This window comes from Bubalus bubalis, chromosome X (assembly GCF_019923935.1).
Source record: "Bubalus bubalis isolate 160015118507 breed Murrah chromosome X, NDDB_SH_1, whole genome shotgun sequence".
Lineage (NCBI taxonomy): Eukaryota > Metazoa > Chordata > Mammalia > Artiodactyla > Bovidae > Bubalus > Bubalus bubalis.
The window spans coordinates 55,539,665-55,816,450 of record NC_059181.1 but is presented as its reverse complement, the minus strand read 5'-3'; the positions used below and the strand labels follow the sequence as shown (position 1 = coordinate 55,816,450).

Genomic DNA, 276,786 nt, shown 5'->3' with positions numbered 1-276,786 from the left:
CCTTTAAAATAGATCCATAATCCAACTCCTTCTCTTCGCCTCCACTGCCAGCACTACCGTGTGTCATTTGGACCCTTGCAGTAGCCACCTCACCGGTCTCCCTGCTTCTTTCCTTGCCCCCTGATAGTTTCTTTTCCTCATAGCAGCCAGAGGGACCCTATTCTAATTAATGTTCCTATGTACTCAGCATTCCTTCCCAGCTCCCATCAGAATAAAAGCTGAAGTCCATGTACCCACATAAAGCCTATGGTCCATGAGGTCCTGTGAGATCTTGCCCACGTTACCTCTCTGACCTCCCATCCTACCACTGTCCCCCTCATTTTCTCTGTACCTGCACTGGTCTCCTTTCTGTTCTTCATACATGCCGAGCATGTTCCCAACCTCAGTGTCTTTGCATTTGCTATTCTTTTTGCATGTGGCTTGTTCCTTTGTTTCATCCTGGTCTGTTTAGGTATCACCCCTTCACAGAGGCCTTCCTTGATCTTTCTACCTCAAATTCTCTGTGTCTAGGTCTGATTTATTTTCCACTGTAGCACTTTTCAATTTCTTTCATCATATTTCCTCTATAATGCTTTATATACTATCTCCCCAATTACAGTGTAAGTTTCATGGGGACAGTCTTCAATCTCTTCACCACTGCATCCCCAAACCTATAGTATAATAGGAGTTCGATAAGTATGTATAAAGCATTGAGTTAATTAATTTAAGAATAACCAATGGGACAAAACAGAAAGACTAAGAACAAATGGAATAGGGGGAAAAATGAGAGGAAACAAAAGTAATCAAAGGAATATAGAAACTTCTTATATATTGCTAATACTACACTCAAAAATAAGAACAGGTCTAGGACTTCCCTAGCTGTCCAGTGGTTAAGATTCACACTTCCAATGCAGTGGGGTTTGAGTATGATCCCTTGTAGGGGAACTAAGATCCTGCATGTGAAAGTCAAAGTGACAGTTGCTGAGTCATGTCTGACTCTGCGAGAGGGCCAGAATTCTCCAGGCCAGAACACTGGAGTGGATAGCCTTTTCCCTTTTCCAGGAGATCTTCCCAACCCAGCGATCGAACCCAGGTTTCCCACATTGCAGGCAGATTCTTTACCAGCTGAGCCACAAGGGAAGCCCAAGATCCTGCATGACACATGGCAAAAAAAGGACACCAAATTAATAACTCAAATTCACATGAAGAAACAAAGAAACTTGCTAAAGGTAACTTCAGAGGTAAATATTAGGTTGGTACAAAAGTAATTGTGGTTTCAGATCGTGAATTTTAAGTCATTATGCTGCTGCTGCTGCTGCGTCACTTCAGTCGTGTCCGACTCTGTGCGACCCCATAGACGGCAGCCCACTTTTCAACAGGCATTAACAGAACTCCAGGAGACGACTCCTGACCCAGCCTCTGAGTCAAGCAAGCCTCTATTTGAGCCAGGAACAGAGGTCCTCATAAAAACATTGGGATCTGGGGGCCCATCCCTCGAGGCCCTCTGGGAAGGCCCTTACAAGGTTATTCTTTCTTCTCCCACAACTGTCAAAGTGCCAGGAATTGATCCGTGGGTACATCACACTCGAGTTAAGAGATGGCACCCTGACCAGAACCAAGTGACTTCATTTTAAGTCTTTACTTTCTATGCTCTGACTTTGTACTTTTCAGATGGGCCTGATAATCTATCTGAGCTTATTTCTGCTGACTCTAAAAATCCTGAGTCTGCAGTTTGATCCTCAAGACAGTGCCTTCCTGTCCTGGGCTCCCTCATATGCTGCATTCCACAATCAGTCTAACTGCTGGGTTTGCAGAGTGCTCCCCTCTTCATCAGTAGAAGGCTTCCCGTGGTGGACATCTCCACTTCAAGGAAAAGACTTTCTCCAAGTCTGTGAATACCTTCAACAACAATCATATATGATGCCTCTTCTTCATCTGATGACATCTAACAACCGTAAAATGGACTGGTGCAACACATTGCACTTTATGGACATAACGTGACTTTTTAATTTTGATTTTAAGTTGTTTTAATGACTATTTTGCCTTGCACCTGGAACTGTGTAACTGGATTTGTTTCTAGTCGCATGAAAGCTTTTAAGTTACAAATGGTTGCTCAAACTCCTGCTACTGCTGCAGCTTCCTCCAACTATTTGGGGCCCCTGGATCAGATATCCTCAATATGAGGATTAAGAGAATATGTTGTCTCACCAATTTAGGGACAACGCCCTTTGTCAGCTCTGAAGCAGTTACGGAACAAAAACGATGCCCCTTTTCCCTAGACAACATAATTCTCCTAAAAGAAAAGGGGGGAATGAGAGGGTAACAGGCAGGAAGGGCCAGGGGTCTCCAAACGGAGACAATAGCCTGCAAGTGTCAGACATATTTATCTCTCTTAAGCGGCAGGAGGAAACAAACTAGTGATATTTTTTTCTTCTCTTTACAAATTTAAAAGGAGGTTTCTCTTAAAATACTGTGTTGCCATAATGACACCTGGTTTCACCTGAAGTTAACTATTCTCAAACCTTGAGATAACCAATGCATTTTTCTTATGGAAATGTTTGTCTTAAGCTATGTTAATGTACTATGCATTTACCCCAAACTCTGTCTTCAAGTTGGTTCTGCCTAATGGCTCAGAACCTACTTGTTATCTGAACCTACTGGCTCAGAACCAGTATGTTATACTCAGACATTGTTCCCCAAATCTATGTAAATGAAACTATTTGTATGGTAATCTGCCCTTCTACAAGATTCAAGTCAATCGTTTTATGGCCCGGGATGAACATTTTGGTGCCAAGATTATCCCAAAATGCATTTTATGGGTGAGGGGCCTGGTGCCATTCTGAGTTTTAAGACATTCCTTTCTTTCATTAACAGACTGTTAGTGACTATATAACATCCAGCTGAAGACTAACAGGGGGGTATTCTTCTGATGCCTATGTCAGAAGCTTTCTCTATCTCCTTCATATTTTAATAAAACTTTACTACACAAAAGGTCTGAGCAATCAAGCCTCGTCTCTGGCCCCGGATTGAATTCTTCTCCTCCAGAGGCCAAAAATCCTGGTGTCTTTTCATTCAACAACAACCTTTCACCACCAGGCTCCCCTGTCCCTGGGATTCTCCAGGCAAGAACACTGGAGTGGGTTGCCATTTCCTTCTCCAATGCATGAAAGTGAAAAGTGAAAGTGAAGTCACTCAGTCGTGTCTGACTCTTAGCGTTCCCATGGACTGCAGCCCACCATATAACTAGGCTCAATCACATCTTTATTAATCAAAATAGGAACCATTACAATCAACACATCTTTGCCAGTGAGTAATAAGTTTGCTTATTCTTGTAGCAGACTTCCCTGTAGCTCAAATGGTAAAGAATATCCTACGATGCAGGAGACCAGGGTTTGATCCCTGGGTCAGGAAGATCCTCTGGAGAAGGGAATGGCAATCCACTCCAGTATTCTTGCCTGGAGAATCCCATGGACATAAAAGCCTGGTAGGCTACAGTCCGTGGGGTGGAAAAGAGTCGGCAATGACTGAGTTACTAACACACACATTCTTGTAGCATAAAAATCCTTGTTTCAAGATTTGACATACTCTTAGAAAGCATTTTCCCTGCAAAAAGTTGTCCTGATGCTTGAGGAAGTGGTAGCCAGTTGGCAAGAGGCCAGGTGAATGAAGTGGATGAGACAAAACTCCGTAGCCCAATTTGTTCAACTTTTGAAGTGCTGGTTATGCAACGTGCCATCAGGCGTTGTCATGGAGAAGAACTGGGCCTTCTCTGTTGACCAATGCCGGTTGCAGGTGTCACAGTATTCAGTGCATCTCATTAATTTGCTGAGCATTATTTCTCAGATGTAATGGTTTTGCTGGGGTTCAGAAAGCTGTAATGGATCAGACCAGCAGCAGATCACCAGTGACCATGACCTTTTTTTGGTGCAAGTTTGGCTTTGGGAATTGCTTTGGAGCTTCTTCTCTGTGCAACCACTGAGCTGGTCATCACCAGTGGTCATATAAAATACACTATTTGTCGCACATCACAAGCTGATCAAGAAATGGTTCATTGTCATTGCACAGAATAAGAGAAGATGACACTTCAAAACAATGATTTTTTTTTTTATTTGCAGTCAGCTATGAGGCAGGCTTCCCAGGTGGCTCAGTGAATAAAGAATCGCCTTCAATGAAGGAGACTCAGGTGACTCGGGTCCAAAATAGGAAGATTCCCTGGAGGAAGGCATGGCAACCCATTTCAGTATTCTTGCCTGGAGAAACCTATGGACAGAGGAGCCTGGTGGGCTACTGTCCATAGGGTCACAAAGAGTCAGACACAACTAAAGCGACAGAGCACACATGCACAGTGGGGAGGCACCCACTTATCAAGCTTTTTCACTTTTCTAATTTGCTTCAAAGGCTGAACAACCATAGAATGGTCGACAAGTTCTTCAGCAACTTCTCATGTAGTTGTAAGAGGATCAATGCTCTCTATTGGTCATTGTCAACTACCAATGGCCGGCCACTACACTCCTTATCTTCAAGACTCTCCTTTGCAAAACTTCTTGAACCACTGCACTGTATGTTCATTAGCAGTTCCTGAGTCAAATGCATTGTTGATGTTGTCAGTTGTCTCCACTGCTTCATGACCCATTTTGAACTCAAATTAAAAAATTGCTCAAATTTGCTTTTTGTCTAACATCACTTCTATAGTCTAAAATAAATATAAAATAAGCAGCAAGTAATAAGTCATTAGCAAAAAACATAAAGTGAGAAATGTACATTAAAATGATGTATAATGTAACCACATTTATTTAAGAATGTATTCCAATATCAAACATGAAATTTCAACATTACAAAACAGCAATTACTTTTGCACCAACCTAATCATGACTGAGCGACTGATCTCATCTGATCTGAATATAAGACAGTAAAAGTATATATTTTGTAACTCTTTTCTTCTGTTAATTTGATTTAGAAGACAACTACATAAAGCAATAATTATAAAACTCTTGATGGACTTATAATATATAAAGATGTAATTTGCTTAATGATAATAGGGCAAATGAGGAGAGAAGGAACAGAGCTATACTAGAGCAAAGTGAAGTGAAGTGAAAGTTGCTCAGTCATGTCTGACTCTTTGAGACCCCATGGACTGTACAATCCATGGAATTATCCAGGCCAGAATACTGGAGTGGGTAGCCTTTCCCTTCTCCAGGTGATCTTCCCAACCCAGGGATCGAACCCAGGTCTCCCATATTGCAGGCAGATTCTTTACCAGCTGAGCCATAAGGGAAGCCCAGAGCAAAGTCTCTGTATGTTATTGAAATTAATGAACAATAATTTAAGTTAATTATTAATCAATAATTTGAAAACTTCCCACAGAGATGCCCAGATCAAGATGACTTCACTGGCAAATTCTACCAAGCATTTAAAGGAAAATTACTAACAATTCTTCACAAACTCTTCCCCGAAATTGAAAAGAACATTCTTCAACTCATTCTATGAGGCCAAAAGCAAAACCAGATAAAATCGACACTATGCAAGTACAGATCAATATCTCTTATTAATGTCGACTCAAAAATCCTCCTCAAAAGTCTAGCAGACTAAAGCCAATAACATATAAAAAGGAGTATACAACTAGAAAAGACTCTTGAGAATCCCTTGGACACCAACGAGATCAAACCAGTCAATCCTAAAGGAAATCAGTCCTGAATATTCATTGGAAGGATTGATGCTGAAGCTGAAGCTCCAATACTTTGGCCACCTGATGCGAAGAGCTGACTCACTGGAAAAGACCCAGATGCTAGAAAAGATTGAGTGCAGGAGGAGAAAGGAACGATAGAGAATGAGATGGTTGGATAGCATCACCGACTCAATGGACATGAGTTTGAGCAAATTCCGGGAGATAGTGAAGGACAGGGAAGCCTGGTGTGCTGCAGTCCATGGGGTCGCAAAGAGTCAGACACGAATTAGTGAGTGAACAACAACAAACACACTATGACAAAGTGGGATTTATCCCAGGAATATAAGGTTGCTTGACATGTGAAATCAATTAATGTAATAGACCATAACAATAAAATAAAGTACAAGAACCACATGATCATCTCAACAGAAGCAGGAAAAGCATTTGACAAAATTCAACACCCCTTCACATCATAAGTCAACATATCACTAACAACCTAGGAGTAGAAGAAACTTCCTCAACTTGATAAAGGAATAAAAAATATACCCACAGCTAACATCACATTTTTTGGTCACAAGAAACTGATCTTTATTCAGCAAAGTTCTACACAAGTGGCGTCTCATGCCACCTTGGTGCCAATCCCCAGCAAAATACAGTAACAAATGGACAGACCCTGCAGGAAAAGGGAGGAGGGATGTGAGAATGAGATGAGGACTGCAGAGCCAGGCCATTCAGGGTCTGCAGCCCTGGACAGGGGAAAAGGTTGAGAAGCTTAAACTTTGTTGTGCAAAAATCAACTAAAAATAAACTTTAAAATTAAATAGATTTTTTTAAAAAAAAGAAAGAAGGAAAGACAACTAGAACCAGGCTCCCCTTCCCTGAAGGTGGTCGATGCCCCCATCCAGGATGGAAAAGGGGCTTCCAACCCCATTAGACAGCCAATCCATCCACATACCCCTCGACCTGGCAGCTGCTGCTGCTAAATTGCTTCAGTCGTGTCCAACTCTGTGTGACCCCATAGACGGCAGCCCATCAGGCTCCTCCGTCCATGGGATTTTCCAGGCAAGAGTACTGGAGTGAGCTGCCATTGCCTTCTCCATCGACCTGGCAGAGAATGCTCCAAAGAACCTAACATCATAATTAATGGTGAAGGACTGAAAGCTTTTCCCCCAAGGATCAGGAACAAGACAAGGATGTTCCCTCTACCACTTCTTTTTAACATTGTGCTGAAGGTGCTAACCAGGGCAATTAGGCAAGAAAGAGAAATAAAAGGCATTCGTATTGGAAAGGCAGAAGTGAAATTATTTCTGTTTTCAAATGACATGATCTTGTACATGGATAATCTTAATTCACAAGAAAACCATTAGACTTTAAAAAACCCCATTAGACCTAATAAATGAGACCAGCAAGATTTCAGGATACAAGGTCAATATCACAAAATTCAATTGTATTTCCATACATTGAACAATGTACAATACAATGAACAATACAAAAATGAAATTAAATAAATAATTCCAGGACTTCCCTGGCAGGCCAGTGGTTAAGATTCTATGCTTTCACTGCAGGGGGCACAGGTTCCATCTTGGGTCAGGGAACTAAAATCTCACATGCTGTACGTGTGGCCAAGAAAAAAAAAAATCCATCTGCAATAACATCAAAAGAATAAAAACTCTTGAGAATAAGTGCAAGATTTGTAGACAGAAAACTCTAAAACCACATATGATCTCAGATCCAATAACTTTCTTTTTCTTTTTTTTTGGCCGGACACAGGGCATGTGGGATATTAGTTCCCCAATCAAGGATCGAACCCATGCCCCATGCAGTGGAGGCATGGAGTCTTAACCACTGGACCACCAGGGAAATTCCACAGTAAGTTATTTCTAATACCCCTTTTTCAGGTAGTCTATGGTTCTGCATGATGTGTAGCCAATTTGCAACTAGCCAATAAAACCAACTTGGTTTAACTATTGCTGTGTTCCTTGATGGTCTTTAACTGATAGGTATTTACACAAATGGAGGTGTCCTTGCAATTCAGCTGAGATCCTCAGCGTCTAGGCCTGTAACCTTCAACTCAATAGCAGTGCGTGTATCTGTAACCATTTGTGCCTTTCTTCTAATTGAGTCATACCTCCTTACCAGTACCTGGGAGTAAGTTCACAGTGAATTGCAAGACATTTCAACTAGGCCTTTCTGCATTGGATTTCTTTGTTTTCCTAGGGAGGGAAAAGTTTCCCCAGGACTTTGGTTCTCTGATCAGATAAGTACTTGAGAATAATGTTTTCCAGCTTTCTACCACCTGTTCCTATAGTCCATCCACTTGTTTAGTATGAGTGTTACATTTAGTGACACAGTTGAGTGTTATTTTGCAACAGAAAGAAAAGTCTATAGGGAGAAAATGAGCTTATTTGTGCTACTCTATTCTCAAGCTGATGCTAGGGGCTGAGGAAGTCAAAAAGTCTTCTCAGACCCGTGTCTTTTGGACAAAGCTGCTTCCCCTGCAGGGAAGTTAGCCAAGATGGCATGGTCAGGCTCTCTCGCCCCATGTTTTGTAAACAATGATTATGTAACCGCCGAGATTATGTACAGCACTGCACATATGCACCACGAGGTACTCACTTGGTCATGGGCTACTTTGTGTGGTATGCCTGTATAAGATTCACCTGGAAAAGCCCTGAAGGACTGTGTGCACTTACGTTGTGTTGTGTTGTGTCTGCTGCTATATGGCTGCCGCACCAGCCAGGAGAAAATAAATGTGTCTGCAGTTCCTAGGCTCCTCACATTTTCTTTCAGCCTCTTAGCTCACACCTTGCCTACAATGGGTTCAGCAAACAGTGTGCACAGTGAGATACAGCAAGACAATTGGTGCTGTGAACAGGATCAGCAGTACAATCACCATGAGAAAACCTCATGTCAAAGCATTGTCTTGAAGAACTGTTTATACACTTCTGTTCATGGCAGCGTTATTCACAATAACTAAGTGTCCAACAGTGGATGAATGAATAAGAAAATGTGGTACATACATAAGATAGAATATTACTCAGGTTTAAAAATTCTGATTCATGCTAAGACATGGATGATCCTTGAGGTTGTTATACAAACTGCAATAAGCCAGTTACAAACAAATACTATATGATTCCACTTACATGAGGTAGTCAAATTCATCGAGACAAAGTAGAATGGTGGGTGCCAGGAACTGGCGGGGAGAGGAGAATGGGGAGTTACTGTTTAAGGAGTACAGAGTATCAGTTTCATAAGAGGAAAAGAGTTAGGAAGATAGATGGTGGTGATAGTTGAACAACATTGTGAGTGTATTTTATTTATTTATTTTATTTTGGGGCTGTGCTGGGTCTTTGTTACTTCTCGTGGACTTTCTCTAGTTGTAGTGAGCTGGGTCTACTCTCTAGTTGCAGTTCATGGGCTTCTCATTGTGGTGGCTTCTCTTGTTGTGGAGCATAGTCCCAAGGGTACTCAGGTTTAGCTGCCCTTCAGCGTGTGGAATCAGGGATCGAAACTGTCCCTTGCTTGGCAGGTGGATTCTTTTTTATTTTTGGAGTGAGAAAGTATTTATTCAATGAAACTGGAGGTAACATTAACCAAGGCTCAAGTCTCATGAAACATCAGGGAAATCAATTTTTTAAAATAAATTAATTTATTTAATTAGAGGCTAATTAATTTACAATATTGTAGTGGTTTTTGCCATACATTGACATGAATCAGCCATGGGTGTACATGTGTTCCCCATCCTGAAACCCTCTCCCACTTCCCTCCCCATCCCACCCTTCAGGGTCATCCCAGTGCACCAGCCCTGAGCACCCTGTCTCATGCATCAAACCTGGACTGGCGATCTATTCCACATATGTTAATATGCATGTTTCAATGCTATTCTCTCAAATCATCCCACCCTTGCCTTCTCCCACAGAGTCAAAAGTCTGTTCTTTACATCTGTGTCTCTTTTGCCATCTCACATATAGGGTCATCATTAACATCTTTCTAAATTCCATATATATGTGTTAATATACTGTATTGGTGTTTTTCTTTCTGACTTACTTCACTCTGTATCATAGGCTCCAGTTTCATCCACTTCATTAGAACTGATTCAAATGTATTCTTTTTAATAGCTGAGTAATATTCTATTGTGTATATGTACCACAACTTCCTTATCCATTCATCTGCCGATGGACATCTAGGTTGCATCCATGTCCTAGCTATTGTAAATAGTGCTGCGATGAACATTGGGGTACACGTGTCTCTTTCACTTCTGGTTTCCTTGGTGTGTATGCCCAGCAGTGGGATTGCTGGGTCATAAGGCAGTTCTATTTCCAGTTTTTTAAGGAATCTCCACACTGTTCTCCATAGTGGCTGTACTAGTTTGCATTCCCACCAACAGTGTAAGAGGGTTCCCTTTTCTCTACACCCTGTCCAGCATTTATTGCTTGTAGACTTTTGGATAGCAGCCATTCTGATGGGCGTGAAATGGTACCTCATAGTGGTTTTGATTTGCATTTCTCTGATAATGAGTGATGTTGAGTATCTTTTCATGTGTTTGTTAGCCATCTGTATGTCTTCTTTGGAGAACTGTCTGTTTAGTTCTTTGGCCCGTTTTTTGATTGGGTCATTTATTTTTCTGGAATTGAGCTGCAGGAGTTGTTTGTATATTTTTGAGATTAATTCTTTGTCAGTTGCTTCGTTTGCTATTATTTCCTCCCATTCTGAAAGCTGTCTTTTCACCTTGCTTATGGTTTCCTTCGTTGTGCAAAAGCTTTTAAGTTTAATTAGGTCTCATTTGTTTATTTTTGCTTTTATTTCCATTACTCTGGGAGGTGGGTCATAGAGGATCCTGCTGTGGTTTATGTAGGGGAGTGTTTTGCCTATGTTTTCCTCTAGGAGTTTTATAGTTTCTGGTCTTATGTTTAGATCTTTAATCCATTTTGAGTTTATTTTTGTGTATGGTGTTAGAAAGTGTTCTAATTTCATTCTTTTACAACTGGTTGACCAGTTTTCCCAGCACCACTTGTTAAAGAGATTGTCTTTTCTCCATTGTATATTCTTGCCTCCTTTGTCAAAGATAAGGTGTCCATAGGTGTGTGGATTTATCTCTGGGCTTTCTATTTTGTTCCGTTGATCTATAGTTCTGTCTTTGCACCAGTACCATACTGTCTTGATGACTGCAGCTTTGTAGTATAGTCAGGCAGGTTGATTCCTCCAGTTCCATTCTTCTTTCTTAAGATTGCTTTGGCTATTTGAGGTTTTTTGTATTTCCATACAAATTGTGAAATTATTTATTCTAGTTCTGTGAAAAATACCGTTGGTAGCTTGATAGGGATTGTATTGACTCTATAGATTGCCTTGGGTAGTATATTCATTTTCACTATATTGATTCTTCTGATCCATGAACATGGTATCTTTCTCCATCTATTTGTGTCCTCTTTGATTTCTTTCACCAGTGTTTTATAGTTTTCTATATATAGGTCTTTTGTTTCTTTAGATAGATTTATTCCTAAGTATTTTATTCTGTTTGTTGCAATGGTGAATGGAATTGTTTCCTTAATTTCTCTCTCTGTTTTCTCATTGTTAGTGTATAGGAATGCAAGGGATTTCTCTGTGTTAATTTTATATCCTGCAACTTTACTATATTCATTGATTAGCTTTAGTAATTTTCTGGTGGAGGCTTTAGGCTTTTCTCTGTAGAGGATCAGGTCATCCGCAAATAGTGAGAATTTTACTTCTTTTCCAATCTGGATTCCTTTTATTTCTTTTTCTTCTCTGATTGCTGTGGCTAAAACTTCCAAAACTATGTTGAAGAGTAGTGGTGAGAGTGGGCACCCTTGTCTTGTTCCTGGCAGGTGGATTCTTAACCACTGGGCCACCTGGCAAGTCCTGAATGTATTTTTTAAAATTATTATTTATTTTTGGCTGTATTGGGTCCTAGTTGTGGCTTGCAGGCTCCCTAGTTGAGGCACTCAGGCTCAGTAGTTGTGGTGTGTAGGTTTAGTTGCCCTGTGGCCTATGGGATCTTAGTCCCATGACCAGGGATTGAACCCACATCCCTGGCATTAGAAGGCAGATTCTTAACCACTGGCCCACCAGGGACATTCCTATGAATGCATTTAATACCACCAAACTGTACGTTCAAAAATGGTTGAGGTAAATTTCATGTAATATGTATTTACCACTAAAAATAAATTGGGGAAAAAAACTACCTTATGTGAACTTTCCTCAGTCTTGTCTTTGTGTCCCTGGGAATTGCTTTATTTAGTTTCATCCGCCCAGAATCAGGAGGGTATTTATTCCTGGTCCATGATCAGTGATGATTGGCCTTTGGCCAAAATCTGGAGACATCAAGTCACACAACCACCACCTTTATGGAACACTGCATTTCTCAGGAAATGTTCTCAGTCTGAAACTGTGCCTCTTTCAGGCCAAGCACTTGCTTCCTTCATGTTTTCTCACTGTAATGTCAACACATATGTTTATCTCTCTAAGTGGCATAGTTTCACCAGGAAAATTTTGAGATTGAAGTAGCCACCTTGAGAAACTTTTGTTATGAACAAGATCATCAATTTGAGAGATTCCTTAGGAAAAAAGGGCAGAAATCACATGAAGAGCTTGCTTGTTTTATCTACCTAAAGGAGAGAGATCATTTTATTTAATAAAGGAAACACCCTCCTCTTCATTTCTGTATTTGAGGATTAAGAAGTGCTGACTTTTTAAAAAAGTGTTTTATTTATTGGACACACAGCATGTGGGATCTTAGTTTCCCAACCAGGGATCAAACCCATGCTCCCTCCATTGGGAGCTCAGAGTATTAACCACTGGACCACCAGGGAATCCCCCAAGAAGTGCTGACTTTTTAATAGCATGCCATGATAAAATTCTCAAGGGTCTGAGTTATTGTTTAAATCAGCTGTAATAACTCTCTTTGGAGCATATTATGTCAAACTGCATTTTCCTGCAGACAAAATTCTTCCCCTCTCCTTTGATAGGGAAATGTAACTAGCCTTTCACAGTGATAATTTCATATTCACTACACAACCCTTACACTACACAACCCTTCTCAAAATGGACAACAAATGAAGGAATTTCTATATAGCTTTCCATTACTTGTGTAAATAAAGAATGTAGCCCACAGTTCAAATTTTACAAGGCTCAAATAATTAGCCACTGCAGTCACTGACGGAGAAGGCAATGGCACCCCACTCCAGTACTCTTGCCTGGAAAATCCCATGGACGGAGGAGCCTGGTAGGCTGCAGCCCATGGGGTCCCTAAGAGTTGGGCACGACTGAGTGACTTCACTTTCACCTTTCACTTTCATGCATTGGAGAAGGAAATAGCAACCCACTTCAGTGTTCTTGCCTGGAGAATCCCAGGGACAGAGGAGCCTAGTGGGCTGCCATCTATGGGGTCACAGAGTCGAACGTGACTGAAGCCACTTAGCAGCAGCAGCAGCAGCAGTCACTGACTTACAAGTACACCCTGAAAGGAATTCAGGGGGGAAACATTCTTTGTTTTGTATATATATGGGCCCCTAGATAACTAAGATACATATCTACGGAAGAATTTCAATGACACCAGATTCTTGCATCTTCCCATAGATAAGCACTAAAACACTTAACTGAGATATGGTGGGGTTGTGTGTGTGTGTGATTAGCAGCAATCTTTTACCAAGGTGTGTGTGTGACTACATGTATTTTCCAGCCAAAAAATTTATACATTTACTGGCTCCCCACCACCTGCCTCTTTGAAACAGTTCCCAGTTCTCTAAGTCACTGAATAAAACTCAACTCACTGCAGGAGACCTGGGTTGGGAATATCCCCTGGAAAAGGAAAAGGTTACCCACTCCAGTATTCTGGCCTAGAGAATTCCACGGACTGCATAGTCCATGGGGTTGCAAAGAGTTGGACATGACTGAGTGACTTTCACTTTCACTACTTTTATGTTGTGTGTTTTTTTTCTCCGATTGACACCTGAGATCACCATAAGAGTGGAGGTTAGCAAAAATGCTTCATAATAGCCTTGACACTGGACCAACATTGATGGGGTAAACTTGAGGGTCTTGCTGAGATGTTTCCCTTGAATGTCACAGCTCTTAACAAGCATTAAGCTCTTAAAGACCGAAAATGTTAGGTGTGGATAGGAACCAACAGCTCGAGGCCCTTTTGGTGGCACTAGTGGTAAAGGACCCACCTGCCAATGCAGGAGATGTAAGAGACACTGGATCAGGACGATCCCCTGGAGGAGGGCATGGCAACCCACTCCAGTATTCTTGCCTTGAGAATCCCATGGACAGAGGAGCCTGGCGGGCTACAGTCCATAGGGTCGCAAAGAGTCAGACATGACTTAACTGACTTAGCACACATACAAAGGGCTATGAGCAAGATCTGGTTGTAGTTTATTTTCCAGGTAAACTGCACTTTTCCTACTGGCCGGAGACTTTTTGCTGTAAGGACAGGGAAATAGATTGCCTTTGTAATTCCAGCTCAACTTATCTCTTCAGTAGCAGGGACAGGCATTACACTTAAATAACGTATTTTAAAACTCCATAAAGTTTTTTAAAATATAACTTAATTGCAGTTTAGTTGCTTTACAATGTTGTGTTAGAAAAACCCTCAAGTTTACCCCATCAATGTTGGTCCAGTGTCAAGGCTGTTATGAAGCATTTTTGCTAACCTCCACTCTTATGGTGATCTCAGGTGTCAATTGGAGAAAAAAAACACACAACATAAAAGTAATGAAAGTGAAAGTCACTCAGTCATGTCCGACTCTTTGCAACCCCATGGACTATGCAGTCCGTGGAATTCTCTAGGCCAGAATACTGGAGTGGGTAACCTTTTCCTTTTCCAGGGGATATTCCCAACCCAGGTATTGAACCCAGGTCTCCTGCAGGAAGTTTTAACTTCCCTGGAAACTCTATAGCCATTATCACCTATAATCTTCAGAAAAACTGGAGAGACCTAATGGAATTTGGAAAGTAAAATCAACAAACTTCTAACCCTAACCCTCAAACTTCCAGGGACTAAAGTATTACCATTAGTCTTAATGGCAATGAGCTCTAACCCCTCTGGGGGCCACCTCTAGTTAGCTACTTCTGTGTTAATAACAGACTGCCCCACTCTGTTTTGTCATTTCACCTCAAATCCTACCCTCTTACAGGCCAGTGTGACTCCATACTACTAAAGACTCATGTGATACCTCTAGATGTCTCCATAATAGGTTCAAGCTGCATTTTCAAAATATCCACCTCAACAAAGTCTGCATGATCAAAGGGAAACTTCCCTTGAGTCGCAATGGAAAAGACCTTATTAATAGGCTTCAAACGGAGGATTTTTAGGAATTCTTTGGAAACTGACAATTGCAGAGGTGGACAGCTTCTGCTGCACTTTATATAAATACTATAGGTCAATAGAACAATTTCTGATGAGGGTAAAAGAAAAAAGGCATGGGGCTGTCTACAAGAGACCAGCTGGGCCATAGGACATTTTTCCATGGCCGGGGTTGGGTCACCTAGGATACTATGTCCAGGGTCTATTACAAGGACGAATGATCATCATCTTGTTTTTGGTAACTGCCTGTGGCGCTTTTGGCCGACAGAGCCTGTCCAGTCTTAAATGCCACTAAGCAGCCCTTGTCACATCACAAAAGTCAACACAAACATATCTAACACACACTCAAATCTTGTAACGACTTTTCTAACTCCCTTAACTGAGATGCCCCATGGTTCTCTGTGATGTGTATTCTCCCTCAGTGTGATGAGCTAATAAACCCAACTTTAACTATTGGTAAGTTCTGATGGTCTTTGGTTGAAGCCCACTGATGTTATTAGAAAATTCAAGAGAATCATCTAAAAAACTTTACACCTAATAGGAGAAGTGAGCTAGTTGACCAGAAGCAAGACCTACTATGAAATTAAATAGCCTTCCTTTACAGACACTTAAAATAATTTTTAAAATTTATTTTATTCATTTTTGGCTGTGCTCAGGCTTTCTCTAGTTGCAGCAAGTGGGGCTATTCTTTGCTGCAGTGCACCGGCTTCTCAGTGTGGTGGCTTCTCTCCTTGTGGAGCACAGGCTATAGGTGCACAGGCTTCAGTAGTTGGAGCTTGCAGGCTCAGTAGTTCAGGCTCACGAGCTCTAGAGCACGGGCTCGGTAGTTGCAGTGCATGGGTTTAGTTGTTCTGAGGCATGTGGAATCCTCCTGGACCAGGGATCCAAATTGTGCCTCCTCCATTGACAGGTGGATTCTTATCCATTGTACCACCAGACAAATCCAAAGCTGCTATATTCTTGTACATGTCTTTGGCTAACATTTGTGCACATTTCTGTCAGGTGTACACCTAGAAATGGCAGCACAAGGTGATGGGTGTGCATACATGCAGCTCTAGTAGATACTGTCAAATAGCTTTCCAAAATGATTGGTGTACCCATTACATTCCTATGAACCATGAATGAGACCCATTGTTTCCAGAAATCCTTAGCAACACTTAGTACTCTTGGATTTTAAGGGTTTTTTTTTTTTTTGTTTTTTTGCCTATTTGAGTGATGAAATAATATTTTGCTGTTTTAAGACACAGCTCTCTGATTTACCATGAGCATATGCTCATATGTTATTGGCTACTTGGGTTTCCTCTTTTGTAAAATGTTTTTCCACATCCTTTGCTTGCTTGCTTTTCTATTTCTATTGGATTGTTTGTTAATCTTTTGTCAATTACTGTGTTTTGAAGCTACCTTTTGGGGTAGACATGTCTGTATGTTATTCTAGCAGGTGGGGCTCACAAAGCCATCAAGCTCCCATTAAGGCTGGAAAGAGCAATTAATATTTCCTATTGCCTGGGAGGGGGACACAGATTTATTCAGGAGATTTATATCTGGAGGAGCCTGATAGCCAACTTAAGGGATAAGGCAAGAGCATCAGGCATGGATCAACAGCTGAGGACCTCAGGATCTGGCACATCTCAGAAGATGCCTGTGTGAAGACTTTCCCTCCAAGGACAGCCCACTCTCCCCATGTACTCTCTAAGCACCCAGAGGTTAAGACTACAACCTGTGGGAAATGAGGGGTGTGGGCTGAAATTACACCCCAAACCTATTACACTAATAGGGTTTGGTGTGGCACATTAGAATGGAAATTTCCTTTTGTATTAGGAAACACAAAGTTTCCTTTTGTTTATTATTTCACTGAGAAGTTTAAAAACTCCTCTTTGGCCCTATCCTTTGTATTTTGCAATAAAAATTCAGCTTCATGGTCTTGTTTATCCTTTCTTCTTTTTTTTTTTTGTTTTTTTTTTTTTTTTTTGCCACACCTCACTGCATGAGGGATCTTAGTTCCCCAACCAGGAATATCGAACCTGCACCCTCTGCCATGGAAGCACAGTCTTAAGCACTGGCCTGCCAGGGAAGTCTTGTTTTCTTTCTAATGCTCACTGAGCAAACTCCCAGAGACCAGCCTGAGAATTACCTTTATAATTAACTAAAGGAATCTAAGAAGGAATGGAGATGCTCTCCTGTCCTTTGGCTGTGAAGGAAGAGCTTCCATTCTGCATCATAAAAACAGTTTGCAACATCTGATATGGTGAGGTGCTCAGTTGGGAAACTTTGTCTTGAATCCCCGTACCAAAGCACAGCCCTTTGAGAATGCCCAGGATTGTTGACAACTTAATCTCCATTGAGATAAGGCTGTCCTTGAAATTATTATTATAACAAAGGGTGTTCAGAAATTGTTGCTATGGCCTGTGAAAACCTTCAAATGACACCAGTAATTATGCCAGATAAGGAGTTGTCCTGGAAATTGTGTTGCAAATGACCTCTCTGAAACTCTACACATTCTAAAGAAGACTATAAATCTCAGCGGTGGGAAGATCCCCTGGAGAAGGGAAAGGCTACCCACTCTAGTATTCTGCCTGGAAAACTCCATGGACTGTATAGTCCATGGGGTCACAAAGAGTTGGACACGACTGAGTGACTTTCACTTTCACTTTCTTTTTGCCACTTTCAGGCTGTATAAGCACGGCAAGTTGCTTTACTTTTTCTGTACTTTCAGTTTCCTCATATGCATAATGGGGGTAAGGAAAGGAAGGCTCCATTGTCATCACCGAAGTGGTCACTGGCACATCCTTCCTCCTCTACAGACTTGTAGGTAACCTGATGACACTGCAGTTCACCTGGAAACGGGGCCCATTAGTCAGCTCCCTAAATTGGCCCTAAATGGGCTTCTTGAGATGGTCCCCAGGGTCCAACATCAGAGCACAGATCTCGGAAGGTGTATCCCTGGGGAAAGCAGCTCTCCCACCCACCTCTGGGCCCTGGGACCAGTGGGGGTAGAGCTCGTAGGGCTGTCCTGCCCATCCAGGCCACATTTTCCAATGGCCACTAAAAGAACAGAGGAAATGAGAATACTCAGACCAAGCAACTCCCAGACTCTGGGTAAGGGTGCACCCAATTCTCCTGTCTTCCTTTTCTCTCACTCTCTAGGCTCTCATTCCACTTCTCTGTCTTGTTCTGACTTTCTCTGCCCCTCAGTTTCTCTCTTTTTTTTCCCACTGTCTCTGTCTCTCCCCAGAGAAGGCAATGGCACCCCACTCCAGTACTCTTGCCTGGAAAATCCCATGGATGGAGGAGCCTGGTAGGCTGCAGTCTATGGGGTCGCTGAGGGTCGGACACGACTGAGCGACTTCACTTTCACTTTTCACTTTCATGCATTGGAGAAGGAAATGGCAACCCACTCCAGTGTCCTTGCCTGGAGAATCCCAGGGACGGGGGAGCCTGGTGGGCTGCCATCTATGGGGTCGCACAGAGTCAGACACGACTGAAGCGACTTAGCAGCAGCAGCAGCTGTCTCTACCAATCTCTATCTCCTCACTTTCACTTCCTCTTTTCCTTCTTTTTTTTAACATGTACTACTTTTGTTTCTTCTCTTTCTTGGACTGTCCTCTGCATCTCCATTTCTCCTTCAATGGCTCTGTAAACTGGGCTTCTCTTTCGCTTGGTATCTATGTGCCTCTCCCTATCTTTTCTTTGCTGTCTGTCTTTGATTTGCCCATCTCTCTTTCCCTAGCCTATCAGGGTCTCTGCCTGAGGAAGTGGACAGAGGGATTCCCCTACTCCACTGTCAGGGCTGGACCCCATGGTTCTTCCCTGATTATGTCCACATCTCTAACTCCATCCATCAAAGATTTCCCTTTCCCACCACAAGCAGACAGAGGGATGGCAAACCTCAGGACTCAGGGAGGGTGAGAGCCACCAACCAGAGAAATCAAAGCAGAGAAAGAGGGCTGAGAGACGGATCAAGACAGATAGAGGCAGAAATGGGTCTCAGGCAGGGAGGAAGATAGGAAGGAAGAACCTGTGGGAGAGCCACTGTGATCCTCATTGGAAACAGATGGGATTAAATTAGAAATGAGAGAGAGGAAGAAAGAGGATGCAGTTAGGGCACCTCTCTGCCTCTCTGAGGCTGCTTAGCTACAGTGTAAGTGGGCAGGTGGCCTGGGGAGGCCTGGCCTGACAGCCCTCTGTTGGTCCAGCCCCTCAACCCAGCTCAGAACTCTACACTCCCACCTCGGTTTCTCTGCCACCTTGGACTCCATTTGATCCTAAGGGTCTTCCCACTGCATTTCTGACCCTCACACACCCTCTTGTATATCTCTTTCTGCCTCCATCTCTATGTCTCCATTAATGTCTCTGTGTTGCTAGGTGTATGTCCCTCAATTCCTGTTTCTCTCACTCCATCTGTTTCACCCTTGCCTTCTCTGGATTTCTGCAGTCCCTCTCGGTAGAAACCACCCTCGGTCCAATTCCACATTCCCTTATTTTGCAAAGAGAAGCAGATGGTCAGGTCAGGGTGCGGGATCTGAGGACTTGCCCAGGCCCCAACCCCCTCCAGCTCCGGAGACCTGAACGACACTGGAAGCTCCAGCCCCAACTAGGAGCCAGGTGACAGAGCAGATGCTAGGTTTCCACGAGGCCCGCACCACCACGCAGTACCTTTCTACAACTCAGCCGAAGCCCCGAGCCTCAGTTCTAAGCTCAGTCCTCTGCTACCAAATCCAGTACTGGTCCCGCCTGGCCCAGCCAGCAGCCCTAGGAGCCAGAGCACAAGGCCCTGGACTTCACCATGAACCATCCCATGGCCACACGGCTCCAACAGCCTTCCAGACATGGAGACCATGAGATAGGTCCTTAGGTTGGGAGAGGAGGGTGGGATGTCCAGGCAATTAAGGCATTCAAAGGGGTGAGAACTTAAAGAGCAGGGGAAGGCGGGGTCTGAAGATGGGGGGGTCTAGAGGCTACTGAGGGCCAGGAACCTGCAGGGTTAAAAGGCCTGAAAGGGCAGAGTCCATTTGGAAGGGACATCCCTGGTAGCTCAGAAGGTAAAGAATAAGCCTGTTACCCAGGTAGATCCAGGTTTGATCCCTGGATCATAAGATCCTCTGGAGAAGTGAATGGTAACCCACTCCTGTATTCTTGTCTGTAGGATTCCATGGACAGAGGAGCCTGGTGGATTATCCCTTTCACTTCTGGGGCTTCCCAGGTGGCGCTAGTGGTAAAGAACCCGCCTGCCATTGCAGGAGACTTAAGAGACAGGGTTTCGATCCCTGGATCAGGAAGATCACCTGGAGAAGTAAATGGCACTCCAGTATTGTTGCCTGAAGAATCCCCATGGACAAAGGAGCCAGGCAGGCTACAGTCCATAGGGTTGCAAAGAGTCTGACACGACTGAAGACACTTAGCCCACACGCAGGAGTCACAGCTGTGTCTGGTTCCTCTGCCTTTTGTAAATCCAGCTTGAACATCTGGAAGTCCTTGGTTCATGCACTTTTGAAGCCTAGCTTGAAAAATTTTGAGCATTACTTTGCTAGTGTGTGAGATGAGTGCAATTGTTCAGTAGTTTGAACTTTCTTTGGCATTGCCTTTCTTTGGGATTGAAATGAAAACTGACATTTTCCAGTCCTGTGGCCACTGCTGAGTTTTTCAAACTTGCTGGCATATTGAGTGCAGCACTTTCACAGCATCATCTTTCAGGATTTGAAATAGCTCAACTGGAATTCCATCACTTCCACTAGCTTTGTTCATAGTGATGTTTCCTAAGTCCCACTTGACTTCACATTCCATGATGTCTGGCTCTCGGTGAGTGATCACAGAGATCACAGGGATCTGGCTCAGAGGTGAATTATCTGGATGATTGAGATCTTTTTCTGTATAGTTCTTCTGTGTATTCTTTCCAACTCTTCTTAACATCCTCTGCTTCTGTTAGGTCCATATCGTTTCTGTCCTTTATTGAGCCCATCTTTCCATGAAATGTTCCCTTCGTATCTCTAATTTTCTTGAAGAGATCTCTAGTCTTTTCCATTCAATTGTTTTCCTCTATTTCTTTGCATTGATCAGTGAGGAAGGCTTTCTTATCTCTCCTTGCTATTCTTTGGAACTCTGAATTCAGATGGGTATTTCTTTCCTTTTCTCTTTTGCCTTTCACTTCTCTTCTTTCCTAAGCTATTTGTAAGGCCTCCTCAGACAATCATTTTGCCTTTTTGCACTTCTTTTTCTTGGGGATTGTCTTGATCACTGCCTCTTATACAATGTCACGAACCTCCATCCATAATTCTTCAGGCACTCTATCAGATCTAATCCCTTGAATCTATTTCTCACTTCCACTGTATAATCGTAAGGGATTTGATTTAGATCATACCTGAATGGTCTAGTGGTTTTCCCTACTTTCTTCAATTTATGTCTAAATTTGGAAGCGTGGAGTTCATGATCTGAGCCATAGTCAGCTCCCAGTCTTGTTTCTGCTGACTGTATAGAGCTTCTCCATCTTCGGATGCAAAGAATATAATCAATCTGATTTCTCTATTGACCATCTGGTGATGTCCATCTGTAGAGTCATCTCTTGTGTTGTTGGAAGAGGGTACTTGCTATGATCAGTGCGTTCTCTTGGCAAAACTCTGTTAGCCTTTGCCCTGCTTCATTTTGTACTCCAAGGCCAAACTTGCCTGTTACTCAAGGTATTTCTTGACTTCCTAATTTTGTACTCCAGTTCCCTACGATGAAAAGGACATCTTTTTTGGTGTTAGTTCTAGAAGGTCTTGTGGGTCATCACAGAACTGTTCAACTTCAGATTCTTTGGCCTTATTGTTGGGGCATAGATGTGGATTACTGCCATATTGAATGGTTTGCCTTGAAAACAACAGAGATCATTCTGTCATTTGTATGATTGCACCCATCGTAGAAAAGCATTCTAACCTCTCTGTGCTTCCACATCTGCTTGTGTGATCTTAAGCAAAGTGCCTGACCTCTCTGGGCTTCCACTTATGAGCTGTTTGATCTTAGGCAAGTTGCCTGACCTTTCTGCACTTCCACTGAAGAGATGAGTGATCTTAGGCAAGTTGTTAAAACACTCTGTGCTTCCACTTCTGAGGTCTGTGATCTTAGGCAAGTTACCTGATGCCTCGGTTTTTCCACATCTATGCTGTGTGATCTTATGAAAGTTGCCTGACCTCTCTGTGCTTTCACTTCTGAGCTGTGTGATCTTAGGCAACTTGCTAAGTACTCTGTGCTTCCACTTATGAGCTGTTGTCTCATGTCTCTATGTTTCCACTACTGAGCTATATGATTTTAGACAAGTTGCCTGACCATTCTGAGCTTCCACTAATGATCTGTATGATCATAGGCAAGTTGCAGGACCTCTCTGTTTTTCCACATAAGAGCTGAGTGATCTAAGGCAAGTTGCCTAACCTCTCTGTGCTTCCATTTCTGAGCTCTCTCATCTTACGCAAGTTGCTTAACCTCTCTGTGCTTCCATTCTTGAGGTCTGTGATCTTAAGCAAGTTGCCTGTTGTCTCTGTGCTTCCAATTAAGAGCTGTGTGATCAGACCCAAGTTCCCTGACATTTCCGTGCTTCCACTTTTAAGCTCTATGATATTACAGAAGTTGCCTATTCTCTCTGTGCTTCCACCTCTGAGTTGTGTCATCTTAGGCAAGTGACCTGGAGTCTCTGTGCTTCATGTCTGAGCTATCTGATCCTAGGCATTTTGCTTGACCTCCCTGTGCTTCCACGTCTGAGCTGTGTGATCGTAGGCAAGTTGGCTAACCTCTCTGTGTCTCTGCTTCTGAGCTCTCTGATCTTACTCAAGTTGAGTAACACCTCTGTGCTTTCATATCAGAGCTGTATGATCTTAGCAACTTCTCTGACCTCTCTGTTCTTCCACTTAGGAGCTGTGTGATGTTATTCAAGTTGCCTGACCTCTCTGTTCTTCTGCTTATGAGTTGGTGATCTTTGGTAAGTGGCCTAACCTCTCTGTGCTTCCGCTTAGGAGCTGTGTGATCTTAGGCTGATTACCTAAATTCTGGGCATCCATATCTCAGCTTGGTGATTAGGCAAGTTGCGTGACAACTCTGTGCTTTCTTGTTTAAGCTGTGTGATCTTAGGCAAGTTGTCTAAGCTCTCTGTGTTTCCACTTCTGAGCTCAGAGATCTTAATCAAGAGGAGTAACATCCCTGTGCTTTCATATCTTACCTTTGTGTGATCCTATGCAAGTTGCGTGACCTCTCTGTGCTTCCACTTCTGAATTGTGTGCTCTTAGGCACATTGCCTGACTTCCCAATGCTTCCACATTTGAGCTGTGTGATCTTAGGCAAGTTGTCTGACCTCGTTGGCTTCCACTTTTGAGCTTTGTTATTTTAGTCAAGTTGCCTGACTTCTCTTTCTTCAACTTATGAGCTATGAGATATTAAGCAAGTTACCTAACCTCCCTGTGCTACCACTAAGGAGTTCTGTGATCCTAGGCTAATTAGCTAGCCTCCCTGAGTTTCCGAATCTGAGGTGTGTGATCTTAGGCAACTTGCCTAACCTCTCTGTGCTTCCATATCTCAGCTTGGTGATTAGGCAAGTTGCCTGACAACTCTGTGCTTTCTTGTTTAAGCTGTGTGATCTTAGGCAAGTTGTCTAAGCTCTGTGTGTTTCCACAGCTGAGCTCTGTGATCTTAGTCAAGTGGGCTAACATGTGTGTACTTTCATATCTTAGGTTAGTGTGATACTATGTAAGTTGCCTGATTTCTCTGTGCTTCCACTTCCGAGCTATGTGATCATAAGTAAGTTGCAGAAACTCTGTTTTTCCACCTAGGAGTTGTGTGATCATAGGCAAACTTGCCTGACCTCTCTGTGCTTCCATTCTGAGCTCAGTCAATTTAGGCAAGTTTCCAACTCCCTGGGCTTCAACATGAGAGCTGTGTTATTGTAGACAAGTTGCCTGACCTCTCTGTGCTCCCATTCAGGAGCTGTGTGGTCTTAGGCACACTGCCTGATATCTCTGTGCTTCCAATTCTGATCTGTTCCATCTTAGGCAAGTTGCCAGACCTCTCAGTTTTTCGACCTCTATGCTGTGTGATCTTAGGCCAGCTGCCTGACCTCTCTGTGCTTCCACTTCTTCACTGTGTGGTCTTAGGCACATTGCCTGGCTTCCCTATGGTTCCACATTGGAGCTGTGTGATTTTAGGCAAGTTGTCTGACTTCTCCTTGCTTCCACTTCTGTGCTCTGTTATTTTAATCAAGTTGCCTGACTCTCCTTCTTCCACTTATGAGCTGTGTGATCTTAAGCAAGTTTCCTAACCTCCCTGTGCTTCCACTAAGGAGTTCTGTGACCCTAGGCTAATTAGCTAGCCTCCCTGAGCTTCCGAATCTGAGGTGTGTGATCTTAGGCACCTTGCCTAACCTCTCTGTGCTTCCGTTAAGAGCTGTGTGATATTAGGCTGATTCCCCAACCTCTCTGTGCTTCCATATCTCAGCTTCGTGATTAGGCAAGTTGCCTGACAACTCTGTGCTTTCTTGTTTAAGCTGTGTGATCTTAGGCAAGTTGTCTAAGCTCTGTGTGTCCACAGCTGAGCTCTGTGATCTTAGTCAAGTGGGATTATATATGTGTACTTTCATATCTTAGGTTAGTGTGATATTATGTAAGTTGCCTAACCTCTCTGTGCTTCCACTAAGGAGCTCTGTGACCCTGGGCTAATTAGCTAACCTCCCTGAGCTTCCAAATCTGAGGTGTGTGATCTTAGGCAACTTGCCTAACCTCTCTGTGCTTCCACTTAGGACCTGTGTGATCTTAGGCTGATTCCCTAACCTCTCTGTGCTTCCATATCTCAGCTTGGTGATTAGGTAAGTTGCCTGACAACTCTGTGCTTTCTTGTTTAAGCTGTGTGATCTTAGGCAAGTTGTCTAAGCTCTCTGTGTTTCTACTGCTGAGCTCGTTGATCTTAGTCAAGTGGAGTAACATCTCTGGGCATTCATATCTTAGCTGGGTGTGATCTTATGCAAGTCGTCTGACTTCTCTGTGCCTCCTCTTCGGATCTATGCGTCATAGGTACGTTGCAGAAACTCTGTTTTTCCACCTAGGAGCTATGTGATCATCGGCAAACTTGCCTAAACTCTCTGTGCTTCCATATCTCAGCTTGGTGATTAGGCAAGTTGCCTGACAACTCTGTGCTTTCTTGTTTAAGCTGTGTGATCTTAGGCAAGTTGTCTAAGCTCTGTGTGTTTCCACAGCTGAGCTCTGTGATCTTAGTCAAGTGGGCTAACATGTGTGTACTTTCATATCTTAGGTTAGTGTGATATTATGTAAGTTGCCTGATTTCTCTGTGCTTCCACGTCCGAGCTATGTGATCATAGGTAAGTTGCAGAAACTCTGTTTTTCCACCTAGGAGTTGTGTGATCATAGGCAAACTTGCCTGACCTCTCTGTGCTTCCATTCTGAGCTCAGTCAATTTAGGCAAGTTTCCAACTCCCTGGGCTTCAACATGAGAGCTGTGTTATTGTAGACAAGTTGCCTGACCTCTCTGTGCTCCCATTCAGGAGCTGTGTGGTCTTAGGCACACTGCCTGATATCTCTGTGCTTCCAATTCTGATCTGTTCCATCTTAGGCAAGTTGCCAGACCTCTCAGTTTTTCGACCTCTATGCTGTGTGATCTTAGGCCAGCTGCCTGACCTCTCTGTGCTTCCACTTCTTCACTGTGTGGTCTTAGGCACATTGCCTGGCTTCCCTATGGTTCCACATTGGAGCTGTGTGATTTTAGGCAAGTTGTCTGACTTCTCCTTGCTTCCACTTCTGTGCTCTGTTATTTTAATCAAGTTGCCTGACTCTCCTTCTTCCACTTACGAGCTGTGTGATCTTAAGCAAGTTTCCTAACCTCCCTGTGCTTCCACTAAGGAGTTCTGTGACCCTAGGCTAATTAGCTAGCCTCCCTGAGCTTCCGAATCTGAGGTGTGTGATCTTAGGCACCTTGCCTAACCTCTCTGTGCTTCCGTTAAGAGCTGTGTGATATTAGGCTGATTCCCCAACCTCTCTGTGCTTCCATATCTCAGCTTCGTGATTAGGCAAGTTGCCTGACAACTCTGTGCTTTCTTGTTTAAGCTGTGTGATCTTAGGCAAGTTGTCTAAGCTCTGTGTGTCCACAGCTGAGCTCTGTGATCTTAGTCAAGTGGGATTATATATGTGTACTTTCATATCTTAGGTTAGTGTGATATTATGTAAGTTGCCTAACCTCTCTGTGCTTCCACTAAGGAGCTCTGTGACCCTGGGCTAATTAGCTAACCTCCCTGAGCTTCCAAATCTGAGGTGTGTGATCTTAGGCAACTTGCCTAACCTCTCTGTGCTTCCACTTAGGACCTGTGTGATCTTAGGCTGATTCCCTAACCTCTCTGTGCTTCCATATCTCAGCTTGGTGATTAGGTAAGTTGCCTGACAACTCTGTGCTTTCTTGTTTAAGCTGTGTGATCTTAGGCAAGTTGTCTAAGCTCTCTGTGTTTCTACTGCTGAGCTCGTTGATCTTAGTCAAGTGGAGTAACATCTCTGGGCATTCATATCTTAGCTGGGTGTGATCTTATGCAAGTCGTCTGACTTCTCTGTGCCTCCTCTTCGGATCTATGCGTCATAGGTACGTTGCAGAAACTCTGTTTTTCCACCTAGGAGCTATGTGATCATCGGCAAACTTGCCTAAACTCTCTGTGCTTCCATATCTCAGCTTGGTGATTAGGCAAGTTGCCTGACAACTCTGTGCTTTCTTGTTTAAGCTGTGTGATCTTAGGCAAGTTGTCTAAGCTCTGTGTGTTTCCACAGCTGAGCTCTGTGATCTTAGTCAAGTGGGCTAACATGTGTGTACTTTCATATCTTAGGTTAGTGTGATATTATGTAAGTTGCCTGATTTCTCTGTGCTTCCACGTCCGAGCTATGTGATCATAGGTAAGTTGCAGAAACTCTGTTTTTCCACCTAGGAGTTGTGTGATCATAGGCAAACTTGCCTGACCTCTCTGTGCTTCCATTCTGAGCTCAGTCAATTTAGGCAAGTTTCCAACTCCCTGGGCTTCAACATGAGAGCTGTGTTATTGTAGACAAGTTGCCTGACCTCTCTGTGCTCCCATTCAGGAGCTGTGTGGTCTTAGGCACACTGCCTGATATCTCTGTGCTTCCAATTCTGATCTGTTCCATCTTAGGCAAGTTGCCAGACCTCTCAGTTTTTCGACCTCTATGCTGTGTGATCTTAGGCCAGCTGCCTGACCTCTCTGTGCTTCCACTTCTTCACTGTGTGGTCTTAGGCACATTGCCTGGCTTCCCTATGGTTCCACATTGGAGCTGTGTGATTTTAGGCAAGTTGTCTGACTTCTCCTTGCTTCCACTTCTGTGCTCTGTTATTTTAATCAAGTTGCCTGACTCTCCTTCTTCCACTTACGAGCTGTGTGATCTTAAGCAAGTTTCCTAACCTCCCTGTGCTTCCACTAAGGAGTTCTGTGACCCTAGGCTAATTAGCTAGCCTCCCTGAGCTTCCGAATCTGAGGTGTGTGATCTTAGGCACCTTGCCTAACCTCTCTGTGCTTCCGTTAAGAGCTGTGTGATATTAGGCTGATTCCCCAACCTCTCTGTGCTTCCATATCTCAGCTTCGTGATTAGGCAAGTTGCCTGACAACTCTGTGCTTTCTTGTTTAAGCTGTGTGATCTTAGGCAAGTTGTCTAAGCTCTGTGTGTCCACAGCTGAGCTCTGTGATCTTAGTCAAGTGGGATTATATATGTGTACTTTCATATCTTAGGTTAGTGTGATATTATGTAAGTTGCCTAACCTCTCTGTGCTTCCACTAAGGAGCTCTGTGACCCTGGGCTAATTAGCTAACCTCCCTGAGCTTCCAAATCTGAGGTGTGTGATCTTAGGCAACTTGCCTAACCTCTCTGTGCTTCCACTTAGGACCTGTGTGATCTTAGGCTGATTCCCTAACCTCTCTGTGCTTCCATATCTCAGCTTGGTGATTAGGTAAGTTGCCTGACAACTCTGTGCTTTCTTGTTTAAGCTGTGTGATCTTAGGCAAGTTGTCTAAGCTCTCTGTGTTTCTACTGCTGAGCTCGTTGATCTTAGTCAAGTGGAGTAACATCTCTGGGCATTCATATCTTAGCTGGGTGTGATCTTATGCAAGTCGTCTGACTTCTCTGTGCCTCCTCTTCGGATCTATGCGTCATAGGTACGTTGCAGAAACTCTGTTTTTCCACCTAGGAGCTATGTGATCATCGGCAAACTTGCCTAAACTCTCTGTGCTTCCATATCTCAGCTTGGTGATTAGGCAAGTTGCCTGACAACTCTGTGCTTTCTTGTTTAAGCTGTGTGATCTTAGGCAAGTTGTCTAAGCTCTGTGTGTTTCCACAGCTGAGCTCTGTGATCTTAGTCAAGTGGGCTAACATGTGTGTACTTTCATATCTTAGGTTAGTGTGATATTATGTAAGTTGCCTGATTTCTCTGTGCTTCCACGTCCGAGCTATGTGATCATAGGTAAGTTGCAGAAACTCTGTTTTTCCACCTAGGAGTTGTGTGATCATAGGCAAACTTGCCTGACCTCTCTGTGCTTCCATTCTGAGCTCAGTCAATTTAGGCAAGTTTCCAACTCCCTGGGCTTCAACATGAGAGCTGTGTTATTGTAGACAAGTTGCCTGACCTCTCTGTGCTCCCATTCAGGAGCTGTGTGGTCTTAGGCACACTGCCTGATATCTCTGTGCTTCCAATTCTGATCTGTTCCATCTTAGGCAAGTTGCCAGACCTCTCAGTTTTTTCGACCTCTATGCTGTGTGATCTTAGGCCAGCTGCCTGACCTCTCTGTGCTTCCACTTCTTCACTGTGTGGTCTTAGGCACATTGCCTGGCTTCCCTATGGTTCCACATTGGAGCTGTGTGATTTTAGGCAAGTTGTCTGACTTCTCCTTGCTTCCACTTCTGTGCTCTGTTATTTTAATCAAGTTGCCTGACTCTCCTTCTTCCACTTACGAGCTGTGTGATCTTAAGCAAGTTTCCTAACCTCCCTGTGCTTCCACTAAGGAGTTCTGTGACCCTAGGCTAATTAGCTAGCCTCCCTGAGCTTCCGAATCTGAGGTGTGTGATCTTAGGCACCTTGCCTAACCTCTCTGTGCTTCCGTTAAGAGCTGTGTGATATTAGGCTGATTCCCCAACCTCTCTGTGCTTCCATATCTCAGCTTCGTGATTAGGCAAGTTGCCTGACAACTCTGTGCTTTCTTGTTTAAGCTGTGTGATCTTAGGCAAGTTGTCTAAGCTCTGTGTGTCCACAGCTGAGCTCTGTGATCTTAGTCAAGTGGGATTATATATGTGTACTTTCATATCTTAGGTTAGTGTGATATTATGTAAGTTGCCTAACCTCTCTGTGCTTCCACTAAGGAGCTCTGTGACCCTGGGCTAATTAGCTAACCTCCCTGAGCTTCCAAATCTGAGGTGTGTGATCTTAGGCAACTTGCCTAACCTCTCTGTGCTTCCACTTAGGACCTGTGTGATCTTAGGCTGATTCCCTAACCTCTCTGTGCTTCCATATCTCAGCTTGGTGATTAGGTAAGTTGCCTGACAACTCTGTGCTTTCTTGTTTAAGCTGTGTGATCTTAGGCAAGTTGTCTAAGCTCTCTGTGTTTCTACTGCTGAGCTCGTTGATCTTAGTCAAGTGGAGTAACATCTCTGGGCATTCATATCTTAGCTGGGTGTGATCTTATGCAAGTCGTCTGACTTCTCTGTGCCTCCTCTTCGGATCTATGCGTCATAGGTACGTTGCAGAAACTCTGTTTTTCCACCTAGGAGCTATGTGATCATCGGCAAACTTGCCTAAACTCTCTGTGCTTCCATATCTCAGCTTGGTGATTAGGCAAGTTGCCTGACAACTCTGTGCTTTCTTGTTTAAGCTGTGTGATCTTAGGCAAGTTGTCTAAGCTCTGTGTGTTTCCACAGCTGAGCTCTGTGATCTTAGTCAAGTGGGCTAACATGTGTGTACTTTCATATCTTAGGTTAGTGTGATATTATGTAAGTTGCCTGATTTCTCTGTGCTTCCACGTCCGAGCTATGTGATCATAGGTAAGTTGCAGAAACTCTGTTTTTCCACCTAGGAGTTGTGTGATCATAGGCAAACTTGCCTGACCTCTCTGTGCTTCCATTCTGAGCTCAGTCAATTTAGGCAAGTTTCCAACTCCCTGGGCTTCAACATGAGAGCTGTGTTATTGTAGACAAGTTGCCTGACCTCTCTGTGCTCCCATTCAGGAGCTGTGTGGTCTTAGGCACACTGCCTGATATCTCTGTGCTTCCAATTCTGATCTGTTCCATCTTAGGCAAGTTGCCAGACCTCTCAGTTTTTCGACCTCTATGCTGTGTGATCTTAGGCCAGCTGCCTGACCTCTCTGTGCTTCCACTTCTTCACTGTGTGGTCTTAGGCACATTGCCTGGCTTCCCTATGGTTCCACATTGGAGCTGTGTGATTTTAGGCAAGTTGTCTGACTTCTCCTTGCTTCCACTTCTGTGCTCTGTTATTTTAATCAAGTTGCCTGACTCTCCTTCTTCCACTTACGAGCTGTGTGATCTTAAGCAAGTTTCCTAACCTCCCTGTGCTTCCACTAAGGAGTTCTGTGACCCTAGGCTAATTAGCTAGCCTCCCTGAGCTTCCGAATCTGAGGTGTGTGATCTTAGGCACCTTGCCTAACCTCTCTGTGCTTCCGTTAAGAGCTGTGTGATATTAGGCTGATTCCCCAACCTCTCTGTGCTTCCATATCTCAGCTTCGTGATTAGGCAAGTTGCCTGACAACTCTGTGCTTTCTTGTTTAAGCTGTGTGATCTTAGGCAAGTTGTCTAAGCTCTGTGTGTCCACAGCTGAGCTCTGTGATCTTAGTCAAGTGGGATTATATATGTGTACTTTCATATCTTAGGTTAGTGTGATATTATGTAAGTTGCCTAACCTCTCTGTGCTTCCACTAAGGAGCTCTGTGACCCTGGGCTAATTAGCTAACCTCCCTGAGCTTCCAAATCTGAGGTGTGTGATCTTAGGCAACTTGCCTAACCTCTCTGTGCTTCCACTTAGGACCTGTGTGATCTTAGGCTGATTCCCTAACCTCTCTGTGCTTCCATATCTCAGCTTGGTGATTAGGTAAGTTGCCTGACAACTCTGTGCTTTCTTGTTTAAGCTGTGTGATCTTAGGCAAGTTGTCTAAGCTCTCTGTGTTTCTACTGCTGAGCTCGTTGATCTTAGTCAAGTGGAGTAACATCTCTGGGCATTCATATCTTAGCTGGGTGTGATCTTATGCAAGTCGTCTGACTTCTCTGTGCCTCCTCTTCGGATCTATGCGTCATAGGTACGTTGCAGAAACTCTGTTTTTCCACCTAGGAGCTATGTGATCATCGGCAAACTTGCCTAAACTCTCTGTGCTTCCATATCTCAGCTTGGTGATTAGGCAAGTTGCCTGACAACTCTGTGCTTTCTTGTTTAAGCTGTGTGATCTTAGGCAAGTTGTCTAAGCTCTGTGTGTTTCCACAGCTGAGCTCTGTGATCTTAGTCAAGTGGGCTAACATGTGTGTACTTTCATATCTTAGGTTAGTGTGATATTATGTAAGTTGCCTGATTTCTCTGTGCTTCCACGTCCGAGCTATGTGATCATAGGTAAGTTGCAGAAACTCTGTTTTTCCACCTAGGAGTTGTGTGATCATAGGCAAACTTGCCTGACCTCTCTGTGCTTCCATTCTGAGCTCAGTCAATTTAGGCAAGTTTCCAACTCCCTGGGCTTCAACATGAGAGCTGTGTTATTGTAGACAAGTTGCCTGACCTCTCTGTGCTCCCATTCAGGAGCTGTGTGGTCTTAGGCACACTGCCTGATATCTCTGTGCTTCCAATTCTGATCTGTTCCATCTTAGGCAAGTTGCCAGACCTCTCAGTTTTTCGACCTCTATGCTGTGTGATCTTAGGCCAGCTGCCTGACCTCTCTGTGCTTCCACTTCTTCACTGTGTGGTCTTAGGCACATTGCCTGGCTTCCCTATGGTTCCACATTGGAGCTGTGTGATTTTAGGCAAGTTGTCTGACTTCTCCTTGCTTCCACTTCTGTGCTCTGTTATTTTAATCAAGTTGCCTGACTCTCCTTCTTCCACTTACGAGCTGTGTGATCTTAAGCAAGTTTCCTAACCTCCCTGTGCTTCCACTAAGGAGTTCTGTGACCCTAGGCTAATTAGCTAGCCTCCCTGAGCTTCCGAATCTGAGGTGTGTGATCTTAGGCACCTTGCCTAACCTCTCTGTGCTTCCGTTAAGAGCTGTGTGATATTAGGCTGATTCCCCAACCTCTCTGTGCTTCCATATCTCAGCTTCGTGATTAGGCAAGTTGCCTGACAACTCTGTGCTTTCTTGTTTAAGCTGTGTGATCTTAGGCAAGTTGTCTAAGCTCTGTGTGTCCACAGCTGAGCTCTGTGATCTTAGTCAAGTGGGATTATATATGTGTACTTTCATATCTTAGGTTAGTGTGATATTATGTAAGTTGCCTAACCTCTCTGTGCTTCCACTAAGGAGCTCTGTGACCCTGGGCTAATTAGCTAACCTCCCTGAGCTTCCAAATCTGAGGTGTGTGATCTTAGGCAACTTGCCTAACCTCTCTGTGCTTCCACTTAGGACCTGTGTGATCTTAGGCTGATTCCCTAACCTCTCTGTGCTTCCATATCTCAGCTTGGTGATTAGGTAAGTTGCCTGACAACTCTGTGCTTTCTTGTTTAAGCTGTGTGATCTTAGGCAAGTTGTCTAAGCTCTCTGTGTTTCTACTGCTGAGCTCGTTGATCTTAGTCAAGTGGAGTAACATCTCTGGGCATTCATATCTTAGCTGGGTGTGATCTTATGCAAGTCGTCTGACTTCTCTGTGCCTCCTCTTCGGATCTATGTGTCATAGGTACGTTGCAGAAACTCTGTTTTTCCACCTAGGAGCTATGTGATCATCGGCAAACTTGCCTAAACTCTCTGTGCTTCCATATCTCAGCTTGGTGATTAGGCAAGTTGCCTGACAACTCTGTGCTTTCTTGTTTAAGCTGTGTGATCTTAGGCAAGTTGTCTAAGCTCTGTGTGTTTCCACAGCTGAGCTCTGTGATCTTAGTCAAGTGGGCTAACATGTGTGTACTTTCATATCTTAGGTTAGTGTGATATTATGTAAGTTGCCTGAATTCTCTGTGCTTCCATGTCCGATCTATGTCATCATAGGTAAGTTGTATAAACTCTGTTTTTCCACCTAGGAGTTGTGTGATCATTGGCAAACTTGCCTGACCTCTCTGTGCTTCCACTTCTGAGCTCAGTCATCTTAGGCAAGTTTCCAACTTCTCTGGGGTTCAACATGAGAGCTGTGTGATTGTAGACAAGTTGCCTGACCCCTCTGTGCTTCCATTTAGGAGCTGTCTAGTCTTAGGCACATTTCCTGATATCTCTGTGCTTCCAATTCTGATCTGTTCCATCTTAGGCAAGTTGCCAGACCTCTCAGTTTTTCCACCTCTATGTTGTGTGATCTTAGGCCACCTGCCTGACCTCTCTGTGCTTCCACTTCTGAACTATGTGCTCTTAGGCACATTGCCTGACTTCCCTAAGCTTCCACATTTGAGCTGTGTGATCTTAGGCAGCTTGTCTGACCTCTCTTTGCTTCCACTTCTGAGCTTTGTTATTTTAGTCAAGTAGCCTGACTTCTCTTTCTTCCACCTCCGATATATGTGATCATAGGTAAGTTGCAGAAACTCTGTTTTTCCACCTTGCAGAAACTCTGTTTTTCCACCTAGGAGATGTGTGATCTTAGGCAAACTTGCCTAACCTCTCTGTGCTTCCACTTCTGATCTCGGTCATCTTAGGCAAGTTTCCAACTTTTCTGGGCTTCCACATGAGAGCTGTGTTATTGTAGACAAGTTGCCTGACCTCTCTGTGCTCCTGTTTAGGAGCTGTGTTGTCTTAGGCACATTGCCTGATATCTTTGTGCTTTCAATTCTTATCTGTTCCATCTTAGGCAAGTTGCCAGAGCTCTCACTTTTTCCACCTCAGTTCTGTGTGATCTTAGGCCAGCTATCTGACCTCTCTGTGCTTCCACTTCTGAAGTGTATGCTCTCAGGCACATTGCCTGACTTCCGTATGCTTCCACATTTGAGGTGTGTGCTCATAGGCAAGTTGTCTGACCTCTCTTTGCTTTGACTTCTGCGCTTTGTTATTTTGTCAAGTTGCCTGACTTCTCTTTGTTTTACTTATGAGCTGTGTGATCTTAAGCAAGAAGCCTAATCTCTCTCTGCTCCCGCTTAGCAGCTGTGTGATCTTAGGCTGATTCCCTAACCTCTCTGTGCTTCCATATCTCAGCTTGGTGATTAAGCAAGTTGCCTGACAACTCTGTGCTTTCATGTTTAAGCTGTGTGATGTTAGGCAAGTTGTCTAAGCTTTGTGTGTTTCCGCAGCTGAGCTCTGTGATCTTAGTCAAGTGGAGTAACATCTCTGTACTTTTATATCTTAGCTTAGTGTGATCTTATGCAAGTTGCCTGACTTCTCTGTGCTTCCAATTCTGAGCTATGTGATCACAGGTAAGTTGCAAAAACTCTGCTTTTCCACCTAGGAGTTGTGTGATCATAGGCAAACTTGCCTAACCTCTTTGTGCTTCCACTTCTGAGCTCAGTCAATTTAGGTGTTTCGAACTTCTCTGGACTTCAACATGAGAGCTCTGTCATTGTAGACAAGTTGCCTGACATCTCTGGGCTCCCATTTAGGAGTTGTCTGGTCTTAGGCACATTGCCTGATATCTCTGTGCTTCCAATTCTGTTATGTTCCATCTTAGGCAAGTTGCCAGACCTCTCAGTTTTTCGACCACTATGCTGTGTGATCTTAGGCCAGCTGCCTGACCTCTCTGTGCTTCCACTTCTGAACTGTGTGCTCTTAGGTACATTGCCTGACTTCCCTATGCTTCCAGATTTGAGCTGTGCCATGTAAGGCAAGTTGTCTGACTTCTCCTTGATTCCACTTCTGTGCTTTGTTATTTTAATCAAGTTGCGTGACCTCTCCTTCTTCCACTTACATGCTGTGTGATCTTAAGCAAGTTGCCTAACCTCTCTGTGCTTCCACTAAGGAGCTCTGTGACCCTAGGCTAATTAGCTAACCTCCCTGAGCTTCCGTATCTGAGGCGTGTGATCTTAGGCAACTTGCTAACCTCTCTGTGCTTCCCCTCTGAGCTGTGTCATCTTAGGCAAGCGACCTGCTCTCTGTCTGCTTCCATGTCTGACTTATTTGACCTTAGGCAAGTTGCCTGACCTCTCTGTGAATCCACTTAGGAGCTGTGTGATCATAGGCAAGTTATCTAGACTCTCTGTTTCCACTTGTGAGTGCTGTGATCTTAGTCAAGTAGAGTAACATGTCTGTGCTTTCATATCTTAGCTTGGTGTGAGCTTATGCAAGTTGCCTGACCTCTCTGTGCTTACACTTCTGATCTATGTGATCATAGGTAAGTTGCAGAAATTCTGTTTTTCCACCAAGGAGTTGTGTGATCATAGGCAAACTTGTCTAACCTCTCTGTGCTTCCACTTCCACTTCAGTCATCTTAGGCAAGTTTACAACTTCTCTGGGCTTCCACATGAGAGCTGTGTGATTGTAAACAAGTTGCCTGACCTCTCTGTGCTCCCATTTTGGAGCTGTGTGGTCTTAGGCACATTGCCTGATATCTCTGTGCTTCCAATTCTGATCTGTTCCATATTAGGCAAGTTGCCAGACCTCTCAGTTTTTCGACCTCTATGCTGTGTGATCTTAGGCCAGCTGCCTGACCTCTCTGTGCTTCCACTTCTATACTGTATGCTCTTAGGCACATTGCCTGACTTCCCTATGCTTCCACATTTGAGCTGTGTCATCTTAGGCAAGTTGTCTGACTTCTCTTTGCTTCCACTTATGAGCTGTGTGATCTTAAGCAAGTTGCCTAACCTCTCTGTGCTTCCACTTAGGAGCTCTGTGATCTTAGGCTGATTCCCTAACCTCTCTGTGCTTCCATATCTCAGTTTGGGGGCTGCAACGGCACACGTAGCGTTGGCGGCTGCGACGGTGCATGTAGCGCAGCTGAAAGGAGCCACCCTCTGTCGGAGTCCAGGGTGACGGCCGGGAGGAGCTACCCCACGCCGGAGGCCGGGGTCGGCCACCGGAAGGAGCAACCCTGCATCCAAGGAGTGGTCGCTGCACAGGCACAGGAGAGCCTAGAGGAGCTATTCCACATTCAATGTCAGGAGGGGCGGTGGTGAGGAGATACCCCTCGTCCAAGGTAAGGATCAGCTTCTGCGTTTTGCTGGAGCAGCCGTGAAGAGATACCCCACGTCCAAGGTAAGAGAAACCCAAGTAAGACGGTAGGAATTGCAAGAGGACATCAGAGGGCAGACACACTGAAACCATAATAACATAAACCTAACACTAGGACCACAGTCTTGTCTAACTCAATGAAACTAAGCCATGCCCGTGGGACCCAAGACGGGCAGGTCATGGTGGAGAGGTCTGACAGAAAGTGGTCCACTGGAGAAGGGAATGGCAAACCACTTCAGTATTCTTGCCTTGAGAACCCCATGAACAGTATGAAAAGGCAAAACGATAGGATACTGAAAGAGGAACTCCCCAGGTCAGTAGGTGGCTAATAGGCTACTGGAGATCAGTGGAGAAATAACTCCAGAAAGAATGAAGGGATGGAGCCAAAGCAAAATCAATACCCAGCTGTGGATGTGACTGGTGATAGAAGCAAGGTCCGATGCTGTAAAGAGCAATATTGCATAGGAACCTGGAATGTCAGGTCCATGAATCAAGGCAAATTGGAAGTGGTCAAACAGGAGATGGCAAGAGTGAACGTCGACATTCTAGGAATCAGCGAACTAAAATGGACTGGAATGGGTGAATTTAACTCAGATGACCATTATATCTACTACTGCAGGCAGGAATCCCTTAGAAGAAATGGGGTAGCCATCATGGTCAACAAAAGAGTCCGAAATGCAGTACTTGGATGCAATCTCAAAAATGACAGAATGATCTCTGTTCGTTTCCAAGGCAAACCATTCAATATCACAGCAATCCAAGTCTATGCCCCAACCAGTAACGCTGAAGAAGCTGAAGTTGAACGGTTCTATGAAGACCTATAAGACCTTTTACAACTACCACCCAAAAAAGATGTCCTCTTCATTATAGGGGACTGGAATGCAAAAGTAGGAAGTCAAGAAACACCTGGAGTAACAGGCAAATTTGGCCTTGGAATACGGAATGAAGCAGGGCAAAGGCTAATAGAGTTTTGCCAAGAAAATGCAGTGGTCATAGCAAACACCCCCTTCCAACAACACAAGAGAAGACCCTACACATGGACATCACCAGATGGTCCACACCGAAATCAGATTGATTATATTCTTTGCAGCCAAAGATGGAGAAGCTCTATACAGTTAGCAAAAACAAGACTAGGAGCTGACTGTGGCTCAGATCATGAACTCCTTATTGCCAAATTCAGATGTAAATTGAAGACAGTAGGGAAAACAACTAGACCATTCAGGTATGACCTAAATCAAATCCCCTATGATTATACAGTGGAAGTGAGAAATAGATTTTAAGGGACTAGATCTGAGAGATAGAGTGCTTAATGAACTATGGATGGAGGTTCGTGACACTGTACAGGAGACAGGGATCAAGACCATCCCCTTGGAAAAGAAATGCAAAAAAGCAAAATGGCTGTCTGAGGAGGCCTTACAAATAGCTGAAAAGAAGAGAAGTGAAAAGCAAAGGAGAAAAGGAAACATATAAGCATCTGAATGCAGAGTTCCAAAGAATAGCAAGAAGAGATAAGAAAGCCTTCCTCAGCAATCAATGCAAAGAAATAGAGGTAAACAACAGAATAGGAAAGACTAGAGATCTCTTCAAGAAAATTAGAGATACCAAGGGAACATTTCATGCAAAGATGGGCTCCATAAAGGACAGAAATGGTATGGACCTAACAGAAGCAGAAGATATTAAGAAAGGTGGCAAGAATACACAGAAGAACTGTACAAAAAAGAGCTTCATGACCAAGATAATAACAATGGTGTGATCACTGACCTAGAGCCAGACATCCTGGAATGTGAAGTCAAGTGGGTCTTAGAAAGCATCACTACAAACAAAGCTAATGGAGGTGATGGAATTCCAGTTGAGCTATTTCAAATCCTGAAAGATGATGCTGTGAAAGTGCTGCACTCAATATGCCAGCAAATTTGGAAAACTCAGCAGTGGCCACGGGACTGGAAAAGGTCAGTTTTCATTCCAATCCCAAAGAAAGGCAATGCCAAAGAATGCTCAAACTACCGCACAATTGCACTCATCTCACACGCTAGTAAAGTAATGCTCAAAATTCTCCAAGCCATGCTTCAGCAATATGTGAACCATGAACTTCCAGATGTTGAAGCTGGTTTTAGAAAAGGCAGAGGAACCAGAGATTAAATTGCCAACATCTGATGGATCATGAGAAAAGCAAGAGAGTTCCAGAAAAACATCTATTTCTGCTTTATTGACTATGCCAAAGCCTTTGACTGTGTGGATCACAATAAACTGTGGAAAATTCTGAAAGAGATGGGAATACCAGACCACCTGACCTGCCTCTTGAGAAATCTGTATGCAGGTCAGGAAGCAACAGTTAGAACTGGACATGGAACAACAGACTGGTTCCAAATAGGAAAAGGAGTAGGTCAAGGCTGTATATTGTCACCCTGCTTATTTAACTTATATGCAGAGTACATCTTGAGAAACGCTGGGCTGGATGAAGCACAAGCTGGAATCAACATTGCCGGGAGAAATATCAATAACCTCAGATATGCAGATGACACCACCCTTATGGCAGAAAGTGAAGAGGAACTAAAAAGCCTCTTGATGAAAGTGAAAGTGGAGAGTGAAAAAGTTGGCTTAAAGCTCAATATTCAGAAAATGAAGATCATGGCATCTGGTCCCATCACTTCATGGGAAATAGATGGGGAAACAGTGTAAGACTTTATTTTGGGGGCTCCAAAATCACTGCAGATGGTGAGTGCAGCCATGAAATTAAGAGACGCTTACTCCTTGGAAGAAAAATTATGACCAACCTAGATAGAATATTCAAAAGCAGAGACATTACTTAGCCAACAAAGATCCGTCTAGTGAAGGCTGTGGTTTTTCCAGTGGTCATGTATGGTGTGAGAGTTGGACTGTGAAGAAAGCTGAGTGAAAAAGAATTGATGCTTTTGAACCGTGATGTTGAGAAGACTCTTAAGAGTCCCTTGGACTGCAAGGAGATGCAACCAGTCCATTCTGAAGGCGATCAGCCCTGGGATTTCTTTGGAAGGAATGATGCTAAAGCTGAAACTCCAGTACTTTGGCCACCTCATGCAAAGAGTTGAATCATTGGAAAAGACTCTGATGCTGGGAGGGATTGGGGGCAGGAGGAGAAGAGGATGACAGAGGATGAGATGGCTGGGTGGCATCACTTACTCAATGGAGGTGAGTCTGAGTGAACTCCGGGAGTTGGTGATGGACAGGGAGGCCTGGCGTGCTGTGATTCACGGAGTGTCAAAGAGTCGGAAACAACTGAGCGACTGAACTGAACTGAACTGACAACTCTGTGCTTTCATGTTTAAGCTGTGTGATCTTAGGGAAGTAGTCTCACCACTGTGTGTTTCCACCTCTGAGCTCTGTGATCTTAGTCAAGTGGAGTAACATCTCTGTACTTTCATATCTTAGCTTAATGTGATCTTATGCAAGTAGCCTACCTTCTCTGTGCTTCCAATTCCAATCTATGTGATCATAGGTAAGTTGCACTCTATTTTTCCACGTAGGAGCTGTGTGATCATAGGCAAACTTGCCTAACCTCCCTGTGCTTCCACTTCTGAGCTCAGTCATCTTAGGCAAGTTTACACCTTCTCTGGGCATCAGCATGAGAGCTGTGTGATTGTAGACTAGTTGCCTGACCTCTCTGTGCTCCCATTTATGAACTGTGTGGTCTTAGGCACATTGCCTGATATCTCTGTGCTTCCAAGTCTGATCAGTTCAATCGTAGGCAAGTTGCCAGACCTCTCAGTTTTTCCACCTCTATGCTGTGTGATCTTAGGCCAGCTGCCTGATCTCTCTGTGCTCCCACTTCTGAACTGTGTGCTTTTAGGCACATTGCCTGACTTCCCTATGCTTCCACATTTGCACTGTGTGATCTCAGGCAAGTTGCCTGACCTCTCTGTGCTTCCACTTAGGAGTTGTGTGATCTTACGCAAGTTGTCTAAGCTCTCTGTCTTTAAACTTCTGAACTCTGTGATCTTAGTCAAGAGGAGTAACATCTCTGTGCTTTCATATCTTAGCTTGTTGTGATCGTATGCAAGTTGCCTGAATTCTCTGTGCTTCTACTTTCGATCTATGTGATCATAGTTAAGTTGCAGAAACTGTTTTTCCACCTAGGAGCTATGTGATCATTGGCAAACTTGCCTAACCTCCCTGTGCCTCCACTTCTGAGCTCAGTAATCTTAGGCAAGTTTTCAAGTTCTCTGGGCTTCTACATGAGAGCTCTGTGATTGTAGACAAGTTGCCTGACCTCTCTGTGCTCCCATGTATGAGCTGTGTGGTCCTAGGCACATTGCCTGATATCTCTGTGCTTCCAATTCTGATGTGTTCAATCTTAGGCAAGTTGTCAGACCTCTCAGTTTTTCCACCTCTATGCTCTGTGAACTTAGGCCAGCTGCCTGACCTGTCTGTGCTTCTACTTCTGAACTGTGTAGTCTTAGACACATTGCCTGACTTCCCTAGGCTTCCACAATTGAGCTCTGTGATCTTTGGCAAGTTGTGTGACCTCTCTTTGCTTCCACTTCTGAGCTTTGTTATTTTAGTCAAGTTGCCTGACTTCTCTTTCTTCCACTTATGAGCTGTGTGATCTAAAGCAAGTTGCCTAACCTCTCTGTGCTTCCACTAAGAAGCTCTGTGATCCTAGGCTAATTAGCTAACCTCCCTGAGCTTCCGTATCTGAGGTGTGTGATCTTAGGCAACTTACCTAATTTCTCTGTGCTTCCCCTCTGAGCTGTATCAGCTTAGGCACATGACCTGTCTCTCTGTGCTTCCACGTCTGAGCTATCTGACTTAAGGCAAGTTGCCTGACCTCTCTGTCCTTCCACTTAGGAGCTGTGTGATCTTAGGCAAGTTGTCTAACCTCTCTGTGTTTCCACTTCTGAGCTCTCTCTGTGATCTTAGTCAAGTGGAGTAACATCTCTGTGCTTTCATATCTTAGCTTGGTGTGATCGTATGCAAGTTGGCTGAATTCTCTGTGCTTCCAATTCCGATCTATGTGATCATAGGTAAGTTGCAGAAACTCTGTTTTTCCACCTAAGAGCTGTGTGTGAATAGGCAAACTTGCCTAACCTCTCTGTGCTTCTACTTCTGAGCTCAGTCATCTTAGGCAAGTTTCCAACTTCTCTGGGATTCAACATTTGAGCAGTGTGATTATAGACTAGTTGCCTGACCTCTCTGTGCTTCCATGTAGGAGCTGTGTGGTCTTAGGCACATTGCCTGATATCTCTGCGCTTCCAATTCTGATCTGTTCCAACTTAGGCAAGTTGCCAGACCTCTCAGTTTTTCCACGTCTAAGCTGTGTGATCTTAGGCCAGTTGCCTGACCTCTCTGTGCTTCGACTTCTGAACTGTATGCTCTTAGGCACATTGCCTGACTTCCCTATGCTTCCACATTGAGCTGTGTGCTCATAGGCAAGTTGTGTGACCTCTCTTTGCTTCCACTTCTGAGCTTTGTTATTTTAGTCAAGTTGCCTGACTTCTCTTTCTTCCACTTATGAGCTGTGTGATCTTAAGCAAGTTGCCTAACCTCTCTGTGCTTTCAGTAAGGAGCTGTGTGATCTTAGGTCATTAGCTAACCTCCCTGAGCTTCCGTATCTGAGATGTTTGATCTTAGGCAACTTGCCTAACCTCTCTGTGCTTCCCCTCTGAGCTGTGTGATCTTAGGCATGTTGCCTGAGCTCTCTGTGCTTCCACTTCTGATCTCTTTGATCACAGGCAACTTTCAGCATGTGTCGTTTTTTCTACATCTGAGCTGTGTGATCTTAGGCATCTTGTCAAAGCTCACTGTGCTTCCACTTCTGAGCTGTGTGATCTTAGGCAAGTTGTTTAAGCTCTCTATCCTTCTACTTAATCTGTATCATTTTAGGTAAGTTTCCTAACCTCTCTGGACTTCCACCTCTGAGCTCTGTGATCTAGTCAAGTGACATATGCTATCTGTGCTTCCACTACTGAGCTATATGATTATAGACAAGTTGCCTGACCATTCTGAGTTTCCACTAATGATCCGTGTGATCATAGGCAAGTTGCAGGACCTCTCTGTTTTTCCACATAAGAGCTGAGTGATCTAAGGCAAGTTGCCTAACCTCTCTGTGCTTCCATTTCTGAGCTCTCTCATCTTACACAAGTTGCTTAACCTCTCTGTGCTTCCATTCTTGAGGTCTGTGATCTTAAGCAAGTTGCCTGTCATCTCTGTGCTTCCAATTAAGAGCTGTGTGATCAGACCCAAGTTCCCTGACATTTCCGTGCTTCCACTTTTAAGCTCTGTGATATTACAGAAGTTGCCTATTCTCTCTGTGCTTCCACCTCTGAGTTGTGTCATCTTAGGCAAGTGACCTGATCTCTCTGTGCTTCCATGTCGAGCTATCTGATCTTAGGCATGTTGCTTGACCTTCTTGTGCTTCCACATCTGAGCTGTGTGACTGTGGGCAAGTGGGCTAACCTCTCTGTGTCTCTGCTTCTGAGCTCTCTGATCTTTGTCAAGTTGAGTAACACCTCTGTGATTTCATATCAGAGCTGTATGATCTTAGACAAGTTTTCTGACCTCTCTGTGCTTCCACTTAGGAGCTGTGTGATGTTATTCAAGCTGCCTGACTTCTCTGTTCTTCTGCTTATGAGTTGGTGATCTTTGACAAGTTGCCTAATCTTTCTGTGATCCACTTAGGAGCTTTGTTATTTTAGTCACATTGCCTGATTTCTCTTTCTTCCATGTTTTTCTAGAACTCTCTTACTTTTTCAATGATCCAGCGGATGTCGGCAATTTGATCTCTGGTTCCTCTGCCTTTTCTAAAACCAGCTTGAACATCTGGAAGTTCATGGTTCACGTATTGTTGAAGCGTGGCTTGGAGAATTTCGAACATTACTAGCGTGTGAGATGAGTGCAATTGTGTGGTAGTTTGAATATCATTTGACATTGCCTTTCTTTGGGCAATACTGAAGTGAAAACTGACATTTTCCAATCCTGTGGCCACTGATGAGTTTTCCAAATTTGCTAAAATATTGAGTGCAGCACTTTCACAGTATCATCTTTTAGGATTTGAAATAGCTCAACTGAAATTCTGTCTCCTCCACTTTTTGTAGTGATGCTACCTAGGATCCACTTGACTTCACTTTCGACAATGTCTGGCTCTAGGTGAGTGATCACACCATCGTGTTTATCTGGATCATGAGGATCTTTTTTGTACAGTTCTTCTGTGTATTCTTGCCAACTCTTCTTAATATCCTCTGCTTCTGTTAGGTCCATACAATTTCTGTCCTTTATTGTGCCCATCTTTGCATGAAATGTTCCCTTGGTATCTCTAATTTTCTTGAGATCTCTAGTCTTTCCCATTCAATTGTTTTCCTCTATTTTTTTGCATTGATCAGTGAGGAAGGCTTTCTTATCTCTCCTTGCTGTTCTTTGGAACTCTGCATTGAAATGGGTATATCTTTCCTTTTCTCCTTTGCCTTTCACTTCTCTTCTTTTCCCAGTTATTCATAAGGCCTTCTCAGAAAACCATTTTGCCTTTTTGCATTTCTTTTTCTTGGGGATGGTCTTGATCACCGCCTCCTATACAATGTCACGAACCTCCGTCCATAGTTCTCCAGGCACTCTGTCTATCAGAATAATCCCTTGAATCCCTTGAATCTATTTGTCACTTCCACTGTATAATCATAAGGGATTTGATTTAGGTCATACCTGAATAATCTAGTGGTTTTCCCTACTTTCTTCAATTTAAGTCTGAATTTGGAAGCATGGAGTTCACGATCTGAGCCACAGTCAGCTCCTGGTCTTGTTTCTGCTGACTGTATAGAGCTTCTCCATCTTCGGATGCAAAGAATATAATCAATCTGATTTCTCTATTGACCATCTGGTGATGTCCATGTGTAGAGTCATCTCTTGTGTTGTTGGAAGAGGGTGTTTGCTATGACCAGTGCGTTCTCTTGGCAAAACTCTGTTAGCCTTTGCCCTGCTTCATTTTGTACTCCAAGGCCAGCCTTGCCTGTTACTCAGGTATCTCTTGACTTCCTGGTTTTGCATTCCAGCCCCTTATGATGAAAAGGACATCTTTTTTGGGTGTTAACTCGAGAAGGTCTTGTAGGTCTTCACAGAACCATTCAAATTCAGCTTCTTCAGCATTAGTGTTTGGGGCATGTACTTGGATTACTCATATTGAATGGTTTGCCTTGGAAATGAACAGAGATCCTTCTGTCATTTTTGAGACTGCACACATCTTAGGCAAGTTTTCAAACCTCTCTGCTTGCATATCTGAGCTGGGTGAACTTAGGCAAGTTGCCTAACCTCTATGTGCTCCTAGTTCTGAGCTGTGTGATCTTAGCCAAGTTGCCTGACCTTTCTGTGTTTCCACTTCTGATCTTTGTGATCTTAGGCAAATTGCCTGACCTCTCTGTGCTTTCACTTTTTAGTTGTGTGATTGTAGGCAAGTTGTTTGATTTCTCTGTCCTTCCACTTCTGAGTTGTGTGATTTTAGGCAAACTGCCTTACCTCTCCGTGCTTCCTCTTCTGAGCAGCATGATCTTAGATAAGTTGCCTGACATCTCTGTGCTTCCATATTTGAGCTGCATGATCCTAGGCAAGTTTCCTGACCTCTGTGTTTCCACATCTGAGTGGTGTGATGTTAGGCAAGTTGCCTAATCTCTCTGTGCTTCCACATCTGAATTGTGTGTTCTTAGGCATTTTGCAGGACCTCTCTCTGCTTCCACTTCTGATCTGTGTGATTTTTTATAAATTACAGAACCTCTCTGTTTTTCCACATGTGAGCTGTATGATCTCAGGCAAGTTGCCTAATCTCTCTGTGCTTCCACTTAGGAGCTGTGTGATCTTAAGCAAGTTGCCTAACCTCTCTGTGCTTCCATATCTGAGCTGTGTGATCTTAGGCCAGTTACCTAAGCCCTCTGTGCTTCCAGTTCTGAGCTCTGAGTTCTTAGTCAAGTTCCCTGACCTTTCTGTACTTTTGCATCTGAGCTGTATTCAGTTCAGTACAGTTGCTCAGTCGTGTTTGACTCTTTGTGTCCTCATGGACTGCAGCACACCACGCTTCCCTGTCCATTGCCAACTCCAGAACTTGTTTATACTCATGTTCATCGAGTCGGTGATGTCATCCAACCATCCCATCCTATGTCATCCCCTTCTCCTCCTGCCTTCAATCTTTCCCAGCATCAGGTTCTTTTCCAATGAGTCAGTTCTTCGCATCAGGTAACCAAAATATTGAAGCTTCAGCCTCAGCATCAATCCTTCCAATGAATATTCAGGACTGATTTCCTTTAGAATTGACTGGTTTGATCTCTTTGCAGTTCAAGGGACTCTCAAGACTCATCTCCAACAGCACAGTTCAAAACCATCAGTTCTTCCATGCTCACATTTCTTTGTGGTCCGACTCTCATGTCCATACATGACTACTGGAAAAACCATAGCTCTGACTACACAGACCTTTGTCGGCAATGTAATGTCTCTGCTTTTTAATATGCTGTCTGGTTTTGTCATAGCTTTTCTTCCAAGGAGCAAGCGTCTTTAATTTCATGGCTGCAGTCACCATCTGCAGTGATTTTGGAGCCCAATAAAATAAAGTCTGTCACTGTTTGCATTCTTTCCCCATCTATTTGCCATGAAGTGATGGGACTGGTTGCCATAAGCTGACTTTTTTGAATGTTGAGTTTTAAGCCAGCTTTTTCATTCTCCTCTTTCTCTTTCATCAAGAGGCTCTTTAATCCCTCTTTGCTTTCTGCCACTAGGGTGGTGTTATCTGCATATCTGAGGTTATTAATATTCCTCCCGGCAATCTTGATTCCAGCTTGTACTTCATCCAGCCCAGCATTTCACATTATGTACTCTGCATATAAGTTAAATAAGCAGGGTGACATTATACAGCCTTCATGTACTCATTTCCCAATTTGGAACCACTCTGTTGTTCCATGTCCAGTTCTCACTGTTGCTTCTTGACCTGTATACAGATTTCTCAGGAGTCAGGTCAGGTGGTCTGGTATTCCCATCTCTTTCAGAATGTTCCACAGTTTGTTGTATCCACACAATCAAAGGCTTTGGCATAGTAATGCAGAAATAGATGTTTTTCTGGAACTCTCTTGCTTTTCTGATGATCCAACGAATGTTGGCAATTTGATCTCTGGTTCCTCTGCATTTTCTAAATCCAGCTTGAACATCTGGAAGTTCTCAGTTCCCGTACTGCTGAAGCCTACCTTGAAGAATTTTGAGCCTTACTTTGCTAGCGTGTTAGATGAGTGCAATTGTGTGGTAGTTTGAACATTCTTTGGCATTGCCTTTCTTTGGGATTGGAATGAAAACTGACCTTTTCCAGTCCTGTGGCCACTGCTGAGTTTTCCAAATATACTAGCATATTGAGTGCAATATTTTCACAACATCAACTTTTAGGATCTGAAATAGAATCCTATTCTATTTCCTACTGGAATGCCACTACCTCCACTAGCTTTGTTCATAGTGACACTTCTGTTACCAAAATGTATATGCTGGGGGTCTAGCTGCTCTCCGCTCAAAAGCCAATAAACAGGCCAGGTTTGTGGAAAGGAAAGTTTACTTTATTTCAGATACAGGCAACTGTGGGAGAGGGTTGTGAACATCTGTCCAAAGGCTGAATACCCCCCCACCCCGTGCCACAAGCAGGGGTTAAGAGCTTTCATAGACAAAGTGAGTGGGAAAGTGTTACCTGCAGAAACAGTACAGTCATCTCTAACAGTCATCTTCAAATTGGTCATCAGTTGTCCGACCAGCATCATCATGGTTGTTACAGGTACAGTTAATCTTCGGTTTCAGGGTCCATTTGTTCCCATTTCTTTGTGATCAGTTCTCAGAATTGTGGCAACTCAAGTTCTGAGTAAGTCTGGTCATCATGTAGTTAACTTCTCCACCTGGTGTTTTGGTATCTATAAGACAGCTTACAGGATATGGCTCAAAATATTATCTATAGCCCTTGGGAAAGAACTAAAGATTCTTGACTATGCTTAAAGTTTGCATTATTATTATTATTTAGTCTCTTTTGACAGTTTCACTTTGTTTCAGCATTTTTCACTTCCCTGATTAAACTTATTCTTAGACTAAACTTTTCCATGGGCAAAAGGCAGGGAGAGAATATTGGAGGGGCAGGGGGAAAGGACCATACAGTTCTGCTCCATTTCACTTCTTAAGGCCCACATGACCTCACATTCCACGATGTCTGGCTCTAGGTAAGTAATCACACCATCGTGGTTATCTGGGTCATGAAGATCTTTTTTGTACAGTTCTTCTGTGTATTCTTGCCAACTCTTCTTAATATCCTCTGCTTCTGTGTAGTCAAGGCTATGGTTTTTAGGGATATTAAGGATATTAGGCAATTTGCCTGACTCTTCTCTTCTTCCACTTAAGAAATAGGTCCATACTATTTCTGTCCTTTACTGAGCCCATCTTTGCATGAAATGTCCCCTTGGTATCTCTAATTTTCTTGAAGAGATCTCTAGTCTTTCCCATTCCGTTGTTTCCCTCTATTTCTTTGCATTGATCACTGAGGAAGGCTTTCTTATCTCTCCTTGCTGTTCTTTGGAACTCTGCATTGAAATGGGTATATCTTTCCTTTTCTCCTTTGCCTTTCACTTCTCTTCTTTTCCCAGTTATTCATAAGGCCTTCTCAGAAAACCATTTTGCCTTTTTGCATTTCTTTTTCTTGGGGATGGTCTTGATCACCACCTCCTGTACAATGCCACGAACCTCCATCCATAGTTCTTCAGGCACTCTGTGTTTCAGATCTAATCCCTTGAATCTATTTGTTACTTCCACTGTATAATCATAAAGGATTTGATTTAGGTCATACCTGAATGATCTAGTGGTTTTCCCTATGTTCTTCAATTTATGTCTGAATTTGGCAATAAGGACTTCATGATCTAAGCCACAGTCAGCTTCTGGTCTTATTTCTGCTGACCGTATAGAGCTTCTCCATCTTTGGCTGCAAAGAATATAATCAATCTGATTTCACTATTGACCATCTGGTAATATCCATATGTAGAGTCATCTCTTGTGTTGTTGGAAGATGATGTTTGCTATGACCAGTGCATTCTCTTGGCAAAACTCTATTAGCCTTTGCCCTGCTTCATTTTGTACTCCAAGGCCAGCCTTGCCTGTTACTCAGGTATCTCTTGACTTCCTGGTTTTGCATTCCAGTCCACTATGATGAAAAGGACATCTTTTTTGGTGTTAGTTCTAGAGGGTCTTGTAGGTCATCATATCATTCAACTTCAGCTTCTTCGGCATTAGCGGTTGGGGCATAGATGTGGATTACTGTCATATTGAATGGTTTGCCTTGAAAATGAACAAAGATCACGCTCTCATTTCTGAGATTGCATCCATGTAGGGCAACTTTTCTAATCTCTCTGTGCTTCCATATATGAGCTGTATGAAATTAGGCAAGTTCTCTAACCTCTCTGTGCTTCCGTATATGAGCTGTACGAACTTAAGCAAGTTGCCTAACCTCTCTGTGCCTCCACTTCTGAGCTGTGTGATGTCAGGCAAGTGGCCTGACCTCTCTGTGCTTCTACATTTGAGCTGTGTGATCTTAGGTAAGTTAACTGACCTCTCTGTGCTTCCACTTCTGAACTGTGTCATCTTAGGCAATTTGCCTGACCCTTCTCTTCTTCCACTTAAGAGCTGTGTGATCTTAGGCAGGTCTTCTGACCTCTCTGTGCTTCCATTTTTGAGCTGTGTGATGCAAGGCAACTTCCCTGACTTCTCTGTGCTTCCACTCTGAGCTGTGTGATCTTACAAGTTGACTGACTTCTCTGTGTTTCTATATTTGAGCTGTGTGATCTTAGGCAAGTTGGCTGACCTCTGGGTGCTTCCACTTCAGAGTTGTGTGATCTTAGGCAACTTGCCTGAGCTCACTGTTTCCATTCTGAGCTGTGTAATCTTAGGCAAGTTTCTGGAAATCTATGTCCTTTCACTAGATCTGTGTGATGTTAGGCAAGTTGCCAATCTCTCTGTGCTTCCACTTATGAGCTATGTGATCTTAGGCTGGTTGCATAACCTGTCTGTTCTTCCATATCTGAGCTGTGTGACATCAGGCAAGTTGCCTAACCAGTCCTTTCTTCCACTTGTGAGCTGTGAGTGTTAAGGCAATAGCTTAACTCTCTGTGCTTCCACTTCTGAGTTCTGTGACCTTAGCAAGTTGCCTGACCTTTCTGTGCTGCCACTGCTGAGCTGTGTGATTTTAAGCAAGTTGCGTGTCCTCTCTGTGCTTCCATATGTGAGCTGTGTTATCTGAAACAAATTGTCTGACTCTCTGTACTTCCACATGTGAGCTGTGTGATCTTAAGCAAGTTTGCTGATCTCTCTGTTTTTCCACATCTGAGCTGTGTGATCTTAGGCAAGTTGCCTAAGTTCTCTGTGCTTCCACTTAAAAGCTGTGTGGTTTTAGGCAAGTTTTCTGACCTCTTTTTGCTTCCATTTTGAGCTGTGTGATATTAGACAAGTTGCCTGTCCTCTCTGTGTTTCCACTTCTGACCTGTGTGATCATACCCAACTTGCCTGATCTCTCTGTGCCTCCTTTTGAGCTTTTTGATCTTAGTACACTTGCCTACTTCTATGTGCTTCCACTTCTGAGTGGATGATATTAGCCAAGTTGCCTGACCTCCATGCTCTTCCACTTCTGAGCTGTGTGATCCTGTGGAAGTTGTCTCTCTGTGCTTCTACCTAGGAGTTGTGTGATCTTAGGCATGTTCCCTGACCTCTCTATGCTTCCACTTCTGATCTGTGTGATCACAGGCAATTTGCAGGAACTCTTTCTTCTTGTACATTTGAGCTGTGCGATCTTAGGCACCTTGCCTAACCTCTCTGTCCTTCCATTCATGGACACGAATGGAACCTTCTCTCTCATGTCCTTAAGAGCTCTGTCATCTTAAGCAAGTGGAAAAAACCTCACTGAGCTTCCACATTTGGGCTGTGTGATCTTAGGCAAGATTCCGGACCTCTCTCTGCTGCCACTTCTGAGCTGTGTGAGTTCAGGCAAGTTGCCTAAACCCTCTTTGCTTCCACTTCTGAGCTTTGTGATCTTAGGCAAGCTGCCTGATCTCTCCTTGCTTCACTTCTTACCTGTGTGACATTAGGCAAGTTGTCTAACCTCTCTGTGCTTCCACCTCTGAGCTGAGTGACCTTAGGCAAGTGGCCTAAGCTGTCACTGCTTCTAATTCTGAACTGTGTGATCTTATTCAACTTGCCCGAGCTCTATGTTTTTCCACATCTGTATTGTGTGATGTTAGACAAGTTGCCCAATGTCTCTGTGCTTCCATACATGAGCTGTGTGATCTTAGACAAGTTGCCTGACCTTGCTGTGCTTCCACTTTTGAGCTGGGTGATCTTAGGACGTTTGCCTGATCTCTGTGCTTCCACTTCTGCTCTCTGTGATCATAGCCAAGTTGCAGAACTGTCTGTTTTTCCACCTAGGAGCTGTGTGTTCTTAGGCAACTTGCTTAACCTCTCTGTGCTTCCACTTCTCAGCTCTGTCAACATAGGCAAGTTGCATAACATCTCTGTGTTCCATATGTGAGCTGTGTGATCTTAGGCAACTTGCCTTACCTCTCTGTGCTTCCACTTCTGAGCTCTGTCATCTTAGGAAAGCTGCCTAACCTTCTATGCTTCTACTTCTGAGCTCTGTCATCTTAGGCAGGTTGCCTAACCTCTCTGTGGTTCCATATCTGAGCTGTGTGATCTTATGCAAGTTGCCTAACTTCTCTGGGCTACCACCTCTGACCTGTGTGAACTTAGGAAAGTTGCCTGAACTCTCTGTGCTTTCACTTCTGAGTGATGTGATCATAGGCAAGTTGCCAGACCTCTCTATTCTTCCACTTCTGATCTGTGTGATCATAGGCAATTTGTAGGACCTCTCCCTTTTTCCACATTTGAGCTGTGCAATCTTAGGGAACTTGCCTAACCTCTCTGTGCTTCCACTTCTGAGCTCTGTCATCTTAGGCAAGTTGCTGAACATCTCTGTGCTTCCACATCTGACTGGAGTGATTTTTGGCAAGTTCCCAGACATCTAGATGCTTCCACTTATAATCTGTGTGATCATCAGCAAGTTGTCTGACCTATCTGTGCCTCTACTTGAGAGCTGTGTGATCTTAGGCAAGTTGCCTAACCTCTCTGTGCTTCAACTTCTGAGCAGCGTGGTATTAGCCAAGATGACTAAACACCCTGTGCTTCCAAATCTTAGCTGTTTGATACTATGCAAGATGCCTAATCTCTCCATACTTCCACCTCTGAGTTGTGTGATCTTAGGCATGTTACCTGACCTGTCTATGCTTCCATTTATGAACTGTGTGATCTTACACAAGTTGCCTGACCTCTCTGTGCTTCCACTTCTGATCTGCGTGATCATAGACAACTTGAAGAACCTCTCTGATTTTCCACTTAGGAGCTGTGTGAACTTTGGCAACTTGCCTAACCTCTCTGTGCTTCCACTTCTGAGCTCTGTCATCTGAGGCAAGTTTTCAACCTGATCTGTTTCATCTTAGACAAGATGCTGACCACTCAGTTTTTCCATATCTATGCTGTGTGTTCTTAGGTAAGTTCCTGACCTCTGTGCTTCCACTTCTGACCTGTGTGATCTTAGGCAAATTGCCTGACCTCCCTATGCTTCCACTTTTGAGCTGTGTGATCTTAGGCAAGTTGCCTGACCTCTCTGTGCTTCCACTTCTCCGTTTTGTTATATTAGTCAAGTTGCCTCACGTCTCCGTGTTTCCACTATGAATTGGTGATCTTAGGCAAGTTGCCTAACCTCTCTGTGCTTCCACTTCTGAGCTCATCTTAGGCAACTGATAGCACTCTGTGCTTCCATATTTAAGCTGTGTGGACTTAGGCAAGTTTCCTGACCTCTTTTTGCTTTCACTTTGAGATGTGTGGTATTAGACAAGTTGCCTGTCCTCTCTGTGCTCCCACCTGGGAGTTGTGTGTTCTTAGGCAACTTACCTGACCTCTCTGTGCTTCTCTTCTGATCTGTGTGATCATAGGCAATTGGTAGGACCTCTCTCTTGGTCTACATTTGAGCTGTGGAATCTTAGGCAATTTGCCTACCCTCTATGTCCTTCCACTTCTGAGCTCTGTCATCATAGGCAAGTTGTCAAACCTCTCAGAGTTCCACATTTGAGCTGTGTGATCTTAGGCAAGTATCTGGATCTCTCTCTGCTGCCACTGCTGAGCTGTGTGAGCTTAGGCAAGTTGCCTAAACCCTCTCTGCTGCCACTTCTGAGCTCTGTGATATTAGGGAAATTGCCTGACCTCTCCTTGCTTCACTTCTTACCTGTGTGACATTAGGCAATTCGCCTAAGCTCTCTGCGCTTCTGTTTCTGAGCTGTATGATCTTAGGCAAGTTGCCTGACTTCTCTGTGCTTACACGTCTGAGTTGTGCAATCTTAGGCAAGCTGTTTAACTTTTTGTGCTTCTGCTTCTGAGCTGAGTGATCTTAGGCAAGTTGCCTAAGCTGTCTCTGCTTCCAATCTTATTCAACTTGCCTGAGCTCTATACGTTTCCACATCTGCATTGTCTGATCTTAAACAGGTTGCCCAACTTCTCTGTGCTTCCATATGTGAGTTGTGTGATCTTAGACAAGTTGCCTGACCTTGCTGTGCTTCCAATTTTGAGCTGGGTAACCTTAGGACATTTGCTTGACCTCCGTATGCTTCCACTTCTGCTCTGTGTGATCATAGCCAAGTTGCAGAACTCTGTTTTTCCACTTAGGAGCTGTGTGATCTTAGGAAACTTGTCTAACCTCTCTGTGTTTCCACTTCTGAGCTGTGTCATCTTAGGCAGGTTGCCTAATCTGTCTGTGTTCCATATATGAGATGTGTGATCTTAGGCAAGTTGCCTAACTCTCTGGGCTACCACCTCTGACCTCCATGAACTTATGAGAGTTGCCTGAACTCTCTGTGCTTTCACTTCTGAGTGATGTGATCATAGGCAATTTGCAGGACCTCTCTCTTTTTCCGCATTTGAGCTGTGCGATCTCAGGCAACTTGCCTAACCTCTCTGTCCTTCCATTTCTAGGCTCTGTCATCTTAAGCAAGTTGACATACATCTCTGAGCTTCCACATTTGGGCTGCGTGATCTTAGGCAAGTACCCGGACTTCTCTGTGCTGCCACTTCTGAGCTGTGTGAGGTTAGTCAAGTTGCCTAAGCCCTTTTGCTTCCACTTCTGAGCTCCGTGATCTTAGACAAGTTGCCTAAACCCTCTTTGCTTCCACTTCTGAGCTCTGCGATCTTAGGCAAGTTGCCTGACTTCTCTGTGCTAACATGTCTGAGTTGTGTGATCTTATGCAAGTAGTCTAATCTCTCTGTACTTCTGCCTCTGACTAGAGTAGCTTAGGCAAGTTGCCTAAGCTTCTCTTTTTCCAATTCTGAGCTGTGTAATCTTATTAAACTTGCCTGAGCTCTATGTGCTTCCACATCTGTATTGTATGATCTTAGACAATTTGCCTGACCTCACTGTTATTCCACTTTGAGCTGGGTGACCTTATGACATTTGCATAACCTCTCTGTGCTTCCACTTCTGCTCTGTGTGATCATAGCCAAGTTTCAGAACTCTGTTTATCCACCTAGGAGCTGTGTGATCCTAGGCAACTTCCTAACCTCTCTGTGCTTCCAATTCTCACCACTGTGGTATTAGCCAAGTTGCCTGAACACGCTGTGCTTCCAAGTCTGAGCTATTTGATACTATGCCAGTTGCCTAATCTCTCCGTGCTTCCACCTCTGAGCTGTGTGATCTTATACAAGTTACCTGACCTGTTTGTGCTTCCATTTATGAGCTCTGTGATCTTACAGAAGTTGCCTGACCTCTCTGTGCTACTGCTTCTGACCTGTGATCATAGCCAACTTGAAGAACCTCTCTGTTTTTCCACCTAGGAGCTGGAAGATCTTAGGCAACTTCCCTAACCTCTCTGTGCTTCCACTTCTGAGCTGTCATTTTAGGCACGCTTCCATTGTCTCTGTGCTTCCACATATAAACTGTGTGATCTTAGACAAGTTGCATTACCTCTCTGTTCTTCCCTTTAGGAGCTCTGTGGTCTTAGGCACATTGCCTGACCTCTCTGTGCTTCTACTTCTGAACTGTGTGATCACAGGCAATTTGTGGGACCTCTCTTTTTCAACATTTGAGCTGTGTGATGTCAGGGAACTTGCCTAACCTCTCTGTGCTTCCACTTCTGAGCTCTGTCATCTTAGGCAAGTTGTTCAACCTCTCTGTGCATCTACATCTGACCTGAGTGATTTTTGGCAAGTTCCCAGATGTCTGGATGATTCTACTGTGATCTGTGTGATCTTCAGCAAGTTGGCTGACCTATCTGTGCCTCTGCTTAAGAGCTGTGTGATCTTAGGCAAGTTGCCTAACCTCTCTGTTCTTCCACTTCTGAGCTCTGTCATCTTAGGCGTGTCCATCCTCTCTCTACTTCCACATATGAGCTGTGTGATCTTAGACAAGTTGCATGACCTCTCTGTGCTTCCATTTAGGAGCTCTGTAGTCTTAGGCACATTGCCTGACATCTCTGTGCTTCCACTTCTGATCTGTTTGATCTTAGGCAAGTTGCCTGACCACTCCATTTTCCACATCTATGATATGTGATCTTAGGTAAGTTCCTGACCTCTGTGCTTCCACTTCTGAGCTGTGTGGTCTTAGGCAAATTGCCTGGCCTCCCTAAGCTTCCACATTTGAGCTGTGTGATCTTATGCCAGTTGCCTGATTTCTCTCTGCTTCCACTTCTGAATTTTATTTTAGTCAAGTTGCCTCACTTCTCCATGCTTCCACTACTGAGTTGGTGATCCTAAGATCGCCAGGCAAGATCGTTAGGCAAGTTGCCTAACCTCTTCTACATCCACTTCTGAACTCTCTCATCTTAGGCAATTGATAACTCTGTGCTTCCATATATAAGCTCTGTGATCTTAGGCAAGTTGCCTGACCTCTCTGTGCTTCCACTTGTGAGTTTTGTTATTTGTTATTAGTCAAGTAGCCTTATTTTGTGCTTCCACTTATGAGTTGGTGATCCTATGCAACTTGTCTAACCTCTCTGTGCTTCCACTTCTGAGCTCTCTCATCTTAGGCAATCGATAACTCTCTGTGCTTCCATATATAAGCTCTGTTATCTTAGGCAAGTTTCTTGAACTCTTTTTGCTTCCACTTCGAGCTGTGTGATCTTAGACAAGTTGTCTGACCTCTCTGTGCCTTCTCTTTTTGAGCTTTTTGATCTTAGCCCACTTGCCTATACTTAGTGCTTCCACTTCTGAGTGGATGATATCATCAAAGTTGCCTGACCTCTATGTTCTTCCACTTCTGAGCTCTGTAATATTGTGGAAGTTGCCTAATCTCTCTGTGCTTCCACCTAGGAGTTGTATGATCTTAGGCAACTTACCTGACCGCTCTGAGCTTCTACTTTGCAGCTGTGTGATCTTAGGCATGTTGCCTGACCTCTCTGTGCTTCTACTTCTGATCTGCATTATCATAGGCAATTTTCAGGACCTCTCTTCTTTTTCCGCATTTGAGCTGTGTGATCTCAGGCAACTTACCTAACCTCTAACCTCTCTGTCCTTCTACTTCTGAGCTCCATCATCTTAAGCAAGTTGACAAAACTCTCTGAGCTTCCACATTTGGGCTATGTGATCTTAAGCAAGTATCTGGACCTCTCTGTGCTGCCACTTCTGAGCTGTGTGAACTTGGGTAAGTTGCCTAAACCCTCTTTGATTTGACCATCCCCATGGAAAAGAAATGCAAACAAGCAAAATGGCTGTCTGGGGAGGCCTTACAAATAGCTGTGAAAAGAAGAGAAGCGAAAAGCAAAGGAGAAAAGGAAACATATAAGCATCTGAATGCAGAGTTCCAAAGAATAGCAAGAAAAGATAAGAAAGCCTTCCTCAGCAATCAATGCAAAGAAATAGAGGAAAACAACAGAATAGGAAAGACTAGAGATCTCTTCAAGAAAATTAGAGATAACAAGGGAACATTTCATGCAAAGATGGGCTCCATAAAGGACAGAAATGGTATGGACCTAACAGAAGCAGAAGATATTAAGAAAGTTGGCAAGAATACACAGAAGAACTGTACAAAAAAGATCTTCATGACCAAGATAATCACGATGCTGTGATCACTCACCTAGAGCTAGACATCCTGGAATGTGAAGTCAAGTGGGTCTTAGGAAGCATCACTACGAACAAAGCTAGTGGAGGTGATGGAATTCCAGTTGAGCTATTTCAAATCCTGAAAGATGATGCTGTGAAAGTGCTGCACTCAATATGCCAGCAAGTTTGGAAGACTCAGCAGTGGCCACAGGACTGGAAAAGGTCAGTTTTCATTCCAATCTCAAAGAAAGGCAATGCCAAAGAATGCTCAAACTACTGCACAATTGCACTCATCTCACACACTAGTAAAGTAATGCTCAAAATTCTACAAGCCAGGCTTCAGCAATACGCGAACCGTGAACTTCCAGATGTACAAGCTGGTTTAGAAAAGGCAGAGGAACCAGAGACCAAGGATCATCGAAAAAGCAAGAGAGTTCCAGAAAAACATCTATTTCTGCTTTATTGACTATGCCAAAGCCTTTGACTGTGTGCATCACAATAAACTGTGGAAAATTCTGAAAGAGATGGGAATACCAGACCACCTGACCTGCCTCTTGAGAAATCTGTATGCAGGTCAGGAAGCAACAGTTAGAACTGGACATGGAACAACAGACTGGTTCCAAATAGGAAAAGGAGTACGTCAAGGCTATATAGTGTTACCCTACTTATTTAACTTATATGCAGAGTACATCATGAGAAACGCTGGGCTGGAAGAAGCCCAAGCTGGAATCAAGATTTCCAGGAGAAATATCAATAAGTTCAGATATGCAGATGACACCACCCTTATGGCAGAAAGTGAAGAGGAACTAAAAAGCCTCTTGATGAAAGTGAAAGAGGAGAGTGAAAAAGTTGGCTTAAAACTCAACATTCAGAAAACGAAGATCATGGCATCCAGTCCCATCACTTCATGGGAAATAGATGGGGAAACAGTGGAAACAGTGTCAGACTTTATGTTTTTGGGCTCCAAAATCACTGCAGATGGTGACTGCAGCCATGAAATTAAAAGACACTTACTCTTTGGGAGAAAAGTTATGACCAACCTAGATAGCATATTGAAAAGCAGAGACATTATTTTGCCAACAAAGGTCTGTCTGGTCAAGGCTATGGTTTTTCCTGTGGTCATGTATGGATGTGCGAGTTGGACTGTGAAGAAGGTTGAGTGCCGAAGAATTGATGCTTTTGAACTGTGGTGTTGGAGAAGACTCTTGAGAGTCCCTTGGACTGCAAGGAGATCCAACCAGTCCATTCTGAAGGCGATCAGCCCTGGGATTTCTTTGGAAGGAGTGATGCTAAAGCTGAAACTTCAGTACTTTGGCCACCTCATGCAAAGAGTTGACTCATTGGAAAAGACTCTGATGCTGGGAGGGATTGGGGGCAGGAGGAGAAGGGGACGACAGAGGATGAGATGGCTGGATGGCATCACTGACTCGATGGACATAAGTCTGAGTGAACTCCGGGAGTTGGTGATGGACAGGGAGGCCTGGCGTGCTGCGATTCATGGGGTCGCAAAGAGTCGGACACAACTGAGCGACTGAACTGAACTGAACTGACTGAAGCTCATATAATCCACTTATCAGTTTTGTGATCTTAGGCAAGTTGCCTGACCTCTCCTTGCATCACTTCTTACCTGTGTGATATTAGGCAAGTTGTCTAACCTCTCTGTGCTTCTGCCTCTGAGCTGAGTGATCTTAGGCAAGTTGCCTATGCTATCTTACAATTCTGCTTACAATTCTGAGCTGTGTAATCTTATTCAATTTGCCTGACCTCCATGCTTCCAAATCTGTATCATGTGATCTTAGACAAGTTGCCCAACCTCTCTGTACTTCCATATGTGTGCTGTGTGATCTTAGACAAGTTGCCTGACCTCACTTTTATACCACTTTTGAGCTGTGTGATCTAGGACATTTGCCTGACCTCTCTGTGCTTCCACTTCTGCTCTGTGCAATCATAGCCAAGTTGCAGAACTCTGTTTTTTCCAACTGGGAGCTGTGTGTTTTTAGGCAAGTTGCCTGACTTCTCTGTGCTTCCACCTCTGCTGAACTGTGTGAACTTAGGAAAGTTGCCTAAACTCTGTGCTTCCACTTCTGAGCTGTGTGGTCATAAGCAAGTTGCCACACCTCTCTGTGCTTATACTTCTGAGCTGTGTGATCTAAGGCAAATTGCCTAGTTTCTGTATGCTGCCACTTAAGATCTGTGTGATCTTAGGCAAGTTCTGCGACCTCTCCATGCCTCCACTCTGGATATGTTTGATCATAGGCAAGTTGCAGGAATTCTATGATTTTCTACATCTGTGTGGTGTGATCACAGGCAAGTTGCCTAACTTCTCTGTGCTTCCACTTTAGAGCTGTGATATCTTAGGCAAGTTGCCAAACCTCTCTGTGCCTCCATACGTGGGCTCTGTGATGTAGGCTATTTGCCTCACTTCTCTGTATTTCTGGTTCTGAGCTGTGTGACCTTAGGCAAGTTCTTTAAGCTCTCTCTGCTTCCACTTATGAGCTGTGTGGTCTTAGGCACATTGCCTGACTTCTGTGTGCTTCCACATCTGATCTGTTTGACCTTAGGTAAGTTGCCTGACCTGTGCTTCCACATCTGAACTGTGTGATCTTAGGCTAATTGTCTAACCTCTCTGTTTCCACTTCTGAGCTCTGTAATCTTAGTCAAGTTGTATAACATCTGTTTTCATAACTGAGCTATGTGATATTAGGCCATTTCCCTCTCTGTGCTTCCACTTTGGAGCTGTGTGATCTTAGGCAAGTTGCCTGACCTCTCTGTGTTTCCACTTCTGAGCTGGGTGATCTCAGTTAAGTTTCTGATCTCTCAGTTATTCCACATATACACTATGTGATCTTGGGCAAGTTGCCTACACTCTCTGTGCTTTCACTTCTGCACTGTGTCATCTTATTCAAACTGCCTGACCTCTCCATTTCTGAGCTGTGTGGTCTTAGGCAAATTGCCTAACCTATCTATGCTTCCACTTCTGAGCTCTGTCATCTTAGGCAAGTTGCCTAACCTCATTGGGCTTCCATATGTGAGCTGTGTGATCACAGGCAGGTTGCCTAAGTTCTCTGTGCTCCCAGCTCTGAGCTGTGTGACCTAAGGCAAACTGCCTATATGTACTTCCAATTCTAAGCTGTGTGATCTTAAGCAAGTTTCGTGACATTGCTGTGCTTCCATTTCTAAGCTGTGTGATCTTAAGCAAGTTGCTTACCATCTCTGTGCTTCCATTTCTCCGCAGTGTAATATTAGGCAAGTTTCCTGACCTCTCTGTACTTCAACATCTGAGCTGTGTTATCTTAGTCAAGTTGCCTATCTTCTCTATGCTTCCACTTCAGACCTCTGTGATCTCAGGCAAGTTGCCTAAACTCTCTCTGCTCCCATTAATGAGCTGTGTGATCTTATGCCTGTTGCCAGACCTCTCTGTGCTTCAATGTCTGAGATGTGTGATCTTAGGCAAGTTGCCTAATTTCTCTATGCTTCCACTTCTGGTCTGTGTGGTCTATTTAGGTTTCCTGACATCTCTGTGCTTCCACGTTTGAGTTGTGCTATCTTAGGGAAATGGCATAACTTCTCTGTTTCCACATCTGAGCTGTGTGACCTTAGGCAACTTGTTTAAGCTCTTGGCGCTTCCACTTCTGAGCTGTATCATCTTAGGAAGGTCCCTACCTCTCTCCACATCTATGCTGTGTGAACCTAGGCACACTGCCTACCCTCTCTATGCTTCCACATTTGAGCTGTGTGATCTTACACAAGTTGCCTGATCTCTGTGGGCCTACACTTCTGATCTATATGATCATAGGCAAGTTGCAGGACCTCTCTGTTCTTCTACTTTTGGTTGTGTGATATTACCCAAGGTGCCTAGTCTTTCTGGGCTTCCACCTCTAAGTAGTGGGATCTTAGGCAAGTTGTCTGACTTCTCTGAGCTTGCACATCTGAGCTGTGTGATCTTACGCAGGTTGCCTGACCTCTCTATGCTTCATCTTATGAGCTTAGTTATCTTAGGCAAGTTGCCTAACTTCTCTGTGATTCCACTTCTGATCTGTGTGATTATAGGCAAGTTGCAGTATCTCTGTTTTTCCACATCTGTGCTGTGTGATCTTAGACAAGTTGTCTAACCTCTCTGTCCTTTCACTTTGGAGCTGTGTGATATTAGGCAAGTTGCCTAATTTCTCTATGCTTCCACTTAAGATCTATGTGATCTTAGACAAGTTTCCTGACCTCTCTGTGCTTCCACATTTGACCTATGTGATCTTACACAAGTTGCCTGACCTCTCTGTGATTCCACGTTGGAGCTGTGTGATCTTACACTAGTTGTCTAACCTCTCGTTTTCACTTCTGAGCTCTCTGATCTTAGTCAAGTTGCATAACATCTTTGTGTTTTCATAATTGAACTGTGTGATATTAAGCAAGCTGCCTGAATCTGTTTCCATTTCTGAGCTGTGTGATCTTAGGCAAGTTGCCTAATTACTCTAGGGTTCCACTTCTGATTCATGTGAACATAGGCCTAAGTTTCCTGACTGCTCTGTGCTTCTCCCCCTGAGTTGTGTGATCTTAAGCAAGTTGCCTGACCTCTTTGTGCTTCTACTCCTGAGCTGTGTCATCTTAGGCAATTTGCGTGACCTCTCTGTGCTTCCACTTCTCAGCTGAGTAATCTTAAGCAAGTTGCCTGAACACTCTGTGCTTCCACTTCTGAACCCTTGTCATCTTAGGCAAGGTACCTAACCTCTCTGTGCTTCCATGTGTGAGCTCTGTGATGTTAGACAAGTTGCCTAACTTCTCTGTGTTTTCACTTCTGAGCTGTGTGATCTCAGGCAAGTTGTTTAAGCTCTCTGTGCTTTCAATTCTGAACTGTGTGATCATAGGCAAGTTGCCTGACCACTCAGTTTTTCTACATCTATGCTGTGTGATCTTTGGCAAGTTGCCTACCCTCTCCGTGATTCCACTTCTAAGCTCTGTGATCTCAGGCAAGTTGTTTAAGCTCTCTGTGCTTTCAATTCTGAGCTGGGTAATCATAGGCAAGTTGCCTGACCTCTCAGTTTTTCCACGTCTATGCTGTCATCTTTGGCAAGTTGCCAAACCTCTCTGTGCTTCCACATTTGAGCTGTGTGATCTTAAGCAAGTTGTGAGACCTCTGTGTGCTTCTACTTCTGAGCTGTGTCATCTTACGCTAGTTGCCTAAACCCTCTTTGTTTCCACTTCTGAGCTGTGATCTTAGGCCAGTTGCCTAAACTCTCTGTGAATGAAAACCACAATCACAGAAAACTAATCAAACGGATCACATGGACCATATCCTTGTTTATTTCAATGGAACTATGAGCCATGCCATGTAGGGCCACCCAAGACGGATGGGTTATAGTGGAGAGTTCTGTTAAAACATGGTCCACTGGAGAAGGGAATGGTGAACCACATCAGTATTCTTGCCTTGAGAACCCCATGAACAGTATAAAAAGGCAAAAAGATATGACACTGAAAGATGAACTCCATAGGCCAGTAGGTGCCCAATATGCTACTGGAGAAGAGTGGAGAAATAACTCCAGAAAGAATGAAGAGACGGAGCCAAAGCAAAACACCACCCAGTTGCGGATATCACTGCTGATGGAAGTAAAGTCTGATTCTGTAAAGAACAATATTGCATACGAACCTGGAAAGTTAGGTCCATCAATCAAAGTAAGTTGGAATTGGTCAAACAGGAGACAGCAAGAGTGAACATCAACATTTTAGGAATCAGTGAACTAAAATGGACTGGAATGGGTGAACTTAATTCAGATGACCATTATATCTACTACTGTGGGCAAGAATCCCTTAGAAGAAATGGAGTAGCCCTCACAGTCAACAAAACAGTCCAAAATGCAGTACTTGAGTGCAATCTCAAAAATGACAGAATGATCTTGGTTCGTTTCCAAGACAAACCATTCAATATGACAGTAATCCAAGTCAGTGCCCCAACCACTAATGCTGAAGAAGCTGAACGGTTCTATGAAGACCTACAAGACCTCCTAGAACTAACACAAAAAAAGATGTCCTTTTCATCACAGGGGACTGGAATGTAAAAATAGGAAGTCAAGATACCTGGAGTAATATGCAAGTTTGGCCTTGGAGTACAAAATGAAGCAAGGCAAAGACTAATAGAGTTTTGCCAAGAGAACGCACTGATCATAGCAAACACCCTCTTCCAACAACACAAGAGACAACTCTACACATGGATATCACCAGATGGTCAATACTGAAGTCAGATTGATTATATTCTTTGCAGCTGAAATGGAAAGTCAGCAGAAACAGTCAGCAGAAACAAGACCGGGAGCTTACTGTGGCTTATCGCAAAATGCAGAGTTAAATTGAAGAAAGTAGGGAAAACCACTAGACTATTTAGGTATGACCTAAATCAAATCCCTTATGATTATACAGTGAAAGTGAAAAATAGATTCAAGGGATTAGACCTGATACACAAAGTAAATGAGGAACTATGCATGGAGGTTCATGACATTGTACAGGAGGTGGTGATTAAGAACATCCCCAAGAAAAAGAAATGCAAAAAAGCAAAATGGTTGTCTGAGGAGGCCTTATGAATAGCTGAGAAATGAAAAGCAAAGGAAAAAAGTAAAGATATACCCATTTGAATGCAGAATAGCATTCAAACCAAAGAACAGCAAGGAGAGATAAGAAAGCCTTCCTCAGTGATCAATTCAAAGAAATAGAGGAAAACAACAGAATAGGAAAGATTAGACATCTCTTTAATAAAATTAGAGATATCAAGGGAACATCTCATGCAAAGATGGGCAAAATAAAGGACAGAAACAGTACAGAATTAACAGAAGCAGAAGATATTAAGAAGAGGTGGCTAACAATGAGAAAACAGAAATTAAGGAAATAATTTCATTCACCATTGCAATGAAAAGAATAAAATACTTAGGAATATATCTACCTAAAAAAAGAAAAGACCTATATATAGAAAACTATAAAACACTGATGAAAGAAATCAAAGAGGACACAAATAGATGGAGAAAGATACCATGTTCATGGATTGGAAGAATCAATATAGTGAAAATGAGTATACTACCCAAAGCAATCTATAGATTCAATGCAATCCCTATCAAGCTACCAACGGTATTTTTCACAGAACTAGAATAAATAATTTCACAATTTGTATGGAAATACAAAAAACCTCAAATAGCCAAAGCAATCTTGAGAAAGAAGAATGGAACTGGAGGAATCAACCTGCCTGACTTCAGGCTATACTACAAAGCCACAGTCATCAAGACAGTATGGTACTGGCACAAAGACAGAAATATAGATCAATGGAACAAAATAGAAAGCCCAGAGATAAATCCACGCAACTATGGACACCTTATCTTTGACAAAGGAGGCAAGAATATACAATGGAGAAAAGACAATCTCTTTAACAAGTGGTGCTGGGAAAACTGGTCAACCACTTGTAAAAGAATAAAACTAGAACACTTTCTAACACCATACACAAAAATAAACTCAAAATGGATTAAAGATCTAAACATAAGACCAGAAACTATAAAACTCCTAGAGGAAAACATAGGCAAAACACTCTCAGACATAAACCACAGCAGGATCCTCTATGACCCACCTCCCAGAATATTGGAAATAAAAGCAAAAATAAACAAATGGGACCTAATTAAACTTAAAAGCTTCTGCACAACAAAGGAAACTATAAGCAAGGTGAAAAGACAGCCTTCAGAATGGGAGAAAATAATAGCAAATGAAGCAACTGACAAACAACTAATCTCAACAATATACAAGCAACTCCTGCAGCCCAATTCCAGAAAAATAAATGACCCAATCAAAAAATGGGCCAAAGAACTAAATAGACATTTCTCCAAAGAAGACATACAGATGGCAGGACAAAGGATGCTTGGGGCTGGTGCACTGGGATGACCCAGAGGGATGGTACAGGGAGGGAGATGGGAGGGGGGTTCAGAATGGGGAACACGTGTACACCCCTGGCAGATTCATGTTGATATATGGCAAAACCAATAAAATATTGTAAAATAATTAGCCTCCAATTAAAATAAATAAATTTAAATTTTAAAAAATGGGCCAAAGAACTAAACAGACATTTCTCCAAAGACATACAGATGGCTAACAAACACATGAAAAGATGCTCAACATCACTCATTATCAGAGAAATGCAAATCAAAACCACAATGAGGTAGCATCTCACGCCGATCAGAATGGCTGCTACCCAAAAATCTACAAGCAATAAATGCTGGAGAGGGTGTGGAGAAAAGGGAACCCTCTTACCCTGTTGGTGGGAATGCAAAGTAGTACAGCCACTATGGAGAACAGTGTGGAGATTCCTTAAAAAACTGGAAATAGAACTGCCATATGACCCAGCAATCCCACTGCTGGGCATGCACACCAAGGAAACCAGAACTGAAAGAGACACATGTACCCCAATGTTCATCACAGCACTGTTTACAGTAGCCAGGACATGGAAGCAACCTAGATGTCCATCAGCAGATGAATGGATTAAGAAAGCTGTGGTACATATACACAATGGAATTACTCAGCCATTAAAAAGAACACATTTGAATAAGTTCTAATGAGGTGGATGAAACTGGAGCCTATTATACAGAGTGAAGTAAGTCAGAAAGAAAAACACCAATACAGTATACTAATACATATATATGGAATTTAGAAAGATGGTAACAATAACCCTATGTGCAAGACAGCAAAAGAGACACAGATGTATAGGACAGTCTTTTGGACTCTGTGGAAGAAGGCGAGGGTGGGATGATCTGAGAGAATAGCATTGAAACATGTATATTATCATATGTGAAACAGATCGCCAGTCCAGGTTTGATGCATGAGACACGGTGCTCAGGGCTGGTGCACTGGGATGACCCAGAGGGATGGAATGGGGAGGGAGGTGGGAGGGGGGTTCAGGATGGGGAATACATGTACACCCATGACTGATTCATGTCAAGGTATGGCAAAAACCACTACAATATTATAAAGTAATTAGCTTCAATTAAATAAATTTTTAAAAAATTAAACAAAGAGTTATACAAAAAAGATCTTAATGACCCAGATAACCACAGTACTGTGATCACTCACCTAGAACCAGACATCCTGGAATGTGAAGTCACGTGGGCCTTAGGAAGCATCACTATGAACAAAGTTAGTGGAGGTGATGGAATTCCAGTTGAGCTATTTCAAATCCTAAAAGATGATGTTGTTAAAGTGTTACACTCAATACACCAGCAAATTTGGAAAGCTCAGCAATGGCCACAGGACTGGAAAAGATCAGTTTTTATTCCAATCCCAAAGGGCAATGCCAAAGAATGTTCAAACTACTGCACAATTGCACTCATCTCACACGCCAGTAAAGTAATCCTCAAAATTCTCCAAGTGAGGCTTTAACAATACGTGAACTGAGAACTTCCAAATGTTCAAGCTGGATTTAGACCCCATGGACTATACAGTCCATGGAATTCCACAGGTCAGAATACTGGAGTGGATAGCCTTTCCCTTCTTCAGGGGATCTTCCCAACCTAGGGATCAAACCCAGGTCTCCTGCATTGCAGGTGGATTCTTTACCAGCTGACCCACAAAGGGAAGCCCAAAGGCAGAGGAACCAGAGATCAAATTGCTAACATCCACTGCATCATAGAAAAAGCAAGAGATTTCCCGAAAAAAATCTACTTCTGGTTTATTGACTACGCTAAAGCCTTTGCCTGTGTGGATCACAACTGTGGAAGATTCTTGGAAGAGATGGGAATACCAGACCACCTTACCTGCCTCCTGAGAAATATGTATGCAGGTCAAGAAGCAACAGTTAGAACTGGACATGGAACTATGGACTGGTTCCAAATTGGGAAAGGAGTATGTCAAGGCTATATATTGTCACACTGATTAAACTTATATGCAGAGTACATCATGCGAAATGCCGGGCTGGATGAAGCACAAGCTGGAATCAAGACTGTCAGGAGAAATATCAATAGCCTCAGATAGGCAGATGATACCACGCTTATGGCAGAAAGCAAAGATGAAGTGAGGAGCCTCCTGATGAAAGTGAAAAAGGAGTGAAAAAGCTGGCTTAAAACTCAACACTCAAAAAACTAAGATCATGGCATCTGGTCCCCATCACTTCACGGCAAACAGATGGGGAAACAATGGAAACAGTTAGAGACTTTATTTTCTTGGGCTCCAAAATCACTGCAGATGGTGACTGCAGCCATGAAATTAAGATGCTTGCTCTTTGGAAGAAAAGCTATGACCCACCTAGACAGCATATTAAAAAGCAGAGACATTACTTTGCTGACAGAGGTCTGCTTAGTCAAAGCAGTGGTTTTTCCAGTAGTCATGCACACAAGTGAGAGGTGGACCATAAACAAAGCTGAGCACCAAAGAATTGATGCTTTTGAACTGTGGTGTTGGAGAAGACTCTTGACAGTCCCTTGGACTGCAAGGAGATCAAACTAGTCAATCCTAAAGGAAATCAGTCCTGCATATGCATTAGAAGGACTGATGCTAAAGGTGAAGCTCTAATACTTTGGCCACCTGATGCCAAGAACTGACTCATTGGAAAAGACCCTGATGCTGGGAAAGATTGAAGGCAAGAGAAGGGGACAGCAGAGGATGAGATGTTTGCATGGCATCACCAACTCGATAGACACGAGTTTGAGCAAGCTCCGGGAGTTGGTGATGGACAGGGAAGCCTGGGGTCACAAAGAGTTGGATATGACTGAGTGACTGAACTGAAATGTACTAAGGGAGACACAGCAGGGGCAGGGTCTCAGGAGAGCTGGAGTTGATAGAGGGCCTGCAGGAGGCTAAGAGGGCTGGGTGGGAGAGAGGGTGGACCAGAGCGGGAGGATCCTGGAGACATCTGTGGATGTTACAGAGGGCTGAGGATGGTGGAAACAGAGGGCTGACAGGAGAACAATGCTCAGAAGAGCTAGAGCGTGCCTGTTTGATAGGAGTAGGGTGGGGTCTGGAAACAGTGGGGAATGGGGTCTGAGAGTCAGGAAGTGTGAGGCCTAGGTGCACCCAATGGGCGGGACCAATGGAAGTGGCCTATAAACACAAGGGGTGCAGACCAAGATACCCTGGGTCTGGCTGGAGACCAGGTCCTGCACTGGCAGCTGTGTTGCTGCTGGTGGCGTGATGGTGGAGTCTCTAAATTCAAGGCTAGAGCCCTGCTGTGACACTGAGAGCTACAGGCACTGGGCCAGCTGCCCATACCTGGCACCAAGTCCATCAAGGAGTGCTGCAGTTCTACCACCATCAAGGATCACTAGGTCCTTGTTGAGGCCTTGGGAGACCTGAGAACTCAGCATTTGCACCCCCAGGGAGTGACTCTGTATAAGAGAGAGAGTATTTCCACCTCTGTGCAAGGACAGTTTGTGTGTCTCCCCTGAGGCCATCTGCACCCCAGTGGAGGCATCTGCCCCACACATGTAGGTGTTTGCACACAAGAGACAGTGTTTGGGGCCAATGTCTATCCAGGAAGTTCTCTTTCCCATAATCCCCACCCCACCCCCAAATGAAAACTAATTTTCTGGTTTTTCTGTGGTACTCTTAAATACTGACAACACTGAGCATCGCAGAGCACAAATATGGCTGTGGTGCAGAAAAGGAAACTAAAGGTACCTTCTTCAAGGAAGCTGGGTCTCCTGGATCCCTACTTCCATCCCAGGTCCCTGATGAAGTCACATGGAGGGGGGAATTATCTTCACAAATGCAGGGACTGCTATCTAGGCAGACTGTTCATTGTGAGGTCAGATTTCTCAGCCTTGGCAATGGGGACGTAGGGGAGAGGGATCAGAGGTGCCACATGCTGAACCACCCCCTCCACCCCAGCAACCTGTGTTCACTCCTTTTCTAAGCCCGTTCCTCTTCTGTCTGCTTGTGATTCACCACTTGGCCCCCACACATTCTTATTCATGTACTATTCCCATCTTGATTCATAGACCCCTTCCTACTCACTCATCCACAAACCTTTATTAGAGACGACTCTCTGTGTGACTCCAAATGCGATGGTTCCCACATCCCTGAAGAGGGCTCTGCCCCCTGTCCTAGGGAGCGGCTCCTATGGGTGGCTCAAGGAGTACATACACAGGCATTTTCAAAACTGGCTTTAAATACTCATCAGAGCGCCATGCAAAGGGATTGGGGTGAGAGCGTGTTACATATGAGTGGGGGTTGGGGTGCCCTGAGAGAAAAGGGACCCATCCATCAGGGCAGCTGGGGTGCCCCACCCCCAACCTGGGATAAGGGAACAGATAGAGGCCCTCTCGAGGGTCCCATGGGCCAACTGGGAGCCAGCCCTCCCTTCGAGGTAGATCATCGGGGAGGGGACCGAGGAGGAGCTCCCACAGTGGCGGTGATAGGTGGTCACTTCCTCAGTGGTACTGCTGATAGCTGGGGTAGCCTGGGCCTGGGGTACCCTCCTTAGAGGGCAACTGGCCAGGGTCCTCCAGGAATGGGGGTGCTGGAAAGGAGATAAACAGGTAAACGTTGAGTGGAGGAGACAAGACAGAGCGTTTCCCACCTCTCCCTGACCAGCTTCACTGGGTACTCACCATTGCGGAACTGCTGGGCAGTATAGCGAGTGAGAAGGATGCCAACACCCTCGATGAGGGCCAACAGGATGCCCCCCATCATTGCCGAGCCCACCATGGCCAATGGGCCACCTGGAGAAAGGAGGGGGTGGGGGAAGTGGAGAGCGGTGAGAACAGGCAGAGCAGGGTGGAGGGGCTGGGGCCTAGGGTTGGGGCACTCACTGCGGGCAGCCAGCACAGCCCCGGTCAGTGCTCCACTGGTGATGGAGTTCCAGGGATCTTCCTTGCCCCGAAGCCGCACCAGACCGCAGTCGATGGTGGAAAATAGGCCCCCCCACACAGCGAAGCTACCTGTGGGGGAACCAAAGCCTCATCAGTGTCTGTGGGTAGTCCTGAGAAACCATGGCTCAGGGACTCCCAGGGCCTGAATACTGCGGCAAAGAATGGGGAGAATAACCAGACATAAAGGCAGATGGCAAACTCCTAGAGGACAATCTCCATCTGTCCCTGTGGTAGCTCCTTCAAGCTCTTTATAATCCCCATCGGCACTCCCTTCACCTTCATAGGGAGCAGATACATGGTTACAAGCAGACCTGTCTGCCTCAATGTGGCTTTTTTTTTTTTTTTTTTTTGGCCCTGTCATGGGACTTTCAAGATCTCAGTTCCCCAACCTGGGACTGAAGCCAGGTCACAGCAATGAAAGCCCAGAATCCTAACCACTAGGCAACCAGGGAACTCCTGTCTATACGGCTTTTAACAGAGCAACTCTGACCTTCGTAACTACCACAGAGAATTGGAATCTGAGCTGGGTTTCGGAGAGAAGGATATGGGTGAGGAGAGCCAGTTAACAATGATAGTTAAAATATTTACAGAAGTCTTACCATGTGCCATGACCTGATCTACACAGTGCATGTTACTGACTTCTAAAAATTTATATTAGTTAATATTATTAAAGTGCTTAGCAAGCAACCAGCACTTAGTAAGTACTATGTAAGTTACATAAACTACAAAACTGATTGAGGTGCTTTTATCATTCCCATGTTACAGGTGAGGTTCAGAGAGGTTCAGCCATTAGCCCAAGGTCACACAGACATCAGGGAAGAGCCAGGGCCTGGATTTAAACTCCAGAACTCACCTGTATGAAACTGCCGAGAAATATCACTCCCCCCAGGAAGCCCCAGGCAGGGTTGGGGCTAGAATCTGGACCCTCAACTTGCAGTCTAGACTCCAAGGAGCAAGCATTCCCAACTCTTTTATCACACCTGTCTCCCCAAACCTCTCACCTCCAATCTGAGGGGCTCTGATCCTTACAGCATTGACACTGCCTCTCAATCGGTGCCGCATTCCCTGAGGGAAAGTGAGGAGTAAGGGAGTTAGAGCAGCGTTCAGGTCACTGGCAGATAAGGTTTCTAGTTTTTAAGAGAGAAATGGAGGGAGGAAACCTGTTAGGAGTCTCAAGGGTACAGATGTGGAGAAGTGGCCAAGAACTAGGGCCCACTACAAATGCTCTCAGAGCTAGGATAGGAAGTTATTCATTCATTCAGTACTTAGCACCGATGTGCCAGGCACCATGGTATATGCAGGGATACAGCAGTGAACAAGGTAGACCTGGCCCCTACCCTCTCAGAGCTCACATTATAGTGGGAGTGACAGATCCTGAATAAGGATACAGATAAACAAGATAGCTTCAGGCAGCAATCGGGACCCTAGAGGAAATGAGATAAAGAGCTATGACAGTGGCTGAGAGGTCAGGAAAGGCCTCTTAAAGGAAGGGGGCATTTGTTCTGAGACCTTGAGGATGAGAGGGAGAAACCTGGATAAAGATTCAGGAAATAGAGTGCCAGGAGTTGAGAGGAAGTACAGGGCTAGATAGACAAGTTGCAGAGACCTTGGCAAGTGGATGGCATTTAAAGTCATGACATTTGATGAGATCTCCCAAGAAGGGAAAAGGGGAGAGTTGTCAGACAGAGAGAACTGATTATATTACATTAAAAGCATTTGCTCAACTTTAAGGCTGTCCTCTTCCTGCCAGTTAAACTCCTGTCACTTCCCTTTTCCCAGGCTTCCCACCCAGAATCTGACTCTAGGTAAAATCTGACTGACTTTGCACACAATTAGGTTTTGGTTTTATGACCCTTTTGACAGCACAGCATTTCCGAGGAGCTCCAGCAGGGTGAGGGTCAGAGGTCATGTTTGCAGTTCCCCCAAACTCCCAGATCCTGGAGCTAGGCCTGGCACACAGTAGGTAAGCAGACACCAGAATGAATAAGTGCACGTGACTGGCAGTTCCAAGCAGTTTCAGAACAGTATCCCATGTGGTCAGGGCAGGACCTCAGCAGCATTCAGGGAAGGCTAGGACTCACGACAGGGGCATTGCGGAAGCCCTTAATGGCCTGGAAGACTCCACCGCCGATAACACCCATAGTGAAGGCTCCACCGCAATCATCCACAATTCGCCATGGGCTGCAAGTGGGAAGGGGAGGATGAGGTTAATGTGAGCGCTCCCTCATGCCAAGTCACAAGATCTCTTTCCAACTGGGAGCAATACGTCACCCAAATGAGAACTAGCACTTCAGATAATACTGGGATTATTTCCCCCCTCATTTAAGCAAAAAATAATGCGAAGAGGGGAAAACATCAGTCTTGGCCCTGTCCGCCCCTCCCCTTCACAGCCAACCAGGGAATCAACCAACTGCTTGACTACTATCAAAGATTAAATGAATTAATGAGAGGAAAGAAGTGGCACGTTTGAATTACGCTACAGGTGTTGTAGACACTGTTCCTTAAGCAGAATGGGGTAGCACCCCTTTTTCCGACAATGAGCACGTCCAACAAAGTCACGCCCTCTTCCCTTCTCACCCTCGCACAACTGGGAAAAATCAAGCGCATACAGTGCGGAGGACCCATCACCCCTCCGCGACCACAATCATGGTCAGGCTCATCCAGGCCCCGACGGCTTTAACCAAAGCGACCTGGGAAAAACCATGCGTTTTTCCAGGGGATTTCCGCTCAACACCGCACCACCCCCTGGCTGGAATGGATTCGACCAGCGTGTCTTTAACAGAGGGACTGGGAGGTACGGAATCAAGGGAAACGTGGAGTGGTCCGTCCTGCACCGCACCTTCTTCTGCAGGCACACAATTTTGGCCCCTTTTAACGGAGCCCGAGTAAGAGAAACCAAGTGGAGAGGAGCAGAAGACAACAAAAGTCTAAATGTCGTCCTTGTCTGGGACGTGGCGCTGTGTGGCCCGTGCCTCCCCCACCCGCCTCCCACCGCTGGCCGTGGCGCCGCAGCAACAGTCCCGACACCTATGCCCCTCGCTGTACCAAGGTTCCCGAGCATACTCCTCCATGGCGCCGGCGTCCGGCCGCGCAGTATCGCTAAACCCTAGCCAGGCCACACCTCCACTGGAAACGTATACAGGCGCCCGAGCTTTCTACGTATCCCAGGGCAAAGGTTCGGTTGTTACGCCAGACTTCAGACCAAAGCGCACTCTCATTGGCTAGGCAGGTTTGCATCATCTTTTCACTGCGTGAGCGTCGTCCAGTTACCTCTAAGCTCGGGGAGAGAGAAACTCATTCTGTGCTTTGGGAGAAGAGAGTCGTGTGGTCCTGGCGCTCATAGAGACGAAGAGAGAGAGGTGGCCAGTTGGACAGTCGTCCACTACTTGCGTGACTGTATTGGTAATGTCGGGGTGGGCGCATTTTTTGGAGTTGGAGGAGGTGCTACACTGTGCTCCCCCATCCCAACGCTTTGGTTCCTCCCACCCAGCAGTCTTTGAGGGACGTTGGGTGAAACCATTTTGGGTCGCGGGGGAGCCGCGCTTGGCCCCTTGGGCGATGGGCGGAGCTTGGGCCTAGGACGGGAACCCGGTGCTGGAGCCACTGGCCTGGAAGAGCAGAGTTGCTGAGAGTGTTGGTGATATTGCTGTTTACAACCCCTTCCACCTTTCAGCGGGTAGGGTCTGTCTCCCTTCTAGTGTAGATGGGTAGGTGGGGGGTCCAGATTGAGTACATGCTGCGGGGAGGCGCTTGATTACTCTTGTAACCAGATTCAGTCCTCATCTGAACTGTTTTTCAGTCTGTCTGTCCTTCCCTAGGCCTGTCTGCCATCCGCTATGCCGCTGCCCGTTGCGTTGCAGACCCGCTTGGCCAAGAGAGGCATCCTCAAACATTTGGAGCCTGGTGAGAGAACTAAGAGAAGAGAGGCCTACCATGTGCCAGGCTTGACAGGCACTTTGTTGTGGATACTGCCACTTGATATCTAGCATGGGCCTATTGTGCACCAAGCAGTGGGGTGGTAGGCATTTCCTTGTTAACAATACGTATTACTGACCCCTATTCCTATCCTCGGAGAAGGCAATGGCACCCCACTCCAGTAGTCTTGCCTGGAAAATCCCATGGACGGAGGAGCCTGGTAGGCTGCAGTCCTTGGGGTCGCTAAGAGTTGGACACGACTGAGCAACTTCACTTTCTCTTTTCACTTTCATGCATTGGAGAAGGAAATGGCAACCCACCCCAGTGTTCTTGCCTGGAGAATCCCAGGGACGGGGAAGCCTGGTGGGCTGCCGTCTATGGGGTCACACAGAGTCGGACACGACTGAAGTGACTTAGCATAGCATATTCCTATCCTATGAGGAGGAGAGGAGGTGGGGTGTGGAATAGACATTTCGTCCTTGATACTGACAGTTGATGTGTATTTTGGGGTCTTCTGTAGCCAAAGTTTAACCCATCAGTTAATTCCTGGAAGTGTAATAAGGATAGTAATAGTAAGCTGACACCTATGGCAGCCTCCTGTCGGCCAAGTATGGTCGCAGGGTGCTGATACATTGTTCTGTACCATACTAGTAGATAACGTTATTTCAGACCTGCTGTGGAACTAGGCACTGTGTGAGTTGTCCATACCTTATTGTTCACCATGTCAATAGTTGATATGTATTTTGAGTCTACTTAACCACATTGTGGTTAACAGTATATAAAGTAATGATAGGATCTATCATTTAGGCCTACTGTGCTGCTGTTGCTAGTATTTATACCTTATTTATCAATAATAGTAAAAGCTGGCATCTATTTTGGGCTAAGGTATGCCAGGTACTAGAAAACTCATCTTATTTTCACTTTATTGATAAGTGACATCTATTACAAGCCTGTTGTGTGCCAAACAAAGATCTTTGGTTAATAATACTGATAATGATATTGATACGGTATTTATTTTAAGGCTGTTTGCTACCAGGCCCTGTACTAACTGTATATATCTTACTAACAATGTTCATGATTGTAGCTGACATCTATTTGGGGTCTATTGTGTGACAGGCACTATGCTGTTGCTGACATATACATTTCATTGTTAACTATATCCATGGGTGAAATCTGTGATAGGACTACTGAGGTCCAAGTAATCATATACCTTTCTTATTCTGTTGATAGTAGCTGACAATTATTGCAGGCATCAGGAACTGAACAGATTCAGAGAAGTGTTTGGATAAATCCCTTGCTGTCCAAACTTGCTAGTCAATATATAGGAGTCTGCTGCTGCTGCGGCTAAGTCGCTTCACTCGTGTCTGACTCTGTGCGACCCCATAGACGGCAGCCCACCAGGCTCCCCCGTCCCTGGGATTCTCCAGGCAAGAACACTGGAGTGGGTTGCCACTTCCTTCTCCAATGCATGAAAGTGAAAAGTGAAAGTGAAGTCGCTCAGTCGTGTCCGACCCTCAGCGACTCCATGGACTGCAGCCTTCCAGGCTCCTCCATCCATGGGATATTCCAGGCAAGAGTACTGGAGTGGGGTGCCATTGCCTTCTCCAATCTAGGAGTCAGAAACCCCATATTTGCCAGCCGTGGAAGCTGAATAGATTTGGACATATTTTTAGGTAAACCCCTTGCTGTTGAAACTCATTTTATTCAAATTTGCATAATACAGTGTCACATACTATTTGAACTCAGAAGCTGAATAAATATGGATATTTTAAAAAATGTATCCCTATCTAAAGTCTGAAACCAGATAAGTTTGGGTAGCAGTACCCGTAAACAGATTTGAGTAAATTTTTTGGTAAATCCTGATATTCAGATACTTGGATTTGGAACATGAGCATTATTTGCTCTGGCATGTGAGACCTGGCGTGCACACACACACACGCAGTCCACGTGAATGTGACTGTGTTTCTCCAGGCCCTGATTGAATGGGAATCTCCCTGGTTCTTACTGCTGTCCTCTTCCCTTCCTTGTCCTGCCAGAACCAGAGGAAGAGATCATTGCTGAGGACTATGACGATGATCCTGTGGACTATGAGGCTACCCGGCTGGAGGGCCTGCCACCAAGCTGGTACAAGGTGTTTGACCCTTCCTGGTGAGCCTGACGACATGGGGGTGGGGAGGGAGAGCTAACTTCTGACTTCACCCTTCCTGTGCTATCCCTCAGTTCAGTTCAGTTGCTCAGTCGTGTCCGACTCTTTGCGACCCCATGAATCACAGCACGCCAGGCCTCCCTGTCCATCACCAACTCCCGGAGCTCACTCAAACTCATGTCCATTGAGTTGGTGATGCCATCCAGCCATCTCATCCTCTGTCGTCCCCTTCTCCTCCTGCCCCCAATCCCTCCCAGCATCAGGGTCTTTCCAGTGAGTCAACTCTTCACATGAGGTGGCCAAAGTATTGGAGTTTCAGCTTTAGCATCATTCCTTCCAGTGAACACCCAGGACTTATCTCCTTCAGAATGGACTGGTTGGATCTCCTTGCAGTCCAAGGGACTCTCAAGAGTCTTCTCCAACACCACAGTTCAAAAGCATCAATTCTTCGGCTCTCAGCCTTCTTCACAGTCCGACTCTCACATCCATACATGACTACTGGAAAAACCATAGCCTTGACTAGACAGACCTTTGTTGGCAAAGTAATGTCTCTGCTTTTGAATATGCTGTCTAGGTTGGTCATAACTTTCCTTCCAAGGAGTAAGTGTCTTTTAATTTCATGGCTGCAGTCACCATATGCAGTGATTTTGGAGCCCAAAAAAATAAAGTCTGACACCGTTTCCTGTTTCCCCATCTATTTCCCATGAAGTGATGGGACCAGATGCCATGATCTTCGTTTTCTGAATATTGAGCTTTAAGCCAACTTTTTCACTCTCCTCTTTCACCTTCATCAAGAGGCTTTTTAGTTCCTCTTCCCTTTCTGCCATAAGGGTGGTGTCATCTGCATATCTGAAGTTATTGATGTTTCTCCCGGCAAGACTGATTCCAGCTTGTGCTTCTCCCAGCCCAGCGTTTCTCATGATGTACTCTGCATATAAGTTAAATAAGCAGGGTGACAATGTACAGCCTTGACGAACTCCTTTTCCTATTTGGAACCAGTCTGTTGTTCCATGTCTAGTTCTAACTGTTGCTTCCTGACCTGCATATAGGTTTGTCAAGAGGCAGGTCAGGTGGTCTGGTATTCCCTTCTCTTGAAGAATTTTCCACAGTTTATTGTGATTCACACAGTCAAAGGCTTTGGCATAGTCAATAAAACAGAAATAGATGTTTTTTTGGAACTCTCTTGCTTTTTCTATGATCCAGCGGATGTTGGCAATTTGATCTCTGGTTCCTCTGCCTTTTCTAAAACAGCTTGAACATCTGGAAGTTCATGGTTCATGTATTGTTGAAGCCTGGCTTGGAGAATTTTGAGCATTACTTTACTAACGTGTGAGATGAGTGCAATTGTGCGGTAGTTTGAGCATTCTTTGGCATTGGAATGAAAACTGACCTTTTCCAGTCCTGTGGCCACTGCTGAGTTTTCCAAATTTGCTGGCATATTGAGTGCAGCACTTACACAGCATCAACTTTCAGGATTTGAAATTGGAATTCCATCACCTCCACTAGCTTTGTTCATAGTGATGCTTTCTAAGGCCCCCTTGACTTCACATTCTAGGATGTCTGGTCCTGGGAAGGGGTAAATGGGGTTACTGGGGAAGAGATCTAGGGGGGTCTTCCCTGTGGGGTCCTGGAATGGGGCAGGTATAGGCAGAGATTGGGGAGACGGGTTGAGGCTACAAGGAGAGCAGTCTGTGATGACATTCCTTCCCTCTCTTCCCCCCCACCCCCCGCCACTGCCTCACAGCGGACTTCCTTACTACTGGAATGTGGACACAGATCTTGTGTCCTGGCTTTCCCCACATGACCCCAACTCTGTTGTTACCAAATCCGCCAAGAAGATCAGGAGCAGTAATGCAGGTGAGTTGGCAGATACAAGGGTGCCTCAGGGCCTTCTAGTGGATCAAGGAGGGGCGGGTAAGACCAGAAGGCCCAGCCCAGGCAGGGGAGGCTGTTGGAGGCCAAGGCTGCTGGGTTCCGCGGTGGGAGGAGGATTATGGGAGAGGATCACAAGGTTTTCATGTCCCCAGACGCTGAGGAGAAGCTGGATCGGAGCCATGAGAAATCAGACCGTGGCCACGAGAAATCAGACCGAGGTCATGAGAAGTCAGACCGCAGCCATGAGAAGTCAGAGCGGAACCATGAGAAGTCTGACAGGGACCGGGAGCGTGGTTATGACAAGGTAGATAGAGAGAGAGAGCGAGACCGGGACCGGGACCGTGGGTATGACAAGGCCGACCGAGAAGAGAGCAAAGAACGGCGCCATCATCGCCGGGAGGAGCTGGCTCCCTACCCCAAGAGCAAGAAGGGTAAGCTGGGGTGAGGTGGGGCGGGGAGGCACCAGGGGCCCACAGTGTAAGGAAACCCTCACTTGGCTTCTCGTGAGTGCCAGATCCTTGGGCCTGGCAACCACAGGCTCCACTTCTGGGGATGGAAGAGCTCGGTGACACGGGACTCCTTGTGTCCCTGTGGAAGACCCCACTCTGCTATGTACTTCCACAGCAGCAAGCCGAAAGGATGAAGAATTAGACCCCATGGACCCCAGCTCATACTCAGATGCACCCCGGTAAGTGACCACCCCTCAAGACCCCTTCCTTTTTCCTTGACTCACTGTACCACTGATCATTCCTTTCTTCCTCACTGTCTCTTTTCCCCCTTCATCATTTGTTGGGGGCAAGGGTGCCTGACACATTACACATACTAGACATTTCCACCCCTGACCCTCTATCACTCCCCAGGGGCACGTGGTCAACGGGACTCCCCAAGCGGAATGAGGCCAAGACAGGTGCAGACACGACAGCAGCTGGGCCCCTCTTCCAGCAGCGCCCTTACCCCTCCCCAGGGGCTGTTCTCCGGGCCAATGCTGAGGCCTCCCGAACCAAGCAGCAGGACTGAACCTCCCCCCACCCCCACCCCCACTGGGGTTTTTAATAAAAGCTTTTCAGTGGATCATGCCGATGAGACCTGAGTGCTTCCTTCTCTCTCTCACACTTTTGAGACTTCCCAACCCAAACCAGCAAGATGCAAAGCATGTTTTATTTACAAAATCTCACCTAAGAAATACTGTAGGGATAGTAGGGGCTGGAGGCTGAGGTGGTTGGGTCCTGTCTGGGCCCTCATTTAGTCATGTCAGCCCTGCATGGGAGGGGGTGGTGGGGACAGGGGATTCAGTGTCTGCCTCTCCCCACCACTAATACTGATCAGAAAGTTTGGTCCTGGCTGGGCCAGGGCAACAAGGGAGAGCGAGGCCAGGCCAGCGTCTTCAGTCCCAGCAGCTAGGAGCCCTTCACCTTGGTGAGCAACCTGTGGTGGGAACGGGAAGGAAAGAAAAACACAAGAGAGCTGGGGTGGGCTGGCAGGTGGGCATCCTGAGCAAGCGAGGGTGACTAGTGAGGCTGGTAGTCCGAGGTTAGTAACAGCCCACGCGGAGAGAGCGGGTCCCCTGGGTCAGAAAGCTACACGTGGACTAAATAAATACAATATCTTTATTTGGCATTGGGTATCCTGACATTTGTTCATTACAGTCCCTTAAAAAACAAACCAAAAAATCAGAACAAATTAATCAAAAATAAAGATCCAATGGCCCTATGTACATATAGCAAAGACAGCCCAGGCATCTCTCATGTGCAAGCACACACACGCACGCACAAACAGATGCACACACATACTCCCCACACACCCTGGGAGACAGTTAAGGGGTTAATAAGCTTTGGGGAGTGCAGGGGGGCAGGTTCCACATGTCAGCAATTTAAAGACACCCTTCCACATGAAGTAAGGGTGCCTCATACAGCCAGTGGGGTATTACAAGTGTGGTTCGCAGCTTTATTTTCCTCTCCGGATGTCTCAGAAAATAACCCTGCATCCAGCAATTTACAGTGTCTTAGATTCCATGAGACTAGGCCACTTCAAGGACCTCCCTTCTCCTTTTTTCCCCACACCCTGGATCATTCATCTGATTACACCACAAACCCCCAAACCACTTAGAAAACAATGGTTCCTACTGCACCCTCCCCCTGAGTGGGCTGATGCAAAAATCTCAGCTCTCATCCCCCTTCCTCTCTCCCTAGGTGCTCATAAGAGGCCCTTTTTCAAGTCCCTGTGTCAGGGAAGCTGCCCCAAGGCCACAAAAAGACTGAGCTGCTAACATGATCCAGTGTAGTTACCAGGGAGGAGAGAAGGCCTCGAGCTATGGGAATCAGAACCCCACAGGAAGGCATCAGTCACTACTAAAGAGCTGAAAAATTTTTGTCCAGTTTGTCCCTACAAAGGTGGAGGGATTGCTGGGACTCTCCCAGGCTTGAGAGACAGGACACCTCTGGCTGAGGGGTTAGACTAGGGCAGAGGAGGCAGCTCTAAAAACCCGTGGCTACAAGGAAGGGTTCATGTGATGCCCTGCCCTAGTCCCACACCCTTCTGGAAATTTCAGTGACCTGGAAGAAAAAACCCTTCCAACCCCAGAGGAGCCAGGCCCCAGTGGCAACTTGAATCCTGCAGATGCCCAACACCCTCCACCCAGAGTCCCTCCCTGTCTCCCCCCCTTGCTGCCACCAGCCCTCACTTCACCAGCACTGACTTTGGCAGAAAGGGCTCCGTGCTGAGGTCTCCATGGTGGGAAGACAGCTGTGGTGGCGGTGGCTGCCCGGGAGGCTGCTGGTGAGTGCAGGGCCCGGAGGTGGGGGCAGAGGCAGAAGCTATGGCTTTGGCTGCACCTCGGGGCAGGCTGTAGAGGTAGACGGCACCGATGACCAGCCCCGCGCCCAGGGCAAACAATGGGTCCACATGGAAGCCAAAGAGGCGGATGGAGGCAACAGTGGACAGCACAATAGACAAGGAGGTGGCAAAGCCCTTGAGGATATTGTCAGCATACTTGACAACAACAGCCACCAGGAGCCCACCAAAGGCCTGGTTGAGCACCACACCCCAGACGGCAGGTGTATACCCAAAAAAGAATCCGCGGTGGGCTACGGCTGTGCCCTCAGCCCACCAGAGCCCCACCAGGCCCAGGGCTGTGCCAAAGAGGCCCAGCTGCAGATTGCGCAGCCACACGGAGCCTGAGCTGCCTTTGAGGATCTTCTCAAAGTAGACACCGGCAAAGCCTGAGGAGAGACAGGAAGCCACCACAGCCGCTAGGCCCACCCCAGGGTTCTGATCCAGTGGCCGTGGACCCCCGCCGCCAGCTTGCTGTGCCTGGACAATGGCGACGCCAGTGAAGAGGAGCAGCAGGGAGGCCCACTGCAGCCGGGAGAGGCTGCGGTTCAGCATGAGCACGGAGAACAGTGCTGTGGTCAGGATCTTCAGCTGGTACGTCACCTGTGAGCGGCATGCAGAAGGCACTGAGGGCTGATCCCGACCCCAACGTGCACATGGGGGATGGCGCCCACTGTGGGCCCCCAGGCACAGTGGAGGCACAGGGCAGAGTAGATGACCGTAAAAACAGCAAAGATATCCAGCCACTGGCCACTGACTGGGATGCAACTACATAGCTCTGAGGTGCCTCCCAGAAAGTACACAGGAGGATGGCTGTGCAAGGATGCCCCAGACCACAGCCAAGTCCACATCCCAACCCCGTGTCCCAGCTATGTGAAAAGGGATGAAGCACTTGCCCTGAGCCCTGACATAATCATCTGTAAATATGACTGACTTATTTGAAGTACCTCATACAGCAGGTAATGAATGAATTGTAAAGGTCCTGATGAGGGAGGTCTTGATAAATACATATTGATACAAATGAATCTGTACATATTGATACAAATGAATCCGTTATGAAATAACATCAGTAAACATTTACATAGAGCTTACTGTGTGTGCCAGGTGTGGGTCTAAGCACTTCACATGAATTCATTTAATCCTCACGTAAGAAGTGTACTATTGCAATGTCCAATTTAAAGAGAGACAGAGAGGTTAAGTGACTTGCCCAATATCACACAGCTGGAAAGCAGCAGAGCTGGGATTTGAACCCAGGCAGCCTGGCGCCAGAATCCAGGCTCTTTAACCAATTAAAGAGACCACCTGTAAATAGCCTAAAGCTTATCCATCACCAACCAAGGGCTCTTCACAGATATTATTTCTTTAATCATTCCAGCATCCCAGTGAGTAGCTACTATTACCATTTCCCTTCCCAGTTCTCACAGATGAGGAAACTGAGGTTGAGGAAGAGCCAAGGGCATTCCATTCCACAGGAGACACAGCCCCCGCACTTTGCAGTACTTCCTCCCCAAACATCCTATACCCCCCACCCCAGCCAGTTCCTCTGCAGCCATGCTGGGCTTTGGGCTCACCTGGAAAGTGGCAGCTGGCAGGTTGGAGATGGCAACATACTGGAGGTTATTCTGCAAGGTATAGATGAGAGAGGGCACTGCAAGCTTGAGTGTGTCCATGTACTGCACCAGGACAGCCTCGTGGAGGAAAAGAACCAGGTGCTTCACGTTACCTAGGTGGAGGGAAGAGAGCCCTTTTTAGCACTGACTACCAAAAGATGGGGATCCTCTAAAGGACAGGAGTGAGCCTGGTCCTGTGTCTCCCCAGCACACTGACCTCCTGAGGGTTAGAATGAGGTCTGTGCTCACAGTTTCTCTACGGTACAATGTCTCCAGCAAGCCTTTTGGATACTCAGTCTGGGGACCACAGACCATATTTCATCACTCATCTTAGAGCCCACCTCCCTGGCACAAAGCCCCAGGGCAAGCCCTCAGTGCAGTGTGTGCAATGAAACTATCAGCACTAACTAGGAGCTTGTGAAGTAGATGCTCTAGGATGGTGGGTGGAAGGCTGTTTACCAAGAGGGATTATTTCAGACTGAGCTTCTAGACTTTTCCTAGATCCTTCCTAGGCTGAGAGCCGCCTGAGAGCAGGGGCAATCTTCCACTTGGCCACTTCTTTCCGTCAGCTTCCCACACACCAAGCATTTGCCCCTGTCAAATGGAAGAATGCAGGCTTGACTATGAAGCAGAAAGTCTGGCTGGGATCTGCTCCAGTCAATTCATGAGAATACTTTCCTATATAATAAGACCTTTACAAATCTCACCCCACTTTTTTGCAGCTCAACTTTTAAGGCTCAGCTGAGTATCCTTCCTCAGGGAAAACCCCACAACCACTGTACATGGTTATTGCAGGAATTCCTGATGTTCATTCACAAAACCCTGTCCTTGCCCTTCATGGCATTAAGTCCCATGAGTAATTATTGATCTCTAACCCCTTACCCAAATCCCCTGCACCCAGGGGTTTGGGTGTTCAAAAATGTCCAAGTATCAGGAAGGTAACATGGTATACACGCTATATATTTCACAGAACACACACCACACATGTGGGGCTACACACCATAATCAAGCACATTCGTATTTCTGCAGTGACTCATGGACACATTCATGCCAGATGAGAAAACCAAAAAAAAAAAAAAAAATGGGTGGGGGCTAGGCTGCAATCATAGATAAGAGATGAAAGCCTGTGATTAACCTGTAGCTGTTTCTCCCTGTCTAAAATATGAGCCCCCTGAGGGCAAGATGTATGTCTCCATCGCTAACATGTTCACCTCCACAAGCCAGAACAGAGCCTGCCACACAGTGTTCACTCGAACCTTCTCAGAATCAATCAAGAACACAGGAGGTTAGTACCTAAACTGTTGCCTCCCAGTGTCCTGGAGCTAACGAATGGGTGAGAATGTTTTCTTCAGTGTAAATACCTAAGGGAGAACCACATTTATAGAGTAAGGGAGAACCACATTTATAGAGAAATGATTGGGCAACATTTTAAAGAAGAAGGCCTTTAGGGAGGTGTTTAAATTAGTAAATAAATCCAACAACTTATAGGAAATACACAGGACAGAAAAACATGTGAAATGAGACCACTGGGAGGCACTCAGCAAAATTCAGGCTACCCAAAGTCTATAAGACAAATGACCCAGTTTCTTCAACAAATTAACTGCAGAGAGGGAAAAAAAGAGTTGAGAGGGAACCCAGAAATAGCAGACCCAGAAGACACCAACCAATTACAAAGCACTGACTTTATATAAATCTGATTCAAACAAAGTTTTTAAAACTTTTATGATATTTGAGAAATCATTACAATTTTGAACACTGAGTGTATGATTATTTGTTAACTTTAAAAAGTATTAATTTTTTGATGTATGACTTCTAGATATTGCAGTTATTTTTTAAAATGTAAGAAAATATTTACTCCAGATAGTAACAGGGAATTTATTTCAAAATAATTCTTCATGTGGAACATATTTCAATATAACATGGTGGGGGTTAGGTAAACAGACACATAGATTGGTAGTGAGTGGATAATCACTGATGATTATCTACTTAATTGCAGAGTGGCCATGAGATGATAATTGTTGAATCTGTGTGATAGGACATAGTTATTTTATTATTTTCTCTGATTTTGTATTTGAAATTCTCCATAAAGAAAAGTTTAAGAGAAATCAATAAACCATTATGTAAGGGTCACCTGCTACCTTATAGGGGCAGACCATCTCCCTCCTTCAGTGTTTATGGGCCAGTTCCTGGGGAGTTAGGGGTATAAAAATGTGGATGCAGCTACTCATAGATGGAGTTACAAGGCAGCCAAGCTGCACTCCCACAGTTGCCAGGAATTTTCATAGACACAGAAATACTCCCCCAACAAACCCTCCATGTGGGTTCAGGCACACACACACACAGAGTACCCTCCACAGACTCCAATGCAGCCCCTCTCCCTGGCTCATACCCCTCTTCTGTGCGAAGAGCAGCAGCAGGCAGGTGAGACCTTTGAGCACTTCAGCCATGACCACAGCAGTGGTGGCAAAGAAGCGGTCCCCAGGCAGTGTGCGGGCGTAGCGGATGCTGAGGATGAGGGAAGCATTCTGGACCACCAGCACGGCTAGGGATATGTATTTGAGGCGCCGGTGAGCTGTGGGGAATGGAAGGAGCAAGGAAGGGGTCAGAAGCTGTTGTGGCATAACCACACCATCACTCCCCTCTCTCCTTTATCAGCCAGGATCCTCCTAGCCACCAGTACTTCCTCCTTCTGCCTGCCTATCCTGACCCATGTGGGTCCGATCCCTACGTCAGCTTCCACTGCTTCAGCCACAGGCAGGAAGAGCCAAAATGGGAGAAGTGGGCCTCACCCTGTCCAGCCTATACCTGGAATCCTTGCTGAGGTGTCAGGAAATAGGTGGCGCAGGTCCTAGACACCCACCTCAGCCCTCTCTCTTCCTCTCCTGGGTGAGAAGCAACCCTGCCCTGGGCAGAATACCAACTGCTTCCTTGACATTTATTGAGTGCTTACCGGGTGCCTATCACTGGGATCAGGGATTTATATGGATCACCTCAACAGACCCCTACACAGCTCTGATCTCCAAAGGAACTATCAGTATTCTCATTTTATGGATGAACAAGCCAAAGATTTAGGAACTGTCTTTCTTTTATCTAAATTATTCTATTCCCTCACATTCAGAATGGTCTCTCCAACCCCTCCCTCCTACGATGACTGATTCCTCCCTGACCCAGAATGGTCTAACAAATATAAGAAATTATTCTTTCACTGTCCAAAGGATTGAACACCATAGAGTAAATGGTTTCTCCACTAACAATGGTCTGGGTTCTTTAACAATATAAGGAAGTATTTCCCTATACACCAATCATCCTTCCACCACCGCATACCCCTACCTCCAGCCAAGGAATTATCGCTTGTCCTACTCACAATCAATTCTCCTCGCTATAAGGAAGGGCCTGGCACCCTCGGAATATCCTTTCTCCGCCATAGAAGGAAAACTGTATGTTCATTGCAATATACAATGAACTACCTCCATTAGGAAGGGACCCCCAGAACATTCTTCTCCCCATATAATGGACATGCCTATCTTCAAAATGTACTAAGTCCTATAAGGGAGAAGCCGCCCCACCCTAACTCACAATAGCCCCTGTCCCTTTACAAGGAAGAAATCACTACCCTCTGTTCTGTAAGGAAAAACTCTCCCACTCTCAGAATAGTGTCTCCCATGTATAAGGACGGACGCCCCACAAACACACCCTGAGAATGGTCTCAGTGGTCTTAGCCTCTTTAAAGTGAAATATCCCTCTCCAACTCAGAATGGTCTCTACACTCCATTTGCAGAAAGGACCTCCACACCTTCTCCGGAATGGTCTCTGCCCCGCCTCCAAAACACACTTCCTCCCCTCTACCCCCAACACACAGAGGTCGGTCCATACGGGATGCTCCCTCTCGCCTTAGTGAAGGATCTTCCTAATCCCCCAGAGATCCCGACCTCCGGCGCGCCGCTGACCGCTCAGCCACAACCTGTCTCACCCGCACTCGAGGTCCCAGGCTCCAACGTCCCTGCGGAGACAGCTCCTGGCCCGGCCGTCGCGGTGGAACCACCAGACCCAACAGCTGCCATGTTGGCATCTGCCTGGCCCGTCCCCTCGGCAACAGCCGGTCACTTCCGCATTCGTCATTTCCGCTTCCGGGCCTCCTAAATTGGGGTGGGGCGAGCGAGAGGCTGATCGCGCTGTTGGTTCTCCTCGTCCGTCCTGACCGCTAGTTTTAAAAGCGGCCTCAGAATTTCCAAATTCCACCCGGATCCGGAGACTGGGCACGTAGCTGGCTCAGTTTCCCGCCGTCTTTACAGAACCTTTGGCCCATTCCCGTTACTAAACTCGCCCTCGTCTTCCCATATCACCAGCTCATTCTGTGTCCTCGTCTCATTGATTCCGCTATCCGTCTCCTATCTCGGCTCTTTATTGCCACCTTCTGATGGCACCGCCCTTTCTGCATCAAAACTCCTGGGTCTTTCCCGGTTGGCCTGAAGTTCTTTTCCTTCTTCTGGCGAGCTCCCCACCCCCCACCGCACCCCGCGCCCTCTGGAGAGACCACAGGCCTCTGGAAGGGAAGTGAGAGGGGTCAGGGGCAGGTGAGGGTCTGGCAGATGAGCGAGCAGGGGAGTTGAGGATATACTAGTGAAAAGGCACAGGAGAGTTGAGACTGAGAAGGGAAGACAATTGAGTCACCATTTAGAATGGAAAAGTGAGAAGGGGATAGGTAAGCCTGGAGGTGAGGGGCTTACAGGTTAGCTTTATTTTTGGCCGCGCCTTTCCGGGATCTTAGCTCCCTGACCAGAGGCTGAACCTTGGCCAAGGCAGTGAAAGCACCAAGCCCTAACCACTGGACGCCAGGGAATTCTAGGTGCTTCCCAGGTGGCACATGGTCAACAATATGCCTGCCAATGCAAGAAGCATAAGAAACTTGGGTTCAGTCCCTGGGTCGGGAAGATCCTCTGGAGGAGAGCATGGCAACCCACTGTAGTATTCTTGCCTGGAGAATCTCGTGGACAGAGGAGCCTTGCAGACTATGGTCCATAGGGTCGCAAAGAGTCAAGTGACTTAGCCCACAGCACGCATCTTTTGAAAGCATGGCAAGAGGGTACTGCTGAGGTCAGGACAAGATTAGGGTAGGGCAAGCAAGTCAAGAGTTAAGGATTAGAGGGATGAGCAGGTAAGAAGACAAGGGAGAGGTGAAAAGGTTGGGGCAAAGCAGGTGACTACACCTTGGATGTTATTAGAAAACAAGGGCTAGGGGATTCCTATCAGCGCTCAACCTCCACCACACCCCCACCAGTGCCCAAAAAGGGCTTTTCTTCTCCCATGGGGAAGGATTTCCTCCCCTGGGGTTGGGGAGAAGGGGTTTTTTCTGCCTCTGAACTGGCCATCATTGATTTGGGAGTGTGTTCCAGATGTCTTCAATGTCTACAATATCTCCAGAGGAGCCCTTCTGCACATATTGGGTGCTACATATGAGTTGAGGGGAAAATCAAGTTTTTCTTTGTGGTTCTCCTTGTATGCTAGGTCACTTCAGTCGCATCCAACTCTTTGTGACCCTATGAACTGTAGCCCACCAGGCTCTTCTGTCCATGGGATTCTCCAGGCAAGAATACTAGAGTGGATTGCCCTGCCCTCCTCCAGGTCTTCTTCCCAACCCAGGGATCAAACCCCCATCTCTTACATCTCCTGCATTGGCAGGTGGGTTCTTTACCCCTAGTGCCACCTGGAAAGTGGTCCTCCTTAAATGAACCCATAAAAGATCTTCAGGATGGTACAAGACTGAGGCTTCCTGCAGACAAAGGAGAGATCCAATCCATCTCCCTCTTGGTTCAGCATTCAGTAGATGCTCCACGAATGCCTCAATGCATCTACAAATGGCCAGTCACTTCTGATTCTATTACGTTTATTAAATAGTGGGTTTCCACGCATGGCTTTTTAAATAATCCAGGCAGGGGGAGAAGGAAGAGGAAGATAACAGTTGGAGCTCCCCTTCCCCAATACATAAGTATTTACATTTCAGCAACTGGACAACCCTGGCTCAGAAGGAGGCAGCAAGAATCTGAAAAAGATGGAGGGTGGGGCCCCAGGAGAACAAACAACAAGACTTATTTCCCCCACCCCATTCCCCCAAAAAACCATCCACCCCAACCTAGTGGACTCTAGTAGTGTCCATCTCCCATTCCCTCCCACATCATGAAAGTGGGGTTTCTCCTCACCAGAATAAGGGCACTTGGGATAACAGAGTAGGGTCCCCTCACCAAAAAAAAAGCCCTGGGACAACAATAGGGCTTACCTCCCCCAGAATAAACAACCCTGGGCTGAGGCAGGCAAGCAGCTTGACTGAATAGGGGACCCGAGGCTAGGGGAAAGGGTCCCTTTGCTAAAATAAGAGCCACTGGGGTATTGGAAGGAAAGCACCCTTGCCCAAATCAGAGCATTTAAACTAAGTTTGTGTGGTAGTAGCAGGAGGTGCCAGTGTAGGGGTTACTACTCATCAGAATAAGAGTCCCGGGGGGTTCAGAATGTTAAGTAACCTCAACCAAATAAACATCCTTAGCAAAACAAGAAGCAAAGAAGGAGCCCCTCCAGAATAAGAGAGCATATGTTCTACAAAGACAGCTCCTTAGAAAGACGGGAATGGGAACTGGGCAAACTTGGGTTATGTCTTCTTACCCCTGATCCCCAATCTCTGACCCTAGTTAACACTGGATTTTTAGAGACCTGTAAAACCAGATCAACAGATAACCATCTATCCCTGTGGCATGGCCACGGGATGACTATTTCAACTAATGGGAGCCCCAGCTAGCACTAGGGCAGTAGGGACCAGTCCAAAGGGGTGGGACCCCCTTTGGGAGTGTTGAGGGATGCATCCTCGGCTGGTGTCTGCATCCAGGGGTCCAGCAGGATCTCCTCCAGTGAGGGTCGGGCAGAAGGTTTGGGGGCCAGGCACCGGCGGATTAGGGCACAACAATCTGCAGATCAGAAGCACACAGGAGATTAGCAGTTAGTTGGGGGCACCAGTCCCTGGGAGGGATGAAGGCTGGTGGGCTAGAGGGGTTGAGTCTCACCTGGGGAGACATGGGCAGGGAAGTGGAGTTCAGCCTCCAGAATCTCCTGGTCTCTCTCAAAGGGAATGTCCCCACATACCATGTCATAGAGGAGGATACCCAGTGACCAGACAGTGGCTGGCAGGGCATGGTACTGGTGACGAGAGATCCACTCCGGGGGACTGTACACCCTTGTCCCTGCATGCAAACCACAGGTTAGACCATTTTCTGATAATGCCCTTCTCCCACCCCACCCTCTCCAGAAATATGGTCCCTTCACTAGAATTAAGAGAACTCACTATATGAGCAGGGTCCCCTCACCAGAATAGAAGCTCATTGGAATAAAAGCACTTAAGAGGTACAGTTGGACCTCCTTACCAGAAAAAGACTACTCAGGGTAATAATAGGATCCCCTCATCAGAATAAGAGCCCAGAGCAAGACCAGGGTACTGTCAGAGGATGGACTTTATTAGAGGGCAAGGCTTCAAAGTACCTAATATTAAAAACCAAGAACATTATAAAGGTGCACTATAGATCAAGGGTTACAGAACACCCCAGCACTGGAGGTCAAAAGTCAAGAGGCCAAAAAGATAAAAGGTGAAAACTCCCTCCACAGAGATTTAGGGAAGCCTTACTTACCATCAAAGTCAGTATAGGGTTCATCATGAAGCAGGGCACCAGAACCAAAATCAATGAGTTTGGTACAGCCCCGGCGGAGGTCCATCAGGATGTTCTCATCCTTGATGTCACGATGGACAACTCCACGGGCGTGGCAGTGCCGAACAGCTGCCACTACCTGGGCAAAGAGACAGCGGCTTCGGCCTTCACCCAACGGGCCTTGCTCTGTGATGTAGTCAAAGAGATCCTGGGCAGGCAGAGGCCGCTCAAGGACCAGCATGAAGCCCTCTGGTGTCTCAAACCAGTCAAGCAGGCGGATCACACCAGGGTGCCCACCGCCTGCACCCACCTTCCATAGCAGTGCCACTTCCAGTGGGCATGCGACTGAGTCTGACTGTGGGGGGAAGCAGGGAGAGAAAAGAGAACAAAGATGTCAGGCTGGCAGCTTTGAGGCTGACTTCTCACATCTATGATCTGAACTTAAATCATAGGTCCTCAGCCTCCTGACTATGTAGCCTTAAGCAACCCCCTTCCTTCTGGGCCCACAGTTCTCTCATCTTAAGGGCTTAAACTCATACAGCCATTGGGAAGTTGATTCAAGCCAAAGCCCATGGTGGGGGTGGGGGAGAGACAAATTGGAAGATTGGGATCGACACATACACACTACTATATATAAAGTAGATAACTAATAAGGCTCTATTGTATAGCACAGGGAACAGTACTCAATACTCTTTAATGACCTATATGGGGAAAGAATCTTAAAAAAGTGGATATATGTATAACTGATTCACTTTGCTGTACACCAGAAACTAACATGCTGTGAATCAACTAACTTCAATAAAAATTAATTTAAAAATAAGCCAAAAAAATTTAAAAAGTCAAAGTCTATGCACATCTGGCATGTAATAGGAGCTCAGTAAATTCTTCTTTATTTTGGCCACACCCTGTGGCTTTTCGGATTCTAGTTCCCCAACCAGGGACTGAATCTGAGCCGTAGCAGTGGAAGTGCTGATTGTCAATCATTGGACCATCAGGGAATTTCCTCAGTAAATGTTTGAAGAATAAATGAAAGTGATTCTTAACAAAAGCCTTCAGCAGAAGCAACTGATGAACACTACTTTGTAGTAATTTATCTGTTTTGTCTATTGATATCTCCAAAGAAACTAGAATAGCACCTTATACACAGTAGGTGCTTGCTAAATGTTTGTTAAATAGATAAAAAGCACTTTATAGCATAGGATCCGGAGAAGGCAATGGCACCCCACTCCAGTACTCTTGCCTGGAAAATCCATGGACAGAGGAGCCTGGTAGGCTGCAGTCCATGGGGTCGCTAAGAGTCGGGAACGACTGAGCGACCACTTTCACTTTTCACTTTCATGCATTGGAGAAGGAAATGGCAACCCACTCCAGTGTTCTTGCCTGGAGAATCCCAGGGACGGCGGAGCCTGGTGGGCTGCTGTCCTTGGGGTCACACAGAGTCGGACACAACTGAAGCGACTTAGCAGCAGCAGCAGCAGCATAGGATCTGACACAGCACTCAATAAATACTATTATTGTGTAACGGTTTATCTGCTTTGTTCACTGACACAGCTCAAACACTGAAACAGTGCCTGGTATAGTTGTTAAATAGGTGAAATCAATTAGAAAAGGATTCGTGCAAAAAGAACGCTCAATAAATGTAATATATTGCCAAGTATCTAGAACTGTGCCTGGCACATTCTAAGTGCTAAAATACATTTGTTAAATAGCTAAAAGTAAATAATTGCAAGGGAACTGGCATAAACAAGAACTCAATACTGTCAACATATGATATTTTGTCACTATCACTGAGCACTTAGAACTGTGTTGAATACAAGTACTTAGTGGAGCTTGGAACATAGTAAGCTTTTATGATGAAACAAAATCTGAGGCATACAGTCAGTGCTCAATAAAAGGCATACATGTTACTGGCCACAAAATCCACCCCAGGCTAGAAGCTTTGCAGGGACACACGGACTACCAGAAGCAGTCTTCCTGCCCGAGGTGGGGCCCTCTCCCGGCCAATCTATTGACACGCACAGTCGCAGACAGGTTTTCTCACGGGGCTGAAAAAAAAAATCCCGCTACTGCGCAGGCGCACCTCTTCCCTCTGCGTCCCACAGCCTGCACAGGCGCAGTTTCCCCAAAGCCCACCAGGGGGCACTCCCACCCCTACAACTTGCCCAGACCCGCCCAGTTGTCCGTTAGAGCTCTAGCTGTGGAAAAGAAGCAGCCACCATTACCATGGCAACCAATGACCTCTGCCCCTCTTTTCTCACCAGCATGCCCTGCGGGCAGCCCCCGAGGCAATGTTTGGAGGAGGATGAAAAAGGAGGGTGGGAGGGGAGAATCCAAGGCTCTAGAGGAACAGGGGTGAGTCAGAACTGCATGGAGGTGTGGATGTCACCATAGGGGAGTAAACATGGACTGGTAGGAGTGTTCTTCTCACCGTTACAGGGCCCAAAGAGTCATACAAACCATAGCAAGGTGAAATCCATCGTCAGAGATGGCGTCGCCAGGTCAAAAAGGACTCCAAAGATACTCACCAGGGGGGACCAGCCCAGCACGCGATTCCGGGGGATCACTTTGATGGCCACCTGAAGAAGCAGGCTGAGGTGAGGGGGCCAGCAGATGACCCCCAGACATCTCTCAGTCTGGACCCTCACCCTAGTCTTTCTGGTCCCACCCCCCTCACCCCCCAAACCACAATTCTAAATGAGCTGAAGCTTTTCCCAAGTCCCCAAAACCAAGTACACCTCTCCCACCATCTTTGGCCCCGGGCTCTCCCTTCTCAGGCTTCAGGACCCCCCATGCCAGGTGCTGAGTTCTGAACTTCCTAACACCCTAAACCCTTGATCTTCCTATCTAGCCCCAGGATACCACAACCCTGTAGCGGGGTCCTGGACCTCACGACTCCTCCCTGGACACCTGCCTCCAAAATCCCCCAAAATCTCAGCTCTAGGTTCCCACCTTCCCACATATATACACCTCTCCCAGATCCCAAGGTCTAGAGTCCTCATGACCCCCCCAATCCCGTCTCACTCCCCTGGACCTCCAGAATTCTTGCCCTGAAAATTCTCCCTTCCCCCATATACCCACCAGGACTTACACACACACACACACACACACACACACACACACACACACACACACATGCATGCGCGCATTCGCGCGCGCGCACTCGGACACCCTCAACAACCGGATCCCGGCCCTCATGACCCTACCACTCACACAGAGTAGGCTTATTCCGCGGTCAATTAGCATCCCGGCCCCAGGGCTCCCGCCACCACCACACACACACCTGGCCCTCCCAAGACCCTCGTGGTGGGTACCTGGAGTCGGTCTGTGACGCGATGTCCTGCGAAGACGGTGCCAAAGCCCCCCTTACCGAGGAGGGGGCCGAGTTGGTACTCGGCCTCGAACGCTTCCCGATCCTTGCCTCCTACGCAGGCGGAGGCGAGGAAGTCAGGGTCTCGGCGTGCTAAGGCTGGCCGCGACCCTCGACCCTTTCCCCCTCCCCCCCCCACCCCGCCGCCCTCAACCACTGCAGCCCGCCTGGCCTGGTTGCACTAGGGGGAGCCTCTCTCACCTGGCAGCGGCGTAGGAGTCATGGGGGCCACCGGGAGCCCCTGCAGAGGCTTAGTCAACATGGAGGAGGAGCTGCGCAGATTGAGCCCGCTGAGCCCGCAGGGTGTGGACGCCCGGGGCAGTGAGTCCGGGGAACCTGGACTAGGGGGCGCCAGGATGGAAGGTAAGGAGACTGGTGGCCCAGAAGGGCCAGCAAAGAGCGCAATGTTAGGATTCGCCGCGCGCGCCAGCCCTGACGCTACTGAGACAGGGCACGCGCCTCCCGAGAGAGTCGCCCGGGGCGACGGCCCCTCCCACTTGTCTTTGATCAATCCGGACTCAGCACCTGCTGTACCCCAGCCAATCGGAACCAGCTCTAATTTGCATACCACCCTCAACGTTTCAAGTACCCCCCTATGCAAATACATGCCCGTATCTTCCGCGGGGCGGGGTCTGCATGCACATGAGGGGGACGCGTGTGGAGAGGAAACTGGTTTTAGGAATCCCTTTCGCAGCAACCGGGTTTGTTTTGGTTGCGCGGCATTGTTTTTATGTGTCTGTATGTGCAGATATAAACTTAAAAAAATACACCGCCCCCTTTCCTAGGAAGTTGGTTGGCCGCCACTGCCTCGAGACTAGCGCAGAGATAATGCCAGGCCTTCTACGGCTTCTAAGAATCAGCCTGTGGTTATCCATGACCCTTTCTCCGAAGGGTACTCTTCAAACCAGGTCCAGAGCCCTCTAGGCGACAGGTGGCCTCCGCCCGGGAAGTAAAGCCAGGGATCCTTGAAGAACCTGTTCAGCCATTAGGGAGCACTAATCTGACCACCACTGCTGTGGAGCCCTTAATGTAGACAGACCTGGCTAGACCTGGCCATGAGCCCAGTCAGATTCTGGAATAGTGAGGAGGGGTGCTTCTTGCAGGTGGGAGCAAGCCAGAGTGGTGGTGGCTTGGGATGTGTTTCTGGATGAGACACACACAGGGATCGCAGGAGCTCAGAAAGGTGGTAAAATACCCTTAGCCACAAATTTGGAAATAACAGGCCTCATGCTGCAGGAGACAGACATGCACTCCAAAGACACACACACAGGGAAGTACCATGTGAAAAATACACAAAAACACTGCCACATTCCCATGAGCTTGTCCTAAACATATACAGATATGTACTGTCACCGAGACTGAAACCCACTGTCAAGCAGGCATGCTGCCAGTTATGTCCTAGCATGACACCAGAGATGCAGTTACAGAAAGGCACTCCAGACAGATTCACATACACCTACACTGCCATATGACAAGGACACAAAAATGTCCTGTCAGACACACCACCAAAACTTGTCACAAAGATACTTGTACCATCAGACATGCAGTGTCACATAAAGACTAGTACTATTCCAGAAATGAGACCCAAAGTCTGTCACAGGAAGACACACAGACGCTCAAGACATACATGCACTTCTCCAAAGACATACATATACTTATGTGATAGAGCCACAGATAGGCGGTATCACAAAAACAGACACGGATCCACCCAGTCAGTTGCTCTCTCTCTCTCACACACACACACCAGCAGACATGCAGCATTGTCAAACTATCCAGAAATAGCTACCCAGAATCTGTCACAGGAATACAAACGGACATTCATCCACCCTATCGGAAAGAAACCACAGATGCACTGTCACAGACAGACCCACGCAGACATGCACTTGTCTCAGAAACAGACACAAACTGTCAGAGATTGAGTCCCACACGCAGTCCCCATCTGACACACCTGGAAACAAGCCCTCATCTCACACACAACTAGAGACACTCTGAGATGCACAAAGGCTTAGACTCACCAGTCTCTCTCACACACAAACACTCAAAAAGCAAATATACACAGGTACTCTCCCTTATTCATCCAACATTTATTAGGGGTCTACTGTAAGCCTACAAGGCCCTAGAGGGGGTGCAGATACTAAGAGATACACAGGTTAAGTCAGGCATCATAGCCCTGCCCAGGAATTTGATAGTACAGTTACTGGAGAAGAAGTAAAGACATATCTGTAGATAAAGGTGAGAATGTAAACGGGGTCACACAGGGCTTCTCAGGAGACCCTCTACCCATCTTGAAAGACAAAGTTGGAGGCTTGGGACAGAGGAAGGGCAAATTCCAGGCGGAGGCCAAGGAAAACTGGACAGAGAGGCAAGATGAAGTAGTCAGGGGCCAAATAGTACAGAAACTTCAACTTTAAGATAATAAATAATACCTGCTAACATTAGAGCTCTCAGAATGTGCCAGGCACCGTGCTGTCATTCATTATGTTGACCATATACACTCTCTCAATGCTCACAACAGAGAGAGCGTGAGGTAGTAGATATTTATCACTCCTGTCCTATACGTGGGACACTTGAAACTCAGAGAGCCTGCGACTTGACCAAAGCCACATAGTTAGAAAAAGCCGGTTTTAAACCAACTCTCCAACACAGTGCTTAACCAGTGGATTCCAGAGACACCTGCAGATAGCCACATCCTCATCTGCAGAGCTGGACATACATCCTTCCACAGGGACCCCATTATTGAGGGACACTGAAAAACCTGGGGCCAGCCATCCTTCTTTGCCTTGGCTTTATCTCTAGGAAGGGCAGGGAGAGAAGTGTCAAGAGAACTGGGAACATGAATAAAAAAGGTTTAGCTATTCCTCAATTTCTAAAACCCAGTGTGCTTGTGTGGGGGGGTCCACCCTCTGGTCACTTCCATTAAACTCAGGTTGCTATGAAGCGACTGTTGTGCCTGTCCAAAGCATTTCCTCATCAAATACTCACAATGAAAGAGCAAACGTATTGGGGCTAGAGGCAGGCAGAGAAGTTGGGACATTCAGTCCCTACCATCAAGTTCAATTCTCTGTTCCCATCACACCCCAGGAAATAGGGTGGGCAGGCTACATCCTGTGCCAATACTGAGGCAGGGGCAGTGGGCAAAGACAGAGCTTTCTTGGTGGTAACAGGTCCAAAGGCTGATTCAGTAAACAATTAATCAAGTATGAACAAACTCTGGGCCTCCAGAGAGACCCCAATGGAGAGCATATAGCCCTTAGAAGTCAAGCCAAGGTCTGTGCCATCACCGCCTCTGACCAAAGGCTCACCCACCCCCTGCCCCACACAGAACAGAGGCGCTCAGGGGAAACTGACATTTGGTTTTATTGTGCCAAGGACATTACAGATGGTGGATCTTGTTGACACCTGCAAGGCATGGGTGCCCCATCTGCCGAGGTTGCTCCCACCCCCCACACTCAAATCCTGGGCGACGGCCATGATTCTCAAAAGTACCCCCCGCCCTGAGATTCCAAAAAGACTGGTGGTGGTGGTGGAAGCATAAGGAATGCAGCGAGGTCAGAGTCTCATTGTCCAAAGCCCACTTGACACCTGCCCCTTCCTGCCCTCCCACCCCACCCTGGCTTATACTCTAGATCCTGCCCATCTCCACAGAGCTGGAGGCCAGGTTCCTCAACCACATCTTTGTGCCCCGTGGCCTACCTGCCTCCAAACCAGAGAGATGTCACCTTCATAGAGCCAATCTGTTGTCTACACCACTGATTGATTTTATAAGATAAAAGTATATTTTAATAAAGAAAAACCTCAACATTGAAGGCTCAGACCTTATAAGGGTACTGGGAAGGGGATTTTTTCCCACTTCTTCCTCCCACCTCCCTGGTATCATTTGTGAAGGTAGGGTGACAAGTTTCTGATCTTGGAAGGAATAGGGGGCAGGGAGACGTTGCTGTCTCTCCTCTGGGGCTGCCTGGCTGCCAGTTGGTTTGTCTCTGTGTGCCCCTCGCCTACCTTCAGCACCCTTGCCCAAGTCCCCTGTGGAATGCAGGGATGGTGCTGTGCAGGGGAAACAGGGCACATCAGCTGGCGAAGAGACAGATGATGGTGGTGGTGGTGGCAGCGATGAGAGGGTGCGCAGGGGTGGGCCAGCCAGAGGGAAGTGGGGAGGAGCGAAAGAAGCGGAAAGAAGGAAGAAGGCAAGAGGGAAGAAAGCCAAAGAAGGTGGGGTGGCACCAGAGGGCAGGAGTGGTGGGGATTGGGAAATGGTCTCCAGTCTCTGGGTCTCCATCAACTCTTGTCTGGGGGTGGGTCTCTGTGCACTTTGTTTTTCTTCATACTGTCTAGGTATTCCTGTTGGGACACTGCCAGCACCGAGGCTAGGATCTCATCATCATCCCAGTCATTCAGACCTGCTGGGCAAGAGGAAGGGGAAAAGAATGACACAGCACTTTAAGCCTGCTTTCTCCTTGCCCTCTGCTGATTCTTGGCTCTGGAGAGATCCCATTCAGACCCCTACCACTTTTTTCTCTAAGGAGAAGGCTCCTCTGAGCCTACAAAATCCCACTCATCCCCTCTGGGACAGACTCTTGGGCCTGAAAAACTCGCTTTTCCTGAGGAGATGTCCAGAGGCTCCAGAAGCCCCCTTTTCAGGACCAGCTGCTTCTTCCATCTCTCCCCAACTCCCAGCTGGCCCCTAGACCCTAGAGAGAAGAGGCTTACCAAAGGCGGAGGGGGACATCTGCTGAATGAGGGCCCGGCACTCCAGAGCAGGGTAGAGGGACACGAGGGGGGAAGTAGCCCGGTCGGCCCCTGTCGAGAACTGGCTGCTTGTACCTGGGGCAGACAGACAGTCAAAGGCAGGGCTCAGGGCCTAGGCAGGACTTCCTGACCCCTGCATGCTCCCTATCAGCAAGTCACTGACCTGGTGCACAGGGTGAAGGAGGTTTGGCAAGAGCTAAGACAGTGCCTGGGGAAGGGGGCTTGATGCCCAGCTCAGCATGCAGCTCAGGGTGCTCAGGTGACGACGCTGAACTCCGCTGCCTTGGGGACCGGCTGGTCCACTCCTCAAGACCACTGGAGGCTGCTGCTGTGGCAGAGCTGCATGTGGCGCTGGCTTTCCGGGACTGTGGTGAGGAAGGTGGTGGTAAAGACCAATAGCAGTTGCAACTGTCCTCTGCCCCATTCCCGAAGGGCTCACTCCCTCCCAGAATCCTGGCTATGAAATACCTTCTACATAGGCTACCAATAATGGTCACATAATGGACCACAGGATCAAGGTAAGCACTTTAAAGCCCCTCTCACACCTTTACAGCCAGTCTGACAGGAAACCTGTTACTCCACCTTCAAAATAGATCCAGACTCTATCCCCTTCTGACTGCCTCCCTTGCCAGTACTACCATCAATCATCAGGACTACTATAGTCATCTTTTCCTTGGTGGTCTCCTGCTTCCACCTTTGCCCCTGCAACTCCATTTTACACTCAGCAGTCAGAAGGATCCTGTTAAATTCTAAATTCCCACTCTTTTCCTGCTCATAACCCTCTCATCATTCTCGCTTCACTCAGAAGAAAAGCCAAAGTCCTCACCACAGGCCACACTGGAAGGTCACAAGCCCCTTCCAATACGGCACACCCACCTTTCCCTCCATCTACTACTACATTCTGTTCTGCCACACTGGCCTCCAGGCTGCTTCCAAATCACACCAGCTGTGCACATACCTCAGGGTCTTTGCTCTAGCTGGTCCCTCTGTCTTCCCTGGTATAGGCACGTAATTCCCTCACCTCTGCAAGCTTTCGCTCAAATCTCACCCGGTCTGAGGCCAACTCTGACCATGCTATTTAATACTGTGAACTTCCAGCCCTACTCAGTCCTACTCATCCCCTTTACCCTGCTCTACATCTTTCATCCATACCACCTCTCAACTGATTTATTCATTATGTTTATGTCGTTCCACTCTGCATAAATGGAAGCACCACAAAGACAGACCTGGGACTGCCCAGCTCACCAGTGTACTCCTATACACTAAGAACAGTGCCTGGCATAGACCTGAAATAAATACTTGTTCAACGAATGAGTCAGCTCTTGCCAACATCTATTAATCACTCTATAAACTCCTTGTGACTCCTCAAATACCTGGCTGCCCTGCCTCACTCCCTGCCCTAAAAATTCAACCTTTTTATGTGAAGACTGACCAGATCCCCCACCTCTACTGGTCTTCCAGTCAGAGTCAAGGGCTCCACTGATGCATGTGTCTCCCCATCAAAAGACAGGATCACTGAGGGTGGAACGTGCAGGACCTGATTTTACATGCTCAGCAGAGTCTGGCACACAAGAACATTCAGCAAAAGCTTGTCCCTCTGAGACTATCCGTGAATCTGGCATTTCACCACCAGTGGCTGCCCTCCCTCACTCCTTAAAAAAAAAGAGCTTATTCTGCACAGGTGTTGAGAGTTCTAAGGCACAATGCCAAGACTAAGGCCAAGATGAGGTACAGAAAAGGCTAGGATCTTCCTTCTCTCCCACATGTCAGAATCGCTTAGTTTGTTTCTGCCTGTTTGGGGACAGAACATGGAAGTAACATGTTCTTCGCCGGGCTAGTGACAGACCCCAGGACCCACCTGGCTGGGGCCACGGACTTGGCGAGCCTGTTTTTCTTGATCCCGCAGCCACTGCAAGTAGGATTCCCGGGCCACCTGCTCCTCAATGGCCTCATTTGTGGCCTCCCAATCTGTGGCCCGCTTCTTGTCTTCCAGCATCTGCTGTTCAATCCATGATTCCTCTGATGTTTTTATGGCATTCTTCATCAGGGACTGCTCTGCAAACTACAAGGAGTGGGAGAGGAACAGGGATGTGAGGCGACACTCTGAACTCTGGCCAAGAGCCAGAAGTGACTCAGGGAGGTGGGCTCACAGGCTCAGAAGAGAGGCAGGAAGGCGGATACTCTTACTAAGCACCCCCCTAGACAGGCTGCCTATTCATCAGGGACTAGGGGAAGGCAGGCTTGGGTTGGGGGACTTGTCATTTCAAATTCCTATATTCAGAAGTCCTACTGCCACCCCCAAGATACCTCAACTGATGTACTAAGTCTGGGGCAGTCAGGTGCCCTCCAGCCAGGGTTAGAATTTAAAGACACCTCACCAATTGATGACTCAGTTGTTGAGGCCTTCTTCACCTATGCCCAGATGGGACAAGGAGAAAAGATCACCTAAGAAGTTGAGTCCTGTGTGCACAGGGTAGATTTGAGTATTGGGGCATTTAAGTAGACAAGAGGACAGTGTCAGCATGGTGTGGGGTACTATGAGTTGTGGAACACCGTATGAGAGTGTCAGGCTGTGAGACATAACAGATTTTTTAAAAAGGAATAATGAAAAGTATCAGTGCCTATCCCACGGAATAAAAGTAAATTTCATTCAGTGAAAACTTATTTTAATGCACATATACACACCATACACCAACGTGTGTGTACACTAATGGTGTAAAATATAATTTTTTACCCATGGATAACAGTCCAAAAAGAATGCAAAATGCTGTTAGAATAAGCCAATTAAAAATGGGCAAAAAAGTCTAGACACACAACTTCATCAAAGAAGATAGAGTAAATAGGCACATGAAAAGACACTCAACATCATTTGTCATTAGGAATTGCAAATTAAAACAAGGTGCCCCTCAGTTAAAGGTATCAGTAAGAACCATAGTGTCATTCAGATACAGATGGTTACAGAAATATTTCTAGACATGTGCATACACACAGGTTAGTTTATATATATATTTTCTTGCTCTATCAGCTGAAAGGGCCTAAATCAAGGATACCCCAATAGCAAAGAGCATACTCAGTACCCAGATCTTGGTTTCTAATACAACATTCTCCAATAAAAGGAACTAAGGCTTCTTGGAGAAATGGCTGGTTCTAGAAATGGGACAAGGAATATACAAGATGAGCCTCTAGCACCTTGTAGTGCCAGAAAGTTAAATATTCAAAATAAAAATGAAAATGAAAAATAAAAATGAAAACAAACAAGCCAAAAAACACCTCCTCACAAACACTACCACAATGATGGGGATATTTCAAAGAGATGCAGGAACCAACTAAAAGAACTCCCAATAGCCAAAACTGGAAAAACTTGGGCATCAAAATAAAAATAGTACTGGATTATAACCCAAAGTATAAAAGTATTAAATAAATATCCATCATCCACAATGATATAAATAAATGACTAAATAAATAAATGGAGAATGAGATAAATCTCCCTTGCAGAAGAATTTCAAATAATTTATGTAGATACTCTGCCCTCAAAGAGATGGAGTATAACCTTCACCTTTTATTTGTATTTTTTCACTGCACTGCACTGCACCCAGGCCTTTGGCAGTGAAAGTGTGGAGTCCTAATGACTAGTCCACCAGGAAATTCCCTAATCCCTACTTCTTTTTTTTTTAATTTATCTATTTATTTGGCTGCACTGGGTTTTTTTTGTTGCACCATGTGGGATCTAGTTCCCTGACCAGGGATCGAACATGGGCCCCCTGCATTGGGAAGGTGGAGTCTTAGCCACTGGACCACTAGGAAAGTCCCCCTAATCCCTACTTCTTAAGTTTGGAGTATAAATGACTTCCTTCCACACAGTATAACATGGAAAAGGGAGTGGAGGTAGGGAAAGAGTAATTTTACAGTGGAGAAAACTTGATAAAACTACTTCTGCCAGATGATCAAGGTCAACATCAACAGTTACAAATCATGTTCACGTTACATACTGTTGATATGATGTGATAAGAATGCCACATTACCACTGTGACCCCCCTCTCTAAAACCCATAACCTCAAGTCTCATGAGAAATACATCAGACAAATTCCAAAAGAGAAACATCCTACAATATACATGACTGCTGCTGCTGCTAAGTCACTTCAGTAGAGTCTGACTCTGTGCGACCCCATAGACGGCAGCCCACCAGGCTCCCCCGTCCTTGGGATTCTCCAGGCAAGAACACTGGAGTGGGTTGCCATTTCCTTCTCCAATGCATGAAAGTGAAAAGTGAAAGGGAAGTCGCTCAGTTGTGTCCAACTCTTAGCAACCCGATGGACTGCAGCCTACCAGGCTCCTCCGTCCATGGGATTTTCCAGGCAAGAGTACTGGAGTGGGGTGCCATTGCCTTCTCCAAATATACATGACTAGTACTCTTCAAAACTGCCAAGGTCACCAAAAACATGAAAATGTGAGAAACCATCAAAGACAAAGGAGAATAAAGAGGTATGACGACTTTTAGTTAATAACAATGTATCAATACTGGTTCATATAACAAATGTATTACAGTCATCTGATGTGTGAATAATAGGGAAACTGTGCAAAAGGGAGGAAGGTATGTGGGAACTCTGCACTATCTTAATTTTTCTGTAAATCTAAAACTATTCTAAATAATTAAATCTATTAAAAAAAAACTTAGGGCACTCAGTTGTAACAAAAGGAAAAAGAAAAGACACAAGTGGTCAAACCACTAAAAGTCAGGAGTGACTGTTAAATGCACAGTGTTACCTAAAAGAAGCCATTGAAAAAACTATATACTGTATGATTCCAATTATATGACATTCTAGAAAAGGTCATAGAGTCTGTAAACAGATCGAAAACAAAGAAATTCGGAGAAACTGTCACAGCCAGGAGGAGCCAAAGGAGACATGACAACTAAATGTAATACAGTATCCTGGATGGGATCCTGGAACAGATAAGATCATTGGGGATAAACTGAAGTAATCTGTTTTTGTTTTATCCCTTTCTGAAGGTATCATCTACTGTTGTTGTTTGGTCACTTTTGTGTCCGACTCTTTTGCGACCCCATGGACTGTAGCCCTCCAGGCTCTTCTGTGCATGGAATTTCCCAGGCAAGAATACTGGAATGGGTTGCCATTTACTTCTCCAGGGCATCTTCTGCACCCAGGGATCAAACCTGTGTATCCTGCATTGGCAGGTGGATTCTTTACCACTGAGCCACCTGGGAAGCCCAAAAACTGAGGTAATTTGAACAAAGTATGGTCTTTAGTTAATATATCAATATTGGTTCATTAATTGTGACAAACATATTATGCTAATATGTTAATCACAGTAGAGTATACAGGATTTCTCTAATCACAATAATTACATGAATCTAAAACTGTTCTGAGATTAAAGGTTTATTTAATAAAATGAAACCAAAAAACCTCTATGGGGACTTTTGGTGGTCCAGTGGTTAAGATTTCACCTTCTAATGCAGGGGGTATAGGTTTGATCCCTGGTTGGGGAGCTAAGATCTCACATGCCTATGAGCCAAAAAAACTGAAACATAAAACAGAAGCAATATTCTAACAAATTCAATAAAGATTTTTAAAATGGTCCACATCAAAAAACCTCTATGTTGGAGGGTGTGTTGGTGTTAGGGTGTGTTTCCTAAAATGAGGCAGGAGTACTTTTGTAGGAAGTGAAACCTCAATAGAAGATAGCAAAATCCCCAACAGACAAGTGTTTGAGACAGAGAATGAAAATCTGTCAGTGTGTGCTAAGAAAATCTACTGCCCTCTCCTGAGCACCTAATAGGTACCAGGCCCAGTGTTAGGCACTTTCTGTATCACCCAAGCTGCCAGTGAAATCACTTGTACAACCTGACTTAGATACCAAGGCCAGCAAGTGGTGGGGCCAGGCCTACATTCCAAGTCTCTGTGACCACAGCTGTCTACTTGTGCTGGGGTTTGGAGGAGGATCCATGCGGGTACCAAGACACATAGACTGAGCCCTGGTTCACGGTTCCCAAGTTTGACTCCATATCTCAAAATGCCAACTCTCAACAGGCACAAAAGATAGGTGAACCAGCTCAAACAGGCAAACTGAGACCACAAAATGAGCCCTGAGGGATCACCTTGGATAACTTCCTAATTTCAGAGGTGAGACCTTAGGGGCGACTCAGAGAGGTTAACAGGACACTTTTGTGGGCAAGGGGCAAAATTGAGGCCCCAGCATGAGATTTCTGGTCTTCTGGTCTATCTCCAGTATCCATTCTAGGCACAGGGACCTGCTTACCCCCGGTTTGAATGATGGCAGGCCCAGTCCCACGCCAATGGTGGCCTTGTTAGGATTCACTACTGAGTTGTAGTGGATATTCCTATGGTAGCTGACACGAATGGGTTCATCCTCATTTTGATGGATCCCATGGAATGTATTAATGGGTTCTGCAGAGAAAGAGGAGACAGGATTCACAGTGGGCTGGGTGGAACAGGCTCAGACCACAAGTGATCAACTGCTCACCTACCCACCACAGAAGTACCTGTGCTGTACTGGTACACCTCCACGGGCCGGTTGTACATCTCTGCCATGGCCTGCATCTCAATGTGGTTGCCATGGCAGTTGTTTTTCCGCTTCCGGTTGATGTAGGTGGTAAAGTCCTCTGTGACATAGTTGGAGAAGTAGTCAGCATTCTTCATCTGCAGAAAAGATCAGAGGATCAATGTCTATGTGGAGAAGAGATCCTCCATTCTGCCCTTACCCCAAGGTCTCTGCAAGGTCTCACCAGATAGTCCATGCAGTGCTTTCGAACAACCTCATGCATGTCCTGGTCTCCATATACCTGGTCAGCTGTGGGGACAGAAGGAGAGGCTGGAGTCAGAGCTGCCACCAAAGAAGAGTTCTGAATCAGAACATCCTTGCGGGTGAAGGGCTGGGGGCCAGGGAACCTCCCTTACCTACCGCTACCCTAAGGAACGGAGAATTCTTGGCTTTGTACGCTGGAATATGGTCATGAAAAAAGAGGCAGGAAAGGACAGTCTTTAAGAACAAGAGTACAGGTGAGAGGGACAGAACCACAGGCATCTTGTGTAGATAAGCGGCCTTAAGCACCATTGATTCCACACACACCACTCTTCGCTCTTCACATGAGGACACTGAGGCTCGGGGAGTTTGTGATTTGACCAAGGTCACCCAGAAGTCAGTCCATGACAGATTCAACTACAGAATTCAGTTTCATGACTCTCAGGAGTCATTATGGCCTTTATGAGGTGAAAAAAGAGGGAAAGGGAAGGGAAAATAACTGGGCTCTAAGCCCAGTTCTGTTTAGTTCAGTTCAGTCGCTCAGTCATGTCCAACTCTTTGCGACCCCATGAATCACAGCATGCCAGGCCTCCCTGTCCATCACCAACTCCCGGAGTTCACTCAAACTTATGTCCATCGAGTCGGTGATGCCATCCAGCTATCTCACCCTCTGTCGTCCCCTTCTCCTCCTGCCCCCAATCCCTCCCAGCATCAGAGTCTTTTCCAATGAGTCAACTCTTTGCATGAGGTGGCCAAAGTACTGGACTTTCAGCTTTAGCATCAGTCCTTCCAATGAACACCCAGGACTGAACTCCTTTAGAATGGACTGGTTGGATCTCCTTGCAGTCCAAGGGACTCTCAAGAGTCTTCTCCAACACCACAGTCCAAAACCATCAATTTCTTCAGCACTCAGCTTTCTTCACAGTCCAACTCTCACATCCATACATGACCACTGCAAAAACCATAGCCTTGACTAGACGGACCTTTGTTGGCAGAGTAATGTCTCTGCTTTTGAATATGCTATCTAGGTTGGTCATTACTTTCCTTCCAAGGAGTAAGCGTCTTTTAATTTCATGGCTGCAATCACCATCTGCAGTGATTTTGGAGCCCCAAAAAACAAAGTTTGACACTGTTTCCCCATCTATTTCCCATGAAGTGATGGGACCAGATGCCATGATCTTCATTTTCTGAAAGTTGAGCTTCTATTTCCCATGAAGTGATGGGACCAGATGCCATGATCTTCATTTTCTGAAAGTTGAGCTTTAAGCCAACTTTTTCACTCTCCTCTTTCACTTTCCTCAAGAGGCTTTTTAGTTCCTCTTCACTTTCTGCTATAAGGGTAGTGTCATCTGCATATCTGAGGTTATTGATATTTCTCCCGGCAATCTTCATTCCAGCTTGTGCTTCTTCCAGCCCAGCATTTCTCATAATGTACTCTGCATATAAGTTAAATAAGCAGGTTGACAATATACAGCCTTGATGTACTCCTTTTCCTATTTGGAACCAGTCTGTTGTTCCATGTCCAGTTCTAACTGTTGCTTCCTCACCTGCATACACAGGTTTCTCAAGAGGCAGGTCAGGTGGTCTGGTATTCCCATCTCTTTCAGAATTTTCCACAGTTTATTGTGATCCACACAGTCAAAGGCTTTGGCATAGTCAATAAAGCAGAAATAGATGTTTTTCTGGAACTCTCTTGCTTTTTCCATGATCCAGCAGATGTTGGCAATTTGATCTCTGGTTCCTCTGCCTTTTCTAAAACCAGCTTGAACATCAGGAAGTTCACGGTTCACATATTGCTGAAGCCTGGCTTGGAGAATTTTGAGCATTACTTTACTAGCGTGTGAGATGAGTGCAATTGTGCGGTAGTTTGAGTATTCTTTGGCATTGCCTTTCTTTGGGACTGGAATGAAAACTGACCTTTTCCAGTCCTGTGGCCACTGCTGAGTGTTCCAAATTTGCTGGCATACTGAGTGCAGCACTTTCACAGCATCATCTTTCAGGACTTGAAATAGCTAAACTGTAATTCCATCACCTCCACTAGGTTTGTTCCTAGTAATGCTTTCTAAGGCCCACTTGACTTCACATTCCAGGATGTCTGGCTCTAGGTCAGTGATCACACCCTCGTGATTATCTTGGTCGTGAAGATCATTTTTGTACAGTTCTTCTGTGTATTCTTGCCACCTCTTAATACATACCATTTCTGTCCTTTATTGAGCCCATCTTTGCATGAAATGTTCCCTTGGTATCTCTAATTTTCTTGAAAAGATCTCTAGTCTTTCCCATTCTGTTGTTTTCCTCTATTTCTTTGCATTGATCGCTGAGGAAGGCTTTCTTATGTCTCCTTGCTATTCTTTGGAACTCTGCATTCAGATGTTTATATCTTTCCTTTTCTCCTTTGCTTTTCGCTTCCCTTCTTTTCACAGCTATTTGTAAGGCCTCCTCAGACAGCCATTTTGCTTTTTTGCATTTCTTTTCCATGGGGATGGTCTTGATCCCTGTCTCCTGTACAATGTCACGAACCTCTGTCCATAGTACATTAGGCACTCCATCTATCAGATCTAGTCCCTTAAATCTATTTCTCACTTCCACTGTATATGATTATAAGGAATTTGATTTAGGTCATACCTGAATGGTCTAGTGGTTTTCCCTACTTTCTTCAATTTAAGTCTGAATTTGGCAATAAGGAGTTCATGATCTGAGCCACAGTCAGCTCCCGGTCTTGTTTTTGCTAACTGTATAGAGCTTCTCCATCTTTGGCTGCAAAGAATATAATCAATCTGATTTCGGTGTTGACCATCTGGTGATGTCCATGTGCAGAGTCTTCTCTTGTGTTGTTGGAATAGGGTGTTTGCTATGACCAGTGTGTTGTCTTGGTACTAGTAAACAAAATGACCCAAATGTTCTGAGCTTCATATGCCTCAAGTGTAAAATGGGATCAAGCTGAGTAACTTCCTGGCAAGCCTCTTGTGGAATTAATGAGATAATAGGTGTGAAGCGACTGGCCCTAGTCTTGGGACAGAGCAGTCGCTCAGAGACCCTGTCCTGTAGTGGGGCCTGAATGTGGGGTACTATGAAGGTGACAGAAGTGAGTAAAATTCTGACCCTATCCGCAAGAAGTATGTGGTCTATAAGAGAGATAAGACACATATGCACCTAACTTAATTTAGGTCCAGGCATCACAGGGCTTTGGTCACAATAAGAACTAGGCTCCCTCTGCCTCAGCTGAGGATGTTCACACATGCTGTTTCCTCCTTTCAGGATGTTCTTTCCATCCTGTTTGGCTGCCTACTTGTCAAACACCCATGCACTCTTAAAACAGTTTCCCACTCCTCTAAGGCACCCCATCACCAGATTTATCAAAGCAGCATACAGACTTCACCTGATCACACTGGGCTCCCACTGAGGGCAGAGGGAAGTTCATATACAAGTCCACCCCCAGGCTCAGAGCCTGGTGCGGTACAAGAAATGCAAGTTTGCTGAGTGGATTGGGGAGGATGGGGGAGTCAGGGAGCCTTCTCCATGAGAAATTAAAGTGGGCTTGAAGATGAAGCATGCTTGATGTCCACTGGCTAAGACAAAGAGGGACTGTCACTTTGTCTCCTCAGAGGACTGTTGCTCTGATGGGATCTCCCTGCGACACGGGCAGGGGCAGGTCCCACAGCAAACACTGCAGAGTTCTTCCATGACACAGTCTACCTCTGTGAAGAGTCACCAGAAGAGCGCCTTTGCTGCCCTCCCCCCTCCCCCCTCCATGAAGGGTTCTGTGAGATAAAGAGAAAAAGGCAGCTCTGAAATAGAAAACAGGGCCCATGCCTGTCTCATGTCCTCCTGGAGGTGCAGAGACCAGAGGGTGATGGGGAGTGGGGGTTGTGAGGTGGGAAGGGGTAGCCCCTTTACCGATGTAAACAAGGATGTGGGTTCTGCGGCCACACTCTCCCTCATCCCCCTCCCCCTCTGCAGCACTTCCAGCAAGTCACATGCCCTGTGCACAGGCTGGGGGCCCCCTGCCACTGCCTTTCTTAGAAGCCAGGACCACAAACCCACTGTGGCTGCCGGAGCTGCTTGAGGAGCTATTTCCGTAGAATAAACCTGGGGTGCTGAAGAGAGGCAGTGCTGTTGGCAGCTGCAGTAAACAGGAACTGAGATGGCAGTGAAGGGGTTAAATAGGGGTTGGTCTGCCAGGCTCAGGAAGGTGGCTGAGATGTTCTCAGGCAAGCATCAACAGGCATTTCCAGTCCTGGGAGGTGGATCTATCCAGATGTAAGATGTAAGAAGTCAGGGGAAAGGGGAGACTATGGGACCGGAAAGGGAGTTGGGAGAGAACCTTCCCAAGAAGTTCCCATTTCCCTACTATTGACTCCCTGCTTGACAAAAAGGCTCTTCTGCCTCCTGTGTGGCACTGGACAAGGCCTTAACCTCTCTGGGCTGCAATATCCTCATCTATAAAGTGGGGAAAATAACTCCTTTTCCTCTCATGGGACATTGTCAATACTAGAGGGGATGGTCTGCCAAATACCTAAGGCATACTAGATATTCAAGAGATGGGGTTCCGTTTGTCATAAGGAGAACGATGACTCCTTCAGATAGCCAGTCACCCACAAGTCAGCTAGAATTTCACCAGAACCACTTAAGTCCTTCCTCATTTCTGTTGCACTTCATCAGCCAGAGGAAAGTCCCAAACTCAAAGTGTAGGTTCTCTCTCCTCATGCAGGCAGAACTGGTTCTCTACCTTTGCTGAATCCAAAGGTCCACTAGCCTACCTTGTGCCCGTAGTTCAAATCTTTAGCAACCAAATTAACATCAAATCAGTAACACAGGCCTCACAAAATAGGGTCCTTACGTGTGGGCAAGGGATGACCTTCTCAATTTACCTATAAAATATAAAATACCACCTTCTCGCTTCAATTCTAAGATGCACCAATAGGTGGTACAGAACATGTATTTAATCACAGCTTTTGGGAGAGGGAAACCCATGTCACTGGTTATAAGACATACCCTAGTTTAGGGATCATCAATGTGGAAGAAAATGTGCATCTCTGAACCAAGGAAAGAGAGGAACAATACCTTGCCAATGAAAGAGAGTAGAAGGACCTTCTCAATGACATAAAAACACCCAGTGCAGGACTAAGAACACAGGAAATCATCACTGTGGAGATGCTTGTCTGAATTTGCCAGCCCCACCTCTGTCCTCCAGAAAGCCCTCCTCCCTCCCTAGAGATTGGCACATGGAACTAGGGACTGAGCTGGACTTCCCTGTGGGGCTCAAGGTGGAGGAAAAGAGCCCAGTGGTCCTGCAGAGGTAGGGGAATTCAGAGCACTTGTTTTGATAGAAACTGAAACTCCTCCTCTTGCTGACACTGCACTTGTGGGCAATCTGCACCTGCTCTCCCCTCCCAGAGTCCAGTTGGAAGGGGGTCCCCCACTCCCTCACCTCTGTCCCCAGCCCAAAGAGGGCTCAGAAATCTTCAGTACATTACTATAATTGGTTCCACCAAGGCCTTTTCACATCCCAGCTCATTCCATCCTTACCCTAAAAAACCCTACTTTACACAGGAGGGATACTAAGGTACAGAAATGTGGCACAGCTGGCCCAAGGCCACACATTCAGGAGGTTGAAGGAGAGGCCAGGCTTTCAAGGAATAACTGGTAACTTTGAAAACTGATGCCGCAGGAGACATTACCACCACCAATCGGGCTGTCAACTTAGCCACCTGACTCCCTAGGTCAGGCTTGTCTGCCTCAGTTTCCCCACCAACACAAGCAGGAATCAGCTGGAACCTAGGAAAGGCCTGCAAGTGGTCAGAGATTATAGATATATTAGGACCTATACCCCTCACTAAGGCCACAGAGGTCAGCATGAACATTCCCTCCCCACACCCTATGTATGTCCTTTCTCTGAGCGTACAGAGACACCAGCACAGAAATGCACATGTGCATGCACACAGTCAGTAAAAGATGTTCCTTAAAGCCAAATACCCACACAACAATCACAACTACAGAGAACTGTCACATTAAAAAAGTAGATGCTCTTGCCACCCTCAGTTGGGGAGCCAGCAAAACTCAGCCCTCTCAATAGCCTGGTCTCTCTCAGATGCCTGCTCCTCTACTCAAGAATTCCCACCGCAAAGATGGAAAAACTGAAGGAGGCAGGGCAGAGAGGTCAACAGAAGCCAGTGTACATGGTGGTCCATGGATTCTTCTCCTTCTGGCCTGCTTCAACCTCAAACACAAATGTCTGATACTGGCTGTGTGACCTAGATAATAAGGCCCTGACCTTCTCTTGAGGCCTGTTTCCCATTTATAAAACGACAAGTTGATCTAAGATCCATTCCTCCAATGCTGACAGTCCATGTTCCAAGACCAAAAGGCCTTGAGCAGTGGACCTTGCTAATGTTTCTGGGCCCCATCACTGAAATATGCACAGCCCCAGCTGCATCCCCACAACTCATGCAGACACCCACACACAAGGCCACCACTCTGCCCACAGAGGCCAAGGCCAGGGACAGAGGTTTTTGCTGAGTCAAAGCTGTACGCAGAGAGGGAGGGAAGAGAGATGCAGACTCACGTTTCCAGGAGAAGGTTATCTGAGCACAGCAGGGGCAGGGTGGACCACAGGATCCCTCTGGGACCCAGGCTCCCACTTTCCTCCACCCCAGCCTATGCTGATGCCCACGAGTCTCCAATAGGTGGTAGGCGAAAGAACTGTCCACAGGCATGAGATACCGGTTCACACTGGGGACACCCAGATCTCAAGAGGCAAAACAGAGGGCAAAACCCACCTGCCTCAGGACTTCTAAGAGTAGAGGGCCACAGGCTCCTTGCTGCAAGAAACAAGGCCCTAGAGATCACAGAAAACAGCCACAGTCACCCAGCCAGTTGACTCCTAAGAAGGTAGGGCTTTCCTAGGGTCATAGAAAGAATGTGTCCTTTGGACACATCTGGGTTCCCATGCCAGTTCTGCCACTACTTACCCTGGGCATGTCACTTCCCCTTCCTGAGCCTCTATGGCAGGCTCTTCTCACCTGGTCTCATGGGATAAGGATCCCAATTTTGCAGGTGAACCTGAAGTACCACGTGAAATGCCGAGCAATCAGTCAGGGTCAAGGAACAAGAGTGGTCTCTTTGTCTCTCCTCATTTCAACTCCAACCCTCAGTTATGTGGCCCTTCTACTATTCAATGTGTGACAGGAAGTTAGAAATTGTCACCCTTCTCACCAGAGCCTAGAGCAACTACCACCTGTCCCTGTCCCAGAGAGGCTAGAAGCAGAGGGGTAGCACAAAGCATGAGGATAAAGTCCCCTTTGGGGTTACATGTCCTGTGTAGTCTGCCCCAGGGAAACCTCCACATGAGGCCTAGAGACCCAGGGGTCATGTACTTCTCAGGGAGAGGCCATGGGGCTTCTGAGGTTTTACAAAGAAAAGCCAAGTGCAGCCCAGTCAGAGGAAATGTGTAGCCATAGTGCTGATAGGGAAAGGCCTTCAACCTGTCATGGTCAGCTCTTCCTGTAAGCTTAGGCCCCTTTACTGTTAGGTCTCAATGAGGGGGAAGGGTCAGAAGGTGTTTGGGAAAAACAGCCAGATGAACACACACTTAAATTTTGTTTCTTACATGGGTTACTGCCAAGCCTGGTCTTAACTAGGCCCAAGGCCCACCTCAAATAACACCCAAGACACAGATGCCCAGCTGCATTCTCTGACCCTCACTCCACCAGCAGCCTTGCTTACCCCACATTCAGACGAAGGTCTCGGCACAGGCCTAACACCTAATGGGTCCCCATCTATTCTTTCTTTGCATTCCTTTGGTCCAAGATGCCCCCAAACCTATCTCTTTCTCTAGGAAACATCCCTGGGAGAACATGGACTTGAGCCACAGGGATAAGGGAGTTGGCATTTTCCCAGCCCATCAAAGTCCACTGCCTGAACCTCTTCTGCTTGGTAGAATAGGGAGACAACCACTCACCCCACCTAACTTTCTACCACCCACTCAAACATTTGTGACTCTGAGGCACCACTAAGAACTGCAGAATCAACACCATTTCAAATATGGGAAAACGGAAGTTATGAGTCAGGGGGAGAACTGGAATAAAGGGCTTCTGACTCTCAGGTCAAGGCTCTTATCAGAGGGGATGTTTCCTTGGGAGACGTCAGAGCTCCAAAAGGAGTGAATCACACTCCCAGCTTCCCTTGGACACTAGCATAGAACTTCACAATTGCTTGTTGAGTCACCGGAGCCAGAGGAGCTTCAAAGATCTAGCTCAGATTGGACAGCAGATGGTATTAAGGAATTATTAATTTTGTTATGTATGTAATGGTATTTTTGTTATGTTAAAAAAGAACGAGTCCTTATTTGTCAGAGAAACATACAGAAATATTTACAAATGAGATGATCCATGTTGGGATTCTGTTTTAAAAATATTCTTGTTTCAGGGGAGTGAAAGAGTGGGTGGGGTAGTGATGAAACCAAGTTGGCAATATGTTAACAATTATTTTGAAGATGAGTGATGGGTACATAAAGGGTTCACTATTCTACTTTTGTGTAAGTTTAAAAAAAAGTTCTGTGTCCCACGGTGACAGCTGTGTGCTGCAGTTAGCACAGGCCTCACACTAACCTAACCCAGGCTCTGCTTCCTGACTGCACTATGTACTCTCTGACCCTAGGTAAGTCACTCTCTATTTCTGAGCTGCTTTTCTCATCTGACAACTGGAAGCAATGGTCCTTCACTTATCTAGCTTGGAGGAGAATTAAAAGTTTTCCTCCAGCACCTGAGAGAGCAGTTTGTCCCTGCTGCTGCTGCTAAGTCGCTTCAGTCGTGTCCGACTCTGTGTGACCCCATAGACAGCAGCCCACCAGGCTCCTCTGTCCGAGATTCTCCAGGCAAGAATACTGGAGTGGGTTGCCATTTCCTTCTCCAATCTGTCCCTAAGTAAAGTTCTTTTCTCCATCTCTATTACTACCGTTACTATTACTTTCACACCACCATACTGCCTCATGACCAAAGGCTAGAGACCAACTACTAACTTAGGCTGAGGCCAGGAGTCCCTAAAAGACCAGCTAACTCTGCCCCCAACCCTGTCACACAAGTCACTCCTGACAACTGCAGCATAGTTCAGGGGCAGCCCTAGGCCCTTGAAGGCTAAGGCAAAGACTCACCTACAGCCCGGAAGAGACAGGCACCATCCTCCTTCATCTGCTTGATGATGAAGCCCTTCTTGTCTCGCAAGGCCTTTTCAAACCAGTGCTCCTGCTGGAGGGAAGAGGTAGGGATCATCAACAGGAAAGACCCATACCCTCACCCCCAAGGCCCTGTCCTTGAGCTCTTAAGGGACCCAGATGATTGGCTGAGAGGACAACGGACAAGGTCCAGTTCTCCGCCCTGCTAGACCACTCCATGCATGTGGAGCAGGAGACCCTTCTAGCGAATCAGTCTCTGTGTAAGCAGAAGGCTTGCTCCCAGAGGGGCCTCAGCTGCCCTGAGAGCAGAAGCCTCATCTATATTCTAACCCCTGCTGACCATCCTGGGAATCTCATGTTGGGCCTATCCCCTAGGCAGCCAGAGGCCCAGAACCAGCAAGTGCCTAGGGGGAGAACCTGACTTGACCTAGAGGAGATTCACCTGGGGACCCTCTAGTCACTTAGGGTAGGGGAGATATTGAGGGAGTAGACTGGCAAGAGCCTAGATCCAGAGCCCCACATACAGCCAGAGAATTCCAAGATATACTGTATAAAGCAAAGTACATGCAAAGTACAATCTCACTTGTGACATTTAACATATATATATATACATATATGTATGTATGTATATGTATACAAACACACATGCACACAAAGTTGGGAACACTTAACGCAACAAAATATTATCCCTAAGTGTTGGTATTACAGGTGATTCTACTTTACCGTCTCATTTATAAGAGGTATACAATATGTTACCCAAAATTCTAAAAGCTTTAAAAACCAAGTCTTTATCTAACTTATTTAGCATCACAATCTGACCTGAGCTGACAAGAACCCATCTATTCCACTTAAAAGCGAATATTCAAACATTTCCTTGCAGAAACATCCAAGTGTTTGACTTTGAAGTGCTGCTATAGACCCCATGGAAAGTGTTACATAATACAGTTTATATCCAAGTGACTTTCTTAAAATTCTGAAATATTTCTAAATTCCAAAGTACAGCTGGCCCTAAAGGTGTGGGTTAAGTGAACCTGTACAAATGTGTATTTGCAAACGTTTTACTGCATAGGTGGAACATATAGAATGTTTAGGGCAGTGAAACTATGCTACATACTTTAATGGTGGTTACATGTCATTATACAATTATCCAAACCCATAGAAAATGTACAACACTAAGAGCAAACTCTAAGGCAAACCATGGACTTTGGGTGATTATGACGTGTCCGTGTAGGTTCAATGACTGTAACAAATGTACCACTTAGTGGGGGACACTGATACTGGAGGAAGTTCTGCATGTGTGGGGTCAGGAGGTATATGGGAACTCCCTGTACCTTCCGCTCAGTTTTGCTATGAACCTATAATTGCTCAAAAAAAATAAAGTCTATTAAAAAAATGTCCACGTGTCACTTGAAACATTTTCCATCTCAACACTAAACAAACCAGAAGCAGCAGACCTTTCTTAGCCTCCTCACGCCATCTGCTGGTCACCAGAAGTCAGCCTGAGCCCGCATCAGGCCCAGGGGCCAGAAATCTCAAGGCTGCTCCTTGGGCACACCACCCAGCCCAGGGATTTACAGGATTTGGGCTACTTATCAGACAGAGGGGATCACCTCTCCGCAGGCCATTTTTAACTATCTCAGATGAGAGCAATTCCTGGCAAAGTAGGAAGCATAAGGTCTAGAGGATAAAACCTCTGGGTCCAAGCCCAGCTCTGTCACTCATTTGCTGCATGAGTTTAGGTAATCTACCTGAACTCTCCAAACCTCAGTTTCCTATCAAATGGGGGATATCTGAGCTGCCTGACAGAGCTGTCAAGAGGCTTAGAGAAGTTTCAGGAACTGAAAAGGTTTTCTAAACAATATACCATGCACTGGTGAGGTGGTCACCAGAAAGAGAAGGGACAAGACCAGCACACACACAGGTGACGTACAACTGAGAGGCCCTCAGAAAGTCCTAGGTGAGTGGCTAGACAGGAAGTGAAGCACAGGGGACAAGAGAATACCCTACAGCGCCACCATCAGGGCCCACACCCCAGGAAGGTGTGGCTGGCTTTCCAGAGATGACAAAGGCACCTGGAAGCTCTTAATGGGCTTCCACAGGCAGCACAAACTGTTGTTTATGTACAACATGCCAGCAGTCCAGGTGTCCCTCCTCCCCCAGAGGCTGTCATACTGGACTAGCCTGCTCCAGCCAGTTCCCCTATCCCTGCCCTGCAGGTCAGCCATCTTCCAGTACCATGGCACCTGCAGAGAAGCTGCAACTATGACTACAATCCCAGACTGGACAGGAGACGTTCTAAAGCAGCAGCACACATAGCAACCTCTTGACTTCAGGTATGGAGTGGAGGGGGGGAGATCGACAGGGGAAAAGGGGGTCAAAGAGCATGAGAGGTGCTCCTACCTATTCATCCAACAAAGGTTTACCAGGCAGCTACTAAGTCAGACCCTGGGCTGGCAATGAGGACAGAAAAATGAATCAGATTTGGTCTCAACTGTGATAAATTCATAAACTGCTAGGGGGTGGAGAAATAGGCAATGTCCACACACAGGTGTGAGCAGGGCTTTAAAAGAGGTGAACGCAGGGTCGCTGTGAAACACAGCAAGGGACCTGTGTCAGTCATTAAGGTTGGCATCTGAGAGGAGGTGCCACCTGAGCAAAGAAGTAAAATACCAAGACCTCCAGAAATGCTTAGTAATCACTTCTGTCATTCCAGGGATGCCAGAGACCCAACAATGAGTCCAGTAGAGCTAAAGCCCTGGAGAGGACTCGGCAAGTAAGCAGGGCAGAGCCAGGAAAAAAAGACCAATTCCTATTAGCCAAATGCCTACCATGCCAGGCGCCAGATGCAAAATGTAATCTCATTTAACTGTCCTCACCACAGCTCAGGTGGCAGGAAGCATTATCTTCATTTTATAAAGGCAGAAAGGAACTGGGATTCGGGCATCAGCAAAGCCTAGTGCAGAGGCAACAAGAGAAGGAAGCTTCATGAATCACAGCATGGAAACACACCTGGCAGCCCATTTGGGAAAATCTTGATTTGTCCTTAAAAGTGGAGAAGGCCTGCGTGTTCCCCTCGCACAAGCAAGGCTTTGGTCCTGGGGCAGCCAGACTGGCATCTGGGCCTGGATATGGAGGCCAAACAACTAGTCACCCACTGCCTTTGGCACCAGCAGCCTTTGGAGCACGCTCTGGCTGAAACCCCTTCTCTCCCACTGTGGGGAGAAAACAGGGAGGTCATGGTCCTGGGCTTCCAAGAGAGCTTAGAGTCCCAAGAGCTCGGAACAGTCTTTTCCTTTCTCCAGCTAGATGGGAGCCTCCAAAGAAGGTGCCAACTTGGATGCTATTTAGGAAAACGGCCCAGGAAGGAAGGGTTGGCGGGAGTAAGAGGTGGGAGCAGGCCCAGCCATAAGCCACATCAATGCCCTGGCCTAAGAAAGTCAAGTCCAGACCCTGGGATTTCACTGGTGGTCCAGTGGTTAAAACTCCACAGGGAGCATGGGTTCAATCCCTTGTCAGGGAACTAAGATCCTTCATGAGGCATGGCATAGCCAAAATAATACTAAATTGAAATTAAAAAGTCCAGACCCTGAATCTTGCAAGCCCACTGCTGAACCTGAGGGTGACTCCCTCCACATCTCTGAGCCTACAAAACGGGGCTGGGTAAAGCTCTCTGACATGATGGCATCTGAGGTACAAAACTGCAACCTGCTACTTCAAAGGTTCAAGAGAAGTTGAAGCAGCCGGGGAGACCCAACTGACTTAGGTTCCAATCCAACAATTATTAGTCAGTGATTAACTGCTCTGAGCCATAGTTTTCCAATCTGTAAAATGGGCTAATAACCCTCCCAATAACAGGGATACTGGGCAGACTCAAATATTACAAGACTGTTCAGTATGAGAGCACTTAATGAGTTCCCTTCCTCGCCCTGAAGAGAAACAAGAACATCCCTGAATAATGACCACCCAAAAATATCAGGCCCTAATCCCTGGAACCTGTAAATATTACAAGGAAAAAGGGTCTTTGCAAATGTGGTTAAGGATCTTGCGATGGGAGATTATCTTGGAGTAGGGTAGGACCTAAATGCAATGCAATTTCAAGTGTCCTTAGGACAGCAAAGGAGGATCTGACACAGACAGGAGAGACCACCCATACACAGAAAAGCCAGGCAGAGGTCAGAGTGATGCAGTCAAAAACTAAGGAATGGTAGCAGCCACCAGAATCTGGAAGAGGACTGGATTCTCCCCTAGAGACTCTGGAAGAAGTTTGGCTCTGCCAATGCCTTGATTTTGACCCAGTGGAACCGATTTTGAAATTCTGGCCTCCAGAACAAAGAAAGAATATATTTCTGCTGTTTTAAACTGCCAAGTTTGTGGCGATTTGTCACAGCAGCCACAGGACACAAATATAACACCCTTGTAGCACTCCCTGGTGTGAACTGTGAGGCAACACGGCATGGCTCCCACCCCACAGGATCCACCTCAGCTGAATCCCACGCCCAGGGAAAGCATTAGAATTAAAGCTGAAAGGGCTTGGAAACCCCCCTCCCAGCCTGGGAAGCTGCTGACCCTGTCTATCGATGAATGAGTTGCCAATGAAACAAGGAGGCGGCAGGGGGAGATGGCAGCAGCAGTGGTAGCTCATGGACAGACCGATGTGTAGGAAGAGCCCACAGCCAAGAGGTTTTTAGTATTCTGGACTACACAGCTCTGTCCCAGCAAGTCTGGTGCCAGGACCACCCCTCTCTTCCCCCAAACACCCAGAACACTGGCTCTGCTCCACCAGCTAAACATATGCAACCCATCCAGTGAGAAATACAGATGACACACTGCTCTTTAAGGACTAACAGAAGCTCTCCAGGGCAGAGCAATCAGAAAAGAGCAAGGCCCCAAACCTACTACTAGGCCACTGAAGGGGGGAGGGAATAATTAAAAAACAAAGATGCAGGGGACTTTTCTGGTGGTCCAGTGGCTAAGACTGCCTCCCAATATAGGGGGCCCACGTTCAATCCCTGGCAAGGGAACCAGATCCCACATGACACAAGTAAGACCAGGTGCAGTCAAAAAATAAAAATAAATACTTTTTTTAAAGATGAAGATGCTATTATTCTGTGACAAAAATAAATGAAGTCCTGATGCATGCTACATGGATGAACCTTGAAAACATTATGGTAAGTGAAAGAAATGAAGTCACAAAGGACTGCATGTGTATGATTCCATTTATATGCAATGTACAGAAAAGACCAATCAATCAAGACAGAAGTAAATGAGTGGTTGCCAGAGGCTGAGAAGGGATGAAGGGATAGGGGATGATGATGATGCAGGGTTTCTTCCTGAGATGAAGAAAATGTTCTAAAAGGGACTGATTGTGATGACAGATGCAAAACTCTGTGAATACACTAAAAGTCACTCAATTGTACACTTTAAACTGGTGAATTGTGTGATGTGTGAATGATGTCTCAATAAAGCTGTTACACACACACACACACACACACACACACACACACACACACACACAAAGGCCTACAGCACTGGCTGGGCAGAGGGAAGCTGGGAACTGCTTAAAACTTCAAAGCATACCCCCAAAAGCCAAGGAGCCCCACTCAAAACTTTCACAATGGATGAGGGAAGCAGGGAGCAGGGAATTAAAGAGATTACAACGAGTACAACCTCTTTCCTCATCACTACCCATTTTTACGGATGGAGAAACTGAGACCCAGAAAAAGTAACTGCAGAAGATACAGGACTCAAACCCAGACCCCCAGGCCAAGTCCAACCACTTGCTGCTATACCACTCTGCCTCCTGATCAGAGGAATCAGCAGGTTCATAGGTGCCAAATGAAGTTGTTGCAAAGGCTCCTAGGAAGAACCCAGATGATCCTGGGGAAACTGCAGAAGAAAAATCAGCCAAGGTCCAAGGTGGGCCAGATCAGATAATCAGTCAATAACCCTGGGCATGGATGTACTTTTAGCAGCTAAGCAGGAGTCCTGGGATTTGAAGTCAGACCGGTCAGGTCCAAAGCCTAAACTTTTTCTACACACAATCCTACCTCCACACCATCCAAGAGGCCTCTTAACAAACCCCAAGCTAGCTGGCCACAAAAGTCACTATGAGGCCAACCCTGAGCCTCACACTTACCAGACTGTTTGTCCTGACCACAAAGTTTGGATGGCTGAGAGGGAACAGAGAAGCAGGGGAGGAATCCAGTTCTTCCTTGAAAGACACCTACCATACCCTGTCACCTCCAGGCCCAAAGGGCTTTGGTGTGAGCTCCCTGAAATCCCAAAGTTAAACAATGCCCCACCAGCTTTTACCTGACCAATGAGAAAACTGTGGCCCAGGGAGCATAGGCAGTACAATTCTGGTTCATCCAGAAAAGCCCCAGCAGAGCCAAAATGGGAAACCCGGCAGCTTGGCTACAGTGCCAGGTCCATCTTCTTCCACCATCTCAGCACACAGGCCCCCTTCTCAAAATGCTCTGTGGGGTCCTCAAGCTCAGGACCCTCTCAAGTCCTTCTTTTCACAGGGGAGACTCTGGCAAGGCAGCCATACTTAGGAAAGGAAATCCCTAACACCACCACCTTCCTAGCACTGGGACCTCTGGGGTGTCAAAAGGGCTCCTAAAGGCAGTAGATACAGTTAACAGCACCAGGTCAGACAGGAAATCTGGGTAGTCACAAGGACCAGAGTCACCATGTGGACTCCTTCTCAACAACTCTCCCTTTTCCCAAGGTTTAAATGGCTCTCTAGGTCACAAATGGCCCCAAGTGATGGTTCAGGACCAAGCCTAGGGCAGCAGGAAGAATCTCTCCTATTTTCATCCCCTAGTTGAATTAGGTGAGGCAAGAAGCATCTTCTTTGCCCTTTTGTCCCAAGAAGTGAAGAGAACATGAAACCTCTCCTCTGTCACTGGGAAGAGAAGGTATCATGCAACCACAAGGCTTTACTTCCATGTTCTTATGGGGACAGTAGAAGGGAAGACCTCCTAGCCTAAGAGATGGCAAAGGGGATGTAAGGTGGTGTCTTTCTAGTCACCATGGTGGCACATGACTTTCTCTGTCCCTGAAATTCCTTATTTCTGTGGAAAATAAGGAAAAGGCAAGGCACACTTTATACGACCAGAGAGAGAAGAAACAACTCCTGGTCCGGACCCTAGCAGATGATTCATCCTGCCAGAAGTAGTAATGGATGAAAAGGGAACAAGGATGGGGGCTCAAAGCAAGGCCTTGGCCCCTGTGAAGCATAGAAAGATTTACCTGGGCCAAGGGGGGAGAGTGTGGGTGGAGAATCCCCTGAAGTGGGCATGTCCCAAACCCCTTCCCTCACTCTGGAAGAAAAAAGCTTGTTGAAAGCTATTCAGGAAACTCAGAATACTTCTCTGATCCAGAAAATTAGAAGCACAGCTGAATCCTCCTAGTTCTTGAGGATAGGAGTTCTTTCTCAGTCCTCATGTCCCCAGTACCTGACAACCTTCTCATAGAAAGTAAGGGGGACTTCCTAGCCTGAGCTAGCTCAGACAGGGAATTCTTATGATTGTGAAAAGCATCCAGGTCCTCTGTCCAATGAGGGGTGGCCTCAGGCTACACTGCGGTGACATCATATCCTTCTCCCAGATGAGAAAGGATTGTCTGGTTGGGGGGTTGGGGAGGGAGGGAGAGCCTCATACCCAAGAGGTGAGCTCAAGCCCCTCCCTAATGGAAAGGATCTCTTGTCCTAGAGGGGAAGCTCAGGCCCCTGGGAGGAGATTCAGACTCCTTCCCTCAGAATCCCATCTTACCCATGTCCCCAAGGGGAATGAGAGCCAGAAGAATTCAGTTCAAAGTGGAAGGTGGGCTTAGGCAGGAAATTTTATGACCCCAAAAGGCCTCTTAAGACTAGGGTACACATATGCTGTTTTAAGTGAGGTGACAGTTCTTTCAGGGTAGGTTCAGTTATCAGGTCCTAAGGTGGGGGAGGTGTCTCATGAACCCGAGGCAAAGTCAAACTCATGATGGGAGATGCAGAACCCTATTCCAGAGGGACTCTACCCATGCCCCAAGGGAAAGGTCTCAGGGCTCAATTCTGGTCTGGGGAGACCTCCTGTTCCGAAGGAGAGCCTTAAGTTCCTTGAGGGGGAAGCGTGGACCTCATCTCTAGAGACATACTGGTCAGTGAGGTATGTATGCATCTCTTATCCTTGAGGGAAAGCTCAAGAATCCTTGGCACAGTGGGTCTCAGATGCCCAAAGAGAATACTCAGACCAGTCCCTGAGTAGAAAAGTCCCCTAGAAACCTCTGGGGGGCGGATATCAATTTCCTGAAGAGGGCTTCAGACCTAAAAGCCCCAATCTATAAGCAGGGGGAATCCTAGGCTCCAGTATACAAAACAGTTGAGTCTCATTTTCTTGAAGAAAGGTTCAGGCCTGGGGGAGGGGTATCCAGCCCTTAAAAAAAGCTTAAGCTCCTAGAGAAAGATTCAGACTCTTGTCTCCAAGGAGGTCTCAGATCCCTTAGAGAAAGCACAGACCCCTGTCACTTAGAAAGGGATAAATCTCATGTACCCTAGTAGAGTTTCTGGTCCCAGGGTGTTGGTTTTGATCCTAGTACCCAAGTGGAAAGAGATCATAGGAGAATGTGTGTGTGTGTGTGTGTGTGTGTGTGTGTGTGTGTGTGTGTGTCAGGTCCCTGACTTCTAGAAAAGGGAGTCTCAGCCTCCACTGCTGCATGGTCCTGTGCTGTATCCCCCTGAGGAGGAGAAAGGGTTGTCCTATATAGTGTCTCAGACCCCTGAAAAGGATTTAGGTATCCTGGGGACACTCGTATCTCTGAGGTCGCCACCTTATTTGTATTCCCAGGAGGAGGAATCTTAAGAATCCCATTCCAAGGGAAAAGAAATCTCAAGTCACCAAACACAAACCAAGGTCCTTTGGAGAGTCACGAGACTCCCCTCTCAGGAGGCATTCCATTCTGCCTGTCTCTCCTGGGGAGTGCCTATCTACTGGCCCTACACGATGAGGCCCCAGGGCCCACAATCAACTACGGGTCCTAGAAGAGACCACAGACTCCATCTTTAAATCCTCCATCTTATCTGGGGCCTCTAATCCCAAATCCCTGGGGTTGGGGGGGCGGGGTGGGAGAGTGTATCACAACCCCATCACCAGGCAAGAGAGTGCCAGACTCAAGATCAAAGACATAGGGCCCTTGGAGCAGGCTCAAACAGCCTTCCTTGGGTCCCTAGCCAGTCTAGGGATCCCATCCACCACACTCACTCACCTCCCCCATCCCAATGCCCATACCTGCTCGACAGTGGCGGGGTCCATGGCCTCTATGCGCGCTGCAGCCGCTTCATATTCATCCTCACTGTTGTAACCTGCGCCGACCTCCTCACGCTCAGGACTGCCCCCGCCAACCGCACCAACCCCGGGGGCCTGACGCCGCCGCTTGCTGTGACCCGGCCCTGAGCAGCAGCCGCCCACACCCACGGCACCGCCCACGCCCACCACCACACCCGCCGCGCCCACGCCCGTCGCTGCTGTACCCAACGCATCACCAGGACCGCCGCCGGGACCTCCGGGGCCCCCGCAAGGAGGTGGAGAGGCCTGCTGTGGCCGAGGACCCGCCACGGCGCCGGGCGGCACGGCCAGCGCCCAGCGGTGAAGCGCACCCGGTGGCCCTGGGAGAGGGCCTTGAGGCGGTGGCGAAGCCCGAGGACGGGCCCCCACGACGCCCGAGTCACGGTCGCGGTCGCCGCCGCCCACACCTGTGCCGCCGCCGCCCACGCCTACACCCCCGCCGCGGCGAGGCGCCGGGGGCAGCGGTCCGGGCGGCGGCGGCTCGTTGGCGGGGTCGCCGTCGGGAGGCGGCGGCTTCTTTTTGGGGAGAATAGTCATGGCGGCACCGCCGAGTAGCCCCCAGCAAACCCGCCGCGGGGGACGCTGGGAGAGGACCCGGATTGGGGGGGGGGGGGGGGGGCTACAGTGGTGCGCGAAGGACGACGGGATCGCCGGGACCCGGATAAAGAGAGCGCGGCACCGGTTCTCGAACCGTCGGAAGAACGCGGGTCACGCGGCAGAACTCGGATGTGAAGTCCAAGATTAAGGCACCGCGGCGAGCTTGTCGTAGCCTCTCCAAGTCCAACAACTTTATTGCTACGCTCGTTCCGGCCTACGGCTTCAAAGGAAACAGAACCAAAACAAGCACCTCTTCGCCCCGCCCCCTCGCAGGTTCTTGAACTACCGGGTGGGGCCTGGAACGTTGCGCAGGCGCGCCGGGGCAGAGCCCCGCCTCTTGCTCGGAAGTACGTGGGCAAAATCTTCGCTGCCGCCACAACAATTGCGAGCACCAACCAATCGAAGCGGTTGCGTGGGTGTTCGATGATGACCACGGGCCAATCAGAAGCAGACGTCGCCCTCCCCTGCCCTCCGTCTCAGATTTCAGCCAAAGTCGGCACCCTTGTTCCTTGCCTTTCCCTTCGCTGGTTCCGTCCGGCTCTTCTTCCCCCGAGGCTCTGACTCGCAGGCGGGGGCACGCGACAGAATAGCGTGGCTGGCCCCACGCACAAGTTTAAAGTCGCCTCCCTTCCAGGCTTTTACGTTGGCCGAAGTCAGCCGGACTGACTGCAAAAATATCAACACTCCCAGAGCTTAGCTAGCCCCTGAAGCGTCAATTCCGGTTCCACCCACCTACAAATTCACATCCGGTGGAGAGGCGGGCGCCGCTTCACCCTGGCAACAGGCCGAGTTCCGCGGTGATTGGTTAAGAGATGCCACCACTCAAGTCGGACGGGCCAACCTTGGGACAGACATGCATCGTGGGGACAAGTGGGTGTTTGGGAAGCAAACACGCCCTTTCTGGCATCCGCGTACACTCGCCCTCGCGTTGACCTCCCCGCCTCTGTGGCTAGCGCGCAGGCGCGGCACATAATTTTTTTCTTTTTTTCCCCCTCTTCTGAAACTGTTTACCTGAATCGAGCAATGTTTATAAACCAGCTCCGTCACCAACCAGCGTCTAGCAGTAAAGTTGGTAAAATTCCTGCTACTGAACGGATGGAGAGCTACAAGCTAATCCTCGCTGTGCCTCTTCTATCTGAGTGATCTCTGACAAGTCATTTAATACCCACCCCATCCTTAGTTTCTACTTCTCTGTAAATGGCAATGATAATCCCAATTTAAGGATCCAAGGTTAATCCTTGCAAAGGGTCTGGTGCTATGCCTGGCACATCACTAAATTAGTCTGTACTGTGGTGCAATGGAAAGGACCCCAAGCTTTTGAGTCAGGAAGACCTCAGTTCCAGGCACACGTGGACCATTACCACTGTATGACCTTGAGGAAGCCAGTGTCTCAAATTTGAGGTTACCCATGTGTGAAACAGGAATGATAATGCCTGCCCAGACTACCTGGAATAGTTATGGGGGTGAGTTGAGCTCATGAACGAAGAAAGTGTTGTGAGGTGAGGGCTCCTTGCCGGTCTTAGGAGCCAAGCCATGTAACAGGCCATCATATAACTCTTCTCAGTGCCACCTAACCTTCTCCCTTCAGATGCCAATCCTAGTTAAAGGTCTTCCCTAAAAAGTGTCAGTAATAAATAGACTATAATGGTATTTTCTGCTTATGAGACTAAATTGGGGAAGACTCACGTCTACTGAGCTGTTTGTGTTTAGGGCACTGTGCCAAATGCCTATGCAAATTATCACACTGAATCCTCTCATGACCATCTCACTTACCCATATATCCCACTCCCTACTCAATATTTGTCCAGCACTATACATCTAGAAGTGAACTTATGATAATAATCGTAGTCAACCTTCACCAAGTACTATGTGCCTGTCACTGTGTGCTCAACAGCTTTGATGTTCCTTTTGCCAATGAATGAATGGCACCCTCCTCTAGTCTTTGCCCAAAACAGAAACCTGGGAGTTAACCCTGTTTCCTCTTCCTCAAATCCCACATACCTGTCAACCCCAAGTTTTGCCAATCCTGTCTCTGCAATCTCTTGACTTTCTAACTCTTGCTGCCACCTACCTGGTCTAAACCACTATCATCTTCCAGCTGGACAACTGCAAAAGCCTCATCACTGTTTTTCCTCTCTCCAAGACTGGTTCTCTGTAATCCACTCCCCACAGTCAGAATAATCCTTCTGAAAAACAAACCTCAGGATGACTTTCCTGTTTATAAGCCTTCAGGGGTCCCCATTATCCTTAGGATGAAGTCCACATCTGTATCATAGCTTCAAAGGCCTTTTGTTATCTGGCCTACATCCTCACCTTCATCACAGCCTCACACTCTCCTCACCAGCTGTGCTGAACCACTTCAGTTTCCCAAGGTCCTGAGCTGGTGCTCTAACCTCCAGGTCATTGAACATGCTGTTCCCTCTGCCTAAAACATTCCACTCTTTGGTCTTTTGCCTGGCCAATTCCAATTCATTGTTCGGCCAGGATAGATTCTCCTGCCATCCATTAATCTTGGTTCTACTACACTATGTTGTAATTGCTTAATTGCTTTCCACACTCACTCCTGTAGATCAGAGATGTCTACTTTGCCCATTTTTGTACACCTAGGGCTAGGACACGGAGAAGGCAATGGCACCCCACTCCAGTACTCTTGCCAGGAAAATCCCATGGACAGAGGAGCCTGGTAGGCTGCAGTCCATGGGGTCGTGAAGAGTTGGACATGACTGAGCGACTTCACTTTCACTTTTCACTTTCATGCATTGGAGAAGGAAATGGCAACCCACTCCAGTGTTCTTGCCTGGAGAATCCCAGGGACGGGGGAGCCTGGTGGGCTGCCATCCATTGGGTCGCACAGAGTCGGACACGACTGAAGCGACTTAGCAGCAGCAGCAGCAGCAGCAGCAGCAGCAGGGCTAGGACATGATATGCAGTCAATAAATATTTGGTGCATAAGTGAATGATTATCTCTATTTCACAGATTAGCAACTTGAGGCAAGAGAAGATAAGTGATCCTCTAACCCAGGGACTGGAACTCATGTCATCCTGAATCCAAGGGCTGTCTTCTCGGTGCTCCACAGAGCTCAGTTACACTAGTCTAGAATATCCAGTGGCCCAAAAGAGAGACTAAAGGTAGGGGACATCCACAAGGAAGTGGAATTCACAAAATCAAGAGATGCTTTTCATCGGGGTTTAATTCAGAGCTGTTTGCTGTCAGGAAGCCTAGTTTTAAGTCTCCTCTAAGCAAGTGTGTGCTGCCTTGGTTCTCAGTTTCTCTATCTGTGAGTGAGGGGGCTGGAGCAAATTATGTTCATGGGGCATGTCTCAGGATCTCCTAGTCTATCTCACTGGCTGTAGATTTACCTCTTCTAAGCACCCTCTTCCATTTCTCCTAGATTCCCGTCTTCTAAAGTACACCAGCAACCATCCACCTCCCATAACTTTTCCCACAACAGCCCTTCTACTAGTTAAAAGGAATTGAAATTGGAGTATTTTCAACCCCCCAGTCCAACCCAGCCCCAAATCCACAGAGCCAGGAGGTGCTCATCCTCATCTCTCCTCTCAGGTTTTATTGACTGATGGAAACTACATCTTTGTCAGCCACCAACTCCACAGGGACAGTGCTGGGGACAGGGAACCTGAGATGATGCCAGATTTCAGCCTGAGAGCAGACAGAGAGTTCTGGAAGGTGACCCAAGAGGGAGAAGAGAGAGGAATATGTGAAAAGGCATTGTGGGGTTGGAGAAGGAGATAAAGAAGTTTCTTCTGCCACCTACAACTCCTAGAGTTCAGGAATAAGCTGGGCCTCAGTCCCTGACACTTCTGGACTCCTGCCCAAGAACATGGAGTCAGCCCATGATCTCTAAACACAGCCCAGTTCTTGCTGGCTGCCAGACTTTTATCTCAGCCAGTCCAGACTCCAGCCCAACCCAGGAAGGAGGTAAACCAGAGAAGAGAGAAGGAGGCATAGTTAGAGGTGGCCCCTATGATTAGGGCAGATGTAAATGCTGCAGCAAACTGGGCAGAGGCTTTGCATAATGTGACGGCAGCAGCTGCTATTGCTAGAGTTTGCTGGCGGCCCAGTGGAGGACAGGGTTGTGGGGACCCATTTCCAGCAGCCAGGGAAGGGGAGTGGTGTTTGTGCTATCTGTGTGTTTGGGGAAAGGCAGCCTAACCCCTCAGCCAAGGTTTAGGGGTGGCAGGTCACTGCTGAGACCACAGCCCATGAAACCTGTGGTTGCATTCCAAGCTTCAGAATTTGGGAGTTGTTGGGCCTGGTGGAGAGTGGGGTCTTCTTCTAGAGGCCAGATCATCAGTGAGAGTTCTCTTCTCTGAACCCCCAAACCTCCATAGCTCAGCCAGAGAGAAGAGGAAGTCTCACCTCTCCTTCTTGTGTCAGAACTGGGGAGGGGAGGAGCATGCAGGAGGCCAGCTTGGGTAGAGGGGCCAGTCCCAGTGTGCTGGGGCAAGGAGGTTGAGGGTCTGAGGAAGCCCAGCACTTCAGCTCCCACAAGGAAAACTGTCTGGGGTAGGGGAAGTTTTCCATTCCCTGGCTATTTCCCCACCAGGTAGGCCATTCCATGAAACTCCATTGCATAGTTCTCAGTGGGGGGCAGAAGGGGTCCCCAGGCCTGCCCTTCTCTACCTTCCCAAAATATGGCTTTGGAAAGGAGTCCCCAAGAATTGGGAGGGCACTCTGGATGGGCAGGCCTGCCTGTCATAGGGAAGAGATCTTGACAGTCTCGGGAAGGAGGCAAGGGGTACCCAGGCTGGAGTTCCTGAGGGTGCTGCTGGCCCCACCACCACCACCGCCAGGGGAGGAAGGTTGGCTCTCATCTGGGGTGTTGGCAGGAGGGGTGGGGATACTGATGATGGCAGCCACGAAGTCCCGGCTGTCGCAGGTCAAGTCAAGGCTGTCATGGGGCTTGGCATTGAGGCTTGAGCGGCTGTGGATAAGGGTGGGAATATGGAAGGTTCTTAAAAAGTCATCTTAATACTTGCCACAGCAATCATGACATTTACTGAGTGCCTGTTGGGTCCCTGGCCCTGAGCTCAGTGCTTCCCCTGCACCCTCAATTATGGTGGTGCCAAGTGAGTGCTCTGGATTCAAACAGTCCTAACCCCACTTTAACCACTCTAAACCTGTCTTCTCTCATCTGGAGCATGGAAATACTATTTCCTACCTCAGAGAGTTGTTGTGGGGATTAAATAAGATAATAAATGGTGCATAGTGCTCAGAATAGTGTCTGGAACACAATGAGCACACACATAAAAGTGTTCTCTATCGTGGTTACTCCTTACAGTGTCAGAGTCTTCACAACAGTCCACAGGAAGATGACACAATCTGGTCCCTACTCCTTTCTGATTTTACCTCCTCCCACTCTTCCCTTCTCTCACTCCACTCTACATGCAGAAGCTTCCTGGCTGTGCCTCTAACCTGCAGACCCATTCCTGCCTCGGGGTCTTTGCATAGGCTGTTTGCTCTACCTGGAAAGCTCTCTCTAAATATCCACATGGCTCATTCCTTCTCTTCCTTCAGGTCTCAACTCCCAGTGTCACCTCAGCAAAACCTTCCCCAACCACACTATTAAAACTGCATCACACCCTGTTCTACACTCTCTATCCCCCATCCCTGATTTATTTTTCTCCTTGGCACATAAAATACTGCATCGTGGATAAGAATCCACCTGCCAATACAGGGGACAGAGGTTCAATCCCTGGTCCGGGAAGATCCCACATGCTGTGGAGCAACTAAGCCCATGCGCCACAACTGCTGAAGCTGTGTGCTGCAACTATGGAAGCCCACACACCCTGGAGCCCACACGCCGCAACTGCTGAGCCCATGTGCTGCAACTACTGAAGCCCGCGTGCCTAGAAGACTGTGCTCCACAACAAGAGAAGCCACCACAATGAGAAGCCTGAACACCACAATGAAGAGTAGTCTCCTGCTCACTGCAACTAGAGAAAGCCGGACCGCAGCAATGAAGACACAGTGCAGCCAAAAATAAATAAATAAAACACACTGCACCATCTGTGTTTTTGTTTTTTAACTGTCTCATCCCACTAGAATATAAGTTCCATAATGTCAGGATTTCTGTCTGTTCTATTCACCTCCTAAATTGAACTAAACTCCTAAACTAAAATGAACTCCAGAATGCCCCAAACTATACCTAGCATACAGTAGGTGCTCAATAAATGTTTGTTGAAAGTACAAATGAAAAATGAGGCATTCCAAACAAGATAAGCAAACTTCCAGCATGGAGGAGTTTGGATTTGAGCTCGACTGGTGAGATCTGGAGTCATGAAATCTCAGACCCTGTGGTCCAAGCTCTGAGCTTCCCTGGGGAAAGGGGGGCGCAGCAGGTGGGGGTCCTCACCTCTGAGGGGCAGGGCTCCTCCGCAGCCCTGCCAGTGTGTCCAGCTCCTGCATGCTACCACGGCTGACCGAGGCAGTGGAGTTGGCAAGGCGGATGGCACGACGCTTGGCCCTGCGGGGGCAGCAAGAAGATAGCAGGCTGCCAGCTCCCACTGGCTGGGAGGACATGGAAGTGCTGCGGCTGGTGCGACTACCCAGCGAGACAGCACCCAGGGCCTCGCTGAAGGTTAGCTCGTCCGTGAACTCATGGCACTGTGGGCAGAACGGAGGCATGATCACAGGGCACCACACAGACACTGACCTCACCCCCAGGCCCTTGCTCAGGCCATTCCTTTCTGTCAGTTGCTCTCTCTTCCCTTCCCCTGCCCACCCTTCAAGACTCAGCTCTACTGGGGCCTCTTCCAGGAAGTCCTGTTTGATTTCTACATTTAGTAGTGAGCCTCTCATTCCAGGAGGGAGCTAGCTTGGTGGAAAAGGGACCCCCTTCATTCTGCCATACCACCTCTCATTAGGCCTCACCGTCGTCTTCTCTAGACAATGCAGCAAGTGATGATGTTGCTGCTCGAAAGCAGAGCGGTTCCTGACACACAGTGCCTGCTCCTCCCCACCGCCACTGTCCTGGAGTGGATAGAGCAGAGGGATAGGGTCAGCCCCTTCCACCTCCTGTCACTGCTCACCTCTCACCCCAATCTGAGCCCCTATCCACCTCAAGGCTCCCATTCTGCTTGTACTGCAGGAAGGCATTGGTGGTACCACTCTTTGCCAACCGAATCCTTGCCAGGCGCACCTTCTACAGAGAGAGGAGGAGAAAAGATCAGGTGGGCAAACAAAAGGAGACTGGCTTGGGGTGTGGGGAATAGTAGGTACTCAGGTGGAAGGTGCAGTTACCTGCTGTGCTCGGCGCTTGTCAGCACGCTGGTTCTGGTGGTAGATGCGGCTAAAGTTGGACACAATGACTGGCACAGGCAGGGCAATGACCAAGACGCCACTGAGTGAGCAGATGGATCCAAAAATCTTGCCAGCAATGGTGCTGGGCACCATATCTCCATAGCTGGGGCCAGGGGAGGTAAGCCAAGGTCAAGAAATATGCCCACCCACCCCTCAGTCCCCCACCGCATCCCATCCAACCTGACTCACTCTGCGACCCTAGCCAGGCACTCAAACTCTTTCTTGCTCTGCAAACTGTAGGGAATGACCTCCCTGGCCACCAGTAGGGGTCAAGTGAGAAATGGGCCCTCAGCCCCTACTGTCTGCTGCCCCCATCCAAGCTGTGCACTGGGCATCTAAGTCAGCTACAAATCTATTAATACCTGGAATAGGGGAGTAGGAGGAAGTCACAGGCAGTAAATATAGCCTCGACAAAGAGTCCCACCACCACAAGTCAGCTAAAGGGCTCTGAGTCCTAGGAGCAGTTCTCTGTTGGTGTTGCTCCCATGTGTCTTACCTTCTCTAGGTAGGATCCCTTCTTATTCCCCCAGGGGAAACCTTGAAACTGTCCACATATGAAAAAATAGGGGGGAGCCTTGAAACTTCTCCCTCTGTTTCTCCATACCACGCCCCTCTCCCTCCCATGGAGATGGAGCAGAGCCAATCTTACAACTTGTTTGGTTGGGGGTGGGGGGTGAAGCTCAGAGAGGTTCCATAACTGATTTGCTCAAGATCACACAGTGTACTTTTGTTCTAACCACAGAACCAGATCCGCTCCACAGAAACACAGCCTCTGCAGTCTTCAGCCTCTAGGCCTTTGCTCCGGCTGTGCCTGCCCCCACCCCCCCACAACCTCCCCCACTCCCAGGATACTTCTTTCTTATTTCTTTCCTTTGACTCATTTAAAAGTCTCTCCAACTTGACCATTCTGGCTCTGTGATGTGTCATCTCAGACTATGTCCTCAACTATGAGACACCCTCTCCGGGTTGTTGTGAAGACTGAATAGGACAAAAAGATATCAAAATACTCAGTTCCAACCTGTTCTCAGTGCTCAGTATTTGTCGATATAATCATGAACCCCCAACTAGAATTTTTCTTAGAAACCTCAAATAAATTTTTTGTACCTCTACTAAGGTACTGAGTAATCCTAATGCATTCACTCAACAGATACCAAGCAGCGACTGCCTACCTAATCCCAGTGATAGAGATTTAGAAAAGGATCACAGTATCTGCCCTAGACAAAGTCTTTAAGAACAAAATAAGTTTGATGATTTCATCTGATGCTTTTAGCCCATTTCCTCTCAAGGACTAAAAAAAAATAACACTGAAAATATCTTGTTCTGGGGAAACATCAAGGAATCACCAAGCCACAAAGGTACTGCCCCACACAGCTGATGAATCTAAAGAGTTGGGAGACATGGGCCCTCAAGATGGAAAAGAGGGTGCTAGAAAGCTAATTTCTATTTATCCTGCGCCAGAAACATGATGAGAATTTTCACAATATGACTGAATCCACCCTGGATGGTGAAAGAAAGAAAGTGAAGTGGCTCAGTCATGTCTGACTCTTTGCGACCCCATGGACTGTAGCCCACTAGGCTCCTCTGTCCATGGGATTTTCCAGGCAAGTGTACTGGAGGGGGTTGCCATTTCTTTTTCCAGGGGATCTTCCCGACCCAGGGATCAAACCCAGGTCTCTCATGTTGCAGGCAGATGCTTTACCAACTGAGCCACCAGGGAAGCCCGTTTGGATGTTGAAGGGGTTATCATTTCTCATTTTTCAGAGGGGAAAACTGGCTCAGGCGGGGAAATGTCAACAGAAACAGTGCAGCTAAGACCATCCTGGAATCCAAGTCTCCTGACAGGGAAAATAAAGGCATTGTCAGAGGTGGAAGAGATTTGGAGATTAATCCAACTCCCCCAATTTTACAGATGACAGATTGGAGCTCAAATAGAGATAGAGAACATTGATCTAACCTTTTTTAATTTTACAGAAAAGGTGAGTATAATTGATTGACCGGGCAGCTCCCCACACAGGGTCTGCACTCACCCAAGTGTGGTCATGGTGACAATGGTATACCAGAAGGCCGCGGGGATGCTAGTAAAGTTGGTCTTGTTTGTGCCTTTCTCAGCATAAAACATAACAGTGGCGAATATGATGATGGCCATGGTAAGGGAAAAGAGGAGAAAGCCCAGCTCAGAGGCACAGCTCTTGAGTGTGTAGCCCAGAATCCGCAAGCCCTGTGAGTGCCTGGAGAACTTGAAGATGCGGAATACCCGGAACACGCGCAGGGTGACAAAGGCGCCTGAGACATCCTCGTTCTTGGGCATGAAGAGCCCGATGTAGTAGGGCAGGATGGCCACCACGTCAATGAGGCTCATCACACTCCGCAGGAAGCGGCAACGGCTGGGGGCAGCAAACAGCCGCAGGAGGTATTCACCCGTAAATATGAGTACACAGGCCGTGTCCATGCAGAAAAAGGCCAGTGGGAAGCGGTCGCCACAGGGCTGCTCCCTTGGTGGCCGCCGTGTAGGGCCACGGCATGGAATGGTCTCCACCACGTTGGCGATGACCGACACGGCGATGAAAAAGCCGGTCACGTAGTAGAACACAAGGGCCGCGGTGCTTGTATGCGGGTTCTCGAAGGCCCGCCAGAGCCGCTGCCGCAGGGAGCTGCCAGCCGGCAGCGTTGGGCCGTCCCCGGCCTGCTCGGCCTCCTCGTCCTCTGCTAGGCGCTCGGCGTTCTCCTTCTTGCGGTCCCGGTACTCTTCGAGGCAGCAGTCGCCCACGAGCTCGGGCACCAGGCCATAGAAAGCCAGCTCTTCGTCGAAGGCCTGGATGCACTCCTGCCGCGGGCAGTGCAGCCGGCCCGTGCGGTAGAAATTCAGCACATGCCGGAACATGTCCGGGTCGCGATCAAAGAAGTACTCGCCTGAGTCGGCATTGTAGAAGAATTCCTTCTCTGAACTGCCCAGCAGAGTGTCTGGGTAGCGGTCCAGCGTGTTTTTCCAGGTCTCAAAGCGCCGACCGCTCACATTCACCACCAGAACCTCATCCCCTCGAGATGCCTTCACCCCCGGCGCCGGGGGCAGGGGCTGCTGGGCCAGGGGCAACCAGCCCACAGCAGCCGCCCGTGCGAAAGGCAGCCAGGTGGCCACGCCTGCCGCCATCCTGCCGTGCCCCAGGCCCGCGGAGACTTGGGGGGAAGCCTTTAGGAAAATGTGGCTGTCTCCAGGATGGTGGAAACCTGGAGAGGCCCTGGGCCACTCGCACAAGGAAACTGGGGGGTGTCTAGAGAGGCCAAGAGGAACCAGGAGGAGGAACTAGAGATAGAGAGACGGGCAAGGGCTTGGGGGGGATGTAGAGGGTCTTAGAGGGACCAGGGGGTTGTCTTGAGGGGGTAAGAAGGGGATAGGGAACATGGAAAGGAGCAGAAAGGGGGGCATCTACAGATGCCAAGGATCTGAGGGAGGGTTCAGAGAGACTGAAACAGCTCTAAAGGATTCTGAGAGATATCTGGGGGTGTCCAGGAAGGAGCAGGAAATACTGGGGAGTTGTCCATACTCTCAAGAATTCTGAGGGAAGGAAGAGGGAACTGGAACCACTTAGTGGGCTTGGAGAGAGGATTGGGGCATCCAGAGGGGTAGAAACAGAATCAGAGGTGTTTGCAAGAGGCTGAGAGTGTCTGGAAGGGGATTGTAGAGGGTCTGAGAGAGTTGAGGAGGGCTGTCCAAACTCTCAAGACTTCTGGGGAGAAGATAAGGGGATTGGAGCCCCCTCGTGGATCTAGGAAAGGGGTTGGTGCATCTAAGGGGTGACTACATAGCCAGGAAGTTGTAAAGAGGCTGAGAGGTGTCTTGAGTGCCTAGAGCTACCAAGAACAGCCTGGGGGTGGTGTGTCCACACTCTACAAGAGTTCTAGGGAAGGAAGGAGAGGTAGGGACCCTAGCAGGGCTGGAGAAGGAAGTGGGGTATCTAAAAGGTGAGATATGAGGCCAGGTTATTTTGCAAAGGCTGATGTGTCTGAGAGAGAAGAGTATCTGGTGGGGCTGAGAAAGCCTGGTCCACTCTTGACAGCCGGGGGAAGGGAAGGGACCTGGGAAACCCCTCAGGGCTGGGACTCAATTGGAAGGAAGTTGGGCACAGTCCCAGAGCTCCCAGGGAATCAAAAAAGGCTAAGAGGAAGAGGAAGAGGGGGGGTCCCCCTCCAAAGGGACTAGAGAACGGGGTGGGGTGTTGAAAGGAAGTTGGGTGTGTCTCAGGAAGGGGGTTGTTGGGCCTTGCAGGAGGCCCACAGGGAAGGCTAGGATCAGGCTGCGTCCTACCGCTGGGGGCTGGTCTAGGGAAACCACACCCCGAGGGGCTGGCGGTGTGTGCTGGGCATCGGCAAAAGCGGCATTGGCAGCTGGAGGAGGAAGAGGAGAAGCAGCCACGGCCAGGCCTGGGAGACGAGAAGGCAGCACAGGCAGGAGGAGGGGGCTGGGTCCCTGGAAGCAGGCTGTGGAAGGACACGGTCCAGCGGGACCCTTGGGACTGTCCCAGGGTGGGCTAGGGCATGGGGGCTGGATCAGGCAAGGACAAGGACAACACTGTTGGTGGCCCCCTCCCCCTTCCCCAAGGGCCGTCCTCACCTATGTCCCCGTTGCAGCAGCAGCAACAGCGGTGGGGCTGGGGGTATCAAACACCGGAGCTCCTGCCCCCCTCTGCAGAGCTGCTCCGAGTTCTCCACCTCCTCTGGCTCTCTCTCCCCGCCCCTCTGAGCTTGCCGGAAGATGGAGGGAGAGGCAGGGAGGGGCCTTGTGGCTCCCAGAGCCCCCTCCCCTAGGACAGCCTGAGAGGGACCCTGGGGAGACTCCGCCTCCTACAAAGCTGGTTGGGCCTCAGTCGCGTCATCTGGAAAATGGGGGTGGCAGGGAGCTTTGCCAATTCTCCCCACCTCCTTCCTGGACTCCCCCCTCTTCCTACCCAGATCTACCCCCTCTGCCCCCAGGGCCCCCACCCCCACCCGCCTGAATCAGCAGCACTTAGCAGATCGATCGATGGGGAAGCATCAGTTAATGGCCCCAGAGCGCAGAGTGCCATGGGGAATGATGCAGCGCTGTGTCCCCACCCTGCCCCCTAGGCTGGAGGAGGCGGGGGATTGGTGGGGGGGCGTTTTTCTAGATGCCAGACCCCTTGGCGGTCCTAGGTTAGAGTCCAGCTCTAAGACACCTGCTGTGGGACTGGAGCACTGTCCTCCGTTTTCAGATGTGAAATAGGGGTGGGAGTATAAGGGGAGTACAGATGGGGACAAGGCCAGGTAGCACGCTCTCCCCCCGGCAGTCTTCACTCTGAGGTGCAGTCTCCCCCATTTGTCCACATCCAGGAGCCTCAAATCATGCCTCCTTCCCTAGAGGGCTCTGCTCCCGGGCAGCAAGAGTGCCTGAGGCATGGGTGGGTTCAAACCCCAGCTGTGCCACTGATTGTGTCCTTGAGCAAGTAACTTGCATCGTTTTCTTTGCTGTCCATGGAGAGTTACCCCAACATGAGTGTCATTAGGAGCATTAAACGGAGTGATGTGAGAGGGGCATGGCACACAGAGGACGCCTCACCTTTAGTAATTAAAGTTATGTGGCAATCGGGGAGCAGTAATGCAGGACCAATTTTAGCCTTTCAATGGACTTGTCCACCCATGTAATCCTCCATTCATCACAATCCTGATCTGTCCATGTCTCCATCCCTCCCCATACCCACTGCCCACCTATCCATTCCTTCTTCCACTCACACAATCAATTTCTCTACCCTTCCTTCTACCTACCCATCTATCCATTTAGATGGGTCTATCTAGTCATTAACTCACCATCTAGTCACCTATCCATCTAGTCATTAACTCACCTACCCGTTCACTCATCCATTTGTATATTAACCTCATACACCTATTTACCAACCTATCCATATGGATTCCCCACCACCACCCATCTATCTATCCATAGCTCTAAAACTGAAAGTGAAAGTCACTCAGTAGTGTCCGACTCTTTGTGACCCCATACAATCCATGGAATTGTCCAGGCCAGAATACTGGAGCCAGTAGCCTTTATCTTCTCCAGGGGATCTCCCCAACCCAGGGATCAAACCCAGATCTCCTGCATTGCAGGCAGACTCTTTACCAGCTGAGCCAAAAGGGAAGCCCAAGAATACTGGAGTGGGTAGCCTATCCTTTCTCTGGCGGATCTTCCCGACTCAGGAATCAAACCGGGATCTCCTGTATTGCAGGCGGATTCTTTACCAACTGAGCTATCAGGGAAGCCCATCCATAGCTCTATCTATCATTTATTATACCTACTCTTTAGTCTTCCCATTAGCTCATCCATCAAACTAGCCACTCATCCATCCACACATCCCCCAAGCCATCCATCTGTCCATTTATATCCCCACTTGTCCCTCCTCCACCTATCCACTTGTCCAGCAACCCATTTGTCCATTTATTCACCCACTTATCCATCCATCCATTTATTTACCATCACCAATCCATGCAACATTCCACTTTATCCATCAGTCCATCCAACCATTTATCCATCCTCCCATCTGTCCACTCATCTATACCCACACCCCAAACAGATCCACCCACATACATGTCTGTGGGTATTTCTGCTCCACTCAGTTTGAGAGACTGTAACTGGAGACAGGCTGGCTGAGGGTGGGGGAAGAGAGTAAAAGGTGCACCCAGTGACCACCCTCCCCCTTCCAGTAACCTCCCTACCCCAAGCACATCCCTCATAGTTGGAAAGAATCAGAGCAGACAGTGAGTGGGTGGGCCCATCTGGCCAGATGGTATTTTGGCTGCACAGCCGTTACACACACACACATTGCTAGAACGCTGAACATGGACCATGCCCCACCCAACATCCCCAATCCCAAATGCAGAGTAGCCAGGCTTCCAGACATAAATTAAAAAATAAAATTAAATTAAAAAGAGTTGGTCTCTTGGAGGGAGAGCTCATGCAGAGATGAAGGCAAAGGCCCCTGGGAGCCAGGACCAAGGAGGAAGAGAAAACCCTGCCCCTCCCCTCAGGATTCCCCACTCCCCAGGGGCCTCAGCCCTAAGACAGGGTCACTGACACCAGCCATCAGGCCTCCAACCCCTTTAATGTCCAGTCTCCCAACCTATTTGATATTGGCCCCAGCCCCCATTTTCCCACCACAGCCCAAGGGAATGGTGTCCTGGGAGCCACAGAAGGAAGGGAGTGGGTGCAGCCTGCAGGTCTTTAGCTGGCTTCTCCTGGTTCTAGGTCAGGGTCGGGGGACCCCACGCACTCCTTGCTGAGCCGCACAATTTCCTGGGACAGAACTTCCATGTCCTAAGAAACAATGGAGCCATCAGGGGTCAGAGAAGGTGGCAGGCGATGGCACCCTCACCAAGCCTGGGTGTCATTCATCTCATCCCCTCGATCTCCAGGTATGTCTAGCTTGAGACAGGAAGGTATTTGAAAAAATCCCAGAGCTCCCAGCAGTGGGCTGGGCTCAGGAAAGGTGTGTGTGCTGTGTATGAGGGGGTGAGGGGTGCCTAGAGCCAGGGATATGGACATGGGAGTGGATCATCTGCTGTACCCCTATCCCCACCACCTTCTTATCTACTGAATAGTGAGCTTGCTTCTCTGAGGTAGGGGCTGGACCTGTATCCTTTCTGACTTACCCTGAGATGGGGAAATACTTGGATGGCAGGGTGGGTGAGTGGACACATGGGTGGATTCATGGGAGATCCATGGTAGGGAAACAGGTGGACAGATGAACTGTTCATAGGACAGATGGAGGACAACAGGTGGGCAGGCAGAGGGCTGGGCAAGTGGGTGAAAGGCAAGACAAGGGGTAACTGATGATTAGGTGTGAGAGAGAGAGAGATGTCAGGAAATGGATGCAAAGATATGTGCAGATGATCAGACAGGTAGCAAGGCAGATGGACAAATAGTTGGTGGGCTGATGGGAGAGTGGCTGAATGTGTATGACTGGATGAGTGCGTGGATACAAGGACAGAAGGAAGAGTGAAAGATTAAAACTGAGAAAAAAAAAAGATTAAAACTGAGAGTGAGTACGTTGACTGGATGATGGGAAGATGAGGGGGAAGGAGCACACGGTGAATGGGGTAGGTGAAGGGGGAACTGGCAGATGACCCAGGGGCTGTGTGGCTAGACAAAGGGGTGGGCTGATAGGCCAGACTTGCCTTGTGCAAATGCATATTCTTGGTCAACTGCTCTTCCAGCATGTTCTGTAGCTTCTTGTTCATCTCCCGAAGGTTCTCGTCACCTGGCTTCACTAGGTCTCTCAGGACGCTGCCCAGCCCGCTGCGGTCTGTGTGGCCTGCTGCCACAGATACATCTGCAAGGACCCAGGCTGAGAACCACCCCCTTGGCCAAGATGGACAGAGACAGAACAGGAAAGAGGGAAACAGGGAGTAGGGGAGAAGAATGGGAGGAGCAGCCTAATGGAGGGGCAGAGGCTTTGCCATGTGAGACCCTGGCTTCACTTACTAGCTGTGCAGCCCTGAAAAATCAGGATAAGAACTCACTCATGGAAAAACGCCTATGATTGTGTGCAACACAGTCAGCTCTCAGCACGGGTCAAGTGGTATTGTTCTGATTAAGGTTTAATAAAACAGGGAGAGGAGAAGGTCTGAAAGAAAGGGACAAAAGAAACAAAGATGGGGTGGGGGAAGGAAGAGGAAAAGGAGGAGAGGGGAGGAAGAGCAGGGAGGAGGGAAGGACCCTAAAAGGGCTATGTATCCAGAGAATGAAAATTTCCAGTGGTGGAACCATTTAGACAGGCAGTAGGAACAGTGAGCCATAATGAAGCGGGGCAGGGATGAGGCAGAAAGAAGATAAGGGAGAGAAAGGAGGGGAAGAAACACAGGGAGGAGAAAGGAGAATGGGAAGGAAAGACACTCAAGATAGGAGGGTGGAGAGATGACAGAGCCTCAGACAAGAGAGAGGAACCGAGAAGAGAGATGGGGTAGAGAGGAAGGCAGTAAGGTCCTGGCCTGGCTGGCTCCCTACTCCACCACCTGTGGTGTTTGCAGTAACTTTGGTGAGTTCCGTCAGAACAGAGAGGCCACAGCTCTGGATGGCAGGGAAGGCAGGGGCAGGTGAGGGGCTGGATGAGGGGTGAGGGCTGGGGAGGCAGCACTTACCAATCCGGCTGTCCATGACATAGGTCTCAATGATGGCGCTCTTCCGGCAGAGGTCCTCTGCCATGGACGCACTGCTCACCTCCAGGTGCTTCACCTGCAGGGTGGCCCAGCCCACCTCAGACCCTAAACTGCAGCATGTTTACACAGGAGGAGGGGCCTGGCCAGATACTGCCCCATCTCCACCCCCAACTCCTGCCACCCCAGCCTCCTTGCCAAGGAAGGCCAAGCAAGGACAAGCAAGCAGATGGCACCTTCTCCTCCAGCATCCATTTCTCCTGCTGCATCTCCGCCAGGCGCTGAAAGAGCTCAGCCACTTCCTCATCTGACAGCTCCGCTGGCCGTGGGGGCTGGGCCTGAGGGCTGCTGGATAAGGACTGCAGGGAAGAGTGGGGGAGAGGCCAGCCCAGGCTCAGCACTGTCACCCCAGATAGGATCCAGGACTGAGGAGAACCAAGCCGGGGGTGGGCTTTGCAACTGGGGCTGCAGACAAACTATAGACAAGTCTTGGCACCCTCAGAGACTCTGGATCCCCCTTTGCCTAAAGAGGGAGACAAGAACCATCACACCACACACAGTATAGACTTATTGAGATCATGAAGGGAGAGCCTGGGGCCCCTGAGTTCTCCCAGTTGGCAGGAGAATCAGGGGAGAGAAGAACAAACTAAATGACACCACCAGGAAGCCCACAGGAAAATCCCAAAGGTGGGACACTTTCTGCAGGTTAACTGGGCTGGTCTCTTCTACAGGATGATGTCATGAAAATGAGGGATCACACTCGATTCAAGAGATTTAAGGGACATAAAGCAACCAGATGCAACAAGTGTGCTCGAAATTGAATGCTGGTTTTCATAAAACCAGCAATAAAGGACATTTTGGGACCAACTAGAGAAATCTGATGGCACCCCACTCCAGTACTCTTGCCTGGAAAATCCCATGGACGGAGGAGCCTGGTGGGCTCAGTCCATGGGGTCGCTAAGAGTCAGACACAACTCAGCGACTTCCCTTTCACTTTTCACTTTCATGCATTGGAGAAGGAAATGGCAACCCACTCCAGTGTTCTTGCCTGGAGAATCCCAGGGACGGGGGAGCCTGGTGGGCTGCCGTCTATGGGGTCATACAGAGTCGGACATGACTGAAGCGACTTAGCAGCAGGAGCAGAGAAATCTGATTAAGGTCAAAGTACTACAGAAGATGTGTGAGTGCTCAGTTGTATCCGACTCTTTGCAACCCCATGGAATGTACCCCACCAGGCTCCTCTGTCCATGGAATTCTCCAGGCAAGAATACTGGAGTGGGTAGACCTTTCCTCCTCCAGGGGATCTTCCTGACCCAGGGATCAAACCCACATCACTTGAACATTTACCAATTAGGATGGTAGAGATCAGTTGGTTACTTGCAATCTTATTTAGGTTTAAAAAAAGAGAGAGGGGTCTAGAGGGGTATGAACTAAGAATTTACAGTGGTGATCTCTGGATGGTAAAGATGTGATTTCCTTAGATTTAAAAAAAATCTTTGCTGTGTTTTTTTAATTTTTCTACAATGTATGTGCATGCATGCTCAGTTGCTTCAGTCGTGTCCAACTCTTTGTGACCCTATGGACTGTAGCCCACCAGGCTCCTCTATCCAAGGGATTCTCCAGGCAAGAATACTGGAGTGGGTTGCCATGCCCTCCTCCAGGGGATCTTCCCAACCCAGGGATCAAACCTGGGTCTCCTGTGTCTCCTGCATTGTAGGCGGATTCTTTACCACTGAGCCACCAAGGAAGCCCCTCTACAATGTACACAAACTACTTATAGAATGATAAAAAAGTTATTTCCAAATATAAGGGTCTGGCAAGGAAGCTGACATAGACGACAATAATAAATGATAACTATGGTGGTGGTGGTTTAGTCGCTAAGTCATGTCCGACTCTTGTGACCCGTGGACTGTAGCCCGCCAGGCTCCTCTGTCTATGGGGTTTTCCAGGCAAGGATACTGGAGTGGATTGCCATTTCCTTCTCCAGGGGATCTTCTTGAAAGACCCAGGAATCCAACCCAGGTCTCCTGCATTGCAGGCAGATTCTTTACCGACTGAGCTACAAGGGAAGCCCAGTGATAACTATGAATTGGGGAAAAAAAGGATCTCCTACATGGATAATGCACCTACTATGAGCCACATATTTTATGGCACCAGGAAAGGTAGAATTTGCCCAGAAATGATGAAACAGAGGGTCAGAGAAAATAATTTGTTCATCCTCCATTAAGCAATCTGAATCCAAGTTTGTGAGCTTGAGGAAAACTTGACAAGAATATATGTGTGCTGGGCCCAGAATGTGGGTAGAAGCTGGGGCTGTAGGTTCTTCCCTGCCCCTTACCCTCGCTGGAACAGTTGAGCTCTCCTTCTCCCGCAAGATCTCACGGTAGCTGAAGGAGGAGACGCTACTGCTGTCCCCAGTCTGGGTCCGGCTTGGTGAGTTCATCTCTGAGAGAACCAGCTCCTCGAGCCCTGGGCAGAGAGGGAAGAGAAATCTGAGCCCCAATCCCCCAGGGTCCCAGGGCAGGAAGAGGCAGAAATAGATTTGACAGAGATGGAGAGAGGCAAAGAGACACTCAGTCATGATGCAGACAGTAGGGTAGGGAAAGGCAGAAGCAGAAAAAAGAGCTGTTTCTCTAGGCAAACACACGCCAGAAGTGAAACAAAGGTGAAGATGGGGAGAAAGAGATGATGCAGGCACAAATGGGCATAAACTGGTGTATGCACTCAGACTCAAGGTACACAATAGCTGGAGAGGGCACAGGGGCACCCACACATGCAGAGAGAAGACCCCAGATAGACAACAAGCCAGAGCAGATGATAGAGGCTAACAGAGATGCTGGTTTAGGACACAAGTCAGAGTAGTGACACAGAGAGAAAAGATGGCAATAGACTCAGAGGCATACACCTAAATCTGACTTTCCTAATGGACAAATAGAATGTATGGCACACAGTTTGAATCTGTTTATTGATTTGTACAGCAACTTGCAACAGAAAAATAAAAGTCCTCCCTTATAAAGAGAGGTAACTTCAGGAGACTGAGTGCCTCAGCGAGACAGTGATTTGGTGAGAAATACACCCGTTTTTGACAGATCACTTGAAACACAGCCACCAAGCATGTGCCTCTGTTCCTGCAGCTGCTTCTGAGTGTCAGGGAGGGGGGCTGACACAACAAGCCAAGGGTCTCCAGCAAGAGCAGGGTGGCTGGGGAGGGATAGGCAGCAAGTTTTCTCTCACTTGTGATACAGGAAATGCACCAGAGCCATCACTGCAACTTATTTAAACAGTTTTAGGCCATTTCTTTGTTAAAAAAAAAAAAAGAAGTCTGAGGCAATTCAAATTTTTCTGTTTTATCTTCTGCCTTAAGTGGCAGAAATAATGTAGATTTTAACTGCATAATGATCACATGGTAGTTCTGCTACCTGATTGTAAGTCTGTCTCCCCAGCTCAATAGGAAACTCCTGGAGGACTGAGACTTGGGGTAGGGGGTTCCTATCAGGGACCCCAGATGTGAGTGTGAGGGATCAGTCCATATTTACAGAACGAGAGAAAGAACACAAGAGACTGAGAGACACTAGGTGAGGTGTGGGAGTGTATGAGGGGTAGTGAGGAGACAGACAGAGACAAAGACAGATGAGAGAGACCGAGGAGAGAGAGAGACAAAGGAACAGAGAGAACAAAAGAGCAGGATGAGAAAAAGAGAGAACTAGAGAGGGAAGGCTGGGAGAGAAAGGCAGATAGAGATGAAATGAGGAGGCAGAGAGAGAGAAACAGAAGAGATAAAGCAAAAAGGAGAGCGAGCCCAGAGAGAGAATGCAGAGAGAGAAACAGAGGAGGGAGAGATGCAGAGAAAGGGTAAAAGACAAAGTTCAAGAGGGACAGAAGACACAGGAGTGCTCTACAGAGTAAAGTACAGGAAGCAGCCCCAGCCTTCAAGCCCAGGCTACGCCTCCCCACACCTCAGCCTCCCCTGTGCTCTGGGCCCTTCACCTGAGCGGCTCTTGCTGTTCGTGAGAATGTCTTGCAGCCGCTCCTGCAGCTTATCTGCTCGTTTCCGCTCTAGGTGCAGCTGCCGTTTGAGGTCCTTGAGCTGTGGGGAAAGGCGGAAAGAGGGGGGCTGAGGCCTGGTGGGCCCACAGGTGGGGCACCACAGGGCAGGAGTGGGCCATGCATGAACACCTCCCAAGCATGTGCTGTCATACCGCAGCACTGCCCTTCTTCTCCAGGATTCGCTGCCCATCCACGGTGTCCTTCACTTCCTGTGGGAGAGAGACAGCATGGCTGTGGGTGCCAGCATGGCTGCCTGTGGTGTGCTCCCTCCCTGCCCCACCACTGCATGCTGATCCCCAGGGTGTTTCAAGGGCTCAGGAGGGACCAGGGACCTGCTTCAGGCTGTTGATGGTCTTCAGGTGACAGTCCCGCTCCTCCTGAGCCTGTCGGAGCTGCTCCTGCACACCCTGTAGCTCCTCCTCCTTGCTCTGCAAAGCAGAAGGCAGCTCAGGCCAAGGCCTGGGAAACCTCAGTCCTCCCACCAGAGAGGAATGCTGTCATACAGTAGGTACCTTCAGCTCCCTGGTGTGCTGCTCCCGACACTGCCTGAGGGCTTCCTCTTGTTCCTGTTGCTGCTGCTGCAGAGATTCCTACAAGACAAGTCCCAGGTCTGACCACAGCCCCCCAGAGAACATCACGCCCAGTGAGGAGGGTAAGGGATTGCAGTGGGCCCCTGGGTGTGCAGAGAAGACACTCCCACAGGGAACACTGGATGAGGAAGTGTCACATCAAGGACCAACATCTGCATTTACATCTTATTTAATAAAACATAACATAGCACTACTGCACGCCAGGAATGTTGTGCATGCTAAGTCGCTTCAGTCGTGTCCAACTCTTTGTAACCCCATGGACTCTAGCCCACCAGGCTACTCTGTCCATGGGATTCTCCAGGCAAGAATACTGGAGTAGGTTGCCATTTCCTCCTCCAGGGGATCTTCCTGACTCAGGGATCAAACCCACATCTTTTTCGTCTCCTGCATTGGCAGGTAGGCATTGGCAGGCAGGTTTTTTACCATTAGCGCCACCTGGGACTTTATATATATTACCTCATTTTATAGAACCCTCCCATAGTACCTAGACAGCAAGTATTATTGTTATCATTTTTTTATGGATGTTGAAAACCGGCCACAGAGAAGTAAATAACTTGCACAAGGCCACACAGCTATAATAGAAAGCAGCCTAGCCAGGATTCAAACCCAGGCAAACAACTGGCTCCAGCTTGTATGTTCTTCACTGCCATGTGACACAGCCTCTTATGTACTATCATCAGTTTTCCAAAAAATGGTAGTAAAAGTTGTGGTTGGAACAAAAGTAGAATGATTGTATTATAATAAATTCCTGACAGAAGCACAGTGTAAGAAGGAAGAGGTGCCTTTTCAAATTTGCACAGCTGACATTCTGCCCTACTGATTGATGACCATGCCCCATTCCCCCCCAGAGGGGTGCTGTTAAGCCAGGAAGTGCAGTGAGGATGCTCAAGTCCAGAGTATCTCAGAAACTTCCAGGGCCTGACCACTCCTGGTCCCTTCGTTTGCCATGGGTACCCTCTCAACAAGCCTCTGAGCATCCACAGGCACCAACTCACCTCAGCCTCCTTCAAGCGCCGTTCAAACCAGCCCTTGGCTCCATCCATAGAGTGTACCTGAGCTTGAAGTTCTTCTACCGTCTGCTGAAGAGTCTCCAGTTCCCGCGTTCGGGCCTGTGAGAGAGCAGGCCACCATGGGCCAGGTGGAGAAGTGGGAACCTCACCCATGCCACCCCCTGGCCCATCAGCAGTGCTTCGCTCCCCAGGTTTTAGAGGCAGAAGGGCACCATCATCTACCCACCTACCTTCTCCTCACGGATCTGCCCACGCAGCTCCTCCTCCTGCCGCTTCTTGTCTTCATGCAGCTCACGGAGCTCACGCTCATAGCGGGCCCGCACCCCCAGCACCTCCTTCTCATGCCGTAGTCGCACTGCTCCCAGCTCTTCCTTGTGCTGGGACTTCTCCTGCAGCGTCTCCATGGCCAGCTCATCCAACATGGCCTTCCGCTTCTCAGCACTCTGGTGGGCAGGCAGGAGGACGCCAGTCAACCTCCTCTCCAAAACCAAGTAAGGGCAAAGGAACAAGCCAAAGTGCACCTCTCCCCCAGCCTCACTGACCAGGCTAAGCCACCCACCCCTCCTCATAGAAGTGGCTACTTTATGCCCCCTCCCATTCCCTTGGGTTGGCCCACATCACCTGTGCCCCTGCAGTCTGGGCGACCCCCTCAGTGTTGCCCACCTTCCGAGCCTCCTGTAGTTCCTGGATCAATTGCTCCTTCTCCTGCCCGAGTTCCTGGAGTTGTTCCAGCAGCCGACTATTGGCCCGCAATGACTCCTAATGCAGAGACAAAGGGAGTGAGTTTGATCAAGAGCCCCCAGGAGGTGCTGGTCACCCAAGATACGTCTGGTCAAGTGAGTGATGGTCTCTCTGTTTCTAGATTAGAAACATGCAGAGACCCCTAGCTGCTCCTCAGCATTAATTCTCCCACCATTATTCTGGTTTCTATTATGGAATCAGATTGGCTACCCTAACTAACTGAAGAGGCTCAATCTCAAGTGAAATGACTTGGTCTGGGACACGCTGGTGCTAATAAGCTCGGAAGTCATACTGGAACCCAGGTCTGCCTGACTCCATGGTCTTCCCACCGCACCTCATGGGAAGTTCCACTGAGCCAGAACTAGGGAACTAGGGGGAGACAGGTGCAAGCCAGAGGTGTCACCTGGAGCTGGCAGTTCAGGTCATCTTTCTGTCCCATGAGGTCCTCATACTGAGTCTGCCGCTGCTGCAACTCAGCTGTCAGTCCAGCAGTTTGTTCCCGGAGCATATTCAGTTCTTGGGTCTTTGCTGTTTGGATCTGGAAAGAATGGTGGTAATGGGAGTGGAGTGAAAGAGGCCCCAGGGGCCAGTCACGAGATGTTCCCAGGGAGACAGGGAGAGAGATGAAAGGAGAGCCAGGAGGAGAGAGAGAATTTCAAAGAGAAAATCAGTCAAAGTGATCAAGAGGGGACTGGACAAATGTGGTATATTCATACAATGAAATAGTACACAGAGATAGCAAAACAGATTAGTGCTACATATGGATAAACCTCACAGATAGAATGCTTCAAGAAAGAGGCCAGACATAAGATTGGGTGTCTGATTCCATTTACATGAAGTTGAAGAACAAACAAAACTAATCTATGTTGCTAAAGGTCAGAGAAGTGCTTATTTCGGGGAAGTACTGACTGAAAAGAGGTAATAGGGGCCTCTGGGATGCTGAAAATGCTCTATATCTTCCTCTGGGTGGTGGTTGCACAGAGATAGATAAATATACAGACAGGAACAATTCACTGAATGTACACTTAAGATTAGTACACTTCTTGGCTTTTTAGCAGTGAGAAACTAGAATATAAGAAAAGCAGAGATGGGGGACCAGAGAGAAGAGGGGTGGAAGCCAAGACAAAGAAGCTGAGAATGAGATAGAAGCAGAGGCAGGAGAACAGCATGAAGTCCAGGCGACCCTACCCCAATGTGGATCACAAGCAGAGCGAGATGGGGGAACTAGGGAGGGATCAGCATGGGCTCCCATGTATCCTGTACCTGCTCCAGGGCAGCCAGGCTAGTTCTCAGAGCATTATTCTCAGTCAAAAGTCCTTCCACTTGTTCCTGCGCATCTGCACTCTGGAGGGACACCTGGCCCCACCCCACAACAAGTGAGAGTGGGTCCAGAACCGGAAAACAGGACCTACCCGCAGCCAAGAAAGAAAGGACACACCCACAAGAACCACGACCAGGGGAAGTAGGACCCCTGGGTCCTTGCCTGCCTGCACAGTACCCGCTCAACCTGCCCTCACCCCCACCTCCCCAAGCCCGCTCAGTACAATATACCTGATCCTGTAGGGCTCGCAGAGCTGCTGCATGCTCCAGGCGCTCCCCTTGCCGCTGATCTCTCAGCTCTGCCAAGCTCTGTAGGGACCAGGTCAGGGGAGCCCATTCCAGACCTCAGCCTCCCCTGGGGTACGTATAATCATACAGACCTCCTCTATGGAAGGGGGAGCATGTTGCCAGCACTTGAGGGTCTGGGGCTACCCAGCTATCAGCGATCTCAGGCTCACCCACACTCTAGGTCATTATCCCAAGGGGCCTCACACACCCCTGTATACATCCCAGTCCTAAGCACCTCAGAAAACACCTACAGTCCTAGGGATCTCAAATTCACTCAGCCCCCAACCATGCGAGGTCCCATGTTGACCCAGAGTCCAGCACAGGGGCCTCAGGATTCTCAGACACACTCAACTCCCAGGGACTACAGCTTCACCCAGACTCCTGACCCCAACCCCCAGAGGTTTTAGACACATGCAACTCCCATGTCCCTAGTCCCCAAGAGTCTCTGACCCATCCAAACTCACAGCCACAGATCCTTCAGGTTTCAAACTGATACAATTGCATAGTTTCCAGCTCCTGGTGAGGTCTCAGACCGACACCTCACCTGCCACTCCTGCCCCCAGTCAGTGGGGATCTTCAGACCCAGCTAACTGAAGACCCAGCTTTATCTAGACTTCTGTCCCCAGCTCCGAGGGGTCTTAGACTCAAAGCCACTATATCCCCCAGTCCAAGGGACCTCAGACACATTCACTCTAAAGGGAAGCCTGGAGACATTAAAGTCACCCAGCCCCACACCCTTAGGAGCCTCAAACCTCCCCAGACTTTTGCTCCAATCTCTGGATGTCTCAGATTCACCAGTTTTTTATCCACAGTCCCCAGGCATCTCAGGACCACCCAGCTCACATGATCCAAATTCCCAGGTATCTCAAGACCCAACCCAGCTCCCAAGCTCTGAAGGTCTCAAAGGCACTCAGCCTCCAGGCCCAGCTGTGTCCATAGTTCTAAAAGTTACCCAGCCTCTAGAGAGTTCAGACTCGCTCCAACTCCTGGTCCCAGTCCAGTGACCACAGATTTCTTCAGATTCCTATCTCTAATACCCCAGCAATTCAGATTCATCCACACTTGTGGCACACAGAGCCCTAGTCCTCAGCCCCTCTGAGATTTTTGATTCATGCAGAGTCCTAGCCCAACCCCTAGGGCTCTCAGGGTTCCCCAGTTTCCATTTTCCTAACTCCTAGGGGGTCCAGGACCCATTCAGTCCTTATATTTCTAACACAGGAACTATCAGACTCCCCAGCTAGCCTCCGCGGACCTCAGAGCTGCCCAGACTTGCAGCCCCGTCCCTATCCCAGTGATCTCAGAAACCAGCCCCTCACCTGATTGGCAGCCTCGAGCTCCTGCTGCAGCTTTTGAGTTCGAGCCAACTGGGCTTTGAGATCAGCCTCCTTCCGCTGTTGTAACTCCTCAATCTTGTTCCTGGGGGTGATTGGTGGAGGTGGGGACACGCTGACCACAGCCAGAGGCCCAGTCTCCTAGTTTGGCCCCAGGATCTTTGGTTAATCATGCTGGGCACTGCCATATTATCTACCAATATTCCCAACCCTGGTAGTTACCGGCTGTCATTGAATAGTGTCTCCTTTTCTGTCTGCAGACGGCAAAAACTAGGCACAGAAAGATAGATGTATATGGATCAGTTCCACTAGTCAAGCTCCTCCCTAGTCCCCCCCAAACCCCTTCCTCCCCAGCTCTGAAAAAAAGAAATTTACCTTTCTTGTTTCTTTTTCAGTTTCTCGGAGAGCTGAGGTTGGGGAAGGGGTTACAGACAAGTGATAACAATGAGAATAATATTAATAAAGACAAAAAATAACTTCATGTTTACAGACACTTTCCACTAAGGCCTTTCTGGAAACTGGGATTTACTTATGTTACCTCACAGAATCCTCAAAACTGTCCTGAGCAGTGAACACTACTGGCTTTACAAATGGGGAAACAGTCTCAGAAGGGTTAAGTAATTTGGTTGGGCAGCTGGTCGGCAGCAAAAATGTGACCTCCACCCAGCTCCTCTGGCTCCAAAGCCCAACATATGCCCCCAATCTATTGACTGATGGCCACATCACAGAATAGCTAGGCTGGGAGTCCTGGAAAGCAGGATCATAATTAGCTGCCTCACCACTGGGTCTCAAGTCCCTAAGAGCCAGCAATCTATAAATGCTTGGATGGATGGATGGACAGATGAATGAACAAGCAGAGCTGGGAGGACACAGAAGGATGGGATGGGACTTGCCAAGCACAAGACACAGAGGGACATTAGCCCATATCATATTGAAAGCATATCTGTGACATAAATGTGTGTCTCTGCATTTCACAGATGATGAAATTGGGCTTTGAGGAGATACTCTGCCCCTCTATCCTACTAACAGAAGCATGGCAGGCAGGGAGTGGGTGAGGGCAAAGTCCAGGGAAAGCTTAGCAGCCCCACCTTAGCAAGTTCTTCCTGCAACCTGGATGTTTCAGCCTGCTTCAAGGTCTGCCAGAATGGATGAGGGAGGGAATTGTTATCAGCAAGGCAGGAGGTAGGGCCTGTGCCTTTCCCTGCCCTCCTAATCCATCAGCCCACAAGATGGTGATGTCACAGACATCACCAGGCAGAGGTAGGGCATCCACCTGCCTTCTGGCACCCCAGCCCCAACAGACCCAGATTCACCTCCAAGCCTTGCAGTTGCTCCCAGAGCAATCTCTTTTCCTCCTTCTCCATCTCCCATTTCAGTTCCACTTCTGCCAATGGCATGGGGGCCACAAGAGGGGAAGCTGGGCCCCCTGGGGGGTCCCCTTCACCCTCACTGGCAGCTGGGGGCCTCCCAGCCTCTTTCCCATAGCGCTCCTGCAGGGCTAGTGGGCAGAACAGACATATGATGGATGAGGTAGTCTTTGAAGACCCCTGACTCACCTCAAATAGAGGGAGCACTGGCAACAGAAACCCTGCTCCAATGGTCACAAGCCTACAAAATCAAGGTTCAGCCCCCACTTCTCACAAATCTTTTAAGCCCCACCAACCACAGAAATCCTATCTACCATCAAATCAGCCCAAGTTAGTTTCTCAAGACCCAACTCCATCCTTAAGCCCCACCCAGTCCTCCAAGGTGATGGTGATACCCACCCTCCTCCACTTACAGCTGAATCCTTCTACAACCTCTAATCCCCAGCCACATTCTACAAAGTCTCCCTTCTGATCACCAAACTATCACCCACCACCCCACAAGCCCCAGCTGCTCTCCAAAAGTCCACATATCAGGACACTCCCACATTCAATGAAGCTTTCTTTCAGCTTTCATCCCAGACCCCACTGACAACTTGGGCTCAGAATCTTCCTAACGTTCCTGCCTTCCCTTTCTCCATTTAGCAAACATCTCCTTTCTGATGTTCTAGCTGCTAATCTGTAACACTTGCTAGGTATCAGGTGCTGAAATAAACTCAGAAAGATTATCACCTCTTATCTCTATTACGATTTTCCAGGTGCATGCACTTGGTAGATGACAAAGCTTTGGCTCAGAGAGGTGAAATGGCTTGTCCGAAGTCATAACACTGCTTCACGGCAGGGCCAAGCCTGATTCTGAAGCCTGTACCTTCTCTGAGGGAAGACAACACCTGACTCAAGCCCCAAGGTCCCCATATTACCAGCAGGGTGTCCACACACCTGCCACGTTCTTCTGCAAGGCTGTGTTCTCCGCCTGCAGTCTCAGTAGTTCCCCATCCACAAGGCTCCCAGCTTGGGCAGCCCCTTCTCTGGCAGCCCCAGCCTTCAGTTGCTGGTTCTCCCGCTCCAGCTGTTCCATCTGGCTGCAGAGCTGAGCAGGGGACAGGTGAGGTGGCAGAAAAGCAAAGAATCAGAACAGCATTTGCTGAAATATACATAGCACTTGGTCCATGTACTTTACAATTCATTTAGTTCCCATAACACCCTTGTGATGTAGAGGCTACACAGATAAGGATACTGAGGCACAGATGTTAAACAACCTCACACAGCTGTGAAGTGAAAGAGTAACAGAAGATTTGAGAATACTGAGAACAATTTTCCACCTGCCCACGTCCAACCTCACAGTCACAATTCAAGACCTCAGGCTCCTCTACAAGTTGCTGGTCCCAGATGTCAACATGATGGATGGCCCCACTGCCAGCCCTCTTCTGTGAAGCAGTCTGCATCTGGGAGCCAAGGCACCACAGACAGCTTTCAGAGCATTTCCAGGATCAGTATTGCCCACAGCTCCCTATCATTAGCCCTGGGAGAGCTCATGAAGAATACAATGCAAATCCAACTAAGCCAGCCCCCTGTTCAACTACTGGACAGTAGACCTGACAAGATCCTTTGTCCCCATTTTCAGATGAGAATACTGAGGCCTACAGGAAATTTTTATTTTATTGTCTGGCATATTTTCTACCCAAAGCACCATTTCTTTCATATGACTGGCTTTTTTGCAACCACCAGTGCTCTGCTCAAACGTCACCTTTCAAGTAATATTCCCCAACACAGAAACAATAATACTTGCTAGCATGGCGTTTTGTTCACTTCTTTCTTACTTAGCACAAACTATGATTAAATTTACCTAGTATGATTTTAATTTCTTACATCTCTGAAAAATTTTGGATCATAAATTGTGATTCACAATTAAATTTTATTTCATAACATAGAGTCACAAGCACAGATTCCAAAGCCAGACTGCTTGCATGTGAATTTCTACTCTGCCATTTGATCTTGGCACCAAGTTTTTCATCTCTCTGGGACTGTTTTCCTGATAGTAATGATATCTCATCATTTTGCCAAGAGAATTAAACGAGTGAATAATGTAAAGCACAACAAACAGGACCTACTTGTTCAGTCGTGTCTGACTCTTTGCAACCCCATGGACCGTAGCTCGCCAGGTTCTTCTGTCCATGGGATTCTCCAGGCAAGAATACCGGAGTGGGTTGCCATTTCCTTCTCCAGGGGATCTTCCCAACTCAGGGATTGAACCCAGGTCTCCTGCATTGCAGGCAGATTCTTTACTGTCTGAGCCACCAAGCAAGTCCATAAATAGGACCTGGTGGTGGTTTAGTCACTTAGTCGTGTCCAACTCTTGCAACCTCATGGACTGCAGCCTGCCAGGCTCCTCCGTCCATGGGATTCTCCAGGCAAGAATACTGGAGTGGTTTGCCATTTCCTTTTCCAGAGGATCTTCCTGACGCAGGAATCAAACCTAGGTCTCCTGCATTGTAGGCAGATTCTTTACCACCTGAGCTATGAGGGAAGCCCAAATAGGACCTGGCACACAGTAAATTCAATATAACTGTCAGCTATCGGTGCTATTATTTGTCTACTATAGTATCATTTTTTTCTCCCATTCCACTCCCAGAAATACAAGCTACCCAAGAAGGAGGACTATTCTGTGCTACTTAGAACTATTTCCAGAACACAGAGCACACAGTGGGGGCTCAGTAACTATTTGTTGAAGGAACAACTGAGCTGAAATATCTTGGCAAATAAGTGGCAGAGACAGGCCTTGAACTCAGGCCTCCCTGTGAGCACTTTTAGCTTCTAGGAGGAGGAGGGGGAGTGTGAAGGAGGTTCTATACTTGGCCCAGTGCCTAGCTCAGGGCAGATGCTGAGAAATACGAGCTGGATTTCTGGAGGAATAACTGCCCTACCTCACCCAGCAAGAACCATGATACCATTGAGGCTGGAGGAAGGCAGCAGTGAAAAGTGAGGCAATGATGTCAGCTGTTATGTGAGCACCAGGGGTTCTGAATTTTGGGGGACAAGGACCCACTGGGAGGTACTGTAGAAAGGAGCAATGTGGTAAGACCTGCAGGTCAGAACTCTTTAGACCAGGCCTGGTACAAGAAGCTGGAAGTGAGGAGACAGCAAGGAGGCTGTGGGAATAGAGCAGGTAATAGGTGGTAAGGGCTGAGGCAGGGCAAGGCCATAGGATAGATATAAACCTTTTAAATAGTCAAGAAATATTTTAGAGGGAAAATGAACTAATAAAAGAGTATTATCAGCAGCTAACACCAACTTAAGCTGATACTATGTGCAAGACTGTTCTAAGTGGTTTGCAGACATTAATTGATTCAGTATACACAAAAGCCCTGCCAAGCAGGTACTGTCATTATCAGCTTTTCCATTTTAACATTTGGGAACCAAGAAACAGGGAGCTTAAGTGAATTGTTTAAGGTTACAGTTAGTAAAAGGCAGAGCCGACAGTTTAATCAAGGCCTTCTGGATCTTTACTATTACTTACTAAATTGCCTCTGGTATCGTACCTGCATACTTGCATACTCCATACTGCGTACCTGCATACAAACATACTTTGCTTTGTTTTCTTTTTTGAAGTCTCGAGCCCTACATTCTCAGGTAGAGCCTTGGAAATACCTATTTTTTTTGCCATGAGACTTCTCCCCTTAAAAGACACTAAAAACTTAGAAGAGAAAAGGGAAGCAGCTTAAACATCTTTCCATCCCATACTAAGCATAAGAATTTTACCTAAGACCCCCCAGTAACCTGGGGCTGCATAGCACCAGCCCCAAAATATACACCAGGAGACTTGAAGCTCAAAGAAAAGGAGTGACCTGGTCAAGAACCAGCTGACATTAAGGCTTGCAGCCTTCTAATCCCAGCAGTGAGTGGTCCCATCTGTCAAACCACTGCCCCCCAACACAGTTCCAGGCCGTGTTTCAGCACCATGGACAGTGAGTCAGGGCCAGCCTCTGTCCAACCACCCTCAGCAGCCCTCCAGCCATAACCCATGTGGTCCCTACCCCTCGCACCCCCCCTCAATTATCCAGGGCACCAGCACCTTGCTGAACTCGGCCATAAGCGTGCTGTTCTGCAAGCGGAAGTCCTCCTCCTGGCTATGCAGCTTTGCCTGAAGCATCTCATTTTCACTCAGCAGCCCCTCGACTTCCTGCAGTGGCAGATGTAAGCCAGGTCTCCAACAGGGGTAGAAAGGATGGAGCAATAGGGCAAAGAAACAGAAATGGAGAAAATGACATTGAGGGGAGAACACAGGGTACAGAGAATGAGATGGGTGAAATCAGGAGATACAAGGGGAAAGAGAGATATAAGGAGGAATAAAAGAGGAGATAGGGAGGGAGAGAAAGACATGGGAGAGAATGAGAGGAAAAGAGGGGTATACAGAAATTGGAGAGAAAGAAAACAGAGATATGGGGAAAGGAGGTTAGAGAGAAAGGAGAGAGGGATGGGGAGGGGGAGAGAGAGAGAAAAAGAAAAGGTAGGATGATGGAGAGATAGGAACAAAGAGATCAACAGAGGGAGAATGGAACAGAGAGACGGGGTCAGGGAAAGAAATGAACCAGGAAGAGAGAGGAACAGGGGAGTGAGGAAAAAGGAGTCAAGAGAGACAAAGAAAGGGAAAGAAGAAATGAAACAATGACAGAGACAGGAACAGGTGGGGGAAAGACAAAGAGAAGGTTGGGGAGAGAAACAAGAGTCTAAGAAGAACAGGAAGACAGAGACAGAGAGAGGCTCAGAGAGGAGGATAAAGAAAAAGGGAGAAAGACACACAGAGAGAGACAAAACAGGAACACAAAAAACAGACACAAAAGCACATGGCTGGGAGGTAGTCACAGATGCAAGTGCACACACAGAGAAAGAAAGGCCAGTGCAAGGAGATCCCAGCATACCGAAACATCCCCTCTAAGGCAGTCTACCAGACACATTTACCCGCCAGGGGTCCCCTTACCTGAGCTTTCTTGCTCTTGCTCAGTGCCTAAAGGTGAGGGGCATGGGAAGAGAGATAAGGTGAACAGAGATGGACTCCCTCACTAGGGTATGGAGAGATTGTGGCAAATGTCAAGGGGACACAATGATAACAGGGGTTGAGGGATGGGGGTGTCTATAACCACAGAACTCACACAATAATTTATAGCCCAAAGGAATGGAATGAGTATGGAGCACCCTGCTTACACCCTTTCCTTTAAGCTCTTGAGCTTTTCACGGGTCATAGTATTTAACCCTTCACAGGCTGGATCTCTGGGCTCAGAAATTATGGCTTCATTGCTACATCTGTCCAAACATATCTATGTGGATCCCTCCAAAGAACCATGGAAACTGCTGTTCCTCTGCTGGGCAGCTGAGGACACTGCCAGTTTGGGAAATCAGCACCCCATCAAAGAGAGAGAAGCCCAGCTTTCTGACTGCCAGACTTTCTGCACTCTGTATTCCTTCATCTAGCAAATGTTTGTGGAGCACATACTATGTATAACATTGTGCTATGCTTGGGGACAGAGCAGTGAAGAAAGAGACAAAAGAGGGCCTTGAATGCCTTAAGTGGCCATGACAGGTTATATGCTATCTCACCTTCAAAGGATCTGAGAGGTAGGTTTAGTCTCACTTTACCAACAGGACCAGGACGGGGTGGGGAATAGGAGGACAAGGCAGGAATGTGAGTGGAGGACAGAAGGCAGAGTCAAGGTGACTTACTGATAGATTTGATTATTTTAAATAAGTAGTTGAAATTAAAAATGAAGTAAGAGTAAACTAAAATTAATCAATAAATTAAACAAAATTAGATAAAATTACCAAACAAAGGAGATTTCCACGAGAAATTTCTGAATGACTGATGACAACATGTAACATTAGGTTACATGCTGGTTCACTGCAGGTGCTCACTGGACAAATGAATGAGTCAGATGGCTACAGGGAAACTTGGGTGAGTGAGTAGGTGGAGGGAGGTACCTTCTGAGCTTTGCTGAACTCCTTATCCAGGTAGGCAACCTTCTGTCGAAGACTGGTGAGTTCTGGTGTGGGGAAAGCAGGGAGTCTCAGCTTCAGTCAGCTGAAAGGTCTTCCTGCCAGGCCTCTGAGGTATTTTCCCCCCTTGGCCTCTGTCCCCCAGAGCCAACCCCATCTAATGAGACCCTCTTGGCTCACCAACACCATTCTTGCGTAGTTCATCTGAAAGCTGGTAGTTGTTTGTCCGGAGTTCTAGTAGCTGAGCCTGAGAGGGAAGCATGGAGGGAAATGACTTGGCAGGAACGTGCCCCCTACCCTCATGAGGAGGGAACCAACCCGCTGAGCCCCAGAGACCCTGTTGCCCTTCTTGTGCCTTTTTAGTCACTCTTAAGACCTGTGCCTACTGCATCCCAAATGAGTCCAGCCGCTCAGCCCCTGTCCCACCTTCTCCAGTTCTACTTATGACCACAGCCAGCCTTGAACATCTCCCTGCTGCTTCCACCTCTCCCCTTTCAGTCCAACTATGACTCCAGTGATGCCACAGTGCTGACCCAGTCCATCTCTTGTTCCTGTGTGTTCCATGGCTCTCCGTGCCCTCAGGATGAAGTCGGCTTCCTCACCCTGGCTGGCCTCGTCACACACTAAACACTTTTCAGTCTTCTATCAGAGGTGCTGTCTATCCTCTTGGCCTGAGTAGGGGGCAGGGGACTGCCTTCTTCCCTTTTTCCCAAGGGAAGAGGGCTTGGTATTATGACTAATTTCAATGAGTAAAAACGGGCTGCCCGGGGTCCCCACAAGCAAGGCTCTCAAAATGTCCAGATCCCTTTCAAGAATCGAGGACAAGTGAAGTATGCGGCATTCCAAACAGCATATCCCTACCTATCAGCCCCTCAGGGCACTGAGGCCAGTTCTTCCCAGAACAACCATCCCTTACAGCACCAGGACCTTTCCCTCTCTCCCATGGCACTAGACTCCATTCCTGGGTGGTCTGCTAAAGGGGAGAGGGCTTGGCCCCTATACAACCTTTCCTGCCCCTGTCCACTCCCGGACCCTCTCCTGATCCAATGAGAACACCCCTGGCACCCACTTAAGAGTCTCTATCCATCAGAGTCCAATGGTTTTCCCTTCACTCATGACTAATGGAATCAATCTTCCTCACTCAAGGGTCTCCTACACCCCTCAAGATCTCCCCAGTCATGATCCAATGAGATGAACCTATACCCTTCAGGGTTTTTCCCCCCACAAGGCCTTGGATGGGTTAGGTGGATTACCCTTACTCACATAGGATAACTCTTATGCACAAGTTACAAGGGCCTTCCCCTTTTATGGTCCAATTATCTCGCCCTTCCACCCTCAGGGTCCTTCACACAGTGACAACTGGTTTCCTTCATTCAAGGACCAATGGATTATCTGTCTTCACTTGGAGTTCCTCCTGTCCTCCCACAGACCCTACACAGGGTTTCCCCCCTTGAGTCTACCCACGCACAAAATCCAATGGTATTCCCCAGTAAGGAACTATGTCAACAAGGGCCCCCTTTGGCCTTTCATCCCATCTCAGAGCCCCACCAAAAGAATCAAGTGGTCAGAATACTCAGGGTACCTTCCCAGAGCCCGGTGATCTCCTCTCCACGTGGTCCAAGGGTATCACTCTTTCACCTCCTCTGGTTCTCTCTCCAACAAGGATTAATGGTATTACCCATTCAGGGCCTTCATCACCCCAGCCCTAATGGGATCACCCCTAATCATCCAATGGTACCACCCCTTGCACAGAAGCTCCACCTCCCAAGAACAATGACAACATGTGGGGTCTTTCCCCAGTGCCCTGACATAGTGGTATCTCCCACAAAAATGTCTACCTCCCACCAGTAATGGTATTGCCCTCTCCAGGGCTCCCCCCACCATGACGCAAACAACCCAACGCCCGCTTCCTTCCTCTCCAGGCAAAATGGTTTCGCCTTCTCAGGATCTCCTTCCCTCAAAGCTCAGCAATATAATCGCCCACCTAGGGTGTCTCCCAAAGGTCTCGTCCCCTCCAGGTCTCAGTAAGGTATCACCCACGCTAGATCTCTCTTCCACCCACAAGGCTAACAGAATCCAACCGCTGAGGGCCCAACAGTCTCTTAGAATCCAGTAGTCTCACCACTCGGAGCCTCAGTTTCCCTTCTCCAGACCCCTTAGACTCAAGGTCCATCCCAACCAACCCCTGTTCAAAGCCAGTGGCACAATCTCTCTCTTCCCCGCACCCCCGTCACCTAGCCTGCTTTTCCCCGCCGAGCGGTACCTGCATCCGCTGAAACTCCTCTTCAGACAGAGCTTGCGCCATGTTCCTGCCCCCCACCCCCCCAACAGCTTTCTGCGCCGACGCGGTTTGTCTCTCCTGTCAGTAGAATTGGGTCGGACCAAACCACCGGGCAGGAATAGAGGGGGAGGAGTCTACTCCGGAAGTTCAGCGTTTTGGAAACCGAGACAAGAGAAAAAAAACTGGCCGGTTAAGTGAATTGCAGTTTAGGATTTTACCAGAATCCAGGTCATTAGATCTGGTTTTTGAGCTATCATTAGACTATTCATTGTGATGCGACACTGTGACATTCCTGTGTCATGGGACTCGTCGCTAGGGAAGTGTTTGCCGACCGAAAATCGCGCTTCCGCGGTACTCCTTTAAGGAAGATGGTCGGCTTTACAGTGGAAATGAAAGCGGAAGCTTTGCGCGTGTCTTGTTCCGGCCCTCCTCCGGGTGACCCCAAAAAGGGAATCCCGTCTCTTGTGAAGCCCTTGGCGTGTTTTGTTTTTTTTTTTTCAAAGATTTGACGCTGATTTTTTTTTTTTTTTTTTAACATGATACTGTTAGGTAAAGGGCCCAGCCACCAATAAATTTAAAATACCTGCAAGGAAAGAATGGCAGTGAATCAAACGAGAAAGCTTCACTTAAAAAACAAAACTAGGATAGCAAAACATCAGGAACATTCAAATAAGTGTTAAAATGCATTATGAACGTCTCTTGTGCTTACCGGCCACCGCTGCAAACCCTGCCACCCAAGCAGTAGTTTTTATTTGGGAAAGAAAAAAATTAGCATGTTTAGCAGCAACATATCTGGTACTAGGATATGCCCTATTTTCTCTTTTTTGTCTTTTTAGTGGGGCGAGGAGAAAAACGATTTTATGCCATTTTAAACTTACAGAAAAGCAAGAATGGTATAAGGAAATGTGTTTAGTCACTCAGTCGTGTCTGACCGTTTGTGACCCCATGGACTGTAGCCCGCCAGGCTCCTCTGTCCATGGGGATTCTCCAGGCAAGAATACTGGAGTGGATTGCCATGCCCTCCTCCAGGGGATCTTCCCAACCCAGGGATTGAACACAGGTCTCTCGCATTGCAGGCGGGTCCTTTACTGTCTGAGCTGCCAGGGAAGCCCATAAGGAAATTACCTGTACCCTTGTGCCAGCTTCATCAGTTCACATTTTGCCGCCTTTGCTTTATCAGCCTGTCTTTAGATATAAAATTTTTGAACTATTGACTTCAGCATCCATCAATGATTTCCTAACACCAACATTCCTTTGATATTTGTTAGTTACTAGTCTACTGTAAGAAAGAGCTTTCTCTTCTTCCCCATTTATGTATTTAGATCTGTACAGACTCGTTCTTATTTTATTCCATAGATTATAATCAATCACTATCATTATTTCCTTTGACGCTCAAATTGTCCCAGATTTGACCAGTGGAAGCTCCTTCAGGTTGACTTTTGTGTCCCTCTGACATGGCCCCATCATTTTTTTAAAAAAAGCACTTCCTTGCTTTCTAGCATTACAAGATGCTCCAGACTCAACATTATTCCTTTTTAGCCCCAGTTGAGAAAGTGTTCATTGCTATTAGAGTGTAATTTTTTCTATGCTGTCTCAGTGTACAGAGCTAAGAAATACACGTATATGAACTAATTCATGTATACACACATATCTATTATATCTAGTTACATATTTTGCTATAGGTATATGTATTTTTTATTTTTATTTTTTGGTCATGCTGTGTGGCATGTTGGATCTTAGTTCCCTGACCAGGAATAGAATCTGTACCCTCTGCAGTGGAAGCAAGGAGTCTTAACCACTGGACCATGGGGGTAAGTACCTTTTATTTTTTAGGTATATGTACTTTAAAAACATAAGTATACTACTAATAACTTCCATTTCAACACAACACACAAGACTCATTTTAGTTTCCTCACTTTTCATATTCTTCTTTTTTTTATTATTATTATTTTTTACTTTACAATATTGTATTGGTTTTGCCAAACATCAACATGCATCCGCCACAGTTGTACACGTGTTCCCCATCCTGAACCCCCCTCCCACCTCCCTCCCCATACCATCCCTCTGGGTCATCCCAGTGCACCAGCCCCAAGCTTCCTGTATCCTGCATCGAACCTGGACTGGCAATTCGTTTCTTATATGATATTATACATGTTTTACTGCCATTCTCCCAAATCATCCCCCCCTCCCTCTCCCACAGAGTCCAAAAGACTGTTCTATACCTCTGTGTCTCTTTTGCTGTCTTGCATACAGGGTTGTCGTTACCATCTTTCTAAATTCCATATATATGCGTTAGTATACTGTATTGGTGTTTTTCCTTCTGGCTTACTTTACCCTGTATAATAGGCTCCAGTTTCATCCACTTCATTAGAACTGATTCAAATGTCCATGCTAATCTTCTCTGTATCGTTCCAATTTTAGTATATGTGCTTGAAGTGAGCACTCATATTCTTCTCCAACAGAAAGAAACCTATCTCCCACTGTCCACAATAAATTTACTTATTTGTGTAATCATAATGCACATTAACTCCAGGATTGCTTACCCATAAACTATGAAAAACAAATCTATCAACTAGAGGTCAATACTTTTTTACAGCTTCTTTTGTATTTAGATTCCTGTTGGTTTCTAGGCAAAATACTGTGTTTAACAAGACTACCATAGCTTCAATACAATGCAGTTCCTTTTGTTTTTAATCTGATGGTAGTCAAAATACTGTGTTTAAAATTTGCTTGGCTTGGACTTCCCTGGTGGTCTAGTGGTTTAGACTCTGAGATGCCAATGCAGGGGGTGAGGTTTGATCCCTGGGTGGGGAACTAAGATCCCACATGCCAGTGGCCAAAAAGATTTTTTAAAAATTTGCTTGGGGTAGTTCTCCCTCTCCCCAATGCCCCTCCCCCATGAGGCTGCATGATTCATTTGAAATATGGTTAGGTTCCTTTGTTTTTGTTTGAATTCCATTTTGCCCTCCCCTCCACCTCCTTGTTGAGGTAACCAACCTATTTAATTTCTAGTTTATCCTTTCTCTTTTTTTTTTTCACACAAATGAGCACATGTGAAGAGGAGCAGAAATGCCACCCCAAAATATGCCACTTTGATTTGCATTGCTCTAATAATTAGCGATACTGAGCATCTTTTCACGTACCTGTTGGCCATCTGTGTCTTCTTTAGAGAAATGTCTACAAAATGTGGTACTTTGGTGTGTGACTTATTTTAAGCTGAAAAGAATCAAGACCAGCACACTGAAGAAAAATTTCTACCTCTCCTTTAACCGCATAGAAGAATTAAGATAGGTGGTCTAGCCCAGAAAGAGAACTATACCAGCGATAACGTATTATCTAAAAGACCCGGCATGGCCAAGCAAACATTTGACTAAGAAACATCTGCTCTTATCATCCTGTGAATTGCCCTCCTCCCCTTTGAAACCTCTCTGAAGCCCTTATCCCATTCCTTAGCTCAGTTTGGCATGTAAGCCTCAATTGCCCAGCTACCTTTGGGTCTCATATTTTTATGGGTATCTTGCACATACAAAATTAGTTTTTCTCCTATTTATCTGTCTTATGTCAATTTAATTATTAAACCAGCACAGAACCTACAGAATAGAAGGAAAACTTTTCTGCTGTAACACATACATGTATATTATCTCATTTATCCTACATGAAGGGTAACATCCTGTAACTACTCTTTTGCACTTTGCATTTTTCATTTGATAATATCTTCTTTCTCTCTGTCTCAGGTACATAGTACCCCATTTTTTCAATGTATCATAATTGAACTACCCTCCTATGTTTGCCCATATAGGCGGTCTCTAATATTTTGCAATTATAAACAATGCCAAAAGGAATAACCTTGTACATATATGTTTTTTTTAAATTATTATCTGAGGTATATCTTCAGGGTAAATTCATAGAACTGGGATTGCTGCATCAAAAAATGAATATCTGGGGATTTCCCTGGTGGTCCAGTGGCTAAGACTCCGTGCTCCCAATGCAGGGGGAGGGGGTTCAATCCCTGGTCAGGGAACTAGATCCCATGTGCTGCAACTAAGACCTGGTGCAGTCACATAAATTAAAAAAAAATTTTTTTTCATGAATATCTGGTTTTAGTTGATACTCCCAAATTCCCTCCCAAATGGGCTGTTCCAAGTTCATAACCACTATCAACGTATTTGAGTACCTGTTTCCTCACAGCCTAGCCAATAATCTGTGTTGTTCTATTTTACAATTTTCTCCAATCTCAGAACAAAAAAATGACATCTCATTGTATCCTTTATTTCTTGGAGCACACATGGGATCAAACCCATGCCCCTGCATTTTTTTCTGTCATTTTCATCAGACTAAATAATCTGCTTGCTGTGGGAAAATTATTTCAGCCAGGTCTCTTTTTTTACTTTTTTTAATGTATGAACTTTATTGAGATATATTCTCTATTTACCTATCTACCTATTTGTATAATTCAATGAGTTCTGACAAACACATACCTTGTAACCACCACCACAATCAATATATAGAAAATTTCCATTACCCTCAAAAGGTTCCTTAGTTACCCATCCCAACCCTCCACTCCATCTCAGGCAACCACTGATTGGCTTTCTGTCATGGGAGATTATATTTGTCTTTTGTAGGGTTTCATACAAATGGAATCAGACAATATATACTCATTTGCATCTGGCATCTTTCACTCAGTGTAATGCTTTTGAGATTCATCCAAGTTGTTGTATGTATCAATATTTTTTCCTTTTTATTTATAAGTAGAATTCCATACTATGGATATACCACAATTTGTTTATCCATCCTCTTAGTATAGTTTTAATTTGTGTCACTCTAATTATGAGTAAAATTATGCTTTTCATATAAATAAGACCATTTTAATCTGTGAACTGTCCACATCTTTTCCCCATTTTTCTAGTGGCTTTTTGGACTTTTTTCCCCTTAATGTTCAAGAATTCTTTCTATATTGGGAGTATTAACACTATGCTGCAATATATGTTGCATATATATTGTCCCAGTCTGTCAGTTGTCCTTTAACCATGTTTATGATTCTATACAGTCCATGGAATTCTCCAGGCTAGAATATTTGAGTGGATAGCCGTTCCCTTCTCCAAGGGATCTTCCCAACCCAGGGGTCAAAACCAGGTCTCCCTCATTGCAGGCGGATTCTTTACCAGCTGAGCCACTAGGGAAGCCCATTTATGATTCTATGAACTAAAAAATCAATGTATGCGTGCTAACCCATGTATTCACACATATCTCTAAGTATTTCTGCATCTATTCATCTCTCTATATTTTAAGATCAGCATGAATTCATACTGATGTTCCAGTACCATATGGTTCATCTTAACCTTCCCTTCTTGCTCATCTGTAGCCTGCCATTCCAACAGTGAGAAACCCAGCTCCAGCCATCCACCACCGATTTACTTAATTGTTTGATCCCAGTGTATATGGATTGCAATATCAGAATTGTTAACCTGTATTCCTATGAGAGACAACTTTACCAAAGTTAAATGCTTTTATATGGTTCCCTTTGTCTTTTAGCTCTGGAGTTTCCAGTCAAAATACCATTTTCCAGGGTTACTTAGGTCAGCATATCTTCTCCCCATGCTGTTCAGCGATGTTATGTCATACATTTACAATAGAGTTGGATTAGGTTGTCACAGCCTCTATTCCATACTGGGATTCCCTGACCTCCAGGTTGATTTAAAATTTTTTTTCATACATTAAGATGATTTTTTTGGTGTGTGCTATAAAGATCTTTGGGTTTTGACAAATTTTAAAGTTTTCTTCACATAGATTTTTTTTTTCACATTTCTTTTTAGGTTCCTTCGTAAGGTATATTACCTTCTTTAGTGCTGTTATAAATGGGGTTTTCTCTAACTGGTTATTATTTGTATATATGAAGGCCATTGATTTGCCTGTTAATTTTGTATTATCCCACTTTGCTGAATAATTTTATCCTTAGTTTTATCATTGATTCTCTAAGGTTTGCTTCGCTGATAGCTCAGCTGGTAAAGAATCTGCCTGCAGCGCGGGAGACCTGTGTGATCTCTGGGTGGGAAGATCTCCTGGAGAAGGGAAAGGCTACCAACTCCAGTATTCTGGCCTGGAGAATTCCACGGACTGTATAGTGCATGGGGTCGCAAAGAGTCAGACACGACTGAGCAACTTTCACTTTCTCATTTTCTAAACTTTGCTAGGTACAAAATCATATAATGGGAAAACAGAGATATCTTTATTTCTTATTTTCCGTTTTATGTGTCTCTAATTGGTTTCTTTCATCTAGCTGATGTGTGAGGAGAATGGGGTGAGAGAGGATGATCATGTCCCATGTCTCAGGTGATTCCCTGGGACAGGTCTCAAAGTGAGGGTCATTGGATTTGCACAGGAAAGAATTCAAGAGCAAACCATAGTAAAGTGAAAGCAGGTTTATCTAAAGAGATACACACCCCACAGAGAGAATCTGGTCCTTCTCAGAAGGCAGGAGTGGCCCCAGGGCCTAGGGTCATCTTACAAAGTGAGAATGGACCTGAAACCTGGGGTAGTTTTTTTGGGCTGAGTATTTCATATGCTAGTAAGTGGGAGGATTACACCAGATATTTTGGAGAAGGGGTGATGATGTCCAGGAATTGGGCCACTGTCCACTTTTTGGCCTTTTATGGTCTGCCTTGGAATATCAATAACCTCAGATATGCAGACCACCTTTATGGCAGAAAGTGAAGAAGAACTAAAGAGCCTCTTGATGAAAGTGAAAGAGGAGAGTGAAAATGTTGGCTTAAAGCTCAACATTCAGAAAACTAAGATCATGGCATCCGGTCCCATCACTTCATGGCAAATAGATGGGGAAACAGTAGAAACAGTGGCAGGCTTTATTTTGGGGGGCTCCAAAATCACTGCAGATGGTGACTGCAGCCATGAAATTAAAAGACGCTTACTCCTGGGAAGGAAAGTTATGACCAACCTAGACAGCATATTAAAAAGCAGACATTACTTTGTCAACAAAGGTCCGTCCAGTCAAGGCTATGGTTTTTCCAGTGGTCATGTATGGATGTGAGAGTTGGACTATAAAGAAAGCTGACCACTAAAGAACTGATGCTTTTAAACTGTGGTGTTGGAGAAGACTCTCGAGAGTCCCTTGGACTGCGAGGAGATCCAACCAGTCCGTCCTAAAGGAGATCAATCCTCAGTGTTCATTGGAAGGACTGATACTGAAGCTGAAACTCCAATTCTTTGGCCACTTGATGTGAAGAGCTGACTCATTGGAAAAGACCCTGATGCTGGGAAAGATTGAAGGAGGGTGGGGAAGGGGATGACAGAGGATGAGATGGTTGGATGCATCCCAGACTCAAAGGACATGAGTTTGGGTAAACTCCAGGAGTTGGTGATAGACAGGGAGGCCTGGGGTGCTGCAGTCCATGGGGTTGCAAAGAGTCAGACACAACTGAGCAACTGAAAACTTAGATTTTGTGCCCAAGGCAAGTGCATCACTTGCCTGACCCTAATCCTAACTATGGTTAGGTCCTGCTTTTTATTTTTCTGGTCTTAAAATCCTTCCCTTTAATGGGAGCTTTTAGTCCATTTACATATTATGGAATTATTGATATGGTCATAATAAGCTCTATCAGGTTGTAATGTGTTTTCTGTTTGTTCCTTCTGGTTTTTGATCTTCTCTGTCCTCCTTTCTCACCTTCTTTTGAGTTAACCAAATATATTGCCATATTTAATTGTTATTCTTCTATTGGCTTTTTTATTAAAAAATATTTATTTATTTGTGCCTGCACTGAGTCTTTATTGTTGTGCAAACTGGGCTTATCCCCAGTTGTGGTGCACGGGCTTCTCATTGCGGTGGCTTCTCTTGTTGTGGAGCATGGGCTCCAGGCGCACGGGCTTCAGTAGTTGCAGCACACAGGCTTAGTTGCCCTGTGGCATGTGGGATCTTCCTGGACCAAGGATTGAACCTGTGTCCCCTGCATTGGCAGGCGGATTCATAACCACTGGATCACCAAGGAAGCCCTCTATTGGCTTTTGAGTTGTACCTGTTTTCATTATCTTTTTTAGAGGTTGCCCTGGTGATTACAAAATGCATCCTTAATTTATTACAGTCAACTCAAAGTTAATATTGCACCATCTCATATGAGACGGAAAAATCTTGCAAAGCTATGGTTTCATTTCCCAAATCCTGTCTTTTGTGTTATTGTTATATATGCTATATCTACATACATTCTAAATGTCACAATTCAACTTGATCCTTTTGAAGCATGTTTTTAGCATATTTTGGAGAAGATCTATAGTAACCCTTACTCTAGAGCTGAAGTGGCATGGTCTTAAGGCATGGTCTTTCTGGAGTGTCTGTTTCTCACTGGGGTATTGGGTAAAGAGTCTCCACTCAGGCTGGTCAAAATCTCTGTCTCCCAGGAATGTGCAAGCATCCATTCAGTTCATGTAAGCCCAGGACTGATCTTTGCTTGGTCTCGCAGTGCCTCACTCTAAACCTGCACAGCCTAGCATTTGGTCAAAGACCTAAAGCAATGCCTATGATAATTTCTGAAAGTCTGACTTTACAAAGCTCTTTTATCTCCAGTACCATGCCTGCTAATCCTAAGGTCTGAAATCTGATCTCTTCCACCCAGCTCAGCTATATTGCTATTTTCTTCCTAGGCTCCACTTCCCTCCAAGCAGGGTCCTGAACCTGACCCAGGCAGAAAGAATGTACAGTCTAGGCTCACTCTGTGCCTACCTTCAAGTTTTGCCCGCTAATTTTAGCATTTAGCTGTGGATCCAGTCCAGAGTAATTATTATTGTGGTATTCTAGTGGTAATTTTCCATTTCTCTCATTCCTTCTATATTTATTATTTGGAAATCTTATGCAAGGAAGAGTTGTCCCATCTCCAGCATTTATTTACTTATACAATCATATCACTGATTTATATAAGTATAGAATCATGGATATTTAGTTTTTGGACTATAATACAGCACTATTGTTATTTTTTTGCTGCTCAGATTGTTCTACCTTTGGCTGTTGGGAGTTCTTTCAGATTGGCTCCCGCATCTTTATGACACAGTCTCATTTTTTTTTTAAGTTCCTTCTTACTTTTCTGGCACTGCACAATGCTCCAGGCTTGTCTTGTTAAATTTCTGTTCATCAGCCTTAAAATCAGGCATTTCTCCAAGGAGCCCATGTTCCTTTTATTGGAGCGTGGCACTTAGAAACCAAGATCTGGGTACTAGATGTGCTTGTTACCTCTGGCATAGTGCAACGCCTTCTCAATGGGCAGACAGAGAAACCGTCAGAGGAGACCACGAAAACATGACAGCTCAACCCAGTGTGGTAGGGAGCTTCTAAGACAGCCCCCCAGTGGTCCTACTGATATTCATGATCTTGTGTAATCCTCTCCCTTGAGTAATTTGCTTCTAACCAACAGAATGCCCTAACGGTGAGGGGATGTCACTTCCATATTGGATTACAAGAGATTGTAACTTCCGTTTTGCTAGCGGACTCTTCTAACGTTGACTTTGATGAAGCAAACTACGTATGTTGTGAGCTGCCTCATGGGAGGAAAGGCACACATGGTAAGGACTGAGGGCACCTCCAGCTGACAGCCAACAAGGAACTGAGGCCCTCAGTTTAACAGGCTGCAGAAAACTGAGGTCTGGCCCAAACCATATTAGCATGAAGATTCTTTTCCAGTCCCCCTTTCAGATGAGCCCTCAGTCCTGCCCACACCTCCCCTGACTGCACTCTTGTGACAGCCACTGGAGTAGAGGACCCAGCTAAGCCAGCCTGGATTCCTGACCTGCAAAAACTGGGAGATAATGAATGCATGATTTTTTAGCCACTAAGATTGTGGTCATTTGTTACACAGAGAGAGATAGCAAATAGAGTATCCTTACTTGAATCCTAGAACAGGAAAAAGACATTTGTGAAAAAACCAGTGAAATCCAAATAGTCTGGACTTCCTAGTACTGTGCCAATGGGATTTTCCTAGCCTTAAGAAATGTGCCATGGTTATTAAAGCTGTTAACGTTAGGGGGAGCTGGATTATAGCTATTGAGAACTCTCTCTCTTTGCCACACTTCTGTAAATCTGAATTATTCCAGAATACAAACTTAAAAAAAACCATTTCTGGGTGTTATGTTATCTTTGTAAAATAAATAGAATATAGCAAATTTGAGGAGAAAAAAAGCTATCAGAGAACTACCATTCTGGTGGTAGAGGCTCAGCAACGAGGTTCTAGGACTCACAGTATGTTAAGCTAGAAAGGTGCAAGGCAGTGTGGTAGTCAGTCTGACTGGGGAAACACAGGACCAGGCTGGGTCCCAGTGCTCAGGGGTCAATGTTGGATGGGGGTGACACAGGAGGCAGCCTGATACCTGTCCTGGGAGTCAGTTAGGTTGAGAAATCCCAAGAGTATTTTTTCCCAACCTAAGATACTTGTGTCTTCACTTCCATTTAAATCCGCCCCCCCCCCCAATGTCAACATCTGTTCCAAAACCAAGTTGTCTGCTTATTCCTCTACCTTTACGGTTTTTGTCTTTGCCATTTTCACCATCTGGAATACTTCTACTGTTTTCCAGTAGATATCATCATATATTTTTGTTTCAAAAGTGAACTTGCAAGAAAATCTCTTTTGGCTCGTCTGTCCTCCGTGACATTTTTCAAACCAGAGCCCTCACTTACCTAACTTTACCATTAAGCTCTTCATCCATTTACCAGTTGTGTATCTTCAGATAGTTCTTAAATTCTTAATCTGTGTTTCTTAAAACATGAAATAGGAATTGGAACCAGTACTATCTTGATAAAAATTCCTTAGAACAATAAATTGGGTACAACATTGCAACCAGCTGCCAGGCAGATAGTTGAGGACTGATTTTGTTTGTACATTGTTTTCCTCCAGCCCCTCTACCTAAATTCTTTTATTCATCCTCTCAAATCTGTTTCTTCCAAGAACCTTTCTCCCTCCTGGCCTTCATGAGCCATGCTCACTCCACAGACAAAAACAAGGACAGGAGACTCTTTGCCAAAGTTAAAAGCGCATCAAACACGCCTAGCATTTATTAATCACAAACTTACAAACCCCTCAGAACACCCTCCTCGGGGCATGGCCCCAACAATTCAAAGCTGACAACCTTGGGTATATGTGTGGGAGGGATGGGGATGAGCAGGGAGTGTCTCTTGATAACTCTGAAATGGGGAGGATTTCTCCAAATGGAGAACTGGGTGGAGGCCAGAGGTTGGGGGTGACTTAGCTTCTGAGTAGGGGGTGGGAGTCAAAAAATCAGATAAACAGAAGAGTGGGTATGTATGCTTTTGCAATCCTCCCCCTATGCCTCTGTCTTGGTGGGATAGGCTTCCACTTGTTCCCGGGCTGGGGAACTCCCTGGAAAGGTCCCTTCCTTCATCCTGTTCCTCTACATGTTGAAAAAGAACACTGTGGTGCTGATTGTGTAAAACTGGACCAAGTACTCCCTAATCTCCATCACCTCTCCAGTCTACCGCTGAAAGGAACAAAACAACACTCTGCCTAAGGGTGCGGGGTCTAACTCTCACTCACTGCTGATCTAGGTCTGGAATGTCAACCCACAAGATTTCAAGATCTGCCCCCTTCTTCAAGGGCAAGGCCAGCTTAAAGCCCTCTTAGGTTAGATCAAGTTGGTCCCAGGTTAAGATGGGGTGGGGGGGGGCTCGGGGGGAGCTTAAGTACCACTCCTCCCTGCAGTATGGAATGCTAGATGGGATATTGCTAAGAGACAAAAACTGTGATGTCCACAAAGCTGCCTGATCTTACTGACTCCTCCACACCTGAAATACCTGCGCTGAGTTGTTCCTATAGGGAAGGGGCAGGGCCTGAGTCCTCCATTGTTACAAGGCCAGGACTGAGTTCCCAGGTGAAGCGGCTGGCTCTAATCCTCACTTCTGCTCCTTGCCTGGGCAGGGCAGGATTCACAGGGGAAGGGACAGGGCTTAAACACTTAAGCTGGGACAGCCATCATTTTGACTCCTCTTCCTTCCCAGGATGGACTAGACTGGTGGTTCCAAGAGAGGGGATGGAGCAGTATCCAGACACCTCTTTATCCCAGGAAACCAGCTAGGACAGTCCCTAGGGGCCAGGGGCCAACCTCATCCCATTTCTTTCCCTCACCTGGGCAAGGGCGGGTGCCACGGGACAAGGTCAGGCTGTGATCTGCAGGAGACAGGCCCTGATGTCCCTACCTTCTCCATGCCTGAACACCTGCACTGGCCTTTCCTGTGGGGAAGAGGTGGGGCCTCATCAAGTCTCCTTTTCCCCGGGGTACACCTGGACAGGGCAGTCTCATGGAAAGGTGGGGGAAAAGGTGGGGCCTCATCCTGACAGGTCCTCCCTTCCTGGGTGGGGAAGTCCCAGGGGAGGGGTGAGGCGTGATCAGGACTCCTCTTCCATGCTGAAGCTGCTGCGGCGACTGCTGGCCTTGGAGACTGCGGGGGATACTGAAGAAAGCAGGGGATCAGAGGCAGCTCGCAGTGGGGACAGGGTGCCCCCTGACAGTCCCCCCACCACCCCCTCCTCCTCCTCCATCAGAATGTCCTCCAGCCCCAGATGGAAGGGGTCCCCCAGATCCCCCAGGTGGTCGCTGGGAAAGTGCAGGTCCAGAAGTGCATCTGAGGGTGGTGGTGGCGGCTGCTGATGGGGAGCACTTTGGGCAAGGCCCCCTGTTGCATGAAAAATTGCTGTGCCTGGCCTGCCTTCCTCTTCAACATCCAGCTGCTCTGGCTTGAGACTGTCAGAGGCTGAAGTTGCAGCCAGCGAGAGCAGCCCTGGGGTGGGAGGCACCGGCAGACCATGGATCTGGGCCTGCAGCTCCAGCTCCTGCAAAACATAGGTGGGGGCGGTGTGGGACAAGATGGGGTTCAGAGGTCCTTCAGAGGCAGGGGATTTAAGAGTTAAAAGGGTAGGCTGCCTAGGTTCAAATTCAGCCTCTGCCACTCACTAGTTGCATAACTTTAGGCAAGTTGCTTACCATCTGTCTCTGAGCCTGAGAGTCCCAATCCATAAAATGGATATAATAATGGTCCCTGTCTCACAGGATTGTTGTATTAACTTAGTAAATGGAGAGAAAGCTCTTGTCACAGTTCATGGCACAAGATAAACACCATATCTGTTAGCCAATATTCATTATTATTCTTGTTAATGTTATGACTAATCTTCCCAGGTGGCGATAGTGGTAAAGAACCCACCTGCTAATGCAGGAGACATAAGATATGGGTTCGATCCCTGGGTGGGGAAGATCCCCTGGAGGGCATGGCAACCCACTCCAGTATTCTTGCCTGGAGAATCCCATGGACAGAAGAGCCTGGAGGGCTACAGTCCATGGAGTCAGAGCCGGACATGACTGAAGCAACTTAGCACTAGCACAATGTTATGATCACTGCTTATGATCGTCATCATCATCAACATGTGAGTCAGGAAGCCTGGGGATCCCCCAAATATGCCCAGAGGGGAAATCCTGGCTTGTTCTCCCTCTGCTTCTGCCTCAGGAAGCCCCCCACCCCCACCTCTGCTACTGCCTCCTCCTTCCAGACCTGGATTCGGAGCTGCAGGCTGCGGTTGGCTTGCTCCAGGGATCGCTGCCGGCTCTCCAGGTCTTTGGAGCGCTGTTGCTCCTTCTGCAACTTGCGGATGTAATCCACGGAGGCTTTTAGGATGGTGCCCTTGTTCCAGCGCATTTCCCTGTGGAGCCCGAGGGGGAAGAAAGAAGGGAATGCTGGGAAAGAAGGGAATGGAGTCTCTCGGGAGCTGAAAGGGGCACTACAGCAGGTAGATGGAGCACCCAGCCACATGCCTGGAACTTGAAGTGTAGGCCCATCAAGGGTATGGCGTGCTCAGATGAAAACCACCTGCCTGGAACCCTCCAATGATGCCCCATCACACTCCAAACCCAGGAGACTCCCTGACCTGATCCCTTACTGCTTCTCTTATCGACCCCCTCTGATTCATCTCCCTGCAGCCACATTTGCTTTTCAATGCTCCTAGAACATGGAAAATCATTCCCACATCAGGGCCTCCAGTTCAGTTCTGCCCTCCACCTTGAGCTCTCTTTTTCCCTAGACACCTAGATGGCTCCAGCCTCACCTACTCAGGCTCTTTATTCAAATGTTTCCTCACCAGCTGAGGCCTGCCCTGTCCCCACCCTCCTCACCCCAAACTGTGACCTTCCCAACATTCCCCCCTTCTTCCTTCCATATTTCATTCCTTTCTACCACACTCATCATAACCACCAGATTTATTTATCTTGTTTGCTGTCTGCCCCCACTAAAACATCAGTTCCATGAGGTCGGGGACTTGTGTGTGTTTTGTGCCCTCTGGTATCCTCAGGGCCTAGCATGGTACCTGGCACAAAGCAGAAGCAGCTGAATACATTTCTTGAGTAAATAAAAGAAGTACTAAATAAGCAGAAAACTCATGCAGGGGTTAGATGAGGTACATGGACCATGTCATGCACCTAAATTTAGATTGGGACATGGTGAGGGGCTGCCACCCTGCTCAGAGTGAGGGAAGCTGGGTGAGAAAAAGGCACATGAGTAGGACTGCCTGGGTGGTTCCCATTTAGGGCAGGCCCACCCGGGAATGACTTTCAGGGAGTGGGGCCCCTATCCCACCTTCCACTGGCCCTGGGGTTCCCAGCCCAGACTCACGGGTCACTGGACTTGGGGATGAGGGTGCCCAACTCCTTGATCCTGTCGTTAATGTTGAATCGCCTGCGACGTTCAACTTGGAAGGCAAGGGAAAGAAAGAAGAGTCATCAATAGGCCGAGGAGGGAAGGAGAAAAACTGGGGAGTTGAGAGGCTGATGCAGGGAGAGCCCCACCCGCTCAAGGAAGGCTGGGCAGAGTGAAGCAGGGCTGCATGGCACGCAGCCAGGGGTACATGCTCCCACTCACTCAGGTTGTGATTGTCTTTCTTCTGCCGTTCCTTCAAAAGGGCCTTGGCCTCCGTCTCTGGAAGAGATGGGGTAGTGGTCAGGGCTTCTGGGCCCGGGAAAGGTGACAGACAATGGAGGGCAGCACATGTAGCCACTGGGGTAGGCTTTGGTGGGCGCAGGCAGGGGAAGTAACTACTTACAAAGTGCTATCCTTTTTACGATTTTTAAAGAAGCCATGGTGACAGGCTATTTGTTAAACCCAAGAGAAGAGGAAGCGGACTGAAAGCAGGACCATAGGCCATATGGCCAAAGGTGGCAAACAGCCCCCATTACTGTCTGTTTAAACCTTCTTCCCCTATAACCAGGCCTGACCTCCAGACCTGGTAGAAATGGGGCTTGCCCTGGGGTAAAGGATGATGGCATGGGGCCAAGACCCTGTTCCTTACCAGAGATCTCCCGTTTGATATTGGGCAGCTCAGCTGGACAGGAGTTGCTGACAGTGATGGCTGGCGTGGCTACGCCCTGATTATTGTACACATCAAGCAGATTCCCCGACACAGGCAGCTGTGGGCAGAGTGAGCAGAAAAACCATGGTTGGAACAGACCCCAGGCTTGGCCTCTTCTCCAAACCTAGTTCCTGACCCTCCACACACCCCAAAGATGGCCCCCCCCCAATGCAAGGATTGCCTGGCTCCATGTGGGAACCCTTCCTTCTCCATCAAGGGAATTTCATACGGTGACTCACAGGGAGGACAGGGTCAAGGGGTCCTACCCTGCTTTGCAGGGGGACTGGACCCTGCCTGGCCTGTTCATGGTGACCCCATTGCCCCTCCAATCCCCTGGAGACTTCTGAAGCTTCTCTCCCAAACCCCAGGGCTGGCTCTGAAGAGAAGTGCCAGAAAACCACCCTTCTCAGGTCTTTATCAGCTCCAATGCAACATTTCAGCCCCTCCTAGCATGACATTCCAATTCAGCATTCTTGAAACACTCCAACCCAGTCTTCTCAGACCTTGGGAAATTGTCATGGCAATATTTCACCCCAAATCTGGCCTTCTGGAAAGTTCCCCAGCCCAATCTCCAGTCTTTTGCTGTGATTGCATTGCATCACATTACATACAATCTCCAGCTGCTATTCACCAAGGTCCTGACTCTAACATCTTGTACATTCTGATCTCGGGATTTCTAGGGCAAGAAACTAATCCATAAGCGATCAGTCCCACCTCTTGATGAGTTTTCATTTCTTGAAACCCCCTCACTAGTCCACTGGATCTGTCTAATATAAATCCCAATCTTTAGCTATTGTCCAAATCAATGAAAAATTCTGATAAATTGATACCATTTTTACACGCGTTTCTATCCTCTTGATGAGCTGGAAAGAAGTAAAGCTATAACCACTTGCTATGTCCCAAAGCGAGTTATGGGACTCTTGGAATGTTCAAAACCAGAATGTTATAGTTCACTGGTACATCTCTTACTCTAGAAAGCTTTATCCAATCTTTACAAGGACCCAGCCTCTTGGCACAGTTCACTGTAAGAGATGTGGTACGTTCTAATTACTTCAAGGTCCAAGTACATCAAATCTGGCTACCTTTGGCATATCATGTTCCAATCACTTCATGGTCTGTGTATGTCCTCTTGATCTGAATATCTTAATACATTCAAAATGCTACAAGAGTCCTCCTCTTCTTTTTTCTCACAGTGAAGCTTGAGTGCTTTGGTATACCCTAATATGTCCATAAAGTTCCCACTGTGTATGTATCAAAATCTACAAAGTCAACTTGTTTGTGCAGTCCAACGTGGCCCCAGGGCACTGATGTGCCCCGTTCTTATCATCCAGCCCCCACACTCTATCTCAGTACAATTCAACGTGAGAATCTCTTATATGTAGCCAGCTTGGGTGTACGTAAGCTATCCCTCAGGGACAGAGAGACACACAAATTTTTAGACCAACCTCCCCTCTTAGGGCCTTACTGTGCTAGGGAGCTGCAGCCCCGTGTTGCCTCCAGGCAGATAGCTGAGCATCTCATCATTGTAACTGGACTCCAAGCTAATGATCTCATCGATGACATCGTCAATCTGGGAGAAATACAGAGGAGCATTAGAAGAAGCTGGGGTAGGGGGAACATGTGAGGGTCGTCTGCAGCCACTCACCTCCTTCTCTGAGCTAGACCCGATGGTGAGCAGCGCCATGGGGCTGTTGGGAGCACTGCTGGTGGGGCCAGGAGCGTGGGCAGCCTCGGGGGTGGGGAGCGGCTGGGCACTAGCACCCCCTGGTGGTGGGGTGAGGGCCTGGGAAGCCAGCTTGGGCCCAAGTGTGGTGGACAGGTACTGTTTCACCTGCTGTCGGCGCGCCTGCTGTAGATGATAGCGTGTTGGGTTCTCCAGATGGGTCTGCACCTGTGGAATAAAAGGGAGACAGGGTAGGAGGGAACAAGGCAGAACAGGGCTCAGAAAGAGCAACTCTGAGCTCCAGTTTGCCTCCCAGAAGTCATCTGTTTCTAGCCTCAGGATGGCAAGCCAGGCCCAGAATCTGAGAACCCTCCCCCAACCCCCAAACACTGGTAACTCTCCCCTAGGACCCAAACTCCCTCTCTCAGAGAGCCTGCACAGCCCCCCAAGATCTACCCAAGGCTGGCAGACTCCTTCAGCTTCTGGAGCAGCTTGTCACAGTCCCCAAGACTCCCCACGTCTGCAAAGTCTCTGACCCCGCTTAACAAACCTGGGAACCACACACATGGCTTCCCAAGACACTCCAATGCCAAAGAACTCCTAATGCATCGCCAGACACAAAGTGCTTCCTACTGAGTCACTTCACAGACTCCAGGGCACTCGTGCACCTCCATGGGCCACCAAGACATCCTATGGCCCCCAAGAACCCCTCACAACTCCACGGGAACACCTTGGAAACCCAAAGCACAGTGGGACACTAGCACAGCCCGCTTTTACCAGTACCTGAGACCCTCTTTTAGAGCCCCTAGGACCTCACCCCAAAGCCACCAGGGCCAATCCTCAGTCACCAGGAGCCCCTCCCAGGGCCTCTGGATGTGGCCTTACCTTGAGCACCTCCCTGGGCACCTGAGCTGGGGGAGGACGACCCAGTGTGTGGCCCCCAGCAGAGACGCCAACCACAGAGATGGCGGGAGAGGCAGGTGCAGGACTAGGGAAGGAAGAGGCCTGTTCCCGACGCTCACGCCTCTCCTGTTCCTGGGCCTGGGCCCTCATTAGCTGCTGCCGCAGCAAGACCCGTGATGAAGACGACGACGACATGGCAGGGGTCCTGGAGCCCTCGGCAGAAGATGATGCAGACAGTGTAGCTGGGGTGGCTGGTGTGGCCTGCAGTGATATTGGGAGGCTGTGGAATGGGAAATACGGGTCCACAGGTAAGCTAAAAGTCTCAGCTCCCAGCCTAAGGAGTCACAGGGGGAGGGAGCAGACAGAAGAACCTGGCCTGTTCTCCACCTCCAGAGGCCACAACATAGAGGGGAGATACAGGAACCAGACCCAGTCGCCACACTCAGGGCTCACAGTCTGCTGGGGCAACTTTAGCCCTCAGTCCTTAGGGTGAAGCCAGGACTGGGGCCTGTTCATATATTGAGCTGAGATACCACTGTTCAGCTCTGGGAGCGATTTAAAGAAGAGCTGAAAGAAACAGAATTAAGACTGTGGCACAGAAGGCTCCTAAGCTCTATTTCGGGCTGGACATACTCCCTGATCTCCTGGGGGTGGGCATCAGGCTTCCGGGCAACCGAAAGCCCTTCTTCTTCCCTGCTTGGGCCTCTGGTCCCAGGAGCTAGTCAGTCTTGAAAAGGAGATTTCACAATCCTCTCTTCCTGCCCCTCTTCCAGGTCCCCTCCCCTCTCTTAGAGCCCAGGCCCATGACTCAGCACATTTCGACTTGCAAGCTTGGGGGGAAAGAAGACACCAGCAGGGGTTCTTAAAGGGCGAGGGGAGTGAATTCGTGGAGTTATGAGGAAGGACGACCAGGGATTTGGGGAACGGCTCCACCCACTTGGGGGCTGGACTTAAGCATGCCACGCCCCAGGTCTGGGAACTCCAGGCACGCGCAATTTCTATCTATGAATGGATGAGCAGGTGGGACGGGAGGAAGCAGAGGACATTTTGTCTGAGATACTGGAATCCTAGTTTGGCCTCCTGCTTTTTACATGCTCTTTCTGGCTTTTAATTTTACTCTCTGAAAAGTTTAGGCTGGTGAGAGAATGGGCTGGGCTGGCACTGAGACCTCTGCCCATCAAGAGGGGATGGAGGTGCCTGAGGAATCGGGAGGGGAAGTCAGAGGAGACATACCTTGAGCGTAGCGATAGGGGTGGGCTTTTGAGCTCGTAGAAGCTGTCAGGATCAAGGACGTTTTCTAACTCGATGTCAGCAACAATCCCGGACTCCGGAAGCAAAGAGTTCAGGCTGAGGGTGGGGAAAAGGCAGGGGTAATGGTCAGTGATTTTATGCAGACATCATTCCCCTAAGACAGACAGAGACACATACACACACGCACAGAGAGAGAGAGAGAGACAGAACAGAAGCACACACCAGGAGAGAGGAGAACCGAGTGTAGCCTTCGCGTTCCGCCACTTTGCTAAAACCACCACCATGAATTCCCAGGTCTTCTTCCCTCCCCGCTCTCTTTTGCTCCGTGTTACCCATAGTTCCTTAAGATTCAAAATAATAAGCCTGGATCCCAGCTCCTCGATCTAACAATCACGTGTACAACCTGGGTTTCAGGAAAATAGAAATGAAGAATTTAGGAGTGACAATTCACTTTGAGGGATTCCTGACTCTGCATTCAGAGTTCACCCAGCCCCCACAGTCCCCCACTGTTTTCCTAGCTGCTGAAAGTGAGCCCACGTTGGTCCAAGTAGGGTCATCCCTCTGCAGAACAGTCTATTGTAACACAAACTGAATGCATCACAAAGAGAACTGGGGTAGCTGATTCACTTTACTGAAGGATCCACCACTTTGCAAATGAGCCCCACCGCCACCCCACCAACCTTGCCCCAGAGTTTGTGGGATGCGAATAGGCATCCAAAAACAAGATGCGAATAACAGACTCCCCTCGGTCCAACAATCTGTATTTAAAAGAGGGAGAATTTGGGCGGATGATCCGCTTTATATGAACATTTTTTTCTTGGTCAGAGGAGCCTGCCCAGCCCTCTCCAGTTTTTTGAATAAATCAAAACACAAACACACCTCCAATACCAAAACCCGCTGACACACAAAATGAGAAGCCACGAACACACCTCCCCTTCAACTAGTGCCACTACTGTGATGCTCTAAGTTGTTATAAAGACATCAGAAGATGGTTAATTGATTTATGGAAAGGCTCCTACTCAACCCTCCATGCTGGGTGCAAGACCCTAATGTATGAGGGACATTAACATATAGACAGATGGATATGCATCCTTGAATTTAGTCAAAGATTTAGAATCCTGAAATTGTCATTGACTTCACTTGACAAGAATTCTTGCCCCTCCCCAAGAATCTGTCTTCCTCCCTTTCCTCACCCACAGTTGGGGCCCTAAAACCACCCAGGAAGCCGGGAAGAGGAAGCTCAGGGAGCCGCTGAGCTCAGCACAATCCCAAGGCAGAAAGTATGCAAAGCCCCCTCCCATGCTCACACATCCATTGCACAGAAGTTGGAAGAGGTGGGCACTAGGGCTGGGATAGGCAGGGTATACACAAAGAGGGCTGGGGCTTCCAGGCCCTCTGATGGAAGTGAGGCTAAGATGTCAGAGAAGATCCACCTAGGCAAGGATGGTGCAATTGGTGCTCATTCGAGCTCTAGGGTCAGATTCAAGATTGTCTCCAGGGCTGGAGAGACAGTCTGGAAAGGTAAGATTTAAAAAAAAAAAACACACACAAAAACTGTCTGTGTGTGTGTAGGGGTTGAAAAGGGCTGGCTGAGAGACTAGGGCAGGCAGTAGTAGGAACAAGACCCTCCTCTGGATTCCGAAATAAGGTCTGAGGCCTTCTCTGAGATAAGAGGTGGCACCATCTCCATTGCCTGTCTGTCTCCCATTTGAGCCCCTATAGGGGTGTTGGGAAGACGGCTCTTCCACTACCCAGCTGGATGGGTGGGCAGGTGAGGGGATTATTCTGATCAAGTCTTGACTAATGTTGCTTTTCTTGTTCACTCACACACTCACAAGGATGGTTCCACGCAGTATATTCGAGATACCCCCAAATCCCTTTAGAGTCATGTTATCCTCAAACACAGCCTCCAGCAACCAGCCACTGGGAGTCATCAAGCTCCCAAGACGGTACATCTCTCTTCCAGGAGCCCTTCCCAGAGGGAAAAAGTCCCTTCAAATCAGTGAGTGCCTCACCTCAGAGTGTCCCCTCATACCCGACTCAAAGACCCCAAATTCAGCCTCTAGTCAGAGTCTCAGTACTCAAAGCTCAGCAACCTTAGACTAGTTTCTGGACACAACAGAATCAGCCCCTGTTAGACCTAGTCAAGAGGCCACCCAAATCTGAACCAGGCCTCCCTTAATGCACTTCCAAGACTCCTTTAAGCTTCAGTTCAAGCAAGCCACCGCCAGATTCCTTAAGTGCCCCCCCAAGTCGGGCGCCCAGACGTCCTCCAAGTCTAGCCCAAGGGCCTCCAATCACAGTCTTTGGCCCCCGCTGCCCCAAGATTAGGCCCCCAGGAACCCCAGTTAGCACTACCGGCCCCAGGCGGCCCCGCACCTGAGCAGCTGGGCTGAGTCGGCCGGCCTGCGGTCCTCCAACAACAGGAACACGGCTCGAGGGCCCTCCGCGCTGGCCTCTACGCCGTCCCGAGCTGGCTCGGCCGCATGAGACATGACGCCCGGCCCCGGGTGAGCCCTGCAAGGCCGGTCGGGCCTCGGCCCGGTCCCCCTAACAAATTAAGAGTCCCCTCCCCCGCTCGCCACCGCCTCCTCCGCTAAGCCATGGAGAGAGCTCTGCGCGGGCGGACGGCGTCGGGGAGATGGGATGGGCCGTGAGTCATCCCCCGCCCAGAACGGACCAACAACCCCCTCAACCTAACCCCGGACGACCGCCCTCTTCCCCCTCCTCCTCGGGTTGGGGAAACTCCACAGGAAGTGACCGAACCGCGGATAGACTGATAGCCGGGCCACGCCCTCCGAGTGAGGCGACCAATCATTGAGGGGTGATTCAAGAGCCCGCCCTAAGCTATGCCTATAAACTGCGAGAGAGCTAGGTTCTGCCGGCCCTGATTCCGAGAAGGGGCCACGCCCTCAGAGACAGAGGCAAATCAATGAGAGGTAATTTGATTGAGGCACGCCTTCTCTTCGCAAATTATCCCTCCGCAAGATATTAAGCCGCGCCTTGGGTCCTCTGCGCCTGCGTACTGATGGCCTGTCTGCGCGCGAAGCGTCTCCAGGCTACGCTTCTACCTGCGGAAGCGCGCCCCCTCTAGGCCAATCTTCGTAATGCTGCTGCTGCTAAGTCGCTTCAGTCGTGTCCGACTCTGTGCGACCCCATAGACCGCAGCCCACCAGGCTCCCCCGTCCCTGGGATTCTCCAGGCAAGAACACTGGAGTGGGTTGCCATTTCTTTCGTAATATTTGTTGCCTAAACCGTGCTGCCACCTTGATCTAGCGTTGCCTCCTCAGCCAAAGCCATAGCCTTGAGGCCTTGTTTTGTCAGTAAGTCGTGTTCGATTCTTTTGCGACCCTATGGACTGTAGCCTGCCAGGCTCCTCTGTCCATGAGATTTTCCACGCAGGAATACTGGAGTGGGTTTCCATTCCCTTCTCCAGGCATCTTCCCGACCCAGGGATCGAACCAAAGCCTCCTACATTGGCAGTCAGATTCTTTACCACTGAGCCACCAGGGAAGCCCTATCCTTGAGGCCTAGGCAGCTGTAATACATTGCCTGGAGGTGCACACCAGAAACCTCACCCTTTTGGTACCTAAAGTCCAGCTGCCCAGGTGGTCTTCCTAGAAGCCCTCCACCTACTGTATGTCATTTAGAGCGGTTGCTGTTATTTGGTTGTTGTGCTACCCAGTAGGTGCTTAGTAAATCCTTGACAGATGGATGAATGAGTGGAATGATGGAAATGAGAACTGGTCCCTTCTGTGGATGACTTCTAGAATCATAAAGAACTGGGTTTGAAGATGGGCAAGGGACTTCCCCTCTCTGAGCCTCAGTTTTCCTGGCCTGTCAAATGGGGGGTCATAACACCTGTCTGGAAGGGTTATTATGAAGATTAGCACTATTATGAATAGTGCTGGCAGGTTGTTTGGCACACAATAATCTCTCCAAAATTTAATTGAGTCACTCCTTTGTGAACTGATTTAACAAAAATTTTTGAGCTCCTCTGTGTGCTAGATATATGCAAGCTGGCTTGCACACAGCAGAGTCCCACCCAGATCTTCAGATGCACAGTCAGCTCACAAAACACCCAGACCTGCAGCCCTCCTTTTATCCCTCCCAACATCCAAAGATCATGCCCGTCAGTTGGACTACTGGGAACTTCACTGGGCTCCTATTTGCTTTGCACCTTCCTATACTGGCACCCTTATTTCCCAAGTTGGCTTGGGAAACACCCACATCCCTCTATGCTCACAAACATTATCCACATGATAAAGATGACAGTTCTTTCCCAAATTAATTTTTTAAAAATCAATACATTACCAATAAAAACTGCAAAATGGAACTTGCAGACCTGTTGTTCCTATGGTGCCTTAAATATGCAAGAATATCTAATTTTATAAAAGTAGAAGAAAGAGAAGGGTACTGTCTTAACCAAATTCAAAATGTCTGACAAAGTTCTAGTAATTAAAACATTGTAATATGGGAGTAGGAATAGAAAAACTAGATCAATGTATTATGGGAATTAGTAAATGACAAAAGTGATACTTCAAGTCATTGGGAGATGGACTATTTAGTAAAATGGTCTGGGGAGAATGACTGTCTTCTGGGGAAGAGGGATTAGATTCCTAATTTACTCAATTCAGAAAAATTAATTCTAAATTGGCTAAAGACTTAACCATTAAAAAAGAATACCACCTATCACACTTTTCTGGTTGTCCAGTGGCTAAGACTTTATGCTTCCACTGTAGAGGGCCCAGGTTCGATCCCTGGGTGGGGAACTAAGAGCCCACATGCTGCGTGCCGTGGCCAAACACAAAACACCTGTAAGAAATATCGGAAAAAAAATGTTTGGAGAATATGTTTAAGTCTTTGGCAAAAAATGAAGGCCTTCTTAAACAGGATACAAAAAGCAAAGCTATAAAGGAAATAATAAACAACATCTATCAATCATTCTTGGCACTTTATCTGTATTAATTCATTTTAATTCTCAAAACAGACTTCTGAGGAGGCTTCCATTACTCATCCTACAGGTTAGGAAATCAAGGTACAGCAAAGTTAAGTCACTTGCCCTAGGTCACCTCAGTTTATAAAACCTGCTGTGGAACCCAGGCACTCTTTATCACCATGCTCCACGATTTCTCCAGTTTTACCCATCAAAATATAAAACTATAATCTGATGAAAGATGCTATAAACGAGTTAAAAGACTTGCAGCAGACTGAGAGAAAAAAATTACAGCATTAAACCCAAAGATTAGCTATCCTGTCACATACCCCAATTCTACAAACACCAGCCTCATACACACATCCCAAATATCTCCATGACAAGTGCATCCCCATCACATACCCTACATCCATCCTCCATCTGTCTGTCTCTTTTAATCTCTTGCTCACAAGTCACAACTTTTTCAACACTGCTCTCTCAGTCTCTGTCTCTGTCTCTCTCTGGAAGCTGGGGTTTCATTGCAATGCAACTGAAGAGTAGGGTAAATGGGAGATATGGAGAGAGAAGAGAGGGCAGTTGGGTGGTGAAGTTGGGGATATTTATAAAGAGATGTTGGTGGTGATTGAGGATGGCGTGGGGTGATGTTGGGGGTCTATTACAGGACAGTTGCTACACAACTAAAGAATCACATCTTCAGGAGAAATGGGGCTACTAGAGGACAGTATAGGAGTGTAGGTAGGAGCTACTGGAGAGTAAATTGGGAGTACTTTTGGGGAGGGTGGTTGGAAAATGGTTTGAGATGCAGTTGGAGGGAGTATCGAAAGTTAGTGTTTAGTCTTTCGTAGTTTAAGGAATTTTTCATAGAACTGTTAATTGTCATAAGATAGTGTGGTGGGCTAATGGCCCCCCAAAAGATATCCATGTCCTAATCCCTGGAATTTGTAAATGTTACCTTATATGGCAAAGAGCGGGGAATTGCAAATGTGGTTAAATTAAGGATTTTGAGATCGGGAGATTGCCCTGGATTATTTGAATGGAACTTAATTGTAACCCCATGTCCTTATACTAGGAAACCAGAGAAAGATTTGACAAACTGTAACGGAGAAGAAATGGCAACCCACTCCAGTGTTCTTGCCTGGAGAATCCCAGGGACAGGGGTGCCTGGTGGGAGGCTGTCTATGGGGTCGCACAGAGTCAGACACGACTGAAGCGACTTAGCAGCAGCAGCAAAGGAGAAGACAACGTGACCACAGAGGCAGAGATTGTAGTGATATGGCCATGAGCCAAGGAATGCCAGCAGCCACCAGGAGCTGAAAGAGGCAACATGTTCTTCCCTAGAGCCTCCAGGGCTCATGCCTTGATTTTGCCCAGTGAAACGGATTTTGAACTTATGACTCAGAACTGTGAAAGAGTAGAATTCTTATATTTTTAAGCCATCAAATTTGTGTTGATTAGTTACAGAAGTCACATAAAGTAGATTTTGGTACCTGGATATGAGATGCTGCTGTGTCTTAATCTGCCTGGGCTGTCGTAATAGAATACACAGACTGGGTGTATTAAACAATAGAAGTTTATTTTCTCATAGTCCTGGAGGCTAGAAGTCCAAGATCAATGGGCCATCTGGGCTGATTCCTGATGAAAGTGGTCTTCCTAACTTGCAGATGACTGCTTTTTGCTGTGTCCTCACGTGCTCTTTCCTTTGTGCACATGCACTCTTGGTATCTCTTCCTCTTCTCATAAGGACACCAGTTCTATTGGATAAGGATCCTATCCTTATGACCCCATTTAACCTTAATTATCTCCTTGAAGGCCCTATTTCCAAATACAATCATATTGGGGGTTAGGGATTCAACCAATTAATTGGGGTGGTGGGTAGGGTAGACATAAATCCATAATATGTAAGTACCTGAAAATATTGAACTGGCTTTGGAATTAGTGAGCAGAGGCTGGAAGAATTTTGAAGTATGTGATAGAAAAATCCTAGACTGTCTTGAATAAACTGTTGGTAGAAATATGAATGTTAAAAGCCCTGCTGATGAAGGCTCAGAAGGAAGTGAGGAGCACAGTAGGGAAAACATACATTGTCTTAGAGAAAACATATATATATCATCATAAACAGAATGCTCGTAGAAATATTAATGTTAAAGGTGCTGCTGGTGAGGGCTCAGAAGGACACAAGGAACATGTTATTGGAAACTAGAGGAAAGAAAGTCCTTATTATATAAAGGCAGAAAACTTAGCTGAATTGTGTCCTACAGTTGTATGGAAAGCAGAGCTTGTAAGAGATGTATATTTAGCTGAGGAGATTTCCAAGGAAAATGTTGAAGGTACTACCTGGTTTCTTCTTGCTGCTTGTGGTGAAATGTAAAAGGAAAGAGATAAATTGAGGGAAGAACTATTAAGCAAAATGGACCCAGGATTTGATGATTTGGAAAATTCTCAGGCTGTCCAGATTGCAAAAGACACAAAATTTAAGAGATGAACTGTCTGAAAAGTATGCTCTAGAGAGAAAGCTAAGGGTGTGGCAAGACAGCCTTTTGCTAGTACCAAGGAGATGTTGTGTGACTCATAGATCCCCTCAACCATCTCAGAAGTCAGGAATAGAGATGGGATTATCCATGAAAAATTTGAGGAGGACCTTCTTGTCTAATGAGCTCCTGTGGTGGCTCAGACGGTAAAGAATCTGCCTGCCAATGCAGGAGATGTGGGTTCTATCCCCTGGAGAAGGGAATGACAACCCACTCCAGTATTCTTGCCTAGGAAATCCCATGGACGGAGGAGTCTGTTGGGCTACAGTCCATGGGGTTTCAAAGAGTCAGACACAACTGAGCAACTGACACTTTCTCCACTTTTCTTGTCTAATGATGTGAATCTCTCCACCTCCCATGGGAGACCCAAAAGATTTTTCAGAATGTTATGCAGACAGAAACACTGCCTAATGGGCTTGAAAAAATAACAGATACAGGATGAAATGAAGGAATGATGTTGGACTCTCAAAATTTTACTGGAAGGATACAGGCTAAAACTACTTAGCTGCAAACATGTGTACCTTTCAAGGGAAAGGAAGAATGACTCGGACAGCACAGCCTTGAGCCCACATGCAAAGCCTCAAGCCACAGAGACTTCTTCTCAGGCCTTGCAACTAAATGAAACTTGCCCTGCTGGATTTCACAAGTACTTGGAACCAGTCACACCCTTTTTTTTCCTTCTGTTTTCTCCTTTTTGGAATAAGAATATCTATAACTCTTATCCTATGCCTGTCCCACCATTGTGCTTTGGGAACAGATAAGTTGTTCTCTACTTCCACAAGTCCAAAGATGGAGAGGAATTTTGCCTCAGAGTGGATCATACCCAGAGTCTCACTCATATCGGATTTAGATTATTTCAGTGATGAGATGTGAAATTTCTGAGCTGATGATATTAAACTCAGATTTTGAACTTGATTTGATGCTGTGATGGGTTGAAATTCTGGAAGTACTGGGATAAGGTATGTTTTTTTCACATAGAGTGAATATGTATCTTTGGAGGCCAAGGGGTGTACTGTTTTAGGCTGTTTGATGTCCTCACCAAAAGATACGCACATCCTAATCCCTGTAACCTTTGAATTTACCTTAAATGAGAAAAAAGAAGAAAAGAAAAAGACCAAGGACTCTGCAGTTTGCAGATGTGATTAAGGCAAGAATTCTGAGATGGAGAGATTATCTTGGATTGTCCAAGCGACTCTAGTTGTAACTATAGTGTCCTCCTAAGAGGGAGGCAGAGGCAGATTTGACAGAAAAGAAGGCAATGTGACCATCAAGCAGAGATTGTACTGAAATGGCCACAAGCCAAAAAAGGCTGATATTCATCAAAAGAGGAAGCAGCAACAAGCAGATTCTCCTTTGGAGCCTCTGAGGAGAGCATGACCCTGCTGGCACCTTAATTTTGGTCTTCTGACTCTCAGAACTGAAGGAACCAATTATTTTAAATTTTTTACATTTTAGACCACCAAATTTGTGGTGATTCATCACAGTAGCCACAGGAAGCTTAGGGGTAGATTTGAGGCTTGTCGGAGGGACTCAAGGGTATGCTTGAAGCTTATTTGAGGGCATTTTGAGGGTATAATGAGGGCATTAGAAAATGTTTGGGTGCAATTGGAGCCATCAAAATGAAGATTGAGGTGGTGTTGAAGGAGTCACCAGAGGATGACTCCCAGAGGTTTCAAGGCATAGTTGGGAGTCCCCGGAAGGTGGTTTGGGTGGTACAGTGGAGAATATTGGAAAATGTTTTTGGGGTGTATTACATGTACAGTCGCCCCTTGGTATCCAAGGGGAGATTGGTTCTAGGACACCCCCGTGCACAAATATCAAAATCCAAGGATGCACAAGTCCCTTATATAAAATGGCATAACACAATTGGCCCTCCCTATTCCCAGATGTGGGACCAATGGATATGGAGGCAGACTGTAATTTAAGACAGATATAGCTGTTACTGAAGTGTGGCTTGGAGGTATAGTGTGGGGCTGTAGCTGTGGGACCAAGGCAAGGTAGTTAAGGGGTATTTAGAGGTAGAGTTGGGGGCTCTTGGAAGGGAAATTTGGGAGGTGAGTTTTATAACTGTTGGAGAGTAGTTTGGGATTAGAGTTGGGTATCATTGAAAGGGCAATTTGGGGATGTTCTTGGGAGTTAGAGGGCAGTGTGAAGGTAAAGTAAGGTGTGTAGGAAGATTTGGAAGTGACGATGAGGACCTGGTTGGATAGTTTAGTGATGAAGTTTGAGGATCAATAGCACGGTTTGGGGATATAGTTGAAGGCTGGTGGGTACAGTCTGGGATGCAGTTTATGGGCCTGTTTTGAGGTCAGGGTGTCAGAGGGATTTTATGCATTATAGTTGTGGATCTAATGATGGTTGATTTGGGGAGCAGGTAAAAGATCATTGGACGGAATACTGTTCTCAGTAATAAAAGAAACAAACTGCTGATACATGCTACAACATGACTGAAGCTCAAAAATATTATACTAAGTGAAAGAAGTCAAATATCAACATCCATATATTGCGTTTATATGAACTATCCAGAAAGGCAAACCTATAGAGACAGAAACTAGATTAGCAATTGCCTGGGACTGGGAATGTGAAGAGGGATTAAATGTATTTTGGGCATGAGGGGTCTTAAGGAGATGATGAAAATGCTGTAAAACTGGTTTGTGGTGGTTACCACACATTTTGGTAACTTTACTAAAAAATTAAATTGCGCTTTCTGGCCTCGGCTCTCGGTGGGGATGTTCGTTTGCTAGAGATTCGGATGGCTCGGGTCGTCCCGCAGCCAGCCCTCTGAGGGCCCGGGCGCCGGGCAGGACCCTGCGGCCTGCCTGAGTCTTGGGAAGCTGCTGCCGCAACCAGGCCGGGCAGAATGCTCCCAGCACCTGAACGCGTGGAGGGCAGCGGCCTGCTTTGGCCTCCGCCACGTTGTTGAGACCTCAGGAGGCCCCAAGCGGCCCCGAGTCCGTTTTTCCATGCCAGGAGACGGGGCGATGGGGGCGGGGGCTTTTGACTTCATCGACTGTGTGTCAGGGAATTTCTAATGAGGGGATTTTGTGCGTGTGAAAGGGAAAGGCTTCACCGTGTAACAGCACGTATGCAGACCATGTCGTGGTGTGAAATGAGGTCAACGCGAGAGTGCCATTTCAGGTGTAGATCTTGATAACTATGTCATGGTGCGGAATTTGGCGGAAATGAGTATCACCATCCGTGCAGGTGAAAGATGGACGCTGGAAGCATAGACTGCTGCCAACTGAATACTTAACTATCTGGAAGCGTGAAGATGACCTAAGGCTGTCCTTGGTGAGGAATTTGACAACTTGATCTTCAGGAGCTGCTTAGAGTATTTAAAATTTCCAGGATTGCTTAAAAAAAGAAGTGCTTTTGGACAGCCCATAAATGTACATATAAAACAGTGGGACTGTAAATAAAATAATATGCTTCTTGGAAAAAAAAATTAAATTGCATGCTTAAAATGAGTGACTTTTCAGTTCAGTAGCTCAGTCGTGTCCGACTCTTTGTGACCCCATGGACTGCAGCACGGCAGGGTTCCCTGTCCATCACCAACTCCCAGAGCTTGCTCAAACTCATGCCATCGAGGTGGTGATGTCCTCCAACTTTCTCATCCTCTGTCGTCCACTTCTCCTCCTGCCTTCAATCTTTCCCAGCATCACGGTCTTTTCCAGTGAGTCAGTTCCTCGCATCAGGTGGCCAAAGGATTGGAGTTTCAGCTTCAGCACCAGTCCTTCCAATGAATATTCAGGACTGATTTCCTTTAGGATGGACTGGTTAGATCTCCTTGCAGTCCAAGGGACTCTCAAGAGCCTTCTCCAACACCACAGTTCAAAAGTATTAATTCTTCAGCGCTCAGCTTTCGTTATAGTCCAACTCTCACATCCATGCATTACTACTGGAAAAACCATAGCCTTGACTAGACGAACCTTTGTTGGCAAAGTAATGTCTCTACTTTTTAATATGCTGTCTAGGTTGGTCATAACTTTTCTTCCAAGCAGCAAGTGTCTTTTAATTTCATGGCTGCAGTCACCATCTGCAGTGATTTTGGAGCCCCCCAAAATAAAGTTTGTCACTGTTTCCATTGTTTCCCCATGAAGTGATGGGACCAGATGCCATGATCTTCGTTTTCTGAATGTTGAGTTTTTAGCCAACTTTTTCACTCTTCTCTTTCACTTTCATCAAGAGGCTCTTTAGTTCTTCTTCACTTTCTGCCATATGGATGCTGATATTTGCATATCTGAGGTTATTGTTATTTCTCCCGGCAATCTTGATTCCAGCTTGTGCTTCATCCAGCCTGGCTTTTCCCATGATGTACTCTGCATATAAATTAAATAAGCAGGGTGACAATATACAGCCTTGACGTACTCTTTGCCCAATTTTGGAACCACTTTGTTGTTCCATGTACAGTTCTAACTATTACTTCCTGACCTGCATACAGATTTCTCTGGTATTCCCAGCTCTTTCAGAATTGTCCACAGTTTGTTGTGATCCACACAGTCAAAGGCTTTGGCTTAGCCAATAAAGCAGAAATAGATGTTTTTCTGGAACTCTCTTGCTTTTTCTTGATCCGACGATGTTGGCAATTTGACCTCTGGTTCCTCTGCCTTTTCTAAATCCAGCTTGAACACCTGGAAATTCACGGTTCATGTATTGCTGAAGCCTGGCTTGGAGAATTTTGAGCATTACTTTGCTAGAGTGTGAGATGAGGGCAATTGTGCAGTGGTTTGAGCATTCTTTGGCATTGCCTTTCTTTGGGATTGGAACGAAAACTGACCTTTTCCAGTCCTGTGACCACTGCTGAGTTTTCCAAATTTGCTGGCATGTTGAGTGCAGCACTTTTCACAGCATCATCTTTTGGATTTGAAATAGCTCCACTGGAATTCCATCACCTCAACTAGCTTTGTTCGTAGTGTTGCTTCCTAAGGCCCACTTGACTTCACATTCCAGGATGTCTGGCTCTAGGTGAGTGATCATACCATCATGATTATCTTGGTCATTAGGCTCTTTTTTGTATAGTTCTTCTGAGTATTCTTGCCACCTCTTCTTAATATCTTATGCTTCTCTTAAGTCCATACCATTTCTGTCCTTTATTGTGCCCATCTTTGCATGAAACTGTTCCCTTGGTATCTCTAATTTTCTTGAAGGGCTCTCTAGTCTTTCCCATTCTCTTGTTTTCTTTTATTTCTTTGCATTGATCACTGAGGAAGGCTTTCTTATCTCTCCTTGCTATTCTTTGGAACTCTGCATTCAAATGGGTATATCTTTCCTTTTCTCCTTTACCTTTATCTTCTCTTCTTTTCACAGCTATTTGTAAGGCCTCCTCAGACAACCATTTTGCCTTTTTGCATTTCTTTTTCTTGGGGATGGTCTTGATCACTGCCTCTTGTACAACGTCACGAACCTCCGTCCATAGTTCTTCAGGCACTCTGTCTATCAGATCTAATCCCTTGAATCTATTTTTCACTTCCATTGTATAATAGTAAAGGATTTGAGCTAGGCCATACCTGGATGGTCCAGTGGTTTTCCCTACTTTCTTCAATTTATGTTTGAATTTGGCAATAAGGAGGTCATGATCTGAGCCATGATCTGACAGAATGTGGTCCACTGGGGAAGGGAATGGCAAACCACTTCAGTACTCTTGCCTTGAGAACCCCATGAACAGTATGAAAAGGCAAAATGATAGGATACTGAAAGAGGAACTCCCCAGGTCAGTAGGTGCCCAATATGCTACTGGAGATCAGTGGAGAAATAACTCCAGAAAGAATGAAGGGATGGAGCCAAAGCAAAAAGAATACCCAGCTGTGGATGTGACTGGTGATAGAAGCAAGGTCTGATGCTGTAAAGAGCAATATTGCATAGGAACCTGGAATGTCAGGTCCATGAATCAAGGCAAATTAGAAGTGGTCAAACAAGAGATGGCAAGAGTGAATGTCGACATTCTAGGAATCAGCGAACTGAAATGGACTGGAATGGGTGAATTTAACTCAGATGACCATTATATCTACTACTGCGGGCAGGAATCCCTCAGAAGAAATGGAGTAGCCATCATGGTCAACAAAAGAGTCCGAAATGCAGCACTTGGATGCAATCTCAAAAACAACAGAATGATCTCTGTTCATTTCCAAGGCAAACTTCAATATCACAGTAATCCAAGTCTATGCCCCAACCAGTAACGCTGAAGAAGCTGAAGTTGAACGGTTCTATGAAGACCTACAAGAACTTTTAGAACTAACACCAAAAAAAGATGTCCTTTTCATTATAGGGGACTGGAATGCAAAAGTAGGAAGTCAAGAAATAACTGGAGTAACAGGCAAATTTGGCCTTGGAATACGAAATGAAGCAGGGCAAAGGCTAATAGAGTTTTACCAAGAGAACGCACTGGTCATAGCAAACACCCTCTTCCAACAATACAAGAGAAGACTCTACACATGGACATCACCAGATGGTCAACACTGAAATCAGATTGATCATATTCTTTGCAGCCAAAGATGGAGAAGCTCTATACAGTCAGCAAAAACAAGACTGGGAGCTGACTGTGGCTCAGATCATGAGCTCCTTATTGCCAAATTCAGATGTAAATTGAAGAAAGTAGGGAAAACAACTAGACCATTCAGGTATGACTTAAATCAAGTTCCTTATGATTATACAGTGGAAGTGAGAAATAGATTTAAGGGACTAGATCTGATAGATAGAGTGCCTGATGAACTATGGATGGAGGTTCGTGACATTGTACAGGAGACAGGGATCAAGACCATCGCCATGGAAAAGAAATGCAAAAAAGCAAAATGGCTATCTGGGGAGGCCTTACAAATAGCTGTGAAAAGAAGAGAAGCGAAAAGCAAAGGAGAAAAGGAAAGATATAAGCATGTCAATGCAGAGTTCCAAAGAATAGCAAGGAGAGATAAGAAAGCCTTCCTCAGCGATCAATGCAAAGAAATAGAGGAAAACAACAGAATGGGAAAGACTAGAGATCTCTTCAAGAAAATTAGAGATACCAAGGGAACATTTCATGCAAAGATGGGCACAATAAAGGACAGAAATGGTATGGACTTAACAGAAGCAGAAGATATTAAGAAGAGGTGGCAAGAATACTCAGAAGAACTATACAAAAAAGAGCCTAACGACCAAGATAATCATAATGGTATGATCACTCACCTAGAGCCAGACATCCTGGAATGTGAAGTCAAGTGGGCCTTAGAAAGCATCACTACGAACAAAGCTAGTGGAGGTGATGGAATTCCAGTGGAGCTATTTCAAATCCTGAAAGATGATGCTGTGAAAGTGCTGCACTCAATATGCCAGCAAATTTGGAAAACTCAGCAGTGGTCACAGGACTGGAAAAGGTCAGTTTTCGTTCCAATCCCAAAGAAAGGCAATGCCAAAGAATGCTCAAACCACTGCACAATTGCCCTCATCTCACACTCTAGCAAAGTAATGCTCAAAATTCTCCAAGCCAGGCTTCAGCAATACATGAACCGTGAACTTCCAGATGTTCAAGCTGGTTTTAGAAAAGGCAGAGGAACCAGAGATCAAATTGCCAACATCCGCTGGATCATGGAAAAAGGAAGAGAGTTCCAGAAAAACATCTATTTCTGCTTTATTGGCTAAGCCAAAGCCTTTGACTGTGTGGATCACAACAAACTGTGGACAATTCTGAAAGAGATGGGAATACCAGACCATCTGACTTGCCTCTTGAGAAACCTATATGCAGGTCAGGAAGCAACAGACTGGTTCCAAATAGGAAAAGGAGTACGTCAAGGCTGTATATTGTCACCCTGCTTATTTAACTTATATGCAGAGTACATCATGAGAAACACTGGTCTGGAAGAAGCACAAGCTGGAATCAAGATTGCAGGGAGAAATATCAATAACCTCAGATATGCAGATGACACCACCCTTATGGCAGAAAGTGAAGAGGAACTAAAAAGCCTCTTGATGAAAGTGAAAGAGGAGAGTGAAAAAGTTGGCTTAAAGCTCAACATTCAGAAAACGAAGATCATGGCATCTGGTCCCATCACTTCGTGGGAAATAGATGGGGAAACAGTGGAAACAGTGTCAGACTTTATTTTTTGGGGCTCCAAAATCACTGCAGATGGTGATTGCAGCCATGAAATTAAAAGATGCTTGCTCTTTGGAAGAAAAGTTATGACCAACCTAGATAGCAGATTGAAAAGCAGAGACATTACTTTGCCAACAAAGGTCTGTCTAGTCAAGGCTATGGTTTTTCCAGTAGTCATGTATGGATGTGAGAGTTGGACTGTGAAGAAAGCTGAGTGCTGAAGAATTGATGCTTTTGAACTGTGGTGTTGGAGAAGACTCTTGAGAGTCCCTTGGACTGCAAGGAGATCCAACCAGTCCATTCTGAAGGAGATCAGCCCTGGGATTTCTTTGGAAGGATTGATGCTAAAGTTGAAACTCCAGTACTTTGGCCACCTCATGCGAAGAGTTGACTCATTGGAAAAGGCTCTGATGCTGGGAGGGATTGGGGGCAGGAGGAGAAGGGGACGACAGAGGATGAGATGGCTGGATGGCATCACTGACTTGATGGACATGAGTCTGAGTGAACTCCAGGAGCTGGTGATGGACAGGGAGGCCTGGCGTGCTGCGATTCATGGGGTTGCAAAGAGTCGGACACGACTGAGCGACTAAACTGAACTGAACTGATCTGAGCCACAGTCAGCTTCCAGTCTTGTTTATGCTGACTGTATAGAGCTTCTCCATCTTTGGCTGCAAGAATATGATCAATCTGATTTCAGTATTGACCATCTGGTGATGTCCATGTGTAGAGTCTTCTCTTGTGTTGTTGAAAAAGGGTGTTTTTTATGACCAGTGCGTTCTGTTCACAGAACTCTATTACATTTTGCCCTGCTTCATTCTGTACTCCAAGGCCACATTTGCCTGTTACTCCAGGTATCTCTTGACTTCCTACTTTTGCATTCCAGTCCCCTATAATGAAAAGGATATCTTTTTTGGGTGTTAGTTTTAGAAGGTCTTGTAGGTCTTCATAGAACCCTTCAACTTCAGCTTCTTCAGCAGTACTGGTCAGGGCATAGAGTTGGATTACTGTGGTATTGAATGGTTTGCCTTGGAAATGAACAGAGATCATTTTGTAGTTTTTGAGATTGCATCCAAGTACTGCATTTCAGACTCTTTTGTTTACTATGATAACTATTCCATTTCTTCTAAGGGATTCTTTCCCACAGTAGTAGATATAATGGTCATCTGAGTTAAATTCACCCATTCCAGTCCATTTTAGTTCACTGATTCCTAAATGTTGATGCTTACTCTTGCCATCTCCTGTTTGACCACTTCCAATTTGCCCTCATTCATGGACCTAAGATTCCAGATTCCTATGCAATATTGCTCTTTACAACATCAGACTTTACTTCCATCACCAGTCACATCCACAACTGCGTGTTGTTTTTACTTTGGCTGTGTCTCTTCATTCTTTCTGGAGTTATTTCTCCACTGATCTCTCCCATAGCATATTGGGCCCCTATTGACCTGGGGAATTCATTTTTCAGTTTCCTATCTTTTTGCCTTTTCATGATGTTCATGGGATTCTCAAGGCAAGAATACTGAAGTGGTTTGCCATTCGCTTCTCCAGTGGACCACGTTTTGTCAGTGATTTTTATGGTATGCAAATTATACCTCAATTAAGCTGTTTTAAGAAAAGGTCATTGAAGGATGCTCTGTAATATAATAGGGTCACTTAAGAATGATTTAGGGTGTGCGTAAGAGTCATTGGAAGGCTTGAGGGACATATTTGGGGTCACTGGAGTATGATTTGAAGGTAACTGCAGAAATAGTTAGTGATTATTTGGAGATATTGTTGAGGACTGTTGGAGAGTGCTCTGGGGTCAGAGTCTGGATCAGTGGAGTATGATTTGGAGATGGAGAGGGTGTGGAGGGTAGTTTGAAGTGCAGTTGGGGGAATCTCACTTTGCGTAGTTGGGAGTATATGGAATAGTGATAGGGGCTTTGGAAGTTAGTTTTTCTGGGAGTGGGATTAGTCAATGAAATGTTTGGTGGTGGTAGGGAGTTTGGAGTTAGAGCTGGTGACTGTTGGAATTGATTTGGGGTGCAGGTAAAGGTCACACCCAAAGGTAGTTGAGAATGTTTGGAGTGGCTTGAGTGCCATCTGGGGGTCAAAAGCGTATAGTTAGAAGAGTACATGGAGAGTGGTTTAGGGTCAATGCAGGGTGTTTTGGGTGCATATTGGGGGGAGATGAGTGTGATTTGGAAGTGCTCTTTGGACACTCAAGGTTTCAGGGCTGATTGTAGATGATTGGGGGAACAATTTGGGGGTATTGGAGGGTAGCTTATTCGTGCAGCTTGGGTGTTCAAAGGAGGTAGATTTGGGGTACTGCTTTGGGATCAGTGGACAGTAGTTTGGGGATACAATTTGGGAGATGTGAAATGTGGTTTGGAGTGCATTTGGGGCACGGAGGGGGAATTCAGAGGTGTGCTGGTGGCTGACAGAAGGAAGTTTGGGGTGTTCGTCGCGGGGTGACTTGAGGTGAGAGGACACTAGTCTGATCACTGAGGGGGCGTGGCCACGGTATGAGAAAGCTCCACGGCCTCGAGAAAGCGTGTGCGCACGCGCTCCGAGCTGGTTCGCTCCTGGCGCTCCCAGGGCAGGAAAATCGAAGACCCGAACTAGCGCCTGCGCACTCGGACTCCGCCGCTGCTGTGGTCTCGCGCCCCGCCCCCCGTCTGCCCCCCCCCCCCGACCCCGCCCCTCCAGGCTCGCGCTCAGCTGCGGAGGTGGAGGTGCAGTCGGGAGCCGACCGACCCGAGTTGAAGGTGGGGGGCCGGGGTCCACCGCCCGCGGTGGAGCGGGTACTCCTCTCCTACCCTCCCCGCGTCCCCAGTCTGGCCCCCACGGCTCACAGTCGCGCGGCCGAACGCGGCCCGTGGGCAGGGCGCGGAAAGGGAGTAGGCAGGAGCCCGGGGACGAGCTGGGGGCAGCGAGGGAGGGGCGCCGCCCCCCCCCTCCCCACGCCATTGCCTGCACGGACACCGCCTACGCCGCGGGCGCGGACACTAGGTGAGTAGAGCCGGCTTGGGGTTGTAAAAGAGGAGACAGGGTGGGGTGAAGGCCCAGAAACGCCGACCAGCGATGTACCTGCGCTCGCACCCCCGACCTCTGACTCCGTGGTCTCCCTCTCGACCCCTGACTTACCTGGCTACATCTTTTTTAATCTGGAACCCCTGCCATTTTTGGCCCAAGGACCTCTGGACTGACCCCTGACTAACCATATTCTGGCCTGGTGTGATCCTCAACCTTTGTTTTGCCCCCCCTAAATCCAGTCCTGACCCCAAAGCATCCTTGACCTGACCCCAGATCCTTGCTTGACCCTGTTCCATCTCTGAAGCTCATCTTGCCTTATCTTGATCACCCCAGTTTTTGTCCAGATGCTTCACGTGCCTGTTCCCTAAACTCTAGTCCAGTCTCTGGACCCCTACCAGTCATGTCCTGTCTGCTAAACTCCAGTCTGATCCAGGTCTGTCCTGATTCCCAACCTCTGATTTCTGTACTCTCTCCCCCAGGTCCCCCTCCTGACTCCTGAACTCCATCCTGGCCCATCACCTTTAGACTCTCCCTCTTGCCTCCTGCCATGCCCCTGCCCCCAAATCTATGCTGTTTCCCGTTGTCTTCCCTAGGCCCACCACTGTCCTCATTCCTATCTTCATTCTGTCCAGATCTTTTCCTGTTCCTTACCTCCATCTGGAACCTGCCCTTTTCCCTACCCTCTTCCATGACTACTGTCTTGGCCTGTCCTCCATCATGTCTTCTGACTGCCCTTTTATACTGACCCTGATACCTGCCTGCTTTTTTGTCCCCTACTTTTCCCCTGGCCTTTATCCTGAACCTCACTCTATCCCATTCTCTGGCCAGTGTCCGGGCTCCTTCTCCGTTTTATCTTTTGACCTCCATCCTACAATGACTCTGATTCTGTTTTGTTCCCTCTACTCCTTCCTGTTCTGTCCCTTCATCCTGTCCCAACCCCAGGCCCCTCTTCTGCCCTTTACCATGCCCTTCCATGCCATTCAGATCTCCCTTCTTCGTAACATCCACTTTTCATCTCCTCTGAGCCCACAAGGACAGGGGTCCCATTATACCTTCCCCTTGAACTTGGAGGTTCCACTGTACCCATTATCTCTGAAATTCATTCCAGAAGCTTTTCTTAGCATGAGCAAATAAATAGCAAACAACCTTGTGGGCCCCCTGTGACTGAGGGAGTTTTCACATGTGATTTCTCTCATCCCTCACCCAGTGATCTCACACAGAAATTGCATTTCTCTCCCTGCCCCAGGAGGGCATGGAACTGTTCCTGGGCCCCCTCCACTCCCCAAGTGTGAAAGAGCACCCTAAATTATTCAGTGACTCTCTGGGAGTCTGTGAAGTCTGGGTCATGTTTCCAGCCTTGCTACGTTGGGGGCTGATGTGAGTCCTCTAGGTCATGTTATCCCCATATCCTGGTCTTGATCCTGGGTGCAATGATCCCTGCTTTCATGGCCTGAAAAAAGTCCATTCTAGGCCAGAGGCTTCAGGGCTTGGTAGAGGTAGGATGCAGGCAGGAGTTTATCCTTTTCCTCTCAGCAGGAAGCAATACAAATCTTGATGCTAAGTCCATCCTACCTCTGCGGGCAGGTCTGTGTGTATTGGGTGTGTGGTGGGGGTCTCTGTTAGAATCAGGCCCATCCAGTAGTGACAGTAATAACAAGAAAAAATACGAAGTTCTCTCACTGTCTGAATCTCCTTGATTTTGAAGACAGACAAGGAGAATTTGAGTAGTGAGGAGGTAACATGTCATTCAGTTCTGTTTTATTCCTGTATTTCTCATAGAGAATAGTGAGAGTTTGAATAATGAAATAATGGACCTGTTTCATTTATCCAAACCTGTTAATGACAACACAAACATCTCTCGCTATTCTAGTGTATTTGGTACCCAAGTTCTGAGAGGAGAGTTTGAATAGTTCACACAGTGAAAGATACTAAGTTATCTGAAGGTATTTTGTTTTAGCATTTTACAGAGTGAGTAGGAAGAGTTTAGGTAGTGAAGGATAATGGCTTTAACTCAGAAATGTGTTCAGATCTACTAATTTTCCTGTGCTCCAGTGGCAAGGATTGGGATAGTAAGGGCATCTCATTATAGAAATATGTTTGGTTCCTGTTCTTTTGCCTGGTGAGTAAGGAAAGCTCAGAGAGTGAGGAAAAGGGAAAGTGAAAAAGGAAAAAGACAGCTCAGAGATTGAGTCCTATCTCAGAAATGTATCAAAGTCCATTCACTTCCTGTATTTGGATAGTGAGAGTTCAGACAGTTTTTCTGAATATATTTGGTTCCTGCATTTTTGATGTTGAGTAGGGAGAGGCTGGATAATGAGGAAAAACAGCTCTGTTTCAAATATGTCTTGTTTGGCAAGTAGAGAGGGTTCTATATCTGGGTGGCAAGTAGGGAGGGTTTTGAGGCTGAAATATGTGTGTGTGTGTGTGTGTGTGTGTGTGTGTGTGTGTGTGTATGTGTGTGTGTGTATTTGATTCCTGAGTTTGGACTGGGAAAAAACAATTATGCATGACATATTACATATGCATATTGACCACTTACCATGGGCCAACTTGTCCTAAACTGTCCCAAGCAAGCTTTGGATCTCCTAGCTCATGTCATGCTTACAGTCACCCTGTGAGTTATATACTGCTGTCATTACCCCCATTTTACAGATGAAGACGTTGAGTTACAGAGAAGTTGAGTGACTTGCCCAAGCAGTCACACAGCCAAGCAGCGGCAGAGCTGAGTTGAATCCCAGACCCACCACTTGCTAGCCCTATAGGAAGAGGCTACAGGAGGCTCAGGTCCCCACTGGCATGTGGCTTAGAGGTGGTTGTCTTCTCAGTTCAGTTCAGTTGCTCAGTCGTGTCTGACTCTTTGCGACCCAAGGGAATGCAGCATGCCAGGCTTCCCTGTCCATCACCAACTCCCGGAGCTTTTTCAAACTTATGTCCATTGAGTCAGTGATGCCATCCAACCGTTTCATCCTCTGTCGTCCCCTTCTCCTCCCACCTCCATTCTTTCCCAGCATCATGGTCTTTTCCAGTGAGTCAGTTCCTTGCATCAGGTGGCCAAAGGATTGGAGTTTCAGCTTCAGCACCAGTCCTTCCAATGAATATTCAGGACTAATTTCCTTGAGGATGGACTGGTTGGATCTCCTTGGAGTCCAGGGGACTCTCAAGAGTCTTCTGCAACACCATGGTTCAAAAGCATCAACTTTTTGGCACTCACCTTTCTTTATAGTCCAACTCTCACATCCATACATGACTACTGGAAAAACCAAACCTTTGACTAGACGGACCTTTGTTGGCAAAGTAAGGTCTCTGCTTTTTAATATGCTGTCTAGGTTGGTCATAACTTTTCTTCCAAGAAGCAAGCGTCTTTTAATTTCATGGCTGCAGTCACCATCTGCAGTGATTTTGGAGCCCCCTAAAATAAAGTCTGTCATTGTTTCCATTGTTTCCCCATCTATTTGCCATGAAGTGATGGGACCAGATGCCATGATCTTAGTTTTCTGAATGTTGAGTTTTAAGCCAACTTTTTCACTCTTCTCTTTCACTTTCATCAAGAGGCTCTTTAGTTCTTCCTCGCTTTTGCCATAATTGTGGTGTCATCTGCATATCAGAGGTTATTGATATTTCTCCCGGCAATCTCAATTCCAGCTTGTACTTCATCCAGTCCAGCATTTTTCATGATGTACTCTGCATATAAGTTAAATAAGCAGGGTGACAATGTACAGCCTTGACAGATTTCTTTCCTGATTTGGAACCAGTCTGTTGTTCCATGTCCAATTCTAACTGTTGCTTCTTGACCTGCATACAGGTTTCTCAGGAGGCAGGTCAGGTGGTCTGGTATTCCCATCTCTTTCAGAATTTTCCACAGTTTGTTGTGATCCACACAGTCAAAGGCTCTGGCATAGTCAATAAAGCAGAAGTAGATGTTTTTCTGGAACTCTCTTGCTTTTTCTTGATCTAACGGATATTGGCAATTTGATCTCTGGTTCCTCTGCCTTTTCTAAATCCAGCTTGAACACCTGGAAGTTCACGGTTCACGTACTGTTGAAGCCCAGCTTGGAGAATTTTGAGCATTACTTTGCTAGCATGTGAGATAGGTAGTGTGGTAGTTTGTGTGGTAGTTTGAGCATTCTTTGGCATTGCCTTTCTTTGGGATTGGAATGAAAACTGACCTTTTCTAGTCCTGTGACCACAGCTGAATCTTGCAAATTTGCTGGCATGTTGAGTGCAGCACTTTTCACAGCATCATCTTGTAGGATTTGGAATAGCTCAACTGGAATTCCATCACCTCCACTAGCTTTTTTCATAGTGTTGCTTCCTAAGGCCCACTTGACTTGACAGTCCAGGATGTCTGGCTCTAGGTGAGTGATCACACCATCGTGGTTATCTGGGTCATGAGGATCTTTTTTGTATAGTTCTTCTGTGTATTCTTGCCACCTCTTCTTAATATCTTCTGCTTCTGTTAGGTTCATGCCATTTCTGTCCTTTATTATGCCTATCTTTGTCTTGTGGGGGCTGTTAAAAGTCATGGACAAGGCCAATGATGTGTGTGGGTGACTCCGCCCTGCCTCTCCCAAGAGCCCCAGTTACCTGCTCTTCCCTCCTTACTCTTGCTCCAACCCACCTCTGCCTGAGTTTATTACGCAGTTATTAGCAATTGTGAATGACATGGTGTGAGTTTCCTTGCATTTTGAAATGTCTTCCAAAGCTACTTTGGCCCCCGTTGGTTGGCTGTGTTTGTGCCATTTACCTGTTTTCCAGATGTGGAAACCTTGAGACTCAGTCTGCATCGCCAGCCAGATACCCTGTCCCTCTCAGCCCTGATTTTATAAACATCCCCCTTCTGAGCATCCTTGGTGTGCCACAGGACAGGGGGTTGGGGGCCATGGCTGAGAGGACACTCCCCACCAACACCCAGCTGTCCAGCTTGTGGCTTCTGCCTCCATCAGCCCCAGGCAGTGAAGGGAGGGAGAAAGGGGGTGATGAAAGTGGCCTTTGTGTCCCATGCCGGAAATCTCACAGCCAGGAAGAAAGGTGGGCAGGGTAGCAGGAGGCCTGTAGCATGCACATGGGGCGTTGCTGATACAGAGTAAGTTCCTTTCCAGCCTTGGCCCACCTGTCAAGTGGGGAGGGAGCTTTCCTCACTCTGCTCTTTCACATCATGGCATGGGCTGCTTTTGGGCCTGGGCTGGGCTTGGGCCCTGAGGGCACAGAGCGGATAGTCCCTAATGGAGCTCAGGATGTGTGTGGGGTGTGCCGGGGCAGGCCCAAAGCCCAGGTGGTGGTGTAGGGGAAACAGTTGGTCCATCGGTCTGGTCCATCGCAGAGACGGATAGCCTCCCATTTCCTTGACTCCTGGCCAGAAATGCCCCAGGGGGTGGGGGAGACCCAGCCTGGATATGAAGCGTGAACCGCCCCCACTCCTCCTCCCCTGCAGGAGTTGCCTCTGTCAACCTGCAGTCCAGCACCCCGCCCCCGCAGTTCTGATTGTAGCTGCTCTCGCACCTCTGTGATCAGAGTTGGGCCTCTTCACCTGCGCGGGGGGGCCCCCGCTTTCATCTCTCCAAGCTGGCTCTGTGGAGCTGGGTCTGTGCCATCCTCTCAGGTGTGTAGGGGTCAGTGAGGGGGGGGTGGTTAAACCACTGGTGTGTTTCTGCCCTTTGCTGGGATGATTTCTTGTGACGCTGCAGAAGGTTGTAGGGTCCTGAGACATGGTCTCTCTTAGAAAAGTGGACCTCATTTGTCCCACTTTGGCAAACTGTTACCTCAACGAGGGTGGGAATTGCCTTCCGACCTTTTCCCACATCTGCCTCGCCTTGGGAGGAAAGGGTAAAGGATCTCCAGAAAGTGATGGGTGCTGCCACAAGAGACACACACCCAGTGCACACCCGAGTCCTTCCGTGTGCTTAGCCTCTCCCCAGACCTCCAGCCTTTGGCTCCTAGGGTGGGCAGGATTGAATCTGGGCACTTGGGCAGCACCAGAGGCAGCTACCACTCCCACGACCATTAGCCCTTCCTCCTCGGTCCTCTGCTAGGTATTTGGGGTAAAGGGGGAGGTCCAGGCTCTCTTCTTGGCCATGCTGGACTCCCGGGGGAGACATGACTCCAAGACAGCTCCTAAGGGTGACCCAAGCCCTGGTGTCAGTCAGGCAAGGGTTAAAAGGTATGGGCTGGCCCAGTCCCTGGCCAGGTAGGCTGGGCCATTACCTAGTGGGAGGTGGCCTCGGCATCCGCCACTGGGCTCACCACTTATTGCCACTACCAGCGGGAGCAGGGCCTGGTCGAAGCAACTTTTTTTTTTTTTTGAGGTACCTGAGGCCACCCCACAGCACCTCTCTGACGGGTGAGCACCCGGGAGCAGTGGGGCCAGGGGCGAGGGGTGAGGGGAAAAGGGCATGGGTATGTTGAAGTTCCCTGCCAGAGAGAGCGAGGTTTGTGTGAGAGGCACAACCAGGAAGCAAGGCCTGGCTAAAGGGGCAAAGCCTAAAATGTCCAATTTCCTTTCCTGGCATGAAGCCGGTTCTTTGCTGGAAGTGGATGAGGGGAAGGGACGAGGGAGAAGAGAAGCTGGCACCCTATTAGCAGAAGAGTGCCCCTTCTCCACTCCCTCCTATTTCCTGTCCCCTTTCCTCCACTGCTGAGGTAGCCCTTGCTCCCCTTCAAGGGCTCATCCCCCTAGGAAAGCGTAGATTGGGGTATTGAGAAACTGCCTCCCACACCTGTCTGCCCTCCACCCCTATCTGTCCCCCTAGAGGGGGCCCTGGGGGAACCTCTCGGGCAGTGTGGGGAACAGTGCAGTACATCAGGAGTTGTTATTTGCTCCAGAGATGGCAGGATGTAGAAATGGGGGTCCCACTGAGGTGTTGGGGTGCCACCTAGGTGAGGTGTCTTGGTTGTAAACAGTCATTACAGCCAGGAATTTCTTTCTCGGCTGTGGTGTCAGAAGGGCAGACCTGAAAAACCTGCTGGGCCCGGCCGCCTCTGGGTGTGTGTGGGGGCCCTTTGCAGCTCTCTCACTGCAGCCCATCCTCAGATAGGACAGGGACACAGGGTCACCAGTGGGGAGCCCCCGGGGCTGGTTGGGAGTGTGTTGGGGAGGGAACTGCTGGGATCCCCTCTTTCTCACCATCCTTGGGTGGGAACCAGGCTGCCCCAGGCCCCCAGGCCAGCATGGAGAGGGTAGGCGAGTGGAGGCAGAGGCTTGGGAGCGGGTGTGAGAGTGTGGGGGTGTGGGGCGTTGACCTGTGTCTAACCTGCCTGATGACCCCATGACTCAGGCCCTAGCTATGTCCCTGAAGTCAGGCTGACAGGGTGTGGAGTCGGGGTTCCTGTCTGGACCCCGTGTGGACTTCCAGGATGCCACAAGCTCTACAAGCTCCCAGGGAAGGAAGGCTGAGGGAGATGGAAGGAAGATGAAGCAGCCCAGTGTGGGATGGAGGAGTGATCCTGGTGAATGGGCCCATTGGGGAGGAGTTGAGGCTCCTGTTGGGGTTAAGGAAGGTTTAGGGGAGCCCTCCTCAAACCCAAATGGGAGCTGGGGAAGAAGGAACCCCTGGAGCCAAGGAGCAGAGGAATCTAAGCTGGGACCTCAAGGAAAGCCTACCATGCCAGGCAATGTCAGACCTTGGAAGGTAGCTGCTGCCTGGAGGTGCAAAATAGCTTTAGGGACTGACCCCACCCTGATTTTGAGGATTAGGAACCCCTGCTTTGTTGGAGGGGCATAGACCCCAAGAGGTGGGTGAGAGGCCTGCTGAGAAACTGCTGGCACCCTATTAGCACCTTGGCCATGTACTCCAAGATACACATAGGGAAGGGGCTTGAACCCACCCCACCAAGGCTGCCTGGGTCCTCACACCTGGCCACCACGTAACGACAAGCTGGGGATTGCGGAGGCAGGTAGAGATGGAACCTCGGTAGCTTCAGGAGGTCCCCCCAGTCGCCTGCTGCCGAGGTCAGACCAGGTGGTGGGAGGTGATGTCACCTAGCTGCCCAGCTGGGGACTGAGCAGGCTGTGGGAGGGAGGGAGCAAACTCCAAAGGAAGGGATGAGGACAGGGCTGGCAACCAGCCAAGGCTAGCTGCATGGTCAGCCAGGGTGTCTGGGGCAGAGAAGGAGGCAGTCGCTTGTTATCTGCAGTTGTGGACTTTGCCACTCCCAGTCCTGGCAGGGTGACTTCCCTATGCCTGTGTGGGACAGGCTGGCATGCTGGGTGGGGCTGGATGGGTCCTGAGGCCAAGTGCACACTTTTGCTGCTGCACCAGGGCCACAGGATGGAGTTGGGACAAGGAGCAACTCACAGACCTTGCAGTCTATTCTTTTATTCACCCAGCAGACACTCCCTGAGTACTTGCTGTGTGCCCGGAAGTATTCTGAATGCCAGAGATACTGATAACATTTTCTGTTCTCATAAAGGTACAAGGGAGGCATAGTCTTGACATAGTTTGGGGGCCCACCTCTGGAAGTCACACTGAAGCCTCAGAATATAAGAGAGAACCAGGGGCTGGAGTGGCTGGAGGGGAAAGTGCACTCCAGACGGCAGCCGCAGCCTGCGCAAAGGCTTGGACCCCTGATGGGCTGAGAGGTTATGAGGGATTCCTGAGGTTCAGCACCTCTGGGGAGGGAGAGTGTTGGACCAGAGGGTGGGCCTGGCTACATCCTTAGCCGTAGGCAGATTATTTCATCTCTTTGTGTCTTACTCTTATCTCTAAAATGGAGGTAACGATGGTCACAGAAATTGCCATCACAGGGTGGTTGTGAGGATTAAATGTGACATATAAGGTGACTGTTCCAGGCACCCAGGTGGTTAATAAAGGCCCACTGTTGTTCTAGTTGGTTGTATCTGTACTGTTAATTCTCCTTTCCCAGGCAAGACTCCTGACGGTGGCCCATGGGCCTCTGACGAGGTGTTGTAAGTCCGCCCAGCTCCCCACTTGCTGTGCTCCCACTCAATGGGAAGGGAACTAAGGTACCCGGGCCTTGACATTGGCACAGATTCTGAGAGGGCAGGCCAAGCAGGTGGGTGGGGTCAGGGTCCTCCTTATTCGCAGCTGGGGCACGGGAACCCGGGTAGGGGTGGAGGGTGGGGGCGCATGCCGGATGATCCCCAGTGGCTCCCCTGCATCACTGCTAGGCCTTGTGCAGCCATCAGTCACGGCATCCTGACAGCTTCAGGATGGAAGTCAAAGGTCAGCTGATCAGCTCTCCCACCTTCAACGCCTCAGGTCAGTGTCTGGTTCCCCCTCCTGCTGCCTCCTCCCCTGCTGAGTTACCACTCGCCTGTGTGGGAAAGAGTGAGCCCTGGCCCCACAGCTGCTCCAGAATGCCCCCCACCCCCTGATCTTCACTCCCTCTGTGTCCAGCTGCCCTGTTTGGAGAGGCTGCACCCCAGATGAAGTCAGAGCGTCTACGGAGTCTGCTCGACCGGCAGCGGGCCCTGCAGGAGGCCCTGAGCCTGAAACTTCAGGAGCTTCGGAAAGTGTGTCTCCAGGAGGCGGTGAGGGCCTGAACCTAAGGGCGTCTGTGGTGGGGGGAGGTGGGGAGGGGGTGGGGGGAGAGGGGTGAGGAGTAGGGACGAGGTAGGCAGACTGAGCCACTTGTCTGAGCTGGAGATTCCCCAAAGCTCAGCTTGGATGTCTTCGAATACGGTAATATTTTACCACAATCCCCTATCAACAATTTGAAATCCAAAGAAGAAGAAGAAAAGCCTCAAAGACAAAAGAAGTTATTTCCCAAATGTGGCAGTAAAACCTGACCAGAAGTGACATGGGCTGATTTATAGTTTCGATTTACCTCTCTTGCTGCGAATGTCCACACAGTTTGCCAGAAACCGTAATGCGGTTCAGAGCATGCAGCCCAGGCCCTGAAGGGAGTGTCATATAATATGTAGTATACAGATGGTGTCACCTTTATAAAAACTGTGAGATTCTGGATTCCAAAGCAGGCTTCCCTGCCTCCCATGCCCACCGGCCCTGGGCTTTGGGCCATGGAGGGGCTGAGAGTGTGCCACACACCCACCTGGTGGAGAATTAGGAAGAGGAAGAGAAATAACAGGTGTGGGTGCTGAGCAGGGCTGGGCTCCTAGTCAGACTTTTGTACCTTCGTGTGTCATGACTGCTTTGCCCCATCCCCCCAACTAACCCTTGGTAGTTTCCAACCCCTGACCCCACCCAGGAGCTGACTGGCCAGTTGCCTCCCGAGTGCCCACTGGAGCCTGGTGAACGACCCCAGTTGGTCCGCCGGCGCCCCCCTGCAGCCCGCGCCTACCCTCCACCGCACCCTAACCCAGCACACCACTCCCTGTGCCCCACTGAGGTGAGCTGATGGGCATGCCGAGCAAGGTGGGGGTGGGACAGGATCCCGGAGGAAGCTGAGAGGGGCTTATGGCCAGGGAAAGGAGAGACTAAGGTGGGGAGGCTTCCCTGGTGGCTCAGAATCCACCTGCAATGTGGGAGTCCTGGTTTCCATCCCTGGGTGGGGAAGATCTCCTGGAGAAGGGACGGCTACCCACTCCAGTATTCTTGCCTGGAGAATCTCATGGACAGAGTAGCCTGGTGGACTACAGTCCATAGGGTCACAAAGAGTGGGACACAACTGAGCACCTTTCACTTTCACTTTCAAGGTGGGGAGGGAAGGAGCTTAAGGGAGGTGGCTTCCAGGTCTGAGAGAAGATGCTGGTCCCTAACTGTCAGGATAAGCATTTCCCCCTGCCCCAGGAAGATGAGCAGGTGCAGCTCTAATGCACACAAACCCTGCCCCCAGAGGAACAGTAGGCGCCCCCAGAAGGGGCAGGCCCTGCCCCCAGCCTATCCAGGCTCTGACACCGCCTGGTCCTGGTGCCTGGCATTTCCATTTCCGACATCTGGTCCTGTTGCACCGTCTCGGGTGGGCCCCACAGGAGCTGGCGCTTGAGGCCCTGGAGCGAGAGGTGTCTGTGCAGCAGCAGATCGCCGCAGCTGCCCGCCGCCTGGCCTTGGCCCCCGAGCTCAGTGCCGAGCAGCGCCGGCGCCGGCGCCAAGTCCAGGCAGATGCCCTTCGGAGGTTGCACGAGCTGGAGGAGCAGCTTGGGGAGGTCCGGGCCCGCCTTGGCCTCTCGGGGCTCCCGCCATCCCAGCCCCTGCCCCTGTCCACCGGAGGAGCCGTTATCACCGCCCAGGGAGTCTGCCTGGGCACGCGTCTCGCTCAGCTCAGCCATGGTGAGCCAGGCCCTGTTATCCCACCGACGAGAGCGGGAAGGTGGGCACTGGCTAAGGGGCTGGCAGGGGTGGAGTGGATGAGCAGCCAGTGAAGATTGGGGGAGGTAGGCAGGACTTAGGGGACCCTAGCTGTGAGAGGAATTGTAGACTGCTCCCAGGCAAGGGTGGGGACATTGGGAACAGGCCTCAGGAAAGTGAGGGACAGGGGCTTCCCTGGCTGTCCAGTGGTTAAAGCTCTGCACTTCCACTGCGGGGGGCACAGGTTTGATCTCTGGTACTAGAACTAAGATCCCTCGTGCTACTCAGTGCAGCCCCCCACTGCCAAAAAAAGTGAGGGAATAAGCCCCTGGTGGTCTTGGATTTAGGTAAAGGTGGATTCTTGGAAAGGGTGCCAGGTGGGGAGGAGACGGTCCAGTGGTGTAAGGGGGTGGCACCCAGGCCTTGCATTGATAAACCTGGGTCTCCGCTTCTCACCTGTAGAGGATGTAGTTCTGCACTCGGAGAGCAGCTCCCTCTCAGAGTCTGGGGCCAGCCATGATAATGGTGAGAACCCTTGTCCCCTAAATTCTCCCGTTCTTTGATGCATTGCCCCTGCCCTCCCTCTTCAACTCCTCTTTAGCCACACCCCATCCTCTGGTGGAGCCCCCATCTTCTTCACTTCACCGCCCTCCCCCCTGTCCCTCCCATCAGCCCCAGTTCCTGCCCTCCTCCCTTGGTTCCTCCTCTACCTGTCCTACCCTGCTTAGCCCTCTGCACCTCCCTAGCCCCTGCCCTTGGCTTTGTCTACAACCCTCCCATTGAATCCCCCCTCCACCATTTTCTCCCTTCTGCTCAGAGGAGCCCCGTGGCTGCTTCCCTCTGGCTGAGCGCCCCTCACCGCCCAAGGCCTGGGACCAGCTGCGGGCAGTCTCTGGGGGCAGCCCTGAGCGGCGAACCCCATGGAAACCACCCCCATCGGATCTTTATGGGGATCTGAAGGGCCGGCGAAACTCTGTGGCCAGCCCCACCAGGTGAGGGTGAGCCCCTCCACTCCTTCCGCACAGCCAGGAGTGGGGGCTGAGCCTGGGTGGGCAGGAGGACCTGCTGGGAGGTAGGGTTTCTAACCTGGCCCCCACCCCCACCCTGGGCCCACATGTCTCTGTCTAGCCCTACACGCTCACTGCCTAGGAGTGCCTCCAGTTTTGAGGGGCGAAGTGTGCCTGCTACTCCTGTCCTCACCCGGGGCGCTGGCCCCCAGCTCTGCAAGTAAGTGGACTCTAAGGGTGAGTTTGAGGACCAGAGGAGGGAACTGGTAGTTCTAACAGGGGGTACTGGGGAGAATATTTGGATTCCAAGAGTGTAGGACATGAAAGACTGGGCTTTGAATCCATCAGTTTTATTCTGATTTTCTGTGTAGGTTGTATGAAAAAGCAAGAATTTTATTTATGCTTCAGAACTTTTGTCCATAATGCATCCTATTACATGATAAAGAAATATAGGTAAAATATCTTTTGGAATATGCCATACATGATGTATGTGTAACATCACATTATAAATAAATTTTTTAATTGACCAAAAAAAGAAAAGAAAAGCTGAGCTTTGAAAGGTGAATAGGAGTTGTCTTGGTGGAGAAAGAGGGTGGGGATTTGGGGCAGAAGCATTGAAGTTTTGAGTATGGGTTTTTTTGTGCATTTTGGGCAAGTCATTTCCCTTCTCTGAATCTTGGTCTCCTCATTTGTAAAACAGGCATATCAATATGTGTCTCTGGAAGAGGCTGTAGGCATAAATGAGTTCTGGTTAACATGTGCTGCATACCTGCCATCTGCTAGGAGTCAGTCCTTTACTTGGTATCAAACTCATTTAGTTATCACAACATCCCTATGAGGTAGATGCCATTATTCTCATTTTAGAGATAAGAAACCCGAGACACAGAGAGGTTAACTAACTTGTTGGTAAACCAAAGACTTGGTATTTGAACCCAGACAAATTTGACTCAAGAGTCTGTGCTTTTAACCATGGTAGTCTCCTAGTCCTTAAACAAATACGTACTTACCAAGGGCCTACTTTTTCCAGGCTGTGAACAAAAGTCCCCATTCTTGTGATGCTTGCATTCTATGAATAGTGTCCTCCCCTGCTAGCATTTCCTCTGGAGTCCCTTGCTTCCATCTCCCTCGGAGCTAACAGCCCCAGGCACCCCATACATTTTCAACCCCTCTGCTCCCCAGTCCTGGCTAGGACCTCTGCTGCTCTTAATGTGCCACTCCCTAACGCCTTTATACCCCATTTCTAGTCCGGGGCCCATTGTGGAGTATGAAAATGAAGGCCCAGAGAGAGCCGTGTGTTGGGGGAGGGGTTGCGGAGCGTACTCATCCCATCTGCCTGATATTTCTGACCCTTCTCCCATCACCCCCACCTCTGTGCCCCTAGACCCGAAGGCCTCCATTCTCGCCAGTGGTCCAGCAGCCAGGACTCCCAGATGGGCTTCCCACGGGTGGACCCTGTCTCCGACCGCACCTCCCTCTTCGCAGCTCGCACCCGCCGCAGCAATAGCTCCGAGGCCCTGCTGGTGGACAGGGCAGCGGGTGGGGGAGCTGGGTCCCCGCCCGCACCTATGGTTACCCCTGCCACCGGTCCTCCAGTCTGCAAGAGCAGTGAGGTGCTATATGAGCGCCCCCAGCCAACCCCCGCCTTCTCCTCCCGCACGGCTGGCCTCCCAGACCCTCCCCGGGCTGCCCGGCCCAGCTCAGCCGCGCCGGCCTCCCGCGGGGCCCCCCGGCTCCCACCCGTGTGTGGGGACTTCCTCTTGGACTATTCCCTGGACCGGGGCCTGCCCCGTGGGGGTGGCGGGACAGGCTGGGGGGAGCTGCTGCCCGCAGCTGAGGTTCCAGGACCCCTCTCCCGCCGGGATGGGCTCGTCGCCATGCTCCCAGGCCCACCGCCTGTGTATGCAGCTGACGGCAGCAGCCCCCTCCTCCGCAGCAAGGACCCCCATAGCCGTGCCCCCCGCACCAAGCCCTGTGGTCTGCCCCTGGAGGCCGCCGAGGGCCTGGAGGCACATCCCAACCCTGTGCTGTGGATGCCCCCACCCGCCCGTATACCCCCGGCCGGTGAGCGCAGCGGCCACAAGAACCTTGCCCTGGAGGGGCTGCGGGACTGGTACATCCGGAACTCGGGACTGGCCTCGGGGCCCCAGCGCCGGCCTGGGCTCCCCCACATGGGCCCGCAGCACCCGCCCTTCCTCCATGCCCGCTGCTATGAGGTGGGCCAGGCACTGTACGGGGCCCCCAGCCAGGCGCCGCTCCCGCACTCGAGGAGTTTCACGGCGCCCCCTGTCTCCGGCAGGTATGGGGGGTGTTTTTACTGATGGGAAGGGGTCTCTTGAGGCAGATGGCAAAGGTGTCCAGGCCAGGGAGCAGCTAGTCATGGTAGCTAATGACACGGACCACGAAAGAAGTAGCTGCAGCCTTGGCCTGTGGTCCCTGGGCCTGCCTGACCCGCATTAATCCGTGGGGACTCGGCGGAGGGGTCTCTTGGGCCCCGGTAGCAGCAGTTCTTCACCGAACTATTCGAGAGTTGTAATAGTTGAACAGCCAGTGCATGTCAGCTAAAAATGAGCCTTGAAACTAGGGTGCTGGGAGGAAGGGCTGTCCTGTGCCCCTTGCCTTTCTCTTCCTCTTTTCACCGCGCCCCGCACCTGCGAGCCTAAAGGTACTCTCCTGTGCCTGTTTCCACCTCTTTAACAAGCCTCTTTTCCTCTTTCTGTGTCTTGTCCGTGTTTTCCTCTGTCCGGTCTTCCCACCCTGTCTTCTGGATTCCTGCTACCCCTTCTAAAGATACTACGCGGACTTCCTGTACCCCCCGGAGCTGAGCGCTCGTTTAAGTGACCTGACGCTAGAGGGGGAGCAGTCTTCCGGTTCTGACCCCCAGACCCCGGGAACACTGGTCTGACCCCTTCTGACATGCCCCTTATTGGCCTGGACAAGACTCCAGTTTGGGGAGCGCACAGCTGACCTCGCTGAGCCCTGGGATAGGGTTGCTGTCACTCCTGGTGGTGGGCACCAACCTGATCATCCAAGGCCCCTAGCTCCCTGTGGGCCCATAAAGGTGTCTGACACCCTGCATCTCCTTTCATGCTGTGCTGGAGACTGGGGGCCCTCCGCCAGCTTAAAAGAGAGGAGGTGATGTAATGGAGACTCCAAGCCCCTTCCTCCATTTCTGTTTACAGTTGTGATTTAGGTATTCACTGTCCTCCCCCAACACTAGACATTTTATAAAAAGGGAAACTGTGATCTCATCCTGGTTGGGTTCATTCCTGTCCCTGTGCCCAGCCTGCTCCATTCAGGAACCCCCTCCACAAAATGGACCAGATAGGGTCTTGGGGCCCAATTTAGGGCGGTCAGGAGACTGATGTGAACAGAACTCCCTGCCACCCATCCACTGGGACAATTTTTTCTTGGCAGAGGTGCCCACATTTGGAAAGAATGAAGTCTCTGCCCACATGTGGAAGGACTGAAGTCTGGGTGGGAGGCTTGGGTTCATTTTCCCTTACCCAGGGGTGCCTGAAGGTGCCCCAGATCCTGTCTGTCTGTGCCCGCTGCCTCTGCCCACAGAATCAGATGGCTCAGCCTTTGGTGGCAGCCTCTGCCCTCTTCCCAATCAGGAAGCCCCACAGGAGGACCAAAGGGCAGAGCCATTGGGTGTTTTGTGTCCTGGAATGCTGCGGTGGTGGAACCTAGCATCTGGTAGATGCCAGTGAAATCCTCAAGTGACGTCTTGCCACTGGCTCCATCACATCTTCCTTGGCTTTCCTTCCATCCACCACTTTAAAAAAAAAATCCACACAAGCTGTGTTTTCTATGATACCTTTCTGTGACTTTCTGAAGCTGGGGGTTCCTCTACCCCCTTTACCTGGTGTGAAAACTTTTCTTTTTGTACCAATGGTTCTGGACCCAAAACACTACCCACATTGGAAGGGGATTTCTATAATAAATGTGTAAACTGAACCCATGTATTGCTTCCCTATCTGCCTTGCCTTGGGGGCCCACATCTTTACCTAAGATGACATTTTAACAAGAAAAAAATATATATAGCACTGTGGAAACAGCCTTTGATAACGTAATCTGCTTTGGTTTTACTTGCTTTGTGATGTGGGGCAACTTCACCTGTCCATGCCCAGATTCCTAGGCAAGAGCCCTTAGAGATACAAATGATGGCAGCAAACACTCCTTGCCCTTAACTCCCTTGTGTGTTAATGCCACTCTAGGGATTCCCTGGTGGAACAGTGGTTAGGACCCTGCACTTTCACTGTTGGAGGGCCAAGTTCAACCCCTGGTCAGGGAATTAACATCCAACAAGCTGCTCAGCACTGAAAAAAAAAACCCCGCCACTCCAGAGGTAATAGATTTGAGAAAGGAACTGAAAGCTAGTCTTTTCAGCTCACATATGTGACAGACTCAGTCAGAAAAGTCTCCAGCAGAATTGAAAAGCAGGTTACTTCTGGCCATTGAAACACACAGACTACCCAAGAGGCCCAAATTGACGAGCAATGCAACAGCCTTTATTGTTGCAGCAATACTGCTATATATGCCCCATTCCTGGTCAGGGCTACCCCCACACCCCACCCCACGGTCCTTGTCACTGTGGAATTTTTCGGAGAAGTGGCAGAACTCCTAAGCAGAGCTGGAGGGAGGCAAGTGGGACTGGTGAGTGTTGGGGTCACCTGGGACCAAGGGTTCAATGGGGTCAGGATACCTGAATCCTCTACCCTGATGGGGGCTGAGAACACTTGGATCCTGGGTTCCAAGCTGGGGTGGCGTCTGGAAAAGCCTTGGTTCAGGGTTCAGGATTTGAGAATGCCTCGGTCCCAGACCCCAGCTTTGGGACTGAGCATGGAGGATAGATGGGTCCCAGATTGGGGTTGGGGGTGTGGACCTAGAGTTTGAGGTTGGCTATGGTGCTCTGGTCTCCAACGCTCAGTTTTGGGCTGGATGTGTCTCTGGGTCCAAGTTCAGGGCTGGGAAGACTCTGGTTTCCTAAAATGGGGGTGGGGGTGGGTATGAGGGAATATCCCAGTTTGGGACCTGGGGAAAGGGTTGCAGTTGTCTTTTGAACTGGGTGGGAGGCTCCTATTTTAAAGGTTGGGCAAGGGCTCTGGGTTCGGGCCGGGGTGGGGATGGCATTCTCCATGCCTTTGGGTACAGATCCCAGGCCCCTAGGATCCAGCCTCCTGTTCTTGTCCCAGCGCCTCCAGTAGCAGCCCCATTGGTGTCCGCTTGAGACCAATGCTCTCGATCTTGTTCTCAATCTTGTTCTTGAGGTTGCGCAGGCGCAGTGACGCATGCACCAGGATCACTGTGGGCAATACCGAGAGGAGTGGGGTCAGTGGGATGGGACATCTGCCTTTAGCTAATGGGGGGCTGGAGAAAGGAACTGGAACACTGGCAGACCAACGGAATGGTCGGTAGCCAGGTCGCCTCCGAACCCTGCTAATATGGCGGAATAATATGTTTCACAACAGGGGCGTGGCCAGAAGGGTGCGCAGCAATGTGGACGTGGCCGGCGGAAGGCACTTCATACCAGCAGTGACGCCCAGAAAGGCGGGTAGTAAGAGGGGCGTTCCCAGAGAGGGGCGTTCCCAGAGAGGGGCTCAAAGCCAGGGAAGGCGCTTTGTAAGGGAGGGGTGTGGCCTTGCCCGCCGAGTATCCCAGCCCCCTCTCAGCCCAGGAACCGGGGTAGGGCGGGCCTGGCGCCGTTCATGAGCGCTGGCTGTCTTCCCGGTTATCTCAGGGTAGTGAAGACTCACGAAGCACTGGCCCGGCGATGCTGAGCAGGAAGGTGCCAGCGCCGCCCGCGGCCCAGAGAACGAGGAAGCCGACGGCAAGCACTGCGGCCAGGCAGGCGGCTGGGTGGCTGCGACGGCAGCGGCGCACGGCGGCTCGATTCTCAGCCGCGCACACCAGCATGCCAAGGGCCACCGCCACTACCAGCGCGCTTAGGAGGGTGTGCAGCGGGCGCACGTACCTGTGGGGACAATGGAACTAAGCTAGCCCCCGGGCAGGCGGGGAGAGGGCCTCCCAGACCACCGTCCACCAAAGCCTGGATGGGCCCCAAGAGCTCTGGTTTGTTCCCACCTCTACCCCTGCTCTGGATCCTCCCGCTCGGTAAATACTCCCACCAGCCCTGTTCCCAAGAGGTCCACCCTCCAGGTCTTCTAACTTCTGGGAGCCCTGGGCTCCCCGCAGAACCCACTCCAGCTGCACCTCCCCATTCCAAGCCTGACCCCAAACCCGCTCTTTGCAAAGGCCCAGCCCTTGCAAATTCCTCTTCCAGTCCTATTTCCATACATTTCCCACTCTCCAAGCCCAGAGTCCTTTCCAGACTTCCTTTCCTTGAAATTCCCCCTCCAGGCTCCCATTTCCTACAGATTCCTCCCTCCATCATTGCTAGAACCCCTTCCAGGCTTTCAGTACCACTCTTAACTTCCAATTCTGACCAAGACCTTCCTCCAGGTTCTCCAACTGTCCCTCGTCTCAGGCCTTCCATCTTGGGTCCTTCCTCATAACTCAAGTTTCCCAACTAGTACCTGCTCCTGGAGCATTCCAATTATAGCCAGGTTCCAAGTCCAGATCCTCCACAAGTCCACTCTTCAACTTGACCAAGTCCAGCCCCTGTCTCTGCAGTGAATTGTTCAAGGCCACCTAAAGCTGGTCCCATCACCCCTCAGGCAGTCATGTCCCAATTTCAGGCCCTCCTTATCTTCAGATCCACACTTAACCCTACCCCCGCAGGACCTATTCCAGCCGCCCCTCCCATCCCAACCTGTCCCTAAACCTTTGCAAAGGCCCAGCCCTCTTCGAGGGCTTCTGTCACCCAGTTTCCCCCTCAGTTCCTCATACTACTGAATTCGCCCTTCAAGGTCTTCATCCCTCTAAAAATCCCGCGGGCCCACCCTCCATGCCAGTGGGCATCCCCGGCCAACCGGCGCCTCCCTCCCTCCCTCACCCGGCCAAAGCGAGACCAAGGCCGAAGCAGATAAGGTAGTTGGTTTGGTAGTAGAGGAGGTTGTTGATGACGCGGTGGCACCATCGCTGTGGGTCGCAAGGATCCGGGGCCACCAGACGCGCGGACCCCAAAACGAAGTCGTCCAGGGCGCGTAGCGGTGGCAGCCGCACCTCCGACATCCTGCCTGTCGATGTAGCTGGACCAGAGAAGCGGTCGGACTACAACACCCGTACCACCCCGCGCCAACACGGGGCACACCGGGAAATGAAGTCTGGACCCTTCAGCCGCTACCCGGACGACCCAGTGGCTGCGCATGTGCACCGATGCACGTGACCGGAAGTGAAGGCAACAAACCGGAACTGTAGGCTGGCAGGGGCTGCCGGGAAATTAAGTCTGCGCTATGGGGCGAGACATTCCCATCCACCCCCACGCGGGGGCGCCACAGGGCCGGTTGAGGGACATGCTGGCTGTTCTGGCACCCAGTAGCCAGACCTTAAAGAACACGCAGAGACTGTCAGAAGGACCTGAGCAAGATGCCACTTCCTTCCCGTCAAGGTCCAGGAGGGTCACACCTTTCAGGAAACTCCTGCAGGGCCTTTTCAGCCTCATCTTCTCTAGGCCCCACTCCCAAGGTCCAGTCATAAATACTATTAAGGGCCTTTTATTATTTATATTCATCACATCAGAGTCTTTTTCTGGGAAGTTTTTTAAAAATCCCCACAGGTTGGATTAGGGCACCCACTCTGGGTCCTTAGCAGTTTTCTTCAGGCTGGGAGCTCCAGGGGGTCCACTGTCTGGGTCCCTGAGTCCCTGGCCTGGCCCTGCAGGCACACAGTCATCATGAAGTGCTTGGGGCAAAGTGGGCACCCGCTGAAGAATGCAAAGTGGGTGCCCGCTCCATTAATGCTTCCTGGGTGGCAGCTTCCACAGCACTCCCACCCCCACACGGGCTTTGCAATCTGCCACTGAAGGTCCCTAGCACAACCCACAGGGTGCTTAAAAGTCATCATCATCACAGATGTCAAGGTACACATCAAAAGCCTCTCGGTTGCAGTTTCCATCAGGAGTGAAGACATATTTGTGGAAGGTCCCATCTACACAGATGGCTGGAAGAGAGGGGAGGATTGGAAAAGGTTAGAGGCTGCCAAAGCCACACTCTAATCCTCTCAGGTGTCCCATAGCCTAGGGTCTACCTCCAGGCCTTTGCCCATATCTCTTCTGGGTTGGGAAGATCCCGTGGAGAAGGAAATGGCAACCCACTCCAGTATTCTTGCCTGGAAAATCCATGGACAGAGGAGCCTGGCAGGCTACAGTCCATGGCGTCGCAAAGAGTCGGACACGACTGAGCGACTTCACTTCACTTCACTTCACTGATGATGGAAGTGACCCATCCATTTTTGCTCCCTCAGGCCTCCCATGACCTAAAATTCTTTCAGGTCCAATTTTCAGGCCTCCACCCATGCAGTATCCCCAGTCAAGGGCTATTCCTACTCACCAATGACAGAGTTGACATTCTTGGAAGTATTTCGACCAAAAGCACAGATGCAGGCTGACTCAGCAGGCACGGTGAAGCTTGCCAGGCTCCACTGAGAGTCCACATACTGCCCAATCATAGGTCCCACCTTGCCCACGCGAGCCAGCCTACAGGCAATACTGGCTAAGCTCAGGTGTGGTATATGTGCAGGGGGATGATGGGGGTAAGGCAGGGTAGGGCAGGAGGTACTCACGCAGAACGGCGGTTGAGGCGGGTATCCTTGAGAGCAAAGATATGGACTGTGCCCTTATCACTGGATGCACACAGGAAGGAGGAATCATGGCTAAAGTTGATGCTGAAAGACAGACCAGCAGTGATGCCCACATGTCATGCTGGGCATGGGGTCAAGAGCCCACCACCCATGCCCTGTGCTTACCAGTAGAGGGTGGCAGGGTCGGTGCCTCGACGCAGTTCCACCAGTTTCTCCTTGGACTGTGTGTCAAAAAGGCGAATAAGTGTGCCCTTCTGAGAGGCCGAGGCCACTACTGTGCCTGGCTGGTTCAGAGACACACAGGCCACGTCGCTCTGATGTGCATTGATGGTAAACGGAGCAGAGGAAGTGCCAGGCTTTGTGCTTGCCAGGTCCTATGGTAGAAGGAGCAGTTCAGGCTTAGAGCAGGTAGTAAGGAGGTCAGTGGCCAAGAGTCCACAGGGAGAGCCAGTCCACCTACCCATCCCTGCCCACTGGACAGCTCACCACAAGTTGGAGGCTCCCGCACTTGTGTCCTGGGAACACTAGCAGCTGTTTCTCCAGGCTGGGGCAGAGGTCACAGAGCCCTAAGGTGTGAGGGGGGTGGGCTGGTAAAGAGGACGATGGGGCCAGGCAGGGTCTCAGATGGACAGAGCTGGATAAAGGCTGGACTTCAACCTTCTACGATACATGTCACCCACAGAACCCACAGGGGGCTTGTCCTCAACTGTGCTCCCCACCATCAAGGCAGATTCTCCACCTCCCAATGCATTTGTGGCAGTTCCAGGAGGCCCAGGAGGCCCTGGCATACCTGCAAATGTCCTTACTGAACCTTTTTGCTCTGTGATCTCAGATAGCCAGGGGTGGGACAGGGCCAAGAGTGGAGAGAGAGAACTGGCTAAGGGATGGGAAAATGGATACACTGGGAGTCTCAGCCCATCAGAGCATCTCTATGCAGACTCCCTCCCTGCCTCTTTCCCAGTTCCTTTCTGCATGTCCCTCTTCCCCATCCTCTACCTCCTGCCATTACATCTGCATCTCAGGGTCCTCTCACCCTTGGGGTTGTCCCGGGTGTCAAATTCAAACAGCTTTCGGGGATTGTCAGGGAAGGAGTACACATAGATGCGGTTCTTCAGCACGATCACGATTCTGTGGGCATCACACAACACAGGATGGTCATCAGAGAGGGCAGGGTACCCATGCAGGATGAACCCTCTCTCCTGCTGGGGGGACTTCCTACCTCCCCCACCCCCAGTCCACCTCAGGCTCACTTGTCATGGCGCATGCGCACAGCCAGCACTGGCTTGGTGAAGGTGAACTCCAGCACCAGCTTGTCCTTGGAGTCCTTGCCCTCCCGGGCATCGTCCCAGATCAGCACTGCTTGGCAGGTGGGTGTGTTGTTGGGGCCAAAGTGTAGGGTGAGGGGCAGCCCTGGTGACACAAGACCTACCCCTACTCCCCATGGGACCTCAACCACTTGCTTAACCTTTTGCTAGCACCCCATGTGATCCTCACACAGCATGACCACTTGTGATTCCTCAGGAGACAGGTTCTAGAACTGTTATACTCATTTACAGATGAAGAAGCTGAGGCTCGAAGGGGCTGGCTATCTGGCCAAGGACCTCACAACCCATCAGCAACCAAGCAGGGACTCATATCCAGGCCTGGAACTTCCCATCAGTAACCATATCTGCCTCCAGGGTCCCAGTCTATACACCCCCAGAAGATTTCTGTGAGGAATCCTAGGGCTTCTCTTGCCATGCCCCAGTAGGATAAACAAAAACCCTTAAAACAAGATGGTGCTTGAGACTCAAAGCAAGAGGGCAATGGGGAGACTGCCCCAAGATTTTAAAACCTATTGATTGTGTGACCTTGGATAAATCACTTAACCTCTTTGGGCCTCAGTTTCTTCATCTGTAAAAACAGGAATAATGATACTTCCTACCACACATAATTATTATGAGTATTAAATGAGTTAATACATGTAAAGTGGTTAGGACAGCACCAGGATCACAGCAAGCGCTCTATAGGTAAGGACATGTCATACAGGAGGCATTCAACAAGTGTTTGTTAAATGAAGACAAAACACCAAGCTTCTCAAGCAATGAGATCCAGGACTTGTAAGCCTCACTGTGTGACTCTGAGTTACTCTTCATTTGCCAGTGCCTCTGGGAGGCCAGGATTCTAGGGAGTCTGGGCCAAGGGTGGGATGGGATGAGGACACTTACCTGAGATCTCTGAGAACTTGGGGCTGCTACCACCACCCACCAGGGCCAGCAGGTTGGAGCGGTGCAGCATTTCCACCAGGCCCATGCTGCCCACCTGCTCATGGTCTGGACAAGGACCAGGGTGTCAGTACGGGTGGGTGCCAATGCCCAACCCATCCCTTCTGCCCATTGTACCTCCCCCACCGACAGCTCACCCAGATGCCCCTTCTCCATCAATGGCTCCACGTTGTAGATGCGCACACCTGTCTCCATAGCACAGCAAAAGCAGCCTGGGGATGGGAGGAATCCGGGCTGCCTCAAAGGATGCCCAAGTGGGAAGCTAGGGGCTTAACATCCACCTGTGGCCATTCTCTCCCTCCCCCCGCTCCCAAAAGGGCATAGGCACAAGCCTCTCTCACTCTGGTCTTGGTTGAAACGCAGACTGGTCACACCTCGAAGTGGCTGCTGAGTCATGGTCCAGGATTACTTCCCTGGACACAAATGGGGGTAGGGTTGGGAAGAGTCCTTTGGTCTGTTCTCTGAGTCCTAGAACTCCCATCCTCAACTGATTACTTCCTCCTCCTTCCATTCTGCTACCTAACCCCAGCAGTATTGCAGAGAAGACAAAATCAGGGGAAGAATCCTAGGGTCTCCAGTCTAAGCTCCCAAGACCCCAAGGAGCATGGCCAGGAACATTCCCATCTTCTCACACTTGGTTGACCCCAACTCTGTGTGCCTACCCCGACCTCGACCACCCCTGCCCCGCCTCCTTACTCCCTGGCCCTGACTGTTTCTCAGGAAATAATGAGGTAGGGGGTATTTCAGTGATGTCTCCTCTTTACCCCCAGCCAATCCTGACCCTAGTGCCCAACATGGCCTGGAGCCACCCCATACCCACTTCTCTTCTTACACCTGGACCTAGCACCTAAGTCTGCCTGTCAATAAATGGGAAAGGGAGCTCAAGCACCCACCTCCTCCTGCACCTCCCCGACCTGGCCCTGAGACCTGCTATAGTTGGTCCACCATTCTGAGGAGCTCTCCTTCCATGTCCTTCTACTCCAACCTATTCTATCACTCCCGAGCTCTCACACCTTCTGTCCTCACAGGCTTCCAGAAATACCTCCAGGATCCCATTCCTACCTCCAGACAACCCCTCTCATGACATGCTAACTTCTGCCCGATCATGGACAACCTGGACCTTCCCCCAGATCCCTGTATGCCCTAAAGACACTAGTTCAGAATTCCCTTATCACCCAGATGCCCCACCCCTGGGACATACCCTTGCAAGTGTTCAGCTATCCCTGACTTTGACATGGGTTGGCTGGGACCTACCCTCAGGAATTGCATACCCGCTAAGATCCCTCCTCCAGACTCCCTATCCTCTCCCCAAGACCCTGCCCCAGGGGACCCTACTGCTTCAAGACCCTTGCCCAGGACACAGACTTTCCAAAACTCCTACCTGGGACTACTCAATCCCCCCAGCAAGATACCTGGCCCAGATTCCCCTAATATTCTTGCCCTAGAGTCCCCATACTCCCTTTAAACACCCATCTTCCCCAAATCTTTGCCCAGGCACACCCTCTTCCCACCCTTCAAATGTCCCCCTCACCTCTCCACACCACCTCCACTGGACTGCCTCCCCCACAACAAAGACCCATTCGTTGGAGATTCCCCCATCCAAGAACCCTGCCCAGGGATTCCTCACACATAGCTCTCCCACCCCTTACGTCCCCGACCACCCTCATACTCTTCCCAATGCCAGCACCTACTTAAGATGCTTGTCCTAGATACCTTCCATCAACCAAAACTCCTGCTCAAAAGACCCCTTTGTCTCCTAGACCGCAACCAATTTTGGGACCATGCCCCAGATCCCTGCTCCTGCACTGACCTGACCTCTGTGCGTCCCCGATCCCAGCTCCAGTTCTCGGTGCCGCCCGCGGCCCGGCTTTCTGACCTCCCGGGCCTTGACGCCCTGCTCCGGTGTTTACATCAGGCCTCACTTCCGGGGGAGGGAGCCTGTGACCGGAAATGATTCACCCTGCCCAGAAAACGCGGCCAGTCCTGCTAGCCCAGCTTCTGGGTCATTGGAGCAATGAGAGAGAGCGTGGCATCCTCCCAGGAGAGCGCGGGAAGCAGAGGATGCTCAGCCAAGGCATGATTGTCTGAGGGAACCGCGGACGGATGGGCGAGAGAGGGTCTTTCCCTCGCTGAGCGGAAAAGGGCGAAAATTCTTCAATTCGGTCCAGCTCCGACAGCTAGAGGCGTTATCTTCTGGGCTAATAAGACGTGGACCACCGAGGTGGGGAGAGGGACCGCCCCCGTTAGCAATTTGTAGTTCCCGCACACTCCTAGGGAGGGGCGACCCAGGACCCTTGAGGCGGGGGTGGTCCTGGAAGCCTTCAAAGCTGCCTATCCCAATAGCCAGGGGAAACCAGATTGAGATTCCCCATCCCACCCTCGCTTCGTTTTATTCACAAAGTGAAAAAAAATTGTTTTGATGGCAAGATAAATGTTCTCTGTGGGGGGAAGAAACCCCAATTATGTACGTAGTGGAAATATTTTTTTATTCAACTTTTAAATTTTGAGATGTGGACTCACGTGTAGTTTTGAGAAATAATACAGAGAAATCCTATGTACTTAAACACTTCCCCCTAAAGGTAACATGTTATCAAACTATAGTAAAATATTACACTCAGAATATTGATATATTTAATATTGATACAATCCACCCATCATTTACTTTTTTTCAAGTATTGGTTTTGTTTTTTTTTTTAGTTCTCCTTTTTATTTTTACTTATTTTATTTTTTAACTTTACAATATTGTATTGGTTTTGCCATATATCAACATGAATCCGCCACAGGTATACACGTGTTCCCCATCCTGAACCCTCCTCCCTCCCCATATCAAGTATTGTTTTTATACTTTCAAAAGTTACTAATATATAATGGACAGTGGTTTAATGTAGCCTTTTTAATTGATTCATGGTATTCCGTGGAATAAATGTCTAATTGTTCAGCTGTTACCCTACTGATTGGAGAAGGCAATGGCAACCCACTGCAGTACTCTTGCCTGGAAAATCCCATGGAAGGAGGAGCCTGGTAGGCTACAGTCCATGGGGTCGTGAAGAGTTGGACATGACTGAGCAACTTCAGTTTTCTTTCCCCTACTGATAGCCATCTAGGTTGTTTGATGGACTGTGTTGACAACATCCACAGGCATGTTTACTTGTGAATTTTAACCCCATATACTACTCTATAGCTTCCCTGGGATCCCTGGTTTTGGGAAGATCCTCTGGAGGAGGAAATGGCATCCCACTCCAGTACTCTTGCCTGGAAAATCCCATGGACGGAGGGCCCTGGTAGGCTACAGTCCATGGGGTTGCAAAGAGTTGGACACGACTGAGTGACTTCCTTTTCTTTCTTTCTACTACTCTAGGCATTACTCCATTGTTATGCTCCTCCACAAAGCCAATCTTCTGGCTCTCTTCAGTCTCTACTTTCTCACAACCCAGAGCATATTTAACTTTTTTTTAAATCTGCTGTGCCATCGGCATATTGCAGGATCTTAGTTCCCTGACCAAGGATTGAACCTAGGCACCAGCAGTGAAAGCTTCAAGTCCTAGCCAGTGGGCCATCAGGGACTTCCTAAGGCATATTTGACTTAATTCACTTTGGCTTCTATCTGTCTCCTAGACTCCCTGTCTCTGAGACTTCTCTTAACCAGATTACTGATGATTAACAATCTTCCCAAACCAGCAGTTACTTCTCTACCCCTTCCTGTGACCACTCAGCATATTCCACAGTTTCTTGCCCTCACTCTCTTGGTTTTCTCCTGTAACTCTACTGCTCCCCTTTCATCATTTCCAAACATTGGTGTATGCTTGGCCATGATCCTGGCCCCCTTACTTTTATAGCCAGTATTTTGTGACTTCATCTTGTCTCCTAGCTTTAATTATTGCAAATATTTGTAAGATTCACTAATTTAGGCCTCTGGCCTAGATGTCACCAGACTCATATATGCTATGGCTTGTTGCACATTTTCACATGGATGTCTCATAAGCCATCTCAGATTTAACCCATCCAAACAGATTTCTTGAATCTCTCTAACTCAAACACCCTCCTGTCACCCACATCTCAACCAATGGCACCATTACACCAAGTTTGTCATGCAAGCCAAAGAGCAGATATATCATGCTTGATTCTCCTTTGTCACTGGCAAATTGTGCTGATACCACTGTCAAAATGGTATCACAGATACAACCCCTGGGATTTCCCTGGTTTGTCCAGTGGGTAAGAATCCACCTGCCAATGCAGGGGACATGGGTTCTGTTTCTGGCCTGGGAAGATTCCACATGCTGCGGAGCAGCTAAGCCCGTGCACCACAACTCCCAAGTGCTGCAACTACTGAAGCCCGTGCACCTGGAACGAGAAGCCTCCACAATGAGAAGCCCGTGCTCTCTGCAACTAGAGAAAGCCCACACAGCAATGAAGACCCAGCACAGCCAAAAATAAGTAAATAATAAATAAATATAGCAGTGTGTACACGTCAAAAAAACCAAAAAGGCCTGGCACATAGGTCGATTGGAAAAACTCATAATTCACAGGGCATGGAATACACAGGAAGGTTGTGGGGAATAAGTAGACCTGGACTTAGTACCACTCCATACCCAATTAATCATTAAAGGAAGACACTGAAAAATCAAATTGTTTCCAAGTAACTGTATTTCAGTGCAAAGATAAAGAAGATTCATAGGAATAATAATAATAAAACCCTAAAAATAAATAAACCTAATAAGGTAAAATTCACAATGTCTGTTACCCCCCCCAAAAAAATGACTAGGCATAAAAAGAAGGCAGAGGTACATACTACAACATGGAAGAAACTTGAAAAACATATGCTAAGTGAAAAGAGCCAGTCACAAAGGACCACATGTTGTATGATCTCATTTGTAGATAATGTCCATAATAGGCAAGTGAAATACAAAGTAGATTAGTGGTTGCCTAGGGCTGGTGGGGTGGGGGATATGACTGGGAGAAAAAAAGGCAATGACTGCTAAGGAGTGTTTGCGGTGCTGAAAATGTTCTAAAACTGATTGTAGTGATGGTTGCACAAGCCTGTAAGTATCATTTAAAAAGAACATTTAACTGCACACTTTAAATCGTGTATTCTGCGGTGTGTCAATTATATCTCAATAAGAATGTTATTTTTTTTAAGCAGAAAAACAGGACCCATAATAATCAGTCAATGGAAATTGACCCAGAATGGACATACATGTTAGAATTAGGAGAGAATAATGCTAAAAAAAAGTTATTAAAAGCTGCACTACATATGTTAAAAAAAGTTGATCAGAGACATGGAACGTTTACCCAAAGTAAAAAATACACCCGATGGGATTAATGACTAGACATTGCAGAAGAAAAACATTAATGACTTAAAGTCCTAGCAATAGAAACTAAGAAAATGAGAAAGGGAAAAGGAATCTCCAAACATAAAAAGAGCATATATGAGCTGTAGAACAATTTTGTGTGACCTAATATGCAGGAAATCGAAACCCCAAAGAAGAGCAGAGGGGACAGAAAAAGTATGTAAAGAATAAAGTCCTCATTTTAAAATTTAGGGTTTTTGGCTTTTTACTGAGATATCTTTGTATATTCTGGGAAAGTTGTTGCAAATATTTTCTCCCACTCTATGACTTATCTTGTTTTTTTTTTTTTTTCTTGATTGGTTTTTATTTATTTTTTTTAAACTTTACATAACTGTATTAGTTTTGCCAAATATCAAAATGAATCCGCCACAGGTATACATGTGTTCCCCATCCTGAACCCTTCTCCCTCCTCCCTCCCCATTCCATCCCTCTGGGTCGTCCCAGTGCACCAGCCCCAAGCATCCAGTATCATGCATCGAACCTAGACTGGCAACTTGTTTCATACATGATATTTTACATGTTTCAATGCCATTCTCCCAAATCTTCCCACCCTCTCCCTCTCTCACAGAGTCCATAAGACTGTTCTATACATCAGTGTCTCTTTTGCTGTCTCGTACACAGGGTTATTGTTACCATCTTTCTAAATTCCATATATATGCGTTAGTATACTGTATTGGTGTTTTTCTTTTCTGGCTTACTTCACTCTGTATAATAGGCTCCAGTTTCATCCACCTCATTAGAACTGATTCAAATGTATTCTTTTTCATGGCTGAGTAATACTCCATTGTGTATATGTACCACAGCTTGAGCAAAAGATTTGAACGGACACTTCACCAAGGAGGACAAATGGCAAATAAACAAGTTGAAAGAAGCTTAGCATCACTGATCATTAGAGAAATGCAAATTAAAACCATGAAGAGATATCAGGACACACTTCAATGGCTCAAATTAAGAAGACTGACCTTACCAAGTGTTGGAGTGTTGGGTAGCTGGAGTGGAAATCTAAAATGGCATAACCACTTTGAAACAGTTTGGCTGGGTTTTTTTTTTTTTTAAGTTAAACATACACCTATCATATAAACTGGTGATTCCACTCCTAGGTATTTATTTACCCAAGAGAAATGAAAGCATATGTTCACAGCAGCTTTGGTTGTATAAGTCTTAAACTGGAAAGAACTCAAATATCTATCAACAGGTGAATGGATAAACATTGTGGTATAACTATACAATATAATCATTCCCAGTAGTAAAGAGGAATGAACCATTGATACCAGCATGACATGGGTGAATCTAAAATATCTGGAGTGATGGAAGCCGGACCAAAAAAATGCACCGTATTATTCCATTTACAGAAAATTTTATAAAATACAAACTAATACATTGTGAGCTCAGTGGTTGCCTCTGGTTGGAGTGGAGAAGCAAAATGAGAAATCGCAAGGTGGCAGGAAGAAACTTTGGGGGATGATGAATGTGTTCATTATCTTAACTTTTATGGTTTCACATGGCATGTAGATATATGTCAAAATTTATCAAATTACAAACTTTAAATACTTCATGTCAACTATACCTTAATAAAAGTGCTTACAATTCATAAGTAAAAAAATAAATAAATAAATAAAGTTGAATATAAAAAAAAAGAATAAAGTCCTAAAATTTTCCAAAATTAATTAAAAATATAACCTCATAGATCCAAGAAATTCAATGAACACCAGCAAAAGATGCATGAAAAATACTACACAGAGGCACACTGTAATAAAATTGCCCCAAACCAATGAAGAGAAAATCTTTTTCTTCAGGTTTAATTGAGATATAACTGACTTACAGCACTATATGTGGAAAATTCTGAAAGAGATGGGAATACCAGACCACCTGACCTGACTCTTGAGAAACCTGTATGCAGGTCAGGAAGCAACAGTTAGAACTGGACATGGAACAGACTGGTTCCAAATAGGAAAAGGAGTACGTCAAGGCTGTATATCGTCACCCCACTTATTTAACTTATATGCAGAGTACATCATGAGAAACACTGGGCTGGAGGAAGCACAAGCTGGAATCAAGATTTCTGGGAGAAATATCAATAACCTCAGATATGCAAATGACACCACAATTATGGCAGAAAGTGAAGAACTAAAGAGCCTCTTGATGAAAGTGAAAGAGGAGTGTGAAAAAGTTGGCTTAAAGCTCAACATTCAGAAAACTAAGATCATAGCATCCGGTCCCATCACTTCATGGCAAATAGATGGGGAAACAGTAGAAACAGTGGCAGACTTTATTTTTCCGAGTTCCAAAATCACTGCAGATGGTGACTGCAGCCATGAAATTAAAAGATGCTTACTCCTTGGAAGGAAAGTTACGACCAACCTAGATAGCATATTGAAAAGCAGAGACATTACTTTGCCAACAAAGGTCTGTCTAGTCAAGGCTATGGTTTTTCCAGTGGTCATATATGGATGTGAGAGTTGGACTGTGAAGAAAGCTGAGCGCTGAAGAATTGATGCTTTTGAACTGTGGTGTTAGAGAAGACTCTTGAGAGTCCCTTGGACTGCGAGGAGATCCAACCAGTCCATCCTAAAGGAGATCAGTCCTGGGTGTTCACTGGAAGGACTGATGTTGAAGATGAAACTCCAATTCTTTGGCCACCTGATGCGAAGAGCTGACTCATTGGAAAAGACCCTGATGCTGGGAAAGATTGAGGGCAGGAGGAGAAGGGAACAACAGAGGATGAGATGGTTGGATGGCATCACCGACTCAATGGACATGGGTTTGGGTGGACTCCAGGAGTTGGTGATGGACAGGGAGGCCTGGCATGCTGCAGTTCATGGGGTCACAAAGAGTCGGACATGACTGAGCTACTGAACTGACAGCACTATATTAAGTTTGAAGTGTACAGATAATGACTTGATTTACATACACCATGAAATGATTATCACAAGTTTAGTGAACATCCATCATTCCATATAAATATACAATTAAGGAAATAGAAAAAAATTTTCCCTGTGATCCACTTATAATTTACTTTTATATATAACATACAGCAGTGTTCATTATATTTATCATGTTGTACATTACATCCCTAGTACTTATTTATCATATACCTGGAAGTTTGTACCTTTTAAACCATCTTCATCTTATTCCCCCTTTCCCACCCCCACCTCTGAAAAACACAAATTGGATCTCTTTCTTTGAGTTTGTTTGTTTGTTTTTGAAGGTGGGGATTGGCGAAGGGGCAGCAAGAAAGACAGTTAGGAGGCTATTTCAGTAAATCAGTGGTTTTTGGTGCCTTATGGCAGAAAGCAAAGAACTAAAGAGCCTCTTGATGAAAGTGAAAGAGGAGAGTAGAAAAGTTGGCTTAAAATTCAACATTCAGAAAACTAAGATCATGGCATCTGGTCCCATCACTTCAAGGCAAATAGATGGGGAAACAATGGAAACAGTGAGAGACTTGATGTTGTTGGGCTCCAAAATCACTGCATATGGTGACTGCAGCCATGACATTAAAAGATGCCTGCTCCTTGGAAGAAAACCTGTGACCCACCTAGACAGCATATTAAAAAGCAGAGACATTACTTTGCCAACAAAGGTCTGTCTAGTCAAGGCTATGGTTTTTCCAGTAGTTATGTATGGATGTGAGAGTTGGACTATAAAGAAAGCTGAGCGCCAAAGAATTGATGCTTTTACAAGGACATCAAACCAGTCCATCCTAAAGGAAATTAGTCCTGAATATTCATTGGAGGACTGATGCTGAAGCTGAAACTCCAATACTTTGGCCACCTGATGGGAAGAACTGACTCATTGGAAAAGACCCTGATGCTGGGAAAGATTGAAGGTGGGAAGAAAAGGGGATGACAGAGGATGAAATGGTTGGATGACATCACCAACTTGATGGACATGAGTTTGAGTAAGCTCTGGGATTTGGTGATGGACAGGGAAGCCTGGTGTGCTGCAGTCCATGGGGTCACAAAGAGTTGGACATGACTGAGCAACTGAACTGTCCTTCAACACAAGGTTGACTTTCAACAACCTGCCTGGTGCTGTTAAAACTTCTGATAGTAGGAGTACCACTGTGCCCCTTCACCTCCTCACCTTTTTGGAGCAAATAGGACTTAGCATCTTATTTGAATTAAGATGTATTCCTAAGTCTTTTTCCTTTTTAGTTTGCTTTTCAAACCAGCAGTCTGATTATTTACTTACTGCTGTATATTAACAGGACAGTCACCAGAGAATGAAGAATGATGCACATGCCTGTCATGCCAAGTTGTCACAAGGAAGGGCGTCAGGATCAAAAAGGACCCACCTGTCATGATTGAGTAATGTCTGGAAAAAATCCAAACTAGGATGAATGTTTAGGCATTCCAGATTTGTGGGAATGAGTTTCAAGTATCTATATCTCAGTCAAAATCTTTCTTAAAACAGAAATCTTGAAATTAAACATGGCTCTGCTCAAACTCAGTTGGGTCAACTTTAATATTAGAATTTCTCCTTGGAACATTTCACCTTCTTTTGTGGATATGACTCAATGAATTAATTTTCTCTTAACGCATCCTGGAAAATGGATTGTTTGGCAATTGAGAAATTAGGTTTTGCTCTGATGTTCTGGAAAGTAACATACTAATCCCCTTCATTAACAGCTAATTATTGAACATTTATCCGTTCATTTATCCAATGTATATTGAGTGCTTACAACACACCAGGTACCTGTACTAAGTGTTGGAGAATGGAATAATAAACAGAACAATGTCCTTGGAAGAGAAAGGCGGTGAATAAATGTATGAGTAAACATATATTTATATATAAATCAGAGATAAAATGGATTAGGAGATAGGAAGGGTTGCTACTTTATTTGGGATGATCACAGAAACTTCTGTGATAAGGTGACACTGGAGCAGAAACCTGAGGGATTGAAGTCTGTGGAAGTTTGGGGAAAGAGCATTCTGGGAGAAGAAACAGCAAAGATATCAGTGCAGCCTGAGCAAGTGAGCCACAGAAGTATGTTGTGGGGGCAGAATATGCAGGGCCTCATCACCATTTTAAATGCTTTGGCTCCTATTCTGAGTGGGATAGGGAGCCATTTGGAGGGTTTGGGGCAGAGAAGAGAGACATAACCAGACTGGCTTCTGTGTGTGGACCACACAGAAGGCAGGGAGTAGGGGAAGGGGCAGCAAGAAAGACAGTTAGGAGGCTACTTCAGTAAATCACGCAGTGGTTTTTGGTGCCTTTTGGACACTGGGCATTGGAGGAGATGTTTTCTGGAATTATTTTGAAGGTAGAGCTGAAGGACTATGTTGATGGATTAGATACAGGGTGTGTGGATGATAAGAGTTAAGAATGACTCAGAAGGTTTTAGTTAAGCTGAGAGTCAGGTGGAGAAGCAGATTAGGGGTTTTGTATTGTTCTTGTGAACTCTGAAATGCTTCTGAAATATCATTTAGAGATGTTAAGTAGGTGAATGGATATGACTAAAGGTCAGGAGTGAGGTACAGGCTGGAGAAAACACATTTAGGAGGCATCAGAATATCAAACTCATTTACAGCCAGAGGAAATTACCTAGGAAGTGAAAGTAGGTGAGGTTAGAAGCCTAAGCCCTGGGGCATTTCCAAGGTATAAAAGTCAGTGTAATGAGGAGGAACTGGCAAAAGACTGAGTAGGAGCAGCCAGTGTGGCAGGAACAGAACCAAGGAAGGATTTCTGGAAGTCAAGAGAAAAAGCATTTCAAGAAGGGAGTCAAATGTTGCTGAGAGGGAATGATAAGGAGCACTCATGATATGCAGGCACTGGGTGTACAAAGATGAACCAGAATGCCAGGCACATAGTAGGTGTCCATGTACTTTTAATTGTAACAAAATATACATAACAAGGTGCTTCCCTGGGGGCTCAGAAGGTAAAGAATCTGCCTGCAAAGCAGGAAACCCGAGTTCGATCCCTGGTTGGGGAAGATTCCGTGGACAAGGGAATAGCTGGCTACCCAATCCAGGATTCTTGGCTGGAAAATCCCATGGACAGAGGAGCCTGGTGGGCTACAGTCCATGGGATCAACTGAGCGACTAACACTTTCACTTTTTAATACATAACATAAAATTTACCACCTTAACCATTTTTAAGTATACAGTGCATTAATGTTAAGAATATTTACATTGTTGTGAAACAAATCTTCAGAACTTTTTTATCTTGCAAAACTGAAACTCTAGATTCATTAAACAACATCTCTCCACTCAGCCTCCTGCCCCTCCCCAGTCCCTGGCAACTACCTTTCTACTTTACGTTTCTATGAATTTGACTTCTTTAGATACCTCATATAAGTGGAAACATACAGTATTTGTTTTATTATGACTGGCTTATTTCACAAAACATAATGTTCTCAAGGTTCATTCGTGTTGCAGCATGTGTCAGAATTTTCTTCCTTTTAGAGGCTGAGTAATATTCTATTGTATGATTATCCCACTTTTTGCTTATCCATTCATTTATTGATGGACACTTGGATTGCTTCCACCTTTTGGCTTTTGTGACTAATGCCGCAATGAACATGGGCATGCAAAGTCTATTTCATACTATGCTTTCAATTATTCTGGATATTTTTCCAGAAGTGGAATTGTTGGATCATATGGTAATTGTTTTTTTTTTAATTTTTGGGGAACTGCCATATATTTTTTTCCATAGCAGCTGCACCATTTTATATTCCTACCAAGAGTGCACAACGGTTCTAATTTTCTCATCTGAACCAACACTTCTTCTTTTTTTTTTATAGTAACCATCCTAATGAGTGTGAGGCCCAGAGAATTGTCATTCTTGATCTGTATGGCAGTTCCCTGGAAACCTTCATTTACAGGGCTTGTCTTTATTTGACCCGATATAGAGCTCTCTCTGAATCACATCTGCTGAGGTGGTGATAACAGCTGGAATCAACAAGAAGTTGACCAAAAAATCATGAAACACTGGGAATGAGATGTCCAGAGGGACCTTTGAAAAACTCTGACATATTTCTGGGAATCCAGAAGGGCACATGCATGTGCAACTGCAGGACTGCAAGCATGCCCAGGAAAGAGCTGAGGAGACCGTATGCTTTCACCTCTGGGTGATTTTTTTTTTTTTATTGGCGTATAGCTGATTTAGTGTCAGGTGTACAGCAAAGTGAGTCAGTTATCCATATATATATATATATATATATATCTCCACTCATTTTCAAATTGTTTTCCCATACTGGTTATTAGAGAACATTGAGTAGAATTCCGTGTGCTGTACAGTAGGTCCTTATTAGTTATCTATTTTACCAGCAAATTTGGAAAACTCAGCAGTGGCCACAGGACTGGAAAAGGTCAGTTTTCATTCCAATCCCAAAGAAAGGCAATGCCAAAGAATGCTCAAACTACCACACAATTGCACTCATCTCACACACTAGTAAAGTAATGCTCAAAATTCTCCAAGCCAGGCTTCAGCAGTACGTGAACCGTGAACTTCCAGATGTGCCAGCTGGTTTTAGAAAAGGCAGAAGAACCAGAGATCAAATTGCCAACATCTGCTGGATCATGGAAGAAGGAAGAGAGTTCCAGAAAAACATCTATTTCTGCTTTATTGACTATGCCAAAGCCTTTGACTGTGTGCATCACAATAAACTGTGGAAAATTCTGAAAGAGATGGGAATACCAGACCACCAGATCTGCCTCTTGAGAAATCTGTATGCAGGTCAGGAAGCAACAGTTAGAACTGGACATGGAACAACAGACTGGTTCCAAATAGGAAAAGGAGTTCGTCAAGGCTGTATATTGTCACCCTGCTTATTTAACTTATATGAAGAGTACATCATGAGAAACGCTGGGCTGGAAGAAGCACAAGCTGGAATCAAGATCGCCGGGAGAAATATCAATAACCTCAGATATGCAGATGACACCACCTTTATGGCAGAAAGTGAAGAGGAACTAAAAAGCCTCTTGATGAAATTGAAAGAGGAGAGTGAAAAAGTTGGCTTAAAGCTCAACATTCAGAAAATGAAGATCATGGCATCTGGTCCCATCACTTCATGGGAAATAGATGGGGAAACAGTGGAAACAGTGTCAGACTTTATTTTTTAGGGCTCCAAAATCACTGCATATGGTGATTGCAGCCATGAAATTAAAAGACGCTTACTCCTTGGAAGGAACGTTATGACCAACCTAGATAGCATATTCAAAAGCAGAGACATTACTGCCAAAAAAGGTCCATCTAGTCAAGGCTATGGTTTTTCCAGTGGTCATATATGGATGTGAGAGTTGGACTGTGAAGAAAGCTGAGCACTGAAGAATTGATGCTTTTGAACTGTGGTGTTGGAGAAGACTCTTGAGAGTCCCTTGGACTGCAAGGAGATCCAACCAGTCCATCCTAAAGGAGATCAGTCCTGGGTGTTCTTTGGAAGGACTGATGCTAAAGCTGAAACTCCAGAACTTTGGCCACCTCATGCGAAGAGTTGACTCATTGGAAAAGGCTCTGATGCTGGGAGGGATTGCGGGCAGGAGAAGGGGATGACAGAGGATGAGATGGCTGGATGGCATCACTGACTCGATGGACGTGAGTCTGAGTGAACTCCGGGAGTTGGTGATGGACAGGGAGGCCTGGCGTGCTGTGATTCATGGGGTCGCAAAGAGTCGGACACGACTGAGCGACTGAACTGAACTGAACTGAACTGATGTGGGATCTTAGTTCCCATAGGTTAAATTGAACCTGCGTCTGCCTGCAGTGGAAGGCAGATTTTGAACCACTAGGCCATCAGGGAAGTCCCTGTATCATATTTTAGATTTCCATGTAAGAGTCACATGTAAGTGATAGCGGGTTTCCCACGTGGCACAGTGGTAAAGAATCTGCCTGCCAATCTAGGAGATGCAAGAGAATGCAGGTTTGATCTCTGGGTCAGGAAGACCCCCTGGAGTAGAAAATAGTAACCTGCTCCAGTATTCTTGCCTGGAAAATTCCATGGGCAGAGGAACCTGGCGGGCTACAGTCCATGGGGTCACAAAAGAGTTGGACACGACTCAACGACTAACACTTTCACTGCCATATGCAACAATATTAATGGACTTCAAGGACATTTTGCTAAGTGAAATAAGCCAGACACAGAAAGCCAAGTACTACCTGATTCCACCTATAGGAGGTATGTAAAATAGATTTGGGACTTCCCTGGTGGTTCAGTGGTTAAGAATCCACCTTGCAATGCAGAGGACACGGGTTTTTTCCCTGGTCAGGGAACTAAGATCCCACATGCCACAGGGCCACTAAGCCTATGAGCTCTAGGGCCTGTGAGACACAAGACAGCCTGCGTGCTGCAACTACTGAAGCCCAAGTGCCACAACTAGGGAGTCTGGGTGCTACAACGAAAGATCCGGCATGACGCAATGAAGATCTCACATGCCACAACTAAGACCCAACACAGCCAAATAAATACATATTAAAAATAAAATAATCAAATTCATAAAATTAAAGACCAGAATGGTGGTTAACAGGGGCTGGGTAGAGGGGGAAATGGGAAGTTATTAATCAACAGGCATAAAGTTTCAGTTAGGTAAGATTAATAAGCTCTGGAGATTTGCTGTACATTGTACCTGTAATCAACAATAATGTATTATATACTTAAAATTTGTTAAAAGCAGAGATCTTATGTTGAGTGTTTCCATCACAATAAGGTCTAAAAAATAAAGCTCTTTGGAAGAAAAAAAAATATGGATTGGTTAATCTATTTTGGAAGCCTTCTCCATTTTGCATTAATGAGTGTCTAGTTGTGACTATGGCCTTTGTCCTAGAGACATTGCCCAAGGTTTGACACTGAAATGGGCCTGCCATTTTCTTTTAAATGCTTTTCAAAATTAATTATTTTTATTTTTGGTTGCACTGGGTCTTCATTGTTGCTAGTGGGCTTTCTCTAGTTGCAGAGAGTAGGGGGCTACTCTCTAGTTCTGGTACATGGGCTTCTCATTGAGATGGCTTCGCTTGTTGCAGAGCACAGAGTCTGGGCACATGGGCTCAGCAGTTGTGGTCCATGGGCCCTAGAGCATTCAGGCTTCAGTAGTTGAGGCGAGTGGGTTCAGTAGTTTCGACTCACAGGTTCGAGCATGGGCTCAGTAGCTGTGGCACACAGGCTTGGTGGGCCCGTGGCATGTGGGATCTTCCTGGACCAGGGAACCCATGTCCCCTGCGTTTGCAGGGTGGATTCTCACCCACTGTGCCGCAAGGCAAGTCCTGCAGTTTTCTTTTGAAGAGTAGTTTACAACTGGTGCTTGTACCATAAGCCCCTGGGGGGTTCATTATAACAGAGCGCTGGTTCCCAACTCCAGAATGTCAAATTCATTAGGTCAAGAAAGGACCTGAGAATTTGTATTTCTGCCCTGTTTACAGGTGATGCTGCTGCTGCTGGTGGTCTGGGGTCCACACTTTGAGAATCACTGCTTGCCTGATACCACAAAGTAATAAAACTCTGCCCCTGGAGAACTGTCCTAACCTCCTCATGGGAACCCTTGATTCAAGATATGGCCAGAGTCCCTAGAAGGATAGGAAGCTGGGACTTTGTTGAGTTTACAAACAGGTTTAGGATTAGCAGGAATTGAACCTGCTTGGTACTAAATGTTTGTTTAATAAATGACAAGTATGTTGGAGAGAGGGAAAAAAAGCCCTACAGCTAATGGTGTACTTAATGGCATAAGACTGACTACTTTCCCCTCAAAACACAGAATGAGACACATATCTACTCTCACTACTGCTCTTTTACATTGTACTGAAGATTCTAGTCAATGCATAAAAGCACGAAGAAATAAAAGGCATCGGATTGGGAAGAAATAAACCTGTCTTTATTTGCAGAAACATGATTATCTAGTAGAAAACCCAATGGAACCTATAAAAAAGGTAATAAAATTGTTATTTTAGCATGGTTGGAGGATACACGATCAATGTATGAAAATCAACTGTACTTTGGGACTTCTCTGGCACTTCAGTGGTTAAGACTTGGTGCTCCCATTGCAGGGGAACTAAGATCCCACATGCTGCATAGCACAGCCAAAAAAAGAATGTGGAGAACCGTTTTTCAAAAATTATTTATTTGGCTGCATTGGGCCTTAGTTGTGGCATGTGGATCAAACCCAGACCCCCTGCACTGGACCACCAGTGAAGTCCTGGATAACCAATTTCTTTTAAAAGGCACAAAGCCATGCAGTGGAGGAAGGATGGTCTTTTCAACAAATGGTTGATATTCATACCCAAAGGAAGGAGCCTGGATTCATACCTCCTACTATACACAATGTGTTAGTTGCTCAGTTGTGTCTGACTCCTTGCGACCCCATGGAGTGTAGATCACCAGGCTCCTCTGTCCATGGGGATTCTCCAGGCAAGAATATTGGAGTGGGTGGCCATTCCCTTCTCCAGGGGATCTTCCCGACCCAGGGATCAAACCTGGGTCTCTTGTACTGCAAAAAGTAATTCAAAATGGATTAAAGATCTAAATATATTATCTGAAACTATAAAACTTCTAGAAAACCTTTGTGATCTTGGATTAGGCGAAGATTTCTTAGATAAGACATCAAAAGGACAATCCAAAAAGAACAAATTGATAAACGTGACTACATCAACACTGAACATTTCTGCTTTTCAAAAGCCATTGCTAACTTTCTGCCTCGCCAGCCACTGCAGAGCAGTGGCTGTGGCTCTGCTCTTCCCCATGGCCATTGGCCTCAACAAGGGCCACAAGATGACCAAGAACGTGAACAAACTGAGGCACAGCCACCTCCTCGGGCGCCTCACCAAGCACACCAAGTTCATGCGGGACATGATCCGGGAGGTGTGCAGCTTCACCCCTTATGAGCGGCGGGCCATGGAGCTGCTCAAGGTCTCCAAGGACAAGCGGGCCCTCAAGTTCATCAAGAAAAGGATGTGGACATACATCTGTGCCAAGAGGAAGAGAGAGGAGCTGAGCAATGTCCTGGCCACCATGAGGAAAGTGGCAGCCAAGAAGGACTGAGCCCTTCCCCTCTGTGCACAATAAACCTTTTCAGGAAAAAAAAACAAAAGACATTGTTAAGAGAACGAACAGACAAGCCATAGACTGCCAAGAAAAATACTTGCAAAGCATATATCTGATAAAGTGTCTGTATCCAGAAGATATAAGAACTGCTTTTTGAAAGGTCTATTAATAGGATATGGCAAAAGGGGTGGTGTATCTCTAATCTTCATAAAGATTCTTAAAGCTAGAAAAAATGGAACAGATGAATAATTTGCAAAGAAGAAATAGACACACAGATATAGAGAACAAATGTTTGGATAACAAGGGGGAAAGAGGGTAGGACAAACTGGAAGCTTGGGATTGACGTATTTACACTACTGTGAGTAAAACAGGTAATAGATATTTACAATACTATGTGTAAGATAGATAACTAATGCAAACTACTGTACAGCATAGGGAACTCTACTCAATACTCTATGGTGACCAAAATGGAAGGAAATCCAAAAAAAAAGGGGTGGGATATATGTATACGTGCAACTGATTCACTTTGCTGTACATCAGACTAAATCAACATTGTAAACCAACTATATGCCAATAAAAAAAAATTAAAGCAACCTGGGTCTCCTGCATTGGCAGGTGGATTCTTTTACCACTAGCACCACTTCATATCTTTGCTCAAATGCCACCTTTGTAATAAAACCTTCCCTGATTATCCTATGAATACTGCCCACTCTGGATCCCCTTTACCCTGCTGTACTTTCTCCCTGCATCCTCTTCCATGGTTGTTCACATCTTTTAACATACTGGATAATTCTCATGCTTATTGCCTCTCAGCCCCACTGGAATGTCAGCTCCACAAGGGCAAGGATCTGTCTTGTTTTGCTCATGATCTTCAGTAACTAGAATCAAGCCTGGCATAGAATAGGGACTTGATGTTTATTGAATGAATGATGTACCCTTTGTTTCCCTAGCATGCAGAACAGTACCTGGCATACAGTAGGGGTTCAATCAGTTCAGTTCAGTCACTCAGTCGTGTCTGACTCTGTGACCCCATGAACCACAGCACGCCAGGCCTCCCTGTACATCACCAACTCCCAGAGTCCACCCAAACCCATGTCCATCAAGTCAGTGATGCCATCCAACCATCTCATCATCCTCTGTTTTCTCCTTCTCCTCCTGCCCTCAATCTTTCCCAGCATCAATGTCTTTTCAAATGAGTCAGCTCTTTGCATCAGATGGCCAAAGTATTGGAGTTTCAGCTTCAACATCAGTCCTTCCAGTGAACACCCAGGACTGATCTCCTTTAGGATGGACTGGTCGGATCTCCTAGCAGTTCAAGTGACTCTCAAGAGTCTTCTCCAACACCACAGTTCAAAAGCGTCAATTCTTCAGCGCTCATTTTTCTTCACAGTCCAACTCTCACATCCATACATGACCACTGGAAAAACCATAGCCTTGACTAGATGGACCTTTGTTGGCAAAGTAATGTCTCTGCTTTTTAATATGCTGTCTAGGTTGGTCATAACTTATAGATGCCCACTGAATGAATTGGAGCAATAGCAACAGCAATTGGAGCAATAGGAAGTAGCAATACCAACTACTTCCTTGGTAAGGAAGTAGTGTTTTCAAGATGTTACTTACTCTCTCTGCTGGATGCTACAAACACGGAAGTTAAAAGGCTCCATTGTGGGAGTGGAGGGGAGCACCTCAGGGCTGAGGAAGCCATGTCAGAAAAGACGAGCCTACCTGTATATATCTACCCTCAAGCTCAGCCCCAGGCAGCAGTCCCAGTCACCCAAATAACTGACTTCTCTCAGAAAGGCAGAGAAGCTGCTTCCAGAGTCTGTCACAAAGGGTGGCTCAGTGTCTGGACAGCTCCCTAACAGGGTAGCACCCTACAAGGAAAACTTCTGGAGATTTGGCAAAAGTGGCAGATGCTTTTTCACCCACATCTTGCTCAGACCCTGTGATGGGGAAACAGCCAGTCTGGACAAATTGTACAGGTCGTGGTCCCCTGCTTGTGAGTGGTCTGTGGAGTATTCATGGGCTCATGGAAGCTGTTGCTGCAGTAACTGCTGCCAAGGAGGCAACACTGGCAGCACGTGCAGCAGCTGAGAACACCATGCAGACTCAGAAGGTGTTTGTACACAGTGAACGAGGGGCAGGTTGGGAGGGCTTCCTTGTTCTTCTGTGCTTCCTGGAATGTAATGAGGCCTGTCCTCATACTGAGGGATCAGGAGGGATCCTTTTGGAGAAGCACAAAAAGCCCCAGTGATCTGCCCAGGAGTACCAGGCCATCTGCCAGGGGCTAGGCCTTCTGAACACAGGGTTGTATTCAAGAACTTCAGGCCCCATTTCCAAAGGCGGGCTCAGGAGAAACATTAACTCCAGGAAATTGGATCTGATAAAAGATGTATTTTAAGGGCCAAGTCGCACAGAGGAGATGGAGGAATTGTCTGAAACTGCCAGGTCATGTATCATTACAGGGCAGACACAGCACCAGGGCCATTCCCTGGGGAGTTTTATGTCCTCCAGGGCATTACCAAGACAGATCTACTATGATTTGGAGAAAAGAGGAGGCCTTCTTGACTGGGTGAAGCATTTAACAACATAGGAAACTGATTTCTGGATGTGGGCTTCCCTAGTGGCTCAGATGGCAGAATTCGCCTGTAATCCCTGAGTTGGGAGGATCCCCTGGAGGACATGGCAACCCACTTCAGTATTCTTGCCTGGAGAATCCCCATGGACAGAAGAGCCTGGTGGGCTAGTCCATGGGGTGGCAGAGTTGGAGCAACTAAACACAGAACTCCCAACCCTTTCCAAGATTAAAAATACAAGTCAGCCTGTAATTCCAAGGCAGTATGTACAATCACAGTGATGATGTAAGAACTGGAGGGACTGAGGGTGGGGTTGTTCTCTGGTATCTGCCTTAATAACCCTGTTTGGCTAATCTTGAAAACAGATGAGTTCTGGAATTAATTAGGGATGATTAAAAAAAAATTAAGCCAGTCTATGCAAGTGTCCCTCATACTGGGGTGACTATACTAGAAGGTTTTCTAATCCCTTAGCTTACTGGGCCCATGGCCAACTCATTGTCTTTCTATACCTGCTCATTTTGGCTCAGAACAATAATCTGCTTCTGCTTGGTGTAGACAGCCGCTTACCTTTATTATTCTTCTTGAGGGGAAAGTATTCAAATTCTCCACACCGGTGCCCTGTTCTGAAGCATCAGGAGTTTATACCAGAAGCCTAGATCTAATGCAAACACCACTAATTATATCAATGATTTAATGACTGAGGATGATTTACAAACAGTTGTGCCTAAACTCTGACTTCCCTTGTCGATTTTTTTTCTTCCCTGTTGATTTTCTATCTTAGGACATTAAACAGGGAAAAGGATTCTCTGGAATCCTTTAGTAGAAAAAAAGATAACCTTTTGAGAATCTAGTTACTCGGAGAAACCAGAGAAATTCTACCCAAGATAGACAAAACATTTTTACCTTCAAAGTTTTGGGACTAAAACGGGGGCCCCGAGATTAACTGGCTCCTCTGGAAAGTCACATGTCCCATTGGTGGGGAGAAGCCTCCCTTCAGCCTGAATCCTGTCACAGGCTCAAGATACCCTGTGGGCATCTTCTGTGGACCACAAGTAAAAGCAGAGCCTGCAAGATTCTTCCTTAGGATGTTCTCCCGAGATGCAGCATTCCCGAATCCCTAGTCTCTGCTCAGGGACAGGGTTTATAGCTTCGGGATTCTGACAGTGGGCTCAGGAGCAAATGGATTCTTCCACTTGGCTGGCAGCCCAAACTTGGCAGTGGGGCTGAAAACAGGAATGGTTCCCATCTCCACTCACAGCTCAGCACACCATTTATGATCTGTTTCATGAACTATTTGAACTTTTTATTATATACTAACTTCGGGTAAACTGGGTTTGTTTCTAGCCTCCCTTCTGACCCATCCTGTCCCAGGGCTGCACTGCCAAGTGGAGAGCAAACCATGACCCCCCACCTTCACAAAGGCGGGCTTTTCACATTGTACAGGACTCGAAACAGCCCGGGGGATAGGAGTGTGTCCACAGGTCAGTCTTCCTCCACGTCCCAGAGGCCCACAAACTGGCAGATGGCATCATAGTGAAGCTCCACCACTCTGTCTTCTCTCTGCAGCTGTACCAGAGCCCGGCTCCGTGCTCTGTCCCGGTCCAGCAGACGGCCCACCTACAGTAGGGGTGGGTAGAGTCAGGAAGGCCAAGCCAGACCAGAGACGTTCCCGTGTGCCCCTGCCCCCGTTCCTAGGTCTGCAACTCACCCTTCCAGCCCATTGCCCCAGCACCACCATCACCTGGTCGCCTGGGACCTTGGGGACCAGGGTCTCCAGCATGTCTTCCCTCAGGCCTGTGGACAAGGAGAGGGGAGTGAGACCTGCAGCAAAGGCCAGCCCAGCCAGGGTCCTGTCAGAAGGGCTTTTCCTGTATTCCCTGGAGCCACTCTATACCTGTTGACAGATGGTAGTCCCCCATATTCATTTCCCAGAGGAGGAAACCTAAGGAGCCATTCCTGGCAATAGTTGTAATAAAGGGAGCATTTATGTACAACAATGATGAGTGGGGGTTGATAACAGACACCATTTATTGTGGGCACATCGTATGCTCTGCCCTGCATGGGGAGCTTACACACATCCCTGCAAGGCACCAATCACAAGAGGGAGAAATAGGTTATCTTCATGATAATTTTTCAGAAGAGGCAAGTGGGGCTCAGATATTCACCATCACAGAAGTGTCTAGTGATCTGTCAGAGGGTGTTGGGCCTTACAAAAAAACCCAATTCTGCCCAAACTCCCAGCCTCTGCCTGGGTCAGGGTCTTGACACTAGATAGTCTTCTCATCTGCCTCTGGGATGATGAAGACCCAGCAACCATCCCTCAGACTCACCTTCCAAGACCTGGCCTTCATCTGTCCGACACACACAGGTATCTGGGCTCAGGACATCTTCAATTGTCATCTGGGGAAAGGGTCAGCAGATATGATCAGCAGATATGAGAATGTTAGCTAAGGGGACCCATTCCCTGGGGGAAGAAGCAGACCCAGGTGTGGGGTTCTGACCTTGGTGTTGTAATACTGGCCGCCCTTGTGCAGCTTGTCCACAAACCGCACTCGCAGATCCCTGTGCAGCCAGTGCTGACTCCGGGGGGCTGCTTTCTCACTCTTGGCCGCAGGCCCATCTTGTCTGTGGAGAGGGGTCAACACCAGGCATAGCTCTTTATGGGGGGCATGTTCCAGTCACCCCACCTTTGCTGATGTTTTGAAACCCACCCATAATGCCATTCCTAGTTCCTTCTAGGCACCTGCCTTGCCCTGGAAGCCTTCTCTGCTGGAGCCTCCCCACAGTTCTGCCCCTACCCCCACAGCTGAGATGCTCAGTGTCCCACCGGTCTGGATGGTGTTTCCGCTTCCTCTCTGCATCCTCCCAGCATATGTGGCTGTCCTGATCCTGGAGGGTCTTCCGTGATGAGGTTGTTCTGTGGTGTTCCCCAGGGGAAGTTCTGCTCACCTGACCTGTTCAATAGGGTGTGAAGGGAACTCAGAAACAGCCTTGGTGTCTCACTCGCTTCCCTTCCAGGCCACACCTCAGCCTCAGGCCACCTCTCATCTGCCAGAATACCCCAGCTCACCATCCAGCCTTTGCCTTGGCTATTAGAACGCTGCCTGCTTCCTCTCAGCTGTCTCGGCTTCCTTCAGGAGGCCTTGCTCGACCCACCTCCCATGTGCCAAACTGGCCCATCCATGCCTAGAATGCCTTCCTCCCTGGCATGCCCTAGTCCTAGCTGTTCTCCATCCCTAGCAATAGAGCAGTCCACTACCCGAGAGACAAAAATTTTCCAAGGGTAGAAACTGGTTTCCATTCCTGTTGCTTCCTCCCTAGAAAGAGGCTAAAGACCCAGAGTTACTAGAGAAACTTCTCTTCAGTCAAACTGCATAAACCACTATGTTCACTCTCACCTCTTAATTCTGACTAGAGGTCACCCTTATTATGCAGACCACTCCCAGCCCTCTACAGATCTAACTCCCACCCCCAGGAACACTGCTCCAACTCCCCAAGCTGAGTAATAGGCTCACTTACTCAGATTCAAGTTCTTGTCAAACTCCTTCTGGGAGACAGGCCGCAGGCAATACTCACTAACAGTCACCATGCGGCTCCCCACAGCCAGACGGACCATGGCTCGAACATTGTCAGGATCAAGGCCTTCCACCTAAAGTGTGTGTGGGCGGGGGGAAGAAATGAGGCAGGGGTTGAGTGGACTTGACCCATGTTCCTAGGACCAAGTTGTCCACCCTTATCTCTAATAAGCGTCTTATCTCTAATATGCGTCTCTCCCAGCAGACTGTGAAGCATGGACACATTTTAAGTATCTAATACCTCAGGGACTTGTGGCATATGGCATTCTCTCCCTTTTAGTTGAAAACTGAGGCTCAGAAAGACCTGGCAAGTAGTCCTTAGTTACAGAACGAGATAGTGGGCCTGGCAGCCCAAAAAGACAAGGACTTCCAGCCTTTATACTCCACACCCAATTCTGCCTCCTTCTGACCCTCACATCAATCTTCCCTGCTGCCTGTTTTTTGGCTCTAGGCACATCAAGGTTCCTTACCTTCCCATAGAGGCCTCGGTGGGGGCCAGAAAGAACCACCACAGCTCCTCCAGGCACCAGTCCTTTAGGCTGGTCTTCCTTATCCTTCTCTTGCTCCTCATCTGGCCTCGGCAGGCGGTAGGGGCTGGCAGGGGCCTGGGCCTGGACCTCAGTCAGGTTGGCGCCCAGTCCTAACCCCTTGGGCCTCAGTGAATTGACACGGGGCTTCACTACTCTGCAGGGAGCACAGAATATGGACTTGTCGGGGGGATGCATCAATCTTCAATGTCTTGTTCCCCACCCCTATCCCCAACCACTACTTAACTCCCATCCTATCAACATGTTCAAGAATATCCTTCCCAATCTCATATTAGGACTATTTCTGACCTACAGAAATGGCAATTTCATTTGGTTCAACCGAATAACATGCTGAGTATACCATCTATGACATGGTATCTAGAGTGGATTCTGAGACAGATCCCAATAGCCAAATATACCAATATTTCTACATGGGAAACTATTCACACCAAACAAGATAAATAGACTGTAAAATGCTCAATGTCAATTCAGGTCATATTTGGCTGCCAAATATTTCATGGAAAAAAAAAAAAAAAAAAAAAAACGTCTGGTTTTCAGAATTCTTTAGAGTTTGGAACGGTAGTCTGTATGATCATGACAATATCAAGGGTTTAGCCTATGCTTATCTGCGGCCAAGGGCTACTATAAAGGCTTTATGTGTATCATTTCACTTAACTTTGAGAACAGTGAGGTCAGTACTGTTATTATCCCTATTTTTCAGATGAGGAAGCTGATGCCCAGGGAGGCAATGTTTACATAAATAGGATCTCTTAATGGAGTTTCAAAGGGCAAACAGGAGTTTATAATAGCAGTGGAAGGGACTATTGAAATACTTAGGGTGGTAATGTGCCCTCTCCCTGCCTGGATGGTTCTGGGTGGGCGGTAACCATGGGGGGGGGGGTCTGTTCCCTGGCCCATCAGTTGTCCCCTAGTCTATCTGCTGTCCCCTGTCCCTACCCGAGAAACTCACTGACTGAAGGTCCGGCCAATGCCCTCGCCAGGTTTCCAGCCCATGCCCCGCAGCATGGCCAGCCCATAGGCCTCTACAGGCACTGCCTCGTAATCAGCCTCCTCCGGCACCTATGGGTTTAGGCAGAGGAAGGATGGTCAGGCTTGGCTTACCATGGGCCCACTGAAGTGTACTTGCTATCACCCACTGAGTGACACTTGAGGCTTCTTTTCCAGTCAGCTCAAGGGTGAGTTTTTCTTTCCTCTCATCATCCCTCACTTTATTCCTCCATGTTCAGTCCTTGGACAAATATTTATAAAACATCTATTCTGTGCCAGCTACTGTTCCAGGTGCTGAGGATAAAGCAGTGAACAAAACAGACAAAAACTCCTGCCCTTGTGTGGCTTACATTCTAGTTGTGGAAACAGAATAAATGAAATGCCTAAAACATGGTATGTCAGGTAGTGATAAGTCAGATGAAGGAAAATAAAGCAGGTTAAGGGGAGGCAGAGGGATGGAGAAGGGAGTGTCACCAAGTTGATATTTGAGTAGAGACCGAAGGAGATGACAGAGGAAACCCTGAAGATATAGGAAGAGTGCTCCAGAGAGGACAGTAAAAGCAAAGGCCCCAAGGCGGGACAAGATCTGTTGTGTGTGAAGAGCATCACGAAAGCCAATGCGATTGAAACAGATGTGGAGGCAAAGAGGGGTGGTAAGAGATTAATCAGGAGAGCTGGCCAGAAGCCGTGATAGGGTGGCAGCTGCAACGGGACCAGTGAAAAAGTTACTGCAAGAGTCCAAATGAGAAATGCTGGTGGCTCAGGCCAGAGGAGTGGTAGTGATAATGGAGAGAAGTGGTCAGATTCTGGATATATGCGGAAAAGAGAGATGACAGGATTTTGCTAACAGACAGTATACAGGGTATGAAATAAATAAGGGATTCAAGGATGACTCTAAGGTTTTTAGGCTGAATGAGAGGAAGGATGGATGGAACTGTGATGGACTGAAATGTGGAAGGCTCTGAGAAGAGGGAAAATCAGAGAAAGGAGGCCAAAACTGGAACGGGATGGAGAGTGAAGTGAAGGTCTTTTTTAAGATGAAAGAAACCCAGAGGTTATCTGAAAACTGAGGAGAACGGTTCAGTTGAGTCTCTCTGCTTTGGGGCTGTAGGAGAACTAGAACCCAAATAAGCACTGCCAAAAAATTGTGAATGAAGAGGTGGAAAGTAGGGTCCACGAGTATGAAAGGCAGACTTGGTTATTTCTGTGAACACACCCCTCACCTCTCCTGTTATCAGAATCATCACTTCCTTAATTCTTTATATTCACTCTAGACACATCAAGGTGTCACTGATGGACACATACCATGCTGATTTCCTGTCACTATGCCATTGTCTAGGTGGTTGCTGCCATTAGGAGCACTCACCCTCCTCTTCCCTCTCTCACTAAACCCTACCTATCCTCCTGGCCTCACTCCTACCACTCTGGTCTGGGTCACCATCACCTCTAGCATGGACTGCTGCTCTCCTTGCCTCCACCTTTGCTTATTAGTCTGTTCTGCTCACAGCAGCCAGAGAGAGCCTGGCAAGTCATAAGTATTGTCCCTTCTCTGCTCAGAGTCCTCTCATTGCTCTCCTCCCACTCAGAGTAAAAGCCAAAGTCCTCACCATGGCCCACTTATGACCTCATCTGCTACCCTTCCCTCTCACTCATTCCACTCCAGCTACATTGGTCTCCCTGGTGTTCCTCAAATGCTCCAAGCAGAGTCTACCCTTAGGATCTTTACATTTCCTGCTCCCTTTGCTCCTCATCTCCTTCAGATAATCCCAGAGTCCAAAGGTACCTTTTCACACCTCAGTATTTGGATTCATTTGTCAATGCTTCCAAAAAGAACAGAAGGAAGAAGGGAGAGGCGACAGACCTCTAGTATACACACAGACTTTTCCTGCTGGTGCAGGGAGACAAGCCCGGCAGACAGGGCAATGAGAGACTGGGGAAGCGGGGAGGTGAGGGGCCAGCTCACTGTCTCAGCCTGGGGTTCGCTGTCTGTCCCTTCTCCATTGGGGGTGCCTCCTTTCTGGATCATGGGGATAGCAAGTGTGGGGTCGACACCTGCATTCTCTCTCTCCTCCAGAGACTTCTTGGATTCTGAAGAAGAATGGGAGGGAGCAATGAGGTCCCACCCTCTCCTTCCATTTTCCTCCCATTTTTCCTTCACTAGGGCAAGGCAAAGGAGGGATTACTCACCCTCAATGAGCTCCTTCACAGCCTGGGACAGCATCCCATCCATCAAGACCTCAGTATGTGTGGATGGCCCAGGGGCCTGGGTCGGTGGCTGCCTTCGATGGCCATTCTGGATCAAAGGGATGACAAGTTCCTTGGGGGCTTCTGAGGGCTTCACACTGATGTGGACACAGAGGAGTGAAATTGGGAGAGTAGCACAAGCAGTGAGTCCTGAGCCACAACCCTTCACTCAGAAGAAACACAAGAGCCACACTCACCCCCAGCCCCATAGATCACGCCCTCCGTTCTCGTGTTATACCCTAGTGGTGCTTTCTTTGGATTCTCTCCCCCACACAAACTCTTTTTTTTTTTTTTTTTGGCTGCACCTGGTGACTTATGAGATAGTAGTTCCCCAACCAATGGTCAAACCCGGCCCCCCTGCAGTGAAAACACGGAGTCCTAACCACTGGACCACCAGAGAACCCTCTCTCCCCACCTCTTAAATGTCAGTGCCTTCGTGGAATCAGTCCTCAGTTCTGGACCTTCTGTTCATCCCAAGACCCACTTCTGTGGCTTCCACAAGGACCTAGAAATCACCATCTTCAGCCCAGACTCTCTCCCCTCAGTTCCAGGCTCCATACCAGCCTCCTGGACGGTTAATTCTCTTCTGGAAGCCCCTCCCTCAAACTGTCCATTTCGAATTAAGCTGATGATGGCCTCCCCCCAACCTGAATCTGGCGCTCAATTCCGGTCCCCATATCGAAGAAGCCTCACCGCTCCACCTGGGCCACTAGGAGTCCTGTCATTCTCATTCCTTTTCTTTTTTCAGAACACAAACACACGCTCCGCAGGGCCCCTCGACTCCTAAAGACACTCTCTCAGGAATACATCCTCTCCTCTCAATCCCTTCGGCCAACAGATCCAATTTCCCCACCTCTCTTCCTGACTCCCGACTTTTCTCCTTCACAGATTTTCTCCGGCTCTCCTTCAGACTTCCCAGGCCACTGTCACCAAGACATGAACTGATTCCACCCTCACGCAGGCACCCACCGCACCGGCTTCCAAGGGATGAAAGACCCAGTACTTCACCTCTGCAGCTCCCGGCCTTCCACGGTCTTCAAGAAATCCTTCTCCTCCGGAGCCACGTCTCCCGCTAGCCATCTCCGGGCGGACGTGCGATTGAAGCTGAAGGAAATTGGGGCAGTGGAGGATCCCGCCGGCCGCAAAACACCATCTTCGGCGTCCGCCATCTTGCCCCTCTTCCCAGGCCGTCGCGCTGCTCGCTGGGAAGCTTAGTTTACGCTCACTGTGCCGGGGCCTTGAGCACGACCGGTAGAACTACCCTTCCCATGAAGCATTGCGGCACTGGCCGGCGAAGGCGGATAGGGACTGTAGGAAGTAACTGCCGCTCTTTTTACGTCACAGGAGCGCGTGACGCCAAGCATAGAGGGAAATGTAGTTCTTAGGGAGGCTGTATGCGTGCTAAGTCGCTTCAATCGTGTCCGACTCTGCGACCCTATGGACCATAGCCCATAGGCCAGACTCCTCTGTCCGTGGGATTCTCCAGGCAAGAATACTGGCATGGGTTGCCATGCCCTCCTCCAAGGGATCTTCCTGACCCAGGGATGGAACCCACGTCTCTTACGTCTCCTGCGTTGGCAGGTGGGTTCTTGGGGAAGGTAGGCGTGATAGAAGATGGGTTCGTTCTTGCCAAGTATTCATTCCTATGTGTGGGCATTATTAATCGCCTGCTTTGCCCTACTGGTGTGGGAAATTAGGTAAAATAAATGATTAAGAAAAAAAATCTGTGAGTGCCAGTTGTGTACAATAATAAATAATAGACATGTAAGTGGTGCCTTCAAGATGATAGATTTAATAGTGCACAAACTCTAGATTCAAATACACATGACCTTTGGATTACATGGGTTTGAACTGTGAGGGTCCATTTATACATGGATATCTTGCACTAAATAACCTACTACATTACTACATGATGTGAGGTTGGTTGGATGCAAGGTTGGTTGAATCCGAGGATGCAGAATCTGGAGGGCTGACTCTAATGTTATAGGAGGATTTTATTTTATTTTATGTATTTATTTTTTTGACAGTTGAAAATAAAATTCTAATTTATTAATCACAGCAGAGTCTGCATTCATTTTTAAAGGAGTGGTATACAGATGTTGCTGCTGCTGCTAAGTCGCTTCAGTCGTGTCCGACTCGGTGCGACCCCATAGACGGCAGCCCACCAGCCTCCCCTGTCCCTGGGATTCTCCAGGCAAGAGCACTGGAGTGGGTTGCCATTTCCTTCTCCAATGCATGCAAGTGAAAAGTGAAAGTGAAGTCGCTCAGTTGTGTCCAACTCTTCGCGATCCCATGGACTGCAGCCTACCAGGCTCCTCCGTCCATGGGATTTTCCAGGCTAGAGTACTGGAGTGGGGTGCCATTTATTTAGTCTACAAACAACAGTGACTCATATGAAACAAAAGTGTTCATATGAGTTTGTCGTCGTTGCAATAATTTCACAGCAGACACACCCACCCCAACTTGGGTCCTCTGTTTAAAGGCTAAGAACCCGTAACTACAACACAAACGCTCCAAATCCTTTCTGACACTGACTCTCCACAGTTTTGCTTTCTTTAGATGGTTGTTAGGATTGTTTACACATGAGTGACAATTCTTTGGAAATACACTTTTAATTCTGCCTCCTCAACCAGCCAGCCAACCAATCAACCAACCAATCAAATACACCAAATACACAAGTTAGTTAAGTCGCTCAGTTGTGTCTGACTCTTTGCGACCCCATGAACTGTAGCCCATCAGGCTCCTCCATCCATGGGATTCTCCAGGCAAGAATACTGGAGTGGGTTGCCATTACCTTCTCCATATAGGAGGATTTTAGACTGCCCTGCATTGTTGCCCCTAATCCCTACATCGTTCAAAGGCCAGCAGTATTAATAAAATAGTCTGGCTTCCTCTCTTGAGACTCTGAGTCTAGTGGAAAACAATGACTCTCAAAATGATAAAAAAATGTTCCTACCAACTTTAAATGTTGTGAGAACCACCTCCTAAGGCCTCAGAAGATTAATGAGACACTCCTCTGAGTAGGACCTTAGAGTTTGTAAAGTAGAAGACCGATACTTAAACAGTCATAAGAAAGAAAACTAAAAATCTAAAAATTTATCCCAAGGAAACCATCCAAGATGTTAAAAAGTATATCAGAGTATTATTTATTGTAGCAAAAGCTTGAAGACCACTAAAATGAACAACAAAAAGGGATGGGCTAAGTGAATTAGAGCACATGGTTTGGATGGAACCAATACAGAGCTTTTAAATGTGAAGCTATAATTAAATGAAATGAGGACATAGTCACAGTGTTTGGAAAGTAAATAATAATTTAGTGGGTTATAGGAAGCTCTTGAAAACAGGTAGCCCAATATTCAATCAATTTTGTGGCTATGCTTTCAGGCTTATAAGCCCTAGGCATCCTGCGATGGGCCCTGAAATCTCAAGAGAGAAGCCATTGTGGTTTTCAAAATATACAACAACAACATCTTTTTTTAAGTTGTGGTATATGGGATCCAGTCCCCTGATCAGGGATGGAACCCAGGCCCTCTGCATTGGGAGCAGGAGTCTTAGCCATTGGACCCCCAGGGAAGTCCAAACAACATTCTATCTTATTACTAATGATGTGAACATTGCCTGGGAGGCTAACTGTCCCTGGCTGAAGTGATACCCACTTCCTGAAGCAGCCACCTGAGATAGTGTGCACAATACAGGCTTACACAGGCTAGGGCCAGAGGTCCCTGAGAATCTTACCTTCTCAGTTGGTTCACACCTGATTTGTGACTAACTCTTGACAAGTACCACAGAGATCATGCCAAGCTACCCTAGTCCTGATGCAAAACTTCATGGTGAAAATATAGTGGGAGAAAAGACACTTTTTTTCTGTTTTTCTTTTATTCTCAAAACAAAATCAGGAATTTTTTTTCTATTTGCAAGCATTAAGAAAAGCATTTGCTTACCATGCAGTGTAAGAAGACTATAGGAAAGTTTTGCACATTCAACCATTTATTCTTTTGTTCATTGAATAAACATGAATTGAGCACCTACCTTATTACATACTCTTCCCTCCAGGTACTCATATGGGATAATGGGACAATCCATGGTTCCAAGCATGGTTATGACTGCAGACATACAGGACTGTGGGAAGGGGCGGCTGAGAAGACAGAGGGGATTAGTTTACATGATACCACTTCTAAGATGGGATGAAGATTCAGAAAGCATTCTGAAAGATGGCAAGAAATGAAGCTGGAGTGATGGGCTGAAGTTTGGCCACCTCACTACAACTGACTCAAATCCTCAAATTAAAGACTTTCTGCTGCATGTGATAAGGGCGCCATGTGAAAGTTATGTGACATGACAAAATTTGTATTTTAGAAAAGTAATGTATATAAAGGTATAGAGACAACGTGCTCAATACACAAAGCGCTCCTGTAGTTCAATAACTATAAAAGGAAAGCAATTCCCAACTAAAAAATGGGAGCAGACAGAATTAGATGGTTCACGAAATGAGAAATATAAATAGTCATGAAGCACATGTAAAGATTCTCAACCTCACTAATACTCAAAGCAGAGACTTCCCTGGTGGTCCAGTGGCTAAGACTCTGGGGTCCCAATACAAGGGACCCAGGTTCAATCCCTGGTCTTGTAGCTAAAGATCCCACATGCTGCAACTAAGATCCGGCACAGCCAAATAAATAAATAAACACTCAAAGCAATGCAAATAAATAAATAATAAAGTGCTGTTCTTCTCTTAACTCACTGGTAAAATTAAAAAGACAAACACTTCTACTGTGGGTTCTCTATTCCAATTGCCCATCTAAGCACTCACTTAGTCCCCCAAGGATTCTGTGAGGTAGGAACTATTTTAAAATCCATTTTACAGGTAAGAGAACTGCAGCCCAGAGAGGCTGAGTTGGCCAAGATCACAAAATAGTAAGTACTATTGATGAATCCTAGAGCTACTAAAGATAGAAGAAAACAGGCACATTCATACACCGCTAATAGGGGCACAAATTGATTCGACATTTATCCAGGGCAGTATAATAATATATATGCCTGCCCTGACTCAGTGATTCCATTTCTAAGAATAGATCTGAAGGAAAGAATGGAAAATTGGAGCAGGATATTCTGTATGCTAATGAGTGAATCTACATTATACCCTGACTAAAAAGGTTTAAAAATTCTTCGTGGTTTGACAAGGAACAATAGCTACAGTATTGTGTTAAATGGAAAAAGCAATTTGAGGAGTATGTAGGAATTTCTGGAAAATTAATAATGTTATCTTATTTAACCTAGTGAGAGTTACACAGGTATTGATTTTACAGTTTGTCAAACTGTTAGTGTATGTTGTATGTATGTTCTCTATTAGGTATATTTCACCATTTTTTAAAAATAGAGAATTCCAGAATAGTAGTACTAGGAGCTTGGTGGGCCTTATCCTCAACAAAGCAACCAACACTAGTGAACTTTTTTACTTCTTTTTATTCTTTATTAGAAGATAAATGCTTTACAATGTTGTGGTGGTCTCTGCCATACATCAACGCAAATCAGTCATAATTATATATATCTCCCCTCCCTTTTGAGCCTCAGTTACCGCCCCACATTCCACCCCTCTAGGTGGTCACACAGCATCAGGCTGGGCTCCCTGTTATATAGCAGCTTCCCACAAGCCCTCTAATTTACACATGATAGTGTATATAAATCAATGCTACTTTCTCAATTCGCACCACCCTCTCTTCCCTTGCTGTGTCCACAAGTCTGTTCTCTCTGTCTGTGTCTCCATGACTTCTTGGTAAATAGGTTCATCAGTACTGTTTTTCTAGATTCCATATAAATGCATTAGTATATGATGCTTGTTTTTGTTTCTGACTTACTTCACTCTGTATGACAGACTCTAGGTTTATCCACCTCACTACAAGTGACTCAAATTCATTTCTTTTTATGGCTGAGTAGTATTCCATTGTATGTATGTGCTATATCTTTATCCATTCATCTGTCAATGGACATCTAGGTTGCTTCCATGTTCTGGCTATTGTAAATATGTAAATAGTGGTGCTATGAACATTGGGGTACATGTATCTTTTTGAATTATGGTTTTCTCAGGGTATATGCCCAGTAGTGGGATTGGGCTTCCCTGGTAGTTCAACTGGTAAAGAATCCACCTGCAATGCAGGAGACCCCAGTTTGATTCCCAGGTCAGGAAGATCCCCTGGAGAAGGGTATGGCAACCCACTCCAGTATTCTTGCCTGGAGAATCCCCATGGACAGAGGAGCCTGGCGGGCTACAGTCCATGGGGTCACAAAGAGTCGGACACGACTGAGTGACTAAGCACACACATGGTAGTTTTATTCCTAGTTCGTTAAGGAATCTCCATACTGTTCTCCATAGTGGCTATATCAATTTACATTCCCACAAACCATGCAGTGAGTTTTCCTTTTCTCCACATCCTGTCCAAGATTTATTGTTTGTTGTTTTTCTTTTTTATGATGACCATTCTGATTGGTGTGAGGTAATACCTCATTGTAGTTTTGATTTGCATTTCTCTAATAATGAGCTATGTGGAATTTAACCAACCCCTTAAAGTCTTTGGGAATTGCATAAGGGCATATAGGAAATGGAGAAACATTTGTTCAAGAAAATCCAGTAAATCACTATGAAAACACCAAGAGTCCGGCACTTTAATTATGACTTGCTCCCTCCCTACATGCCAGCTCAGTGTGATAGAAGCTCTGCTCCAAGAGTGTGGACAAGAACATGGGGCTCTCCCCCTGCCAGCTCCTGGTCTAGGATAGTGATTTCTCCTCAGGAGGGGCAGGTAACCAACATGTCTCATCTGCTCAGCCCCATATTACAGAAACTCTATTCTGGGAAGGCATGACTAAGAGGTCTGGGGCTCTCTTCCACCACCCAGACCCTGTTCATAAGGATGAAACTGTACCCCAGTATGGCAGACCAAGAATATTGGGCCCCAATTGCCCACTCCATAGCTTACTATTAGAGTGGAGGTTCCACACTGGGAAAGACAAGCAGATAATACCAAAGGATATAACCTCCCCAGCTCCCTGTTCATAGAAGAGGAGTGTTGGTCATTCCAAGAGGGGTGGGCTTCTGATAGACCCGCAACTCTTGAGGGAGAATATAAAGAACAGAGAGTTTAACAGCTTTCCCTTAGAGGACTGACTTTATTTGAAACAGAAAGTCAAGAAGTTGAAGAACAAGAGCTTTAGAAGCCATTAAGATAGCAACAGGCAAAACAGGGAGAAACAGCTGACAAGAGTCCTTCTAGGGGCAGAGCAAGCTACAAAGACTGCTCTCAAGAAAAAAAAAAGCTGTTCTCAAAGACTACACCATGCTTACACCTTAAACATTGTAAACCAACTATACTTCATTTAAAAAAAAAAAGATTAAAAAGACTACCCCATATTTTAGTTGAATAAGGGGCCTGACTAAAGAATAAGATTTTAATTGGTTAATTAGAACAAGTTATGCCCCAGAGTATTGTAAAACTTCAGTGGCAGTTAAGTTAGGTATAGTATTGATAGCTTATGGTGAATGATGTCAGATTCGTGATCTCTAAAGAAAAAGATTTAGATTTGGGACCAGAGACCAGGCTTGACCACTCAGGGCTCTTGTGTGGCAGAAGTTTTGTTACAATTAAAACGGACAGAGAAAGCTTCTAACAGACATCAGAAAGGGCTGGAGAGTTCCCCACTTGCTAGTCTTAGCTAGGGAGCTACATACTTTTTATATTGGTTATTATTGCTAAGTCACTTCAGTCGTGTCCGACTCTGTGCAACCCCATAGACAGCAGCCCACCAGACTCCGCCATTTCTGGGATCCTCCAGGCAAGAATACTGGAGTGGGTTGTCATTTCCTTCTCCAATGCATGAAAGTGAAAAGTCAAAGTGAAGTCGCTCAGTCGTGTCCGACTCCTAGCGACCCCATGGACTGCAGCCTACCAGGCTCCTCCGTCCATGGGATTTTCCAGGCAAGAGTACTGGAGTGGGGTGCCATCGAAATCAAAATAATATCTCAAGGTTATAAAAATCTTCCTAGACCCACTCCCACAATTTACATTTTAAGATGACAGGATTAGAACTAACAATAGAAAGATCTTACCAGACCCACTATCATAATATACATTTTAAGATAACAGGGTTAGTCAGAAGGTTTTCAAGAAGGAGAAACTATCCTCAAGCAGGATACATTGTTATCTAATCCTTGAAAGTGAAAAGTGAAAGTGAAATCACTCAGTCTTGTCAGACTCTTTGTGACCCCTGGATTGTACAGTCCATGGAATTCTCCAGGCCAGAATACTGGAGTGGGTAGCCTTTCCCTTCTCCAGGGGATCTTCCCAACCCAGGGATCGAACCCAGGTCTCCTGCATTGCAGGTAGATTCTTTACCACATGTTGTTGTGGTAAAGAATGAGCCACAAGGGAAGCCGATATAATCCTTAGTACCTTAGTACGAAGTTTAAGCTGAGTTGTTTTGTTGTGTAATCATCAGCTCTGGGCTTAAAGAAGAAAAACCATTTTATGTGACTAAGACTCAGGAATGTAGCCTGGCGGTCTACACCCCATGGGGTCACAAAGAGTCGGACACAACTGGAGCAACTAACACTTGGACCTAACATTCCAGGTTCTTATGCAATATTGATCTTTATAGTATCAACTTTTACCTTCACCACCAGACACATCCACAGCTGAGCATCATTCCCACTTTGGTCCAGCCACTTCATTCTTACTAGACCTATTAGTAATTGCTCTTCACTCTTCTCCAGTAGCATATTGGACACTTTCTGACCTGGGGGGATTATCTTCTGGTGTCATATCTTTTTCCCTTTTCATACTGTCCATGGGGTTCTCCAGGCAAGAACACTGGAGTGGGTTGCCATTTCCTTCTCCAGTGGCCCAGATTTTGTCAGAACTCCTCCCTATGACCCATGTGTCTTGGGTGGCCCTGCATGGCTCCTAGCTTCACTGAGTTACACAAGCCCCTTCACCATGACAAAGCTGTGATCCATGAAAGGGACTATGTTCATGCCCAAAGCTGAACCCTTTGAAGAAGTTTATAAGGTGGAAACAGATTTAATTAAATTAGTCTGGTCAAGCCACTAAACAGTAAACAAGGAAATTATAACAAAAATGGACAGCTCTAAATATAGAGTTGCTATGATATATTATACAAAATGTGTAGTTTTCAACAGAAAATTATGAAACATGCAAAGAAACAAGAAAAGTGGCAGGAACAGCAGGAAACAGAAACTATTAGAAGACTCAAATGTTAGACCTAGCAGATAAACTTCAAAGTGAAACAGGAGGAAAGAGGGCAGGGCACGACCTTTAAAAGAATTACATACCAGTTGAGGATATGACATAAAATGACTAGAACCAACTAGGTCCAAGATGGCAGAAGATTTGACTTCCAGTAGACTTTGAGCCTCATTATATGCTCATTTTAATATATTAGCATGCTAAATGGCACACTTACAGGCACCATAACAGTTCTCAGACAAACCATAAAAAAGCAAAAAGTGGGGGTGGCCCAAATCCTGGAAATCCTTGCCCCTTCTCCAAAATAGTTGGAATAATCCTCCCAGTCATTTGTCTATGAAATACTCAGCCCATGAAAACTAACCACACCTTATTTCAGGGCCTCTCACCTTCTGAGATGGTCCACACTCTGTCTATGGAGTGTGTTTCTCCCAAGGCCACTCTTGCCTTTTGAGATAGACTCCATTCTGTCTATGGAATGTATATCTCTAAATACCCCCATTTTTTACCTATCACTTTGTCTCTCACTGAATTCTTTCTGTGATGAGACATAAAGAACCTGAACTCCATTAAGTCCTGAGACCAGGTGTGTGATTTCAATGAGAAGGCTATAGGTTTAAGGCCCAGTCTGGGTCTCAGCTGGGTTTGAGTCCCAATCTGAGATGTGCAGTTTCAAAATCAGCTATTAAATTTGCTCAAAGAAGTAAGAAATCATGTATACAGATGTAAGGGAAAGTATGAAAACAATATCTCATCAAATAGAGGATATAGTTACAAGGCTTCCCAGCTGGCTCGGTGGTAAAGATTCCACCTACCAATGCAGGGGACACAGATTTGATCCCTGGTCTGGGAAGATTCCAGATGCCATGGGATAACTAAGCCCATAAGCCACAACTACTGAGCCCTCATGCTACAACTACTGAAGCCTGTGCACCCTAGAGCCTATGCTCCACAAGAGAAGCCACAGCAATGAGAAGCCCATCTATGGAGTGTGTATCTCCTTAAATAAACCTACTTTCCCACTTAGTTCCTGGGGCAGTGCTCCTTGCCTGCACGCTTGTCTCCCTCATAAGAGTCCTACCTTAATATGCCTACTTCTTGCCCATTGCTTTGTCTCTTTCTGAATTCCTTCTGTGCTGAGACATAAAGAACCCGAGCTTCCGTAAGTCCTGATGCCAGGTGAGTGATTTTGTTAGGGAAGCACTAACTGAAACTTCCTGCCCTGGCCAGGCACACAGTAACAACTTGCATGAACTATCTTAACAACAGGAGGTCCTGGTAAAGAACATAGAACTAACAAGCTACCAACAACCGAAATAATTCAGGAAAGGTGTAAAGGACAGAGGGGGATGCCAGTACATATATCCTACCAACCTCCCAGAAAACGTCTTGCTGGAATTTATCTTGGCTGAGCAATGTGCATGCCATGGAGGAGGGACCCTGAGTCAGAGTCATGGGCCAGTGATAACCCAGAAACTAACCGCATTACCATAAAACCCAAGACTGTGAGCCACGTATCAGAGTAGTTCTCCTGGGTTCCCTTACTCTCCTGCTCTCCACCCAGATGCCCTTTCCCAATACAGTCTCTTGCTTTGTCAGCACAGGGGTCTCCTCAGACAATTCCTTTCTGAGTGAACTATCTAACAAAGTGTTAGACAAGAGCCCACTCTGAGGCCCTGGAAGGGGTCCCCCTTCCTGCAAAAATTTTAATTAAAAGACAGCGGGTTCGAGCATGAACAAGACAACTCCTTAAAAGACAATATTCTTTCTTGATCTTGTATCATTACCTACCATGATGATGCTTAGATCTGGATTATGTAAACCATCATACATCACTTGATGTATAGCCCTCTGTCTCAAAAAACATATAACTGTATCTTGACTTCTAAGGGCCAGAACATTTCTCAGAGCTTTCTGAGATGCTCTTCCCAGGTTATAATCCTCAAATTTGACTTGAATAAAATTTTTCATTTCTTTTTTGGATCAACCAATTAGTTTTTCATCTACAGGACAATAACCAAAATGAAAAAAAATAAGCAGAGGGACTAAAAGTAGCTCTTTGGGGCTAGCAGAAGAAAGGAGCAGTGAACTAGAAGAGAGTTCAATGCAAATTATGAAATTTGAAGAACAGATTGTAAAAGGAATGAAGAAAAAAATGAATAGAGCATCAGACAAATATGGGACACAACTAGGTGCACCAGCATGTGTGTAATGGGGAAGCAGAAGTGGAGACAGAGAGAAGAGCCAAAAAAAGTCAAAGAAGTAATAGCTAAAATCTACATGTCCAAGAAGCTTAACCAACTCCAAGCAGGATAAATGCCAAGAGATAGATACCTAGGCACATCATATTCAAAAATGTTAAAATCCAAAGAGAAAACCTTGAAAGAACAAAGAGAAAAATGACTAATCTACAAGATAACCCCAATAATATTACAAGCAGTCTTCTTTTTTTGGTTCCACTGGGTCTTCATTGCTGCTCACTGACTTTTTCTAGTTGCAGTGAGCGGGGGCTATTCTTCCTTGCAGTGCACGTATTTCTTACTGAGATAGCTTCTTTCACTGCAGTGCACAGGATCTAGACACAGGGGCTTCAGTAGTTGCAGCACTCGGGCTCAGTAGTTGTGGCTCAAGGGCTTTAGTTGCTCCTTGGCATGTGTGTCAGGAAGCACGGCGGTGCGGAGACATCCCTCGTCCAAGGTAAGGAGCAATGGCTGTGCTTTGCTGGAGATATCCCATGCCCAACGTAAGAGAAACCCAAGTAAGATGGTAGGTGTTGCAAGAGGGCATCAGAGGGCAAACACACTGAAACCATACTCACAGAAAACTAGTCAATCTAATCATACTAGGACCACAGCCTTGTCTAACTCAATGAAACTAAGCCATGCCCATGGGGCAACCCAAGATGGGTGGGTCATGGTGGAGAGATCTGACAAAATGTGGTCCACTGGAGAAGAGAATGGCAAACCACTTCAGTATTCTTGCCTTGAGAACCCCATGAACAGTATGAAAAGGCAAAATGATAGGATACTGAAAGAGGAACTCCCCAGGTCAGTAGGTGCCCAATATGCTACTGGAGATCAGTGGAGAAATAACTCCAGAAAGAATGAAGGGATGGAGCCAAAGCAAAAAGAATACCCAGCTGTGGATGTGACTGGTGATAGAAGCAAGGTCCGATGCTGTAAAGAGCGATATTGCATAGGAACCTGGAATGTCAGGTCCATGAATCAAGGCAAATTAGAAGTGGTCAAACAAGAGATGGCAAGAGTGAATGTCGACATTCTAGGAATCAGCGAACTGAAATGGACTGGAATGGGTGAATTTAACTCAGATGACCATTATATCTACTACTGCGGGCAGGAATCCCTCAGAAGAAATGGAGTAGCCATCATGGTCAACAAAAGAGTCCGAAATGCAGCACTTGGATGCAATCTCAAAAACAACAGAATGATCTCTGTTCATTTCCAAGGCAAACTTCAATATCACAGTAATCCAAGTCTATGCCCCAACCAGTAACGCTGAAGAAGCTGAAGTTGAACGGTTCTATGAAGACCTACAAGAACTTTTAGAACTAACACCAAAAAAAGATGTCCTTTTCATTATAGGGGACTGGAATGCAAAAGTAGGAAGTCAAGAAACACCTGGAGTAACAGGCAAATTTGGCCTTGGATATGGAATGAAGCAGGGCAAAGACTAATAGAGTTTTGCCAAGAAAATGCACTGGTCATAACAAACACCCTCTTCCAACAACACAAGAGAAGACTCTATACATGGACATCACCAGATGGTCAACACCGAAATCAGATTGATCATATTCTTTGCAGCCAAAGATGGAGAAGCTCTATACAGTCAGCAAAAACAAGACCAGGAGCTGACTGTGGCTCAGACCATGAACTCCTTATTGCCAAATTCAGACTTAAATTGAAGAAAGTAGGGAAAAACCACTAGACCATTCAGGTATGACCTAAATCAAATCCCTTATGATTATACAGTGGAAGTGAGAAATATATTTAAGGGCCTACATCTGATAGACAGAGTGCCTGATGAACTATGGAATGAGGTTCATGACATTATACAGGAGACAGGGATCAAGACCATCCATGGAAAAGAAATGCAAAAAAGCAAAATGGCTGTCTGGGGAGGCCTTACAAATAGCTGTGAAAAGAAGAGAAGCGAAAAGCAAAGGAGAAAAGGAAAGATATAAGCATCTGAATGCAGAGTTCGAAAGAATAGCAAGAAGAGATAAGAAAGCCTTCTTCAGCGATCAATACAAAGAAATAGAAGAAAACAACAGAATGGGAAAGACTAGAGATCTCTTCAAGAAAATCAGAGATACCAAAGGAACATTTCATGCAAAGATGGACTCGATAAAGGACAGAAATGGTATGGACCTAACAGAAGCAGAAGATATTAAGAAGAGATGGCAAGAATACACAGAAGAACTGTACAAAAAAGATCTTCATGACCCAGCTAATCACGATGGTGTGATCACTGACCTAGAGCCAGACATCCTGGAATGTGAAGTCAAGTGGGCCTTGGAAAGCATCACTACGAACAAAGCTAGTGGAGGTGATGGAATTCCAGTTGAGCTATTCCAAATCCTGAAAGATGATGCTGTGAAAGTGCTGCACTCAATATGCCAGCAAGTTTGGAAAACTCAGCAGTGGCCACAGGACTGGAAAAGGTCAGTTTTCATTCCAATCCCAAAGAAAGGCAATGCCAAAGAATGCTCAAACTACCGCACAATTGCACTAATCTCACATGCTAGTAAAGTAATGCTCAAAATTCTCCAAGCCAAGCTTCAGCAATATGTGAACCGTGAACTTCCTGATGTTCACGCTAGTTTTAGAAAAGGCAGAGGAACCAGAGATCAAATTGCCAACATCCACTGGATCATGGAAAAAGCAAGAGAGTTCCAGAAAAACATCTATTTCTGCTTTATTGACTATGCCAAAGCCTTTGACTGTGTGGATCACAATAAACTGTGGACAATTCTGAAAGAGATGGGAATACCAGACCACCTGATCTGCCTCTTGAGAAATTTGTATGCAGATCAGGAAGCAACAGTTAGAACTAGACATGGAACAACAGACTGGTTCCAAATAGGAAAAGGAGTACGTCACGGCTGTATATTGTCACCCTGTTTATTTAACTTATATGAAGAGTACATCATGAGAAACGCTGGACTGGAAAAAACACAAGCTGGAATCAAGATTGCCGGGAGAAATATCAATAACCTCAGATATGCAGATGACACCACCCTTATGGCAGAAAGTGAAGAGGAACTAAAAAGCCTCTTGATGAAAGTGAAAATGGAGAGTGAAAAAGTTGGCTTAAAGTGCAACATTCAGAAAATGAAGATCATGACATCCAGTCCCATCACTTCATGGGAAATAGATGGGGAAACAGTGGAAACAGTGTCAGACTATATTTCTGGGCTCCGAAATCACTGCAGATGGTGACTGCAGCCATGAAATTAAAAGACACTTACTCCTTGGAAGGAAACTTATGACCAACCTAGATAGCATATTCAAAAGCAGAGACATTACTTTGCCAACAAAGGTTCGTCTAGTCAAGGCTATGGTTTTTCCTGTAGTCAGGTATGGATGTGAGAGTTGGACTGTGAAGAAGTCTTAGCACCGAAGAATTGATGCTTTTGAATTGTGGTGTTGGAGAAGACTCTTGAGAGTCCCTTGGACTGCAAGGAGATCCAACCAGTCCATTCTGAAGGAGATCGGCCCTGGGATTTCTTTGGAAGGAATGATGTGAAAGCTGAAACTCCAGTCCTTTGGCCACCTCATGGGAAGAGTTGACTCATTGGAAAAGACTCTGATGCTGGGAGGGATTGGGGGCAAGAGGAGAAGGGGACGACAGGATGAGATGGCTGGATGGCATCACTGACTCGAAGGACGTGAGTCTGAGTGAACTCCGGGAGTTGGTGATGGACAGGCAGGCCTGGCATGCTGCGATTCATGGGGTCGCAAAGAGTCGGACATGACTGAGCAACTGATCTGATCTGATCTTCCTGTGTGCTGTTCTGGATCTGTCAGGAATCCTCTGTTCCTTATTAATTCCTAAATATTCAGGAATTAAGAGGAGCAGCAAGGCTCTCCCGGGGCTGAGGGATCCAGGCATTTCCTTCGTTAGTTTTTCATTATGGTGATAAATACCCTCTTCCTTCTTATGAACCATATGGTAAAAGTGATTGTTTACAACTCTCTCTTTAATATGGATCGCCTATGTTTTGTAAGTCTGGAATTTTAATCTTTATCTTTGCTGAGAATAACTACAGTATATATGCCCAAACCATGTTGACTAAAACACCTTTGCTCAATCAGAGCTTTGGTCCCTGTGTCTTTCTTTCTTTCTCTTTCTCTCTCTCTCTCTCTCTCTCTCTCTCTCTCTATTTCTGGCTGATTTCCTGGAACGCAAAAGCCGTCTGCGTAACCCAGGAAATATTAGCCTCTCTCCTTCTTTCACTTTCTCATCATCGACTCCGGACCACCAGGTTCCGGTCCATTAAAGGACATCAACACATGTGGAATCTTCCCGGACCAGGGATCAAACCCTTGTCCTCTGCACTGGCAGGTGGATTCTTATGCACTAGGCCACCAGGAAAGTCCCAAGCAGGCTTCTTATCATAAACAGTGGGTCCAGAAAACAGCTAAAATTTTACTCAGTCATGAAAGTCTATATACTTTGTACCCATGATCTGGAATAAAACAATGTCTGCTCTTGCTACTTCTATTCAATATTGTACCTAAAATTCTAGTTGGGAAAAGTAGGCAAGAAAAAGAAATAAAAGGCATCCATATTGGAAAATGTTGATAAAAGAAAGGACAAGTAAGTGGTTCAGCAGCAAAGAATTCACTTGCAATGCAGGAGAGTGTCTGCAATGCAGGAGACACATATTCAATCCCTGGGTCAGGAAGATTCCCTGGAGAAGGAAATAGCAACCCACTCCAGCATTCTTGCCTGGGAAATACCATGGACAGAGGAGACTGTTGGCTACAGTCCATGGGATCCCAACAGTCAGACAGGACTTAGTGACTAAACCACAATTTAAACAGTGAATTATTTCTGGGAAGATCACCTTCCCTTCGGGGAAGGCAAGGGAAGATGTCTTAGGCAGATTACCTCACTAGTGCTGACCAGGAAAAAAAAAACCTCACAGACTAATTGGCTTAAAATTCAATTCCTAGGATAGCCTGCAAGTACAATTAGGTTAGATATTAAATATCAGTGGAGCTTAGCACAAGTCACTCCATTTTGTATTGATTGTTTCCTTTTTAACAAAAGAAATAAAACCATCTCTATTTGCAAATGTCATTATATAGAAAATCCTAAGGAACCAACTGAAAAACAATTAGAACTAATAACAAATTTCACGAGGTTACAGGATAGAAAATCAAACTACAAAAATCAATTGTATTTCTATAGACAAGAATGAAATTAAAAAAAAAAAACAACTGCATTCACAACAGCCTGAAAATAATAAAAATACTTTCGAACAAAATTAACAAAAGAAGCATAAAAATTGTACTCTAGGAAATGCAAAGCATTGTTGAAAGAAATTAAAGAAGACCTAAATAAATGGAGAGACATCCAATATTGATTCAAGGCTTGTGCTGGATTCTCAGCATGGCCCTGTTCAATGCTCTCCTGCAGCTCCCATCCTTCTCTTCCACCCTCTCTCCCAATCCAAGAACCCAAGATTCATGAAGGAAATCTTGGCAAGATGGATGGTTCAAGCTTCCCAAAATTACACGATTTTTTTTAAAATACTTATTTATTTGGCTGTGCAAGGTCTTAGTTACTTAGGATCCAATTCCCCAAGGTAACTGAACCTGGCCCCCTACATTGGGAGCCTTGAACATTAGCCACTGCACGACCAGGGAAGTACAACGCAAGGCTTTTAAAACCGACTGTACTTGACATGCCAGGAACTCTTCCTAGGAGGCAAGGGCATCTTGGGACAAATCCATGATGTCATTGTCCTTTTGGTATTCTAAGGGCTAAAGAATAAAAGAGACTAGTGTTAGTCGTGCACTCTTGTCTGACTCTTTGCGACCCCATGGACTGTAGCTGGCCAGGCTTCTCTGTCCATGGGATTTTCCAGGCAAGAATACAGCAGTGGATAGCCATTCCCTTCTCCAGGGGATCTTCCTGGAATCAAACCCAGGTCTCCCACATTGCTAAAGAAAGTCTTTAATGATGGTCCTGTGAAACTGGATAGGGCTCTCGCCCTGTATAAACATTCTAGCAGCTTCTCTTTGAATTCACATCTGGGTTTCACCACTCTTAGTATGTAAGCCGAGACCCTCAAGTAATCATCCAGGCTCCACCCACCCGAATAACCATCCTGATCCCACCTTAGCTAACAACCCCAGCAACAAATATTCAAGCAATCCTACCTCCCTCAAATAAAACACAGATTTTGCCCCTCATTTTAAACCCTTAGGCCCACCCTACACCGTGCTTCTCCAGAATTCCAGGTCCTGCTCTCTAATTAGCCGGGTTTTAGTCATTAAGTTTCCGACTCATGTACTATAGCTACCCCATGCACTATAGCCTTGCAGACTTCCTCTGTCCACGAGATTTGGCAAGAATACTAGATGGGTTGCCATTTCCTACTCCAGGAGATCATCCCACCCAGGAATCAAACCCAGGTCTCCTGAATTGCAGGCAGATTCTTTACCCACTGAGCTACGAGAGAAGACCAGCTAGGTTATAAAACCTCAACCTATTACTCCTGACAATTCCAGCCACACTCCCAGTGCGTTTATAGACTCCGCCCCCTTGACTAACATTCCAGGCCTGCCCCTCAGCCAATGCCCGCCCCCAAACCTCTCCAGGCCCGGCCTCCTCAGAAATACCACTTGATATATATAGAACAGTCTTATGGACTCTGTGAGAGAGGGAGAGGGTGGGAAGATTTGGGAGAATGGCATTGAAACATGTAAAATATCATGTATGAAACGAGTTGCCAGTCCAGGTTCGATGCACGATACTGGATGCTTGGGGCTGGTGCACTGGGACGACCCAGAGGGATGGAATGGGGAGGGAGGAGGGAGGACGGTTCAGGATGGGGAACACATGTATTTGGCAAAACTAATACAATTATGTAAAGTTTAAAAATAAAATTAAAAAAAAAAAAGAAATACCACTTGAAACCACGCTGACGTAAGTAAATATCAAGCTCCGCACCCACAGCTAATCTTACAGCGTTCAACTACTCCAATAACCCTCTATGTCACCTCCTAGAGGAATATTCTAGTCTAACCCCAGCACGCTCAAATCACAGCCGAGCCCCGGCCTCCCTACTCACACTCATTGGTCCCACCAAGGGGAGTAACTAACAATCCTGGGCCCGCCCCCTCGGAACCAGGCTCCACTCCGACCACGCCCCCGGAAGGCCACGCCCCATCACGCACCCTCCTTGGGGCGCAGGCGCAAGGTGGCGCCAGCCCTGCGTACCAGCGCCGCCACGTCGGCCGCAGCTCGGGCCGCCAGGGGGCGAGCTTTCAGCCGCGCCAGGAACTGTCTGGCGCTGGGATCCTCGGGCTGGGGACCGCCACCGCCTGCGCGAGTGAAAAGAACAGATCAGGGCCCACCCTGAGTCTCAGCGAACCCTCACGGGCCCCTACGATCAAAGATCTAGAATCCCCCTCAAGATCCCCGAGACCACTCCTTTTCATAGTCCCGAAGGTCACCGACTGTGCCTTTCACCTCCCTGGACCCCCGACTATCACGGGAATGCCCGTGGACCCCCGCCTGCTCCCACGATATCGCCGGAGAGCTATTTAACTCCAGCACTCCTGGACACCTCCTAACACCCTGGGAATATCTCGAGGTTTCTGACGGCCCCCCCCGACACAACCCCAGATTCCAAACTCTTCCCCCCAATATCCAGAAGGACCGCGATTCTCCCAGATGTCCCAACAGAACACGGTCTGCTCCCTGTGGCCCAGGCACCCCCGATTCCCCTCTAGATGTCCTAGGTAGCCCTGCTGGTCCATGTAGCCCCAGATGGCCCCTCCACCTATCCCCAGAGGCTCCAGCCTAACCCCCCACAATCCACCAGACCCCCGCCTCCCCCCGCCCAGTGCCCAGGTGTCCCCAGTGACCCTGGGCAGACCCCTCCAGCACATCTCCCCCGAGACTCCTTGGAGTCCCGGGGTCCGGTGCGCCGCCCCGCGGCGCAGGTGTGGGTGTGGGTGTGGGTGCGGCTCCTCGAGCCCAGCTGGGGTCGCTGGGCCGCTGCCCTCCACCGCCGCCGCCCCCGCCGCTCGCCGCCGCCGCCGCCACTCGGGCGCCAGGGCTGCTTTGTTTACCACCTGTCAGAAGGAGAAGGTGAGGAGCAGACAGGAGGTGCGAGGGCTGGCAGGGACGCGCCCACTACCCTCCCACCCCGAGCCCGGTACCTCCTTTGCTTCCCCTAGGGTCCGTGCCGCCCCCCGGGCGCCGCTCCATGACCTGTACTTGGCCTGGTGGACGCACGGCCGCCCGCGACGCGTTGGGAGCGCTCGGGAGCGCTCACCTGGTGGCCAGCCGGGGCCTGGACGTGGCTGAAGCCGGCCGGTCCCGTGCTCAGCGCCCCAACCAGCGCGGTGACCTACCTGGCAGCCGCCAAGGTGTCCTGGCCCTGGGAGCCAGCACGCACTCTTGGCCTCTCCCTGCCTCAGCCGCTGCCTCTCTTTCCACCCAGGGGATGTTGTTATTCCAGTGTCAGAGGGGAAAGTCAAGGCCCAGAGAAGTTAAAGGCCCCACCTGAGCTCTGACAACTAAAAATGGGGTGCAAAACCGGAATCCAAGTTTACCGAGGCGTACTGCAGCCTCCAGCAGAGCTTTCCACATCTTACGTGGAAAGTCTCTCAGTCGTGTCTGACTCTTTGTGATCCCATGGACTGTAGCCCGCCAGGCTCCTCTGTCCATGGGTTCTCCAGGCAAGAAAACTGGAATGGGTTGCCATGGCCTCCTCCAGGGGATCTTCCCCACCCAGGAATCGAACCCGTGTCTCCTGAGACTCCTACATGGGCAGGCGGATTCTTGACCACTGAGCCACCTGGGAAGTCCCTTCCACATCGTAGACACTCAGTCAATCTGCACTGAATGTTTCCCTACTGGGGAACTGGAAGAATATGGTGGCCTGAGCAGTGGGGGCACCCTGGGGGTCTTTGGGAGCCCTGGGAGGTGTCAGGGCCCTGAGCATGATAGGGTTGGGGGACCCCAAAAGTAGGGAAGGGCAGGTCTCCTGGAGAGTGGAGGGGCAGTAGGAGCCTGGACTTGAGGAAGCTTTGAAGGCATAGGGTGTGTGTTGGGGGCGGGGACACTAGCCAATGAGAGGGGAGTAATGAGGCTCCTCCTAGGTTTGAAATGGGGCCAGAGTGTCTGGAGACAAAGCCTCCAAGATGGAAGCCCATGGGCAGAGTGCTACTCTAGTGACAGGAGGAATGGGGAGGGGTGAGAGAAGGCCTGTGGCCACCACTTTGTGGAGGAAGAAACAGGCAAAAGATGTGAACACAAACTTTACCAAAGAACATATACAGATGGCAAATAAGCATGTGAACCCTGCTTAATATGATTAGTCTTTAGGTAATACAAGTTAAAATCATGGCAAAATGCCACTACACACATATTAGCATGGCCAAAGTTAATTAAATGTCTGACCATACCAACTGTATGTGAAGTTGTCCAGGAAATGGAACTCTCATATACTGCTTCCAGGTTCAATACTTGTTCAGGGAACTAAGATGCCCCGTGGGGCAAGAAAAAAAAATGGAGCACCCCTCCTAGCTGTAGCCATTCCTGAAAATAATCCTTTTGCCCCTTTTAGCATCACTTGGTTCATGGATGTAGGTCAGTCCCTCTAACAACCCCACCCAATTCTTATTAATTTAAGCAAATCTTTCTTTTCTTTAGGAGATTGCGGGTTAATTGACATAAAATTTGATAGGTTTTGAACCTGTGACAAAACCAGTTTCATTTGGTCAACATGCAGCAGGTCAAATGATGAGACACCAAGATCTGCAGCAGAGAAAGGAAAGTGCCTCCCAAAAGGAAAAGACCCTGATGCTGGGAAAGATAGAAGGCAGGAGGAGGAGGGGATGACAGAGGATGAAATGGTTGGATGGCATCACCCACTCAATGGACATGGGTTTGAGCAAGCTCTGGGAGATGGTAAAGGACAGGGAAGCCTGGCATGCTGCAGTCCATGGGGTCATGAAGAGTTGGACATGACTGAACAACTGAACAACAACAAGTAAAGTGCAAACTGATACACAGTGGAAGAAAGTATATCAGTGTTGGGGTGGGGAGGACAGCAGTAGGGAAAGAAGACTCACGCAGGGCAGGAGAAAACATTTGGCAGTGAGGATTGTGTTCCCTGTCTTGAGTGTACTGATAGTCTCACAGATGTAAACACTTTGAAACTGTGCCCCATAGGGTCAATGTTTCTGTTCTGGTGACAGAGATTCTTGAGCTTGTCTTACAGAACTGCAGATTTGGGAACAGCTTGTTACAGATCGCTCTGCTTTGTAACCTGCCTTCACTGACCAAACTTGCCTTAATTATTTTTTGACTCCTTCACCACTCCCTATTATCTATAGGTGTCACCACACCTCTGACATATGGGTTGCTATAATAATGAGGGCTTTGTGTTGTTTTTCAGGAACTTGGAGTTAGATCTTGTCCAGTTCAAACTGGCTAAGATTGGTTAGCCAACCCCAAACTGGGCCTGCACAGGGGTATGATGAATAACCTTTGCACATCACATGGTCCACCTTCAGATCATGGTGCACCTCCATTTTTGCACATGCATTCCCTGAAGCAGCATAAAACTCATACACCTGCACAGAACACCTGTTAGGTCACCTTTTCCCTACCTCTAATCACTTTTCCCTAGGTCAAAGACAACCCTGCTTCTTTATCTCATAAATATCTCAAGCCCTGTGCCTTTTGGGAGGCACTTTCCTTTCTCTGCTGCAGATCTTGGTGTCTCATCATTTGACCTGCTGCATGTTGACCAAATGAAACTGGTTTTGTCACAGGTTCAAAACCTATCAAATTTTATGTCAATTAACCCGCAATCTCCTAAAGAAAAGAAAGATTTGCTTAAATTAATAAGAATTGGGTGGGGTTGTTAGAAGGACTGACCTACATCCATGAACCAAGTGATGCTAAAAGGGGCAAAAGGATTATTTTCAGGAATGGCTACAGCTAGGAGGGGTGCTCCGTTTTTTTTTCTTGCCCCACGGGGCATCTTAGTTCCCTGAACAAGTATTGAACCTGGAAGCAGTATATGAGAGTTCCATTTCCTGGACAACTTCACATACAGTTGGTATGGTCAGACATTTAATTAACTTTGGCCATGCTAATATGTGTGTAGTGGCATTTTGCCATGATTTTAACTTGTATTACCTAAAGACTAATCATATTAAGCAGGGTTCACATGCTTATTTGCCATCTGTATATGTTCTTTGGTAAAGTTTGTGTTCACATCTTTTGCCTGTTTCTTCCTCCACAAAGTGGTGGCCACAGGCCTTCTCTCACCCCTCCCCATTCCTCCTGTCACTAGAGTAGCACTCTGCCCATGGGCTTCCATCTTGGAGGCTTTGTCTCCAGACACTCTGGCCCCATTTCAAACCTAGGAGGAGCCTCATTACTCCCCTCTCATTGGCTAGTGTCCCCGCCCCCAACACACACCCTATGCCTTCAAAGCTTCCTCAAGTCCAGGCTCCTACTGCCCCTCCACTCTCCAGGAGACCTGCCCTTCCCTACTTTTGGGGTCCCCCAACCCTATCATGCTCAGGGCCCTGACACCTCCCAGGGCTCCCAAAGACTCCCAGGGTGCCCCCACTGCTCAGGCCACCATATTCTTCCAGTTCCCCAGTAGGGAAACATTCAGTGCAGATTGACTGAGTGTCTACGATGTGGAAGGGACTTCCCAGGTGGCTCAGTGGTCAAGAATCCGCCTGCCCATGTAGGAGTCTCAGGAGACACGGGTTCGATTCCTGGGTGGGGAAGATCCCCTGGAGGAGGCCATGGCAACCCATTCCAGTTTTCTTGCCTGGAAAACCCATGGACAGAGGAGCCTGGCGGGCTACAGTCCATGGGATCACAAAGAGTCAGACACGACTGAGAGACTTTCCACGTAAGATGTGGAAAGCTCTGCTGGAGGCTGCAGTACGCCTCGGTAAACTTGGATTCCGGTTTTGCACCCCATTTTTAGTTGTCAGAGCTCAGGTGGGGCCTTTAACTACTCTGGGCCTTGACTTTCCCCTCTGACACTGGAATAACAACATCCCCTGGGTGGAAAGAGAGGCAGCGGCTGAGGCAGGGAGAGGCCAAGAGTGCGTGCTGGCTCCCAGGGCCAGGACACCTTGGCGGCTGCCAGGTAGGTCACCGCGCTGGTTGGGGCGCTGAGCACGGGACCGGCCGGCTTCAGCCACGTCCAGGCCCCGGCTGGCCACCAGGTGAGCGCTCCCGAGCGCTCCCAACGCGTCGCGGGCGGCCGTGCGTCCACCAGGCCAAGTACAGGTCATGGAGCGGCGCCCGGGGGGCGGCACGGACCCTAGGGGAAGCAAAGGAGGTACCGGGCTCGGGGTGGGAGGGTAGTGGGCGCGTCCCTGCCAGCCCTCGCACCTCCTGTCTGCTCCTCACCTTCTCCTTCTGACAGGTGGTAAACAAAGCAGCCCTGGCGCCCGAGTGGCGGCGGCGGCGGCGAGCGGCGGGGGCGGCGGCGGTGGAGGGCAGCGGCCCAGCGACCCCAGCTGGGCTCGAGGAGCCGCACCCACACCCACACCCACACCTGCGCCGCGGGGCGGCGCACCGGACCCCGGGACTCCAAGGAGTCTCGGGGGAGATGTGCTGGAGGGGTCTGCCCAGGGTCACTGGGGACACCTGGGCACTGGGCGGGGGGAGGCGGGGGTCTGGTGGATTGTGGGGGGTTAGGCTGGAGCCTCTGGGGATAGGTGGAGGGGCCATCTGGGGCTACATGGACCAGCAGGGCTACCTAGGACATCTAGAGGGGAATCGGGGGTGCCTGGGCCACAGGGAGCAGACCGTGTTCTGTTGGGACATCTGGGAGAATCGCGGTCCTTCTGGATATTGGGGGGAAGAGTTTGGAATCTGGGGTTGTGTCGGGGGGGGCCGTCAGAAACCTCGAGATATTCCCAGGGTGTTAGGAGGTGTCCAGGAGTGCTGGAGTTAAATAGCTCTCCGGCGATATCGTGGGAGCAGGCGGGGGTCCACGGGCATTCCCGTGATAGTCGGGGGTCCAGGGAGGTGAAAGGCACAGTCGGTGACCTTCGGGACTATGAAAAGGAGTGGTCTCGGGGATCTTGAGGGGGATTCTAGGTCTTTGATCGTAGGGGCCCGTGAGGGTTCGCTGAGACTCAGGGTGGGCCCTGATCTGTTCTTTTCACTCGCGCAGGCGGTGGCGGTCCCCAGCCCGAGGATCCCAGCGCCAGACAGTTCCTGGCGCGGCTGAAAGCTCGCCCCCTGGCGGCCCGAGCTGCGGCCGACGTGGCGGCGCTGGTACGCAGGGCTGGCGCCACCTTGCGCCTGCGCCCCAAGGAGGGTGCGTGATGGGGCGTGGCCTTCCGGGGGCGTGGTCGGAGTGGAGCCTGGTTCCGAGGGGGCGGGCCCAGGATTGTTAGTTACTCCCCTTGGTGGGACCAATGAGTGTGAGTAGGGAGGCCGGGGCTCGGCTGTGATTTGAGCGTGCTGGGGTTAGACTAGAATATTCCTCTAGGAAGTTACATCAGTCAGTTTAGTCGCTCAGTCATGTCCGACTCTTTGCGATCCCATGAATCGCAGCACGCCAGGCCTCCCTGTCCATCACCAACTCCTGGAGTTACATAGAGGGGGTTATTGCAGAAGGTGAATGCTGCAAGATTAGCTGTTGGTGCGGAGTTTGATCTTTACTTTCTTCAGAAGGGTTTAAAGTGGCATTTTTGAGGAGGCCAGGCCTGGAGAGGTTTGGGGGCGGGCATTTGGCTGAGGGGCGGGCCTGGAATATCAGTCAAGGGGGTGGAGTCTATAAACGCACTGCGGAAGCGGCTCGAATTGTCAGGAATAGGTTGAGGTTTTATAGGCTAATTAGAGAGCAAGGCCTTATATCTTCACCAGCTGGAATCCTGGAGAAGCACCGTGTAGGGTGGGCCTAAGGGTTTAATATGAGAGGTAGGATCTGCATGTAGGAAAGTTTGGGGAATACTAGAATAGCTGTTGTCAGGGTTATTAGTTAAGAAGGTGCAATCAGGATAGTTATTCATGTGGGCGGAGCCTAGTTAAATGAGCAAGTCTGTGCATCCTAAAGGGACGGAAATGAGATGAGGCTAGAATATTAATTCAATAGACAGGTCCTCGTTTCTTTATAGTACCCTTCCGACTGCCTTTTTCATCCCCCAGCCATTAGCATGCTGTATTCTGCCGAGATAGAGGTCACAGACAATCGCCTTCCTAATGCCAATTTCGTGGAACAGCGTCCACAGGTACTACCTTGTCCTCCTAATCAAGGCCACCTGCCTCAGGACTGGTAATGTATGTACACTTGTGTCCTTACTCCAGCATCGTCGGTCAGAGACCATGGGTATACGTACCACGCCGCCCCAAGTGACCCAGGGTAAAGCTCGTCCTCCTTTGAAGTCACCCCAGGCCTCTGGTCAGTTCTCTGTTGAACTCATTCGCAGTTCCGCCGGCTTTGGCTTCACATTAAGTGGAGGCCGAGATGCAGGTGGGGATGCTCCGCTGGCAGTGCGCCGGCTGCTGAAGGATGGACCAGCTCAGCGCTGTGGTCGCTTGCAGGTGAACCATAAGGCACCCTCCATTCGATGGTGCCAGCCCTGTCCTCTCCCGTTGGTGTGCTCTCCATTTTGACCTTCCTACAACACCCCTTGCCTTGCACTCTTGCAGGCCGGCGACCTCGTGCTTCACATCAATGGAGAGTCAACTCAGGGCCTCACTCATGTTGAGGTCGTGGATCGGATTCGTAGAGGTGGCCCCCGGCTTTGCCTCGTGCTAAGCAGGCCTCCTGAAACCCACCCTGGCAAGCCTGAGGTGGTGGGAAGGCCCCGAAAAGAAGATGGTGGGTTTCCTAGGGGAGAAGTGTCAGGGATCTGTGAGGGGAAGAAGAGGGTCACAGAGTGGAGAGGCTGGGGACCTCGTTAGAAGGGTTTGGTAGTCTCAACTGGGAGGATTGGGGCTCCGTGTCTGAGGGTCATGGTATTTTCAAAAGGGGAGGGGAAGACCGGGGTCCCAGGGTAGGAGTAAGGGTGGATTTCAGAGGGAAGGGTTTTGAGGTACTGGGAGAGAAGAGAAAAGATGGTGTTAGGGGTAAAAATGGGTGGTCAGAAGGAAGAGTTGTGGTCCTCAGATGGGAAGGCAGAGTAGGTCTAAGCGGAGAGGGGATGGGATAGGGAACCAGAGGGTAGGGAGACTAGTCCCGAAAGACGAGAGATCCATTAGGGTTGGGGATGGGAGTTGAGGATGATGGGATGAGCAAGGAGAGAGTCTGGGATCCTAGATGGGAGGGTTTGACTGCATTTGGGGGTTGTGGGAATTGATTTCTGAGAGGAGTGTTCTGGATCCAGGAAAGGAGGGGAAAGGAAGCATCAGGTCTTGAGGTGTGGCCCCATTCCCGGAGTGCATGTCCATGCCTTTGTCTAAGTACCAGGGTCTTTGTCTTTTGCAGCCCTTAGAGTCTGCAGGCCACCCTCGGCCAAAGAGCTCCATCCCCATTGCCCACCCTATCGCCCAATCTTATCCACAGTCCTGCCATCCCCAGATCGCATTCCAGATCCTGGGGAACCAGAGATGACGAAGACTCGCAGCGCCAGCACTTCCTCCCCACTTCAGCACCCACGACCCCGTACGACCCCCCAAAACCGGGGCAGCCAGGAGCCTCGCCTAGAAGGGGCGGCCGACGGCCCCGCGGTTCCTGCTGCAGAGCGCTGCACGGAGGACCCCAACGACCAAACTCCGGATTCTCCCGGACCCTGGCTGACGCCCAGCGAGGAACGGCTCTCGCGGGCCCTAGGGGTCCCGGGGGCCGAGCAGCTCGCCCTGGAGATGGCAACCGGAAGGCGGAGGCACTGAGCGTGCAGCGGAAGGTTCACTTGGCATTTCCCAACCTACATCTGGGGTGCTGCCCCCGCTGCTCACTTAGCATCACTGGGAGAACTTCCTTGGTCTTGTCCCCCACCCCCCGCATCCTGCTTCGTAGTCGACCCGCCCGCGCTCCCCTCGTGGCGTCAGTAGTATGGCCCTTCCCAACCGGCCAGCCCGGCGCTTCTTGTTTTGGGGCCGGGGAGGTAATAAAATGGTTCAATCCAGTCTTGACTTGTCAGGTGCTCCAGGCCAGGTGGGGATCCCGAGTCCCACACGTGAAGGAGGGGGAGGGTCGATCTGGTTTCGAGGAGGGCCTCTTCAAGCAACCTTTGGCAAGCTTACTTCGCGCTGTTTCTTTCATGCCTCTAAAGAGCTCTTTGCTTCTGCCGGCGCGCATTGGACCCACTCCGTTCCCACTTTGCCAACTCCTGGTTCTTCCCCATTCATTCATTTCACTTTTTTGGAGGTGTACAGGGCTCACGGCTAATTATTGCGCATGGTGTGGGGAATGCAGAGGTGGGCCTGTTGTGGCAAGAATGCACCAGTTTACCCACAACCCCGGCCGGCCGGGAATCGTCCAGACCCTCAAGTGAACTAGATAGCAAAGTTAGAACCTAGCGGCTTCCTTCGCCGAGAGCCTGTGGTCACTCACTTCCGGCCTGGTCGGCCAGCTTTCGCTGGCTGCAGACTGCCACCCTCAAGGCACTGGCTGGGGCCCCGGAGCCCCCTTCGGGGCGGAGCCAGGAAGGTGTGAGTCAGCAGGCTGGGCTAAAAACGGCTGTTAGAAACTTTGGGCCGCGCCCCCCTCTTCCACAGATGGTGACGAACTGCAGCCGGGCTTGTGTGCACACGCTACACGCTGGGCGTTCCCAGTCCTGGGAGAGGCCAGACTTTCCTCCGTCCTGGGAACGAACGGAGCCCCAAAGCCCGGTCTTATATGGCGAGCTGGGCTCCGATGCAGCCCCAGTGCCGGCGCTGACTGAGGTCAGCAATGTCCAGTCACCTCCGTGGTCACCACACTCACGACACTTGGCCCTATCCCCCCAATGAAGGAAGCTGTGGTCTGGAGGGAATGAACAACTCTCACCTCTATGGGGAGGGGCTGGAGAGGTGGGAGGAAGTAAAGGACCCTCGTGGGAGTATCCAGGGCGGCGCTGGAGAGGAGAGAGGGACTGTAAAACTAGGCTGGGAGTTGGGGTATAAAGAGGTGAAGAGGTGAACTCTTGAATGATTAGCGCTGTAGCAATTGTGGGAGAGTGCACTGGGGCTTCTAGCTGACCCTTACTCAGCTTGATAGAAGGTGTGGCTCTAGCGAAGTCAGGGAAGGACTTCAGAGCCTTAGTCACACCCAGGAGTCTAACAATAGTAACCCCAACCACCATTTACTTGGTCTTATCCTGGCTACCGGCTTTACTGGCACTATTTCCACTTAGTTACACATTGACTCAACAATCCTGATGTGTCCATTTCACAGAGCAGAGAAATGAAGCCCAGTGAGTATAAATAGCGTGAGTAAGTTGAGGATTGAAGCAAGATTTAATCTTGCCCGATTCCCAAGCCTGTCCTCTTAATCTCACCTGCATTTGACAAGAATTAACTGAACCCCAACTGTTTAGCTTGCACTGTGATAGGCACTGATGAAATGTTGGAGGGATGAAACAGATTTCTATCCTTGTGTAGCTAATGTAGTGGAGGGGGGTAGATTGATGTCAGAAAAGACACAGGAGATGAATAAAAGAATTTCAGAGAGAAGTGAGAGTTATGAAGATAGCAAAAGGTTATGGTGGGGCAGGTAATGATGGTGGGCTGCTGACCTCTTTGAAGACATAGTATTTGATCTGGGACCTGAGTGACCGGAAGCTAGATGTTTGAAGGGGCGGGGTGGGAGTGGGGGTGGGGAGAAGGGCATTGAAAGCAGTGGGAGAAACAAGTTCAAAGGCTCTGATGTGGAAGAGAGTTTGTTCTGTTCTAGAAACTCAGGCATGGCCTCACATAGTTGGAAAGCACACACTCAGCCCTGGGAAAGGTATGCTTCATGCCTTCCACTATCCAATCTCTTTCAGCCACCTGGACTGAGGACAGCCCCTTACTTGGTTTTGTGGGACCCAAGGTTCAGGGGGGAAAGCAGGCAGGCCCTTGAGTTGAACCATCCTGGCCTTCCAGCCATGGCTCTCCTCACCTCAAACGAGAATGAAACCAACACCCACTCTGGAGAGAGTGGTGCCAGAGGAGCACACCTTGGGGGAGATCCTGATTCCATTACCAGGTGCAGGTCTCAGACGCAGAAATTGAGGCTGAGTCAGGAGAAATTACTTGCTCAGGATAACTCACTCCTCAGATGTCATCAGCCTTTTCACCCAGTCTGGCACCCAGGAGCCTTCCCCTCATTGTGCCAAGCTCACGGCAATAAACAAAACTGTGCTCTTTCCGCATTCTTCATCTAAGACCGGGCTGACAGCCCCTCTACTTAGAACCAGGAAACAGAAGCCCAACACTTGGGGCCAGGACCTCCCTAGAATTGCAGAACAGAAACAGACCCTGGGCTCTGACACTGTTAATAACGTCCACTCTTCATTTAGGGAGCAGCATGATGCTCAGCAGGCTTTGTTCTCTCTCAACCTGGCAAGGTCTCATCCC

At 47.4% G+C, this 276,786-nt stretch overlaps 15 protein-coding genes, 1 long non-coding RNA gene and 1 pseudogene across 74 annotated transcripts; 5 read left to right on the top strand and 12 right to left on the bottom strand.

The window, feature by feature from the left end:
- Positions 1-68,402: 68,402 nt before the first annotated feature.
- On the bottom strand, positions 68,403-72,326 carry TIMM17B (translocase of inner mitochondrial membrane 17B). Of its 2 annotated transcripts, none has more exons than XM_006043572.3 (6): positions 72,171-72,326; positions 71,207-71,306; positions 70,127-70,190; positions 69,066-69,194; positions 68,865-68,975; positions 68,403-68,773 (listed from the first exon to the last, which is right to left on the bottom strand). In XM_006043572.3, exons 1-6 carry the CDS (start codon positions 72,194-72,196, stop codon positions 68,685-68,687), a joined length of 519 nt encoding a protein of 172 aa, XP_006043634.1. In that variant the 5' UTR covers positions 72,197-72,326; the 3' UTR covers positions 68,403-68,684. The 2 variants fall into 2 exon arrangements, with proteins under 2 accessions (XP_006043634.1, XP_006043635.1); XM_006043573.3 differs by having other exon boundaries at positions 72,189-72,224.
- A 41-nt stretch (positions 72,327-72,367) lies between these two features.
- On the top strand, positions 72,368-78,132 carry PQBP1 (polyglutamine binding protein 1). Of its 6 annotated transcripts, none has more exons than XM_025277296.2 (7): positions 72,368-72,484; positions 72,944-73,028; positions 75,077-75,188; positions 76,931-77,043; positions 77,214-77,492; positions 77,686-77,749; positions 77,922-78,132. In XM_025277296.2, exons 2-7 carry the CDS (start codon positions 72,962-72,964, stop codon positions 78,076-78,078), a joined length of 792 nt encoding a protein of 263 aa, XP_025133081.1. In that variant the 5' UTR covers positions 72,368-72,484; positions 72,944-72,961; the 3' UTR covers positions 78,079-78,132. The 6 variants fall into 6 exon arrangements, with proteins under 6 accessions (XP_025133081.1, XP_025133079.1, XP_025133083.1 ...); XM_025277294.2 differs by having other exon boundaries at positions 72,369-72,527; XM_025277298.2 differs by having other exon boundaries at positions 72,374-72,527; positions 77,689-77,749.
- Positions 78,133-78,200: 68 nt separating this feature from the next.
- On the bottom strand, positions 78,201-86,361 carry SLC35A2 (solute carrier family 35 member A2). Of its 4 annotated transcripts, none has more exons than XM_006043571.3 (5): positions 85,471-86,361; positions 83,890-84,072; positions 81,462-81,613; positions 79,757-79,903; positions 78,201-78,486 (listed from the first exon to the last, which is right to left on the bottom strand). In XM_006043571.3, exons 1-5 carry the CDS (start codon positions 85,559-85,561, stop codon positions 78,313-78,315), a joined length of 747 nt encoding a protein of 248 aa, XP_006043633.1. In that variant the 5' UTR covers positions 85,562-86,361; the 3' UTR covers positions 78,201-78,312. The 4 variants fall into 4 exon arrangements, with proteins under 4 accessions (XP_006043633.1, XP_006043630.1, XP_006043631.1 ...); XM_006043568.3 differs by having other exon boundaries at positions 78,315-78,486; positions 79,757-80,493; positions 85,471-86,350; XM_006043569.3 differs by lacking the exon at positions 83,890-84,072 and having other exon boundaries at positions 78,315-78,486; positions 79,757-80,493; positions 85,471-86,360.
- Positions 86,362-87,367: 1,006 nt separating this feature from the next.
- Positions 87,368-95,750, bottom strand: PIM2 (Pim-2 proto-oncogene, serine/threonine kinase). The gene is made up of 6 exons (XM_025276316.3): positions 92,754-95,750; positions 92,497-92,606; positions 91,711-91,761; positions 89,168-89,540; positions 88,550-88,726; positions 87,368-88,453 (listed from the first exon to the last, which is right to left on the bottom strand). Exons 1-6 carry the CDS (start codon positions 93,157-93,159, stop codon positions 88,290-88,292), a joined length of 1,281 nt encoding a protein of 426 aa, XP_025132101.1. The 5' UTR covers positions 93,160-95,750; the 3' UTR covers positions 87,368-88,289.
- Positions 95,751-95,891: 141 nt separating this feature from the next.
- Positions 95,892-123,906, bottom strand: OTUD5 (OTU deubiquitinase 5). 4 transcript variants are annotated; one of them, XM_006043566.4, is made up of 10 exons: positions 122,765-123,906; positions 122,523-122,596; positions 113,230-113,320; positions 104,062-104,126; positions 103,819-103,975; positions 103,575-103,723; positions 99,157-99,360; positions 97,462-97,663; positions 97,260-97,373; positions 95,892-96,952 (listed from the first exon to the last, which is right to left on the bottom strand). In XM_006043566.4, exons 1-10 carry the CDS (start codon positions 123,114-123,116, stop codon positions 96,828-96,830), a joined length of 1,533 nt encoding a protein of 510 aa, XP_006043628.1. In that variant the 5' UTR covers positions 123,117-123,906; the 3' UTR covers positions 95,892-96,827. The 4 variants fall into 4 exon arrangements, with proteins under 4 accessions (XP_006043628.1, XP_006043627.1, XP_006043623.1 ...); XM_006043565.4 differs by having other exon boundaries at positions 113,230-113,323; positions 122,765-123,905; XM_006043561.4 differs by having other exon boundaries at positions 113,230-113,323; positions 122,523-123,906.
- Positions 123,907-126,129: 2,223 nt separating this feature from the next.
- KCND1 (potassium voltage-gated channel subfamily D member 1) lies at positions 126,130-135,435 on the bottom strand. Of its 2 annotated transcripts, none has more exons than XM_044936561.1 (7): positions 135,107-135,435; positions 132,525-133,766; positions 130,438-130,600; positions 130,256-130,339; positions 130,069-130,167; positions 129,551-129,801; positions 126,130-128,119 (listed from the first exon to the last, which is right to left on the bottom strand). In XM_044936561.1, exons 2-7 carry the CDS (start codon positions 133,643-133,645, stop codon positions 127,891-127,893), a joined length of 1,947 nt encoding a protein of 648 aa, XP_044792496.1. In that variant the 5' UTR covers positions 133,646-133,766; positions 135,107-135,435; the 3' UTR covers positions 126,130-127,890. The 2 variants fall into 2 exon arrangements, with proteins under 2 accessions (XP_044792496.1, XP_006043622.1); XM_006043560.3 differs by having other exon boundaries at positions 132,525-133,684.
- A 1,825-nt stretch (positions 135,436-137,260) lies between these two features.
- GRIPAP1 (GRIP1 associated protein 1) lies at positions 137,261-158,743 on the bottom strand. Of its 10 annotated transcripts, none has more exons than XM_025276308.2 (28): positions 158,593-158,649; positions 157,912-158,034; positions 156,510-156,576; positions 156,315-156,376; positions 155,320-155,346; positions 154,414-154,521; positions 153,881-153,910; positions 151,281-151,431; positions 150,291-150,475; positions 150,066-150,113; positions 149,353-149,384; positions 149,200-149,247; positions 148,963-149,062; positions 147,590-147,667; positions 147,302-147,394; positions 146,442-146,576; positions 145,919-146,056; positions 145,528-145,740; positions 145,283-145,396; positions 144,210-144,287; positions 144,030-144,125; positions 143,850-143,906; positions 143,638-143,737; positions 141,989-142,119; positions 139,887-140,009; positions 139,636-139,729; positions 138,673-138,827; positions 137,261-137,812 (listed from the first exon to the last, which is right to left on the bottom strand). In XM_025276308.2, exons 1-28 carry the CDS (start codon positions 158,632-158,634, stop codon positions 137,720-137,722), a joined length of 2,721 nt encoding a protein of 906 aa, XP_025132093.1. In that variant the 5' UTR covers positions 158,635-158,649; the 3' UTR covers positions 137,261-137,719. The 10 variants fall into 10 exon arrangements, with proteins under 10 accessions (XP_025132093.1, XP_006043618.1, XP_025132095.1 ...); XM_006043556.3 differs by having other exon boundaries at positions 145,961-146,056; XM_025276310.3 differs by lacking the exon at positions 157,912-158,034 and having other exon boundaries at positions 158,593-158,743.
- A 2,253-nt stretch (positions 158,744-160,996) lies between these two features.
- LOC112582396 lies at positions 160,997-161,053 on the bottom strand (annotated as a pseudogene).
- An 8,562-nt stretch (positions 161,054-169,615) lies between these two features.
- On the bottom strand, positions 169,616-180,563 carry TFE3 (transcription factor binding to IGHM enhancer 3). 6 transcript variants are annotated; one of them, XM_025277381.2, is made up of 10 exons: positions 180,202-180,563; positions 178,155-178,225; positions 177,805-177,918; positions 176,554-176,851; positions 175,471-175,896; positions 173,946-174,063; positions 173,519-173,575; positions 173,273-173,348; positions 172,160-172,307; positions 169,616-171,446 (listed from the first exon to the last, which is right to left on the bottom strand). In XM_025277381.2, exons 4-10 carry the CDS (start codon positions 176,764-176,766, stop codon positions 171,003-171,005), a joined length of 1,482 nt encoding a protein of 493 aa, XP_025133166.1. In that variant the 5' UTR covers positions 176,767-176,851; positions 177,805-177,918; positions 178,155-178,225; positions 180,202-180,563; the 3' UTR covers positions 169,616-171,002. The 6 variants fall into 6 exon arrangements, with proteins under 6 accessions (XP_025133166.1, XP_025133167.1, XP_006043617.2 ...); XM_025277382.2 differs by having other exon boundaries at positions 176,554-176,832; XM_006043555.3 differs by lacking the exon at positions 178,155-178,225 and having other exon boundaries at positions 175,471-175,575; positions 175,837-175,896; positions 180,202-180,561.
- Positions 180,564-196,011: 15,448 nt separating this feature from the next.
- Positions 196,012-212,531, top strand: CCDC120 (coiled-coil domain containing 120). 10 transcript variants are annotated; one of them, XM_044937349.2, is made up of 11 exons: positions 196,012-196,339; positions 201,795-201,962; positions 205,223-205,265; positions 205,488-205,578; positions 205,717-205,850; positions 206,528-206,668; positions 207,252-207,549; positions 208,030-208,092; positions 208,385-208,559; positions 208,696-208,794; positions 209,956-212,531. In XM_044937349.2, the coding sequence occupies exons 4-11, from the start codon at positions 205,530-205,532 to the stop codon at positions 210,890-210,892; spliced, it is 1,896 nt and encodes a 631-aa protein (XP_044793284.1). In that variant the 5' UTR covers positions 196,012-196,339; positions 201,795-201,962; positions 205,223-205,265; positions 205,488-205,529; the 3' UTR covers positions 210,893-212,531. The 10 variants fall into 10 exon arrangements, with proteins under 10 accessions (XP_044793284.1, XP_044793279.1, XP_044793283.1 ...); XM_044937344.2 differs by having other exon boundaries at positions 205,223-205,322; XM_044937346.2 differs by lacking the exons at positions 196,012-196,339; positions 201,795-201,962 and adding exons at positions 201,986-202,700; positions 204,690-204,769 and having other exon boundaries at positions 205,223-205,322.
- Positions 212,532-213,063: 532 nt separating this feature from the next.
- Positions 213,064-216,030, bottom strand: PRAF2 (PRA1 domain family member 2). Its single transcript, XM_006043544.4, has 3 exons — positions 215,530-216,030; positions 214,331-214,548; positions 213,064-213,879 (listed from the first exon to the last, which is right to left on the bottom strand). The coding sequence occupies exons 1-3, from the start codon at positions 215,706-215,708 to the stop codon at positions 213,740-213,742; spliced, it is 537 nt and encodes a 178-aa protein (XP_006043606.1). The 5' UTR covers positions 215,709-216,030; the 3' UTR covers positions 213,064-213,739.
- Positions 216,031-216,174: 144 nt separating this feature from the next.
- WDR45 (WD repeat domain 45) lies at positions 216,175-221,498 on the bottom strand. Of its 3 annotated transcripts, XM_006043543.4 has the most exons (11): positions 221,349-221,498; positions 219,880-219,951; positions 219,676-219,750; positions 219,482-219,586; positions 218,525-218,630; positions 218,308-218,402; positions 217,761-217,840; positions 217,440-217,648; positions 217,257-217,358; positions 217,025-217,170; positions 216,175-216,635 (listed from the first exon to the last, which is right to left on the bottom strand). In XM_006043543.4, exons 2-11 carry the CDS (start codon positions 219,932-219,934, stop codon positions 216,526-216,528), a joined length of 1,083 nt encoding a protein of 360 aa, XP_006043605.1. In that variant the 5' UTR covers positions 219,935-219,951; positions 221,349-221,498; the 3' UTR covers positions 216,175-216,525. The 3 variants fall into 3 exon arrangements, with proteins under 3 accessions (XP_006043605.1, XP_025132978.1, XP_044793286.1); XM_025277193.3 differs by lacking the exon at positions 217,025-217,170; XM_044937351.2 differs by lacking the exons at positions 219,676-219,750; positions 219,880-219,951; positions 221,349-221,498 and adding an exon at positions 220,714-220,822.
- Positions 221,499-234,631: 13,133 nt separating this feature from the next.
- On the top strand, positions 234,632-236,851 carry LOC102409982 (60S ribosomal protein L36). Its single transcript, XM_044936475.2, has 2 exons — positions 234,632-234,661; positions 236,489-236,851. The coding sequence occupies exons 1-2, from the start codon at positions 234,632-234,634 to the stop codon at positions 236,849-236,851; spliced, it is 393 nt and encodes a 130-aa protein (XP_044792410.2).
- A 3,856-nt stretch (positions 236,852-240,707) lies between these two features.
- GPKOW (G-patch domain and KOW motifs) lies at positions 240,708-248,097 on the bottom strand. Of its 3 annotated transcripts, XM_006073663.4 has the most exons (12): positions 247,793-247,929; positions 247,200-247,289; positions 246,728-246,882; positions 246,504-246,628; positions 244,503-244,612; positions 243,476-243,689; positions 242,950-243,079; positions 242,258-242,384; positions 241,932-242,055; positions 241,761-241,830; positions 241,139-241,224; positions 240,708-241,047 (listed from the first exon to the last, which is right to left on the bottom strand). In XM_006073663.4, the coding sequence occupies exons 3-12, from the start codon at positions 246,768-246,770 to the stop codon at positions 240,913-240,915; spliced, it is 1,164 nt and encodes a 387-aa protein (XP_006073725.1). In that variant the 5' UTR covers positions 246,771-246,882; positions 247,200-247,289; positions 247,793-247,929; the 3' UTR covers positions 240,708-240,912. The 3 variants fall into 3 exon arrangements, with proteins under 3 accessions (XP_006073725.1, XP_045020309.1, XP_025131768.1); XM_045164374.1 differs by lacking the exon at positions 247,200-247,289 and having other exon boundaries at positions 247,793-248,097; XM_025275983.3 differs by lacking the exon at positions 247,200-247,289 and having other exon boundaries at positions 241,172-241,224; positions 247,793-248,097.
- Positions 248,098-248,302: 205 nt separating this feature from the next.
- LOC112582075 (translation initiation factor IF-2) lies at positions 248,303-266,600 on the bottom strand. 10 transcript variants are annotated; one of them, XM_045164375.1, is made up of 5 exons: positions 266,463-266,600; positions 266,166-266,375; positions 265,516-265,619; positions 250,814-250,919; positions 248,303-248,464 (listed from the first exon to the last, which is right to left on the bottom strand). In XM_045164375.1, the coding sequence occupies exons 1-4, from the start codon at positions 266,509-266,511 to the stop codon at positions 250,842-250,844; spliced, it is 441 nt and encodes a 146-aa protein (XP_045020310.1). In that variant the 5' UTR covers positions 266,512-266,600; the 3' UTR covers positions 248,303-248,464; positions 250,814-250,841. The 10 variants fall into 10 exon arrangements, 5 of the variants coding, with proteins under 5 accessions (XP_045020310.1, XP_045020311.1, XP_045020312.1 ...); XR_006640593.1 differs by having other exon boundaries at positions 265,473-265,619; XR_006640594.1 differs by having other exon boundaries at positions 248,303-248,461; positions 265,473-265,619.
- On the top strand, positions 248,306-251,182 carry LOC123331994. Its single transcript, XR_006548801.2, has 2 exons — positions 248,306-248,365; positions 250,838-251,182. It is a non-coding gene; the product is annotated as an uncharacterized LOC123331994 (long non-coding RNA).
- Positions 266,601-270,490: 3,890 nt separating the features above from the next.
- MAGIX (MAGI family member, X-linked) lies at positions 270,491-274,373 on the top strand. Of its 10 annotated transcripts, none has more exons than XM_025276208.2 (7): positions 270,491-270,628; positions 270,716-270,925; positions 271,472-271,618; positions 272,452-272,534; positions 272,611-272,847; positions 272,956-273,127; positions 273,827-274,373. In XM_025276208.2, the coding sequence occupies exons 1-7, from the start codon at positions 270,580-270,582 to the stop codon at positions 274,135-274,137; spliced, it is 1,209 nt and encodes a 402-aa protein (XP_025131993.2). In that variant the 5' UTR covers positions 270,491-270,579; the 3' UTR covers positions 274,138-274,373. The 10 variants fall into 10 exon arrangements, with proteins under 10 accessions (XP_025131993.2, XP_025131994.2, XP_025131992.2 ...); XM_025276207.2 differs by having other exon boundaries at positions 270,499-270,628; positions 270,716-270,914; positions 271,472-271,575; positions 273,734-274,373; XM_025276206.2 differs by having other exon boundaries at positions 270,499-270,628; positions 273,734-274,373.
- The last annotated feature ends 2,413 nt before the right edge of the window (positions 274,374-276,786 follow it).

Bases quoted from the DNA above. Each gene is read 5' to 3' on its own strand.
- TIMM17B (XM_006043572.3), bottom strand. From the start codon at position 72,196: ATGGAGGAGTATGCTCGGGAACCTTG. The intron at 71,307-72,170 runs GTACAGCGAGGG...TCCCACTTGCAG, and splicing joins GAGTATGCTCGGGAACCTTG to CCCATGGCGAATTGTGGATG. The intron at 69,195-70,126 runs GTGAGAGGTTTG...GTTCCCCCACAG, and splicing joins CAGAGCCCCTCAGATTGGAG to GTAGCTTCGCTGTGTGGGGG.
- PQBP1 (XM_025277296.2), top strand. From the start codon at position 72,962: ATGCCGCTGCCCGTTGCGTTGCAGACCCGCTTGGCCAAGAGAGGCATC. The intron at 77,044-77,213 runs GTGAGTTGGCAG...TCATGTCCCCAG, and splicing joins GATCAGGAGCAGTAATGCAG to ACGCTGAGGAGAAGCTGGAT. The intron at 77,493-77,685 runs GTAAGCTGGGGT...GTACTTCCACAG, and splicing joins CTACCCCAAGAGCAAGAAGG to CAGCAAGCCGAAAGGATGAA.
- SLC35A2 (XM_006043568.3), bottom strand. From the start codon at position 85,561: ATGGCAGCTGTTGGGTCTGGTGGTTCCACCGCGACGGCCGGGCCAGGA. The intron at 81,614-83,889 runs GTATGAGCCAGG...CCCTCCACCTAG, and splicing joins GCTCTTCGCACAGAAGAGGG to GTAACGTGAAGCACCTGGTT. The intron at 80,494-81,461 runs GTGAGCCCAAAG...TGCCGCTCACAG, and splicing joins TGCCAGCTGCCACTTTCCAG to GTGACGTACCAGCTGAAGAT.
- PIM2 (XM_025276316.3), bottom strand. From the start codon at position 93,159: ATGTATTTGCATAGGGGGGTACTTGAAACGTTGAGGGTGGTATGCAAA. The intron at 91,762-92,496 runs GTACCCACCACG...CTGCTTCTTCAG, and splicing joins GCGTCACAGACCGACTCCAG to GTGGCCATCAAAGTGATCCC. The intron at 88,727-89,167 runs GTAAGTAAGGCT...GTTTGCATGCAG, and splicing joins ACCCTATACTGACTTTGATG to GGACAAGGGTGTACAGTCCC.
- OTUD5 (XM_006043561.4), bottom strand. From the start codon at position 123,116: ATGACTATTCTCCCCAAAAAGAAGCCGCCGCCTCCCGACGGCGACCCC. The intron at 113,324-122,522 runs GTATGGGCATTG...TCTTCCCTCCAG, and splicing joins ACCCCGCCACTGTCGAGCAG to CAGGAGCACTGGTTTGAAAA. The intron at 99,361-103,574 runs GTAAGCAGGTCC...CACTCCTTGTAG, and splicing joins TGCCATCATTCAAACCGGGG to TTTGCAGAGCAGTCCCTGAT.
- KCND1 (XM_044936561.1), bottom strand. From the start codon at position 133,645: ATGGCGGCAGGCGTGGCCACCTGGCTGCCTTTCGCACGGGCGGCTGCT. The intron at 130,340-130,437 runs GTAACTGCACCT...CTCTCTCTGTAG, and splicing joins ACAAGCGCCGAGCACAGCAG to AAGGTGCGCCTGGCAAGGAT. The intron at 129,802-130,068 runs GTGAGGCCTAAT...TTCTGCCCACAG, and splicing joins ATTGTCTAGAGAAGACGACG to TGCCATGAGTTCACGGACGA.
- GRIPAP1 (XM_025276308.2), bottom strand. From the start codon at position 158,634: ATGGCGCAAGCTCTGTCTGAAGAGGAGTTTCAGCGGATGCAG. The intron at 151,432-153,880 runs GTACGATACCAG...TCCCCTGCTCAG, and splicing joins TGGAGTATGCAAGTATGCAG to CTCTGCAGCCAGATGGAACA. The intron at 150,476-151,280 runs GTGTGTGGACAC...TCTGCCCACTAG, and splicing joins CTTGCAGAAGAACGTGGCAG to CCCTGCAGGAGCGCTATGGG.
- TFE3 (XM_006043553.3), bottom strand. From the start codon at position 180,317: ATGTCTCATGCGGCCGAGCCAGCTCGGGACGGCGTAGAGGCCAGCGCG. The intron at 174,064-175,470 runs GTAAGGCCCTAA...CTCTGCCCACAG, and splicing joins GGCTGCAGCTCCCTAGCACA to CTGCCTGTGTCGGGGAATCT. The intron at 171,447-172,159 runs GTCTGGAAGGAG...TATGTTTTGCAG, and splicing joins GCCTGCAGCTCCGAATCCAG to GAGCTGGAGCTGCAGGCCCA.
- CCDC120 (XM_006043552.4), top strand. From the start codon at position 205,530: ATGGAAGTCAAAGGTCAGCTGATCAGCTCTCCCACCTTCAACGCCTCA. The intron at 205,851-206,527 runs GTGAGGGCCTGA...GACCCCACCCAG, and splicing joins AAGTGTGTCTCCAGGAGGCG to GAGCTGACTGGCCAGTTGCC. The intron at 207,550-208,029 runs GTGAGCCAGGCC...TCTCACCTGTAG, and splicing joins TCTCGCTCAGCTCAGCCATG to AGGATGTAGTTCTGCACTCG.
- PRAF2 (XM_006043544.4), bottom strand. From the start codon at position 215,708: ATGTCGGAGGTGCGGCTGCCACCGCTACGCGCCCTGGACGACTTCGTT. The intron at 214,549-215,529 runs GTGAGGGAGGGA...TTGTCCCCACAG, and splicing joins CTTGGTCTCGCTTTGGCCGG to GTACGTGCGCCCGCTGCACA. The intron at 213,880-214,330 runs GTGAGTCTTCAC...TATTGCCCACAG, and splicing joins CATCGCCGGGCCAGTGCTTC to TGATCCTGGTGCATGCGTCA.
- WDR45 (XM_006043543.4), bottom strand. From the start codon at position 219,934: ATGACTCAGCAGCCACTTCGAGGTGTGACCAGTCTGCGTTTCAACCAA. The intron at 218,631-219,481 runs GTAAGTGTCCTC...CCTGCCAAGCAG, and splicing joins CAAGTTCTCAGAGATCTCAG to TGCTGATCTGGGACGATGCC. The intron at 217,649-217,760 runs GTGAGCTGTCCA...CTTCTACCATAG, and splicing joins GCGGGAGCCTCCAACTTGTG to GACCTGGCAAGCACAAAGCC.
- LOC102409982 (XM_044936475.2), top strand. From the start codon at position 234,632: ATGGCCTTTGTCCTAGAGACATTGCCCAAG. The intron at 234,662-236,488 runs GTTTGACACTGA...GCTTTTCAAAAG, and splicing joins TCCTAGAGACATTGCCCAAG to CCATTGCTAACTTTCTGCCT.
- GPKOW (XM_045164374.1), bottom strand. From the start codon at position 247,953: ATGGCGGACGCCGAAGATGGTGTTTTGCGGCCGGCGGGATCCTCCACT. The intron at 242,056-242,257 runs GTGGGACACTGA...CCCTCTCCACAG, and splicing joins CGGAAACACCATCCAGACCG to ACAAGATGGGCCTGCGGCCA. The intron at 241,048-241,138 runs GTGAGTTGCAGA...CCCCTACTGTAG, and splicing joins TGGGGCAATGGGCTGGAAGG to GTGGGCCGTCTGCTGGACCG.
- LOC112582075 (XM_045164375.1), bottom strand. From the start codon at position 266,511: ATGGAGCGGCGCCCGGGGGGCGGCACGGACCCTAGGGGAAGCAAAGGA. The intron at 266,376-266,462 runs GTACCGGGCTCG...TCCTTCTGACAG, and splicing joins CCCTAGGGGAAGCAAAGGAG to GTGGTAAACAAAGCAGCCCT. The intron at 250,920-265,515 runs GTACGCAGGGCT...CTGTCTTCTCAG, and splicing joins CGGCCGACGTGGCGGCGCTG to CCGCCCCTTCCCACAGTCCT.
- MAGIX (XM_025276206.2), top strand. From the start codon at position 270,580: ATGGAGCGGCGCCCGGGGGGCGGCACGGACCCTAGGGGAAGCAAAGGA. The intron at 270,629-270,715 runs GTACCGGGCTCG...TCCTTCTGACAG, and splicing joins CCCTAGGGGAAGCAAAGGAG to GTGGTAAACAAAGCAGCCCT. The intron at 270,926-271,471 runs GTCACTGGGGAC...TCACTCGCGCAG, and splicing joins GCTGGAGGGGTCTGCCCAGG to GCGGTGGCGGTCCCCAGCCC.